Source organism: Citrus sinensis, chromosome 3 (assembly GCF_022201045.2).
Source record: "Citrus sinensis cultivar Valencia sweet orange chromosome 3, DVS_A1.0, whole genome shotgun sequence".
NCBI classification, from domain to species: domain Eukaryota; kingdom Viridiplantae; phylum Streptophyta; class Magnoliopsida; order Sapindales; family Rutaceae; genus Citrus; species Citrus sinensis.
Window position 1 is genome coordinate 41728909 of NC_068558.1, and position 278459 is coordinate 42007367.

The window sequence follows — 278459 nt, forward strand, 5'->3', positions numbered from 1 at the left end:
CAGCCTTTGGTTTTCATTTTCTTACTCGTCTTCATAGATACTAACAGGGTATTTATTACTGCTCACTGCTCTATTTTTGAGTCTCGACTATGTGAAAATTCATTTATTTGGTTATTATTGATCGTTGAGTTCCGACTTTGGATCTATGCACTTGGGTTTTCAAAAAGGTAACCAGATTTGCTTTTAAGTTATTTCATTTTTTTTGTTTTTATTTGGTTATTATTGATCCCGCTCCGCATTGCTTTAGATCAAAATTTGATTTTTTTTTCTTTTTGCCCTTCTTTTGACTTGGTACTATGTTGGAAATATTAATTGTTCAGAAAATGTTTGACCTAGATGCAAATTTGTCTATTTTTGAGCCAAAAAAAGAGTTCTGCTATTTGAGACAACAAAATCACATAGGTCGTGTCCTTTTTTAGGTTTTGTCAATGAGATTTGCTGGCATTGCTGTCTTTTTAACTTACTTATGGTGATGTTGTTCTTTTATTTTGTGTATTGAGTTGTTTCAGGTCTAAATTGATTAGAGACTTCCAACAACGTTTTAGCCTTATGATAAATTGGTAATGGTTGAGGAGATGAATTTGTTTGCTGGATATTGATGGTTTAGTCTGGCAACCAAGATGCTGTAGTTGCCAGTGGATTAAGAGGATTTGTTTGCTGGATATTCATTTTCTCGTTTTCTTTTGGTCTGAATTTGTTTGCTGGATATGTTTACTGGATATTCATTTTCTCGTTTTCTTTTGGTGCAAGTTGCTGTGATCTGTCTCACTTACAGTTGCAGAAATTAGTTTCTTGGTTGATGCTGGCCTTTGTGCTTTGCTGTGAGGCTCCCATTCTTTTTCAGAAGGTTAAAATGTTACTCTTTTTTTCCTCATGGTTTTGAAATTCTCTCTTATTGTTGGCAGTTGAAATTCTTAGCATAAAAGTCTAGAATATTGATCTAAAATTTTCCAATGTAGAATTCAAATGCCTACTCAAAGTTGTTATGTTGTTTTCAAAGGACGAAAGCCGGGCATATACAATTCTTGGCCTGAATGTCAGATGCAAGCAAATGGATTCAAAGGGAATTCTTATAAATCTTATACATCTTTGTTGGATGCCGAAATAACCTACAATGATTACATAAAAAGGCATGAAAAATTGCCAGAGACATCCAATATGTTAGAAACTACAAAATTTATTGTGGAAACACTCGAAAAGGGGGTGCAAACTGAAGTGCCTACATGTGACAAAACTGTGCAAACTGATAAAGGTAGAAATGATTGTATTATTCTGCCTATATTATCCATTGTATGTTGTATTTTTGGGATAATCGTTGCTATATGTATTTTGCATAAATGAAATTGTATCCCGTGTTATGTATAAATTTAAATAATTTAAATAAAATGATTGTTGTGTATGAATTGTTCCCACGGTTTCAAATTTCCTAAGTTTTTCCTCATTTGCTTGAATTGATGCTTCATGCAAAATATATAGTGTGACTTTTTGACTTTTTGACTTAATCAAATTAATTACCCCGGCTTAAAGGAAAGCGCGCGGATGAAACCTATCTAGGCTAGCAAATCTTTTAATCTTTTTAAATTATCTAATAAAGCAATGAGGCCACAACTATAGCAAAATTAAATAGAACAAAAGATGAAGAAAGATAAGAAACTGTATGAATTGAAAAGATTATTACCTAATTAACCTAATCTTTAAAGAGCTTATATATTGTCATGCAAACATATATACGGTTCAAAATCTATTGATAGACTTCTTACTATTAAAAAAGGAAATAACGAAATAGATTTTAATAAAAATATCGGAGCTATTCCTTAATAAACGAAAGCCTTGAGAATCATTCCATTCATTTTTCATAAAAAATGGACTTTCAAATTAGAAAAATATTCTCTGCAAAAACTGGTCTAAAATGCAATTCTGGTTATAAACGGTGAACCGTTTATTTAAATGGTTAACCGATAATATCCAGAGAGCAACATATTGCCTAAAGCTCTAACCGTTTATGAAAAACGGAAAACACAAAAGATGGGATGGCATTGAGTTTTGCTTTAGAATTAAATAATTTTTAATATCCCAATTCACCCCCCTCTTGGGTTTGCCTAGTTAGTATTTCACATACCTCCACGCTCCCTCTTTTAATCTGGTAAATGCATGCAAGTGATGATCAATTATCAGTAAGTCAAATTTCACTATCACAATCACATGCAACTATAGTATTATTAAGAGGAAAAATTTTTACCTTAAACAAATCTAACGTAATTTCAAAAATTAAAAGTTCAATTTAACACAAAACATTATTCCATCACTACAATTTCAAAGATTTAAAGTCAAATATAACATAACTTTAAAATTTTAAAATTCAATTTAACACAACATTATTTCATCACTACAATTTAAAGGCAAAATACAAGTCAAGTATCATAATTGTTATCTTCATTACGCTGCTGCTGCTGTAGTAACTGTTGGAAATTCTCACTTTGAGATCCTTGATAAGTCATCGAAGGAGAAGAATAATGCAACTGCGAAGTATACGGTGGGACTAGTTGCTATAATACATAAAAATAAACATCATATTACATTACAGAAAATATTAAAATATATGTATTTATTAATGATTTGTAAACAACAACTTACTGTGTGCCAATTATAAGGAAATGGCTGATAAATGTTGTTTCCACCGAATTGGGATTGGTACATAGGTACCTAATCAAATAATAAAATATATGTAAAATTCATATAAAAATCTTAAAACTAAAATTTAAATAATTTAATTCTTACATTATAATAGCCCATAATGCCGCATTGGTTGAGATTTCCGTAAATAGTACTTCATTCTTGTAGCGTCTACATATGCGCAATCTTATACTTAATTACATATCCTCGAAATAAAAGAAAATTTTAAACGCATCAATTCACAAGATTTACTGTGGCTATGTTGCTCCCTTGTGTGGAGATTTCATTAGGCATATGATAAGATAATGGGGCAGTTTATTGTAAACCCTACAAGATTATTAAAGACAATTAAACTAAGACCAAATTAATTAGAAAATAGATATTTGTTTTTAATCATACCTTATTTTTTTGTGCGGACTTGTTCTTTTGAATGGATTTCTTTCGAATCGAAAATTCTTTCCTCAGGCAAGGTGGACGGCCTTTACGACGTGTCACTACTGGATCATTTAGTGCAAGTTGAACATTGTTGCTGCCACAACTTACTTTGCCAATAACAGTTCTTCCCACACTCTCACTGTTAATTTGTTTGTTGCTGCTACAACTTGCTCCACCAGTATTAGTTTTTCCCACACTTTCACAACGAATTTGCTTGGACAGATCCTTCATTGCTTTCTCAATCTAATCCAACACCGTTTTATAGCTATTTTCATCATCAGAGGCTATGTCTGCAACCTCACTGAAAGCGTTACACATTTTTTCATATCTTTCTTGCTGGATGGTCAAATTCTGCACACCATAACAAACTTTCAGCTTACTATAACATCTCCTCACATCTTTTCTCCACCTTGATAAAATGTATCTTTCTGGAAGTAGTTTAACTGAGTTACGTATCAGCACTGCAAGGGCATGTCTGCAAAGAATCCCCCTAAACTGGAATTTTGAACATATACAAGTAACTTCACACTCAGCTTCTTCAAAAACAACCTCAAAGAAGCCTCTCTGACCTTGTCTAAATGATTCAATTATTTGATATATTGATCCCACAGAATCCGAGATATCACAATACATCAGAGCAATCAATTCTTCTTGAAATTCTTTAAACTTGGAAATGGTGTACACTTCTTCAACTTGCCTCTCCATCTCATATCTTGACACGCATGGTGTCCTTTTACTGAAACACTTGGCATCTGTTTGCCATTCTAATTCAGCTTTCCTCTTCAATGCATTTTCATATTGCTTTACAAACTGTTTCAGATTTATTTTTGAGTTAACAAATCCATCGAAAAATGCATTCATACTTTCACTTCGCAGAGTTGTTGACATTCCTGCCCAAAAATAGCCTTTTAAATAGCATGAGACCCAACGATGCCTCTCCTCGTACAAACCATTTAACCAATCATTATCCCACAAATCATATTATGTAATCATGCAATGCCAAGCTTCCTCAAACGCATCAGAACTCAGTGAATCATATACAACAGAGAGCAGGGAAGATATAATACCTTCACGTTCTTTAAAAGCTCCTAACTTCTCAGACACCTTCTTCATTATGTGCCATAAACACCATCGGTGCCTAGTAGTAGGAAAAACGTTTTCAATTGCCTTTTACATTGCCCTGTCTTGATCTGTAATAATACCAAGGGGAGGAGAATCAGACATGCATGATAGCCACGCCTCAAATAACCACGTAAATATCTATGTATCCTCGCGTGAAATCAATCCGCATCCCAACAAAATAGACTGTCCATGGTGATTAACTCCAACAAAGGGCGCAAATGGCATGTCATACTTGTTGGTTAGATATGTAGTGTCAAATGTGATGACATCTTCAAAATATTTGTAAACTGCCCTACTCCACGAATCTGCCCAAAACACATTCTTTAATCGATCCTCTTCATCCAAATCAATGCTAAAAAAAAAATCCATTACATTCTGCTTGCTTTTTCTGTAAGTACTTTAAAAGTGTCATAGCATCTCCTTCCTCAAGTTGTAATCGCCTTGTTTTGTCAACAAAATTTCTACAATCTTTTTCTAAGAATGGCACATTTTCATACCCACCAGCTCCAATAACAATAGAATTGAAATTTTGGGTTATTCTAATTCCTGCACAATCATTCATTTCAATTCGCTTTTTAGCGCTTGCACTAATTCTGCGATTGCATGGGAAATACTTAGCTTTGTCGGGACTCAATCCATGATTGTGTTGAAGATTTAAAGTTCGAAGAACCCATTTTCCATCTTCATTTAAACAACCTCCAATTTTTGCATCACAATCATTTTTCACATTCGGTTTCGGCTTCAATGCATTAGCAAATTTACTTTCTGACTTGCCGCTACGCCCACATGCAAATGTCGCATATTTTACAATTCCATCGGTCCCCTTCTTAGTACTTCGAACCTTCACAGGAAACCTCTCTTGTTTACCATAAGCTTTGTAAAATGCAAACATTTCTTCATGATTATCAAATAACATTCCAAGAGCTGGCTCACATTTGTTCGGTTCCACAATTTCATTTACATCGTTAGCTCTTGTTTCTTGCAACTCTTCAAATGCATGCTCATTTTCCAAATACTCCATTTCTACAAAATAATTAACATTTGTATTAAGAAACTTATATAACATTTTGTCCAGTAACGAAAATTCCTAACAATTTAAATAAATAAAATACATCCACAAATTTTTATAATTTATTCCATTATCTCCAAAAATTTAAATTATAAAATCCTAACAACTTAAATATATAAAACACATCCGGAAATTGTTATAATTTATTCCATTATCTCCAACAATTTAAATTATAAAATCCTAACAACTTAAAAATATCAAACACATTCGGAAATTGTTATAATTTATTTCATTATTTTCAGCAATTTAAATTAAAAAAAATCCTAACATATATAAAACACATTTAGAAATTGTTATAATTTATTGTATTATTTTCAGTCATTTAAATTAAGAAAAATCCTAACATATATAAAACACATTCAAATATTGTTATAATTTATTTCATTATTTCCAACCATTTAAATTTAAAAAATCCTAACATATATAAAACACATTAAAAAATTATTATAATCTATTCCATTATTTCCAGCTATTTAAATTAAAAAAAAATCATAACAATTTAAATATATAAAAAATAAAAATCTACGAATTTTTGTAATTTAAATTAAATATTCTAACCATTTAAACATCTCTCACCTCTGTTTGTAGATCTAGATCTAATTTATTTCTTGTGATAACTGAGATGCAGAGACAAAATTTGTGAGATGCTGAGACGGAATTTGTGAGATGCAGAGACTGGAACTCGTTTGAATTTTGCCTTCCTGAACACAAAGAACTCTCGTACTCAAATGAGAGAAATTCACGTACTCAAATGAGAGAAATGGAGAGAGACTACAGAACTAAAAAGTAATCTTCCTTTCATTTATTTTCGTTACTTTTCTTTATTTTTTTTTATTATTTTATTCTTTAAATTCAAAAAGTAACAGACAAAGGGACAAAAGCTGCTTCATTCACGTGCCCTTTTTTGGTTTCCATTAATCCCACATGGCAATTTTTTTCTGTCGTCCCTTTGTCTTCATTTCGTTCAAATAGCAGAACTCATAAAATAATGTAAGTCCCAATAAAATATATCTGATTGTAAATATTAATGTAATGTCTATTATAATAGTAGTTATAAATATACGTGCAATGCAGTAATTTGGTGCGTAACAAGTATTAAAAAAAATATTTACCAAATACATTTCAAAATGGAAGAATGAGACTGTTGTCTCTTGTAATATTCTTTTGTCTGTAACCCTAGGAACGCAAACGTAACGGGGAAAAAAATAAGCACTATTATTGAAGGATACACGTGAGAAATGAAATTTAAAGGTAAAAGTTTATCAAGGAGTAAAGTGATTAAAAAAAACATATGAAATACACACACGTCAATCTCCCTTTCAAAATAGGAAAATGATGTTTGCCCTGGGTCAAACCCCGAAAATAAACTAAACGGCGTCATTTTGTTTGTTTGTTTTTTCTTTTTTGCTTCTCCAAAATGCTGCCGTCTCTGATAGAATATTTCACTCACCGTAAATCACTTCCTCTTCGTATCTTCGTTTCACCTGAGACAGATAGAAGAATTTGTTACTTTCCTTACCGAAGAATTTGTTTCACCTGGGATTCCTTACCGAAAAAATCGTTACTTTCCTTCCTTGACCGAGGTCCAGCCATTCAGGATCCACCACGACCGACTCACAGCCACGGTCACCGTCGTTACTTTCCTTCCCTGACCGAGGTCCAGCCATTCGGGATCCACCACAACGGACTCACAACCACAATCACCGTCAACGCTAGTAGCCAAAACTTGTTCGGGAAATTGAACTCATAAAGCGTCAAAGTTCACAGCCTGAGCATATACGATTATAAGATGTGTTTACACCAACTCACAGCCTGTGATTTTTATACACCTCTGTACAGCATATATGATGCCTCTGACACAAATAGATCCAGTCCTTTAAATTGTAGAAAGTTTCTTTGCAGGATGTAGAACTGGATTTGACTTGCATTCAGATAATACCAGTCCAGAGCATAAGCCACCACAGCTAACTTTTGATGTTCTCTCTAATATAGATTGAGGCAATCGAATATGCCTGCTAAAACTAACAGAAAAAAGGAGAGAAAAAAAGAGAGGTGACTCCTCTTTTCACAAATAGCTTTCTTATACCAATAAACATTAGATAAAGAAGCAGGAATGAGAAGGACCCTAACTAGAAGAAACACAAATTAATAAGCGTGTAGTGCCTTTAAACTCAGCTTTCAAGGATAAATTTCGCAGCCGAAACTCAGTTGTTGTTGGTCTTGTTCTTCATTCGCGATAGTTTTTTGGGTAAGGAAGAAACGAATAAACGAAGAAAGGAATCACGAATCCAGCCATTCGCGATAGTTAAAGATAACGCCGTTTTGGAAATGATAAGTGAAACGGCACTGTTTTGGAGAAATAAAAAAAACAAACAAATAAAACGACGTTGTTTAGTTTATTTTCAGGATTTGACCCGGGTCAAACATAAACACTCTTTAAAATAAAATGAAACAATTAGTCAAGGGTGCTATTGTGTATAGATTGTGATCACAGAAGAATGTGAAATGTGATAAACGCGGGATATTTATTATTCAGAACTTGGAAGGTTCGTGTGTGGACTAGGCTCGCAGTTACAATAACCACTGTCACCGTACAATTACACGTGTCACAAAACGAGTGGATAGCAAGTTCCAGAAGGTCGGAGAATCAATGAACGAGATAGGAGAGGCAAGATTCCTGGTCCCTATATAAGCGAGGTTCCAAATTTCGTCCCTCCCATTTTCAGCGGTTAGAGGTTTCTCTCTTCCCTAAATTGACTGAGAAAAGAAAAAAAAAAAAGGAAAAATACAACTCTTCTTCGTCTTCTTCTCAGGTAAGACTTCGTGTCTTTCTCTTCTGATTTTTCGTCTTTGGCTTTATGTGGCCTAGGTTTAAATTCGTTTTACTGTTATTTTATTTTATTTTAACTGATTCAACATTGTTTTCTTATTAGTGATGCTGTTAGGTTTGCTGTAGATTCGCCTCTTTGAAGGCGCTAAATTAATAATTTTATGGCAGATTCTTGAAGTTGAATAAATTCTGACAATGTTTCAATTAATTTGATTGAATCGCGTGTTCCTGAGATTGAATAATTTTAATTAATGAACAAATGGTTTTTTTTTTAATTGTTGTTGCTTTTAAGTTGTTATTATTATTATTATTTTGGAAACTTTGAAGTATAATGATTTTGTTGGAGAAAGTAGATTAAAATTTTTTATTATGAAATTCAGATTTTTACAGATTTCTAAGAGTGTTTATTTTTCTAATTTTTTTTTTAATGAGAATGCATGTTTGATTCTCATTCTTACATTGCATTTAATCCTGAATATTGTATATTTATCGCTCTCTCAGAACTTTTGTTCATGTAAAGTTGGTATAGTTTTAAAGTTAAGCAAAGTAAAGAAGGAATTAGAGGTACAGCTTGCTGAATTAGAGAGCTTTATTGGTGATCTATTTTGCTGTTGTTGTTTTACATGCTAGTAGTTAAATCTCTTTCAATTCCAGAAGAGTAATAATTGCTTTCCCTGAACAGATTTTTTCTGTAAGATTGTCATGAATTTGTGGTATTGATCAGGTTTCATTGTGATTTGGAAGGGCATCTTGCTGGGTTTCATTGGAAATTTTACAGTGCTTAGTATTTCACGGTGCAAAACTTTTCGTATTAGACTGCAGATATGGCTGAGGTATTTAAGTGCATTAAGTTTTTTCTTTCCACAATCAATATCTCTCTCTACATTTATCATGCATATTTATTGATGCACTTACATTTGAATTTAAAATTGGTGGCAGGAGAGTCACAAGGTTTCCTTGCATGTTTATGATCTAAGCCAAGGACTAGCCCGACAACTTTCTATGTCATTCCTGGGGAAGGCTATTGAGGGAATATGGTAAGTTTTAGCTTGAAAGAGTAAAATAAAACAATATTCGAATGTTTGTGCTTGATGCCTTGTTTTGTTAAGTTAGATCTAGAAGCAGAAACCTGCTAAACCTTATTTGCTGTCACTTCTAAGATTATTTATAGATAGCCTACATTAGTTGGTAAATAGTATGACTATTATTGTTCTGTGTAAAGTTAATGTAGCATAAATTCAAGTTGGACCTGTTGTGTAAGTTGAAGAGATAATTCTGATAACCCTACATCCAATGTCCTTCATTCTTGGGTACCAAGATAAGGATAGAAACGTGAACCTATTCACTTATGCTAATTTATGAATAGTGTATATATATATATATATATATATAGATTATAAGGGTCATATAATGGTACAGCATGGACAGTGGTTTTTAAATATCTTTTGCAAACTCTTCCTTTGATCAGTGGCTATGCCTGCTATTAACTGGTTCCATCCAAGAGGACTTTTGTTCTTCTTCCAATGTTCTGTCATTTTTTAACCAACAAATCTGACTCTTTGCTTTTATGCTGTCCTATATCGTGTTACTAAGTGTCGAGTTAAATACATGCTTGGTGGTTGCTGAAGTGTTTTAATTTCGCATGACAGGCACACAGGAATTGTGGTCTATGGTAATGAATATTATTTTGGGGGTGGTATACAACATGATTGTGTTGGAGCAACACCGTATGGAAAACCATTGAGGGTGGTAGAATTGGGTGAAACACATGTGCCAAAGGATGTGTTTGAAATGTATCTAGAAGAAATTAGCCCTCGTTATACTGCAGAAAAATATAGTCTGCTATCTCACAATTGCAACAACTTTAGCAATGAGGTTGCACAATTTTTGGTGGGAAAAATGATCCCTGAGTATATTTTGAATCTTCCTAATGAAGTTATGAGCAGTCCAATGGGTGCGCTTGTATGTAAGTTTCCAATTCCAAATGACTCTAGTTTATCTCTATGTTATTCTGGTTGATAGAACATTGATTGTCAACAACAATTTTAAATTGTGTTTGTCTACAAGTTGATGATACTGAATTTTTTTAGACATAAATTGACATCCACTGTTTTCTCATATGGACCTTGGAATGAATTGGGTGATTGAAACTAAAAATGATTGGTTGATTAAAAATTTTGGCTAATTTGTGAAGCAAGTTCCACAATTTTCCTTCACTCATACGTTCCAGTTGTGTGCTGCCTGAAATTGTTACATTGTCTAATTGTGTCCAGTGCAGATTACTTATGGTAATGTGATAAATGTCTGGTATTGAGATCATGTCATTCTGTGGTGTCATATTACTGTCCGTTAATTAGTTTAGTGGTTGGTCCTAATTTTCTTTCGGAAGTAGGATCTGCCTTGACATCAAATGGGTATCTGTAATGCCAATTTTCTTGCAGAAGAAAGAATTTTTATTTATATATATATATTTTTTTTTGTGCTAAACTGTGAAAATCAATAAAGGGGAGAGAGAGGAAGCTTTTTATCATCTACAGTAAGGGAACTTATTAACATTCTGCTGCAGTGCCCATGATACAGAACCTGGAATCAACAATGAAAGCAGGTGCGGTACCTCAAGCTCCTCAGTTCAGGCCTGCTCCACTGGCTCAGTCTTCAAGATCTCTGAGTGTTGATACTGTGAACAAATCCTCTAGCAATAGTCCCAGGCCATCTGTGGAGCAAAAGAACGTCAGAGAGCCTTCAGGTACGATGAAAACTGAAGAGCAAGCCATTGGGTGTGAGGAGCCAAAGAAATTGGCCAACACAGTGCCTCCTGCAGAGGGAGTACAAAATTCAGGTGTTAATGGGGTTACAGAAGACCCCCTTGGGGATGCTCGGAAGATGGTACAAGAGGAGATTAACCGTGAATTTGCTGCAATGATGGCGACTGGGACATTGCGTGCAAGTGAGGCTGCAGCCCTTGCCATGAAGAAAGTAATGCAAAAATATGGACACATGAATGTGGCAATGACACAAAGTTAGAAATCAAGAACAAACTCAATATTTTAAGAAATGGCTGTTTGATTTTGTTTGTCTGAAGTGTGTATGAAGACTCTACGGTTAACTTGCTAACTGCATATAATTCTTTGTCATGCACACTGTCAGTTCTTTGGAAACTGTATGCTAAAAACTATTCATTTATTTATGGAACTTCCTGTCATTGTCTTCTTTCTACCAATTCGCCTCAGTTTTTGATGTCTAATTACTCGTTTGGTGATGTGGATGGATCTGTAATGGATGTTAGGAATTCATTTTTATGTCTAATTGCTCTTGGACTGTGATGTGTCTGTTGTGAAAGTTTAATTCCTAACAAGCAAGCTCCAAAACCCCAATCGGAAAAATGCGGCCCCTCTTGGGAGTTGTTCGGTATGATGATGAATGGTTCTCATTATTGAAACTTTGGATTAGGAGTGTTTGCGGATCGGATTTTGTGGATTGGACATTAATTCATATCTAATCCATGATTTTATAGATTATAGATTTTTAATTCAATCTAATTCACGAATAGGTAAAATTTAATTCATATTCTGCGAATCGGATGTAGATTTAACTCAATCAATATCTAATTCACCATTTTGCGGATTGGTTTGCGCACTAGAATTTTTGAATCATGTTCTATCTACGAACTAATTAAATATAAAAATAATTTTACTACCGATTAAATTTAAAATTAAATAAGATAAAATAAATTAATTGTTTAAATGAAGTTAGAAATACATTCAAAATTTCAAAATATAACACCAAAAAGAAAAAAAAAACTCATTTATTTAGATTAATACATGAAAATTAATTGCTAAGTAAGTTATTTTTATTTTATATTATTGTTGAATAAGACATAATATAATGTTAATGTGACTATATTTTAACTTATATATTTATTAGTAAGTATAATACCAAATTTACAAATTTAATTTTTTTATTAAATTTTTTTTTTGGTAGATTCACAGATTTTTACGGATTCACATAAGTAAATCCATATACAATCCACTGATTGCGGATTTTTAAATTTTCAATCTAATCAAATCTATCAATCCATGGATCGAATTTTTATGAATCAAATTTCTGCAGATTAAACAGATTGAGCAGATTAGATTGGATTCACACCCCTACTTTGGACGTTCGAATCTTGTTAAAATAAAAAGATATATTTACCATTCCAGTTTTAAAGCTGGTGGGATGAATCTACAATGTCTTTGATATCTTCTTCACCATCTAATTCTTTTTCTTTGCAACACACTCTAATTTTGCATCGTCTCTGAAAGAATGGAAAGGACAGAGAGAGAGAGTTAAGAGTTTAATTTTATTATTTGATTTAGTATAGAATATTTTCTCTTTCCTCCTCGTTTCCTCTTCTCTTTTATTTTATTTTTTCAAACCACATTGTTGCCGGAGAATATTCCATTTATCCATTGCCTGATCATTTGATCAGTGTTGCGGCTGTTGCCTGCCTGCTCTGTGTCTCTCAAAAGTTGCAACCTCATTTCGTTGCTAAAGAGGAGTCCGCCTTACTAAAGTTAATTGGAAAACGGAGGCAACACTGGTATTTGAATTCACAAAATAGACAATAACTACTAGAAATCAAGTCTCTGTTTATTCATGCAGCTACGACCCACAATAATGGAAGGCATGATACACTTTGCTGTAGTCGGGAACAGTATGCGCCCGTCTCTACACATGAATTAATTTGATCAACCATTGTATGTTCATCTATGGAGCTAAATTTAAAAAAATCTGTATAAAATTATCCTTTCAATCCAGCAATATGGTACATTTGTTGCGTATTATGTTCAGTCTAATATAATGTGGTGAATAGAAACATGTTAAGAGATTACCGTGGTGTCTTGTTGGAGTGACGTGTGTTCTTGTTCAGATGAACTAGCATTTTCAGTTTCTAGTTCAAGACTAGCATCTTTGGATCTGCTTAAAGCACCATCAGGAATGTTTATGCCACCAAATCCAATAATGACAGCAACTGCTCCAAGATAATCCAGGAGTTTTGGAGCATTGCCAGTTAATGAATCCACAACAGCAGCCAGTGGCACCTGAATTGTAAGACCAGCTGTTGCTACAGTTGCTGTTGTTAGAAGTACAGCCTTCGCCCATAAATAATCACTCAGGACATTATCCAGCAAACCTGCAAATGAGAACAAGATTTACAAAATGATGGGATATATATCTCATCCAAATCCAATATAATCATAATGACCGAGCATAATATCACGTTTTAATAAGGAAACCTTAAATCGTAAAATCAAATCTACATAAAGTAGAAATGGATAAATTCCGCCATGATATCTGGAAACCAGCACAAGTTATTGTCAATTCTTTCATGGCACACATAGTTGGTGACATATGCAGCAACTCACAAAGCATCCAAAAATGCTGTCAGCATTGTAATAGAAAGTTCAGTCTCCTAGGAAATTCAGCATTCTTCTTCATGATTTCATGGCTTCAAGCAAAAATAAAAAATTTTTAAAAAAAAAATCTTAGCAAAAGTTGGAAAAAAAAATATAACACTTGGATAAAATCTTTACTTTTAATTGTTCACTGTTTTTTTTTTTAAAGTCAAACTATTAGCAATACCTATAGGAAGGTATCTCAATGTGGGAATCATCATATATGTGCTATGCCACTCATCAGTATAATACCAAGCAAGACACGTCGAACATTAACTCTGTTAGCTTCGAAATTGAACAACCAAAACCCCTTATTTGTAAAGCTAATACAAATACTCTCATAGCTGCATTCCTCGACAAAAAATGTGCAAATAGAGGCATTTATTCCCTAAGAATTATCAGAAACTACCACATCCTAATTTGATTGAACGGGACACACATCCTGCTTCCCCAATCTTCCAGGCCAATTGCAGTTTGTCCAGTTAGATGGTACCAAAGATGTAGCATCAGCTCAATTTAACAAATGGGAGAATGTGCAGTCATTTCATAGGGCTTAACAAGGGATGTCAATAGCTAGTTTTCCACTAAGATTTAATCCCAGCCATAGACTTTTCCACACATGGTTTTGCTAAGTTTCATGAAAGAAAGAGACTAAACGCGGGACACAATGACTTCTACAAGAACTAAGTTTTGACTCGACCAACCAACCCGCATAGGCAGTGTCAGCACTATGCACAGAAATATGGCACATGCTAGATTGCAATGACAAAAGAAGCCTGGAACGTGGCAGGACCAGAAATGAAAATGCTGACTTAGTTATATTAGAACAAGCAAAGAGAGAGCAAATAAATTTTTAAGCACAATATCGACAAAAAAGGAAGGGGAAAATACACATGACTTAAATGCATACCTTTACCAACAATTAAACAAAACTGCTTCAGGGTCAGCCTATAGAATGGCTCTAGCTTGGTGAAATGGAGTATGAGGGCGACAGGAAGGAAAATTATGAGGTTGAAGAGCCCAAGAAAACCAAGGAACTGCGCCATACTGGCATCACCATTTTTGCCATCATCATCCGGCAACTTCTTGCGGATAAGGGTAATATACACAGCATATAGCCCAGCTGATGCAAGAGAAAGAATGTCTCCAAGAAGAGGGTTTGAAGCAGTTGCACTTACACTGCTACTGTTTTCAGAGTCCCCCAAGCTGACAATTATAGTTCCCGCCATGCAAAGAAGAACACTTACAAGCTTCACCCACGTGAACTTCTCACCCAAGAATAATAGGGAGACCAAAAATGTAAAAAGACTGGATGTACTGCTTAAGATTGTATTTGACTGCATGCAACAAAAGAAAGTAACCAGTTATACCAAATTGGTGAAACATGTACAGCACCAATAAGACATGCAAAACAAAAATTATTAAATGCTTACTGTTACTGTAGTATACTTCAAGGAGAGATTAAAAGTCAGCTGCGCCAAAAACCAAAATGGGCATATCAACAAGCTGACCTTTGCCACTCTAGTGCGAGTCCATCGTCCTTTTGCTGCGGATTCCTCAGCTTCAACAATTGGCAAACTGCTCTGAAACTCATCTGAAACAAATTCTGATCCAGAATCAATACTTTTCTCTTGCTGACCAATTTCCCCCTCTTGCACAATCAAGGACTGAGGCGATTCCTCACCTTTTACACCTACATTACTCTCTTCAAGAAGAATTGCCTTTTCAGAGTCTCCCAATTCTTGTAAAGTGCCACTCTTTCTATTTTTCCAGAACAATACACTTCCATATGTGTCCACCAAATATCGCCCAATTTCAGCAATGGGAATGTAGACCACAAACAGTGAATTGCAAATGTAAGTGACGAGAAATGGTGAAACACCGGCATCTACTACAGACTGAACTACAAAACTAGCAGCAATCCAGATGATTGCAACTGCAACTATGTATATCAATCCTAAACCCCATTTCCAAACTTCACTAGTCATATCTGTTGAACCAAACAAGAATCAAACTAGGACCAAATATTCCCAAATAGTTCATAACTTAAATCAAATCCAAGTGCCGAAATACCCATACCAAAATGTACTTTCTCCTGGGCAAAACCAAAATACCAAGATCATAATCAGAACACAGCTCACCTACAACATATAGAAACGAGGAAAAAAAAAGGAAAAAAAAAGTGAGTCAAAATATGATGTCAAGATTTTTTTTTTTTTTTGGGATATATTAAGCATAAAAATGCAGACTTGAAGGAGAACCCAATACAGTAATCAAGAAATTGAACCAAGTGACGCTAATATAGCATTAAATATCCAAAGAAAACAAGCACCTGCACTCAATATGAACTCAGAACCGGATCCTCTTCGTCTCAAGAAAGAGGGAGTATTTCGTTCGCCAAGACAACAACTGAAAATAAATTAAAACCGATCAACTAAGAATTTTTAACTTTTATTATGAACAAATTATTGTCTCTTTAGCATGTACCAAGTTGCCGGCCTCGTAAATCAATTTGATTTCATTGCCGGTAAGCTTTTCGCTTCTATTTAGTTTGGTGAGACGTGCTAAAACGTGGGCATAAATATTTATTTATTTACTTTTTACAGTTATATGTGAATGTTACAAAAAAATTTTAATACTATTTTATCATTGACCAAAAAAAAAATGTAATATTAAAATGTATTACTGTAGCTTTTTTAAATACAAAAATAATAATTGTAACTTTCAACTTTGAACAGCAACTGTTGTACCTTGTAAGGCAATTTCTCCTTAAAGAACAGTAAGTTTAAATTATTTTTTAAAATTTTATAATAAATTCTAAAAAAGTATTTTTGTTCCTTTAATTTCATAATTTTTTTACGGTTGTATATTACAGTAACTAGAAAATAATATACAGGTTTTACATCCTGGAATATCCTCCAGACAAATAGTATACATCTTTTTATTTTGGATTTTAGTTTAGAGTAATAATATATATATAAATTCTTGTACAAATTTATTTTATACAAATTGATATATCATGATAAAATTAGTTGAATTAAATATTTCTTAACCCACATGATCTATTTTGATTATTTTGTATTTTCATTCAACTAATAAATTAATATCAAATCAATTTGTATAAGATAAATTTATACATGAATTTGTGGTTGTATAATCACTTTTTTACCTTAATTGTGAGCTTCTCCTACGCTATGTCTGCTAGTTCTTGTTAATTGCTTATGCTTCACTCCAAAGATCACTCTTTCTTTCATCAAATCCAGGGCATATGTAATTATCCAAAAAAATTTCTTTCCATGCTGCTCAACTTTTCCTTTCATTAGATCGACTCAATCTCGTGAATCTATAAAAAAAAAAATTGTTGTTGCTATTATTCTAATGTTTATTAGATTTTTGTCACGTATATTTCTCAACTAATTATATAAAAATAAATAAATGTATGACGATAATTCAACAAAAAAGTTTACATTGAGGGTGTTGAAAATTCATCATAAAGATGTTGTTGTGGTTGAAAGAGGATAGATTTTACTCGTATTGGGGTGCAAAATGTAGACATACTCAAAAGTTGTTGTCCCAAAAGATAATATTAAATACTAACTTGAATATATATAAAACCATGTTATATGAAAGTACTGCTTCTATTAAAATTTTAAGTTGATGTAATTATAGGTTCGTGATATGTTTATTCAAGTTCAACCAATACGTTCATATCCAGCAAATTTTAAGAGAAATATAGTCTTAAATCCCGCACACAACTTGATCTTGAATGATTTTGGCTGTCCCTTTCTAATCTAATGTTCCAATTTCACATCTTTGATTGAAACTTTACTACAGCCATGGACAATAATATGGTAATAAATAATAAAATGATTGCTTGAAACAATTGGCAAACAAGAAAACAGGCCAAATTTTGCTTTAACACTTAACAAAAGCAATCTTCTCTTTTACCAATCATGAAAACAATTAAACAATTAATGAAAAATGAACTATCTCTTCCACTCACTCACATTCTTTCTCATGATAAAAAGCTCAATGCTTGTTTACCCACAATCCGTTGTAATTTTTACACCGAAGAAAATAACTTCAAAAAAGAAGAAGAGAAAATAGAAAGAACTTCTCTGGACAAAGGACAATGAGAAAGGAGCTGAACCTTATTAAGATAATAAATAGTGCAGACATGCACAGACAACGTGTATATAATTACATTGAAGTAGCTACGTGCCTTGAATTACAGCCCCATTGTATTGCTTCTGCCACTGCTCGTTTACGTTCCATTTGGCTTTTTTCTTCATCTTGGTAGTATCCATTTTGATCCATCATGTTCATGTTTTGATGATCACACGGTGGTGGTTTATGAGGAACAGGAGCGGTTGCAGTGTCTGCATCCGGATCACTTCCAAGGAAACTGAGAGCTGAAACGACGTCGCTCATCAATGGACGAACGGATGATTCTTCTTGGACGCACATGGCTGATACTGCCACTGCTTGATTCAATCCCCTCACTGGAAACTCTCCTTGCAGTAGTGGATCAGCAAGTTGTGGGTACCTATTTGGGTCCTTAAAGAAAGGTTGTGCCTGCAGGCGATAACAATTCGGAACTTCAGCAAATTACTGGAGGAACTAATAAAAGAAACTATAAAATAAATGGGTAATTGAGACATACCCACGTGACTAAATTTTGTTCATAGGTAGGTCTTGTGGTGCCAATGGCTCTTCTTCCCGTGATCAATTCCAACAAGACAACTCCAAAGGTGTAGACATCCGATTTTACTGTCAATTGACCGGTCCGTTGGTACTCCGGGGCACAATATCCGTAGGTGCCCATCACTCTTGAGGACACGTGTGTCTTGTCCCCAATTGGTCCGAGCTTCGCCAGCCCAAAATCGGAGAGCTTGGCGTTGAATTCACAGTCCAACAAGATGTTTGATGATTTCAAGTCGCGGTAGATGACTGGGGGATTGGCTTTATCATGCAGGTACTCTAGACCTTTTGCTGCTCCTAGTGCTATTTTCATTCTCGTGAACCAATCTATTGGCTTTTGTTCGGGGCCAATGTCTGAAAAATCACACGCATAATGCACCATCATAGAACAAAAGTACACTATCATTTTAATAGAAAGGGCAACTATTATTAATATCATTAATTAGGGCAAGCAATCGGGAGTAGTAGTCGCAGTACCAAGTAGATGATCTTCGAGGGATCGCAGGGGCATGTACTCGTAAACAAGGAGTCTTTGATCCCCATCAGCACAATAACCAATTAGATTAACTAGATTGTCATGGTGCAACAGACTTAACATCAACACCTCAACAAGAAATTCTTTGTTTCCTTGCAACCCATTCCTGTCAAGTTGCTTCACTGCCACAACCTGATGAATACAAGCAATAGTACCAACCAATGTGATATTTTTGCAAATTAAATCAGTAACTCGATCGATCACATGTGGGGGGGAGGAACAAATTAGTCATCTGTTACCTACCTGGGCAGTCTTTTCAAGTTTGCCTTTGTAAACTCTGCCAAATCCACCTTCACCAATTAGGCATTCTTGTCTAAAATTCTTGGTTGCAGTGGCTAGTTCTCGAAATGTGAAAGTTTGTGCAGCAATGTTATTGTTGCTGGCTGCTTCTTTATTATTATTATTATTATTAGCTTCCTTATGATCATCTGCAGGTGCCTGAACCGGTTTTGTTTTAAGATTCTCTGCACCAAAAATAATTAATCAAGCTTTTAGAATTAACTTCTTGTTATGATTACTATGATATCAAAATTAAGAAACCAAAAAGGGCAGATTGCAAAAATGAAAACATACGGTGTCTCGGCGCCGGTGAAGCAGGTTCTTTATTGGGAGGAGAGCCAGGGGACAGTTGCAGCTTCTTGCTGGTGTTTATTCTTCTGGAAGAGAAGCAAGAAAAGCAACTCATTTTGATTATTTATTATCAAATTTGAAGCCCCCAGCCTAAATCCCCCTGATTGAAGAATTGAAAGAAGAAGAAGAAGAAGAGAACATTTAGGTACAATGCAGTTTGGAAAATGACACCACCATAAAAAAATGTAAACAAAACACCAGAAAGGTTGGTTATAAAAGTGCTAACAGGAAAAACACAGATAGTAAAACGGCAAGGGAAAATTAACAATCAGAAGAATCAGGGGAAAAAGGGAAAGCAAAAAGGAAAGAAAGAAAGAAAGGAAACGGAAAAGGGTTTCTTGTTTTTCTTTTTGGTTAAGCCGTGGAAAATGGGGAAGAAAGAGAGTTTGGCGGGGAATTCTCTGGTTGGTTTTTGTGAGACAAAATTAGACAAAGGGTATTTATTGTATAAGCTAACTGCAATAATAACCCTCTGTTTGCGTCTAGAGAGAGAGAGAGAGAGAGAGAGAGAGAGAGAGGGAGCTGGACATGATTGCCATTGTTATGCATAATTAACTAACCAACGTTATTCGATATTCATTATTGTGATTATATTTTGAGATTTGGCCCCTTGCTTTTCATCATGCAGAGAAATGGTTGCCCACGAATGCAAATTAAAAGTTGTTGTTCGTATTGCATTCATTACCTGTTGTTCATTTGAAATAAATAAATAAATAGAAATTTGAAAATTCTTAGATGTAAACGATTACAGAAGAGAAGAACTAATCAGAAGTTAAGTACTCAAAAAATAATAAAAAGTTGAGTTGGAATATATTGCTTTTGTTAAGAGGGGAAATAAAGTTTGTTAAGATATGCGCGCACATCATGAAGATATGGAAGAAGAGCAAAGAAAATTCAAAACAGAGGCTGAAGAGCAACGATATTAGACTTAGAGGTTGCCATCTTGAATTCTCAATGATATATGCTTGAGAAAGAGATTGCGGTCGAAATTAGTTAGCTAGCAGCAGCTAGCAGATTTGATATATCTTCTAACAATTTATTGTTTATTGCATCCTGGAATTAACAGAATATTATCACGATGATAATGTCAAGCACCATGATGATGGCCTGAATGTCTAATCGAAACAAGAAAATGACATATAAAACTACTAGATAAAGAAGATATTTAAAAGAAATAACTTACAATATATATATATACATTCTGATATGCAACTTGCAAATCAGTCTTATTTTGAAATATAATGAGTAATTATCCAACCATCAAAACTTTTGTATAAATAAAGTTGCATGCTCTGATGTGATATATTATAATTAGTTGAATTAAAATATCATATACCTCACATGATTTATCTTATAATTTATATTTTTAATTCACCAATCATATCATGTCATATCTTTTTTTTTCCGAATATATTAAACCATAAGGTATCGAAAGATTATATTGGATCTCGACTAATTTAAATTTGAGTCGGGTATAACTACTATGACGGTAAAATTCTTCCAATAAATATTTAATACATCTGCATTTTTAAAATTTAAACTAAAAATTTTGATTAAATTAGAACAATCTCATATTAACTAATCTACGCGTTTATTGATGCATCATGTCATATCTATTTAAGCAAGTGTTTGCAACTCTAGAATTATAATTTTGTAATACATGACGGTGACGAGGGATCGAGTCAGGAATTTATTGCAAGTGGGGTTCAAGACATAAGCGTAACTGTGTAATTAATGTTTGAGTTTCACGAAGGGTTATTCTTGAAATTGTAAAAGTAGTAAGGGCATTCAAAATATTATAGGACTACGAGAGTTTTATTGATATAATACATCAAAATTTATAAAAAAAAAAATGACAAACACAACTCTAACGTTTAGATAAAAAAACAAAAATCCCCTAACATTTCGAAAAAAGATATTTACATCAATATTCACTAACGCAAACAATTACTTTTAACGGAAATAGTAATTTTAACATATAGTTACTATTATACCCTTCTAATACATAAAAAATTATTAATTGTCTAATTTATCCATATATTATTAATAAAATTATAAATATGCCCTCATTGCCCAATTCCTCTATTTAATCCATTATCAATTTTTATGCCTATTAGATATGTTATTTAATACAATAAAAATAAGATTTTTGTAATTATTATTGTAACCAGCATTTTTTTTATTTTGTTGATTATACAAGTTTAAATGATTGACATGTAGAGAGTTGTTATTCTTATAACATTAATAACTAATTTTATTTATTTTTATTTTTTAGTAATTGATTAAATTTATCTGGCTTGAAAAGAGAATTTGATAAAAATTTAAATAGAGGAATTGGGTAATGATGGTATATTTATAATTTTATTAACAATATATGGATAAATTGGACAATTAATAATTTTTTTTATGTGTTAGAAAGGTATAACGGTAATTATATATTAAAATTATTATTTCTGTTAAAAGTAACTGTTTCCATTAGTGAATGAGGGTATAAATATCTTTTTAAAAATATTAAAGGTGTTTTTATCTCTTTGTCTAAACGTTGGGGATGTGTTTGTCATTTTTTTTTTTTCGAAACCTGAGGTATTTGCCCCATCTTGCCACAGTAGTGTGGCTCACTCATGGTCACGGACCTCCACACACTAGTACTTTTTTATTCATCAAGATGATCATTTTCAGTGGCGAACCTAAAATTTTGAATTAGTAGGGTAAATTTCCAACAAACTCAAGATGAATAAAAAGGATAAAAAGAGAAGAAAAAATCTTGTTGCTCCATATTACACTAATTATGATTATTATTATTTTATTAAACCATCCTCAGCTTTGTGCAATATTAAGCAGTTCATGAAGACATCGAAGCCAGCTTTTTCTTGAGAATTTGGAGATTAATTAAAGCAACAGTGATAATTGTAGCTCAAGAAGCATCAACAGCAAGCTTCAGGCCAGCTTCGCAATGGCCAGGGATACTACAAATGAAATAGTTACGTCCCTTTGATAGTTTGATTTGATCTTTTCCGCTGGAGAAACTCTTCGAGGTTGGTGAAGCCCTGCAGCTCTGGTAGTTATTCCCATCAACAACTGCTACATTGTGAATCGATGCGTCATAGTTGAAAACTGCATGCAGAGAGTAATTAAATCACAATATTACTGTGAAGGAATAATGACCCAAAAAAAATAAAAAAAACTCTTGGTTTGTTTCTATGAACTATAATCAGTGGCGGATCTAGGAGTTTGGTTCAATGGACCAAGGGGGCATACTCAAAGAAATTACAAACATGATTGAGCAAAAGAAAAAGAACTTCAAATCAAAGGGGACAAGAACATAAAAATCTCATTAAAAAGGGCTAAAATTTTAATTAGTTTATATTATTTCTTTCATCAATGGTGTTGAAGTTATGAAATAATTAAACAATAACATTACGTATCAATGTCATACAACATAATGTCACCCATTAAATTATTGTTTAAAAAATAGTATAGTAACTAAAATAAATAGGAGGAAGATGATAATTTTTTTTTTAAAAATAAAGGTATAATGGGTGATGGGATGGTACTGAGTGTGTCGCCGGCCTTAAACTGTTTGCCATTGGCCCAACTTTGAATGTTGTAGGTCCAGCCTGAAGTGTCACCGACGGTGAAAGTACTGGTTGCCTCAGTACTATGAAACCGAAGAAAGAGCAAAACAATCAAGGTGGCTGCAACAGTTGTGGCTTGGCTTGCACTGCATCTTCCCTGGGCCTGGCGAGCCATTCGTATAGTGACGGTAGAAGAAACTCTTTAAGTTTATAAATGGGGTTCACAAAATGAAGAGCATAATCAGCTGCTTTTATACAGACTTTGTAACACACAGTAAGGTGCCGGTCCTTGCTAGAAACATTATGCCGGTTGGTGAGATGGGAATTAAAAACAAAAGAAAGGGTCATCCTGGGAATCTTTTACATTTAATTAGTGTGTAAAGTTGGTTTGTTGTTTGGTTCCTGCGAGTCTGTCGACTGTGAGTGACGCTGATGCGTCACCTACAATTTTCTTCATTCAGGATACGCCGTGGGCCTTGAAAGATTGCAGGTTGTTCACATGCATTATTGCAAAGGACAAGAACCTGCTGTTAATTTTGTTTTGATGGCTGAAGAAGAAATGTATATTTATGTTTGGTTTGGGGAGCTAGAGATTCTGACTAACTTCGATGACTCCTTCGTTTATGTTGTCTTTTACCTCCTTTTTCCAATCAATCAATACAGGCATAAGCGTCCCTCGGACACGGAATATTGAATCAATTCAATTGAGACCAAAACACATCAGGATTTCACACCTGCTAGCATTACTAGGTGTCAAAATAATTTAAAAATAAAATAAAATTGATACAACTGTAGATCACTAGAAAATCACAATATGTCACAGTCGTACACAAGAACGTCGCTTATGTGTTCAGTGATACATCGACTTCCATGTTGGAATCTGTTAAAATGATGTCTTTAGAGTTGTCAGCTTTCGGGTGATCCAGAGTATCAAACTGTATGCTCACGTGCAGAGGTTTCACAAAGATAACATCTCTCAAATCTTGGTTTGATTTCAACAAGAACCGAATGAATGAATCCCTTTGCATCGCTCCACTTCTGCCGAGTTTTAAAATATCAGATATCCTTGCTGCATATTTCTCCCGACCGTCGTCTTGTTGATCTGGATATCTCCTAAGTTTTAAGTACAGTGCGGCAGAAATAATGACCTGAGAAGTAGTCAAGAACAAAGAGATTAGTATCATTTAACATCATCCAGGCTGCACGAAAAATGTACTTAATTATTTATTTAGCCATACAAACAATAAACAAAGAATTTACTTTCCAAAAAGTAAATCGGTTCAGCATCTAACTTTAACTGTTGGCAAGCTTGCAGCAAAGCTGTCTGAAAATTTAAATCTACCACTCACTGATTTATCATTGTTTTTCAGTGGAATGATTGAAACAACCCAAGAAATGATCATGTTTGTTCCGAAATCTAAAAAGTATCATTTTTTCATTAGGTAAATGCAAATTATATCTGTAAAATTGCAAATAGATTTCCTTCTGTGTTCTGGTGAACTCTTCTTGACCATGAAATTCAGAAAAGAAAAAAAAAATATTACAAAGCAGACAGATAGGAAGGGAGAGAGGAGAGAGAAAGAAAGATGCAGCATACTTCACTAGTTCCCGGACTTGTATTGACAGCACAATCAATGTGAACTGTGTCGTCTTCAGACCTCAAATCTGAAGTTGTGGTTTCATCTTCAATATTTGATTCTGATTCAGGAGTTGAAAGGGCAAGGGTATCCAACTCATCATACCACTGCTGGGCTACACCAACCTGCACGCACCCATATACTGAATTGGTTAGCTACTAGAAGTACAGAACTAGCAGAACCAAGAATAATTATATCAAATAGATAGAAAGAAAGAAAGGAAAAAACAAAAGGAGGGAGGAAAAAAAGAAATGCAATGCAGGAACCTTCTCCAAGGATCCTGCTACGTCCTCTGCCCTCAGGACTACAGAAGCAGTTCCTCTGGCCTGGCGCCATATACAGCTTTCTTGTAATGATTCAACAAGCTCAGTGTCTGAGGGGATGTCTACATTGACTTTGATATCAATCCTACCTGTCACAACAAAATTAAGGATCATGATAGTTAATTAACAGCACCACAACTAAAAGATAAAATTGAAATGAGGTTAGGTGGCTTTTGTCTTTTGGGAAGGTTTTTGCTTCTATTTCAGATGTTGAGACTGTTTTAGCCTTCCAAGATAGAAACTTTCTGTTTGGAGATCCTCTCTTATTTGTAAATTCTGAAGCTGTGTCTGGGACTAGTGGACGTCTTGTTCACCTTTCGTAACTCTCTCTATATTCAATCTACTTGACTTTTTTTTTTCTTGAAAGAAACGAAAATATATAATTGAAATGGTAATGCTGACAAATAGGTAAGGCAACTTGTGAACGCAGATTAAATCAAATTGAAATTGTACTGGAATTAAGACATCGCTAAATTGTTTGAAAAAGTTGTTCTTTCTCATGCACGATGACATAAAAAACAGTAAAGATAAAATATAGACTTAATGTTAGCATTTAACTTTACATACAGAAAATATTTATGTACCTGGCAGCAAGCTCCACTGTTGAATATGATCAGTCCATGACCCCTGATGTCCACCAGCACTGTCAAACAGCCAGAAAATTAGCAAAATGAATATGAGCAAAAGGTCAATCATCACCGTCACATCAGGGAAAAATGAATAGTATTGGAATCACAAAGTTCGGAAAGATTTTGAATAAATCATCCAACAAGTGAAAGACTTAAGGAAGAAAAGAGCTCATCTGGCACACAGACTGAAATGCCGGTACACAATCAACATTTAAGAAATACTTACACAGCATAAACTCTCTCCAAAGGGAATGCGAACCAATAAGGTAATCCAAGGGTCGCAAAATTTGAAAACTGGAAGTTTGAACAGACTCCAGATTCTCTATTCAATCTCATAATTCTCTGTCCAACTTAAGAACACCTGAAGAAATGAGCAATAGGATACAAACCATGGAATAGATAAACATTTAACCCATAAAGTCAAATCTAATTTCGTACCTATGTCACACAAGAGTATGTGATTTTGAAAGGCTATTGAAGATGATATCAGACCAGCATAAGGAAGCTCCTTCAGTGAGCAGCTAGAATCAATTTGATGCAGCAACCAATCTTGTGGCATCTGTTTCAAGAGGAATACTTTCTCCATGACCAACACTCCACAGATCTCCAATACCTTAGAAAATCCTATTGGAGCATAGATGAAGTAATATTAGAATGAATAAATGGACATTTGACATAAAAGAAACCATTCAGAAAACCAATATTGACCTTTGACAGCTTCTTTTATTTCTCCTGAAGCCAAATCCATGATCCATAGAGTTTCAAAGCTGCACATAAAACCAAAATATTATACCATTCCTTAGATTAAGCACATGGAATCTAGGCAACAGCATTGTTTCTGCAAGTTAGTAGTTTGCTACATCTCAAACATTGTCCAAAACAATTGACTTTGACCAATATATGAGCAAATTGACAATCAAGATCACGAGCCAGCTTTGGATCTTGGACAATCCCAACTCAGCATTTTAAAATGAACAAACATCAGAAATGCACATCCCAATATGCTTTGGACATACAGTAATTACAGAGGAATTACTGATGTTTCAAACTGCTTTTATCTTGTATTTTAGTATTTTAGCGAGCTTTCAAAGATGTAATTAGGTTTGCCATTCCTTTAAAACAGTTGCGATGACTCATATGGTGTTGCTCTTATTGATCAAGAACTAACAAGGAATGGATCCTTTACCAGCGATTGATAATTAAAAGATTATCATCCTCAGACTTCATCAGATGCCAAGGAAACATCAGTGGTTGGGGATCAAACTCTTCGGACTTTGTATCATTGTCCCTTTCAAAACCCAGCTTCTTCATTATCCAGGCCCATAAACTATTATTTTTCTTACTAATGCCACTTGTCGGATAGACTGTCTCCAAAATCCGCCTTCCCATGTCAGCTCTCCTGATGGCATGATTCTTAGTAGATAAGCAGCAACAAAGGGTCAATACCAAGCGGAATAAAAGAAGAAGAAACGGAAAAATGAAAATGATATTATAAATGTAAATATATACGAAAAAATTTCAGGTAATTATATAAAGGGCAGGATCAACAGTCACACTTTTATACACAAATTCTCAGCCATCAGATCACAATAATTTTGAAGGCTAAGATTATTGCTGAGAAGGATTATTTTTGAGAAGATAAACAGCCAACTGATTATGGACCCTACAATTACTATTAATGCTCCTACTTTCTCTCCTTGTTCATCTCACCAATCTTTAAATTCAGTTTTGGTGAGTGGTTTTTTTTTATTGTTATTTTTTCTTTGCTTTGGAAAATCTGATAACATTATACCAGAAACTATAATTTTCCTCTTTTTGCAGCCAAAGGACGAGGACCTAATAAGAAGCAACAGATGCGGATGTGCTTTTTGTATATTAAAAAATAGAGGACAAATGTCAAAAATTTGCCCAAAAATAAAAACATGCGAACAAAATGAAGCAATGAATCAAAAAGCTAAAGCATGTATATATATATTCTCACAAAGAAGACATTTTGGAAAGGGGAAAGGGGGGACGGGAGGCTAAAACAATTATACATGTATAAAGAAATGGAGTGATTAAGAATTTATCAACTGTCTTGTCCTAAACCCATCTGTATTATAAATAAAATACTAAGAAAAGGAATAACTATAAGGACATTGACAGCATAATTAAAGAGAAAGAAGGAAGTGATATTATTTGAGACGACAGAAAAGTTAAATTCATTTAACAGCGAACTAAAGAAGAAAATATAAAAATAATTTTCAAATAAATACATCACATGTTACTCAACCAAATTCAAAATCACAAATCAAATATTTGAATGCATACCTCTGAATCTACAATGTACAAGCAATCATCATCCTTATGATAAAAGGAAGCTGCAGGACGCATCAACTTGGAAGATTCAAATTCACCATCCTCAAAACCTGGGCAAGAACCAATCTGAAATATAAAAGATATAAGTGGGATCTAAGCTTTATTTATTCTTTATTTCATCCACTGGAAGATTATGCCAGAAGACACTAAATAAAAAACAGTAATGATGGAAATGAGAAAGATGCGATAAAGGTTTCACATCACTGGACTCTAATCTCTATAATACTGAAGCTATAAACATAGCCCCAAAGGGTATATTAACAATCATAAATGCATTTGGCTTCCAATGTAATGTCATTAAAACATTGATTTGAGTCCTGCTCAGAACAAAAAATTAATAAAACATTCAGCCTTCTTTATGTGATTCTAGGTAAGACTAATCCTTTCAGGGGTAAAAACTAATGGTCATTACCTTTGCTCTGACTATTACACATAAAGTTGTTGCTATCTGACCTATCAATCAAACTATAAACTACACAGAGAAATTGGCCTGTGGATAATGTAGCAGGCTTAATCAAAGCTGTCACAGCAATATTTTCCACCCAAAATTAGAAGATAAAATTAACTGATCATGTACATTAACTAACTAAAATAAAACCACAGACAAAGCAGGCTTTAAAGATTTGAAGGTAGTGTTGCAACTTGACTAAAATTCATCTGGTAGCAGATGTACATACACAATCAAGAATTTTTCCATTGCCGTCAAAAACGATGATCCGATGATGATTACTGTCAGAAAGGAACAGGCGATTGCCACTTTCATCAGCAGAGATGCAGCCTGAAAATGGAACGGCAGACTATGAGAAAACTGTGCTATACCTTATCACACCACTTGAAGCTGGTAAAAATAAAAATATATGATCTCTTCCTGTGCATAATCATGTTTGTGACTACTGAAACCCATTTATCTTTAGATCAAAGATGTGGCACTAGTCTAAGTTTCTTTATTCAACATACAAATTGGACTACTCATATTGCCAGTAATAATTGATATTCAGCTTGGATTGAAAAGAAACCATTGCATGATATGTAACTGATTTCTATCAGGACTAGTGTTCCTTCTTCAAAGACGAACAACAGCCTTATGAGCCATTTGCGGGACTAAGCACAAAAAGAAAAAAAATAATAAATAAAGTATTGAAACCTCTTACTTATATGACAAATTAAAAAGAAAAGGCAGCTATGTGGCAAGTCAACAACAAACCATTTACAAGAAGCCTGTACCAGGGAAGTGAAGTAATAAGTTCCTCACTGATGAGCAGGCATGTGGTTCTTTAAGAACCTCAGCTTGTTTCGCCCAAGTGCATTTCAGGCCAGAGGGTGAACTAGAATTTTCTTGCTGTTGCATAATCAACTCCTCGACAGCTGCAAAAGGCAATCAAAATAAGAAATAGCGAAGATATAGCCAGAGATGTGCAAATCAATTTAATCAGAAGGCCAAAATTCATTGAAATGTACTCACATCAGGACAATAGTTATGCTTAAAATACTTAACCCAAAAACTAGGAAATATAATAGGGAAGATATATATGAAAGGAGGAAACATTTCAACAGCTGTTCCAATTCAAATGCAGAAAAGTAATAGTATAAAGGGAAAGCGATATATATGCAAGTCTGGAACAAGAAGAGGAAAAGAGCATGAGATAGAAAAAGAAGAAAAGAGAGAAGATCAGAAAGGGAAAAGAACTAAGAAAAAATTATTCTTGTGATATTGTTTAGAATTGATAAATCTAACTCCAAAAGACAGTGTACGTTCATAATCAGATAAAACAGAAGATGTTCGGAATGTCACCTCATATACATATGAAATAAGTTTCATAAATGAAGATTAGTACAAGTCACCAACTAAAGTAACATTTAGAATTAGCTTTGGGTACAAATATATATCACCAAGAACAACAGTTTATGCCTGACAAAAAGTGTTTACTTGTAAATAGGAAAAGAAGAAGAGGGAGCGGTTCCAATCTCAAATTTGAAAACTACACAAACCTTTATTAAGCGTGTCAATATCCAGACTGTTCTCATGGAAAACTCTAGCATTTCCAAAATCTTTAGATAAGAGGTAGCAAGCTCCATTTTCCATCTGGATACGACAACATGCTGTCATCTTAATAGCCTAATTAAAAAATTTTTTAATGATAAAAATCTTAACAGAAAAATATATTCATAATCATTATATATAATCCATCCAATGACGACAGAACTTTATGAAAACAACAGTAAACCCAGGTAAATATAATTTAAACCATCCCTGTTTCACTTCATAATAAAATACTGATAATAATTTTTTTTTTCCCAACCAAAAGAAAGTGTTTGCTGAATATTTTGTAAGATTCTACAACTTTAACAATTTTCATTAGACCTGCCATCACCCAAAACGACAGGACAAGAAAGGAAAATTAAATTCCCATATTGTCACATGACAAAAGGCTCCTTATAGTGGACACACCAATTTTCTAAGCATAAAATCTTATTACTCAAATTTCAAAAGTTAAACCAAGGACTAAGAACCTCACCTGAGGAAAGTTCTTGTTCGACAATAAAATAGGGAAAGTAATGTATTCCTTCATCAACATTTCAACCAGACGAGTTTGATCAACAGCAGAGATGGTCGAACAGCCATGCAGAAACCCTATAACTTGGAGCTGAGGAAAGCTACAACAGCGAAAAATAGACCTCCTCAGAATTCACAACTAGCTCCTACTTATCATCCTAATTCAGCAACCGTAACCATAAAAAATTAACTATTTGATTCCTCTCTACCTCTGCTGAATTGACTTTACTTTCTCAAACGTAACAACCGTGTCACATCCAGCTATCAGAGAATCACAATTATCCACAAACCGTCCAGCGAGAACTAACAAAGCTCCACCTCTCTTGAAAAAATGTATGTTATCCTCAACAATATTAAACCAAAGATGATGCGGGCCTGCACATTCATATTTCAAAAGTTTAGTGATGACAAGGACGGATCCATTTTCTTCCTTATACTCACTTTCATACCTCAAGTAATATCCCCAGAAGATTAAATATACCTTGAAACTCATTGAAAGTGGATTCAATGAAAGACAATGTATCTGATCGAGAAAGAGACTCAGCAGGTGATGCTTGTGCAATTGTTGAGAAACTAAAATTGACTGTCAATTTTCCAAGTTAATAAAATTGCCAAAAATAGAGAGATAAATAAATAAATAACAGTAATGTGATTGTTAAAAATTACCTCCATTTCTGCTAATTTGCTCACATTCAGGAGGGAATGGGATTAAAGAGGAAGCTAAACTGTTGATAATAGCACGTCTAGATTGTTGAAAATGAGATCCTATCAATATTAACAAACATCATTATAAAACCCTCAAAAATTAGAAATTTAAAAGCAGGGAAACAAAGTGAAATTAAAATGAGAATTTAGGTTGAAGCAAAACCTGAGTAAATGTGTGGCAAAAACCTAGAAATTCGTCTCAGGCATCCATTTCTGAGAGCCATTTTCATCTGAGAGTTTAGTTTGGGGTTTAGGGTTTAAGCTTCCCGTCTCAAAATAGAACACGATTGATTTCGACCCGGGTAATGCATATGGGTGTTATTTCGGATCGGGTCGGGTAAATTTGTTTGGGCTTAGTGAGCCGAAGCCATCTTGGGCCTAGCCATGTTTTAAAGCAAGAAATTTCATACGTTGAGAGTTATTTAATAAATGACGGGTGCACATTATATGGATTTATGCACACATACTAATCTATTTTAATCGTTTAAATTCTAACAATAAACGCGTAAGACTAGTATAAGAGTTAATTGTTGGTACAATTTATTGAAAATGTTGATATTTGTCTTTAATATATATTATTGCTGGACCATTACTTGTTAGTGTAGTTTAATCTTTTGAGTAGCAAATTCTCTAATATGGTATTACTTGCACCTAAAGTTTCATGTTCAATTCTATTTATGCACAAACTGCACTCTCAAATATTTTAATTTTTGATTCGCTTGTAAGTTTATTATGTCTCGACTGCTAATGTGATCTTATCTCAATCAATATTTCACGTAAGAAATATTGAGAGTTGTCTTTAATTATGTTGTTGGGTCTTTATTTTTTACTTTGAATTTTTACTTGTTAATGGATTTTCTAAAGAACAATTGACTTATTTTTAAACTAATCATATAATATGTAAGATACATTTACATTGTAATTTATTTTTTTCTTCCCTAAGTACTGACATTGACACGTAGTCAAGGATCTATCGTTACATTTTGTGAAAACTTCTTTCCATCTCAAGTAGCCAATAACATATCACCTTTACAGCTGGGGATTGGACAACCCAACAAAAGAGATCCTGTAAACATGTTTCCAGCAATTAGCTTATAGAGCTAGCTCGCTACTTATGTATAATTGCATTCAGAACTTGCCTTCTAATATTTGATAGAGATCGAGGTTGGAACTGGATGCCATATGAATAGCAAGCAAAGCATGAACCATATATATATAATTATTAGATTTTCTGTGTATATAACTTTAAGTCAACATCGATCAATTTTCTTTGAGGCAATATCCCAAAGGAAGTTGGCTTCTATCGATCGGACTCCGTTGATGGGACAGCCATAAAAAAAAAGGGAGAAAGAAAACAGGCAATTAATTTGACGGCACTTGCAAGAAAATCAGAAGGGTTGTGCTGATCCAGCAAAAAATGCACTGACATGACTAGCTTAATCTTCCCTCTTCATCTATTGCTCTAGCTAACTATTTGCAAGTAACTCTTTCCATTTAACCTAAGATTTATAGGCTCTCGGGATCCAATTTAACTTACTTATTTGTATCACTGTTGTGTTTAATTAGTGTCTATATATATAATACATATATGCATTTATATAGGGAGAGAATTATTTCCACCGGCCTATATATATATATGCACATGCGATCGACTGTTCATAGGTCAAGATAAATAGTGTTACTGATAATTAGATTCTTTCATATATAATTACATGGTCGATTTCTTGATTGTATAAAAGAAGTTTCACCTAGATCAGATTAGCCGTTCCCCTTTAGGGTAATTGTAAACAATTTACTGCCTGTTTATTATACTTTTCATTTGTGTAAGAATTATATGATTGATATATTCATCACAAATTTCTTGAGACGCACTTTGCATAAAGTTAGCACACGAGTAATTTCTAACTATATGCCTCTTAAATCTTAATTTCCTTTTGCCAATAGCTTTTTAATTTTTTTGTGATAAACCTTAGATGAAATCTAAAAATGAGTACCTGCACAGATGCACTACAACAAAAAGGATATATAATAGCATCCAAAAAATGCTACCAAAGGTGATTGGTAGCATTTTAGGCAACGCTAAGTTTGCCCATGTAACTAAAAGTTTTACTATTTAATAGCATCTATTGAATGCTAACAATTCATATATATAGCATTTTAAAATGGTTAGCAAATCTTATTTTACAGCTTCGTGCAAATGTTATCATTGTGCAGTGTGTAGCATTTATGCAATGCTACTAAATTCCATATATAACATTAAAAAAATGCTACTGAACCTTTACTAATGCTACCGCTTGTCTTTTATAGCACTTTGATAATGCAATTTTACTAACAATTATAACGTTTTGGTAATGTTACAACTAGTACAAAATTAATATATATAGATAATGTAGCTGTTAGTAAATGCTATGGAAGATGTTAAATCTTTATATAGTAGCATTTGTAAAAAGTTATGAATGTTGGTAAATAAAAAAGTATTTTTTTAATGGTTGTTCAATATCATCAATTTAGTTGATAAATTCGTATCAAAATATTTATTCACCAAATATAATTTTAAGTCTCCAATGCCAAACCATTTGATGTGTAATCTATTATTCCTTTCATGAAAAAAAATTAGATACCATATATTTCATCACTGTAACTATATATAAGCATCCAAAATCACATGATCATGTACATCAAAGTATACAAAGAGACTTATACAAAAAATTAAGTATGTTCATGTCATACTTGCAATTTTTTACCAGTTATGTTACCGATAACATCCACACCTTGCCTTCTACTCTTTACAAAATATACTTAAATCTTTACAACCTGCATCATGAATTTAAAACAAAAACATAGTTACATTATGATAATGAAAAGAATTAATAATGATGCTTTAAGAATGACAAATAAAATAATGACTCATTAATAAATACAAATAAAAATAATAATATTGAAAATTCAAAGTAACGAATCTGAATATTTGTATCACAAGAGGAAAATATTTTATTTTTCATTTATCAAGAAAAAATGAAATAACATAAAGATAAGCAATAAGCCAAATCACAACCCACCAAGAGCAATAAGCCAAATCACAACCCACCAAGATTAGCATTTCAAACACATATGGCCTTGGCGTATGGCTCCTAGTAAAAATGAACAAAACAACTACTTTTCATAATAACCACTCTAGGAAAAATTGAACCAAGAAGATAACATAAAGAGGACAATTTTGCATACAAAAAAATATAAAATCAGAACCTTCTCAAAGTAAAAAAATGCAAAATTACTTTCTCATAATGGTAAACTAGATCATATTTGCAAGCGAACTTAAAAATATGAGGTCATTGGAAAAAAGAAAATGATGTAAAAGAATACCTAAATAGATGGACTAGAAAAGTTAGTTGGGAGCAAACATGATAACTCTATCAGCTAGCCATGCAATTGTACTCCCAACAGATTCTTCAATTGTAGTCATATAATGTGTTACTTTCCACAAAAACTTTAGCGGCTGCCTAGCTATATCCACCCAAACTCTTACAACATTAGAACCAAGAGGAATGTGATGAACAAGTGCATTTGGATCACTTGATGACCAACACTCTTCAGCCACAACTGTATCAGACCCCTCCAATTTTACACTTAGTAATGTTCGGGATTGCCTTCACACTCTTTAACAGCAACACAAAGACAATTTAATTAAGAAAAACAATATTAGTAATAAGCCTTCAGCATTTTATTTTTCATACTTTCACTAAACTTAAAAGTGTAAATAATGTTCTTACCATTGGAGAAGTCAAAGGTGTTTTCGGAGGATTCCCACTTGCTTTGGTTTCATGAAAATGACTCTAAAATGAAAAATAAAAAGTCAGTAACTAAATATTATAACAAATACATAAAAGTGAGTAAAACATAGTACATGCCTGCCTTTTTTGTAACTCTTCAACTAAACTTCGCATATCGGACAATGCTTTCTTCATTTCATCTTGTTCTTGTTTCATTTTAGCATTTTCTTTTTTAATTTCATCATGTTCTTATGTCAACTTAGCTATAATGTTGTCCTTTTGTGATAGTATGGCCAACTTTGAAATGGTGACTCCTTTGCCGATAGCTCTTAAATGAGAATTGTCAGGCCCAAGTACTTGTGAGAGAGCATCATCTCTTAGATTATTTGAAGAATGTTGTGATGGATCTTGCAAAGTTTCTTTTAATTTATCCTGAAAATTTATTTAAAAGTAATATTCATCATGAAAAGATGATAAAAACAAGCATATCAATTAAATAAATGGATATTCTTACAATAGTCTCTCCAGCTGGAATATTCACGGGTTGACCGTCCTTTCTTGTATGTGCTCATATCCATACATCAACTCTAGGCACTTCAGTTTTTCCACTACTTTTTTTCTGTAACAAAAAATAGTTTAGAAATGATTGCTCAGCTAAAATCCTATTATAAAAGAAATATTTTTTTACCATATCTTCTGTCATTCTAGCAAGTCCTCTACGACCTGTTGTTTGTGGGATTTGTTTCTTCCTAATCTTTTTAAATCCTTCACTTCTTTCTTGCACAATTAATATAAACTTTGTTTAGTAACATAGTTACAGCCATAATTACATAATTTAATATAGTAATACACTTACTTTAAAATTTTCACTTGTTTTTTCTTTCACAAAACTTTTCCACTCGCTTATTGATGAGATGTTATCAGGTCTTAACTTCATTCTTTCTTGTTCATTTTTGCTTGCAATATCTTCTAAACTAACCTTGATTTTGAAGCCCTCCAAAGCCCAGCCATCTCTTGGAACACATAAGTTCTTTGCCATTGTCCATCCAATTTGTATCTCTTCTGCAATGTATATTTAATTGAAAATACAAAATAATTTTAATTTCCATTCAATTATGTATTTTCATCCAAATGATATATACTTAAATTACAATAGAGCTACATATCTTAATACATTCCCATAACACTTCTTTCAAATTCAAAGGAAGTTTCCTCCAATCTGAAATTGTATACGGTACATGCTCTCGTACAAGAGGTCCTAAAAAAGATGATAATGAGGTAGATCCCTCACCAATAGATCCATCTTGCAAGCCCACATGTTGGGCAACTATCCATATTCTCTTTTTCTTTTCTAAACAAGCAACAATCATTTACACATGCATGTATCTTCTCATACCCTAAATCAAATGTCTTCAACAATTTTCTCACTGAGTAAACTGATCTAAGAAGCACATTATCCACAGGTAGCATATCATGCAGCAGTTCTAACAATCCATCAAAACTCTTGTCAGACCATTTGTTTACAGCTTTATGTTTGTACAAAGTCACAATACAAAACGATTAATAATTATTAAAAGATGTTGCTGCAAACAAATTTTAAAACATATTAAAATAAAATAAATAGTACCAGAAAATTGTATTGGCTGCACCTTTGTTCTTTGACTTTAAATTTCTTCACCAAACCTGCCTCAGAATTGATATGCACGTTGCTGCAAGTCTATTGAGTATGAAGTTGATAATTCCTCAATCAAAGGCTAACACTACACATACCAAACAAGAATTTTGAGATTCTACAATTAAAATCATGTTAATACTGACAATCATAAATCAAAACCCAAGACCAATTTGATCAAAAGAGAAAGAAATCATAACCAGCCAATCTATAATAACGGCATATAAGTTAAAAAATTATATTGATGCAGCTAATTGTAGATATTGCTAGAATGCTAGGGATTGAGAGAAAAAAATAATAATAATAAAGTATAAAACTATCAATAATCCAAAATCAATTAACAAGATAACACGACTTTTCCATTTAAATGTTCAACCATCAGACCCATATATAATAGTAAATAATTTAATCATTAATTGCTCAAGTTGATGGAAGAAAAAACACCCAGATTGGGGATGTGCATTTGCTTTGACCTTGGGTATAATGAAATTGAAGTTGCACGAGTAACGGAGCAATAATCCTTACCAAATCAATGATACCACTTCTAAATCATCCAAAAAGCCAAGTAATCTTTCTCAAATCAACAAACATACGTGAAGTGCCCATGGAATCGTTGTTCGTCTTTCTCTATTTTTATCTTTTTTTTTTCAGATTTAGTTGGAATTAGAGTTGGAGAGAACAATGGGCATGGAGAAGAGATAGCAGAGGAGAATTGTCTAGAAAGGGATCGCGGGAAGTGAAATAAAATAATGGGCATTTTTAATTTTTTTTATAAAGTACCCGCCTTTTACTAAAACTACCCATTTTATATATTTTCAGCCCATTTTTTATTTTTATAATTTTACTATTTTATAAAATTTTTAAAATGCTTTTATATTTACTCACAAAAAATAATGTTATTATATTTGACAATAATATTAGGGATCCTAGTATTTAAGTTTCAACTTGAGACCCAATACTATTTATCACACGTTTATTCGATGATGAATTTCATAACTTATAAAATTAGTTATTCGCCATTAAATAGATGAGTGCCACATCTGTTGAGACTTAAATGCTGGGATACCTAACATAATATTATATTTAATACTATCTTGTAGAATTTTTAGAATGTTAAATTATTAATTGGTATTCTATTTACCTTATTTTCATATCACCAATAGGCATTGACGGTCTAATGCTTCAATCCTTTTGTCTTGTAGCAATTTTCAAATGCTATTGTATTTTATCAATCAGAATGCTACCAATGCTATTTTAAAATATTATTACATTTATTACTATTCCTTAACATTTTTCAAATGCTATTTTATTTAATCTTATCTTGTAGCATTTCCTAGATGCTATATAATTCAATATTATATGTAGCATATACAAAAATGCCACTAGTAATTATCAAGTGTCATTAAAACCAAAATGTAATGGCTTTCATACTACAAAGGTAGCGTTACTTTAGAAAATATTACAATAAATTAATATTTGGTAACATTCTTTAAAAAAATGCTACAATATAATGTTACCAAAGACCATATTTGTTGTAGTGATGGTAAAGTTTTGTGACTCTTTAAGAATAGTGGTGAAAAATATAATTATTTTCCGTGAAAAAAATGTGACAACAAATAATTTTTTTTTTGTTTTGGGGGGAGGGGGGGGGGGGTAATGATCCCCTACAAGCCACAATGACATTAAATATTTTCTAAAATTAAATTGAAAGTGCCAATGCCATTGACGTCGTCTCTCAATATCTTGTTGTTCCTCTTTTTCCGAACTGTTTCAATAAATTAAGTTATTGCGTTGTGGTGAGTATGAGATCATACAATTTGCAACTTGTACACACAGCTGGCTCTCTTAATTGTAAATTAATGTTTTCAAAATGAAACTCAGAGTTTCTCCCTGCAAATTTTGGTCGGAGAACCAAATGTATATATATAAACACACACATAGTTCAGTAGAGGGTATACACATATATTGATAGTTCAGTAGAGGGTATACACATATATTGATAGAATAAGTGTTTTTTTTTTTTTTTTTATAGCTTTTTTGGGGTGTGACGAACGACCATCTTAGAGTAAATGATTGATTTTGCATTCTATTCAACAACAGGAAAATGATACTGTTATAATTATCAAATCATATGAGGGTAGCTAGCTAGCTAGCTTTTCTGCTATGACGACTTTAATTTGTTTGTTGTTGGCACCTGTCTGTCAGCACAACTTTCTTGGTTATTGTGTTTTGAGAAGACAAAAGCAAAGTCCAAAGACTGATCAAATAATTACTCAGGCAAATCAAAACAAAACAAGATGTTCTCTATCCTCGTGCTCATAGATCTAGCTCCATTGTACAGTTCTCTCTTTGCCTCAGATTCCCTTCTTATCTTTTGCCTCAGCTTTCTCATACCCAATAGAACGCAAGCAACCCCATGCAATATCATCAATTCATTACGAAAAATCTATAAATTACACTGTATGTTCCTGGGTTAATTACTACATTCATTCCATTAACTTCACCAGCAAAAGGACACCCTTAATTAGGAGATCTTGAGGCACATATATATAACTAATAAAAATGGTAATCTCCTCAAGGGAATTACTTCGAGATCTCTTAATAAAATATGAGAAAATGATCTAGAGAAGCATGATCTATATTTAAGAAGTAGAAGAAAAGAACCATGATGTATTTAAACCATACCATCATCATCTATATTAAAAACAAATATAGAAGAAGGAAACATACATACATAAAGAAAATTAAATAGAATAAAACTCTCTCTTGCTATACATTTCTAGTAAGAAAAAGGGAACAAAAAAAAATTGAAAAAACCAACATTAACTATGGATGATGACGATGGTAGCATTAACAAAGACTGCAACAAACCTCGCTCTCACAGAGGACAAGCTCTGTTAATGGTGGACTGAGACAACAAACATAAAGATGACAGTTTCATACGTAATAACTATGCCGCTACAATAACTTTATCATCTTCAACTTATCCTTTGGTTTGCTTCCAAATAGTAATAACTTTACCTGTTTGATATAGGGTTTGGTCCACTGGGAACTTCGTGTTCATCGGCTCCAAATTGTTGTCCATTAGAAGGCGTGTTTGGGGTTCGTTTTGGATTATGCAAGTTCACGGTTGAAGTTGAAGTTGAAGATGGAGAGTTCAGAAGGAACCTTGTGGATGTGGTGGTGACTGATGAGTCGGGTTTTGATGGGCTAGCTTTTATGGGATCGGTAGTGCTAAACTGAAAGAGTAGAAAAATGAAGCAAATTAGGGCAAAAAAGAGGAGAGAGTATGATTTAGTGCAGGTTTCAGATTTAGTTGCTGCCATGCAATCAAGAAAAATAATAAACCACCCCCCAAGAGACCACAGGGTTCAATATCCATGAACCAGCAGCTAAGGCTATGAAAAGAAAAAGGGTTAGGAGGAAAGAGAGAGAGAAAGAGCAGAAGCTTCAGCAAAAGTAGTGAATATTAGAAAGGAGGTTTTGAAATTTGATGCACATTTTTTTGTGTAGATAGAGGAACAAAGAATAATGATATGATGACTAAACTTAACATGGAAGTATACATCATATTTGCTTGTGAATTCACTAGATAGTCCTTGTTAAGATTATGAAATTACAAGAATAATTAACCCTAGGGTTTTGATTAATAGTAGAGATTATTGACAAAAACATATATTGCATGGGCCATTCTTGTATATATTTTTTTAAATTATAGAATGTTAAAAAGGTGTATAAAGGCATGAGCGTAAGATAGTATAGAAAAGGGAGGTGGTGGAAAGAATAGGTGGTGGCTTTTTCTTGCTTGGCCGTTTTCCCCAAGAAATCTTTCTTTGACTTGGAGAACCCTAACAATGGTTTTTTTTTTTTAAATACCATTATTGTAATATTCTCCCTAATTAGCTTAGTTAATTTATTTAACAAAAAGATGGTGCATACCTCTCTTCCTGCGCGTGGCTGTTACACTCGAATAAATCGTATATAAAAAAAAATTATGACTTAAAAATTCTTTTAGCCGAGGCTATTTATACAATAATATTGTGATGAGCAACATTGCTATCTTTTGACCTCTTGTAGTGGAAATAATACGTCAATCCATATATCAATTCCAAAGAAATATATACGTAGTTCAATTAATCAAACTTTAACATGGAGTTTAAAAAGCAATGAATTATATAATTAATCACGGAACAGTTTAATTAATCCCGTGTGTGTGAGTGAATGAAGAGTCTGAGAGCAAGTGATTGAAATAAGAGCGTGGGTCTAAAACATGCAATAGAAAGTAGTTTTATGGACACCCAAAAAAAGGGAGGGTAAAAAAGAAAAAGAAAAAGAAAAAGGCATTGTATAGTCTCTTGTTCATCGGTCATCGCCAGACTGCAATAATATTTCCTGATCATATTATTTATGATTAATAATAATAAAACGATTGAAGGACCAAACATGCATGTATGTCTCCCATGATGGGTGATGCATGGGTCCCCACTGCCTCGATCGATAACATATTTCAGACTTCAGAGAGAGATTGCACGTACGTATTCGTTAAGCCATAGCTTGTAAGTTTCTTCTTATCTGCATTTGCATGGCAGATATTTAAAAAAAAGAAAAAAATCATCATGATTATGTTGTGGCATTTTTCACGAAAGCAGCTGGCATTAAAAAATTACCCAGAAGAGGAAGACATTATTGTATTATTGCTCCCAAAACAACAATGGCGTTTCTTTATAATTAGTAACGAACAGCTTTTGCATACAATGATGTTCGTATATATATAGAGAGAGAACCACTAATTAATTGTTATCTAAGATCAATTAGCATCCATGTAGAAAGTAAATTTAGTTAAACCACGTTCTCTTTTGAATGGATCTTATCGGTATCATTAAGGATGGAAAACCACTAATACAACTAATTAATGTATGTATGACATGTATAATTAAATTTTATATAACTACTAATTGCATATTAGTTCTTCAAACTAACTGCACATATATTATACTATCATTTATTTATTATATTACCGACATGATGCTTTAGAGGTATTCTTGAATTTCTTCTAATTTAGATATGTTCATTTTAACTTAGAGGGATGTCTTAAATCTTTTACTTTGATTTTAATTAAATCACGCTCCTATAAAACAACGAGGCAATGATCCGTTTTCTTATGTTTTTCATTTATTTACTGATCTTTCTGAAAGTTCCAATTATAATAAACATATTTTATATCCTCATATTAATGTTTGTTTGTTTTTTATTTTGAATTGCACACACTTTATTGCACCTATGTAATTGAAGTTTACAAATTGAGTGATTACATATATAGGGGTATGAATAAATAAATTAAGAACCTATTGACTGAGAAAGGGGAAGATACATCGACAACAAAATGGCACTGAAAAAGCTAGATTGATTTGACTATGCTGAGTGAACTTCCCAACTGCCTCATCAAATTTAACTCGAAATTATGGACGTCGCTTCTCAATAACGTCTACATATACTTTTTAGTTAATTTTAAAATGACAATAATAATAAAGATGAATGGATGCTGTATTTGTTTGGAGGGTTGATTAATAAGCAGTTTGATCATCACCATGAAAGCCCTTGGGCATCATATGCTCAAAGTGGGATATCTTTTTAGGTAATCGAATCTAAAAGAAGAAAAACTTGAAAATCAGTGAAGTCATCAAATCAATTTCCTGGAGACACTGTCGCACTCAATCTTTGCCTGCCTTGAAATAAAACAATACTCCCAAGTGATGCTTTTGCAAATTATGGCTTCCATGACCATTTTTTGGCACCAAAAGTCAGTGAAGTGGACCTTGGAAGCTTTAATTAGCTCGATTTAGTTGATATTTGTAAACAAAGCAAATAAGTCATTGAAGACGAGACAGGCTACATACAATATTTAACATTGAAAAAAAAATAAAATCAATCTTTTCTAACTGTTAGCAGGTCGCATGTTATATACATGCTGTCCTGATCTTAATGTCAACATTTAGATGTCAGCATTTAATTTCATCCATACAATGACCATACTCGATTTCAGTCATGCTACACTACAACCATTATTATATTTAATCACGCATCTCAAATTTTTAATATCATACGTCGATTGCATATATGGTGGAAAGTTTTCCTTTTTCTTTTTTCCTTTTTTGGTCATTTGGTAATTTACACAATTGTTAAAGAATTGACATGATTGGAAAAGCCATGAGAGGCCATGGGGAGCAAGAATATAATTCTCAGCAAGTTTTTTTCCAAATGCACTTCTTTTCCTAGAACCAGTGGATGTAAAAAAACATACAATTCGCATTTTGATGCTGAGAAGAATTTCCAGATGAGGCAGTCAGGCAGAGTTATTTTGTATGAGGAATCACTTTGTGAAGCATCTATTTTATTACTTTCAATCTTCATTACATAATTTTCCAATATTCTTTTCCCACTCACAATGTCAGTGGGCAATGTTGTATTCACATCACCGACTAAAAGTAATATCTCTACCAATTTATCAAACAAGTGTCACATTTTCGGAATACCCACAAAAGAGGTCCCACACTTAGGTATCTAATTATTGTATTAATTTGACAATGCAATATATATGGGCAATTTTCCTTTCATATTATAGTAAATAAATTCATCTTAAAATATTTTTGTTGAATGTTCTTTTTTTTTTTTTCCTACATCATAAATTTCCCAGATCTTTGTTTTATTCTTCTGCACTTTTTTTTTTTTTTTTACTTTTAGTTTTATTTGCCTGTATATACGCGGTGTTGCTTTGGGTTGGAAGGAAATTGTGCCTTTAAGTCCCAAGATATAGAAAATGGGCCACCGGCCGATATAATGAATCAACACATACACACTAAATCAAAACACTACCAAAACGAAGTGTTATGGACTTGCGAGTTATTTAAAAAAAAAAACAAAAAACAAAAGAAGCCTTAATGAAAACAAGCCAAACTAAAAGGAAAAAGAAAATGTTCACATGTAAAGAAAACAAGATTTCACTTTATATAGTAATGTATGAAAGCAGAGCTTTCAATTCTCAAAGGTTTTTGATGATCACTTTTGTTATGAGTAAACACCATCAAATTGACTGAAATCAAGGCCAAATTATTGCACTCTTTTTGGTTTCGGCTTAGTTTCGAGGACCAGACATTCTTTGGTATGAATTATAAACTCTCCTTTTAAGGCAGATGCCAATGCCCAACACTTTCGGCCACCCAAACCATCCCCTAAAACTAATAGACTAATATATAGTAAGTGTGATACTTCTTTATCTTATATTATCTATTAAGATTAATTAACCTTTTGATTGAGCTCCAGGTTTCCATATAATAATGCCTTGATCAAGCTTTTGCTCAATAGTCAAACAATGATAGTTTAATTATCAAACTTTTTTCCTCTTTTTTACATTTAAATTCTTTGGTGGGTCAAAAATCTCTAAAGCGAAGGTTGGTCAAAATTTCTAATACGAAGAACATGATATAATGATGGCTTTTACTTTGCTTGGGGCTCCCGCAATCACATGTAAATTGAACAACTGGGGTTATCATGTATGAAAATCTTGTGGGTAATTGTAATTGTCAAAGTTGACAAGGAAAAAATGAAATCCAAACAGTTTCTAAAAGGAAAAGCACAAACAACGACACAGACTAGTATTTTCTTAGCTTTAAGATTGAGATCTCATATTCCTAATGCAAGAAGCATCAGATAATGGAAGAAAAAAAAAAACAGTAACAAAGCAAGCTCCCCGGTACAAATTTAAAGACTTCTGGTCTAAAGTCACACGTTTTCTTTTTCCCTTTTCATTTATAGGGGCTCCGGAAAGGAGTAGAAAGTTGAGAGCTGAATGATAAAGTTGAATTGTATGCAAACCATTCGTAACGCATACATATGATTGATGGCATAGGGTATTTTAATATTTGTAAAATAAAACATCACCATGACTTAAAAAAAAAATTTCTGCATGACCACCTACATCTAGCCAAAAGATAGCATTTTTTTTTTTAATCCTGCATCCCGCTTTGTCCCTTCGTGTATCCGTTGATTGTTTGTAGCAATAAATACTTGACATTTCACATTTGTTAATTTAGTGTAAATAAGAGCATTAACCCAATTCCCAAAGCAAGGATCTTAACTAAGTGCTAAGCTAGTTAATAGATCCAAGGGGAAAAAAACAATAAGAACCAGAAAAAGGAAAGCAAGATCTTCTTTTTATTGTTTCCTTTAAATTTATCTTCTTTGTCTTCACTGAAACAAGATTCAATAAATCAAAATCAAATCAAGTCACAACAGTTCTAGCTGCCGAACTGGTCTCATGAAAGGTAGTTTTCACCAGCAAAACATTGCAGTAAAAGTTGCCAAGACTAGAGTGGTCCTCAGAGACATACAATAATATATCCAACATCTTTTATAATTCAGCAATGATAGCATGTAAAAAGGCATAACTATATTGTATGGTTAAGAAATATTCATTTTCAACATTGTATTTAGCACTTACCGTTTTTATTTGGCTGGGATGGATAGTGATGCTTCATCAACCCTTTTATGCAACCTTTTTTCTCCTCTGTTGTTGTCTCTTTTCATTTCTCTGCCCACTTGTCCCCTAGAGAATCCTTGATGAAAAATTGCCATCAAGCTCAATTCTCTGGTCAAATAATGGTTTCACAACAGGAAATATGTACATTTCAAAATTCTACAGACAAATGACTGCTCTAACAAAACCCCTAAAAGTAAAAGCCCTAATGAAAGTGTGAATACCTTGACCTGGGGGAAGCAAACCCTAATTTGACTAACCAAAATTTTGTATGTAAGAAAGCTTCTAAAATATATGTGGTTAATAGGTCTGTTTTCAAAGTTGTGGACATCATGAATTGCTTAATGTATGATAAGAAGTTTCTCAGCAGAACAGATTATGATGTAAAGGTGGTAGGGCACAAGAATTATCTTCTGAAATTACTTTTGCTTTTGCTGATCTTTTAAAAAGAATAATCGCCTAAGTGCTCATCACTTTTCCTCCATGTTTGTGTTCCCACCATTTTCTTCATGAACATTAAGAAATACATCATTCATGCAATCCAGACAGATATCAATCTAGAAAACAATATATTTATCACACAAAGGATATGATTAGGAACTTTTCTTTGATCACAGATCGCAATTCATAATAATGCCACGTATGTTTCCAAGGTATAAATGAGAATACAGGTTCGATCCACACCTTTGAGTTTGACCAAATGCTCCAGGTCATTTCGATCTTACGTACTGACAATTCCAGCTCCTACCTTTTACAGCTCAATTTAACGAAGCCATAATTTTACTGCAGATAGAGAGATAGAGGCACACCATATATGGACATAACCACATACTAGATCAAAAACGTTTCATTTCTCACAGTAACATGTAGATAAATATGAGCTATCAGACATTTGGTTTCTACATAACTTGCAGAGACTGAAATAAGATAAATTTGAGAATTGCTAAATGGAGGTGAAAAATCAGCCTTGTATCTTTCAAACTGATTCAGAATCTCAGATTTATCGAACCAGTATTTCTACGAGAAGCCTTGATGCGAAACAAAAAAAAATGTGGGTTGGAATCCGACAGTCCCCGGAACACATCCCTCATATAGGCTACTCCTATGTCAAACAGAAAATAAATAAAATGAAACAACAATGAATCACAAAAATGTATCAGTTATATTACATATCACTTCCATCGCAAGGACTGTCTAATTCCAGTGTAGATGAGTCCCAGTGATCGCCCAATCAAGCAAACAAGAAAGAACGAGATGGCATTGCTGATTTTGTCAAAAAGAGCTCTAATAAATGGCATGCTAATGTCAGACAATTCGAGGAATAGGCTGAAGTAGTACCTCCTGCAAAAAAGGACGTTTGAAATAGATTCAAAATAAGCAAGCCATCTTATATTAGGAATAATAAACATTAAGCAGAACTTCGTGGTAACATTTTCTGCAACAAAATAAGTTGTTTTAGGGGTTTGGGGGTGGGTGTAGGTGCAGGAAGGAGTTGCTTTGGGAGCAGATCAGTAATGCTCAGGATAAACCATAAGGCTCAGGACACCATCAAGATGACTAATGAACACAAACAGCTTTTGGTCCAAGGGTCATTGAGTGACAGACCATACCACATGGAAAAACGATGCCAAATACCAACATACAACTATTCTCTGCTCCCCACGCAGATTTAACCATAGAATGATCTAGCTTGAAAATTAAACCCAAGATCTCCATCTTCATCGAATTTTGAAAATTATGTCCAAGATTTCCCTTTTTATTGTTTTGATCTGCATGCATGCAAATGTACATCAACTTGTATGTTGTATCCTGTTATTGATGCTTATTTGTTCAACTCTATAAGTTCTCAAACTTGCTCAATGACAATGAATATTCCTCAAACTTAAAACTCCAAATTAGCTCAAGAATCTTTTTCAAGAACATTAGGGCCATCTGCTTGACTGAAGAATGGGTAATCTTGTTGTCACCACAAGGCATTATACTATGAAGCACTTAGAAAGGAACTAACACTCCACTTGGGTCTGCTGCTTTATCCAGTGGGGAACAAGCTCTTATTGAACAATTCCCATTCCAGATATTCAGGTATAAAAATTAACTTACAAAAGCACTAGGTTTCATCAACTGATCAATTTCTGGAAGAAGTGAACATACAAGCAGAATATGAAATAATTAGCATGTTACTTTAAGCCACAGACAAATGCTTCCCCAATGTCAAGTTAATTGTACATGCATGCAGAGGAAATTGCTGTGGGGCAAAGAGAGGAAGCATACCACCCTTTCAAGGCCCTTAATTCCTTCGTTCTCTTCACAGAAATGGAGATACTCATTATCTTAACGTAACTTGATGCTGATGTCACAGGTCCAGATTTTCTTTGGGTAAGATTCTTCCACCAACTGTAATTTTCAGTCCGCCAATCCCTGCTAGGCTCCTTGATGAGTTGACTCTGAAACGTGCATAGGTCAAAGCGATCCTCATACATTGATACAACTGCCTCCACATTTTCATACAACCATAGTTTCAGGGCTACCTGTTCCACAAAAACAAAAAAGTTGCTGGTGTTGATAATCAACCTCCTAACAAAAAGCAGACAAAAAACATTTTGATACAATCATAGATTCATATCCTTCTCTTCCAAAAACATGTTAAAAAAGCCTTGACAATCAGCATCCTAACATTTAAAGTAGAGAATGGGCCACGAAAAAATGAAGGGAGAAGAAGAGATCCTCCAAGAGAAAACACTTTTTTTGCGTTCTCTCTACTTCAATCACAAGTGGTGTAGAGAATAGCACTTACAGTTGTCTATTAGGGCCATTCATGATCTACATAACAGGGTTGCAGTTTCATGAAGTTTAGCCAAGTAATTAAGATATAAATTCAGATTTTGTTACAGAAAGAGGCCTAGTCAATTGCGGGGTATAGATTTATGACCTGCTTGGAGCCTGGGTAAAAAGTCAATGTAATTAATAGTCTCTAAATCCATCAAAACATGATAGTTAGATCACTTTGCCATTTCTACTAGTCACAATTGTTCATATACTCAGAGCAAAGATATCCACTGCTATCATTGTAAAGTGAGTAACATATAAAATCAAACATGCACAAGAAATTCAAAATAGTTGGATTCAAAAATGGGAATGGTGGAAATTGCTGTTTTTGCTTTGGAGAGTGAGATAGGGCATCAAAATGCGTAAAATGAATTTGTAAAATAAAGAATTTAGTGTAGGCATCAAGAAATCTTAACCATATGGTGACAATGAAAACACTTGTACCTCATTGCGCAATTTTTGGAGAGAACGAGTGGACAGATTGCACATAGCTAAACCCAAGCTATTAATTTCATTCGAAAAATCTCCATCAACAGAAATTAGCTCCAGATAAATACTCGCAATCCCGTCTGCTAAAGTTATCACCAAATCTTCCAATATGGATTCCGCATATAAAGCAAACACGCTATAATCATAAGTGGATCCCTTTCTGCTAAAGCAAAGCAGTGTCTCAATAAAGATTAAATGGAGATAGAATACTAGATGTACATAAGAGTAAAATTAGAACATTAATCTCAAAGCCTCAATAGAATAAACTCAAGGAATGAGTTATCCTAAGTTATATATGCATCACAAACATGCAGCAGAACAAACAGATAGTACACCTGAGATTCAAAACTGCTTTATGTTATCAAGAATTCTGTCAAAAAAATACACAATCAAAGGTTGACAATTTTATTTTAGTACCATTACTGCAAACTAATCCCATTCCAATTTCAGGTTGGAAGAGAGTTATAAACTCAACATTCCCTCATAATTAATCACCTTTCTGACTACCGAGGTTAAGATAAATTTCTGCAAGGGAAAATCCTTTTTCACCCCTGAGGTTTGATGCAATAGCTCATTTCATCCCTACTATTTGAATAGTAGCCCATTTTATCCACGTTTTTTAAACAATAGTCCAAATCACCCTTCCTTTAATTTACCATTAGTTTACTGTGAAATTCAATGAGGGCAGAATAGGATTTTTCAATTAAGGAACTCTCAAACACAATTGAATAACATCTAACTTTCTATATAAATTTAAAATTTAAGGATAAGTTAATCAAATAACACTAAAGAATTTGCAATATATATGTGCGTGTGCACGCATGTGGGTTTGTTCATCAAATTATTCTATACTTTAGTGTATTTTTTAAGTAAATGAAGGAGTTTGTGTTTACTTTTAGTAAAATAACAGTATTGATTGTTTATTTATTTATTTGACTCTATTAAGGTCAGAACAAGTTAAAGAAAAAAAAAATTTCTAGTGTCTGTGAAATCTATGTTTTTTTTATTTTTTTATTTTGTCCTCGATATATATTTTACATATTATTTAGTGTTATTATTGTTTATTCATTAAGCTATCCTTAAATTTTAAATTTATGCAGAAAGTAAAATGCTATTTAATTGTATTTGAGAGTTTTATTAAAATAGTTTGTAAATCCTTAATTGAAAAATCTTACTTTATCATCAATGAATTACAGAGTAAACTAACGGTAAATTAACGGAAGTGTGTTTTGAACTATTGTTTGAAAAGTAAGGATGAAACGGGCTACTACTACATCAAATCCCAGGAGTGAAAAAGACTTTTTCCCTTTCTGTAATTCACTTTTGGTTAATCTAAGAGTTGAAAGCAAAAAAAGATAAATTTCATCTTAAAAATGTAATTGCCGCTCTTTGAACCACCAAAACCATGTTTAACCCCACATCATTAAAGCCTCCATCTAGCTAACTTTAACCCAAGTACTAAAACACTTGATTTTGCACCATTTGGAAAACTACTTCCATAGACATGTAAATATACTGACAGGAACTACAGCCTAGTCAAGAACTAGACTTACCTGAGAGTACCATACCGAAGAAAGTATACTAGTTCTGCATACAGACCTCCCTTGCCTGACTTTATTATGGTCTGTAGAATACTATCATCTCCTTTCACTTTCTCCATAATAAGTGCCTGAAAAAAAAGTTAAAAAATAGCATACGACTTGAACATTAGTAACAAAATAACAAATACGGTGTGATGCCAACATAAAAAAATCAAAATTTCTAAATAACCTCATCAAAGTTGCGGTTTTCTAAGCAAAACTCCTTTTCCAGCCAAGCCAAGCATACAGGTTGACAAGCTTCCCGAATGATTTTAGAAAAAACCATCATCCAATTATCCATGTCAACGGTATCAGGTGCGCCTGAGAGATTATTTACCTGAAAACAAAAGGAACTATGAAACATTTGATTACCAAAATGCAGAAGTTTTTTAAAGACTGAAAGAAGTAAAGAATTTATTGCAATTATTATCCATTCAAACCCCTGAAAGTCACATAAGACTGAAAGAGACCTCAATATTCATTATAGGGAGAAAGAGATCAATTATGAGCTTAGCTGCAGGCTCAGAGATTTCCAACTATTGAAGATGAGTAGTGTCAAAGTGTTTTACCATCCACTTGCTCTCATGTATCCACCATGTGGTCTGGGGATGTTTAATTGACTTCTCAGTATGGTCTGAATTCTTAAAGTATGTATATGTTCCTATTCATAATGAAGGTCATGTGTTTCACCTGCTGATCATAATGAAGCTAAATATCCATGTAATGTAATAAATTATCGACTCTATGATTAGGACCGGGTGTGCATAGAAAACAGAAACAAAAAGTGGACAAAGTTTCGAATTCATGTTCAATATCATTTGAATAAAAACTTTCATCGTGAAATCAAGAAGATAAGCAGTGTTTTAAGCAAAATTAACATTTGCAAAATAAGCACTTGCACATATGGTGGAGCATAAGGAAGTAACTTTTATGCAATGCAATGCTGAAATGATTACTATAATTTTTTTGAAGCAAATTTATCAGCAAAAATCTTATCTATCTCGTAATCAGAATAATTAAAATGTGTATTAACCCTTTCTTAGCATAAATAGGGCCAATATGGACCTACATTCAGTGTTGTAATAATCTCTAATATTTTCTTTAAAACCTTTATGAGGCAAGAAGCAGTGCTAATAATCTTTCAATCACAACAACAACCAACAGTAATTTCTATCACCAAGAAACATCCCTTTTCTTTTTAATCAGCATAAGTGATCATCTATTCTGAAAAAACAAAAGCTCAAAAGTTTTTTAAGGAAAGCAAATATATAGTAACTATAGTGAGAAGGAAACAATATAGAAGTGTATGGTGAGAAGGAAACAATATAGACAGTGTATGGTGAGAAGGAAACGATATAGACAGTGCCTGCCTCTTTCTCAAGCTGATGAAAAGAAGCCCAAAGCAACCTTAACTTCGGACCCTCTGATATAGCGAACAAACTTAGTGGGCGGGCTGCCTGCTTTTGTTCAAATTCAACTCCATTTCCCAAATTGCTGCTCTGTTCAATAGCATCTAAAGAATCCAAAAGTTTTTCTTGCACTGCTTGCCATGGGTGCTTTAAATTAGCTTTGTCATCATCCTTCCCAGCACTGCATTCACAGGAAAAGTATCTTGATTCGTGAAAGATCAAGGCAAACAGAAACCAGAGAACTGCACTCATGTAATCAAATAAACAGATAATATTATCACCTACGTAGCTAGCTTCTCCACAGGCATCACAGAGAAAGGAATTTCAAGACATTTCTTTCTTCTTCATAAATTCAAATTGGGAAGCCAGTTTTGGGCAAGTTATCTGTCCGTTGGAGATTCGTATAATGAGATTATTTTATTTTTTCAGGGATTGAGGGGATTTTTTTACTTGTGTATAGATTTAAAGGTTCTGCCTAGGCTGATTTGGCTTTGGTGGACAACTTGTTTACTTATTGTAGTCCTCATACCTTAATAAGTTTCAACTTGAGTTTCTTAATGAAAAAACGTTAAATAAATAAATTACCAGTGTGGAACAAAACATACTTCAAAACTTTTGATATGCTTACCCTTACCTACCAGGAGATGTTGAGCTTTTGAGGAATGCGTTTTTATCGAGGATCTCCTTTTGGTAACTGATATTAGACTTCCGAACGGGAATTACTCCGGCCAGATATGTGAGGAAAATACTGGCCATCAGGAGTACCTGATCACCAACAGGAACCCAGTCAGAGGCTGTTGCACCATCAGGGTTTATCAAAAACCCCAAGCAACTACACCTTGATGAAGATTCCCTAGGATAAGGGTGGACTTTCAGATTTTCAACACCAAGAGATCTAAGCTCAAAATTTTTATTAACTGAGAGCCGGACAACTTGATCTCTTCCATGGTAAAATGTCCTACAACTGTAGAAGCAATAAAAACGTAAGATTGGCACAATCATAAATTCTTAACTTGCAATTTGAAGAAAAAAAAAATCATTCTTGAGTAACAAATTATAGTGATAACAATGCTAGGCACACAACATAAATATATGTTGCTCAAAATATGCAAAAGCATATGATCATTATAATATGTGTTACAAGGCACCTGTGAAACTAAAGGTACAACTGAACAGGAGTGATTGATAATATTTTCCAATATTGGCAAGAAATTTAGACGCAAGATCTGAAACATTTATCCTGCCAATTCTGATCAAGTAAAGCTCACAAGTTTATATGCAATAATATTCCAGCAAAGTTATAGTGAATAGAATATCATTCTAAATTGTAGTGCTTGATTATCAGTAGTCACCATCAAAACATCTATGAAAATATGAACTAAATAAACCATCAAGGTTCCTTACTCAAATTTTCTAATGCCAGCTATATCAACACAACCATGAAATGACCAATACAAAATAAAAAAGGAATCTAAAGTGACACAGGCAAGTTAAAAGGGAAAAATACCTTAGAGTAGCTCTAAAAGGTGAATTTCGGGGTACGCATCGCCCTCCTTCCTCTTTTACACTAATTCTCTGCATATGCAGCTTGATACATGATGGCAAAGCTAAATATTCCGCCATTGCTCAAACTTCGTAACCGTTCAAATCTGCACTTTGTGTAGCTCGTGCGTACATTGCAGAAAATTTGAACAACTCCAGCTGCCGAATCAACCCATAAACTAAAACATTAGCATGCAAGCCATTTTATTTTATTTTTTTTTTTAATTCAGACACATAAAAATTGAGCAAACTAAGTAACATTAGGCATTACTAAAGACGCTACTTGAACTGAATTGTATTCAATCCAGACACATGAAAATTGAGGAAACTAACGCTAGGCAATACTAAAGATGCTACTCGAACCGAATTCCATTTTAAGTATTACCACTATTGTATCAGAACATATATTATAAACAAGTAAAATCGCCAACTCGTGGATTGAACATCTCAATGCAAATTATTCAACCTCAATTTCTTTAGTAAAGCAAACAAAAGAATCATCTCCAATTTTCTTCAACATTTTGGAATAAAAAAAAAAAAAAAGTCATCCTAAGAGCAAGCGACAATTAACAAGACCTAAAAATAACTAGGCTAACTATATAAATCTACACACCATGCGCATTAGTTGAAAAAGCTTAAACTTCAGTACCTGGCGGGACTCGAGAATTTAAATTAGAATCTACAAGAGGATGCCAAGTAAGAGTGTAGAATGGAGAACAAGCAGAGAGTGAGATTGGTGGGAGAGATTAGGGCTTTAAGTCTAGGGCTGGGCTATTAAAATGGGGGAAGAAAAAAAAAACAAGAGGTTACAAATGAGGTTGAGAAGCGGTGATGACGATGGGGATTGGATTTGTGGGTACCTGGTTTTTTGTGTCCAGTGACGTAGTTGTTTTGTAAGTAAATATTTATAGTTCATTTCATATACTTATGTCTTTTGAGAGTAACTTCTAATCGATTTGTCAAAAGTTTTTGAAAAATTTATTACATAATTTTTTTCTTTTTTTTGGTTAAAAATTTAGGTATTGTTTTACCGAGATAAAAATGATAGTACGGTTATGGGCTTGTCAGGAGTCTAATTAAATTCATACAATATCTGTATTTTAGGGGTTTTATTGAACTCAAATATATAATTTAAAACAAGCATTTGCAAACGTTAGAGAAAAAAATAAAAATAAAGAAGGAGTTAGTATTTTGTATGGCCCAATTAAGAATATAAACAGGCTTTCTAATATATTGAAAATAGTAAAAATTGATTTTTTTAAAAAAAGTACACTCATAGTTGTTTATAAGAACCTACTTTAGATATAAAAATGTATTTGATGAAAATGTCATTTTTTGAAAATCTAAATTCAATAATGACATGTGCATAAAATAGCATAGAAAACAGCATACCATCGTTAGAAGACGGGCAACATTTTTTATTTATATCTATGCCTTTTTACTAAATATTTTTCCATTTTTCATACAAATATCATTATTCATCTAAAATTTCATAAGTATTTCTAACTTCTAAGTGCTTTCTTTTTTTTTTTTTTTATGACATGAGACTATTACTCAAATTACAACTCATATTACATGAGAGTATAATTGATATGTACAATCATATATATATATATATATATATATATATATATATATATATATATATATATATTGAGACCTGTTGACATCAATGCTGATACGGCACCGCTCAAATTTGTAATCCTCTCAAATATTCGAGGAACGTCAACTCACAGCCTGAGAGAAAGATTGTCTTCACTCAAGTTCTGAGACTCAAAAAAAAGACATTTAAATTAAACTCCTGCAATATATCTGCGGAGGCTCGAACCACTTCCCTCACATTTGTGAGTGCTTTGAAAATGATAAAGAGAAAAAAAAAAGGATCTCTTAGAATTAATTAAAGATTGAGCTGTAGTAACGTCTTCGGGGTGGTGGCGCAGTTGGCTAGCGCGTAGGTCTCATAGCTTCTGAGTTATCCTGAGGTCGAGAGTTCGAGCCTCTCTCACCCCACAATTTTTTACAAAAATTTTTGTGTATTATTTTTTTTTTACGCCGCCAAGCCTGCCTTCATGAAAAACCCTAAAGCTCTCAGCAAAGACATAACCCAACATTACACACACACTTGCCCCTTCTCCCTCAGAAGACTTGCATAGGCCCTTTACTAAGAAACCAAGATGGTAAAGAAGAGCAAAAGTAAGAAATAAGTCACAATCTGATTTCCCACAAGCTGTTCATTTCGTTTTATAATTGATTTTATGACGTGATTAATGCAGAGAGTAAGAGTAAGAGAGTTCCGTTGCGTAAGAAATACAAGATTATAAAGAAAGTAAAAGAGCACCACAAAAAGAAGGCCAAGGAAGCCAAGAAGCTCAAGTTGAGCGGCAAGCGAAAGGTAGAGAAGGACCCTGGTATCCCCAATGACTGGCCATTCAAGGAACAAGAGCTCAAGGCCCTCGAAGCCCGCCGTGCTCGTGCTCTCGAGGAGTTGGAGCAGAAGAAAGCCGCGCGCAAGGAGAGGGTATCGCCCCATTTTGACTTTTATTTACTATTGTCGAATTTATTGCCTGATTAGCTTTTCAAATTTGTTGGCTGGTTGATTTTAATGCTTTATTGATTAGTCTTGTTGAATGGTTTATTATCGGTCTGTTTTGGTATATTCATTTTGCTTTTTATTTCTTGTTTCTTTTTGGTAATCTGTAAAGTAAGCTTTATCTGTTGCCTCAGGCTCAAAAAAGGAAGCTGGGTTTACTAGAAGATGATGATGTCTCCATGTTGGCAGATGCGGCCAATGGGAAAGAAGAAAATTTTGGGGAGGGAACAAGCACTGCATTTGGCAAACATCGGGGTGTGTTCATACTTAATTGAAAGATTTTTCTGAGTGGAAAGATAAATATATATATATATTTTTTAATGTATTTTCTTTATGCCTTTTAATTCCTTGTGACATTTTGTACTTAAAACAGATAACTCAGATAGAGCTTTCTATAAGGAGTTGGTTAAAGTCATTGAAGTATCAGATGTTATCTTGGAAGTTCTTGATGCTCGGGATCCTCTGGGAACTCGTTGCATTGATATGGAAAAGATGGTGATGAAAGCCGGCCCTGACAAGCACTTAGTGTTGCTACTGAATAAAATTGGTATCTGTCTTTACCCAATCTTTGTCTCTTTTACTTCCTTGCATTAATTAAGAAGAATGTACCAAACTATCATGGAAATATTGCTGCCTGAAATTGAGCAAAATGAAACTAGGAAAGATCTTGAAAACAGTCAAAGGTTGTCATACGCAGATCAGAAAAAAAATTAGAAAGAAGAGTGCTTGGAAGAAATTGGTAGTTGGTTGTAAATCATGATCATTATTGAATCAATTGCTTTTGCATGTCTGCTGTCTCACACTGTGTATGTAGAGATGAGAAATGGCTTGAAGCAACTTTTCTGTTATGATCTCAATATCTCATATAGTTAGTTGGTTTTTGGTTGCCACTTCATTCTAGTAAGTCCGTCAAATGAAAGATATGTAGGTTGATACTTTTTTGTTGTCGTCGTTTTTTTACGGATTACATGTAATTTTTTTTTTTTCAATTAGATCTTGTCCCACGAGAATCTGTGGAAAAGTGGCTCAAGTATCTTAGGGAGGAATTGCCTGCTGTTGCTTTTAAGTGCAGCACCCAAGAGCAACGAGCAAACTTAGGGTGGAAATCCTCAAAGACAGCAAAACCCAGCAATATTTTGCAAACCAGTGATTGCCTTGGAGCTGAGACTCTTATTAAATTGTTGAAAAACTACTCAAGAAGTCATGAGGTACCATTGTCATTTTTCTTGGGGGTCAACAGTTTTTAATTATAGCTAACCAATCTTTTTGTTTTTATAAGGATGATTACCACTGGTCTCGTTTCTTTAAACGACTGTTGTAGCTGCTTCTTGAAGTTTTGATGATTTATGTTTGTTGCCAGAATTTATCTGTTGGTTGTCTTTGTCTGTTTCAGATCAAGAAGTCTATCACGGTGGGTGTTATTGGTCTGCCTAATGTTGGCAAGAGTAGTTTAATCAATAGCTTGAAGAGATGCCATGTTGCAAATGTTGGGGCTACCCCTGGGTTAACCAGGTCAATGCAGGAAGTTCAGTTAGACAAGAATGTTAAATTGTTGGACTGCCCTGGTGTTGTAATGCTTAAATCTGGAGAAAATGATGCATCTATAGCTCTTAGAAACTGCAAAAGGATTGAAAAATTAGATGATCCAGTTGGTCCTGGTAAGTGATCCACTTCCTTTTACCTCTTGTGCTAACTAGTCGGTTTGAGTTGGTCCTTGTTGTCAGTTTGTGTGGAAACTTTTCTCTCGTTTGGATAAGGCATTGTTTTTTCTTCTGGTTTTGGATGGTTTTGTTTAAAGATGTTTCTTAGAAAGTTAGAAGTTTGTTCTTGCTCATGATGAAGAATCACTTGGATCACTTCAATGATTATTGCTGTTTTTAAGCCGTATCTCATTGTTCCTTCCTGTTTTGAAATGATCTACATATGAATTTAGATCTCAGACTGGTTAAAAGAACCTTCTGGCACCGAATACAATAAGAGTTGTGTTGCACTCCAATAGAATTCTCTTTTAGGAATACAGTGTTCATATTAATTTCTGCATTGATTACTTTAACTTGTGTTGACATTTCTTTCTGTTAATAATCCAGTGAAGGAAATTCTCAACCGTTGCCCTGCCAATCTGTTGATATCACTATACAAGCTCCCCAGCTTTGATTCAGTTGATGACTTCCTGCAGAAGGTGGCTACTGTCAGGGGTAAGCTTAAAAAGGGTGGTATTGTGGATGTTGAAGCTGCTGCAAGGATTATTCTGCACGACTGGAATGAAGGTATGAATCTGTAGGCATTGCCCTCTTAATATGTAAAGAAAGGAACCTGAGGATTCATTAGAATAACCCTAAATTATACCGAAGGGACTGATTTTCTTTGTTGAATTAATAGTTTTCTTGCATTTGATATATTTCAGGTAAAATTCCATATTACACTATGCCTCCGGCTAGGGATCAAGGAATTCCTTCAGAGGCAAGGATAGTTTCAGAGTTAGGAAAGGAATTTAATGTTAATGAGGTTTATAAGAACGAATCTTCATTCATTGGAAGCCTCAAGTCTATTGACGACTTTCAACCTGTTGAAGTTCTTCCTTGTTGCCCTCTCAATTTTGATGAGGCCATGCTAGAGGTTTGTAATGTTTATATATTTAACTTAAGCATTTTAGATCCGTTGTTGTTTAAGGCTTTAACTGGTTCTTGAGTCTGCCAAATATTTTGATGAATATCAACAGTAGGGCTGCAAAAATGTTTGGATTTTTTATGAAGGTTAACTTTAGGGCTGCAAAATTTTTTGTATAAAAAGAATTTCAATGTATATAGAAATTTGAATGTATAAGATGGTGCTTGACATAATCTGTCTTACCAATCTTACTTTGTTATACTTTTTGCATTTTTCACACCTCAGGAAGAAAATCAACACAAGTCAACTCAAGGTGACGGAAGACAGGAAGTTACACATGACAATGGTGAGGACCATCCCATGGGATCTGAAGAAGACAAAGCAGAAAAAAGCAAAGCCCCATCTGCCACAAGCAGGCAGAATGAGAAGCTCTATTCAGCAGAAGGTATACTTAATACAAAAATGAGAAAGGCAGAGATGAAGAGAAGGAAGAAGGCCAAGAAAGTGGATGCCATGGATGATGACTACGACTTCAAAGTGGATTATGTCAAGAATGGGTTTTCCATGGATTTTGGAGAAGAGGATGATGAGAATCCAATCACTGCTGAAGTGCCCATGTCTGGTGTTGACTTGGGTGATGAGTGACAATTAAAAGCAATCTCATCTGTATGCGTCTGTTTTCTTCCTTTTTTTGTGCTATTTACGTGCGGGCTTGAGCTCCACAGGATGTAAGAAATTTTGTTAAGAACTTCCGATGCCGTTATTTATTATTAATTGTTCATTATGTTATATGCTTATTATAAACTCTGGCATGATTATAGGGCTATTGCTTACCCAATAACCTCACCCTCGTACAATGTAATGGGAAAATGTTGGATTGATTGGTATAATATAATACTCTTTCAGTAAAAGCATCTGATGTAAGTCCCAAATTCCAAATCACTATTGACTTAAGTATTTGATTGAATCCTTATTTACAAGTCCAGACTTGGTATACTTGTTGAAACCGGATGCTGGACTGAGGTAGTTAGGGGAGTAGCTTGTGCATATTTCTGCGGCCAAAACAAAGAAAGCAAACAAGGTTTAGAGCAATAACTTTGATATTCAAGCCTTGGTGTGCGCGGTTTTCAAGTCCCAGCTATCTAATGGAATGGAACTACAGCAGACTGATTGATTTTACACGTCCGTTGTTTCACACGGTAATTTTAGACGGCCTCATTAAACTTGACTAACGATGCAACATGTCATCAAACGACCTTCAACAGCTAATGCCTCTCTCACGAACATGTATCAATAATGAAAAAGATCCAAGCCAACTCGTGATTCGTTGGATTTGAATATTTCAGGAACTAACACTAGTTGGTGCTTCGGGAGGTTTAATATACACGACATATTCAATGTATAAGAAAATTTTGTATAGGTACTTGCTCTCAAAAGTAAATAGATGCTTAGTCCTCATCGGACACCCCTAAACCAGAACCCTGGTCGCCTGGATTTGGATCTGTCTCAGCATCAGGGGTAATTGGTTCAGAAGGACTTGCAGGAGTCACATTGTTGGTGGTCGAGGGTGAAGCTGAAGTAGCAGCAGAGACTGGTGTTGCATTTACTGTACGAGACTTGGGAACAAGTCCACGTACCTCCATGGCTTCACGTGCTGCTTTTTCCTTTGCTTTTTTTGCTCTTTCCAATACATCTTCCTGCAATAATCAATCATATTTGCATATACACAAAGATTATCAAATGTCATGTATTACAACAGCTGTAAATACTACAGATACATATTCCAATCTGTTGTTGTATGGCCATGACATAATAAAGGTAGTGCGATGTGCAATGATCTAGAGCAATTAATAAGCAAAGCAGAACAAAAATTATAAAGTTCGCACGTTCAATCATCAAAAATGTTAATAAGTAGTTGTTTTATGCTTAATAAAACCATAATTTGATGTCAACATTTAAAGTTTTCCCCTCAGCCTTCTCCTAGCATCTTAAAGAGTGATGAAAGATTCATGTTTATCCTGCAAGACATTTATATGACTTGATAACAATTGACTAACTTAAGATCATAGAACTAGGATGCCATGACCATCCATTATTTTGGAATGACCACTTCCTCAACACAAGCTAAAGTAATGGATTCTCAACAATTATAATCAGATGCTCCACAACCTCATAAAATAATCAAACACAAGAAACTCTAAACTTGTTCCCCCAAGAAGGCCATGGCATTACTAAAAGATTTATACTACTTCCACTCTACAGCTTTTCCTTGAACCACTTCCAATTTCAATTGCCATATCACAAACATCATCTTCCAAAGAAAACGGCTATGCAATGCAAACCAAGAGGATGCAATAAAGGGTAACCGCATTGCGAGCCTCTATGTCAGTACCGAATATAATTTGCATCAATAGCAAACTAATTGGCTCACTACCTGAAATTCCTGCACTTGCTTTTGCTGCTCGGCTTGCAACCTACCAACTGTACTCAAAAACTCCCCAACTGCTGACTCAATCCTCTCATTAAGAGCTTCTGCAACAGCCTTCCCCAAGAAAAATGCATCCAGTACAGTCCTACTCTCACCATCACCTGAAAATGTCCGTTGCAGAATATCACTTGTAAATGCAGCCAATAACCCACGACTCATTATCCAATTAGTACACAACATTTCATATAGGGCTTAATTTAGAATCAAAGAGGTTCAAAATTTTTATGGAAAAACTAAAACTGAAGACACCCCATCAAAAAAAATTTCTCAAAGAAACAAATCCATAACATAAATTCAACAAGACACCATTTTGTCAGTTCATCATTTCGTATTGCTAACTATAAATAATATTAAAAAAAAAAAGATTTAAATTAGGGTTATTACCGGAACCAGAAGGAGGGCCGGGCTTGGTGGTGCTATTACATTGTAGTGGGATTCTTCGAGGTGATTTTGCTCCTCCAAAGAAGCCAAGACCGTTAAGCTTTAGATTAGAAGAACATGTCAGAGTACGAGGAATAACTGGAACTGAACTCAGTGAATTGCCGAAAAAGCTGGCTTGTGTTTTCGATTGAATTGAGGAACACAAAGTTGTAGTAGGCGGAGAAGCTGAAGTCACACTGTTCATGTTTTTTGTGGTGTTTCTAATTGTTTCGCTAGCGTCTGCCTTGTACTTGTCATCAAATCATCCGAAATTTTTCATAATTCGTGGGAGACCAGACCAGCGAGCGAGTTTGAGACTTTGGATCGAAGAAATTTTTTTTTTAATAATGATATTATATTAATTATATTATTTATTTTTAATTAAAATTTTTTAATTATATTCTAGTTCTGATAACTGAATTATTAATCATACTGTATATTGTTTATATATATATATATATAGTTTTAAAAAAGCACTGATATTCATAAAAATCAGTGACGAGGCTGATACGATATTTTAGGATTGATTTTGATAACGCAATGTGTAAATATTGATGGTTCGTTTAGTTTACGGAGGAATTGGAATCAGTATTATTTATTGCGTTTATTTCATAAAATAAGAGTCAAAATTGTGGAGCCGCCTCAAATTGAGAATACAGAATGAGAGACTGATTTTAAAAAAGAAAGTTAGGAATCAAATCTCCTAGGGTTAACCATTTACCTTAATGAATATTATAATATTTTAAAAATACCCTCATTTGAATTAATGCATATAAATGTCAAAATAAATAAATAAACTCATCACTGTCAGTGCTCCCCCGTCATGTGGTCATCGTTTGTGGAGCAATAGCTAGTCACCGATCAGTTGTGTCATAGGCAGTAATGGTCACGGGTAGTAGCCATTGCATCGTGAAGTCAAACCACCACCACCAGCAACCGTCGGATTCCGACTGATGATGATGATGCTGACAATGTTGTTGTTGTTCTTGATGATGATTATCATTATAAATGATAAAAAAAAAACATAATAATTAATTAATATTAAAGTTAACAATAAAATTATTATTAACAATAATTATCAATAATATTATTATTTAAATAATAATAATAAGAATTAAAATATAAAATAATAATTATGACAATAATTAATTAACGATTTTTTTAGTAATCTGTAATAATCTAACTCATTTTAATTTTAATTTTAAAATAAAATAAATACATTAATAGTAATACTACTCATTCTCATTCTAATTATAATTTCTACAACTTAAATAATTTATTCTAATTTCCATTGACATTCAGATTCAAGTTCGTTCCAATTCCAACCATACCATTAAGATAGAATCGAAATGGTCATATTTATTTTTTAAATATTTTTAAGAAATTTAATTTCATTAATATCCACAAAAGACTCGAATCCTTTTCCCTTTGTATAGACTACTGTGTTCTCTATGAAACACAATTTTAAAATAAATAATTCCGGTTGATATGATTTATGTTGGAGTAATATTATCAAATAAAATAAAATAAAAGAAAGAAAGAAAGAAGTAGAGATAAGCATGAAGCCACGAACCTTATACTACGAGAAAGAAATTAATATTGTTGATTTCATGAGAGAATCAAACCATCCTCATCCATTTCATCCCGTCAGCAATTAAAATATCTATGAAATCTACTGTCATTAATATTTAAAAAAGAATTGTTACCTACCACACTATAATAATACACCAGTGAGCACCTCTTTCCTAATTATTAAAAAGTGGAGGGGTTCAATTGAAATATATGTACAAAATTGCCATCAATAATTTTCTTAATTGTCAATTTGGAAAGCCACTGTGTAACGTACATATATTGCATTTCTCAATGGGCGATAAACATTGACTCCACCTTTGTAATTTTTTGTCATTATCAATACAAGACTCGATTTGCTGTTCAGCGCTCATCAAAAGAGAATGGACAAATCAGGGGTAAGTTTGACTTTGACACCGATTATTGTGTGTAAATTTCTTGAAACATACACATAATAATTGAATAAATTAAAAATATATATATATATGATAAAGTAATGTCTCAGGAACATCTAAACTGACTCCTTTTTCTCGTTGAGGAATTAGAAGAAGCACGTACGAAATTCGCTTATGAAATATATTTCTATTCTCATTTTAATTTGCACACAAGACATTAACACGCCACATGAGATGTCTTATTGGCTCTTTTACTTTTACAACATCAGAATGGAGCTGCTGGCCCATGTACAAAACACAAGGGGAATGGGAATATAATATAAATTAAATACATTATTTTTTTTTTCATTCTATAATTTATTATTTAAAGTAACTTTTTTATTATTTGGTTCATCTAACTTTAACTGCCTGACAACCACTTGGGCTTAGCCACTCCCTCACATATGTGAGGAAGGGGTTCGAGCCTCCGCAGTCGCATTGTACGAGTTTAATTTATATTTCCTTCCTTGGAGCTTCAGAGCTCGAGTGAAAACAGTCTTTCTCCTAGGATATGAGTTTGATGTCCCTCGAATATTTGAGAGGGTTACAAAAATCTGAGCAGTGCCATATCAGCATTAATGTCAATAGGTCTCAATATATATATATGATTGTACATATCAATTATACTCTCATGTAATATGAGTTGTAATTTGAGCAATAGTCTTATGTCATAAAAAAAAAACATTTTATCAATTAAGAAATATATTGCCTGTTATTTGGTAAACTATCACGGCTTGATTCACAAATCATATCATTAGGCACGTAATTAATTAGTTTTTCTTTTAATTCTAGACAATAACAACCGATGGTGTTTCTTGATGGAATTGACCAAACACATTGATGAAAACTATGTTCAATCTATTCTTCTTCTCTTTTGGAGAAAATGAATGGGAATTATCTTCTTCGTAAACCGAATAATATTATTTAGATATTTTTCTAAATAATAATTCTCTAACGAGGATATCCTCATTTTAATAAGGATGTCATAGATGATAAAAAAAGATAAATATATATATATATATATATATATATATATATATATATATATATATATATATATATATATATTGTCTCTAAGTTATTAAAATCTATAATTTTTTTTATTAGTGGCATCATTAGAAAAAAAAAACTCATTTTATAAGCTAATTCATCTATTATAACTAATCAGCTTTTGTTAATATTAATTGGTCACCAATTAATTCAATTTGCTAGTTACTCATGCTATATCACATAATGATTTATACATTAGGCATTATCATTAAAATACAAATTTTGTAAGTCAACTTTATATGAGTAACATTGCCGTTAATATTTAAAAAAAAAATCAATTATAACTTAGAATATTTGCACTTATTACACGATAAATCGAATAAGTTTTTGATGGACAACTCCGATTTATATTTATCATTTATTACTAGGCAATTGATTCCTTCGTTTCTCCATTCTTGCTAAAAAAAAAATAAATTAATCTACGTTGCTTTCTATGTGTCGTGCTTGTTCATTTCATTTGTTGTTGTAATCATTATTACCTGTGCATTTCGTACAAGTCAAATTGAGTTAGGATTTAGATTCTCCAAAATCTTCTTATTGTTAATAATATCATTAACCATCACCTCCTTTATTCAAATTCCGTGTTAAGGTCTATGCATTTTTCAGCTATCATGTTTATGTGATTTAAAAAAACTATATTTGGTATCGTCTAACTTTAACATCGTATATCAGGGAGATTTTAGTAGGGATGACAAAAATCCCCACGGGAATGGGTACCCTCCCCTAATGGGGAAATTCTCCAAGAGTACATGAATAATTTTACACCCGATTTCTTATTCGGAGAAAGGACGAGAAAATTTTTTTACTCAGTTTCTTATTCGGGGAAAGGACGGGGATGAGGTGGAACCCCTATCCCCTCCCCATTCCCCCATTCTAATTTTTTATTTTAATTTTATTTTTTAAATTACTAGTAAATAAATAATAAATTTTGAATTATATTATAAAATTATAAATATTGGTAAAAATAAAAAATATCAAAATATTTATATTATTAAACTTTTAAGCCTAATTAACTAATTAAAGTCTTAAATTTTTATTTAGGACATTAAAAAGGCTAGATAGATTCTATTAGCCTAAAAATTTTGTTTTATTAAAAATATTAATTAAGTATCTACATTTATTTTATTGTCGATATAAAAATAAATTCTTTTTATTTTTATTGTAGGATTATGAAGATTGACAAAGATAATTATTTTGATAATTTGTATTTTGCATGTGACTTTTGTAATGGATCAATGTTAATGCAAGATATATTTCAAACTTTACTTTTATTTAAATTTTTTATTTTAATATAATTAACTCAAAATAAAAAATAAAAAATATATTAGTTATTCGGGGATCGGAGACCATCGGGGATCCCCTGTTATTATTCGGAGAGGAAATGAAAATTCTCTTAAGTAATTCTGATGGGAATGAGGACGGGACGGTACATACGTAAAATATTTAGGATGGGTAAGGGGAGATTGGTCCCCTCCCCTCCCCTCCCCATTGTCGTCCCAAAATTTTAGTGAATCTAAAAACATAATGGAAAATTAATTAATTATAGAAAAAAATGAGGGGGATTTTGGTCATTTTTCCGAAAATAGGCATTCAAGAAACAAATTAGAAACAAACTACGTAAAAAGATTTTCTTATCATTTAAAAAAAGGAAAAATTGCGTCTTCTAGAATAAATCAAGCTTTGACGGATGCAAAGCGTAGTTTTAAATGATGAAATACATCAGCGCGTTCGAAAATTCAAAATTCAAACAAGAGAGGTTGCGTGGCATTTCCGTTAATTCACCTGAACGCGGAGGGTGGCTATTAGCTAAGCAACAACTCACAAAAAACGCCACAATTTTGCTTCCCCTCTAAGCAAAAACGAAAATTCGCTCCTGTTTCTCACATAAAATCACTCAATTGATTCATTTTCAATAACAACAACAACAACCGTTTTCTCTCTCTCTCTCTCTTCGTTCTTCTCTCTCTCTCAGGATTAGGGTTTGTTCTTGTTGTTGTGGTCGTATTAGTAGTAGTTGTTTTTTATCAGAAAAATGGGGCAGCAATCGTTGATCTACAGCTTCGTGGCTCGAGGAACGGTGATACTAGCTGAGTACACGGAGTTCACCGGAAACTTCACCGGCATAGCTGCTCAGTGTCTCCAGAAACTTCCTTCTAGTAACAACAAGTTCACTTACAATTGCGACGGCCACACTTTTAACTACCTCGTTGATGACGGCTTCAGTATGATTCTTTTTTTATTTTTTCAACTTCTGTTTAAGATTTTATTTTCGCTTTGATCTGTGCGGTCATCGCGTTTGTTTTTGATTTGTTTCATCGGTTCCCGGTATTCATAGCTGTGTTGCTTTGACTATTGATTTTGTAACTGTTTGATTGTGTACGAGTTTAGATCTTGAATCGCTAGGATTGATAACAAAATAGATTATGAAAAAAATAAAAGGTTCTGGTTCTTGGAGCTTTTGAAGTTTGTATGACCTCGGCTTTGTGGAAAAGTTAGTACAAGTATGTAGCCGTTGTTCTCTGTTAGTGTGTAGACTTTGATTTGATTTAATTTTCACACTGTTGACTCTGATTTCTGAGAAATTTGAGGTAATTTAATATTGAGATAATTTCCTGTTGTATGTTCTTTTTTTTGGCTGCTAAAATAATTATCTCATCTCACGGGAGCTGGTGATTGTATGGTGATAGTAGCGGAAGATGCTAATTTAGTGTGAGCTTATAGTATGATGGATTTTGATTATGATATTTTCCTTTTGCAATTCCTTGGTAAACTGATGCCACATAATTTTATTTGTTTTAGAATTTTCCAATTTGATCTATGTTTCAGGCTTAGATTAGTGTTGGAAAGAAAAATAGATTAATGTCGATATTTCCGTATCAGTTCAGAACTTTAGATCTATCATTACTGTTTGTTGGTTTATGCAGCCTTTTTTACTATTGCCCATATTTATCACTGTTGGTTAAATAACTTAAATTAATGCTGTTCTTTGTCATAAAAAAAAAGTTAAATTTAATACTTGAAAATGTTGTTTGGGGGCTGATTCATCAATCGTCTGTCCTCAACTCTAATTAGATGATAATTTGATTATATAGTATCTCAAATTATGTTTTAAAAGACAAGGTTTTTCCGGTCATGTAATTCTTGATGATGTGTTCCTTACTGGTTCACTTCTTGAGTCCTGCTACTCCTATTTCACAAGATTTAAACTGTTGGTCCTCTATAGTTTAATGGGAAAACTAACTTTATTTTTGAACATGCAGCTTACTGTGTGGTTGCAGTTGAATCTGTTGGTCGACAGGTTCCAATTGCCTTCCTTGAGCGTGTGAAAGAGGATTTTACAAAGAGATATGGTGGAGGAAAAGCTGCAACAGCGGTCGCTAACGGCTTGAACAAGGAGTTTGGGTAATCTCTCTCTCTCTCTCTCTCTCTCTCTCTCTCACACACACACACACCACACACAAAAAAAAAAAGAAAAACAACTAACTTATGGAATGACTTGTTCCCTGTCAAAGAAAGTAGATTAATGCTATAAAATTGTTGTCAATGATATAGGCCCAAATTGAAGGAGCATATGCAGTACTGCATCGATCATCCAGAGGAGATCAGCAAGCTTGCTAAAGTGAAGGCTCAGGTGTCAGAAGTCAAAGGTGTTATGATGGATAACATAGAGAAGGTGAGTTATTGTTGGTTGTACTTGTAATTTCTTATTGGTTCATAATAAATGAAATTATCGTCCTTTAATGGTTGAACATGCTTCCTGTTAGTTTCTTTTAGTGGGATATGCCGATGTGTTGTTCAATAATAAATTTACGATGCAGGTTCTTGATCGTGGAGAGAAAATTGAGCTTCTGGTGGATAGAACAGAGAATCTTCGCTCACAGGTCAGCAAATGCATATCATTTTGTTTATCCTTAAAACTAGACTCAATACTTTCAAAACCTAGATAGGACAGGTTTCTGTTTTGTTGAGTGGCTGATTTCATTTGCCTTGCTTCTTAGATGATGGAAAATGAATGAAAAGTTCTACTAATCTGTAATGGGAATATCAAAATAGCACATAAGTCAAATATTATGAAGGGATTTTAGACCATTTGGAAATAAACTTTATTTCTCATTTTCTTTGTCAACTCTTTCATATTCAACCATGGAATTTTTCTAGCTTTAACCATTTCAACAGCAGACTCAGTTGCGTATAGAATCTCCCTGACAAGAGTATACAGAATTACCATTTGCCCCTTGGCCCTTTTTACATTGCATGGAATCTTGGCATTTTTCTTCAGTATTGATTTGTTACTTTTATATACTTTTGCTTTGATTTTCAATTTTTATCTTGGCTGATGTTGTAAATTTTCATTGTTCTGGTGCTACAGGCGCAGGATTTCAGACAGCAGGGAACCCAGATGAGGAGAAAGATGTGGTTTCAGAACATGAAGATCAAACTGATTGTTCTGGGAATCATAATTGCCTTGATTCTCATCATAGTATTATCTGTATGCGGTGGCTTCAATTGTTGATGATACTTCGTACTCTATTAGTATTGTTGCTGCTTGTCAACTGTTTCTTGATGTGTTTACTCGTAATTTTGTCCGTTCTCACAAGACCAATGCTTGTATAGTCTGTATTTTTTGAATTGTTCTGATAACAAATTTCTTGATGTGTGGAAGTTTGTCTTTCCATTTATACGGAGCATTGAAAATTTTGGATGACTGAACTGATAGAAAACATTGCATTTAAGGTACATTATGATAATTCTAGTCTCTCATCAGAAGACAATTAGATGCGAATCATTGTCCTTTGTTGATCTTATAAATTAAATGTTGAAGTGGAGCATATCCATCAGTGAATATCGGAATCAAAGACTATTATCGATTTATCTCTCAAACAAAGGGTCACATGCTCTTTTAGCACAGAAAATCAATTAAAATAGAATCATTCTTTCATAGGTTGATTTCCATGTTATCTATCAGCCTGACAGTCCCAAACCATACAGCGACACAGATGACAACAGGACTCTTGATCTCGTCCACTGCCTCCAGGCTTTCTTGATTCACAATCTGCTGGCAACAAGAATCAAACAGAAGGAACTCAACTTTTTGTATGTATAAATGCTCAGAGTCTAATAACATGAATTGGAGCTGCCAATCATATTTGATGCTTGTTATATTGCTGAACAAATGCACAGCAAGGAACTCGGATAAAATAGTATCAGCAAGGAACTCAATATATTGCTGAGCTCAGACAGTCACTTGTCAGACAGAAATCTCAACCAAAGTAAAGATGATTCTCATCGAGATCTACAGAAAAACCACTCAAACCTATGTTGGTTCCCCACCTCAGAGTAAAACAAACTCAGATGCTATGATATCACTATCCCATTATTATCACATCACTTGAATTCCTAAACCCCATAAATAAACTTATTTTCCATTAATCAATTATAACTGTCAAAGAAGAAGAACAGAAAAAGTTTGACAAAATTAATGGGAAGCCATAAAATGAAATTGGAGATGTGAACAAACAGTTATGCAATAGTTGAAATATGCAGAATAAAAATCCCCCCTTCAAGTTCACAAGATCATATCAGTTTTAAGGAGCAGGAGCAAGATTTAGTTTTGAAACTGAAGTACAGTTGACTCATTTGATGTATAGAGATTTAATTGGTATCCTAAAGCCATTTAAAAAATGGTTTGTTATCTGATTTGCTTTGAAAAGTTGAAAAATGCATGTGTCATTTCTAGTTGATCCAAACAAACAACATAGTTGAACAAAAAGAAAAATGAAAAAGTTTTTACCTCCACATAGTCAATTCTTCCCCCAGCTCCATTTATTTCTTTGATGACCAACTCTCTTAATTCTTTACAGTTAATTTGACCCTTTTGTGCAGCAGATTTAGCCCAGAACAATGATCTGCTTATCGACAATGCCTGTAGAAAACATAAATAGATGAATATAACTTTGTGACGAAACTATACGAGGAACCTTAGTAAATGTTGTTTGTAGATAAAGGTGCAATTGCTCTCTTTCAACAAAGCTAGTAAAGTAGTGTAAACATATAATAATACCTTTGAAAACTCACAAACAACTTTTTTTTTTGTCTTTTTGATAGGTATAAAAGCAATTGTTAATAATAAGTTATATGATCTGAACAAAGAAGTATCAAAAGGCATTGAAAAAGGACCTTTTCCCTTTCTTCAGGTTTAAGGTGCACATTGCGAGAACTCAATGCAAGGCCATCACTGTCTCGCATTATCTCAGAACCTATCACTTCAATGGAAAAATCAAGATCCCGAACCTGTAGGAATCAGGCAGAAGATAAATCAGTAATCAATATGTTGTATTTCCTTGTACATTATGAATGTCATCATTCTATTTGTAATTTTGTATGCTGCTAAACAGAGGAGTGACATTAAGATTAGGACTTGTTTAGATGGCACAAACTGAATCAAGAGTCAAGCCAAGGATATGAACTCCTTTGTTTGGGAAAAAAAAAAAAAATCGTAAAATCTAAGGCCTCCGAAGCTCTTCTTTTCCCATGCTCAAGTCTATAAGACGGTAAAGAAACTGAGGTGGCTCAAACAGAGATGTGCCCTTCTTCCCAGAGATACAGCCATATTAACAGCAAATGTATGCCATGTAAATTAGCCAATTGCTTCAACTACCCCTTATACAACGTTTATCAAACAGCCCTTTAAGCAATTTGTGCCTCCCATATATTATACTTTTAACTCGTATCAGCTAATCACGATGATCATTGAAGAACTTTTTCAGTCAAAATGTTTCACATAAGCATGTAAATCCAATATCCAAACACCAGCCCGGACAAACAATACTGTCAAACAAATTTCACATGACAGCACTTGGCCATCATATTCAATATTTATTCAACGAACAAAAACACCAGCGTCTCTTAGTTAGCAATGATGAAAATTGACAAACACAAAAACGAAATAAAGAGGGATAATTCCAGTGCTCACCATCCGCTGAATAACTCGCAGCTGCTGATAATCTTTCTTGCCAAAGACAGCAACATCAGGCTCAACAATGTTAAACAACTTGGCAACAACAGTAGCAACCCCTCTAAAGAACACAGGCCTACTCTTTCCGCACATACCCTTCTCCAATCTCTCGACTCTCACCCAAGTCTCATGCCCTGCCCCCGTCTCCTCAACACAAGACGACACCGTTTCATTCTCACTCTTTCTAATAGCATTGCCAATAACAACACTCTTGTTGTTATTATTATTGTTGTAGTCATAAAGATTGTAAGGGTGAAAAACGACATCAACCCTTTGAGGAAGAGACTTTAACTTGAGGAGGTCGCCATGAAAATCAGAAGGGTAAGTGGAGAGATCCTCCGAAGGAGAGAACTGACCTGGGTTTACGTAGATTGAAACAACAGTGAGATTGGTGCGGTTGTGGGATTCTTTAATGAGTGATAAGTGGCCTTCATGGAGATAGCCCATCGTGGGCACTAAGCCTATGGTCTTGCCTTGGGATCTCATGGCCCTTGACCACTTGCGCATTTCATTCTTGTCTGTTATTATCTCTGGGTCTGTGTTGGTTGTTGCCATCGAATTGTAGACGAGACAGAGACTTTTGGAATTGAGAGAGAGTGAAAATTTCGAACTTGGATGATCGTTTTCAAAGGAGAAAGAGAGAGAGAGAGAGAGACAGAGCATAGAATAGATTGTTGTTATTTGTGGGAATGGCTTTGGTTAGAGTGCCCATTGTGCCACTTTTAACTACTTAACTGAATGTGGCGGGTCGGTAGATGTTGAGGCGGCGCCTCTAACGTTGACAATTTTTATCGCTCTCTCTGTTTATATTTTTATTTATACATATTTTAATGCTTTAGTCCATAATCATCGCATACGGCATAGCCTGGCTAATGCTAATGCTAATGCTAATGCAACTGCGCATAATTTTCTTAATTTTGCATTACAAAATAATGGTTTTACCGTGTGGAAACTGAGGACTAATGATTTTTTCCAATAGAAAAAATAAAAATAATCAGAACTTCCTAATTGAGTTTAATGATATGTAGGCCAAGAGGGGTCGATTATGATGATCGTGAGGAAGTTTATATTTTTTTTTCTTTTTTAGGAAAAAAAATATTATAAAGATTTCGAGTAATGCCAATATCCCAAATTTTAGATCAAATTTTCATAGTAACTAATTTTTTTTTTAAAAAAAAGGGGGAGAGACATATCGTCTACCAAGTGGTTCAAAAATTTCATAACTTTAAAATTACTATTAAATAATGATACAACCATTTAAAATACTTTGTATAATTAATTTTAAGTGTACACCAAATTTTATTTGTAATTGTATTTTATTTGTGTCGCACTAATTTATTAAACAGTCTCTCCATCAGTTTAATTGAAACGCAAAACTTGTTGTTAACTTGACTATATATTTAAAAAGAGTAAATCTTATCGTTCATCATCATAAACTTTTGTCTTGTGTTTTAATATTTAACCAATATTTGCAACTTGTATTAATCGAAACAGAAAAAAATATAGAACGTGAAAACATGAAGTCCATTGATTTTGGCTCATGTCCATTATTTACAAGAGATACTCATTACTTTGCAATTATAAATATGGAATTGTTTTTTTTTTCAACATAAAGCTTTACCTTGCACACCCCACAATTGAACAGCAGCAGAGAACCTCAAAAAGGAGAAAGGCACAAAAAAAATAGTAGTAAAATAGAGTTAACATGCTATCCGATCCCTAAAGGAAGAAATCTCTTCAAAGATGGGAAGCCTTTTGGATCTTGATGGAGCCCATACCCTCACCATCTCCTCAAGCCCATTAACAAATTCGTCCTCCAAATTGAGGCCCAAAAGATCCGACAAGTCGGGCGGGGGCTGCTTCGATTCCAGTTCCAGTAACAATTCCTCGGCCCGTTTTCTTGTCCTACCATCCTCGCAGCCGGGTATTCTACCGTACAACACGTCTTCCAGAACCGAACGCGCTTCGTTGTATCTGGTCCGTTTGATTAGACAGAGGCCCAGATTGCATGCCTTGTTGGCGTCCGGATCAATCATTTGGGCTTTCTGATACACTACCTCAGCTGCCATGAAGTTTGTTTTTTGCATGTAGGCCCAGGCCAAATTTCCCTGCAAGACAAGTGAATGTTATTGTAGAAGGGACAAGGACAAAAGATCCTATTCAAGAAAAAAGATTGCTAGAGCACCCTATTTCTCTAATCTTGATAAGTGGAATGTAACAATTTAGATACGTTTTAATAATGGTTTGGTAATTATTGAATGCAGTTATGAACTTATAATTCATAATGTGATGATTAGAACAATTCAATAAATTTGTCTATTATAGTGGAAGTAAGAAATCAACGGTTCAAGATATATATACTTCCACTGTAAGAAACAAATCTATTGAATTGTTTTAATCATCACAGTGGAAGTAAGAAGTCAACGGTTCAAGATAGATATATATATATATATATATATCTATATATATATATATCTATATCTATCTTTAAATATTTACTTCTTAATTCAAATATAAGAGACAAATTTATTGAATTGTTTTAATCATTATAGTGAAAGTAAGAAGTCAACGGTTCAAGATATATATATACACACACACGCGCACACTCTCTTATTGTAGTAGTAGAATGATTTCAAACTAATTAATAGATTATACACACACACTTTAGTTGTTGCTCTCATAAGACTTGGTTTGAGTTTTCACGAGCATATAAAGTATGTAGGTATATATTCTTAGCCCAGCTGCCCAAGTACACACTCACTAAACTTTTTTTTTTATTTAATTTTACATATGCATTTAAATAGACTTCTACTCGATCCAACTTGCAGCTATTAGGCATTAGCTAGTGATTTGGGGGAGAAAAAAAGGAAAAAAGTGAAATTTGGATTGTATGTAAATAACAAAAGATGGGTAATTACCAGTAATCTGGAAGTTTCTTGCCTAACAGAAACCTGAAACTTCTTGCCATGAGAGCGTGCAGTTTTGGTAGGTTTTCCATTGAAAGCCTCTCCTTGATATATCAATCTTAGCTTCCGTTTTAGCATCTCAATTTGCTCCTCAACTTTCCCACATTTCTACAATCCCATTAATATTATTATCAGCCAATATTAATCATAATCACTTAATCAAGTACGCATATTTCTTTAAGGGGTGAGAATAAGACACTTCACATAATTATGATACGTAATCAATCTATAACGCAACCGATGTGATGATGCGTCATCTGTTGATATATGGTACAAGTTCAATATCAATGCATTTTCATGATGAATATTATCATCTAATATATAACAATTAATTATAAACGTCCCATCGGGCGAGATATATACACAAATTTCATTTTATTTAGACAATTAATTCAATTGAGTGTAATATATATATATATATATATGATAAAAGCTGAGTAGTCCAGCTATATATGCAAGTCTAGTATTATTGCTATCTAAATGTTTAACCTATAAGTATCATCTTAATGGTTCAACAAATCAGGTTACATAAATTAATTAGGGCAAATAATTACCTTATATAAGTCGATGAGGACATTATCGAGAGATTCTTGCGACTGTTTAGAGCAAAGGCCTCGAAAAGACTTGATGGCTTCGATGGCTTCTTCACTTCTGTCAAGTTGCTTCATCACCACAGCCATGTCCTTCAGGGCACTATCCACTCTATCTCCTGCGTTTATTGCTTTCCAAAACAACACTATCGCTGCTTCTGGATCCTTTTGAACTAGCTGCACCATTAACTATATATTCAGCTATATTTTCAACTCAAATTTCATTGACCACGCCTCCATGTCCAGCGAATTAATCTTGCTTTATTTACTTGGTAATCCAAAAGGAAACTCACATAACTCGAGCTATTACACGTTTTCAGACTAAGAAGAAATTAAAAAGAAAACAATATTACATGTATATTGAGCTAGCTAGGTTGAAGAAAATAATACAACTTATGAATCCAGAGTCATGATTTTATATGTCCTATTCTTAGTAGCAACCAATGAATAATGTATTTATAAGACATGTAATTAAAATGATCAAGAATTAATTAAAAATGAAAACCTGAGCATGCTTAGCTCGAACATAAGGACCATCGCCAGCGGGAACTTTGTGAATAACATGAAATAAATCTTCTTTTTTACTTGAAAAAATCTTCTTATTATTAGAACCCATCTCCATTTCCTTGCTCTCTGACTCAGTTCTCGGGTATCTCTTTTTGTTTTTCTGATAAGAGTGAACCAGTGATTCATTCATTGATAGAGGAAAAAAAAAAAATTGCAAGTTATACAAATGGTCTAAAATGGGAGGTATGACGAACCTGGACGATATGATGTCTATATTCTCTGATTCGAACTTTTGTTTATTGTTACTGTCGGTCAATCATCCGAACTGCCACATCTTGATTGGAGATATATCATCTCATGATAATTATATCTATATATATATATTTTATGGTTGGGAATGTTAACTGTTAAGCCGCTGTCATATTTTGAATATTTAGACATAAATGATATGATATGATACGATAGAACTGTAAGATTATTTGTTTTATTATCTGAAATATTAATAGGTTTGAATTTAATTGAAGTCTGAATAAATTTGAATGAAAATGTCATAATGAAACGTTTGTTTGTTTTTTTTTTCAATTAGTAATTTGACGTAAATATTATTTTAAGTGGTGCATATATTTGTTCTTTACAGTTTATAATTTTCATAAGCTAATTATTTTGGTAGCATTAAAAAAAAAAATAGTATCATTGTTGATCTTAATATAATTTTATAATAAAAGATATAATTATAACATCAGCCTTTATTATAAAGTCAATATTGTTGCTTTAATTTGATTCATCACAATGGATATAATTTGATTTGTTCAACATTTGAGTTTAGTTAAAATTACCATGTGAATAAAAATTTAAAGTAATTAAAAAATAAATTCAAGGATAATACAAAAAATTAGGTTTATATACATAATATTAGAAATACATGAATTGTTAAAGGTATTTTTGAGATTTGAAATTAAAATTTTCCATTTAGATTTCAGATTTCAGATAAAATTGTTTAATAATAAGTGATAAGTTAAAAAAAAATTCTAAAATAAGTAAGCTAACGTTTGTTCTTTTGTCTGAATTCTAAATGGATCTAAATTTTTCTAAAGTCTGAATGGATCTGAATATATTTTTTTTAAATATATGAATATAAGTGGCATCTTGTTTGTTTTTACAATAAAAAAAAATTAAACTTGGTTATTTGAAATTTATGTCTTTGTAAATTAAATAAAAAAAAGAGGGTTAGATTTCATAATTTAGGAAATAAGTTATTTTACAGAGATATTTTTAGAATATAATATTTACTTGTTATTAAGATATTTTTCTATTTAGATAAAAGTTACAAAAATTTATTTTTTCTATTCAAATGTAAATATCTGAAAATCAGACATAAGTTCTAAAAAACAAACAAGTAAATTTTAGAAAATGTCTGAAATTAATAAAATTTCAGACTTCAGATATTTAACAAACAACCTCTAAATGTTTGAAAAAAATTAAATTCATATTTCAGATTAAAAAAAAAAACACCTAAATAACTTGTTTCAATTATTTAAACCTAAGATAATTTAAATTTTTTTTTATCTCATCCATGTAACTATGTGAGTGGGTTCGAAGCCCGACCTTCTCAGTTCCAAGTTTCCAACACAAAATGTTTTTATCAATTCAACCAAGTAATATCCGTTGCCATCCGCAATACTTTGGATCACTGCCGTAGCCCACTGGCTGTAATATTTTTATTTTTATTTTTACCATGCATGCAATGTGCAACTCACCCTATTTGTTGTTAATGACTCTTATTAATAAATTCTTTTACTTACTATTGCAAATATAAAATTGAATGAATAATGATTATTGATTCATACCGATGACGTCACGGGTGAACCTGGTCTAGAAAGCAGTCATATTCATAGCTTAAAAAACAAAAATTTGGCTTGTGGGCTTGAGAATATAGTGTAATAATTTCTGTGTCCCAAATGATCTGAAATTTTCAATAACATAGAGTAGTTTGCCCGTTTGTATCAAATGGGTCGCTGGCCGCTACTCAAATGACCAAATTACCCATACAGTATTATATTTTGGGCCATATTTTTGGTCGTCAAAATATGCGGACGAATTAAAGGTACTATAGTCATTACAAGATTAGAGACCTAATTGATATAAATAGACAAATCGTGTCCTAATGTAACAAATGTGAAAAATCAGGGACTCAGACGTTATTATCCCGCTTACGTTTTTGTGGTTGATTTGGACTTGACAAGGGATGAGCAGTAGGCCGGGCACGCAGATACATGAATGGAAACATCTGAAACGGCAATGCTCATCAGAATCAATGTGATATATTCCAGTAACTCCCAAAAATTACCGTGAGTGAAGACTCTTTCTCTTTCTCTTTTGGATTTAGTGATGATTTCTTTTTCATAAGACCAGTTGTTAGACGACAAATATAATTGAATTCGATTTTAATTATGCATCGTCATAAATACTCTTGTGACTTAAAAAAGATTGATACAGGAAAAATTCAGATATAACTGATGTCGTTTTGGATATATAAATAAATATATGGATTTCTTCTTTACAAAAAGCTTTATATATGTTTGGCCAGTGGGAGCCGAGGTAAAAAAAAGAAAAAAGAAAAAGGAAAATGAGTTCACTCTTGTCTAGCAGACAAAAATGAACCTAGACTTATTCAAGGACCAAAAGAGGTTGAACATCTTCTTCAGCTTACGAAAGATTTGGTAAGTTGCAGACTTGAGGAGACACCACGCACCGCACTCTATGCCTCTGCTGACACTTTTTTTATCATTATGATTATAATTCCATTACAATTATTTTTTAATCCGCAATACAAAAATGAACCTAGACGTTTCCATGGTCCCAAAGATAGAAATCATCAAATAAAAATTTTTTTTTTTTAAAAAAAAAAGCGGCGCTGACAGCTTCAGATACCACTACCTTCGGTTTGGGAAGATATACTTGATACTTTATAGCTTTTAGAAAGTAACAAAAAAATATCTCCAATTCCACCTTAAATTGCAATTGAGATAACGGGAAAAACAATAGCGGTTGGACCAGAAAAGAATAAAACAAAATGGCGATAAATTATGCACATAATTATAGGAGGGTAAGGCAAAACCTTGACATGAGGGTGAAACGAATTACAGCAATCATAAAATTGACCACCGTCTTTTCTTGGCTAAATGCAAACTATGATAAGACCAATAAACATAACCTTGCCCACATCCATGCAATTTTAGCAAAATTAACACAAAAACCCAACCACTGCTTAACAACCCCGCAGGAGATCATCACAAGCCACATTTCATGCTATTAAAAACAGCACTCTAGTAAAATCTTCGCACTGGACAAGGCAAGCATTTAGCTAAACGCAGAAAAGAACCACTGTCTATGCCTTTAATAGCCGCCACCACCCCTTGACCGGCCACCCGTCCTTCCGCGCCCACGCGCGTAACCTCTGCCCCCTCCACCTCTGCCTCTTTCATACCCGGTACCTGTCAGAAAAGCAATTGCTCAAGTAATCAGCGAACAACTTAGCTGCACACAAGAAGAAACATTACTAATTGAAATCACGCAAATAATTGAATGACCATGGACATCACACAAATAATTCCACTGCTTCCACATAAAATAAGTTCTAATTGTACGATTACTTCCTCATGCAAAACCTTGTTTGACCTAATTAACATTACATAACATCATACCCCCCAAAAAAATAAAAGAAAAAAGGTATAAGATCAAGTGGGTTTCCTCCCCAAAGAAAAAAAAGAAAATGCAGGAAACTTACCACGATATCCCCATCCTCTGCCTCGCCCACCACCTCTGCCCCAGTTTGAATACCCATCATATTCTATCAGGAAAGAGAGATAAATAAGATAACTTAAAGGAGAAAAATAATGTTTCCTCAACAAACCTAAAATGGAATTTTGATAAACCGGGAAAGAAGTTTCTCAATTTCAGATCATGCAGTTTCATATTCATGACTTATGTACCTTGATAGTTTCCATATCCACCTCTGGCATAACTTCGCCCTCTCCCTCTCCCTCTCCCTCTCCCACGACCCCGTCCACGGCCATATGATTCTAAAAATCAAATACCAGAAACATATTTAGATAAAACAAAGGTATTTGAAATCAGAACTGCAATTACCAACTTGTAGCTGATATTACCTTCATTGGCAGCATTGTATGCGTTGTTAACAGCAGTGTATGGAATGCGTCCTTGTCTAGGTGGTTGATTTTGCTGCTGCTGCTGCTGCTGATAGCGATACTGCAGCTTTGGTTGTTCAGCATTGTGCGGAGACTGGTACCTGTGATCATAAATTGCAAGTCATACTAACAATGTGCCAATAAAAGGGGGGAAACATTTCAAGTAAGCCAAATAGAATAATTCCAATTAAAGAGAAACAGAAAATCGCAGCACGACAATCGAAATGTAACAAGCACATTACTAGCACCACAGCTTCTATAGCATATTAAAAAAACAGGGCAAACGCTGTTACAGAATGCAGTGTGGATAGCATACCAAGTAAAATATCATGTCTACCTCCCAATAAAAGCCACTTGTTCAATGATTTATAAACCATCCTCATAACCTTTGTTAAAGCGTAAAAGAACAATTATTCCCAATAAAGTCAGCATCTAATTTACCTACATTCTTGACTACCAAATTTGACTTAGCAAGACAACATCGTTGATGTAGATAAACGAACCTACCCTGGAGAGTTCTTGTTTAGTTCTCTAGTCGAAAAGGTGATTGAAATCATTGAGACATGGCGAGTCATCTCCACACTGCATAGGACATAAATGATCAGGAGATACATGATGGAATTCAAAATATAAGTGTATCTCTTATGATGGAAAATCAAACTCTGCAGACTTACGGTACAAGGCCCTCTTCAATGGGTTCCCATGTATCAGTTATGCTAACAGAGCTGATGGCAGTATCTTGATGCAACTGAGGAATTCTTTTCTGTTCAATGATACAAATGGCTAATTGATTATAGATTGCCAGCAGACAGCTTGAGAGAGAGAGAGAAGAAATGGGGGAGAGGGTAAAAATATTGAAGTAGATACAGACCTTTATAATCTCAGCAATGGCTACCGTCTTGTTGATTGCTTGTCCCATTGCTTTCAAGACAATCTCTTTTGCATGCTTCTCCTAATTAAATATCATAAAAAGTAATTAACACTATGCAAAAGATGACAGTTTCTAATTAAAAGGAGAAGAAATCAATGACAATCTCACATCATAGAAAAAAAAAATGCAGGCCACAAAACTAATCTGTGGGCATGTATCGACACTCAATCTTTGTCATATAGCACAGACATGATCAAATATAGCAGGTCTAATAAAATGATTTTTTGGAAAGCAAAAAACCACCTGATGTGTTAGGTTCCAGAGTATGAATTGAGCAAAAGAATCTAAACCAACAGGAAAACTTAGGCAGAGCAATGACTATATCAAAGCAAGGACCTAAGATGCTGAAGACACACAACAACAAGTGTAAGCGACTAATACAGAGGAAAAGTTCAATGAAGGAAGCAGGCAGCAAAAGTGAAGGATATTAAACAAATGGCAAGCAATTCACATGCATCGGCAAACTGACGGACTTAAAAGGCCAGTTCCCAAGTACAATATCATGCATCCATTCCAAAAATGAAGCAGAATTAGATTAACCCTTCAATACATTTTTTTTTTAAAAAAGGAGCATCTTAACTTCAGCAGAGTGTTGTCACAACAATCCACAAAAACCGTTCAAAATAACACACTTATATAACACCCAAAATGGGTCAGCAAATGATAAGAAAAATCTAAAACACCAATCAGCCAAAGAAACTGAACCATTACAAAAATCAATCAGAGACCATCAAAGTAAAATGACTAAACTGCAGTAATTAGAAAACATCTCATATCGAATGGTCACAACATTTTTATCAAAAACCCATCAATAATAGAGACTAAAGCTATTTGAACCAAGGGGGAAAAAAAAAGAAAAAAAGAAAAGAGGAGTACCTGAAGAAGAGTGGTGGCGTAAGTGATGTAGTTTCTAATAGCGCCCTGTGTGGTGATTCGGATCTCGTTTTCATTTATGGGAGATTCGGGCTTCGGTTTTTCGACCTTCTGGTATCTGTCCATGCCTTCCCTTCCCTTCCCTTCCCTTTTTAACAACCCAATGCTAAAACCCTAGCACCACCTTTTTTCCTCTAATTCCCCTTTTTCTTAAGGCTAAAACCTCAGTCCCCAGTCCTTCTCTGCCCGGCTTTGCTTGTTATTTATTAGGTTACATTATTTCTTTTTCCATAATTAGAAATTCACGCGAGATATTGCGCGTGGATTAACACTGTGACCGGGGATTGGATATGGTTGTGTGGTGTCTGTTTCACTGCTTGTGGATTGGGTGGCAGTTTTTTTTTTTTTTTAATATTAATGTTGGTTCGAAGAAAGGACTGTTTTGTTCGAGTTTGCCTCTTTTTCCCCTCTTTCTAAACCTTTTTGTTATATTTCTCCTTTTTTGTTGAATTTTTTGCCCTTTCCTTTTTAAATTTCTTCATGCGATGGGCATGATCAATAAATAAGTTCATTAATCCTATTGCACACTTATTATTAACATCCGTTTATTAATCAATAATATTATGTGATAATAATGCGTTTAATATGATGAGACAGAAATTTCTAGTTAGAGATATAATAAACGATCAATCTATTAGCAAAGCTTTTTAGCTTTACACTTTACATAATCCACTCTTCAGATGGGTCGGTCCTAATCTCTGTATCTATCTCTATCCCTATCTCAGCTTATCACTAATCCTGGGATTCCGTCTGGCATGTATGGGAGATTAGCTTGTTGTGAAGCACAAAATTCATTTCATGTATGTACCACCACATCAGAGACAGATAATGCACAAGTCTTCTCAACCTCATCTATTTTCAGTTTCTGTTCAGCATTTTCATTAGATTATGAAGCGTAGTTTCTGAAATTCACAAGTACAAACTGAATGCATTCAACTTTATGCCAGCTTTAAGCTTAGCTCAACATTTGGGAAGATACTGTCAGTGAGGAAAGCCTAGAGCCCAGATGTTAACTAAACCATCATTGCAACATCCAATTGTTATAAATTTTAATTCAGAGGAACTTCCAATGTTTGTAATGCGTGGGTAGTGGTCAAAGAAAATTACCAGCATCCAGTGGCAAATATCTAGTGGAGAAAAATGGCGGAAAGCAAAGAATGACCATTATTAGCCTTAGTTTTTGCGTTATTTCTAACTCAAAGCTGACTCTGATACCACATGCAACTCAATGATGAAACTTATGCAATATTTTAAGCACAAAATGCAAGGTAGTCGGGAAATAACAGAGAGATGGTTCCAAAGAGCTCTATCTAAGTTCAAGGTCGATGACAATGAGCTACCAAGAACGTTTCCGAACTATCACTTTCTGAGCAATAATGAAGAAGTATAATCAGATTATGCTATCACTTAGGTAACATTCAGTATAACTTGATAGTCAAGAACGAACTTGGCTTAGAGGAACTACAATTCTGGAAACAGACAATAAGAATGCATGCAATTGAAAACACATGCAAACTGTATGGTGCCTAATTTGGCCAGATATCTGCTAGTTGTATGTATCTATGAAATGTGAGACATGCAAGATCCCAACTAAATGGAATTCTCATTCTGTAATAGTGCTTTTCAAACAAATTTGACAGCAAAACAGTTAAGTCTTGAGCAATTCAGTTCACACAGCAACACACCTTATCTTCCCCAAAAAGGTAACATGACATATCTCAACCAGATAACCTGTAACAATTAAAGGTCATAGTAGCTATTTGACATGCTATTAGTAGAAGGGAACAAGAGCTCATGACTAAAACAAGCACTTAAGAGGTATAACTGTTGTTCTTCATGTTGCACTTAGAAGATGCAACTGTAATGAAGTCGGTCTTGCTTCAACCCATAGTGACATCAATAACCAGGCTTAGCATTTCTCTTTGAGTCTTCTTCCTATTTGTATCTGTCTGTTTATCTACAACGCAAATTGAGAAATCAAGGTTGAAGACATTCCGTTTAATGCAGAAATACAAAACTTTCTAATTTTTTGCAAGGTTTTCCCTAGTCATTTGCATGACTTAAGTTTATTCCCTAGTGGACCAAAAAAGTGTATTTGCAATAAGCCTCACTGTACTGAAATTACTGCATCACTATTTAAGTGAGAAATGCAATTCAATGCACGTCAAAATATGAAACTTCTGCAGAACAAGTAGGTTCAGCAACAAGTGAGAAGATGCAAGTATATACATCTTTTCTTCTGTATTCTGCCTGTTGCTAATAACACAAATTTGACCATAAAGAACATAGAGAACATGTTGAACCAACCACATTAAAGATTCTATTGCCAAAACACATAAATGCTGAGAAATTTGAGATAAAGCGTGATCAAATTATGGTGAAAAATCAGAACTTTGACATTCATAAGGCTCGAAATCCATTGGCTGTAAAACCAACAAAAATAAACCCAAAATAAAACTTCAACATGACAAAGCTCCACTCAGTTCGATAGCAACAAGAGTTATCTATAAAGTGTGTTACTTTTAATAAGCAGGGTTTCCAAGGTGGTATAGTGGCATTTATCACATAAATTTATATTTAAGATATTAAAGCTAGCTGTGACATTAGGAGGTAAAACACATCTGTTAACAAATCAAAAGAATTGAATACATAAGCAGGTATCCAATATCTAAAAAAGCCCCTACAATAACTTACCAAAAACATCAAAGAGTAAATTTGTTTGTCATTATAAATCAGAGTAAAAGAATTAAGTCAACAAATATGTCTAAGGCTTATACACAGTAAATTTGGAGATGACCTGCAAAAAGATCAGTACTCGAGTAAGTGAAAATAGAAATTTAAAATCTGACAATTACAATAAAGTCTTGAGGGCAGCTTTAAATCTGGAAATTGAATAGCCTTTAGATTGATAGTTTGCATTTAATTGATGATCAACTGAAGCAGTATTGTCTCTACATCAAATACAGAGAACAACTAACTAAATATAAACATTTTCGAGCGCTTATGAGCTCTATATGCTTGTTTTTCATTAGAAATTCATCATTGAAATGTAATGTTTAGGATTAATTCATTCATGATAACAATACAAAAGATACACTAGAATAGTAATTCAAAATACATACATTGTATTACAAATTTACTTGCAGTGACGGAGAGAGTGCCAATTAAGATGCTAATGATACAAATCATGCACAAGTAAGAAAGGAATTCAAGTTATACTCATACAAAGATGTAGGAATTAATCAGTGTGACATAACTTGTTCTGCAGCATTACCTTCCTACTCACGCTGAATAATATTATGAAGCGAAACTGTTGAACAAAAGCTAATAACTTTATGAAACTCATTAACTGGCGATGGCAATTGCGGCAACCTCCTCCAGCTACACCTACACTTATCAGACTCAGTCCCAATCTCACAAACACAAGCTGGATACTTCTTATGATACTCTTCATTGAACACATAAATAAGATTACCAAGCCCCACACATTTCAAGCTTGCGAATTTATCATCCTCCTCGGTATCAACCAAACTGTACAAAAAATCATGCGGCATAATCGCAATCTCACTGAACTCCATACTAAGCTCATCAACCTTCCACAAATTAAAGGACGGCCCGCGCGGCGCATTGCACATCCCAGCCAAAACAAGCATATTTGGAGAAGCAATCAAGAAAGAAAACATAACCCCAGGTGGCCTAAGAGTCTGAACCTCACTCCAAACATGTTTTTTCAAATCAAAAGACGAAACAGAAAAGGAATAGATACCAAAAACATAGAATCTCCCTCGGAACAAAGCAGAGGATAAATATTGGCTTGAATATCCAGACCTGAAGTCGGCAGGCAAAGGGGGACATAACTCCCAAGAATCCGAATGGGGATCATAAATCTCAACAGCTAATCGATCTTCAATATCAACAAGGCCGCCAATGAATCTGACCCCACCTACAACGATAAATTTAGGCAAGTTACAGGCAAACCCAGAAGCCAAATCACAATGACCGCGATCGGGGTCATAAAAGACACCCACGAGGGGATTGATTCTCGAGAAGCGAAGCGGGGAAGTGAGGTGCCAAGAGGTGTTGAGGATGCGAGAGAAGCCGAATCTCGGGGTGGTGGTGAAGAAGAAGCCGTTGGCGCCAATGAAGCAAGAACCGGCGCGGGGTTCTTGGGCGGGAGGGAGGTGGAACCAGGAGTTGGAGGCGGGGTCAAAGGCGAAAGACTGGTTGTTCCTTGAAGAGGTGTTGTGGAGGCCAAAGAGGAAGAACCAAGGGCGAGGGCTTGCGTTGGTGTTGTGGGCGATGAGAGCAGAGAAAGACGGAGCCGAAATAATGGAGCGCCAAGATTTGCAGACGGAAGAGGCCCGAATGAGAGTCGGAATTGGGAGAAGGGAGAGAATACGTTCGGTTATGTCGGTGCTCAGGGTTGTGAAGGCGGAGTACGGATTGTGGTCTGACATTTTTTATTTTTTTTTGTTCCCACCCTTTTTCCAGGGATGAAGAAGGAGACTTGAAGAAAGAGGTGGGTTTGTTAATTAATTGCCAGGACTCAAGCGGTGGTTGAGAGGGGGTGGGAAATGACAACGTTTCATTAAGCAATGCAAGACAAGAAAATTGGGAAGTGGCGTGCTTGGCTGGCTATCAGCCTTTCATTCCCCTAACGCGGATGGAGCATTAAATCAGATTCGGACATAATAAATAAGGTATGATTGATGCTACTGTCGACATTTAAAATAAGAGAGCAAAGGGTTGTTGGTGACGACTGACGTCAAACATCCAGTTTAACTTAATTTCAGTCACAAAATACGGGAAGTTAATTTCAAAACAGAACCAGAATAGCTGACTTTAATGTTGGACAAAACCTCAGGGAAATAAAATCCATGAAAATATTCTTAAGAATAGTGTAGATGATGATTTTCAATCTTTTTAAAAGGGTTTTTGTTTTTGAATAATGCTAGAGGGCGAAAAACACGAGAGGAGAAAAAGACGAGAGAATTTTATTCTTTCTCTCTACTCACTCACTTTTTCTCTACCTCTTTCTTCATTATTTATCGCGTCTTTCTTTCGTTCTTCTTTATATCAAATATTTTCCTTTATTTTCTCTCATCTTATGTTTTTTGTCCGTATTGATTCGAGCAGGAAGAGTGATATTCTTAAGGCAGAGGAGCATAAGAATTATGGGTACAAATTTTGGAAGGAACGAAAGCTTTAGTTTGCTCATTGATTAAAAAACATATCGCAAACAATGTTATTTAAAGAACCCAGAGCCCGTAATAACTCTTCCTGCAATTTATATGTAAGTAATTTAAAATTGTGCATCATTTTGCTATTATTATTATTACCATTATTAGGTTATGTGAGTCTTATTGGACCCCTTTTAGAAAAGCCCAACAAATGGATTTCCTTTGAAAGCCCAAAACAACTCCAATTACCACCATATAGAATTTGGACCAAGACGAGGCAATAAGCAATGTCAGAAGCACTCCGCAGCAAGTAATGATCTTCATTTTTTAAACAGCTCAATGTATTTTTAGAATTTATCCTCAATAAAAAAGTAAAAAATAAAAATAAAGGGTGGAGCTATTTACAATCTTATAATTTATTTTGTGTATTTAAAAATTACTAAAATTACTTGTCACTCATCATTAAATTTAATAAATTAAATTTTATTTTGTATATTTTTTAAAATTTATTTTGAAAACAAAGAAATGGAATAGGTTTAAGAGATTTTCATTTTTATTTTTTGTTGTTAATCAAAAAGACAAAGATGAACATGTTTTTTCACTGTACTTTTATTATATTTTTGAAAAATTAAAACGAGCACGAGTTTCTAAGTAAAATCTTTTAAAATATTGATTTTCTTCTCTGTTCAATTAGGTATTATTTAAGATCTCGAAATTAATTTTTTTTTTTAGTTTAAGGTACGAGAATTATTCGTTAAATAATGGGTTTATTATATATGTGTTCATAATAATTATGTATATTGGCTCGTTGTAATTTAGATAATGAGTATTTTTATTAAAATACGTAATTTGTTTAGTTCTTAAATTAAGTAATTTTAAGGGTGTCCAAAATTGAAACTGAATTTTATTTTTTTATTTTTTTATTTTCACTCGGAAAGTTGATGGAATACCAGATGGGGACCACCGCGAAGGTGTCAACTTCTTTGACCGATCATTAAAATCACTAAGAAATGGCCTAAATCATATTTAATTTTTTGAGAGAGAAGAAATTTGTTGTATGAGAGCCTCGTACAAGGGTGGAGGTTAGGATTGGCATGGAATGAAATAGGATAGAATTTACCAATCTCAGTTTTATGCAAGTGGGATAAAAAAATGTCATATTTTTGTTCTTTTTCTAATCTGATAGATACGGAAATCGCCCATTTTTGTAATTCTGATTTTCTTTTTCATTTCAGGATTCCGGATGAACGACTAACAACCTAAATATTCCCTTCATATACAAGGAAAAAAGTCTGTGTATCGACCGAAGCAATGACTATTCATGATTCCATACTGGAATCAATTACATACCGGTTCCAAACTAGAGAAATGTTATGGTAAAACTTCGTTTGAAACGATGTGTTTTTTTTTTTAGGACAAAAATTTATCTTAGTCCCATCCTGTTACATATTTTATCTTATCCTATTATCCTGAACAATTTTGAATGTGAACAAATAAGTTTTGACATTTTTTTTAAGATCATTATAATTTAATATGGCAAAAATCTTGAATAAATATAAAGTATAATAACCAAATATTAGTTTTATTTTGACTACATGCATAATACAAGTTTTATGCAAAACATTTTTTAATTGTTTGTTTTCTTTGATTGCACATTAATATTAATACTTACACTTCAAAAAACTATAGATTTAGACAGTAACTAATTTTAGCCATGTTAAAATATCCAATAATTTAATAATATAATAATAAATCATACAAATAGCTACAGCTGGCAAAGATATGTGATGAGACAAGAATTGTCAATCCCATATATGGGATGAGACAAGAGTTGCTAATTCCACGTCACGTATATGCAAGTAAAATAAAATAAAAAAGTCTCATTTATGTTCTTATATTTTTTAGGATAAAAATATATCTCAATTTCATCTCACTAAAAAAAATTACGATATCTAATAGAGAAAAAGAAAAAAAAAATTTTAAGGGCATTTTTAAAAATAAATGTTATTTTATAAAAAGCGGGGGCTAATGAAATAAATTCACTGGTCCCCACAATTATCCTTGTGATAGCCTCCACCCTCAAATTTTAAGATCACAATTTGAGTAAGTCTTTTGAGACCTTTAGAATTCTCATAAAATCTCCTTTTTTTATTTTTACTTTTTTCTATTTTTTATACAAAAGGGAGCCTACAAGGATAAACCAAAACAAAATGCAGGAAAGCAATCCTATACACATCATGATCTAACTAAGGTACAACGCCACAAGAAGGATTGTGAAGAAACTAGAACCCAAGAGGTTGACTCATAGCGAATTAACGAGAAAGTCTGTTGCGAAAAATCTCTTTTTAATCAAAATTAATTAAATAAAAAATAAATTATTTTTTAATTTTAAAATAATAATTTAATTAAAATATTTAAATAAATTATTCTTTTAACAAGCTTTTCATACTCTCATTTCATAAGTTGTATTTATAATTTAAGTTTTAATCTAAAATATTTTTTTGAGAAAATTATAAGAATTTAGAGATATAGAGATAGAAATTATTAAATATAAAAATAATTTAAGATTTTAAGATTTGTATGTATTTTAAAAATAAAAACTTAAAAGAATTTTTTTTTTTTTTGTGAAAAATTTTGGAAGATGGTTTTTGTTTCTCAAAAATTAAACGAGGAATATTTTAAAAATAAAATTGAAGTAGAGTGTTATAAGGATGTTAAAGGGGTATATAAAAGTTCTACTCTTAGAATTGATATTCGTGGACTAATTTCTTAGTAACTTGTGTGACATTAATTAGAGTTGGCACTATAAATCACATTGGATGTGAAATGTTAAAATGCAAAATGTTGCAAGAGAATGTTAGGAAAGCAACGTAACATGCTGCTCATCAGGTTACTAATTTGATTCCCACAAAAAGAAATTGATAATCTCAATTCTAATAACTAATTAAAACAATATTTTTTTTTTATCTTAAAGACAAGAGGTCTCGAATACAAAACCTGTTTATATGGATCAGAAAAAAGTTAAATTGTCATTAAACCAGATATTTTATTTAAAAATTAATTAAAGAATTATCCCTTTAAATAATCAATTAAGTATATATATCTGGATAGAGATTAAAATGTCAGGTGACAGCTATAGAAATTAAAATGAACTAGTAACCTATTCTATAATTTGACTCTAACGTGTGTTGGGTGAGTTCAACGATCATCAAATCAATTCATAATAAATAAAACTTAATCATAAACCATACAATATATATTTCGCAAAGTGGTTAGGTAATTAAGGCTGTAGGCCATGTTTACAAAGATTCAGCTATTACATTTCAGATCGTTAATACAAGGATTAATATTTCAATTAAGATTTGCTAATTTTCTCAACAAAATACCAAAATTAAACCATCAATACGGCCTAGATAATTGATGATCAGTATAGTACACTCAGCCATGCAACGCAAGCAAAGCAAGATCCTATTAATTTCTTCTCTTCTGCTGCAGCTGGCTCTCAATTTATTCCTTCATAATTCTAGCACCACAACTGTTCAGAAAAAAACAAATGATTAAATAAATATTATGCCTTTGAGACTTCAAATTAATGTGAGAGAGAGGGAGGAAATATATCAAATTAGAATGGGATCGATATGTATGTATATCTTACATTCAGAGTCGGTGGTGATCCAATTCCCTTTTCTTGGGGTGCAATGATTTGTGCCAGGAATAGGAATGCAGCTCACAGATGAAATGACACGGTAGTTTGTCGTCATCATTTGGTCAATATTCTTAGATGAAGAAGATGCCATTGAAATTCCTGAGTAAACGGAAGTAGTAGTGGAACAGTTGCTCTCCACATCCCACCTGAAACTTATTTTTGGAGACTCGATGCTTAGCTGATCTTCATCTGCTACTGCTTTCAGAGTTGCTCGATTCCTGAACTGAAGTACCTGGCGATTAAATAGTCAATTATCATAATTATCCATCTGTTGCCACCCATTGGCTCAAACCAGGATTTTGGTTCATTTAATAGTTAATTATCCTTATCATTATCGATCTGGGAGGGGCCTTGGCCCCCACCCCAAGGGGACAACTTTAGTTTTGCCCCGTGTACTTGATATACATATTTGATCAGATATTCAATTAATTATGAAAATTAAGTCCCATCTACAACCACCATAGTAATTATTGTGGCGGCTTGCCGGGTTCTAGTTCTAGTTCTAGCTCTCAAAATTTAACATTAATAGCATCTACGCAATGTCTACCAACTGCAACAAGAAAAACTAGGAGCTTATTTATGATGAAATGATGAATAAAATATTGAAATACCTTTCTGCCAAGAAACTTGCCTCCCTTTTCTGATTTTGCAGCAGCGGCCCATCTCAATAGCTCCTTCATCCTCGACATGGTTTTCGTTTTATGATTATCTTTCTTGTTGCTTTCTACTGCCGTTCCACATTGCTCATTATTACGATCTGCATTATTTGTTACTGCGTTACTGCTATCACTTATTGGTAAAACTTTGTTTCCTGCGTGGACAGCAGCGGAATCATGAGCCCTGTGATGATCATTAGAGCAAAGTCCACGAGCAATCTCTTGATCTTTCTTCATCTTGCACATAGCATGGATCCAGTTTCTTCTATTAACGCTTCTAAGTCTTCTCAAATTGATAGTGCTGTCGAAACAAGCTCTTGCAACATCTTTTCTACATAAAAATGCAAATGGCTTGAAATGTTTACCACCCAAACCGTGTTGATGATGATGATGAGGATCGCTCTCCTTATCCCTTTTCGATCTTCTTCGATGAACTCCCCGTTGCTTATACAAGATCACATCTTTAGTTTCAGCATCTTGCCCTGCAAAAAATAAAATAAACTCACCACGATAAGTGCATGATTATGGACGAGAATCATCCCATGGTCTGAACTAATTTCTTTTAACCAAAATTTACGTGGGCGCTAATCCTTTTTTTTTTCTTATTACTTACCATAAGCAATTTTCTTGTTGGCCCGATAGGGGGTACTTTCTCCTGCTTCTTCAGGTACAGTTGTTGCCTTGAACAGCCATTGAAAAATCTGCTACAATTGAGGAGCGAGGTAATAAGTTTTGAAGTGAATGATGCTAAAGATGAATTGTGTACATATACACACATGCTGCATGTCTTATGAGCTTAATTATATACTATATATGCAAAGCTCACCTGCATGTTATGCTAGATATTTAGTGGAATTAACAAAAAACTGTGATGACTGATGACTGTGTTGGTCAAAATGGACAGCAATGAAAGATCTATCTGTGCTGTCTACATGCTGAGGATTCCTGTCTCCACTTGAAGCTTTTGAGAAGAAGAAGACAAAAGAAAATGGATGTGAATCTAAGCAAAATGGAGAGACAACTAGGCGGTGAGTGTAGGAAGTTGGCCTTGTGATTCTTTTGTAACATGGGGGGGATTCATTATATATATTATATAAGATGATCATGTGGTGGTTGTTGATTAAGGGTAAGTTTTGAATTAACTAATTAATTAACACATTCAACTCAAATCTAATCAGCCCTTGTGGCTCCTTCTTTAACCATACACTTGTTCATCTATGGTTTGCTTGATCTCACGGTCCCTGAATGAAATCACAGGCCATTGGTTTTTTTTTTTTTTTTAATGGTGCAGATTTGATTTACAATATTGTCTCAAAATTTGTATTCGGTAGCTAGCTAGAGTAAGCAATGTGGCTGTAAATCTCAATGGAGTGAGTTCGGGTAAATGACGATTGTGAAAGAAACTGCTTCTACAATATGAGGCTTCTCAGTTTATATTGAACCGAGAAACATTATCTACTACTGGGCCAATGTGGATTTTGGTTTGGAAGGGCCATACGACAAAACAGGGGGTCCTATCATAAATATATAAAATTGAAGGGTCTAAAAATTTAGTTTATGAACCAGTGAATTTCATTTAACCCCTCGGCTTTCCTGACAATTTTTTCCATTGTGCGCCATATATATATGTTTTTTTTAATATTGATTGCACATCAGAACATGCTCAGACAAATAATCTTCATAAACGAGAGATGTCTTTACTCTACTCGTATTTCGCAAGGGAAACATACTATATAAATTAAGTAATTAACTCCACACAATCATATTAAATTGAGAGAGGTTGAGTGTATGGGGACTCAAACCACTGTTCTTATAATTGTGAAGGCAGTGGTTCACCACTCGACCGTGTGCGCCATATTCATTATTTATCATTGAATTATTATTTTTAAATAATCTAATTTCATCGTGGTTAAAGATTTAGCTAGTTCTATTATCACCTTCGAATACTCATGTTCAAAAAATAATATGTTCTCTATCGGTAAAAGGGAAAGAAAACAGAAGGAAGAAGCTAAGAGTATTCTTAAGAAGCATATTAAAGAGAAAAACATCAAATATTACACTATTACATTTATATAGTTAAAAAGAATGCTTGTACGCCTTGTTTTTCTTTTAGTTAGTCCTTCTCCTTGAACAAATGTGGTTGTCAAATTTTCTTACACTGAAAATTTTGACCTCATTTAGGATTGAAGTTGAAATAATACAAGTAGATTATTTCATAAGTTAAAAAAAAATATGATGTTTGATAAAATTTTCAAAAGCTGCTTATTTCATAAGTTTCTTCACTTTAACAATAGATAGGGGATTATTTTTTATAATCAGTTTATTAAATAATTCACCGTACTTTTTTAAAATTTATATTATAACCTTAATATTTTAATAAAAAAACAATTATATCTTATTTTTCATAAGCCTAACACACGCGCACACACACACAACACACACACATACCACGCACGCACACACACACATATATAAAATCATCGTAACAATATAATTTAACAAACACTAAACTCTTATTTTAAATAGCATATAATTTCATCGGTACAGTTGAAGTAGCTTATTATATTAATTACTACGATCGCAAACTAGTCCTAAGACTTAGGACAATGCATTTTCTCTCTCAGCTTCTCTGTCTTTCAGTTCTTCGGACGAGGGGTTCATATACAGAAGCTTAGGATTGTAACTCATAATTTGGAGAGAAATCTCTAATGCATCTTGTTTTATATAGGGATATCGCTACTCTCCTCCCCATAGTTTGCAGCTTCCCCTCTAGTCCTGTAGTTTTCATAATACTTTGATACTTGTTAATGCCAAAACATTTACAGAAAAATTCGTTACAGCCATAGTCGAATCTTTTCGAATCTTTTTTTTCACTTTTGTTAAATTTCGGACATTATAAGGAAAGAAATAGTAAAATCCAAAAACTATAGGGACAAAAAATATCAATCCCTCTGAAACCTCACAAGTCAAGTTTTTTATCCGTTAACATATTAATTAAATTTTTAATATTCTCACCTTAAAAATGTGGTAAATTTGACGCTAAATAGAAGTAATTTGATATTGCAACATAAACTGCGGGTGTAAATGCTAATTAATTCAGATATTTTCACGACTTGCTTCATTCCGATGTTTATAATCATCAAGCCTTTTTAACTTTGCTCATATAAGCCACCGTAATAGACTGATATTTCTACAACTAATGGTTACTACATTAGAGGAAGTGTATTACAATTCTTTGACATAATCAAATGGCCACCATATCACATGTTGGATAAGCTTGAGCATGTGAGGAAGGAGATATTTTAGTGTATAGAAACTGGCAAACTGCGCTGTTGGTGTTAATTGCTGAGGGGCTCACATGGAGGAGGGTGACTGAACAATCAAGAAAAAACTGCATTTATTATAATGTGTTGTATTTTACTAGTTTATTCTTCTTCTAGACATTTGTGGTGTTGCTCTAGATACCATAAAACTAGCGGCCTGTCATTGGAGTGGGGTTTTTGTTTTGCGCCTGTGTTTGAGCTTCTCTCACATTTCATTCTCAGAAGGTTTTGGCTTGGCCCTGCCATCCACTTCTTGACTTTAAGATTGACGTGGCATGATCGCAATGGCGTGATGTTTATGTGTGTGATGGAGGGAGAGAATCAAGGCTAATGTCTCTGTTAGTGGGAGTATGTTTGTCACACATGTAAAAGTTGCGGTTGCGGCTTGTTTCTTCCATTCTTTTACGGTGATTAAAAAAACCACAAAGTGCTATTTTGTAGATCTAGTGGTGGAGCTACCATCCACGTAGTCTCCCTCTGTTCCTCTTTCTCTCTCACACAAAAATATAACATCAGACTAACGGAGTCGGAATGTACACCACTCACCCCAACCCCAAACCCCCCCCCCCCCCCTCTCTTTTCCTATTCTATTGGGATTTACAGTGCACAGATATCATGAAAAGTAAGATTTTGATTACACCAAATCACCCAATAAGTCCTTAATCACATGTGAGAGTATAGTTATTGCTTTATTAGGAAGTGGATTTTACAATGAGTGGTTGACAGAATAGCACTATTAGACATTTATCAGAATTTATAGTAGTGTGGGATTTTTTTCATTTAATATGGTAAAATTGTACTGTATTTTTTTGGAGAAAAAATTAAATTTTCATTACTGATCATTTATAAGTGTGGGAAAACACACAAATGAAAATTGAAACAGAGAATATCTTTGTTTGTTTACGTGATTACTTTGAGTGAAAATTACATCACATGGGCATGTTTCACAGTAATGCTGCTTTGCCCAACCCATTAGTGACTAATTTATGAAAGCCGAAACTTCGCCTATAAATTTGCAGCAAATGAAAAGCTCAATTGCCAACAGATTTTGCGACAATAATTCTAATAGTACCAAAATTAACTTTAACAAACCGACAACTAGCATTGGGTTGTCACGCTGGCTGGAGGTGACGGCCAGTTAATAGATGCTCATAACTTAAATAATCTCACCTGTTCAAACCGTATTGATTTGATTCACTGACAGCTGGGTCCGAGTTCTATTCTCTGTCACAGCTAGGAAATACAATTTCATTTTCATAAGTCTGATTTTCATCATCATCATCATCATCATAATCATCACCATCATAATAATAATAATAATAATTAAAAAAACATTGGTGTTTAAAAAATTGGGCTAATCCACTCTAGAAAATTGAAGCATTGGGAAGAAAAGAAGATGCGTTAGAAATTGCACAACCAGGGTTCGAATCACAACAGTTAAAAACTGACATGGTATCAAACTGATAATTTTGATGGTTAAGAATGACTCTTTTAAGAAATTGGATTCATTTCAACGAAAACAGCACCCAGGGTGCAATCATAACTTTGAGCAACAAACATTCCCATTAACTTAAAAATAAACTAATGCTAAAACACTCAACAGTTCAAATCGAGTGAATAGAAGGGGAGAGAAATGCAATCATCAGAATAGAGAGTACAATGCAATTCCAATCTAGAAATAAGACGACAATTAAACACAAATGAATGAGTCTTTAGTAACCCCAGTAAAACTCTCTTGTTTTCTTCCTTTCCCATGTATGAAGAAACCCATTGAGGTTTAAACACAATCCATGCCGATATGTTCACATGCACAGACCCAGCTGTAACGACATATTCACATACACAGACCCTGCATAACCGCACTTCTAGCAAATGATTTCCGAAAATATGGTTGTTAATCAGCTTATAGATTCTCCTCTCAAGAGAGGCAGTGTCTGCAAATTACTGAACATTAGGGTAAAAAAACACCAGCTGGGTCAGGCAAAGCAATCTTAAATACAATTCCAGCACATATCAAAGTCATGTCAAGAAACCAGAATTTACCAGGAATGTGCTGGCCACCTCTCATGGCTGATCCTCATCAGATCTGGATTGTGTCAAACGTCGCCGTCTCCTTGGGATTGGAGATGTATCTTCACCCACATCACTGAATATATGCAAGTCATCTTCTTCATCATCTTCTTCATCTTGAAGACCCAAAAGATTCTCACCCCAAAGGAAGCGACGGCGCTCAGATAAAGCTCCAGCAGAACGCCGATGCCTTGTCCATGCCCTTGAACGGGCTCTTGATTCACCAGTACCATCCATTGAACCGATCATGTGAAACAAAAAGAAAGTAGTCCACCATGGTGCATTAACTTCACCATTGCCACTTTCTCTTCCAGCGGAGAACCTATCACCATTCTCAATAACATAGTCACCAACTACAACAGCACCTGGCATAGATGAGCGAATAGCGCTAACAATATCACTATACTCCCTTTGGTGCTCAAGGCGTCGCCAGGCTCGTTCCCTAGATGGGTCAATATCAGAGGGTCTGGTCGTTGGGTGAACCCTCCTGGCATGTCGACGCAATTCCTGGTAATTACCAACAAAGGAACATGACTCTCTGGAACAAGTTCTCCTTTTCAGGTTAAGATATTTTCTGGCCTCTTCTACAACCTCCCAGCCAAGTATTGCTCCACGGCACATGGGGCATTTCAAACTCAGGATTGATTCAGACGAATTATCTACATCTAACCCTTCAAGTTCAGTCCGTTCATGAAAGGTCTGAGAGTTCCCTGCTTCTGGATTCAAATTGCCTTCTCCTTCCCTTTCTAACAGCCTATCTGCCTGTTGAATATTATTTTCCCCTGGTCCTTCTGGCAATCCATCAGATAAAGCATTGCTTCCATTCAGATTGAGATTTTCACTACTTTCAACAAAGTCAGTTCTCAAAGCCAAATTCATATCAGAAGCATTACTATTGTGTTGAGGGTGTGAAGGTGAAGAATGGGATAAAGTTGTATTGTTCCTAGAACTGGTCCTTAATTTCTTATACCGGTCCAAGCAATTTGAATGCCGGTAACTTGTATCACAAATGTAAGATCTGCAACCCTTGTCATGCGAGCTGCAGATGAGAAGAACAGCATTATGTGGATGGTCCATGCAGATGGGGCATGAGATCTCATCCAACTCTTTGTGAAGAGCATGAATATCTGAATCAGTATACATTCTTCTTTTCACACCAGCCATCTTGCATGCACTGTCGTAAACTACTAAACATATTGAATTTATCAGAACATCAAAACCACTAGAACATAGTTCATACATCAAATAGATCAACCAAAATACTGTACACCCTCGACACAAACTTGCAAGTTTACAAAAAATTTAACAATATCATTGTTGCAAGTTTGATTGAATTAAATGCAGTGAATCAGTCACTTACCCCCACAAGATATGAGTGGAAAAAGTAAAACACAAGTCACTGAATTGGAGAAAAGAAACATATAAAGTAAATCAACCAAATAACAAATATAAAATTGGGAATCCTGCAATTTTACATTAATCATTTTGATTAGAAGGTTCATCATTTACTGCACCATTAACTAAATAAAATATATTTAATCATGAACTAGATCTACCTAATTTCAGACGAAATGATAATGAAGCAAGATGACCTCAATGTTGCAGTCAAATGTATTTCAAAACTCACTAGATATGGAAGGGAAAGAGACCAAGGAGCATTTCTTAAAATTACGAGAAATAAGAAAATTAATAGTTTGTGCGCAACTATGCTGGTTCTCTTTTTGTATGTGTTTTGATGTTATTGTCATGGTTTTGGCATTAAAGGGATGAAATACAAATTTGCATCTGCATTAGAGAAAGGAACATACCCAGCCAGTGAAAATAGGGCTTAGGTGACGAAGATACCAACAATCAACTATGACATGAAGTATCTAAACAACTTTACCAAAACAATCAACTAATCACAAACAGTGTAGCCACCACAAAGTACCAGTGCTATTTCAGCAGCAGTGCTACAATGCCCAAAAGATTTGCCCAATTTGGTGCCCGGACAGGCGCAGGCCAAAATTCATGCATTACAGATTTTCCCCTATATCAAGCTCATCGTGCACTGCAGTCATAGTAGCGTATAAATTCTTTCTTTCCCTCATGTTTTATTTTCAAACTACGACCTAATAAATTTGGAACCAACCAGTATGCAACATAATGGATTATGTTATCAATTTCTCAATACCTCTGATCCAAATCTAGGATTGTTGTGGTAGATTGTTATAAGAATGATCAATGTCTCTGTTTTCTTTTCCTCTATATTATCAATTTCTAAAGAAAAAATGCATTCCACAAGTAAATTAAGCCCATCAAATAAAAAAGCCTTTAAATAGTATTCGGTGAGACTAAACACATCCCATATGTGTGTGCGCGTGCGCGTGTATGTATAGGTTGTTTTACAGCAGTTTAATAATTCCAGAAGTGTGCATACAAGCAGTTAGTCGAATGGTAAAGACGCCCCACAACCCACACTGAATTATTATCTGGCAAGTCCTTCCTTCCTCAAAGCCAATCCTGACAAACTCATAAAAACCACTAAGCAATCACATAAACCCACCCATTCCATAGTAGCAGTCTGATATAATCTTTCAATGAAACGTCAGTGTATAAGGTCAAAATAAATGAAGCTCGATGTAGAATAGAGCAAACATATAAATGCAATACAAACATAAATAAAAGCCATATGATAAACATACAGTTTCGCATCAAAAAAATAAATAAATAAACAACCTCAACACGAGATAAGTAATATGATGGATTGTAAATTGATATGGCACTTCCACAGTAAAATCATAAGATTTGAAATGCTGTATACATAAATCAATGATACGAATACTATGTATGTCAGTTAACTTCACATACACTTACCACAAAAACTCTAAACTGATTTCCTACTGCAACCTTCTGAACCTCTACGTACCAGTTGGAAAACTTGAAACAATGAAATCTTTTATTAACTTTGTAATCACAGCAAAAACACTCGAGCACTGCTCCAAAGCATGCAACAATGATTTAGAAATAAACAGTTCTACAAATCTGGAGATAACAAGCCCTTGAATAAATAATTAACAGCTATGCCTTGAGCCACTAGATCACAAGTGAATGTTTAAACCTGCAATTACACCACAAAACAGAGGCGATTGTGAATAAAGAACATTTCAAATAAAAAATTGAAGTCATCAAATGACAGAACAAACCTTTACAATAGCACCAACTATTCAAACTGAATTTAAAGAAATAAATGCAACTTAATAATTGTAACCAGTTAATCAAATGATACAAGTTTATAAGCACCAATCAGTTTAGACAAGCATGAAGTTCAAATTACTATGTTTTGCTAATCATTTCATTCGATCAACAAATTTTTGATACATCGGATACTTATCTATCATCAAGTAATAATCTAAACCGATCAACGAACAATTATAACATGAGCCCTACACCAGAAACACATCCATCTATCAATCAACAATCAATACATCTTTTCCAAAACAAACATAATATGACAAATAAAAGAATAATCGGGGCAATATATGCGCCAATGATATACTAATTCTAAAATTGATTCATTTTCGAGTAAACATTCGACATCCTTAACTTGTAATCAGAATCGGATCATTCAAAAACCACCAATAACAATAAGAACTAACGAGCATAATAATTTACAGGTAATCAATAGCAGCGAAATCGATTCGAACAAATTAAAAGAAAATAAGGTAAAAAAAGAATTACAGAAGAGATTCGAGTTCCAGTTCGTCTGAATTTTTCGAGATGCTTTGATCCCTATGATGGTTGCGTAACGGGTTTGCTTAAGATAATAGCGATTACGCGGATCGAGAGGTTTTGGTTTGGTTATTTATACAGTTTAATTTTCTAAATAAATAAATTAAATAATTATTTATAAATTTATCTATAGGTGAAAGGACGAGAAACGGGAATTGATAAAGGGAGGTCAAGATAGGCAGGGGGAATTTTCATCGGATTCTATGCATTATGCAATCCGCCTTCTTTGTTGCTGCCTGGGGGAAGGTGGTGTGCCGGTCGATTTCTTGCACGTGGCGCGCATCGGTGCGGTTGCGGTTCGTTTGACGTGGCTACTGACATTATAACTTATTTTTGGGGAAATAAAATAAAAATATAAGAAATACGTTCGTTTTGCGTTTTTATTTTTTTGGACGTTTTACGTGCGTTTTTAGTTACACGTAAAAGAACCAAGAACTCTTTTAATGGGATTTTCTTTTTTCTTTTTTCTAGAAAAGAAGAAAAAATGACACAAGAGTCGTGACCCACATTTGAAGAAATGTAGAAAAGAAACCCTGTCGATTAATTGAATGATTCGTTAGGTGATCCTTAAGATCTATACTATGGCCTATGGTGGTGGGGTGGTTAGGACTTCGCAGAAGGCGTGAATCTGCACCTACTAATATGTATGTCAGATTATTATGGAAAGGGGTAGTCAGAATTAAGATTATTTTGGGAAAGCATTGCAACTAATTTTTTTTTTTTTTTTTTTGTATTCATTACAAGTAAAAGTCAGTAGATTGAGCTAGAATGATATTTCATACTCAAGTAATGCTAGATATTTTAATATTTAAGTCTTAATTTAAGTTTCAACTGATACAATATTCATATATTAAATAGTGATTAAGTAATTGTATAAGTTATAAAATCAATCATTTAATAAATAAGTGACATATGACATCGGAGCTCAAGTGGAGAAGAATTTTATAATATATTAAAGGTAATATAGCCAACTAATGCATCATTTAATATATGAGCGACATATGACATTGAGACTTAAGTAGGAGAAGAGTTTGAGAATACATTATAAGTAATATAACCAACTAATACATCATTTAATAGATAAGTGACATATGACATCAAAACTCAAGTAGGAGAATAATTTTAAAATACATTATAAGTAATATAATCAATTAATTCACACATAACGTGTCTAATTGAATTTAATATAAATACCATTTGCATTATAATTTTTTTTAAAAATATACACATATCATAATATTATTTATTTATTTATTTATTATATAACTAACATAATATCTCTAATACATTAAAAAAAATTCTCTAAATAGGGGCTCAAATACACATATATCATACCGTGTCCAAATGTTGGGGTCACTCATAATATAATTTCCAATGTAACAATGGTCGTCTTTTAGCAATAAATTTACATAAAATTCCTAAACTGATTATTACAAATTACAAATTTAAAGCCGTGCTAAACTTCATACTAAAAAAAAATTAAATTAAAAGAAAAAATAGTATTTAATGTAGCGAATTCATTTATTATAATCTCTACTATTAGACACAGTTTAAATTCGATTCCTCCACAAGATTAATTGATAATTTATTTATGGTTGGTGCTACGTTACGTTAATCATACGCCAGACACAGCAACAATAACAGATTCCACTATAAAAACTATTTCTGTGAGTGGATGTAGTTACAATTAACGTAACCTGGGGGATACTTTATTTTTTCCACACACACTCCTCAAAATTGTACCATCTGAGATGCACACCGCCTTTTCACAGCATTTACAAACCGAATTTACCAAACCCCAGAATAAAAAAGAATTGATTTTTAAATCACAGCGCCTCGACAATTTCACAAAGGCGCTTGAACTTCGCAAACGGGGGAAAGGCAAAAGCAAACCAAAAGTCCTCCAATCGCTCTCGCTTACTCACGGCATGGCTCACAATCCTTCGCAGCTCCTCCCATCAGGTAACGTAGTCTCTGTTTCGTCTCATTGTTTTAGTTTCTGAAGGAAATCAAAATGGAAAATTAATTAATTAATTCACGGGTGGCGCAGAGCTAATAGACAGATGCATAGGGTCCAAAATTTGGGTGATAATGAAAGGAGACAAGGAGCTTGTTGGCACTCTTAAAGGATTTGACGTCTACGTCAACATGGTCCTTGAAGACGTCACCGAATAGTAAAGCTTCTCTTAACTTTCTAATTTCTCTGTATTAGGGTTTTACGTTTATTGATCACTCAATTTGGTCGTTTACTTGTACCTTTCTTTTAAGTGTTTATTTAGTTGTTTGTTTTAGGGTTTTAAGGCATCTTTTTTAACTTCATATAGTTTTGGGTCGAAGTAAGTGAATGCATTTTTTAAACAAGCGAAATGCATGCAACTATACTTGTTTGACCTACTTTATTTGTACTACATGCGCGATTGGGTCTTTGTTTAGAAAAAATTTGTTTTGTCTGCTCTAGAAAGGGGTTAACTTGTGATTGGCCTTCTCAACTGTGAGAGCGTTATGTGTTGATTTGGGATGTTGAAATGAATGAAAAAGATTTTGGGTGATTCTTGTCGTGGTCTATTTTGAAATGGCATGTGTGGATTCGGAGTCAAGGATGCCGATTGGTTCTCTTTCTCTTTTAGGAACAGTGGTCTTTTTCAGAATGGTATAGAGGCAGTTTAGCAAGCTTAAGGGATGATTATGTGTGTGTGGAAAGAGTGAAGTTCTCTCACTCATTCATGGAAGTGGATGCGTATTTTTCTTAGATTGTGAGTAATGCTGAGGTTTTCTTCTGTAGCCAATGATTATAGGTCTTGTAAGTTATCAGTTGATTAGTGGGAAATCTTATATGCCAAACTGAGATTGTTTATGTGAGAAGATGGTAAATTCTTCAAGGGAAATATCTGTAGCCAAATGTCAATTATCAAGTTGGTTTCTTTTCATACATGCGTTATATATAAGACGCCAATATAATCACTTGATTGCTTGTATGGTGATGTCACCCTATTAATCTGAATCTTCTCTTTGATACGGCACATTTTAAGGGTGGCTCTGTCAAGGAAGATCCTCTATTCGTAAGTTCTCATTCCTAAGTTGGGATTGTATGATAGAAGTCATCAAGGGTGGCCTCTGTCAAGGAAGATTCTCTATTCTTCAGTTCTCATTCCTAAGTTGGGATTGTATGATAGAAGTCATCGTCATTCTGGCTTGCAGAGAAGTACAGTTTTGGGGTAAAAATTTTCATGGAAGTTGAAAAGATGTGTCAGTGCATCTATTAACAATTATTCTCCTGCTTTGTTTGTTCTGATTCATGGCAGTTGTCTACCCTCAATAAATGACATTTTCATGTTAAACTTGACGGAACAGCTACCAGGGTATAACTGGCAGCTCTTGTAACTGATGAATGAGAATTTAAAAAGTTGTTGGAAATGGTGACTGCTTAAGCACCATCTAATGGATTAAAGGTGTTGGAGTTGCAAATTTGCTAAAAAAGGTCCGAGGTAGACTTCCTAGCCTAAAGTCGTGCTCAATTGTTGAATGACATCAATGAGGATATATCTTCGGTATAGTGTGTGCTGTTTTTTTCTTTATCTTGGGACAATTTTGCTCTTCTACAATGGAAATTAACTTTCCTCTGTTTGAATTCTCTACTTTCATTTGTTGAGAACTATAGGAAGTTATACCTGCCGGAGTTTGGCAATGGGTTTCTTTTGCCATTTTTGGAAGTCAGAAAAAACTTTTTGTTTGGTGGATAAAGCAGATACATCTTTTATTATTCATGAAAAGTATTGAAAAGAGCAATGCAACACAAGTTGAAATAATTACTGTCTCAGATTGTTAGCTTAGTGGCCCCTCAAACCTTTCTATTCGTGTTAATGTTTTGTTTAGAATGATATAATGCTTTGTATTTATATGAAATTAGAAAATCAGATCTCTGACCCTTATCATGAAGCAGTGTACTGAAATAGCATGCACCTTGGCACGTATTTACTCGTCCTTGTTATATAATCTCTTTTACTTCAAAGGTTAATGGTCTTGTACCTAATTTCAATCTGTTTTTTGCTTCTATGTTTATCACAGTGAAATCACTGCTGAAGGTAGACGGATTACAAAGCTTGATCAGATTTTGCTCAACGGAAACAACATTGCTATAGTGAGTATTCCTTATGAATTACACCTTATGATTGACTTGTGGAAAACAACTTTCATTTTGCTAATTAAATTCTTACCGACAATTTGTTTGCAATACAGCTTGTTCCCGGTGGCTCACCTGATCCAGAATAAGGGTGTGGACTCTACCTCAGTTTTAACGAGGTCTAGTCCACTGAGATCTGTTTTATTGTCACCAATTTTACTTTAAAATTCTCTAGGTGACATGCCTCTCGGCTGGAGTATTAAATTACGATGGATTATGTTTCACCTAACTGCAAATGCTATTTAGTAGATGGTTTTAATATTCACTTATGTGGAAATGTGTAACTGTTTGTGTTGCTGCTAAGGAAATTCGGAGTAACTAAATTAAATTAGTAGACCGGCTCACTTGCTCAATCCATCGGAGTAGAATACTGAGTTATACTGCTGTAGGTATTAGGTAATAGTTTTTGGATGACTAGAAATCTTGGTCCACAACGAGGTGATGATGTGAATCATATGTTATTCTCTGCTATTACCCAGACTAATTGATCTAATTTTGTGTGAAATACTTACAATGAAACGAAGATACGAGTTTCTTAAACTATTTGAATTTACTCATAATACTCTTGATTATGCATACTTCTTTAAAGTAATGACATTTCTCCATCGAGTCTAAATTTTGACTCACTCCTCTCTCTTGATAATCCTTAATTTTAACTCAAAATAAATTTTTACTCTCTGCATGAAAAAGGTTTTCAATCTTTTTTTAAAATATGTATATATATATATATATAGAAGTTATTTTTTACTGAAATGACATTGACGACTGACGGTGTTTATTAATATTTTACTGGGAAAATGAAAATGCTGAGATGAATGGGCAAAAAGAAAAAGAATGCTAACATGCAAAAACGCATCGTTTTGACCCAGAACCGCGGCAACCGCCTGCCTAGCCAGTAGCCAGGTACGGTTGCCATTTGCCACGCCAAAATTCAAATCAAATTGTTTTAAATATCATTGATTTCGATTAAAACGTTCTCGACGAGAAGAGAAGAGTCGAATCGAAGACAATCAATCTCGCTGTTCCCGGCAAAATTCCGATCAGGTAAATAAATTTCCTTTACGAAGTACAAAATATTTCACAGCTGTTCGTTAACTAACGATTAATAAATATTAATTCCGAAGAATTACAGTCTGATTAATAATTATTTATTTATTTTAACAATTGAAAATTTTGTGTAATGCATGAACAAGCTTAAGCTTTTATAATTCTTTTTTTTTTCCCTTAACATTCTGAATTAGGGGAAGGAAGATGAGTTACCTGCTAACAACCCTAACGAAGAAGAAAGAAATAGATACAATTATTAGAGACACGATCGATAAGGTTCTCGTCCTCCGCTTCGGTCGCGCCACGGACGCCCTCTGTCTCCAGCTTGACGACATCGTATTATCTCTTCCTCTCTTCTATCTTTGCTTATTTTCCTCCTTTTTTTTTTTTTTTTGGTTTTCCTAATGGTATTGTTTATTCAATTACTAATAAAATAATTATTACAATTGATTATTACTTACAGCTTGCAAAATCATCACGTGATGTTTCAAAGTTTGCCGATGTGGCACTCGTGGACATTGACTCCGAGGATGTTCAGGTTTACGTCAAGTACTTCGATATTACTTTGATTCCATCAACTGTTTTCTTCTTCAATGCTCATCATATGAAGATGGATTCTGGGTGGGTCTTTATGCTTTCTTCTTTCACATTCCCTTTGCTTTAATTTGCATGTCAAAGGAACGATTTTCTTTCGTCAATTACAAATTACAGCATTAAATTTATCTATGTACCATTGCACGCGAAATGTTTAAAGTAAATTTGTAATTGCAATTTGTTATAAGCTGATTACAGCTTTTTGTTATCAAAGTGCACATAAATGAAAGTAAGACCTAATTTTCAGCATAATAATGGGAAAGTATTTGAAAAAGAGTGAAGATTCTTCCATGCATATTTCTATAATTTTTGATGATCCAAGTCTGTTCTTGATTACTACCATTCACAACATAGGATTCTTTTTTCTTAACACAGGACTGCTGATCACACTAAATGGGTGGGTGCATTCCATAGAAAACAAGACTTCATCGATGTTGTAGAGGTATGCTATCTTTTGTTCCTAAGTAATCCATTAAACTGGATTATGCCATCAATTCAGATTGTTTATCCTGGCTCTGTGGATATCATTATGGTTGCCTGATTACTTCATCGATCTGGAGATAGCATTGCAGATTTTTTTCCCCCTCCCTAAACTGACACACACGACACTGGCTTGGTCATTGCATGCAAACGTGTTATAGACGGCATAACTTGTTGGCAGCATATTTTTGAACTCACTGACAAGGATAATAGGCTTTGGATGATTTGAAGACACATTGTGTCATCGAGGAGTACTTGCTCTTACCTAGCTCTCGCATCACCTTAGAAGAATGTTTCTATCCTAATTTCCTTAGGAGAATTTGGTGTTTGCGGTTGGATTGCTAGGAGATCCATCTCCGAGATTTCAATTTTGACAATAATACCATTGTCAACATAGATGTTCTGCACTTCATATAAAGTGATGGCATGTAAGTCCTTTGATAGATGCAACAGTTCAGCCCCTTCAACCATGTTACTAAAAGGAATACCCTGTTCTGGAAGCCTGCTTTGGTGGGCAGGACAAGATTCTTTCACTTCTGAAGTTTGGACACACTTTTGAGGCAAAAAGGATATTTTCAAAATTTAAATTTGGGATAATATCATTTTACCACCTAACTTTTTCTTGACATATTAATTACCCGCCAAAGTTTTTTGGCAATTACTTTTTTTTTCCACCTAATACTTTAAATTTTATCATTTTACCATCAAACCATTAAAATAATAGAAATTTTAACAGAATTTATTGTAAAAGTCTATTCGGTGGTGAAGTGATATATCAGAAAAAGTTAGGTGGTAAAATGATAATAATCCCTTTAAATTTCTTGGTTTTCTTGGAGCATGTCTCATGTTTGTTTTAAAGTATATTGTCTCTTGTTTCGGAGTTGTCATTTAAAACTCTTGATTTTTGTAGATGACCAACCAGTAACTTGCCAAAAAGCCAAAAATATGAGAACTTCATAGTAGTGAAACAGTTTCTGTGTATATTAATACAATATACGTGAGGAGACATTTATAGTAGTCTCCCAAATTCCAATACTGAAGTAACTTTATGTATATGGTAAGCAAGTTTTGGCATAAAATGAGGTTTTGGTAACATTCTTGTCTATCAACCAGAAAATTGTAACCATTTTGTGTTTAGGTTTCTGTATATGCCAAATTGGTAAACTATAACTCTTTGTGCAGGCTTACTGACACTTGCCGTATGTGCAGGCAATATATAGGGGAGCCATGAAAGGCAAGCTTATCGTGAATTGCCCCCTGCCTCCAGAGCGAATACCAAAATATCAGCTGTTGTACAAGGATGTGTAGAATGGGAAGGCTTGGGGACTCCATACACTTCCTATGTTCATTTTTAACACTTAAAATATCAGCATCAGAATTTTTTTTCACAAATACTGTAGATTGCTCAGGTGGAAACAAGATTATTGCATTATCCATGTCTTGTAAATGGTGCTCAACTGTTTATATCAGTTTCATTTGGTTCCACTCTTTTACAGCGCTTTTTGAGATTTGATCTCGGAAGCCGTTTCATGTTAAACAAACCAAAGTCCTGTGGTTTGGACAAAGTTAAAAATACGTGGGTGGATATCATAATGGATGATAACCATGCTTGTATTTTCCTACTTCTTTTACGATAGAAAAATTCTAAAGTCCAATTACACCCAAAATTGCACACCATTGGATCTGAAAACAGATTGTTTGATAGTTAGCAATGGCTTTATTATGTTTCAACTAATACCCATAGTACCCATCATCAACTAATTTTGAAATTCAACCAATCCATGCTTACATAAAACAGTGAGATGCAATTGCAAACAAATGCATCTACTTGGCATCCTTTGACAAGTGGGTGTGAGTTGGAACCATTCGAGCATTGCATAGTTCGTCAACACAATCTCCTCTCTCGAAAACTGCTGCAGCCCCCATGCCTGAGCCTGCAATGAGAATAAGTACTTGGATGGTTTGTCATCAGGAAGAAAGATAGGGCAAGAAAGGAAAAAAAATGCAAATCTTATCCGGTCCTGGTTTCACAAAAACCAGGCACTTATTAGTCTAAATGCATTTCATTAGTCACAAAAGGGATAATTAAGTTAACTTCATGTACAAGGAACGTACCTCAACATCCAGCATATTTTAAGTCAAAAAGGACTATTTGGGATGAAAAATAGTGGAAGGATTAATATTGAAACTTGAATGGGGTTTTGATCAGTTCATCCCACTTTAAAATTTCACTGATGCTTCAAATGGATACCTTGTTGAGGATCAATGTATTTTTTGAGCTGAAGTTTTTGTTAAACAAAGGAACATATACAAAGGAGTGTGTCTATCAATGACAAAATATACATGGTGAAACTTGTCTTGACATTAAGGTGGGACCTCCTCTCGAGCAAACCCAATCGGGCAGGCTCAAGTATGCATCTTATGTTTGATATAGCAATGCCAAAAAAGAGGGTGGGTAAAAACTAAAAAGGATGCTACTAGCCGTCAACTAAACTCAGACCGATTGTCCAAAGATTAAGTCATCTATTATATACTAGCCTTACATGTTCTACCTTGGTTTCACATTATAATTTGTGTCATCCTCATTAGCTATCATGCATCTTCACATCAGATAGTTATATGTATATAGAGAGAGGGTGGGGGGTTAAGAGATACCTATGCACATGGAGATCACTCCAAATCGACAATCTTTGCCACGACGCTTCATCTCACTCAATAGAGTTGCAACACAGCGTGCACCTAGTACAGAAAAAAATAGGCTTGTTAAATTAGTGGCAGACCAACAATTGAGGCTCTGCTTTTCAAAATTAACAGAGCTTCTCAAAAGTTAGAAATATGTCACAGAATATTCCTGCAGACGCAATGCTCCCGAACCGTAAATAACACATGATTATATGTAATATTTATACCAAGTTCATGCTATGTTTTTCTGATCTCTATTTGCAAGTGCCAAACATGATAAGACATACAGGGTAATTTTCAAACTGAAAATTGTGAGTTTTCTGTGACACATGTTGTAGACTCAAAACTAAATAGTAAATACCTGTCGCACCCAGAGGATGCCCAAGAGCCACTGCACCTCCATTAACATTGACTTTTTCAGGATCAAGCCCCAGTTTCTTAATACAATAAACATACTGGGATGCAAATGCCTGAACACGTAACAAATTGCTTAAAGGTCAAGACCTCTAATTAAATTTACCATTATATTTGCAGCAATTATAGGAACCAATACCTCATTTATCTCAAACAAATTAATATCATCAATCTGAAGACCTGCAGACTTCACTGCAGCAGGTATTGCAACAGCTGGGCCTATGCCCATGACAGAAGGATCTACACCAACAGCAGAAAAACTCCTGCAAGGATAGCACATGGCATATTAGGTGCAGGAATGTGAACTTGTATCTCCACTTAAAAGAAAAAATTTTATCTAAAAGTTTCATGTGTGCATATAATCAGTTATATACTGACATGTTTTGCCCCTTCTCTAAATTCCTAGACAAATGGTCTTCTTCATATTCTGTATTTGTCTATCAAGCCTAATTACATAACTAGTTCATCTTACCTGAACACACCAAGAATTGGAAGACCCTTCTGCACAGCCAAACTTCTCTTCATAAGAAGAACTGCTCCAGCTCCATCACTGACCTGGCTAGCATTCCCTAGGATACAATTTGCAGATACATTTCAATTCAAAATATGCCTGAATCTACTGATCAAAATCATGGCAAAAATTCCACAAGTGAGATTATTTTAAATACCAGCAGTTGTCGTCCCATCCTTTTTAAATGCAGGCTTCAGCTTAGCCAGATCTGCAATTGTTGTGTTTGGTCGAATTCCATCATCCACAGAAATTGTGACACGCTTCTCCACTCCAGTTTTTGGGTCCACAATCTTAATAGAATATTATCGGTTATACGGAAAACTTCAGGGAAAAAAAAGGTGCATGAAAATCCACCGCATAATTTACCTTGGTATTCACTGGAATAATTTCATCTTTAAACTTGCCAGATGCAGTTGCAGCAGCAGCACGCCTATGAGATTCAACCTATTCTCACAAATCTAAGGTATTTAGCAAATACATAATATGTTGGCATCGACAGACAATATTGCATTAAAAGATCTATAGACTTACGGCAGCCAGGTCTTGCTCTTGTCGTGTCACACCAAATCTCTGTGCAACATTTTCAGAAGTGATACCCATAGGAAGCAGACAGTCCCGAGCTTGAGTAAAGATCTCCACCTGTTAACATCATAAATTTAATTGAAGGTACTAACGCATGATAAAAAAAGGTCTCCTAGCTAGTAGAGTTTGAATATACTTTGGGGTTAACTTGGCCAACAACGCTAATAGAATTCACAGTCATGCTTTCCAATCCAGCAGCAATACCTGCATTGTAAGGAACAAAGAGTGAGACAAAAGAAAAGTAATAGAGTATAAGGAAAAACTATAAAGTAAAGAATCTGAATTGCAGTTACCAATGTCATACAATCCAGCTTTTATAGCTGTTGCAACATCAGCAACCGCCTGCAAGCCAGATGAACACTGCCTGTTGACAGTTCTGAGGGGCACCGTTTCTGGTCAAAACAGATGTATCATGTAGCAAAGATTTAGTAAGAATTTGAAGAGGGATCCACAGTCAATGAAAACTAATGAGATTATCTAGTCCTTTTCTTCACATCATATTTTAGAACTGTTCGTTTTTAAGATTTAATGTCAGCATTGCAATTGTTCCAATGACTCCATTTAACAAGACCAAATTGAATAATCATTTTGGATGAGACTTTAACTTATTTACTTCCATGGTGTGTGCATACCCCCAGTTAACAAGAGAGTCGTAGAGAGTGCATGAAGAAGAATGATTAGGAAAAACATACCAGGGAAACCAGCATAGAACGCTGCCATCCTACACTCCATGGCTCTTGTTGAGCCAGGTGCCAAGACTGTACCAACAACTATATCCCCTACTTCACTGGGATTCAACCTCGTTTTCTCTATCACTGCCTGCACCGAGAATAGTAGGGACCAAATATTGTAACTGTAACCAAAATTGCAGCAACAATACATCCAAATAAAAATTAGATTAAGAGGCGCCAAACCTTTAGAACAGGTGCAAGCAGATCATCGGCAAGAGTATCCTTGAAGCCTCCACGTTTCGCCTTGCAAATTGCAGTACGGTATGCACTGTTTGGAATACTCCATTTATTAGTAATATGTAAATAACAAGTTGAATTAAGCTACAAGATTTTTCCTTAAAAATTCAACAATTTAACTTACGCCACAATGACGACATCATCATCAAAAGCAGGCTTCCTATGGTACCCTGCAGCCTCACCAGCCGAACAAATCGAAGCCTTTGATGATAATAAAAAACCAAAAATAAATGAAATCAAATAAATAAATAAATACAAAGAGTAATAAAAATTAAAAAAAAAAGATCGACGTGAACTTACAGAAATAGCCGGCGAGTCACTGGTTTGGGAAGAAGAAGGTTGAAGATGTTGAAGCAGAATTCTCTGTCTGTGAAGAGCTTTCTCCATCTCTCACTCTCAGGTTTCAATGGAAAGCTTTTGAGTTCTGATGAATCGAGAACCAGGGATGACTTGTTTACTCTTTCCTGGTTTGAATCTACTCCGAAGTTATAGTACTTTTTTTTTTTTTTTTTTGGCCCCTGAAATATACTTGGGAAATTATAGGACAGACTGACTGAACAGATTGACCAATAATTAAAGGCTAGATGGCAATCTAAACAAGCGGAGTTGACCAGCACGTTTTTCATACTACATTATTAATTCAGCTTCAGTGCATGTCCGTTGTATCTTGCCTCACTTTTTTCTTTTTTTTTTTTTAAAAAAAAAATTTTCGGAAACCATCCAATGTTGCCAATTTAATTTGTATTTAATAAACGTAATTTTTACTTATATTTAATTTATAGATATAAAAAGGGGAGACAAACTTGCGTTAATAATTTATGATGAGGCAGATTAAAGAATATGCTGCGCATATAAAAAAATTATAAATCACACTCGAGTTTTATTATTAGTTTTTTTGTCAAAATTTTTTTTATGTGAACTCTCACTTGTGTTGTAAAGAAGGGTGGATTCCCAATAAGGATGTGAGAAGGATGAATCAGAAGGCCGATAATGAAAGAGAAAGACCAATCAAATTGGGTATTGACTTGGAATGGAAATTCCGAAAAGAAGGCAAGACAAATGAGTTGGAAAGCAGACTATTTCGTTTCGACTTCCTCGCAGCGGACGCGTGTCAACATCTGATTCTGAGCGGAGGAATGGCGTGTGATCTTTCATCTTTGTAAAAACACGCCGAATTTGCCAAGCATTTTTCGTATTTCGTATTGAAATAATATCTTTTAGCCCCCCAAATTGGCTTTATTTTATATTATTACGTAAGAAGTTGAATTAAGTTACAGTACTCTGTAATTTACTTTTCTCACATAAACACTAATACATCAGTGAAACTTACATAATTTTTATAAAAGGAGTAAATTACAGCCTCTGTAGTGTAATATTTGCATTATTCAAATCTTAAACGCAGAGTTATCAATTTTTTATTTTTCTCATGTGAAGTGAACGCGGATTTCAACAATGAGGTTGGTGGGTGGAAGGGAGTGGGGAAGCTGGAGCCTGGATATAATGTATTATTATTAATATAAAAAATTTTAAAAAAATAGGCGATCCTGATTCGAGCATGTGAAACGTCGCTAGCCGATATTGACCATCAGTCAAGGCCATTACCTTTGAGTCCACGCCACCCGCGAGCAACGTTGAAGTAAATCGCATCGTTTTGTTTATAAACTAATCAATCTACACTGAACGGGTTGTTAGAGTACAGCACGTGTATTTTACTGTATTAGATATGATTAAAATATTATTCTTGTAAAAACCTATGTATGATTATAATTTCTGATTGCATGGCATTAAAATATTATTTACATTTAAAATATAATTATTGGACTTTTATTATTTAATAAACATACTAAATTCATAGTTATCAATATATTAATTTATATTTAAATTAATTAATAATATAAGATAGTAACGAACTAAAATTAATAAATAAATGATAATACATTATTTTACTTTCATTACATAAACTCATTTAAATAATTTTAATTTAAATTTGTAAAAAAATATTTTAATTTTATGTAATCATTTATTAGTTACTAAAAATACTAAATTTAAAAATAAATTTAAATTAAACAATTATATTCGACTTTAATAAATAAAATTATAATTTAATTATGTCTTACAATATATTATATTATCTAATGATATAATATTGTAATTTTACAATATAATATTAAACTACACTATACTCTAATAATTGATATATAGGAACGAATTATATTACAATATGATACTATTAATAATATAGCATAATACTGTAATATTTTTTAATTTAATAATAATATTTTTATTATTAATAGATCATTTTTATATTATAAAATTAATTATTTAATACTTAATTTCAAAAAATTAATAATAGACCTAAAAATATTAATAAATTTAAATAATATTAATTTAATCTTGATATTATTATAAAATAATATTATTCTATATAATACAATTCATACTACATCAAATATAGTATTGCATTATAATTTAATATAATGTATTCTAATGTAATATGTGTGCCAAATACACCTATAATGTTAATTAAAAAAAAAATCTTATTGACGGGGTGGAAGGGCAATTATTCAGCCCACAGGGGCAATTAATAATAATCCCTTATCCCTTACTCTCCCTGAATACTTAATGCAATGCACTGTGATATTTTTCCCAAATGCAAAAGAAATATACAAGTGCCTAGAGACTTAGGGTCCGTTTGCCTTTTTTTTTTTTTTTTTAATTTAATGACTTAATTGTCTTAATTTTAATCAATTAAATCATTAATTTTTTTTAATTTCATAAAAAATTTCAACAATTAAGTCATTAAGCTATTAAACTTCTTTTTTTTTAGTTTTTTACTAAATCTAAAAGGTTTGAATGTCATTAAAAGTTATTCTCTAAAATATCCCCATCTAATTAATTAATTTTCATTATTATTTTTATCTTTCTATTTTCTTCAAATTAACATTATTTACTTTGATAATTTTTTATTAAATATTTTTCATATAAAAATATCACAAACTATAATAACTTGATTAAAATATATAATATAGAATACTAAAAAATTATATTCAATTGAATATGATTTATGTTATAAAAATATATTAACTTATTCATATTTTTTAAGATATTTATTATTTGTTTAACATTTATAATTTATAAAGTTATAAATGTAAAAATATTAGTTTTCAGATTTTTTAAATTAAAAAAATAACTTAATATTTATTTTTAATAATTTTAACAATAAAAAAAATATAATTCAAATTCAAACATTTAAATCTATTTAAGATTTAGACTAATTCAAGTTTATTCATATTTAAAAAAAAAAAAAAAAAACCCACCTTAGGGTCTAAGGGGCAGCTGCACCGTGGACCCTTATTTGCCTATATCCATATTGGTTTAGAAAATGCAATCAATCAAAATATCTGTAATATAAATTGAAACCAATGTAGCAATGCTACCAGAAGAAGAAGAAGAAGAAGAATGACGAAACAAGAAACTCTGACCATAAAGGAGTTAAGCTGAAACACTGCACCTCTTTTGAACGCGTATTTACAAAATTACAAACGAACACAGTTTCTCCGGCAAAAACAACATAGAAAGCCAAATGGAGAACTTAAGTATAATGCTCTCTTCATTGCTTCCTTACTACCGTGATTTAAGTTGTTCTCTTCTCTCTCTCTCTTTTTTTCTATTTTTTGTCCTTTTTTACACAAAAGAATTAAAAAATAATGACATGTCAACCGACAAAGGTGTAAGAAAAAAATTTTAAAAAGAAAAAAAAGGAGAGAAAAAAGACTACAAGCTCAAGTCATGCCCACTCCTCAAGCTATATCCACTGATTACTACACGAAATAGTCCCCATACCTGAATAATGGAAGAGGTTCTTGTATGCGTTTTGTCTGTTCATGCGGAAACAATTGGCTTAGTCTGTTTTGGCTCACTATTAATGCACTTTGACTCAATGGCCGCAGAAATAGTTCGCAACCTGCTTGTTATTTCAGTAAATGACGGCCTGGCTTCAGGATCCGCTGCCCAGCACTGTTCCATCAATTTTCTCCACTCAGGATCACAACGTTCTGGGATAGTAGGTCGAAGCGTGTTCTTCACAATCCCCCCTTCACACAATTTCCAAGACAAATCAGAACAAACAGTTGAAAAGAAAAAAAGAATTGATAGAAAATGAGAGCGTACAGCAGTTGGACTTAGCAGCGAAAAAGGCATTATAGGTGCTAAACTGGCAATGCCATAATCTTGTAAGTGAAAATTAAGTTTCAACAATAAGCAATCCTTCTTCATTGCGCCTTCAGTGAAATCCATTACACTTGTCCAAACATAAGTTAAGGAATAAAAGATAAAAAAATGTCCATCACTATAGTTCACAATGCCATTTACATATCTGACATATGTAACTCCAGCTATTCTTATGTATTTTCTCCCCTTTCTTTTTCTCAAATGATGTAGAACTTGCAGGAGTTGCACTATTAGTGAAGTTTACGCTCTCCATAAAAGGGAATTGACTGCATTTACATATTGAAGAGTATCGAAACACAGAAGAGGTTGGGGCACCACAAAATCATTAAATCATTACCAAATGATATCATTAAATTAGCTTCAGAGAACTTCTGTGGCAGGGCAATGAACTGGTTACCTTCTTTTGATTATCAAGTTATTTTTGGATATAATTCAATTTCACAGACAAAAAGAAAAGCATGACTGAATAAAACTCATGTAAGTTTACAATCAGCAGAGACTAATCATTAGGTTAAGGACAAACTTACCAATAATGGCACCACAATGCATATCTGCATAAGGTTCCTCCCCAGTCAAGATTTCCCACATCGAAATTCCAAAAGAGAAAACATCAACCTGTCAAATTGAATACAGTATTGTTGAATGCCATGGCATAAGCATAACTTAACTTCTCTTTTAAAAATTGCAATATGACCTTTTCGGAAACCCGGTTACTGCTACCATTCAGCAGTTCTGGTGCCATCCATGGGAGTGTTCCTCTGACACCACCTGATACCAGAGTATTGCGCTTGATTCTTGACAATCCAAAATCCCCAACCTGCAGGACAACAACCAGTGGTGATGTTTGAATTTTAACAGTGCAAGTGCAAAAATATAAAACAGAAGAGGCAGTCGACAGGAGCTTCTCCACAGAAGTTTCCTTGAAATTACAATCAGATTATAACTTCTCGCCTAATACTGGATCAATGTTTTTCAGGGAATTGATTTATGCCTAAATGTGTCTCCAAAATGCCTGTCTGGATGGAAACACATTTCTAGCTTCGAGGTGTTCATGGACTTCAGCATCTTGCCTGATAACAGGGGAAAATTGGTCTGAAACTTTTACCTTGCATATCGGCCGCTGAGGATCCCTCAGATTGACTAACAAATTTTCACATTTCAGATCAAAGTGGACAATGTTTTTTGAGTGCAAGTATTCCATGCCAAAAGCTGCATCCATGGCAATTATAAGCTTTTTACGACGATCAAGTGATCTGCATAAGAATACCCATTCCCAATGAAAGCATTAATAACTAAGAGAAGCAAAAAAATTGATAAGAAATGAAAGCTAAATTGCCTAAACTACCTATCCTTCTTAAGTAGCACATGCTTAAGTGACCCATTGACCATAAATTCAGTTACAGTGGCCAAGGTTCCTCCAGTTCCATCTGGGACTACTCCATAAAAAGCAACAACATTTGGATGATGAAGATTTGAGAGAATATGAGCCTCTCTCCAGAAGTCTTTGGTCTGTAAATCCAAAAATACATCAGCATCACATGCACGTGACAGTGATAACCAAAAATGAATGATTGTATTCAGGAATCTATATCATTAAAGAGAGGAGGACCCCCCCTTTGTTATCAGCTTTTCCAGTTGACAACCAAAAATAGTCCAGTTAATTTACTCTTACATCAATGGGATAGAACATAACTCTATCCCAAATCAGCGTACCAATGTGATTCGATGTCTCCATTGAATTTCTTCAGTTCACTTTTCACTTTATTTCCGTGTTCCTTGTTACCCTTGAGTCAAAGTCAGATTTTCAACTATTCTCATCCTATCTATACAACCTAATCTTACGCAATTTAGTGCCCGGCCATCTCTTTAGCTCACCTCTACTCTCACTAGAGCTTGTCCTACTAAAATTGTGGGTAAGATGGTGCCAACACAATTGTTAGTTTTAAGAAGGCCAGTTGTTATATAAGCATCAATCATGTTCCTTGCAATCATACCACGTAAACAAAGCCTCCCCGTGATAATAATAACACATGAACAATTATGAAAAATGGAAGAGGCACAACATGGCAGAGCCAATTCTTTCCCACTCCCATATATATGCATCACTTGAAGCTTCAAATGAAAAATGCACCAAGAAGGAAAGTATCTGGGAACCCACCAATCGTTCTTGCTCTGATGATCTCCCAGCAAAGCAGCTCTTTTTTATTCTCTTTATAGCAACATCTGAACCCCGCCATTTTCCATGATAGACAGTTCCATAGGTACCAGATCCAAGCTCTCGTAGTTCTTCAAGGTCAACATTCTTTATAATCTGTATCAATATAAAAAAAATTGGGTCTCACAAACAACTTCAGAATCAAGGTCAAAACAATTCCAAGAAGTTGGTAATTGAACTATGAAAATCATGACATTTGAAACTTGTGATCAGAACCAACAAAACACTAAATTCAAGTATAAATGCTATCAAAGGAAACAAAAAAGTCCAATCTCGTTAGGAACACTTAGGCCAGCTCCATGATCAAGGAGATATTAATCCACTGGCAGTAAGAGGATTGATTGCTTATACACCTAGTAGAGACTGAACTTTACATATAAGAATAGGGCTTACAGGTTCTACAGCCCCAACTAAACTTAAATAATATTGAGTTATTAAGCTGATCATGGCTTGGCACAAACTATCATCTTTATTAGTAGGAAAGCCAGGTCAACTCCTTAATTCAATTGTTAATCACATAAGCCTCACATCAAGGTCAATTGAATAATACTTCTAAAACATAAAATTCCTATTGCCTAAAAACAGCTGATCTCAGTAACTTTGCAGAAAACAAGCCACTTCGCAATTTACAGGTAGCAAACTTATGACCATTGAAACTCTTTCAACTCAAATACCTAAAGACATAAAGAATGTAGGCTGTAAGACATAAAGAATGTAGGTTGTTGTGGCTATTTTTAGTTACCCAGTTATATTTGTAACAATTTCCAAGGCATGTAGGAGGTTTTCAGGCATCAATCACCACATTATTATGCAAAACCAGCAGGAAGATGATGAAACAATATAGTGTGTCTTGTAATTATATTAGAAGAAGATGTAATCTATTCTATTGTAAATTCCAAAAATAGAAATGCTTCATGTTCTTCAACAAGACTCGAGACTTCCTCCAAAACAAACATCATCCCTCAGTAAGAAGATCATGAGAGAACAGCTATAGTTGGCATATATTTAATCCTCAAATCATAGTGATTACTATGTTTTGAAAAAGCAGATTTAACAACAAGAACTTAACCAAAATCAAGAGTGAACTGGTCAAGAGAACAGTATAAAACCTGCAGGCCATAGATGCTGGCTTCCATTTCAGCTATCATTGCATCACTGAAAGATTCATCCTTATCTTGGACATCAGCTTTAGAATCCTATTAAGAAAGAGCAAAATAAAAAAACCCAGTCATCTAGCAGCTCACACCAACGAGTAAATGCAAAATTTATAAAACCAGAGACTAGTAGGAAGTTTAACCATTCTTACCTGTGACAGAGATTCCGGAAAGATACTCTCTGACTCAGTTTCATTAGTGGACATTACATCACTGCTAGTTGCATCCAAGTGCGAGACAACCTCAGGTGAAAATTGATGCTCAGATGGCATGCTACCAGTCACATCTCCCACAATGACCAATGGCTCCTGTTTATTTTGATCTTTATTTTGAATTATTGAGGGTGTTTGGATGTATGCAACATCTTCTACATTTGACTTCTTAGAAACAGATTCTCCAAAACCCAATTTCTCAGCCATTTTACCAGAGCAATTTAGAAAATCATTGTCAAGAGGAGAAACCTCTCTCTTTAAAGCAACATCTGCAGTTAGGTTCTGCAACTTTGCATCAAGATCACCTTTTGGTAAATGTGAACTTGGAACAGCATCATTTTGAACCAGAGATGGGGAAGAATCTGCAGAGACTATTAGTTTAGCTTCTCTAAGATCTGCATTAGTTTGATTAACAACTGGTTGCATGTGCACTGGTTCTTGGGAAGCTAAACCATTGCATGACCCAGATGTTAGATCAGCCAGAGAATTTTCATCGCCAGAACCCTCTCTCGTATTTGGAAATGGGCCTGCAACATCAGAGTTCTTGGTCCATGAAAGATTGCATTTTTGTCCACCTACCACTGTGCTACTCGATTCACAATGCTGATTGTACACAGTTTGGCCCCGGACAAGACGGTCAGATGGAGTTTTACCCAGTTCTTTGCTTTTGGGGTGCTCCATCAGAGTGTTGATACAAGGTCTGGGATGAATGACTGTAGATGCAGAAAGCATATCCCTAGAGAATCGCATATCTTGTGCATTTGTATTATCACCAGATGCCACAGTTTGATTGGAATTGATATTAGGTAAATTCTTCCTATATTCCATATTGGTTGCTGGTAATTGTTCGGCATAGAAGTTTCCACCTTCATGCAAAAACAAAACTCTTTCATCGACCTGGTCCATTGTTTTGGAAGTTGTAGAATTTCCGCCACTAGGGACCGGTTTCATGAAACTAGACTTGCTCACATCATCTTTAGCTGTTTGGGACTTTTCATTGATATTACTGACAACATTACAAATAGGCCCATTTCTGCTGGCAAACTCTGGACATGGAGAGTGCAGCATATTTCCCCGTGATGCAGTCGTATTAATATCCAGTAAAAGCTCTGGTACTCTTGGATCCAAAGGTTTGACACTCTCAAGCAGCTGCATTGGCATTTCTGGTGAGGCATTTGTAACTGGCAGTGAAGGCAATTGAGTCTTTGCAAAGATCAAGGGAGATGACGGGCTCACTCCTTCTACAGAACAGTAAGCTGAGGTCCCTCCATACTCCTGCAGCTTTGAATCAGAAAATGCATGTGGCATACCTTGTAGAGGGTCAATGGAGTCAAAAGATCCAGAAAAAAAACCCATAGCTTCCTCTGGGTGTGGGAGATGCTTTTCTGAGTGGAAAATCCTTTCCTTATGCACAGGCCTCTCACAGGTGAAACCGTCAAAATCAAAAGCATTATGATCCAAAGCTGAAGGATTCGTATCTTCAATAGAATTGCAGTAGAGAAATTGAACTCCATGGGGTTGGTCTGGCTGCTTGTTATCAACCTGTTTGTAAGGCTGAAGATAATTTGTCAAAGTTACTGGCTCCTGAGGAGGATAATTGAAATTAGCAGTGTTGGTGCCAGCATCCTCAGGTGGTAATTGGGCAGTGATGAAGGAACTACCGCTCTCAATGCTGGAGTTATTCCCATGCAGTTGATTAGGATGTCTGGTTGTATCACTAGATTCATTAATAAATTGAGTAGGATGGAAGGCATTCAATCCACCCTTAACCTCCAGAGGTACCACGGAAGTTGGAGCAAGTTTCTGAAAACTTGGATTAAGATCCAAAATTGTCCCTATTCGACTGGCTTCATTTCCCAAAGTCTGCCCACCAGCACTTTTCCTAGGACTGGAACCCAGCATACCATTCACAGCAACAACATATTCGTAATCAGGACTGTTCGGCTGAATAGTGTTTGCCTCCAAGGAAGCTGTGTTCTCAGATTCACTCAAGGGAATCAAAAATAACCTAAGTCTTTGAGAACCCTCAAGTCTTTCAAGTCCACAATATTCATCTATCATATTCTGAAGGTCATCATCCGAAGACACAGATATAAGGGCATCAAGATCCTCACCTGGAAGCTGATATTTGATCAAGTGAGGTTGGTTGCAAATATTCGAAGTTTTCTTCACAAGTTCTTCCCAAGAAAGATTTGTCCTAAGAGAAATGATCCGTGTCTCTCCCCCTACATATCTGAGTTTGCCATCACTGGGCCTGGGCAATATTTTCCCACCAAAGCTGCAGAGAAATTTCATCTTCCCAGATTGTGATCTACCCAAAACTTTGGGCCCATTAAAGTTGCTGCTGCAAGAAGGCTCTATAACATGAGTGGGTGGAGAAGTTGATACCAAACCAGCTGCTCTATCACCGTTCAGCTCACCAAAAGCTTTTCTTTCCCCACATTTACTATCAGCATCTTCTTTACGATATCTGCTCACTTTATCACCATAAGCCCCATTCTCCATCTCCTTAAGAGACCCTTTTGTGGATCCAATATCAGAAATATCAGAAGCACTCTCAGAATCCATTCTCTTCAACCCAAGAATTCGGGCAAGATCCTCGTACCTCATCTGGTTATTCTGATTATAATGTTGTCCAACCATCATCTCATTATTCTGAACTGTGTTGGTCATGGCTGGAATCCCTCTTGCAGCAGTACGGTCCTGAAGAAACTCCATGGAAAATTCCTCACCTGTCCGTACAGACACATTTGTATGTACATCTTTTACAGTATTTGGTACTACATAACTTGACTCTAGTTGGATCCATTGACCAGATGGGCCAGGTGCCTCGCTGGTCATGGTAGGATCAGATATGGGAGGCCTATTCAGCTGCATAACAGCACTGCCTTAGCTCCTCAGCTGCTATTATCATCTCCAATCTGAAAATACACAAGCTAGTGGTTCTCGTAACAGCAATCCCCACTAATTTCTCAATTAATTGAAATTATCAAGTATTGAATTCCCTATCTATATGATCAAAATCAAATATCAAACAATTCTTCCGAATTTACACACAAATGAATTTTTTCCCTATCTAAATTCACTGTAGAATTCAGTGAATTACACACGAACTTATCTCACAAACAATCAAGAAGCGAAAGCAATTATTACGATTGAGCAGATCCGAATTGCATGTATATCACAATCAATCATGTAAATCAATCAAATACCGCATGATCTTCTGCCAACATTCTGTATACAAAACCTGAACAGTTGAAAAAATAACATAGATTAAACAAAAGAGCACAGCTTCAATAATTTTCTTTCTTTTTGAAAAAAAAAATCCTGAACTGATAAAATTGAATATCAAAACTGGATCAGAGTACCTGATTATTGGCTTCTGCTCGGCAACTCTCTCTGTCTCCGCTTTTGAGTTACTGATTTAACAAAAAAAAAAGGTTTTTGGTATTGAATTATGTGGATTTCGAAGAGCGATCAGGAGAAAAAAGAAAAATTAAACTTAAAATCTTGGATGAGATGAGAAATCGAAAATGGTGAAACGGAACGATAGAGAAGAGAAAGCGTGGCTTAAGCCTGTAGCAGCTTCAATCTCAGGCGCGACATTGCCGAGAATTAAGCGGCATCCGCACTCAGAGCTAAATTAAAATTGAAATTTCCCTTTTTTTAACTGTAAACGTAATTTTTAAATGTATAATTCTTTTTGTTTTTACTCCCTCTCTCTGCCCTCCGTCCGACGTGGCCCGTCGTTATTCGGACATAAAATTAACCTTATCAGTTCTGCTTTCATATAATCTCTCTACTAGAAATGTCACTAGAAAAATAGGGAAAACTTTTATAATTAATTCTTAATAATTATTTAAATCAATCTCTTTATTAAAACATAAAGAAGATTATCATAAATAATAAATAGCTGTCATTGGAAAATTAGGGAAAATATTTATAATTAATTATTAATAATTGTTTAAATCGATCTTTTTATTAAAAAATAGAGAAGATTATCATAAATAATAACTTGCTATTGAAAATTTCAGTTATCAAGTATGTTGTTGGTTCACTAGCAGATATCGCCAAATTTGTAAGTATTTGTGATAAATTCAATAAATAGTCGTCATATTGTGTCTAAGCTTCGTACACCTGATTCAATTAAATCTTAGCCGTTGGAAACGGGGAATTGCAAGTTCGGTGGGTAACAGGTGCCAATGCCAATTCTGGCCCAGCGAAATGGGCCGGTACCAAATGGACGGTCGTGATTATGATAACGGCATCCCATTTACGTGTAGTCGAGACGCCAATGGACCTCCCTCGGGTGAAAGATAATTAATGATGTGGGCGCACCCATAACCAGACGTCTTTTTGACTACAATTGCCTGCCAGACCGGCATCATGGAATGAGCCAACGACCTTTAATTTAATTTATTTTGTTTTGTTTTGGAAGCAAGCAGAATTTTCATCTACTAAATCAGTTTACGGTTGGATCACTAATACACGTGTCACCTCGTCAAGCATCAATATCGGTAAAAGAATTTTTTTCTTTTTTTTTTGACGATAGGCATTTGTTAAACCATTGCTATCTCAACTCTCCAGGCGTATTTAATACATTATAATGCATTACAGCGTAATAAATTATTTAATGTAGGATATATTATGTTATATTATTTAATACAAACTTTATTATTATACTAATATTATATTATATAATATTTAGTGTTACATTATATTAATTTTTAATTATACTTTATTTAGTGGTACATGCACTGTATTGCGTTATATTTTTTTGTGTGATTAATTTAAATTACCTTTCAAAAGAAATGAATTTTTAACAAAATATTAGTTTTCATTGGCAAATTAATGCCATGTTTTTATTTATTTATTCAAGAACAACGTGTAACTACTATCAATCTTCTTTAAATTATTAGAAAATTGAATTCTATAATTTTTGACAGCATAACATCATTTTTTTCCCCTAAAAAAATTAAGCAAATAAAATAAATAACCTTTAATTCCCAACACAAATAAATTAATATAACCTGAAATACCACCACTCTCAATACTCGCAAAATGCCTTCATATATTTATTCAATAGATTCTATTTATATTATCATATGTGCGTACAGTATTATAGCATTGTAAAATATTATACTTTATCATGTTACAGTTAGATGTTGGATGAAAATCTCACTAACTCAAAAGAATAATACATCTTCAAGCTGCTTAAGCCAGAGAAGATAACCATCATTGATCCAATGTGGATGCACCAAACACTTCTTGTCTTCTTCTCATGCTCCGTCCATTTAAGATTCTCATATTGGGTAACCACGTTTACCCGATGAATCAATTACCACGTGTGCAGGTAGGTCAAAAACTCTTATATATATATATATATAGGGAAATTATTATTTGTATACCCTTAGTTTACTCCATTATCAAAAATACTATAACACTTTGAGGGTGTATCAATCGTCTACCCTAAGTTGACAAAATGTATCAGCCGACCACCTAACCGTTAGTTGCCGTTTAAATATGATAACGTCAGAAGAGTAATCTGGTCTTTTCATATGATACAAGTGATAATTTAAGAGTATACAAGTGATAAAAAGATAATTTAAGGGTATACAAGTGATAATTTTCAAGGGTAAAATCGTCAAATAACTGCAATTTCGTTAATTTTCAAACGGCAATTAACGATTTGGTGGTCGGTTGATACATTTCGTCAATTTAGGGTGGACGATTGATACACCCTCAAAATGTTGTAGTATTTTTGATAACATAGTAAATATAGGGTATACAAATGATAATTTCCCTATATATATATTAAAAACAAGAATCCCCTATGTTACATGTACGTAACTTACAACTCTCTCATATGAATAGTAAGTGGTGTGGGTCCACGCACTATTCATGTGAGAAGGTTGTAAGTTACATGCATATAACTTAGCATTAGCCTAAAAACAATTACTACCTTAGAGCTGCTCTAAAATAGAGCACAAATTATAGCCACACACGCAAAGTGATAAATAATTAAAAATATGTTATAACTTTAATCGTGTGGTTATAAAGATACGTTTTACCTTAGAACAGTTCCAACATAGCCGAACACATATATAAAACACTCAAATTAACAAAAGCACAACTATTTAGACATCAAAACACACTTTTAGATTATTATTAACTTTCAACTACAAAGGTAAAAGGGACCCAATGAACCAGGCCATATATTATTGGTTAAAAGAAACCCAAAAAAAAAAACCCTTAGACCAAATTTCACAACCCTTTTACAAATAACTACAATAATATATACATCATACAAGAAACTCACATCAAAATCATATAGTAATTGAATTTTCATAGCCTCTTAAAACGAAGGGATTGGCTACACGTTTCCAGATAATTTTTGTAAAATCATCCTATAACTTCACAAGTAGAAAAAAATTACTACAAATCGAATGTTGGTCTTGTGCTCGTCTTGTTTCCAGTGGTATGGGCTTGAACCTCCATCCACCATTCTTACAAAATGAATTTATTACAATTTTTACAAAGAGCATCAAATAAGAATTTTTCAAAAGCAATATAGATTAAAATAAAATCACAACACAAGGATGAACAATTTAAAGATAAAGTTCTTTTACATGCTCGGTGAGGTGCCTAATCTGAAATTGGACAATACAAGCTGTGTCTAAATTTACTTATGAATATAAGCAAAAGAAGATACTAAACAAAATCTTCACGGTAACAGAATCAAGTTAACAAATGGAACTTATTAGTTTACCGACAATAGTTACAGTATGAAGCTCAAGTGAAGTGTGTGCGAATGATTATCAGGTCTAAGCATAACATTCCCTAAGCAGGAACAGGTACATTCAGTGATTATGTTGTGCTTTGAGGCAAAATATTACAATTAAAAGTTTGTAAAATTCAACTAAACAAATAAAACAACACAACCCACAGAAAAACCAACATAACCAAACGACAACAACAACAGCAGCAAGAAGTAGCTATGGTGATGTTGGAGCATAAATCAATTTTAAGCTTCGGAAACCAAAAACTCAAAAATCAAATTTAAATCAATTTGAGACTCATAAATCAAATTCAAATCGACATCAGAATCAACAATTTAAATCAAACTCTAAGAAGATTTATAAATTAACTTAAGATTCATAAATCAAACCCCAACAGTGGCGGCGTCATAGTAGTCTGAACAAGCGTTTCATTTACCATACAAGTCCCTGGTAAAATTTAAAAATAACTAAAATATCTAGTATTTATTTTTACACTTCCAACCCATAAAGAAACATTGTTATTTTGAAATTTCTCAAGGCCTAACTCTCCTTGCACAAAAGTATAGAAACTACTTCATCTTACTGAGTATATCCAAATGATTTTTCTTCGAAGAATCTTATAACACTTAAAAATTCAACTTGGTGTTTACATGATGAAGGTGGGTTCTAATAGCAAATTTTCAAAATTGAAATTCTGATAAGCTAACAAGAAAAATAGTTGATACTAAAATTAATAAATTGTATTTATTAATTTATTATTAATGACATTAATATTGATTTTATTAGTTGTCATGACTACAGTAAAAAGGCATTTTCAGCCATAAATTTTGTGAAAAAACGTTTATGAAATCAGATAAGAGATTAATGATTGAGTGATATTATTGTTGTATATATAAAAAAAGATTTATTTTGTATTCTTCGTAATAAGATTATTCTTTATAGTTTTTAACACATGAAAACACGTTGAGGTCATTTATAAATGTATTGAATTGAATACATCAATAAATATTTATTATAATATTTTTTTACTTGTCGACTATTTTTTAAATCATATTGTTATTTGAATTTAGCCCCTACTAGATTGAATTCTTGGCAGTGCTAGTGAATCATAACAATAACCTGCTACTTGAAGCAAAACGCAAGTTAGCAGTGGCTGGAGTGTCGTGACACAGTGTTAGCATTGGTGATGGAGTCAAGAGACGATGATGGGCTGAGTGGCAATGCTAGAATCTGGATTGGGCGAAATTTGTCGTGAAGGCCAAAAGCATGGAAGTGTTAAAACAAAAAATTCTCGATTTTTCATTTTTGATTTTTGCTCAGCAATGTAATCCCATGTAAACTTGACCTTGTTGGCCTCCCCTAGGGCATTAATTCATTTGCGCAATATAGCATGTGTTGACATAGGGCGTAACAGCACAGTTGCCCTAAATGCATGCATAGACTAGTAATAAGTTAATGTAAATAGTGTTTTTATGTTATGCTACCCGGGGCAAACACCTCTTTGTTGAAGAATATTTAGATGAATTATTATGTGGACAAGATAATTTATAAATTAGGTATATAAATATGGGTAAATTTTGAACTACTTTTATCATTAATCGACTATTTTAAGTTACCTCCTTACCTTTGAAAACGTCAAATGACCATTATTTTTGTTTTTAAAAAAGTTAAGAAAAAATAGAGATAGGTTGATGAATTTTATTTATTCTTTTTTGTTTTCTTAGCTAAAATAGAGGGTAAATTGAGATTTTTAAAAGTAAGAGGAGTGATTTAAATATAGTTAATTAATTCATGAAGAATAGTTCGAAATTATCTCCATAAATATTTATATCCAAATTGTGGAATGAACCATTCCAGTCAAGAACAACAAACATAACACTAGCTATCTCAATTCTATAATTACTCTTTCAAGAGGAGATTATCGAGTGGGGAAAGGATCTAATCATTTCAAAAGAAAATCTGAAGGTCTATTTGGGATTAATGCCAAGCAGCTCAGCCGAATATTTTAAGTGGATAAAGAGGGTGGGAGTAGTTAGAGTATGGCAGTGCTCCCAATCGGGTCCTAAATCTATTAAAAAAAATTATTACTATTTAGATAATGAAAACCTACATATTTTCGTCCATAGTTTGTTGTTGTTATTGTTGTTGTTATTATTATTATTATTATTATTATTACGACGTTTAACCTGGTATTAGAGAGACAACAAATGATTATATGATAACATATTTTATAACGAAGGGAGAGGCATGATGAGCTCTTTCGAGTTTCATGCATAAAGACAGGACCTAACTAAATACGTAAAGTCGCATAACATAAATTGTAAAATTTGCTTGCAACTGTAAAATTAGTGTTTTGAATTTTTGGAGTATAATTAAAAAAAAAAAGGGTGATATAATAATTAACTTACATTATACGAATTAACTTCCGATATTATTGACATATAATAGTTTGTCTGTTTACAATTCTCCAATAATTTTTTTTAATAAAATAAGAAGAAGAAGAGTTTCTTCTATCCATATATATCCTTCCGTCGAAGCTTCATAAAACTTCTTTATACAATTATTTTTTTTTTCAAAATTTAAAACTAACCTCTAAAGTCAACTTTAAATAAATGTTGATTTTTTTTGAAATTAAACTCAATGGAAATTTTAATCAAATTCTACAAAAATCACGAGACAAATTCATTGTCACTCAAATACACTAAAAAGTTCAAGGCACATGGGCAAGTAAGTACAGTTTAAGAAAAAAAAGGATATCTATTTCAAATAACAAAGAAATATTTAAAAGTATGATGGTAGCGTTTACTTATCGGATTGAATTGAGAATCATGAGGAGTAAAAATGTGTGAAGTGAGAGTAAAAGTATATTCTTTGCTTACATTGGAATATGAATTAGAATTTCATTTATGTATTTACTTTGTCTTGAATTGAGAGTAAATTGTTTCGAATTATAGTTTCACCTTTAATTAAAGAATTGTAGTTTTTAGCTACAAAGTGAATCAAAAAATATATTTATAAGATAAACTATTTATTTTATTATTAATTTTAATTATATAATTAATAATTATTATTAATATTCTCAGTACGTGAAATATTATTAGTAATAATATAGTATAAAATTAATATTTTGTTAAAATTAATATTTATTTTATTATTAATTTTAATTATATAATTAATAATTATTATTAATATTCTCAATACGTGAAATATTATTAGTAATAATATAGTATAAAATTAATATTTTGTTATAAATAATAATTATTATTAAAATTACTAATAATTTTTTCTTTTCTTTTTTGAAACATCAAGATGTCATTAATTTGCACTATTAAAGCATGTTTCATAGTTTAGAAATTTTTTAGCTTAAGAGAGACTATCAAACAAGATCTAAACGTGATCCATAGATATACGGTAAGACCACGCCTAAATCTGAAAAAGTGATAGCAGTAACTTTGATTGTGACTTCAACTAGTAAATTGGGAATCTATTTATTTTTATGCAGAACACTCATAAAAATAAGACGAGATTTCCATAACTATCCGCAATAAATTTGGGATTAAACTTGCTAAAAAGAGATATTAAAAAAAAATCCCAAAAAATAATCTAAGGCTCTATTTGATATTACTGTTAAGCCGTTCCAATTTTTTTAGTAAACAATTACAATTTTAATTTAAAAATAAAAAAATGGTTTTATTCACAGTTGTTCAATGAAAACTTTACATTATTATTTTTTCAATTAGCTTTAAAAATTATATTTATTAAATACTAATAACTTTATCTTATAACTATAACTTTTATGTCTCATGACTTGTGGCCAAAGTCTCACAGTATAGGAACACATTATCCTTTTTTTCTTTCTCATGAACAAGTTTATTGCGTTACCATCATTATCGTACAGCTATAATGATTAAGTGTTATTGTTCAATTATTGATGGACCACACAATCAGATTTTTACAAGAATTTTTGTATTTAAATAAATGAATCGAATTGGAATGAAATCATATATGAGTTGGGTCAAAATTGAATGGATTTGAATACCATTAATTTATTATATGAATATCTATTTAATTTTTTTATTGTATAAAATTAAACAAATCGATTGAATTTAGATTCGTTTATCTTTTTTTTTATATAAAATTAATAACAAATCAATTGAATACGGGTTCATTTACAAAAGCAATAATTACTAAATAAAAATCAAACAAAATAAAATAGAACTACAAAATTAAAATCGTACAAAATACAAATGAATCACAAATGGATAAATAAATAAGTGACCTCAAAATAACAATTCGATTCCACCAATTTAATAAACAAATTGATCTTTTCAAACCGAAACCCGTTTAATTTAAATCGAATTGCATTAAATAAATGTATCACAACCAAAATTGCCACCCCTACTCATTAATGAAGCAGTTATGTGTCGACTAACCGTTTTTTCTTTATTTTTAAAGATTAGTCAACTGAAGTAAATTAGGCCGACTTGTGGACTATTACCCTCACATTAGAGTCTTAATGGACTCAATTTTTCCCCTCAATTAAAAATAATAGAGTGGAGGTCATTGCAATCTTTCTCAAAAGATTGAGAGGGTAGAAATCTATCTAATTATCTGATTGTAATACCATCAAATGCTTCATAAGGATGTAATATAATAAGAATTTAATGCAAAACTAATAATACCAGTAGTTTTCTATAATAATATCAAATGTCCTATCAAGTCATCTATCTGTATTATTCGTATTAAACTAAAAAAAAAAAAAAAAAAACTGAAGTAAACTGAAAGAAAGGTGAATAGTGTTGCTTTGGTTTCTGAATATATTTTTAGTAATTTTTTATTTATTGATTATACGCGTTTTAATGCTTTTGTCTGATGGATCACATGCTTACATCTGTGAAAGAGAGAGAACGATCGACTGGGACTGAATGATGGAGGACAAAACTGTGCAAAAGAAAATGACACGGAGTTAAAAACCAACGAAATTCTATAGCCGTAGGGTGTAGCCCGCACAATCAGAGAATATTTCATTTTTCGCATCAGATTTCTTTTATTTGACCAAAATGCCCTTACTCGGACAGTTTGCACACGTGTCAATAATAAATGAAAAAACCGCAAGAATCCACAGGACCCGTCACCCACTGCGTTGGGCGTGCCTTCTCTCTCGAGTCTTCAGAATCCGCGAAAGCAAAATTCTCCCTTGTTTTACGCCACTAGTGAGAATCCAAAAACACACACACACACACACACACACATAACGGCTCGCTTTTGAAATTTAAAAATTAAAATGAACTAAAAACAACGCCCTCTGGAATCTATAACGTAAGTTGGATCTGGATCAGAAGCATTGAGGCCATCTTGATCGACTGTTCTTGCCGCAATCGGAGTCATCGCCGATGGCGGAGCCACCTGTGAAGTCGCGGAGCTCTTCTTCCTCGAGCTCCAGTGAAGTTTCTATTAAGCTTGAGCGCGAAATTGAAGGTACCAGTGTAAATAATGGAAATGCCAAGTCCTCCGTTTAGTTGATTTTTTTTTTTTCCTTTTTTTCTGCATACTTACTGAAATTATTATTCGCAAGCAAATCCTGAACTTCCAAGGATAAGATTGAGCCTATAAGGGGAGCGTATTGAGAGTTTCTTACGTATTTTATATGTAGGTTTTCATATTATTATGTTCTTATTGTTTGTTTTTGTAGGAGATTCTATCAGAGATAGACCTAGTGTTCCTAGTATTCCCAGGACCAACAGTTATCCGGTGGAGGTGTTGAGCAGCAAAAAGTTGGAACCACAAACTTCAAGTCAACTGAGGTTGGAAAGGGCAAAAACTGAGACTCATAGACCGCGTGCTATACTTGCAAAACATGCAGCACAAATTTTTGACAACAAGATTCCTGTCCAGCAGAAGGTATGACTTATTACAAATATTTGTTGAGATCAGCGTCGAATGTCTGTGAAGCATTTTGTTCACACATTGTGGCTACAGTTTTGCCAGCATAGTCAGGAATCCTTGTTACCCCATAGAATATTTAGTTAGCATACTGAACATTGTCAAATTTTCCCTTTTATAAGCACTATTTGAATTCTATGACTACTTCTGTAGAATGATAAAATTTGCTAGTTTTTCACTGCTATGAGAAATTCATATTGCTTTGAAGCGGACGATCCCCTTTGGGGAGCAGCTGACTGGGGCGGAGGTTTTGAGTTTGCTTGCTCTTCCCGTGCACTCTAAGAAAGAACCTTGATAACCCGGTGGAAGGCACAGCCCACCTGATTCAATTAGAACGGGGAGCGATCCTTTCTTTTTTTTATATCTTCGTGACCTAAACTCAAACTAAAGCAGCTGCCCCTAGCTAATGATTGACTACCATAAGCTCACGAACCAGAAACAATGGTCTTCTTTCCATCAGTCTTAGGCCGGTCCCTTTTTAGAGTTCGAAGAGAAAGAAAGAAGGAGTGCAGGTGCCCTTATTTTTTTTCATGCGGACATGTTTTTAAGCCGTGCGGTTTTATAGAGTCAGATTTTAATGCTATTAAACTGTATAGTTTTATAGTGAAATTAAAAATAACTCTTTTAAGCTGCATGTTTAACAGCATGTCTGCATTAAAAAAAATGAGGGCATCCGCACCTGAGAATGAATATATATATAGAGAGAGAGAGAGAGAGAGAGCAGACTAAAGAAAGCAGATGTGACCACTGCGCTTTACCAATCTCTTAGTTAGGGAAATGGCGCACCTAAACATTGAGGAAAACTTGACCCTGTCTGCTAGGAGCCTCTTTCCATTTTATAAGTGATGTTCGAATTCTATGACTATTTCCGTAGAATGATTTAATTTGCTAGTTTTTCACAATTCTTTAGTGCAATACGGTGAACCATATTGAACATTTTGTGTGGGACAAGTTTGTATGATTGGAACTTGTTGGAAGATTACAATAACCTGCCCTTGTAGAGTTTATTCGATACTTAAATCTCTGTATGGACTAGTTCATTCGAGGGCTGATTTTCTGTAATTTCTCTTGTGAGATGTTTGCCTAAAATATCACATTGGGGGTGTAGTGACATGCCTTTAGGTAATGTACTGCTAGAAACATTTTACAATTGCTATTTGTTCCTTGGTCATTTGAAATGATGGTCATGTGTACTCCAGTACTTGATTTGATCTACATGCGTGGCCTAAATTGATAAACACCTTGCTACCTGACCTGTTAAAGTTGAAGCTCACTCGGTCATTGCCCGTCTTATATCACCTCTTGTAACGTACACTGTTATAATTGCTCTTATGGTTGTTGCTATCATTACAATTTTTTAATTGTAGCAGTCAGTCTCCGTACCACTAACATTAAGTATTTCATTGTTTTTGTGCCCTGGGATTTTATTGAATGTTTAAAATCTGTGCAGCTCCAATTGTTGAATAGAATAGCTACTGTGAAAGATGATGGAACTGTGGAATTCGAAGTTCCTGGGGATATTGGACCCCACGACCTTGGTGCTGCGTCTCAAGATGTATACACTGAGGTTGCTCATGATGAGCCCCTCGATGCAACAGATCTTCAGTACATTCCACCATTGCAAATAGTAATGCTTATTGTTGGCACACGTGGTGATGTGCAACCTTTTGTTGCAATTGGCAAACGTTTGCAGGTGAGAAGCATATCTTCACATTCAAAAATTTCCCTGTTTTTCTTCCTTAAGTTCAGTTTGCAGTAATGTGTTCATCATCTAACATTTGTAATTCTAGATGTGAGCTTTTGTATTCTACTCAATATTTTCTAATAACTTCGATTGATAATGGCTCCTTGGATTGGTTATGTTTGGTAAAGTGTTATATAAACGCAAAAGAAAGTTCAATCTTTTTGCCGCTTTTACCTTCTTTTTCTTGTTATGCTGTATTTTTTATTTTCTGAATTGTAGACAGTTAAAATTTGTGGTCATTTCTAGTCAATGGAAAGAAGCATGAAAATTTTGAAATTTGAAATTTTTACTTTCAGCAGTTGAATAAGTTATTATATGTGGATTCAATATTTACCAGAGATGTGCATGCAGGACTATGGCCATCGCGTTAGATTAGCAACTCATTCAAATTTCAAGGATTTTGTCCTGACTGCTGGGTTGGAGTTCTATCCTTTAGGTGGTGATCCAAAAGTTCTTGCAGGATGTATGTATCTAAATGTATCAGTTACATTTATACTAGAGACACACACACGCACACACACACACACACGTATATGTATGTATATGTGTTTGGTCCAAATGCATACATGTCTTTAAATATATCTGGGGCTGTGAACCACTTCTGATTATCAGCAAATCTAATTATTGTTTCTATCATGTTGAAATTAAGGAAAATTATTCTAATTTTTTCCTTGTAAAATCATAGGTTTCAAGAAGTTGGTTGATTTGCCCACTCGAAAGAGTGTTTCTGTTTCCAGTTTGTCGCCTCGCATTTCTTATAAGGATTCATTCATGTTCTCTTTCTTATTTCATTTATGAAAATTATGCTCAATGATAATGTAGCTCCCTTCACCAAATTTGTTTTCCTTGGACATTTACTGTCTTTGGTGGTTTTTACTTTCGGCAGAAAACTACAAAGATATATTCTTGAGATTTACTAAATCAATATTTGATTCAAAATATTTTGCACAACCTATATAAATAAACTTGCAGAAGCTTTTATTGGCAACTTATAATTAATGGCTTTACTTTTTACTGAACAGATATGGTTAAAAATAAAGGCTTCTTGCCATCAGGCCCTTCTGAGATACCAGTTCAAAGAAATCAAATGAAGGAAATTATATACTCTTTACTTCCAGCTTGCAGAGATCCTGATTTAGATTCTGGAATCGCTTTTAAGGCAGATGCAATCATTGCTAATCCCCCAGCATATGGTAAGGTTTTAACCTTCAATTCTGTTATAATGTTTCAAATTGTGCTGTCTATTTTTTATAGTCAGATTCTATTTGCATTCTTACCTTTTATATCATGGTAGTTATATCCTTTTTCTTATTTCATTTTCTTTTAAATATGTGCATTGGAAATTGATCATGCTAGACCCCTGTCATATCTGTAGACTCTGTCTTGTCCTTGTGACCTTTTCATAAATTTCATTACGTCTATTCTTTTTCTTATTAATTTCTTTTTGGAATATGTTGTTTGGGAAATTATCATGGAAATTATCACTGGTTGATCTTTGTGATTTTATATGCTTAGATCTTTTTGTTATGGAGAATTGTTCAAGTTAATTTGATATATATTTTGCAATTGACTCTGGCAAATGCTTCTCTAGGGCATGTCCACGTGGCAGAGGCGCTGAAAATCCCAATTCATATATTTTTCACTATGCCATGGACGTAAGTCTTGTCTGGGTAATGGAATCTAGCTGATTTTATTGTAGTTTAACATCTTTGAAGTTTTCATTTTTACAAATTTTGCTTTCTTCTTGCTTTGTCTCAGTTAGTTGTTTTATTGCATGGTTTGATGGAGAATCTTAAATTTCATCTTTTTCCTCCAGGCCAACCAGTGAGTTTGCACATCCTTTATCCCGTGTCAAGCAACCAGCTGGATATCGGGTGAGACCATTAAATTCTGTCCTTTACCACATGATTTGACTCCTCCATTCTTATGATGTTTTTGTGGTTGATTGTTGGCCCTTCCTCTTTTGCAGCTGTCATATCAAATTGTTGACTCCTTGATTTGGCTGGGAATACGGGACATGATAAATGATGTTAGGAAAAAGAAGCTGAAGCTACGACCTGTGACATATTTAAGTGGTTCCCAGGGTTTTGATTCAGATGTGCCTCATGGGTATATATGGAGTCCGCACCTTGTTCCTAAACCAAAAGGTTGTCACTTTGGACATGATACTGTTGAAAGATATCATACCTCATCTGATCGTCATTTTGTCTATCAATAAAATGTTCCCTTTTCTCTATCACCATGTACATTCTTGACCAACAAAGAGCCCAAGAAAACCTCTGAAGATTTTTATGAGATTATGTTATCAGCCATTTTTGCCATAACTTCAGAATCTTAGATTGTCTGAGTTGTTTGATCTGGGTACCATTGCTACATTATGGAAGTAGCATGGAGCCCTGTTTCATTACTGTTGTCAATATCTTCTGTTCTTAATTGCAATACTTTTTTATGAGCTGATTTGGCTAGCTGCTTTTTTAGTGGCTAAAGCTGTTCTGGGTCTTTGTATCTGCTTTGCTTAATTTGGTGATACTTATTCAATGCTTTGTTGGGTAGAGTTTAGTGTACTTTTTGCATAAATGTCATATATCATCAATACCTGTACATTTTTGTCTTCATCACACATTTGAATAAGTACAATGCAGAACAAATTATTTGAGGGATGCTGATTTCTGGTTTACTTTTTTATTGCATGATTTGCAGATTGGGGACCTAAGGTTGATGTGGTTGGATTTTGCTTTCTTGATCTTGCATCAAACTATGAACCTCCAGAATCACTTGTAAAATGGCTTGAAGCTGGTTCAAAGCCTATTTACATTGGATTTGGTAGCCTTGTGAGTTTGTTTTGTTGGTCCTCAAATTATTTCTCTGTTATTGTGGATTATGAACTTTACAAACTATTGAGGCCTTCTTTAATGTGGTATTTTGAGCTGTGAAACTCTGAGGCTTGGCCTCTTTGATCCTTGAAGCCCTTAATTATTGATGAATATAAATCCAATTTACAAAAAGACCAATCACAACTAGGACTGTTGACTCCTTCAAGTATTGAACTTTATTAGAAAGGTCAATATTCTGTTGTTTATATTATGAGTTACCAATGCTCATAACTTGTAGTTACCTTTTCTTGGTATGTGGATATATAAAATCCTATGAAATGTAGTGTGAGGATATAAAATAACTATAGGAAAGGATGCTTTATCTGTGAATAAAATGGGTAGCAGGAAGTGAGCGAAGTTTAATTCAAATTACCAGCTTGATGTGATTTATCAAGTCCGTACTAGTAAAGTCTGTTTCCTCTTTCCTTCATCACAATATGTTCATTTTAACAATCATTTTCATGATACGGTCTAATTATATTTGACCATGTGACTTATTTGAGAAAAACTGGTAAAAGGTTTTCAATTTTCTTTTAAAATTTAGGGTAAAGATGAATAAGTTGCTAATATTTTTCAATTCTGTGTTTTTTAGTAAACAACGTCACTGTAGTGTTTTCTGGAAGTGGACTCATTCAATCTTCTAGTAGATGTAGCATTCCCTAATTAAGTATTGACTATGCATGAGTGCGTTTTAGATCCCCCCGAAACAAGAGTAAATACTGGCATGATATATGATCTTTGATTCTTCATTATATTAGCTCTCAACTTCTTTATTTTTATTTGTCCCTGCTCTTTCTCTTGTTACTCAGCCTGTTCAAGAGCCAGAAAAAATGACCCAGATAATTGTGGAAGCATTTGAACAAACTGGACAGAGGGGTATTATAAACAAAGGCTGGGGTGGCCTTGGTAACCGTAAGTTTTTACTGATGAAGCGCTTCATCTGTTACCTATAACCCTCTGTTATCTCTTCTTATTCTTCTACTTGTTTCCCTACCACATTGTGTAGCCATATGAACGAGACTTCAAATGCACTTACTTGTATCTTATTTCCTTTTCAGTGGCTGAACCAAAGGACTCAATATACCTATTGGACAACATTCCCCATGACTGGTTGTTCTTACAATGCAAGGCTGTGGTAAGTCTGCAGCTCTTGAGCAGGTTCAACATTATGTTCTTTCATCATCATGTGTACTTGGATTGTTTATTGTCTTCATTGTGGAATGCGTTTAGTTAGTTATGGTAATTATAGGCCTGGCCATGCTTCCAGCCGGGCCTGCCTTCTCCTGGGATGATGGATGTTATCATAAAATATTGTTGAGTTACCCTCATACCCTATTGTTGCTTGATCTCAATGTGGGGACCAGTATTATATACACTAATTTATGTCGTAAAATTAGAATGTTAGATATATGTACAGAAAAAGGTATATGATTGAATTAAACCAAGGGATGATTTCTTCTTCTTGCGTTGACACTGGTGTAGATTAACATTGGAGTGGAAATAAGCAGAGAGACGAGGTGTTTTCTTAAAAAATTTTGGATGGATTTTATATGAATCTAGTAATAAAGCATGATATATTTATATTCGTTATGGCAAGATCATTGCTGGGTAAATGCATGTGGAAGTATTCGATGAGAATCGAGAAATCCTTTCAACTCTCTTTGAAATTTCTTTTGATGTTACACTGTTTCATTTTTTTTTTTTTTTGTCTTTTGTGCTTGTGATGGCAAGTTCTTATTGGTCTTCCTTTTGTTTTCAGGTTCATCACGGTGGTGCGGGTACAACTGCAGCCGGTCTTAGAGCTGCGGTAATATTGATGGCTATCTTTTAACATAGATTAAGTACTTACACTTCTGCATGACGTGATTCGTGCCTTATGTTGACAAATTTGTTGAAATATAGTGCCCAACAACCATTGTACCTTTCTTCGGTGACCAGCCTTTCTGGGGAGAGCGAGTACATGCCAGAGGAGTAGGTCCTCCGCCCATTCCGGTTGACGAATTCTCACTTCCCAAGTTGATTAATGCAATAAATTTCATGCTAGATCCAAAGGTAGTGGAAATTTTTTTGCATTCCCCAATTAATTATTTAACTTTATATTTGCTTAGGCCTAGTCGTACTGAGCTTCATCTTAAAGAAATGGTCCTTAGATACAATTAACAGAGTTCTTTTTTGCTTTTCTAATCAAAATGCATCCTGCAAAGCATTCCAAATGTCTGAACAGTAGCTCTGCTTTTGAACTATTTGTGCGCTGACTGATACACCTGCCCAGATATAAGATAGTCTTATCACGGCAGTACAGGATGTATTAGGTGGAATAATTTAAGAGTTCTGTCTTACCTGATAAGATGAAAGAAAAAGCAGTAACACAATCAAATGAATTTGAATTTCCATATTTGGGTAGAGCATTAGGATACTTTTGATGGGGATTTAATTCATAGAAGAAAGTGCAAGTGCAAGAAATGTTTTTAACCATATTGGAGTATGATTCTGACGCATAGGAAACATGACAGGTGAAGGAGCGTGCAGTTGAACTTGCCGAGGCCATGGAGAAGGAAGACGGGGTAACTGGAGCAGTGAAAGCGTTTTTTAAACATTATCCTTGCTCAAAGACTCAGCCTAAGCCGGAGAGGGAGACATCACCGGAACCATCTAGTTGTTTCTCCATTAGTAGGTGTTTTGGCTGTTCCTGAACCTTAGAAAAATGTGGTCTGTGTGCAGTTCTTGTATGCTTCGCAGCTATATATAGCCTGCCAGCTAACATGGTGACGGGCCCTCAACATTGATTTTGCCGCCAACCACCGTCTCATGAATCCTTTGCCACGGATTCTTCTTATTCCTTCTTCCAGAACTGTAAGTATCTGGTTTTGCTAAGCCGATATTTATTAACTACATAGGTATATTATTTTTGTTAATTTAAATTTAAAGGTATATGCGAGTTGTACAAAGTCTTTTTTAATCTGTCTTTTTGCGCCCATGCTATCTTTTAGACGGAGAGGATTTTTGAAATTTCTGTTCCTCCAGGCATTGACATTTATCTGAGAATAACAGTTATTCTCACATCTCAATATGTACTGTATTTTGTTCTTATTGGTGAAGGGATTCTTGTCATGACTGTTGAATAAGTAAAAGTATTTGCTGTAGCTTTTCGTGATGCTTGCTTAAACCATCGGACTGCAGTGTATATTTAACTCACTCATGTCATTTTATATACAACAATCATACTAGGCTACTTTAATTCATTACATGTGCGGGACAAAGAAAGAAATCTATACTGGCAATTAGCTGTTACATTGCCTAAAGTTGTTTCCAATAAATCACCGAGTTCTTAAAAAAATTTAAAAAAAAATTAATTAATGGGAAATTATCATTGCACTGCATTTATTTTATTTTATGTTCATCCAACCACTACAAAATTCTTATATGTATTTTGCATCACCTTTTTTTTTTTATATTTGTATCAACTAACTACTTTTATATAAATACTATTAAATAATTTTAATAAAATGACAATTTTACTCGTAAATAAATTAAAATGTTATTTTATTTTATAGAAAATTTAAAAAATAAAAAAAATATAATGATAAAAATATTCTTAAATTATTAAAATTTTAGGATTTATTCTTTTAAGAAATAAATTCAGTTATTTTAATAAAATTTTACAAAATTACAATTTTTAATAAATTAATTAATTTATTTTTATTAAAATTTTGTAAAATTAAAATTTTTAATAAAAATAATTATTAAAAGTTTGTAAAATCTAAATTCAATAAAAATAAGTTGAGCACCTCTATTTGAGATTTATTTTTATTAAATTTAGAGATATTTTTATGATTATAATTTTTAATTTTAAAAGTTTTTATAAGATAAAATAGTCTTTTAATTTATTTGGGGTAAAATTATCATTTTATTAAAATTATTTAATAGCGTTAATGCAAAAGTAGTTAGTTGATACAAATGTGAAAAGAAATGTGGTGTAAAGTATATGTTAAAATTTTATAAGGTAAAATAAAAGTAGTACAGTGATAATTTTTCTTAATTTTATTTTGAATGGTTAGCAACGCACATTTTTGTTACTCCTTTTCGTAACGGAAAATTGAAGAATTTGAGTGAATAAAATTGCAATGGAGGTTCATGACCAAAGGTGTGTTTGAAAAAGGAATTAATAAGGAATCAAGGGGGTATCTTCATATTATTACTCAAAACAATCGCCAATAACACCTAGTCGAATGAAATTGAGGAAAGGAATTCTATACCTATTATTACGAAGCACAAACGTGCACTTGATAAAAGAAAAAGAAAACAGTGGAACCGCGTGTCACCATTATCAAAGGAGATTAGGACACTAGTACTAAGCAATAGGATTAATATTTGCGATCTTTTATAAATCTTGTACTACTTATATTTTAGTATTATTGTATGATTATAATTTTATTATTTTTATTTTTTTAATTTATTGATTATCAATCACGTTAATAAAATTTGCTCAGAAGAAAATTATATCAAGAGAGGACCATGATCCTATTAAAGGTTAAGTTACATAAATAAAAAACTAATTTTTTCTTTTATGATTTAGTTATTGCTTATAAAAAAATTAAGAGATTATCAGAAACTATTTTAGGTCAACTATAAAAATCATTTTCTATCCGCAAAAAATTTTATTTGTTGGGTTAAATCCAACTAATTATTCAAATTACAAACACAATTAACACAATAATGAGTTTTAAAGAATCCTTGTTGGACTTACTGAATTTAAATAATGTTATTAAGTTGTTTGGGATTGTTTTATGTCTTGCGCTTGAACTAAAATCATATCAACATCATGGATTTTTTTTTGCCCCCCTTAAGCAGAGTTATTACTTTCTTGAACAAATATTCTGCTGTTGAGAAAATTAATTTAGATAATTTGTCAGGTATAAGTGAGAGATGGTCCATAGACAATTACAGGGCTCTGTGATTGGAGGCGCAAAGTGATGGAGGAGATGCAACAAGTTGCATTTGGATTGGCGGCTGCCGTAAGAAGCCCCCATAACTATTTACAAGAAAAGGGCAGAGGAATCACAGAGCAGAGAAAAATTAACCCCATTTGCATGAGATGATGAATGAACGTTAAAGGCGTCCATTCAATAACACCACTCAGTTTCTGATCTGTCCGATAAATTCAAGTGGGGGACTCACTGACTTACTGACTCTAGCTTTTAAGTCACCGAATCCTTCCGCATTGGCCACAGCAGATCAGTAACGTATGTGATCGTCCAAGCTTACTAGCTACTCGTTAACTCTTTCATATAAAATAATAATAACAATTAATCAGCTACCAACTGAGAAAGAACAAAGAGTTAATTGCCCATTTCCCAATTCACGCACATCCCTTTCAACCAATCACTCTCTTTACTTGGACATGCAGAATTTGTCATAAACAAGCATTACTTAATACTTACCAGTTACCACCTCTCTCTCTCTTATCTCTTCTGTTCCCAAGCCCATACAGCTCCTTGTTTCAACTTTCAAGCAACTCCCCTTATTTGTTAGTTCCACAGTCTCTCTTAACATTTTTCTACTCTTCATAATTTTATTATCTTCTTATTTCTCAAGTGAACTCACTTTATAGTTTATATACACACACACACACACACACATATACATACTTGTATTCAGTATTTTCTACTGTAGCTCCATTATTTGAAGGTCCTTCTTTTTTTCTTATTCTGTTTTGAGTTTTGTATATTTGTTTCCTTATCTTTTCTGTTTCCCTTTTCCCATAACGTAACTATATATTTTCTCTTTTGGTTACAGAAATGGGAGATGATCATCATCGTGGGAAAGTTTCAGCAGAAGCCAATGTAGATGATTCATCACCAAGAGTGTTTCCATGTTTATTCTGTTCGAGGAAATTTTACAGTTCACAAGCATTAGGAGGCCACCAAAACGCTCACAAGAAAGAAAGAACAGCTGCAAGAAAAGCTAAACGTGTTGCATCAGATCATCTTCATCAATATGCTTCAACAACTCCATCGCTGCCGCCAATGGTGTTTGCCCCAAGCCATCATCACCACCATATGGGCCAGCAGCTCATGCACCCATCATCAATGTACATATCAGCACACAGCTCCAACTTTGGCTATTTTCCTACACAACAGCACTTCGCATCATCATCAGATAGGTCTAAATCCAACGGTGCAGCAGCAAGGTTCGATCATCAAAACAACACTGTGGTGCTTTGCGGAGGGAATTATTATCACAGCGATCATCAAGGTGATGATCAGAGAAGTTTATTGAACTGGCAGAGGAGTATAAGATTTGATAATGGAGGTGGGATATTGTCACAGAATCAAATTATTGAGAGTGTTGCTAATGCTGATAAGGGTAAAGATTCAAAGCTTGATTTATCACTTCATTTATAAAGAAATCAAGGATCAAGGAAAGTGGTAGGTGACAGTAAGAGTGAGAGACCTAGCTAGCCAATAGCCAAATGGGAGTTTTCACTTAGGAATATTATTATTGAATGTTGTTAATTTCACCTTTGGCTTATTGCTTAGCATGTCTTTACAATAAAGATTTTATGACATCCGGTCGATGACTCAAGTCATTTTTTTGCACATGGTAACCTGTTCCCTTCCAATTAATAAGTGATAATGAGAACAAGATATGAATTCTGTTTCTGACGTAAGTTTGTTCTGAACACTGAATCAATGATTGTTAGATAAGATAAATAAAAAAATAAAAATTTTAAACAACTCTAATCATCGTCAGCTAAAACTCAATTCATCACTGAATCTTAATTCATACAAATCACTACTAGATAAGAATGTGTTCATGTAAATTCCCAAGCGAAGTGTGCCACTCAAAAAGTCACGCTTGGAACAATAGGGCGGCGTTTCATATGAACTGGGCAAATATTTGCCAAACGCGGGCTGGCCCATATCTTAGCTTTTCTGAAGAGACGGGCCACTATAGTAGCACCTTCCTTGCTTTCTATTTGTAATTTGATTACCAATAAATTGATTTTTGTTTCATATTTTTCATTAATAATTTTATTTTGAATTACTAATCCAATAAAGATAAAATTGCTTCCGCTTACTTCCAAAGTGTACATTACTAATGCAAGGGTGATCTCAAATGCTCAATTGGACTAAGGGTCTATTTGGTAATGAGATGACATAACTTTTAAACTATAATAATTGCGGGATAAAAATTATATTTTTCAAAGAAAAATTTATTATTGAATGGTGGTAAACAATTTTTTTTTGTTAATTATTGAAAGAAAAAGATGAAATAAATAAATAAAACGGCAACTGAGATGTGGCATTGGGTTTTATCAAACACCTCAAAGGAGAAAAAAGTGAAAAACCCACCTTTGGAATGAATGACTATGGGCAATATGAGCTTCTATCGATCATCAACTGTTTATCATTATCTATCTGTAATTAGTTTACAGATGATGTTTCATGCGAATTTGCATGTCCTATACGCCAGTGTCGAGCCTCTTTTACATTCAAGAATGTGGGACAAACATAATCAACTGAAGTAATTGAAATATGATTGGATTGATCCATATGTGACAGCCATAAACTAGAAGTGGGGCTGGATACTTTGCGAAAATGAGTAAATGGTCCAGCGACAAACACAACCAAAAGTGATATACGAGTAGCTAGACTTGGGTCAGCTAGCTTGCCGAATTGTAGACAAAACAAGTACAAGTCAGCAGAACAATAAACCCACATGGTATGTATCATTTTCTGGCGATAACCATGTGGACATCAATCAATAATCTTAATGTGTATAAATAAATAAGTTAATCCAATAAACATTTGTACACGTGTCGCACTCTTGTTGCTGTATTTTGGCATTATGGTTTGATGGTGCACAAACATATATAATAAGATTTTACAGGTTACATGTGCACTTCATTCTTTTGGCTAGGTTGGATTTGGTGGCAAAATGTGTTCCTCTTGTTTCAATTCAAGTCTAAACTTCAATAATTATTCGAAACGAACAAAATAATGGAACACAAAAAGTATTTGGGGGCATTTGCTGAGTTCATGGCACAAATGCCGCACTCAAATCAATGATGATACGGTGAACTTGCTTCTTGTTCTTGTTCTTCAAGCTACCTTTTCATCGATGACTCAAGTCAATTGTAGACGTGTTGATAGGGTCCTGGGGAAAGAAAGCCCAAGCAATGACGCAAATTCCAACAAGCCAGCCAATGTATGGATGTCACTGTTATAGGCAAAGCAGCCACAATTTTAGTAATTTGACAGTCAAAGGCAACTTCAAATGATCTCAAAAAATCAAAGTGATCCATCTGATCTGCTTATTAGTTCTTTGAATATTTTGTAATGCGCTGACTACGGCCACTTCGGTTTAGGGTAATCATCACCATCCACTTCAAATTGCACGCTAGAATTTGTCGTGGGGTTAGCGAGCAAAAGCTTGAAATTCAATCACTTGTTATGGAGAAGCAATTAAAGCTTCTGAGATTAAAATTATGTTGCATATTTGGTAAATTAAAAAGAGTTTTAATTGTGTTCAAATTCTACAAAACCTCCCATTTGAATTAAACTTTCACCCTGTCGATGATTAAACTAAACCTTCTTCAAAAAATTTCTTCCGATCAATCTAAACACTTTAAAGTTAAGAAATTATTAAGAACTTGCAATTTGCATGCCCACAACCGCATGCGATTTGATTTGTCTGTATTTTGTAAAAACTAGGCGTGAAATCATGGTTTAAAGATGACATGAGCAAGTACGTCGAATAGATACACACAACGTACGGTGCATAATGTAAGTGTTTTAATAGTATTTAAGGATATTACATTATAACTAACCAAAAAAAAAAAAAGGAATATTATTAATTGTTAAAGAACTATGAATAACATGGACCGCCATTATTGATCAAAAGCTTCGTTACCATCCCGAAAATTTCGGACAGGCAATAAATGGGGTTCGTGTCAGGAATTATAACATATATATAATCTTTCCTTTTAAAAAAAGTGTATTTTATCTTATATTACACACACACACACACACACACACACACACACACACACACACACACACACACACACACACACACACACACACACACACACACACACACACACACACATATATATATATATATAATATTTTATATGTATCTAGATGGCTAGACTCGCTAGCATGTGGTATATTTGCATGAAACCCTAAAATATGTTGGCTTGTTTATTATCATTGGATAAGGAGCAATCATAGGGGATGATTTGGAATCTGGATTGGTGTGCTTTGTATTAATTTTTTTTTTTTTTATAAATAAAGTGAAATTCTTTATCTTTTGGCACGTAGAGAGAATTCAAATATTCGCAACCTAGCTATCCCATTATTTTTTATAAAATAAAAAAAAGTTTAATTAAAGGCTATCGAAGTAACAAGATTCTATATATATATATTATTTATATGTAATATGCTCAAGTGAAACTTACAAGGTTCATTAGGTCAAGTCACATGCCACAACCTCAAAACTACGTGATACGTGCTGGGATGAAATGTCTTGTGTAAATTGTAATCGATATACCAAACAATCATAGGAAACAAAATGTAAAGGAAATATTTTGAAATTAATAAATATATAACGTGCAGCATGAATCTGATTAAGTAGAATATAAACTAAAATGTGTATATATATATATATATATATATAGTTGAAGATAATTATGATTAGAATACACTATGCTAATTTAAAGTCAATGTTCATTTCCTCTTGCCTTTTAACTTTTGGATTTAATAAGTAACGGAGAAAGTTTTGTTATATACTATATTTACAATTCAGCTCATTGATAATGAAATGAAATTAATTCATATATGCACGCTTATAATTAACTATTGCTTATAATATTATGTTGATAAACTCACCGAACATCACATGGGACGTGGCCCATTGATTATGTTTGTGGAAGTTTTTTCCTTTAGCTCGTAATTTGATTTTGATTATGAAGGAAATAGATAGTTAGCTCAATAATGGATTGTATTCACATCTTCACGTACGATGAAGAACTTAAATAATATATATTAGAAATATAACAACACTATATCAAATTTGTTCTAGCACCGGCCAACACAATTTTAAGTTTAATTTTGGCCGCCCCTTGTCGACGGTGATGAAACCTCAGGGCCGGCGGCTGCCATCGCCGCAGGCCACAAAAACATGAGGAGAAGAAAAATTCCTTAAAATACAAAAGAGTTTGCCACAATTTCAAATGTATTTCACCTAATATTTTTCTTAATTCCAGAAAACAACCACCAGTTATTCAATTCTCGGTGATAATATAAAAAATTTAATCATTAATCGAAAATGAATTCGATTAGTAATGATCCAACAGAAGAATCTTGCCATGCCACCTGTATATTATAGGAAAAAAAAATTACATTACGGGTAAAAAGCCCAAAAATGTTGGGTTGCTTAAAATGATCAGAATTGTTCGGTTTTCAATTTCAAAATACATGTTCTTCTGAAGAAAATTAAGATGTGTTAAAACATCATTGTGTGTCTGTGTACGAGAGCGCGTGTGCGTGTGCGAGTTAAAACACCACTGTGTGTGTATTGGGATATTCATTGAAATGTTGTTAGTCATTAATGTCATCTAAATAGTATTAATATTGATGATATTATTAATTATTAACTTACTATTTTTATAGCTCATGTCACATCATTAAATATTTCAATTGAGTATCCACACTAAGTAAGCATATTATTACGCATTCCATATAACTCAATTGAGAGAATTTGGAACAGCTGAAATTAAAGAGATATTTAGGTTAAAATTGTTAATAAAAAAGCTCAACCCTAAATTAAACTTGAAGACGATAGTTACAAAGAAGCATCAGCTCCCTCAAGTGAAATGTGGATCCAATTTTAAAATTATATGCATCCCAAATAATCGCATAAGAAGCCATGAATGAGATAAGATTGAAAATAGAAATCAATTAAAGAACATGAGCATGGTTGATATCGAGCACAATATCTCTAATATCAGATTAATGAAACTGTTCAACCCAAAAATTTAAACTAGTACTTAAGTAAGGGAACTTATAACAACATAGATCGTACAATACATCAACCATATAACTTAGTGATTACACAAATAATACAATTAAAATTAATAAAAACATCGAACTTAAAGTAGTTAAATCTTTTACAAGTAGTTGATGACTTAAATGGTTACGTTAGGTTAGCGTTATTAAGCACATTATAACCATTATATATATATATATATATATATATAATGATTTGTTAGGTAATTTTGAGCAACATCCCTATGCACTGCAAAGAAATCCAACAAAAAGTTACCTTTCTCTGAGGTCAACTTCAACTCCATTATGTTGGTTGAGCGTGAAGAACAACTAATTCAATATTATAATAGAATTTCATTTTAAAATTTTGACTAAACAATTAATTTCTTTGTCAAAACAAGACGTGGCTTGATCTAGTGATCTTCATTCTATTCAATTAGTTTTTGGTTTTTGATAGAGATGGGGACGAAGTGGAGGCATTTGGTTAGGGATATTGAACCAATTGTGCTCTCTTTGTCAAAGCAAGCTAACCTGAACACAAGAAGTCATTTTCCCGTATTTTCCCATCGATTGTGTTTGTTTCAGTTCCACTTTCTTTCTTACCAAATATTTTAACAATTATGGGCTATAATAATTCTAATTGTAATGCTAATTAACTTTCACTCTTGCAATAAATAATCATTCCACTAATCATATATAAATTCATGTTTGATATGATTTATCTAATGGTCATAAGTGTTTATTTAATCTCATAAGCTCTTATCATATTTTTTTTTTATTATTGTTTGGTAATTTTTTTTAGTAGAGGTTAAATAAACTATTTTGTCTCTACTAGTAAAAGCTCAAATTTTGGGCTTTTGGGAGTAGAAGTTAAAAAAAAAAATTAAACGTTAAAATATCCAAAATATCATCTACTTATTTGATAATCTTATTTTATTTTTTTCATAATATAACTTTAAAAAATTTGCCTATTAAAGTAATTTTATAGATTTTTAATAAAAGCTCTTATTAACAATCAAACAACTAAAATTTTTTAGGTAAAAGTTCTATTTGTAAAAACTTTACTTAAATAAGCTCTACTTAAAAAACTGTACCAAACGGAGCCTAAGTGAGATTTAAACACATCTTTTGTCACAAATAACGGCTTACAATGGATTAAAAAAAAAAAAACAAAGTCATAGAGATGAGCCACCACTAATCCTATATTTTCAATATCTAAATAATCAATTAGTACCCATTAATGTTTTATGAAATATTAGTTTTTTTTAAATAGTAAAGAAAATGAAATTGCCCATTCCAAAATTTGGGTAACAAGCAGCTCGCCTTGATTAGCGGTGAGAAGCCATGTGATGCGACGGCTTTTGTGCTGCTGTTGTGGCAATTACACCTAAACAACTTCCTAACCTATCAATTCAATACACAAATCAATTAAAAATTAAAAATTCTTTACATGTAGTTTCATAAATGGAAGTGGAAGTTGGTCGGAAAGCTGTAGTACTTCAGAAGTTCACTTTCATATTTTATAATTGGGATTTTAAAAAAAAAATAGAAATGGAAGTAATAAAAGGAAATATCATTTATTAGGTAGGCTTCGTTTTCAAGCTCGAGAGTATTGGAATTAATGGTGTTATTAATGGGCCTCAATCGGATCACATTGAGTGGTCCATTGATGAATTTATGATCTAGTCAGCGTCAGTCATATTTTTGTTCTTTCATGATCTTTTTTTCTTCCCCCTTTTTTTCCTTCTCTAAAAAAATAATAATTTCTTTTTAATCATGTTTTTTTAGCAATAGGAAATTGTGGAGAAAATGTTACAGATTTGAGCGTTGATGTGTGTAGCTCAAACCCATTGACCTAGATCAGAGAAATTAGAAAGAGATAGATGAGAATGGGCATTTTATTCGTCTATGATTTAAAGTTAGAAACATAAATTGAACTAAAATTATTTTTCAAGTATATAATTAATCTCCTCCAATTTATGTGAGATTTTTATTTTGAATCTCAAATAGTCAAATTTATCTTTTGTATCAATATCCAAAAACTTTTAATAACTGAAATGTTGAATCAATTAGATCAAACTAACTTATCTGAAAGTTTAGTTAGTTACTTGTATGATTGGTGTTGATTTCTTTGCACACAAAATTAACGCATACTAAAGGGAAATAATTTGAGGTGTAGCGTCTAAGCTTATACCAAGTTACCAACTCTAACAACATTTTTTTTTTCTACCCTTTTTTTTAAAAAAAAAATCAATCAGATTGAAGAGTTGCGTTTTTTTAGTTGAACTTAAATTTTAAACAATTACTTGAGATAGAGATAATCTTGATTAATATAAATATTGATTAATGATGTGAGATCATTATGTTTTTAATTATTTTTCCTGTTTCTAATAATTTCCAATCATAAAAATGAAACCAAAACTCAGTCAAAGTATACAAAACGATTGCGATAACACCTCTATTGAACTTTAAAAAAAAAACGATAACATGTTTTACGGGTTGTTATGCGTCAACATAGCAACCTAATCATAAAATTCGAATAAATTAATTAATAAATAAACTATGGAAAATGTCACTAAGAGTCTAATTAACACCTTCGAAATTTGCTTAAATATACACATACAGTTCTATTGATCTTAGAAATAATAATATAGGTCTATTTGTTTGGACATCTGTGACCTTTGACTATGATCAAACTGAATATCATATGAATATAATTTCGTAAAAATTTGTTTTGTGTAATTATTTTTTAAATCAATTGAATCTATGTATGCAATTGAACAGTTTTTTTTTAGGATTTTGGTGGCTTTTCCTCGTAATAGCATTTTCACAATTTTTACAGAAAAAATTATCTACTTACATTTATTATTATTACATTCATTAGTTTATACATGAAGTATATATAAAGCCCACCAACTGAATATTAATTATTGCCCCCAATTATTAGTCTAACCTAGATGATCCATCTGCACTCGCGATATATCTGTGCTGCGACCAACCAAAAAAAAACTTTTATGTCACCACAAAATTGATATATAGTATTGTAATTAATGACGTTGAGCCACATGTGAATGATGTCTTTAGTCTGCTGACAAATTTTTCTCGTTTTATTGTAGATTATTTTATCGGGCACAAAATACATCAATATAATTATGACTCTAAAAACGATATGTAATTAATACTCTATGCATATATAGTTATGAGAAATGGATCATAAATCGCACGAAGAATTCCTTTGATTTCATTTACTGAAGCTCATGTTGGATTTTCTTTTTCCTTGAAATAAAAATTGTTATCAATGTTAAAGAGAGACACGGTCCCTTGATTTAATGTATTTGTACGGCAAGTTAAGGTAATGAGACCATTTTGAACAACAATTGCTTAACGATTGAAAGCGGCCAACAAAAATACAAATAATCAGAAGATCATTACAACAAAAGCATCCCTCTTTCATAATTCTCGCACTTCTGTGTACTTACAAAAGATACTTTGATACAAAAAATGATGGGACACTTGTATATATTTTGAAATGTTGAAAATATGAGTCCTAATATCTATAGTCATCCCCTTTATGAGTGTGCTGCTGATTTCTTATCAACCAATCACATCATGCTATCATTTACATTAAGGTCATGCTGTAATTGTATTGATCTAAAACAAAACATGCAGAATAATCAAATTATTGGTTCTGATTGATTAAAACAAATATTATTGGTTTTTTCCCCCCCAAGATTGTCAGTGGTTTAACCACAAAAAAAAAAAAAAAAAAAAATCAAAATTTACAGGCACATTTTGTACACACAGCCTTATCTGAGCAATTGCTATGAAATTTTCCGATTATGAAAATTAGTGAAACATATTGAACCACATGTTATGCCATTGTGACCGACAATTTGAACCCATCCAAGTTATGGGCACTCGACATTGCGCGTCCAATCACCAAAACGGACCTCTTCGATTTGCTCTCAGAAAACCTTCTAGACGGGATCAAATGTTCTCGAATGCATCAACTCATTTATTGAAAATTTTATTTTGAAAATCAGTTTTGGTCCTTAATTATTATTATTATTATTAATGATGCACGTTAATGCAAAATTTCAGCTCGGGAATATACAACCGGTGAAGTAGCGAATCGGGAGTCCGCAATCTTCCTCGACGGTTGACACATAAGTGCCGTACACTTATGTGACACCTGTCGACTGACGGCCTTATTCTATTCTATTATTCAGCCAATTCGTACGCATTAGCCTCAATTTCAGTTAATCGGCGACATTGTCGACGTGGCAATGTGTCATTCGGCTCCATTGACTGATGTGAAAATATAAATAAAGCTGAGTTGGCGACGGTGGTCCGGACGTGGTTAGCTGCTGAGTTTCAGAGGGAGATGGCGGGGCACGTGAGATACCGACGCACTTGGCACGTGCGAGGAGTAAAGTCTTTTTTTTCGAAGGGAGAGAGAGAGAGAGAGAGTCAGTTAGCGGCAGTTAGGAAGGTTGTTAAGTGGTAGGGTTAATTGCACCTAACCATGGTTAATAGCTAAACTGGAGATTTAACGGAGTTAGGCATTACTAGTATTAGGCTACCGAACGTACTTTTCGCTATATAAAGACGACTTCCCCAGAGCTTTTTATTTGACTCAATTTCGTTCCATTTTTTTTCATTCTCCCAATTTATTAACACGCGGAGAAAGAGAGAGAGAGAGAGAGAGAGCCACTGTCACGGTGAAAGAGAGAACGAGAGAGAGCTCTGAAGCAGCAACAATGGTGGTTTCTTATCAACTACGGTACTCTGTATGTACATTGCTGATTCTATGGCTGTTTGTTACGGCTAATGCCTCAACGGAGAAGCACGAGCTAGATTCAAGGTACATTCAAAATACGTAAATTTAGCGTTCTTTTTTTTGTTTCTACGTTAAAATACTTATTGTTTGCTTGTATTCGTGGTTACGTGTTTCAAGGTTCTTGAAAAATGAGCAGTTGCAGAGCTCGAACAACTCATCAATGCCGGAGAGGTTAGTGTTGATGCTTAACACGAGTTCAACAATTTCTCCTCCTGTACTTTCTAACAAATCTTAATCTTCCACTTGGTGACGGCGTAAGAACTGTAGTTAGATAAACAATTTTAGTTCCGTGTTTTTTTTTTTTTGACTGTTTGACCGTCTAAGCCGTGCGATCGGATCTGATTTTCATATAGAAAATCTGAATCGTTAATTCGCTCACGTTACTCTCACTGTTCTCTCAACCTTGGACAAAAATAATTGACCGTAAAATCAACGAATCACGACTTGACCTCCGCAGCCTTCGAAAATATCCCTAAAACACCCTCGGTCTGTACCTATTCCCACTCAATTAGAATTAGCGATATTGCCCGATACGTATTTTGGAAATCTAGAGGTTAGATTAGTAAATTTAGTAGACTACAAAAGTCCAAATGCCCGCATTTTGGCGGATGGTCACCGACTCCAGCAAACAAAATTGAGAATTCCATTGGGATGAAAACGACGTCGTGTTCACTCTCATTTTTTTTTTTTTTAATTTTCCAAAACTCTCTGTCGCTTCATTCGAGTAAAATTGCTTAATTTGAGGTTTGCGGATGTCGTGTATACTTGCAGGATTGAATTCGATGATGAGGAGTGGACTCATGAGCACGCCGTTGATAATCCGGATGAAATTGCTGCTACGGTGGACATGTAAATATCTCTATTTTCTCTCCCCATTATTTAATCGCACAATTCATTCCCTTTTAATTATCTCCTGTTGTTTTTTATTACCTGATAAAATAAAATATACTATCCTGAAATGAGGGCTCACATGACCCGTACATATCAACCTAACGAGACTACTTGTAATTTTGACACGTCTTTTTAACCACTTGGCCTCGTATCATATCAATCCCATGTGACCCGAGAACAAATTCCAGTCAAAAACTGATGCTCATTGGTCTCTACCTTGCTTTAACTATCCACTTAAAATTAAGATAAATTCTTAAACATTGCCAATTGGACCACCGTCCAATTTATTATTCATAAGAGGAATCAGCATCGACCATGTTCCCACCTGCTGCAAATTTGCAATCCCTCAGCCCTTGTAAATTTTAGTTGCCAGCCCATCCACATGCCCTTGTAGTGAGATCCGCGCTTCGCGCTCTTATTTTATTGCTCGTCTTTTTTTTTTTACCTATCTTATCCAAGTATCATTCCCAAGTACGAAAGCTTTTCAATTTCATGCCTTTTGCCAATGGCTGTGCAACTTTAAGTTCATTTTTCATATATATTTTTTAAAAGGTTGTTGGATTATTTTTGTCTGGAACTAGAACCACTAGTTGACTACATATAAGATGATTATATTTTGACAAGTAAAAGTCCATGTTTGTCTTCATTTTTGCTTTACTAGTTTGCTGTAGAAAACGTGCCACCTGAGTGCAGCTTAATTTATCATAAACGAATTATGTGCTTGCGATCACTTGAATTCGAGTAGTAGTAGAGGATAAGATTTGGTGTTTATGTATCAAACCTTAGGGGCAAAAAAAACAAAAAGGTTTGTTGGAGAAAATTTATTAATCTTGTTAACTTATTTCACATGATTATTACTTATGCCACATATAGAAGAACGCAGGAATGAGAATCTGTCCTGTGCATTGATTTAAAACGACAACAATATCATGCACTCTGTCTTATTATATCTTCATTTGGTGGGGTAGACGACTTAAATTATGCTCCCTTTCTCCAGGCTGTCAAGGGTTCAGATCACAAATCACTGATCTGGTTTCATACAAGAAAACTAACATGGAATTCTTTGGTGATCCTGATCTACTAGTTGCTCTACTGACATAACTATGTTATTGAATGAATGGAGAGTCCAATTTTTAATGTCCACCGACGCACCAAGTACCAGACAGGAATCAGTGTTCCCCCACTTAGCATTTATTTCTAACAGCCTAATGTGGGTCAATAATATCACCTTTCCGTATGAGCCGTATCCATCTATCCGTATACATCTAACTCGCTATGTCACATGGCCAGCCTAGGAGCGACAATGGTTTAATTCTCGAACATATTAATCTTGTCATTATAATTGTCCATCAATGTCGCCTCTTCTTAATTAATCTTCACATGCTTTGAGAATCAACTAATATGATGATCATAATAATTATGAAATTGGTTTTTTTTTTCTTTTTTTAAATTTATCAGGGCAATTCGCAATAGCACTGAAAGGAGAAAATTGGGATATTTCTCATGTGGAACCGGCAACCCAATTGATGATTGCTGGCGCTGTGATAGCCGGTGGTATTTGCGCCGAAAGCGGCTTGCTGACTGTGCCATCGGTTTTGGACGCAACGCCATCGGTGGCCGCGATGGCAGGTATTATGTTGTTAGCGACCCAGGGGATGATGACGCAGTTAACCCCAAACCAGGCACACTAAGGCACGCTGTCATTCAGGACAGGCCTTTGTGGATTGTGTTCAAGAGAGACATGGTGATCACACTCAAGCAAGAGCTTATTATGAACAGCTTTAAGACAATTGATGGCCGTGGTGTCAATGTACACATTGCCAATGGTGCTTGCATCACCATCCAATTCATCACAAATGTCATTATTCACGGCATAAATATCCATGACTGCAAACCTACTGGGAATGCCATGGTTCGTAGCTCGCCGAGTCATTATGGGTGGAGAACAATGGCCGATGGAGATGCCATTTCTATTTTTGGATCAAGCCATATTTGGATTGATCACAATTCTCTATCTAATTGTGCTGATGGTCTTATTGATGCTATTATGGGGTCAACAGCAATTACCATCTCCAACAACTACTTCACCCACCACAACGAGGTGTTTATATATCTTCCTCCACGCATCAAGTTTGCCAATTGGTTTAATCAATTATGGAACAGGATAGACTGAAATTTTCTTATGTGACTGATGCTATACAGGTTATGCTATTGGGCCACAGCGACTCCTACACTAGAGACAAGGTGATGCAAGTGACCATAACTTACAACCATTTTGGGGAAGGTCTTATCCAAAGAATGCCAAGGTAATGCATATTTTCCTCCTTCAGTGTGACCACATCTTGATTTGTTTCAATTCAAGCAAATTTTAATTGACTGAGAATTTGGGCATTTGAACAGGTGTAGGCATGGGTATTTCCACGTGGTGAACAATGACTACACACACTGGGTAATGTATGCGATTGGTGGAAGTGCTAATCCCACGATTAACAGCCAGGGAAACAGATATCTTGCCCCAGAAAATACTTTTGCTAAAGAGGTATCCTTGTCAATCATTTTAAGAATTAATGTTTTCTAATCATGTGATTGATTATTGATTATGCTGATTGACGATTGTGATAAAATTGATGGGGCCAGGTTACCAAGAGGGTTGACACGTCAACTGCTGTATGGAGGGGCTGGAATTGGAGATCAGAGGGAGACCTGTTGCTGAATGGAGCCTACTTCACTCCATCAGGAGCTGGATCCGGAGCCAGCTACGCAAGGGCCTCCAGCTTAGGGGCTAAATCTTCTTCTTTGGTCGGCACTCTTACATCTAATGCCGGTGCCCTTAGATGCCGCCGTGGTCGCCTATGCTGACCCTTGATCAATCCCATCCACCACACCAACAAAACACCCAAAAAAAAAAAAAATTTATTAAAAAAATTCCCTCTATCAGCAGTCATCACCATCGTTATTCTGTGAAGTTTTACAACACCCCTTCCCTTATACTTGATTGTCCCAACTCCCAACCAGATATTTGACAAATGTACAAAATTTTTCAAAAAAAATTGTCATATGTCATCCCCATATACAACGCGAACATGACTTCACTTGTCATAATGCCATTCATCGATCGACCTCGGCATACTTTGTTTAGCTGCCGTAGTGTTGTTCACTTTATTTTTCCTTCCCCCAAGTATCTTCACCCATATGAACTGCTTACTTCACCCATTTCTGCCTATGTAACTATCAATTTTCATTTTCTTTGCACTTCACTTTTGTTTGGACGGCGTTAGACTGTTATAAGCAAAAGATTCTCTGTCGAGTTATTATAACTAGTAGTACCCACTTTTTTCTTCATTATGCTCTGTAATTAAGAGTTAATTCTCTTATGTGTCTCTCTCTGCTTTAAAAATCAATTTAAGCACAAGTTGCACATGATGGCAAGTGATTTGTTACTGCTATTAGGGACTAGAGATTATTTACTTGTTAGGTGCATAATTTTATGTCGTGCTAATGACAATACCACATTACTTGCATGTGATGGGAAAACGCCTGAAGGCCTAAGCATGTGCTGCCTAGCTCACCTACTTAACATTTAGAATTTAATTGCCGGACTGCATGTCAAAGTCCATGTTACTCGTATGAAATGTAGCTTGGTATGAGAATATGAAGTCACCATTACAGATACAGTTATGGCCAAGACTCTAGCATAATTCTTCAGACAATCCACACTACAGAATGCAATATCGTGAATTAAACAGGTGCCTAAGAACTAATCCATCTGCCAAATTATAACCTTCATTTTGAAAATATTGCACCATTCCTATTCCCTACATTCGCGAATCTAATGAGAGAGCAGGACATGATAATTAAAACACAGAATTTGAAGAAAATGTTAGGGGGAAGAAAAAAAAAGAAGCTTAGAAAGGGGTACCAATTTCACTCCTTGTTTCAGTTGGGCTATACAGAGCTGATCTGTTTCTTGGTCTATTCTCTTCCAACTGCTTCACAACTTCATCCATGGTGGGTCTAACTGAAGCTACGGGAGCACAGCAACCCATTGCAAGCTTCAACGCCTGAACTAAACCTTCTTCCATTGGACTTCTTATCCCCTTCATAATCTCCATGTCAAATACCTCCATTGTCGTCTCCTCCAAAACTGCCACTTTCACCATCGAGGTCAAGTCGACAAACTCACCATTTCTCCCACTTTTCCCTGGCTTCTTTCCTATCAGAATCTCCAATAAAAGTATTCCAAATGCATAAACATCTGTCCTGGAACTGCATTTCTTCATCCTTTGAAGTTCTGGTGCCTTATAACCATCGGCCTTTGCAAGTGCTACCATTTCGTCTGCAACTGCTGGGACCATTAACTGGTCAAGCCCAAACTCAGTGAGTCTAGACACAAAAAAGTCATCTACAAGCACATTCTTGGACCTTACGTTCCCATGTGTAATGGGTATCTCATGGCCAGTATGAAGATATGCAAGCCCCCTGGCTATACCCAATGCGATCTTGTGTCGTCGAGCCCAATTCAGCACCGGTTTTCCAGCTATAGTATCTGCATTCAAGCAGATGACATAAAAAAATAAGAATTATTAACTTGAATTCTATCCCAACAATTTGTAACATCAAAAATATATATAACTCTTGAACAAGTAATGGATCATTAAGGTCAAATAGCTATGCGATAACTTCTAGAGAACATTAATCTTTTCACGTTTTAGATTATGTTGGAATGAAAAAGTGGATTCCTTTATTGATCCTCACTGAGGGACATGAGCCTTACTTATTGTATCACTGAGCCCAAACATTATGAGCAATTGGGCTTCCCTTTGCTAAATGCACATAACAAGGAGTTGTTTGTGATGAGTGTAAGAATGGCTCTTGGCCTAAACTAATAAGAGAGCCCAGTCAATTGGTAAGCTATCTGAAAGAAATGATGACAAATTTCCGATAAAATTTGATCAAATATGCCGTATGCTGCAAACAAAATTGGGTTGCTCGATGTGGTGGAGGAATGGACATTGAGTTGGGTTAAACCTTCATTGCTTTTGGTGTGAAGGTGGGCAATTGGTTAACACTGAGTTTGGGACAAACATTGGGCATTGTGTACATCGATAAACAAATTCAGTGTTGACTTTTGAGCATACAGACAGCAACAATCATTAAACTTAAGATGATCCAATATATCTATGTACATTTAGTTAAGAACGCTAATTGAGCCTTGGCTCGGTCAATGCTACACTGACCTTTATAAAGCTTGACCTAGCCCTGAAACCTAACAGGCCTCTACAGTTCAAACTGGGCTTTACCCTCCGAAATTATACCATATGGCTAAGCCAGCACACCACTCTAGTAAGAACAGATAATTCAAGCATTTTTTTTTTAGAAGTAAATGCAAGTATTTTCTAGGACAATCCTTATCAGCCACTTGAAATTCTGTTAGGAAGCACAATCCTTTGATCAGATACCATGGATTTGTTCATAATTTTGCAATATGTAAAGTTGTTGGAAGAGAATGAAGTTGCTTAGAGATCATCAACTGGTCCTACAGCTCTAAGCGGTCCAGCTCTAAAGATAGTATGAGGGCCACTACTTGAGCTAAAGCTCAAGGAATTTGTTTCAATATTACTAGCAGCAGAGTTATTTTTTATTTTCATATTATAGTCGAGATATCACAATGATGGGGGTTTCTGGATAACAAATGTTCTCTTTAGTTTCCAACATCAGTGGACACCTTTTTGTAATCACCTGTATTCACTATTACAAAGTATAAGAGATACTACTTTCCAAAGGAACAAAGAGACATTCCACAGGTATCTATCCTGGGCAACTTAATGTGTCGTATGAATGGTGCAACTTCTTGTGTTTGTTTCTTACAATTATCCGTTGCTTAATCAATTAAGTAAATGCAGGGCAATCTTTTAGCAATTTACATATGCTTTGGCAATTAAAGGAGATTCAGCTCTTACACCTAGTCTGATAGTGGTATAAGCAATAAAGCACTCATAAGAGGCTGGCACATAAATTAAAAGCAGAGAAAGTACAACAAAATGTTCATACCGTGTAAAAGATCATGGAGTGTCCTGCTGGGAAAGTAATCATAAATAAGTAGCTTCTCCCCCCTCTTTCCCTGATAGAAAGCCCGCAAAGGAATCAAATTCTCATGTCGAACCTTTCCCAATTGCCGTATCACAGGCAAACATGAACTCCTATCTTTGCAACTACCTTCCCTCAACAATCTCAAAGCTATGGTCGCTCCATCTGCAAGCTTTGCCTTATAAGCAGTCCCATAAGTTGTCTTCTCAATAACCTGGCCTGTAGCATTCAACACATCTTCTAATGTTAAATGCTCGCCGCCTTGGAATATAATCAGCTTTCCTTCACCACCAGCACCACCAGCAGCACTACCTCCACTCATACCATTTTCCTCGTCTTCTCCTTCCTCAAATTCTTCTTCACTATCTCCCCGATTTTTTCTCTTCTTATTTTGCACATAACCAATTAACAACGAAGCAAAAACCACAGCTCCAGTCATTAATCCAATCACAAGACCAGCAATTGCCCCTGAACTCAACCTAGAATTTCCACTACAATCTCTTAAAGGAAACCCACAAAGGGCAGGACTGTTTCCTTCAAAAACCTCCGCACCAAACTTCGATTCACTAAAAACTGGCAACACCCCGCTAAAATTATTGTGAGAAAGATTCAACTTTTCGAGGCTCAACCTAGTTAAACCCTCAGGAATGGAACCTGAAAACAAGTTATTCGAAATATCAAGCTCTTTAAGAGCTTCAAACCTAGTAACAAACTCAGGGAAGCTCCCTGAAAACTTGTTGCTACCCAAATCAAGATACTGCAAGTCGCTACAAGTAGAGTTTGGAAGTGCAGGTTCAGGGAGAGCCGCAGTGAGTGAATTACCATGCAGCCTTAGAGACACAAGCCTATCACATAAATTCCAAATAGATGGAGCTAAAACACCAGTAAAAAGATTAGCACTCAAATCAATTTCAGATAGTGAAGAGCTATAACCAAGCTCAAAAGGGATGGTTCCTTTGAGTGAGTTGACGTTAAGGTACAAACTTTGAAGCATAGAGAACTCACCAAGCTCCCTAGGGAGTGACCCAGTGAGGTTAGCTGACGGGAGCTGAATAGAGAGAAGGTGAATAGATGAGTCTTTATAAAGAGAAAGGTTTGCCCATTGTGGTAAAGAGATGTCACTGCATGAAAGAGGAGACCCATTTGTGGAGATCCATTTGAGCCCTCTCCATTGACACAAAGGCACTGATATGTTCCATGAAGATAAAAGCAAGTTCTCATCGTCACCTTGTAGTGAACTTTTGATCTTTCCTAAGAGAAGCTCAACGTCTGATGAAGCAGAAGCTGGAGACGAAGAAGCTAAAGACTCAGTGAGGCAGAAGAAGAAGACAATGTAGCAGCAGCAAAGTTTCAAAAACGCCATGAACGAAGCAGGGACAAAGAAGAAAGAGAAGCAAAGAGGAGAAAAGTAAAATTGGTACTGAGTGTGTGGTTTTGTGAAGTTTTATGAAAGAGTTTTCTTTTTGGGAAAGCTGACAGAGTGTTGACTAAAATGCATATAACTTCATCTCATACACTGAATAGCCCAATAATTCTACGGTCATGATTTGTCTATTTCAATTGAAATAATCAAATGGGAGTGTAAAAATGGAATCCCCTCCTTGATCATACACCGTTTAACGTTAATCGAAGCTCAGTTTTCAAACAATCATGATATTTGAATGGTGATGTTGCTGGGGAAGAGGTGCACTTGAAAGGAGCGCCATATTAATAAATTATTGATGATTGTTTTTTCTTGACATTAATTAATTCCCTTCACGCTCGCCTTTCGAATCATAAATTTTTTTACTTTTGAATTTTTTTATTTTACTTTTTTTTTTTTTTTTGGAAAGTTGGTTTTGCAGGACGCCACCACCAACAGCAACGCAGCAGGCATTGTCTTTTCAAAGTAAAAGTTCAGAGATAGTTCATATGTTCGTATGATCTTCCATCTTTTATCATTCTACGCGTGTCTAGAAAAACAAAAAAAAAAAGGGAAAAAAATTCTTGTGACTTTAGGATGATTTCGAAAGAAAACTAAAGTAGTTTAGGAAATATGCAAATAAAATAAAGAAAAGGGGGCTGATGCATAATATTAGCCTTCCAAAATTTTCGGTGCCCGTTACACAACTCACTCAGCTAGCTCTTTACTACCGTCTGCTGATCGCTTCTGTTATATCGAGAGAATACATTAGGACTCACCGATAAAGAGTTTGCCGGCAATAGGGTAATTTCCTCTCAGTCCCTAAATTTTAGACTAATCACTTAGTGAGTCTTTATATTTTAAATATTATCGAAAGGTCAATTTCGTTATTGGTGGCTATTAAATATGACTTTTAAGAATAAAATAATATTTTTCATATCATGTAAATTTTTTTTTTGATATAATAAAAAATTTACTTTTGAACTATTTTGGATCGAGTTTATTATAATCTAAATGTCTATCATCACTTAAATATTCGTGAATATATTACTCTGTACACATTAATAGGAAAATATAGATCTCTATTCAATTAAATTAAAAAGGAAATAAATTATTGGACTCAAATCCATGCAGAAAAGGATGGGCACTGCCGGTGGTATTTGCTTGTATGGTTGGTGTAAGCTAATATCAAAATAAACCATCAACGGATGAAAATATAAGAACTAATTATTTAATTAGCTCAAATATTAAGAAGTAAAGGAAATTTTCTTCAACTTTCGTCTTTCTGGAGAAAAAAGGAATATTTTTAACATAAAAGTTGAATAAACGATTGAGTGGAAGTCTTTAGTGGGCCCATGAAATCCATCGTACGATTGACGGTGGAGATGACGAGTGTAGCTAGATCATGATGGTGTTGGGTAAGCCATAGGAGGTCTTACATGGGCCCACATGCTTGTGGGTCAAAGTACAAAAGAGAGGCAAAGCCCAAGCCATCAAGTGGAAAGGGGAATGAGGAGAAGGAGAATCTAATATGTCCTATGGCCTTTTTTATGCGAACAGCAGCACAGGGACAGGGAGAGCATGATGAAGAAGGGGGAAAGCATGAACTTTAAATTTCTGCTGTTAAAAAAAAGATAATCATATATTAATGAAGTAGGGTCATTTTCACCAAAAAAAACAGGCTCTTATTTTCGCCTTGGCCATTTTTAATTTTTCTAAATGATGCTTTCGGGAATGCCCTTTTCTTCTTTTGTACAATGCTTTTCAGTTTTCACGCTGCATCGAAAATTTGAGATTTCTTCAAGGTGAATATTTTTTACAGCTAGCATAATTATAGAAAACTTGTGAGAGTTATAAAAAAAAAAAATTAAAAAAATTCCTACTAACGCTAGGATTCGGATGAACTTAACATTTATGCAATTCTAGTTAACTTGTAAAGACTGTATATGTATGTGTTTTGACTACTTTTTTGTATCGCAAAGAGTCAAATTAATAATTAGTTCACCTAATATTTCCTTCATGTTACATGAAGTTTCTGTTAGACATTCATATTCCACTCTTCACATTTTTCTCATGCATCTTATAAAAGTTGTGAATTTCAACGACACAAATAATATTAAAATTTATTATTTTTTGTCAATTTTATAATAATTATTTACAAAATATGAACGTGTGCACTTGAAATTTTTTTCTCTATACTTATAAGTAGTAAAACAAATGAAAGAAATTAGAGTATTTTGAGTTGTTTTAGATATTGTGATGAATAAATTAATACGTATTGAATTTGAGTTGATAGTACATGTCTCTTATATAGCATATACAAGGCGATGTTAAGGTTAACTTTAGACACGTGTATCTCATCTCACTCATTCGTGGGTCTGGTTATGGATTTTATTATTTCGAGATTAGACGTTAGAGGGTGGGGATATTGGATTAAAAAAAAAACATAGGGGATAAGTAAGTACTTTTCTGAAAAATAATAATAATAATTGAAAACAGTATACATAATATTATTTTTTTGTTTAGAAGGAATTAATGCATAAAATAATTGGTGTTTCAAGTATGCGCCGGGAATCCTACGCAGAAACTTTATTGGAGGAGTGTCTAAATCCTCAAACGCAATTGAAAAGAATGAGCAAGTGGTTGAGATATGACGACGACACACAGATTTGGAAAAAAGATGGACTGTGTAACGTATTTTGTTGGCATTTTGCTATTCAAACTCACGCCAAGTCTTAATGAATTATTGGTTTCCTTAACACTCTATGATTTTTCATCACCCCACCTTCATACGAAATCATATCGCAAATCTTTGACCTTTATGGCTGTCCCTCTTCATCATTTCATCCAAATATGAGAGAGAAAAATGAAAAACCATAAAAAAATTACAGAATTTGACAGCCAATTTTTTTAGCCCAAGTACACAATCATGGCTTCTAATGAATAGCTTTTCAAGAAATGATAATTTTAGTAGGTAATTTGGTTATAACTTGCATGCATTCTTGACCTATATTGGAGGATCATGCTTTTAATTATATTTTCCAAGCCCCTAACTACTTTTTCAAAGTAGACTGAGGCACCATAAAGGAATTTGAAAATTTAAGCCTAATTTCAGCATCATTATGTATGTACGTTAACGCTTGACACAAAGAATTTTCAATTTGCACGAATTTGTCAAGCATGGTGTAAACATATTGATTGGTGACATCTCAGACTTTGCATGGTGTGAACATATTGATTGTCTCAAGACTTTAGAGAGATCCTTTTGGTACTAATGTTGATGTAGAATGGTTGGTAAGATGTTTGCAATTTTGATTTGGAAGATAATTAAAGGGATTTCCATTTTATAGTAGTTGTTTAATGAAAAACTAATGTAGTAGTAGCTTGATAACTTAATACTCGATTAAATAATTATTTTTACCGGTTACAACTTAGGGACTATGTAATAAATTAATAATTTGATTAATTTATAAAAAATCATTTAAAAATTCTTATTTTACTATGGGATCTACTTACCGTGTAAATTAATAATTACCTAATTTGAAACTAAATCCACACGGCATGTCATGTGATTTTTGTAAAATATATTCCCAGTATTGTTTGTTTTTTTCTTAAAATTGATTTGGATTTGGATCTCATCTCTAACTTCTCATTTTTTTTTTTTTGTAATATGAAATTTCAGTTTGCATTATCGTTTTGCAACAAGTATGAGACATGCTCTATATGTCATTTATAGTACGGGAAAACAAAAACTCTGCAATATTCTAATTACTAACAATATAAAACTACTAACTACTAGTCAAATGAAACACATAATAAATACTAAATTAAGACAAATAAAACATATTCTACAATAATCTAGAAATTTCTTCATAAAATAAATAATTTATTAATTTATCGATATATTAATAAATTTTTCATAGTTCCAATGTTTTAAGGGCCAGTTTAGAAATACCGTAGCCTTGAAAATAATTACTATTAGTTGTGCTGTAAAAATAATCAGCTATGAAGAGAATTAGTCAAATGTTTGGTAAAATTAATTTTTAAAAGTACTGTGAGTTTTAAAGTTGTTATATGTGTTCAGTAAATCTTATTGTTAAATTGTTGAAAGAATGTAAATAATTGAATTAAATATAAAGTGAATAAAATTGATTTCCACATTTATAAATATCTATATAAATTTTTTTAATCTTGTATATATATAATAATTGATAACTAAAATAAATATTTTATATTATTAATTTAATTTTTTTTTAATTTTGTTATCTCAATATAATTGGTAATAATAATAATCTCTTTAAAGTTAATGATTTTATTTCCTAATTGATAAGGATAATTTTGAATTTTTGTAATATATATGAAGATGTATATAAAATTATATTAAGTATAAAAGTAATTTTCAAAATCAAATTTAAAAAAGTTATTCATTCCTTACTTTTCAAAATCATTTTTGACAAAATCATCTCATTCTACATAAGATTTTGAAAAATAAGGAAAGAATAACTTTTTTAAATCTTCTGTAAGATGATGTGATTTTGCCAAAAATAATTTTTTAAAAATTTATCAAACACCAAAATAAACTTTTAGCTTTTCAAAACTACTTTTGAACTTCTCAAAAGTAATCCCAAATGACTATAATTTATCGAAATTAATATACTATTTTTATCAAAATTATAATTTATAAATCATATTTATCTAATACTATCAATTTTTATTTCTCACAACTTTCATTTCACAACACCAACGAGTCATGTTACCCACAATATCAATTGGAGCCCAAGTCAAAGACAATTGCCTCAGGAGGGTAAGGGAAATCAGCCCAATTATTATGAAAGGCAAGATCCTTTAGCTGGAAAGCCATTAAGAAAAATAACGAAGGCATCCTTCAGCACAAGTAAATGCAGCTATTGAGGAATAAACTCCGTTCCATTCAATTCATTGTCAAATCTTGTGGCTAAAAACATATGAGGTACTCAAAGGTGGGGAATTATTAAATTAAAATGCAATTATATTAATCATGTTAAGATTTTCAAGTAATTTCATTCACTCTAATGTAAAGTTCTGAATAAACAATGCCTGATACCTTAAGTAGTTGCAGTACAATGTTGGGCCAAACGAGTAAGAAGTTTTACCAATAGTCCATACACGAACATGATCCATTTTCAAAATGGTGAAATCGCTTTCGATCTCTGACAATTATCTTGCGTTTATATATCTTTGAGATCAGTTTCATTGAAGAGTGACAATCTTCACAAATTCGCAGATTCTTGACTATCCGAAGTGTTGTTCCAGGGTTTGTACTGATTAAACCGAACGCAATTGCAATCTTCTCACTGTGATAGTGCAAGGCGCTTTCTTTCTCTTCCTCCTCCATGTTAAGCAAGACTTGTGTGGTTTTTGGCCTATAACCCGACAAGCTTAAGTGGCTGGAAATTTCTTCCAACATTAAATGAATTTCTTTTGCTTTGGGATGGGAATCATCTTCCACAAGGAATTCATGTATCATACCATTCAGTTCAATCCAACTGCAACCAGGGTCTTTCCTTATGTCCATTTGTTTCATTTTTAATCTTACCTCTGCAACCCCCTCCCAATTTCCTGAAGAAGCATATATATTTGATATACCGACATAAGCTCCACTGTCATTAGGAGCCAATTTCATTAACACCTTTGCTACACGTTCCCCCATTTCAATGTTTCCATGAGTTTTACAAGCACCAAGCAAGGCCTTCCATATCACATCATCCGGTTCAATTGGCATATTCAGTATAAGCTCTTCAGCTTCTTCCAAAAGACCAGCACGACCTAAAAGATCAACCATACAGCCATAATGTTCGATTCTAGGTTCCAAACCAGTGACATTTACCATGTGGTTGAACATTAACCGACCCTCTTCCACTAAACCTGCATGACTGCAAGCACTCAGAAGACCAATATACACAACATCACTAGGTTTTACACCAGCTTGTTCCATTCTGGAGAAACAATCAAGAGCATCCTGTGCTCGACCATGCATGGCAAACCCTCCAATCATAGCACTCCATGCAATTGCATTCCTTTGGGGTATCCTCTCAAAGACTTGAATTGCATTCTCAATGCTCCCACATTTAGAATACATATCAATCAGTGCAGAGCCGAGGATATCATTAATCTCAATTGCATTCTTCTCTGCATACAAATGCACCCATTTACCCAATTCAAGAGCCCCAAGTCGTGAAATTGCAGGAAGAACACTAACAAATGTGACATAATTTGGACAAATATCTCCGTTTTGCATCTCACGAAACATCTCAATCGCCTCCCTAAACTGCCCATTTTGAGCATACCCAGATATCATCACATTCCATGACACAACACTTCTCTGAGGCATTTCATCAAACAAGGCTCTAGAAGCTCTAAAATTTCTAAGTCTAACGCACCCATCAATCATCACATTCCACAAAATCACATAACCCTCTTGCCTCCTCTTATCTCTCAATAACAATCCATTATTTCCAAACTCAACAACATTTTTATCAAACAATCTATGAGCATTATCCATATCCCCACACATAACATACATTCGAACGAGATTGCTTACAACAAACTCATCATAAACCAATCCAAATTTAACTATCAAGCCATGAACCTGCTTTCCTTCTCGAAGCCTCGCTGTTTTAGCACAGGCTTTTAACACAGAAGGGAATGTAAATTTATTAGGCAACACAAAGCCGTCACAGGCCATTTGATAAAAAACCAATAACGCATGCAATGAATCATCATCATCTTTACACTCGGAGAAAGCTCTTATGATAGTGTTATAAGAAAAGCAATTGGGTTCACGAATTTGGGTGAAAACCTTATGCGCGTACTCTAAGTCGCGGAGATCGGAGACGGCGCATAAGCGAAGGATTTCGGCTGCAGCAAGTGGGTTGCGGATTTGGCCGGTTTTGATGAAGTGGGCGTGGACTTGAGTTAATTCTCGCATGCTCTTGCATTTTGTGATCTCTGGGAATTGAGAAGATGGGTGTGGTGATGAATTTGTTGTTGTGGGTTTGTAAATTGTTGCTAAGTTCATTTGAGTTCTTTTTTGTTTGAGACGTGTTTCGTGAGTTAAAAGAGTGGAGTTCTGAGTTTTCTGTGTGGATGAGATTGTCTTTTGAATTACAGTTGAAATTTATGTTTGCGGCTTTATTTATTTATATTTATATCATCATCATTATTCTCATTATTATCATTATTATTAGAATGAGATTATTTATACTTTAAAGTAATTTTATATGTTTTACTTTTTAAAAAAAAATTATATTATTAAATATTTATAATCAAATTTACTGTTAGGATAAGCTTTATGATTAAATAAAATATTAAATATAATTGTCATTCCTTTAAAATTCAATTAAATAAAACATAAAACAATTAAATTTCTTATTGTATTAAGCTATCATTTCAAATTGTTCGCAACTTTGAACAACTCCTGAGTGATCTTATAAAATCCTAATAGCTGCAATTTGTTTCTATTATTGGTTGTAATTATGGTCTCCATTTCATTAAAAAGTATTGGGAAAGAAACCGCACAAGCAGTTTCAATTAAGTAGAAATTAACTTTTTCTCTCTTCTTGAAATAAGTAGAAATTAAACCAATATAATCGAAAGTAATAAATCAGTTATAAGAATTTTATGTGGAAAATTCAAATTAGGAAAATTCACGGGATCGTAATCCGATATAATCATTCACAATATAATAATAGGATTACAATTTACAGAACAAGTTCTTCTCTTGATAATACTAGATGTTAAGATTCTCGACAATCTTTGTTTACATTAACTGCTTAATATTTATTTCTCTAATAAATAAATATCTCAAATAACAGTATAAAATAAGATCAAGACAAGTAAAAATATAGAAGGCCGTGCCAAGAATTTACCTTTTAAATTTAAGAGAAAAACTGAGTAAAGTCGCTTCTTTATTGTCTAATGAAAGATTGACCCTTGCCACCAATTCTTATTCTCTCCCTTACCTTTTCACGCTTTGTGGTATATATATGTGCTGGCAATGGGGTGTTCATAATCCAATCCGATCCGCTCAATTCGTCTAATCCATATAAATTCGATCCATGGGTTGGTGGATTTGATTGGATTGAAAATTTAAAAATCCGCAGTCGATGGATTAGAAATGTTACTTTTGTGAATCTGTAAAAATCTGCGAATTCGCAAAAAAAAAAAAACTTGTAAATATGACATTATATTTACAAATAAATAAATAAGTTAAAATATAGTTATATTAACACCATTTTATATCTTATCCGGTAATAATATAAAATAAAAATATAACTTCCTAGACAATTAATTTTCATGTATTGATATAAACAAACAAGATTTTTTTTTTCTTTTTGATGTGTTATATTTTGAAACTTTGAATACATTTTCTAACTTTATTTAAACAATTAATTTATTTAAATCTTATTTAATTTTAAATTTGATGGCCAGTAAAATCATTTATATATTTTTTTTTATTTAGTTAGTTTATGGATAAGACGTAATTAAAAATTTTTAACTTACAAACTAATCCGCAAAATGGTGGATTAGATATAGATTAGGTCAAATCCGCATTCGATCTACAGACGTATGGATTGAATTTGCATTGAATTTCACCAAACCATGGATTGGATTGGATTAAAAATCTATAATTCGTAAAATTATGGATCAAATATAGATTGATGTCCAATTCACAAAATCCGATCAGCCCTATTTAATGTGCTACCGCATCACCTACTTTCATTTACATGTTCTATTGGATGATTTCATCTAAGTTCAAAACTTAGTGATAATTGCATGTCAAGTTAATTTTTTAAACTTTAAGCATTTGGGCGACCCAAATGAGATGAGTCCCAATAAATCTCCCTCTTCAAATCATGTGCGGGCACCACCAAGTGCTCTTTCTACTTGCACTTTTCAACTTCTCCTTGGGTAATGACTTTATCATCATATTTGATCTATTATCCGTTGTGTAAATATTCTTAAGCACGTCTCATATTTAATGATACCCATCAATATACTTAAATTTTGAATAGTATGTTGAATTCCTTACCAAATGAATGGTAGTTTGATAGTTAAAGTAAACAACATTACTGTCTTGTTTCACACTCAGCTCTCATAGGAAATTCTTTATCCATAAGGTTTCTTTACAACTTTTAGTGATCACAAATTCACAATGTATTTTGTTTATGTGGTAGACAAAGCAACACATTACTAAGTCTGGACTACTATGAGATTGCTCCCCTGCAAAGGTGAGCAAATATCATGATATGGATTTTTTGGAATCAACATCTCCTACTATATCTATATCTATGTACACTTGTAACATATGTTTGTCACCACCAAAATATAAACATGTTCTAAAAGTGCCTTTGAGATATTTAAGAATCTACTTCACTATTATCTAATTATTTTTCCTAAATTAGAGAGAAATCGACTGACTATAACAATTATATGAGCAATATTTGATCTTATACAAAGAATGACATATATTAAAGAGGGAAATAGTTAGTTTTAGTAAATTGGCTTGTTCTTTGCTGCCAACTACTTATAAACTGTTTCTAATTTCCTATAAGGAAAATCAACCTTAGATTCTTTCGTGACATGGTGATACGTACTTTAATCAATCCGCGACCTAATAGTACCAACAGTTTTCTGGTTCAATTGAGCCTATTTCTTATCATTTGAATCAGTGAATTTAACATTTTCATCTTTAATGGGTTCGTATAAGTCTTTCATCTAAAGCAAATCCCTTAGTCTAGACTTTCAAATACCATAATTCCATGACTATAGTTTAATCATGCACGTTAAAGACTCTTCTATCTTAACCACACAAGTAATAAAATTACACAACCTCTCATTCTAATACTAGTATTAGCTGGTCTTGCGACTTTCTCAACCCCAAAAGCCAGCTCAGGGGTGAATTGCTGAGCCTTTCTCTTACATTTATAAAGTCAGCACCAACCCCATTCACAAGCGATGTAGGATAATCTCAACAAGAAGAGGAGGGTAACGACGACCTATCTAAGCTCTAATTAATTATCTTAAATATTGAGACGAAAGAAAATATATTGTAAATGATGTGAAACAAATTTATGTGCTTTTAATGAGTTTATAATTTAATTTTCTTTTCTTTTTTAGTGGATTAAATACTTTTTTAAAGTGTATATAGCGTCACCCTTATTATTATTTAAGGACTTGTTGCTCATCAAGTAATTAGACAATTATGAAAACCACTTTCGATAAACTATAAGTTGATAGCCGCCTAAATTCACATATTTTCATATCATTCCAAACTTGGGAGAAATTGATATATAGCACCGCCTTAACAAAATAAAATTTTAATTATATCTCCCCAATTATAATTGTGATAAGCATTTATATTTCCCCAAGTTTGGGGTAAAAACCTTGCCTATATGAATTCAGAACCCAGTAGACTTTTTATTAAATATGTGTAGACTGAAACAACCTAACAAAATATATAATTATATCCCTAATAAAAAATAACGAAAATACTGAATAACCGAAATACTCACATACTCCGCTTTTATTTTCTTTTTCTACCATTTTCTCTCCTCTCTCATATAAATGGGTTAAAATTGAGAATCTATCTCCATAAATAATTTTAGATACCACAATCAAAAGCTAAGTAACAAACAAAGGGAATAGAGACCCTAGAGTAGGTTTGAGCAGAAGACTGTGATTAAAATGGATGTGATGTGGGTTTATGCGTGGCAATTGAAACACTTTGTCATATACAATACCACCTTACTGTCTTTACATTCATAGCTCGTGGGTTAAACCTATTTCAAATGCATGTGAATTCAAGCGAGATCACACTATTCACTGAAGAACATATTGAGTGTGTTTGAGAATGAAGTGTTGTATCTTTTAAGTTACAGTTATTGTGGAGTAAAAACTATAGCTGTAGAGTAGAAGTTGGGAAAAAAATTTATTAAGCTATTAAAGTCCAACTATAAATATTAACAAATATATTAATAATTAAGATTTAGCAGCTCAATTATCTCACCACACTCCCAAACAGGCTAACTATGATAAATGTATCCCCAAAGAATAAGGTACGGGACCACACAGGCCTCAGCCTCTGCTGTCCAGCGAGCAAGAGTAATGTGGAATCACACTAGGAAAATGAATTGGGCTTCGTTGCATTTTTAAGTATACCTGGATTCGAAACCCTTGATCTGTTATCTTCATTCCTCTTGACATATTATTATCTTAAAATATAAAACACGTTTTCACAGTTTTTTAAATTTAAAAACAATGTTCAAATATTATATCAATAGCGTGTACTATAAAATTATTAAAAATAGGTTTTCAATAATATTTTAATTTTCAAACCAAATTTTAAATTCGAAGTTACTTGAGAGCTAAGGGCCAAAAAGAAAAAAAAATAGAAATATCATCCATAAGAAATTAGTTAGTGGATGGCGTGGAAATATTGATATGGTCACGACTATTTTAGAGCTGCTTTAAGGTCGAGCACGAATTATACCCACACGTAAAGTGATAAATAATAAAAAACACTTTATAACTATCATCGTGATTATGAATGAGTACTCAATTTTAAAACGGTTCCAACATAACTGAACCGTATTGATATTCGTCTCGTTTGCTTCAGTCCAAATACATAGCGATCATCATCCTACGCAGTAACGTTTCTCTACTTATCATTGGATTTAGACTAAACCTTCTGCACAGGGTCCATAGATCACGTGTTGAAACTTGAATGGTTTGGCATTATTTGATTTTGCTGTGGAGGAAGATTGTGGCCACGACGAAAACATGTGCTTAATAAATGGTTCACAATTATTAAAGCTCCTTATCTTTAACAATACTTAGCTTTGTGTTCATTCTCATTGGGAATCATCACCAATGTCGAGCACTGCTGGTCTTATTCTTACCTGCAAAGGTATATTATATACATTGTCGAAATGAATTTGACCACTTGATCTAACTTTTTCATTTTTTTAATGTTTTTTTCGCTTTTTGTCATATTTGATTTTTTGCAGCGGCGGTTGCTTGGGAAGCAGGGAAGCCGCTGATCATTCAGGATGTGGAGGTTGCTCCTCCACAGGCCATGGAAGTGAGGATCAAGATCAAATACACCTCTCTTTGCCGCACTGATCTCTATTTCTGGGAGTCCAAGGTCTGTCACAATTGACAATAATATACTCTACTTCCCACGCCCCCGCAGATCATTGAAATGCTAAGCCAAAAGCATAATTCTTTTAACCCCAGGAATTTTGTTTTTGGTTTTCAGGGTCAGACACCCTTGCTTCCTCGCATATTTGGGCATGAAGCAGCAGGGTATGCTACAATGTGAATCCTGTTGAATTAAATTGCATCAGAACTGTTTTTCTTGATCAATTCGTTCATGTTACAAATTCAAACTTATAATTATCATAGCTAAGTTCAATCTTATAACAGGGTTGTGGAAAGTGTTGGGGAAGGTGTTTCAGACCTTGAAGTAGGGGATCACGTACTCCCGGTATTTACAGGGGAGTGTGGGGATTGTAGACACTGCAGGTCGGATGTAAGCAATATGTGTGACCTTTTGAGAATAAACCCAGTCAGGGGAGTCATGCTTGCTGATGGACAATCTAGGTTTTCCATCAATGGGGAGCCTGTAAATCACTTCCTTGGAACATCCACCTTTAGCGAGTACACTGTCGTTCATTCAGGCTGCGTTGCAAAGATCAATCCTCTGGCACCTTTGGACAAAGTCTGCATTCTCAGTTGTGGCGTCTCAACAGGTTATTCTTAGTAAAATTTGTTTTCAACTATTTTATTTTATTTTTTCTCCTTGGTAAAATGACCTAACCGCTCCACGAGTTTCAGGGCTAGGTGCAACTCTAAATGTGGCAAAACCTGAAAGGGGTTCGTCAGTCGCTGTCTTTGGCCTCGGAGCTGTTGGTTTAGCAGTGAGTTTTAGACAAATCTGTGAATCATGTAGAAGGTTCTCCTTAATTCCTCATGGATAGAGCTACTCTTACCGATCCATATGTGCTCTAGGCTGCAGAAGGTGCAAGAATTGCTGGAGCATCAAGAATTATTGGTGTTGATAGGAGCTCCAAGAGGTTTGACGAAGGTAACATTAGTTATTTCCTTATTGATCCTTATCTAATGTGGGAAATTAAAGTTTGTTTAAAGGAGAAATTGAAACTAATCTATTGCTTTATACTCTTTGCATGTTAGCCAAAAAGTTTGGAGTAACTGATTTTGTCAACACCAGTGAGCATGACAGACCAATTCAAGAGGTTTAGTTTCGTGATCTACACTCCATCACCGAATCATTTTGTGGAAATACCAGCAGCTTATTTCAATAGCACTTTAAAATCTTACAGGTAATTGCAGAGATGACGAACGGTGGAGTTGACAGAAGTGTGGAGTGCACCGGCAACATTGATAACATGATCTCAGCCTTCGAGTGTGTTCATGATGTATGTCAATAAGCGCTCTCTATTCATTGCTAATGGTGCATGGATGCAATTCTCGCTGTGCTGAACTTTGAATTTCGAACAATGCAGGGATGGGGTGTAGCTGTGCTCGTTGGAGTCCCCAGTAAGGATGCAGTGTTCATGACCAAGCCGATCAATGTACTTAACGAAAGAACCCTCAAAGGAACTTTCTTCGGGAACTACAAACCGCGGACTGATCTGCCCTCTGTCGTTGATATGTACATGAACAAGGTAATCCGATTTTCTTCTTCAAGACCAAGTTTTAGATGTGTTATTATTATTCGTTGTTAATTGCCATCAATTTCACCGTCTGGAAATTATTGTTGTCACAATACGGCGCAGCAACTGGAACTGGAGAAGTTTATAACCCATCGCATCCCTTTCTCGGAAATCAATAAAGCCTTCGAGTACATGGTGAAAGGGGAGGGTTTGAGGTGCATTATCAGCATGGAAGACTAGGAGCGAAAAAGGGAAAGAATAATCAAGTAAATAACAACAGTAGGTGTTCAAGCACCTGCTATTGACTTCATCTTTGTAACTTGATGCATCAGTCCCTAAGTATATGTCTTTCAAGTTCGGAAATAAAGCTTTTAAGTTCGTTTATTTATTTTTATTTTGTTGTTTAAACTCAAGTATAACGCCAAGAAAGGTGATTGTACATGTATGTTCACTTGAAATCAAGACAAATATTAAATGGTAATGTCTAATGCGGAGTAGACTAGACGAAGGCGTCGATGCAAGTTCAAGACAAATTTACCTTCTTTTCTGTCAATATATTGCCAGCCCTACATCTAATAATAATAATAAATTATATACATAATCCATAATTAAGCACTTGTTTATTCCCTCTATTGGGTGCGACATTGGAACTTTTCTTAGATAATTGAATCAAACAAAATTTAAATGATTTGCAACTAGTTAAACTGTTACTGCAGCCATCACTTGTACTTTTCCATTATTCTTCTAGCTTCTTCCACGGGGTCCTCCTCTGTGGGTGTGGAATCTGCACCTCCTTTTGGTCGATCATCTTTGTTCAAAGCAATGTATATGAAATATGCAAGTCCCATTGTGGCCTGTTTATCACAGAGAATATACTATTCAGTGCAATTAAGATATAATTTAATGAATTGCAAAAATGAAGTCACAAGGCCAAACAAAGCTAGTTCCAAGGAAAAAAGAAATAAACCATAACAAGTTCATATATTTTAAGCAACTTGGTGTCTGCCTCAAATCAAAACTGATCGGTCAGCTCAAGAAGAGCACTGACAAATTTACTGAAAATGATTCAAGCAGCGGATGAAAACTCTTGAACCTTCCCAAAATGTGGGATCCCAGGAGAAACTATGAAGTGTCGCCAAATTTTCAACTCACCAAAATTGGCCAAAATTCAGAATCATGATGCTATAAATATAAATAAATACACTCCTAGCCGTTACGTGCCCTTGATTGAAATATGCACATCACATGAGCAACATGGTGAAGCTGTTGATAACCAGCCATGTTTGAAATGGAGCGGATAAAGTTATCACATTAAATCTCACTTAAAGTACAGCAACATACCAGCACAAAGAAAGCAGTAGAGAGGAATGACTTGAGTACATAAAGTGCAACACTCAGTGCAACTACTGTTATGGAAATCCTTGCAACTGGTCTTGGTACAGTTTCCTAGCAACAAAAAGTAACAAAATACTATTAACTGGTAACCTTCATATCAAAGGGAAAAATTGGAAGCAAGAAAAAATCAACTTACAGGCACCATATTGGTTCCAACTTCAATTCCATCCTTCGCAACCTTCCAGACGGTTTGAACAGCTATTTAACAGAATTCTTAATGAGAGTTAGCAGAGAATATGAGCAAAGAAATTCACATGTACTCTGTTGTTTACTTAAATTAGCAGGACCAGAGCCTGTGCACTTGTATAAAAGGGACCAACCAGGAATTAAATATGAGGTCACAACTTTCTAGAAGAAACAAAAGTATCCCATCATTTAATGACTACGAGAAAAATACAGCACAAGTTTACTCTCAGAATATGATCACCGAGGATTTAAATAATTTGACAATTAGATCTTGCCCTACAGTCTACCCTAAAACAATTCAAGGAGATGGCTGTTGGCAGGTTACAAAAAATGAATATTGGCTGATAAAAGTTCATGAATTGGAGAACCTAATCTTCTTAATATGCACTTCACTAAACTCGTATAAAACAAAACAGAGACGTCCACATCATCTCGAACTCCACAATATCCAGAAATATCTTCAAAAACAGCTTGAAAACAAAATTGAAAAACTCGGCTAGTCTCACAGTCTCACTTAAATTCATACAACTAATTAACCACCGAACAGGTTAAGCAGCCGAAGAATAAAAAGATGATTCAAAGTACTCTTTAATTAGAATCATCAATGGAGAGGAGTCACATTGCATTATGGTCTACAATCAAAGACTTCAATTCTTAATTGTTTGGTACTTACAGGCAGCAAATTCTCTCAATATATTAAGTCTTCCTAAAAATAATCAAGTTTTCATCAGAAGTCCCAAAGCCTCAGTTTCCTGGTTTCACCATATGTATGAAGCAATCACATATCATAAACTAACAAAGAACCATAACCATATGACAAACTAACATGCATCATACACAAGACAAAATCAGTTCAAATTGCTATCATTACATTAAATTCCAAAATTTATCCATACCCAATTCAAGAAAAAGAAATAAAAAGACAAAAAAAAGCACAAAATTATTTAAAAAACAAAGTTAAGAAAATGAGTGAAGTTAACCTTTCAAGAAATTGGATTGAGCAGCGTAGACAACAGTGAAAGAGCGAGGTTTGCGAATCTTCAGGTCCCTGGTTTGGGTATCAGACAGCAGGGATTGCTTCCTCGACTTCAATAATGAATTCGAGTGAAGAAGTGGAGAGTAGGGTGAAACGCAACAAATATTATGGAGAATAAGTGCAGAAGCCATGATATATATATAAATTAACTATGTGTGTATACTCGTGGATTCCTTCAGAATTTAAAATTGCAATTGTACGTATAAGAAAGGAAATTAACGATCTTGCAATGAAACTTTTTGTACAAGTCGTACGAGAAACTTGGACTGTGTTCAAAACTCTGCCTATCTTTAGTTATTTGTTTGTTCGAAAAAGAGAGAAGAAGAGAATGCCAAAAGCTGAAAGCCGAAAGGGGACGACGGATTTTTCAGCCTCAAAATCTTGGAGGCAATGGGCCCACAGAAGATTGTTGTCACCCATTATCAATTTTGGATCATTGTTTTGGGCCTGTTTATTGGAGCCCTTATGACATGACGGAGGCCCAAAATGTGCTTATGATTTGTTTACTTGAAAGATTATTTTGAAGAGGAAAAAAAAGGAAAAAGGAAAAATTCATTGTAATCTCACGTATAATTAAAATTTATAAATTAGAAATCTACCGAAACCATCAGCTCTAAAACTTTTAATACTGCTATGATTGATTGATTGATAATTGACTTCTTTAGATGAGAGATATTACCAGAATTCTTTTTATTATTTTTTTGGTACATAAAGCTGAAAATTTTCATATTTCTCCAAAATTCATGAAACGAAGAAAGAATTGTGCAGTGCATTATATAGCGTTAGCCTCTTTTAGCCATGAAGGTGTGAGTGTGGTTCTGAACATCTTATTATCTTCACAAAGTTTAGGGGGCTAATCGCTAATGGCACCTTCTTTTTCAAACTTGAGTGAGCAGGAGAGATGATCGTTGTGGGAAGATTTTAAAAACGATTTCGTCAAAACAAAACGTGTGTAGATTCCACAGTGGGAGTTCCCAAGGTCACTCCCTGGAACTCTGGGCTCGGGGCACCTTTGTTTATCTTCAAATTGCTGGACCTACTTGCTGCATTTGAATATATTTTAAGCAAACCTTACCATGTATGTTTTCATTAAATATTAAAAAAAAAAAGTGCAGGTTTAGTCAAGCTAATTAAAGCCAATAGCTAAACTTTACTTCACCCACATGATTTACCCTCAAAATCAGGGATGCCCTTCATTCTTAAATTTCAACACTTAAAAAATTCCCGTTTCCTCCTTTATGTTCAAATATTAGTTTCACTACTATAAATATTTTTCTCTTGGTAGCTACTTTCTCAGGACACTTGGCTCGAGTTACACTTTATTTTTGTGCTAGCTGTTTTTATAACCTTATGTTTATTATTGGCACCAAAGCAACAGTCAAAAGATGTGCTAAATATTGTTACATTAAATTAATTTTTTGACTTTTTGTGACCTAGAGCACCTTTGGCTATTGAGCCAATTACAAGCTAGGGCCGGGTAATCTAGGAAACAAAGCTTACTGTAGCCCTTTTTTTTTTGGGTTTTAAAAAAAAAAAAAAAAAACTCAAATCAATTGATATAATGAATAGAGGAAATAGTTGTGGTTGGAAACCCAATAGTACTTGTGTTCACACTAATATTGAATATATGTACATATCTGTAAAAGAAACAGAGTAGCCAAGTATAACTGGACAAAGAAAAGATGATGCGTGTGTGTGGATCTGTTTTTGTGATTATTACCAAGTGTAATACAAATGCTTTGCATTCAGCGTTTCATCTGTCCCATAAAAAGATTATATGCTATTCTTGTTAACTGTGTAGCATAATTTTCTTTTTGTTAGACAATTATATTGGCCATAGCTACTTGTTTGTAAGCAGAGAAATACAAAGTGGACAAAAATTTGATATGGGAAATTATTGAAATTACAGATGCTAGCTTGTTGTAATTACAAATTGTCATTCATGAATAGCATATTGTTATGATGAGAAACACTAAGGAAACAGCTTTTGTGAAATTTTGAAACCAAAATTTTCTTTCTGAGAGAAAGAATCAATGGTGCTGTGACTTGCCCTTCAAAGGAGTAGTGGCTCGATTACCAACAATAAAACGGACACCATATTGAGGAAAACAATGCAAAAACACATGGTGTATCTGTTAATGAGTGATGTAATAAGGCCTGTTAAGACACAAAAAACTATAAAATGTAGCAAAGGAACAGAACCCCGAGGCAAAGTTGATGGTGAGGGTAGTGTGGAGTGGTTGCCAATCTTTTATTGTTTTTTGGCACTTCTTTTTGTCTAATCCTTTTATTACTTGCTTGCAAAGCAAATACTAAATAGAATTGCAGTAGCAGCATCAGTAGAGTGAATTTGATAAAAGAATCACAAGAAAGAGTGAGCAGACAGAAAAGAGAGACCCAATGCAAAACCAAGAAGCGTGGTTTGGGATTTGAAGCAAATTGGCAATGCCGATGCCGAGGCAACAACTCTCCAAGAAACACCGGCACCATCACAATCCAATGCTGGGCCAATCCTTTATCAGTTTCCTTCTTATTTCTCTTTTACCATCTCTTGCTTGTGCTGCAAATGTTGAAGTTGTTACATTACTTTCTTGGCTTCACAAGTCTTCTTCAATACCTTCAGCTTTGTCTAATTGGAATCCTTCAGATTCCAATCCATGCAAATGGTCGCATATTACTTGTTCTCCTCAAAATTTTGTTACTGAAATCAACATCCAATCAGTTGAGCTTGAACTTCCCTTTCCTTCAAATCTTTCTTCTCTTTCTTTCCTTCAAAAGCTCATCATTTCTGGTTCTAATCTCACTGGACCAATATCACCTGATTTAGGAGACTGCACTCAACTAACAACTATTGATGTTAGTTCAAACAGTCTTGTTGGTGGCGTCCCTTCAAGCATAGGGAAGCTCATTAATCTTCAGGACTTGATTTTGAACTCCAACCAGCTTACTGGTGAGATTCCAAAAGAGCTTGGTGCTTGCATCAAACTCAAAAATCTCCTCCTATTCGATAACTATTTAAGTGGGAATCTTCCAGTTGAGCTAGGAAAACTGGTAAACCTAGAGGTTATTCGTGCTGGGGGAAACAAAGACATCGCAGGAAAAATCCCATATGAGATTGGAGATTGCCAGAGTTTGTTGGTGGTTGGTCTTGCCGACACTAAAGTAGCCGGTTCCTTGCCAGCTTCGCTGGGGAAACTGAGCAAGCTTCAATCACTATCAGTTTACACTACTATGCTCTCTGGTGAGATCCCTCCGCAAATAGGCAACTGCTCTGAGCTTGTTGATTTGTTTCTCTATGAGAATGATCTCTCAGGTTCTCTACCGCGAGAGTTGGGTAAGCTGCAAAAGCTGGAGAAAATGTTACTTTGGCAAAACAACTTTGATGGGGCGATTCCTGAGGAAATAGGTAACTGCAAAAGCTTGAAGACTATTGATCTCTCTTTAAATTTTTTCTCCGGAAGCCTACCGCAGTCTTTTGGAAACCTCTCGAGTCTTGAAGAGCTTATGTTGAGTAACAACAACATCTCTGGTTCAATCCCACCAGTGCTTTCCAATGCTACCAGCCTCTTACAGCTACAGCTCGATACTAATCAGATATCGGGTTCTATTCCAGCAGAGCTTGGGATGTTAACAGAGCTAACAGTCTTCTTTGCTTGGCAGAACAAGCTGGAAGGAAGCATTCCATCCACATTAGCTAATTGCAGGAGCCTTGAAGCCGTAGACTTGTCACACAATGCACTCACTGGAAGCTTACATCCTGGCCTATTTCAGCTTCAAAATTTAACAAAGCTTCTATTGATTTCTAATGGCATTTCAGGTTTGATCCCTCCAGAGATTGGTAATTGTAGTTCTCTTATTAGACTCCGACTTGTAAATAATAGAATCCGAGGAGTCATTCCAAAAGAAATTGGGTTCCTCAATAATCTCAATTTCCTTGATTTGTCGGAAAATCGTCTTAGTGGGTCAGTTCCAGATGAGCTCGGCAATTGTACTCAACTGCAGATGTTGAACCTAAGCAACAATACCCTTGGGGGCACTTTACCTAGCTCTTTAGCTTCACTCACTAGGCTTCAGGTACTAGACATTTCTGTAAATCAATTTGTAGGTCTCATTCCTGAAAGTTTTGGCCAACTTGCATCGCTTAATAGGCTGATTCTTAGTAAGAACTCCCTCTCTGGAGCAATTCCATCCTCTCTCGGTCGTTGTGAAAGTCTTCAATCGCTTGATCTTAGCAGCAATAAGCTCTCTGGTAAAATTCCAGTAGAGCTATTTGAAATTGAAGGTCTTGACATTTCTCTAAATTTAAGTTGGAATGCATTATCAGGAGCAATTCCACCTCAGATTTCCGCTCTAAACAAACTATCTATATTGGACCTTTCGCACAATAAGCTTGGAGGTGATTTATTAGCATTATCTGGGCTTGACAACCTGGTTTCTCTAAATGTCTCTTACAACAATTTCACCGGCTATCTACCAGATAGCAAGCTGTTTCGACAATTGTCAGCAACAGAGATGGCAGGAAACCAGGGATTATGTTCTAGAGGCCATGAGTCATGTTTCTTGAGCAATGCCACAACAGTTGGAATGGGGAATGGTGGTGGTTTTCGGAAGTCAGAGAAACTTAAAATTGCCATTGCATTGCTTGTTACCTTCACTATAGCATTGGCAATCTTTGGGGCATTTGCTGTTGTTCGAGCCGGGAAAATGGTAGGAGATGATGTCGATTCAGAAATGGGAGGCAATTCATTGCCCTGGCAACTCACACCATTTCAGAAGCTGAATTTCACAGTCGAACAAGTCTTGAAATGTCTAGTGGAAGACAGTGTAGTTGGAAAGGGATGTTCAGGGATTGTTTATCGAGCAGAAATGGAAAATGGCGAAGTCATTGCAGTGAAAAAGCTGTGGCCAACAACAATGGCTGCAGAATATGATTGTCAAAATGATAAGATTGGAATTGGTGGCGTTCGCGATTCCTTTTCAGCCGAGATAAAGACTCTTGGCTCAATACGCCATAAGAACATTGTTAGGTTCTTGGGTTGCTGTTGGAATAGAAATACAAGACTGCTCATGTATGACTACATGCCTAATGGGAGTTTGGGTAGTCTTCTCCATGAAAGAAGAGACAGCTGCTTGGAGTGGGAGCTGAGGTATCTAATTATACTGGGGGCAGCTCAAGGTTTGGCTTATTTACACCATGACTGCGTTCCTCCCATTGTTCACAGGGACATTAAGGCCAACAACATTCTCATTGGTCCTGAATTTGAACCCTATATTGCTGATTTTGGGCTTGCCAAGCTTTCTGTTGAGGGAGATTTTGCTCGGTCTTCTAACACTGTTGCCGGTTCGTATGGTTACATAGCTCCAGGTTAGTTCAAAATACTTGCAATTTCATCACATTTACTAACATCAACAAGAATTGTTTCATTGATGTCTTTAAAATGTTAATGCTCACTAGGAACTGTTTGTATTTTATCCAATTTGTGCACGCAGAGTATGGCTACATGATGAAGATAACAGAAAAGAGTGACGTGTATAGCTATGGAGTTGTTGTGTTAGAAGTGTTAACAGGGAAGCAACCAATTGATCCCACAATACCAGAAGGGCTTCACATTGTGGATTGGGTAAGGCAGAAGAGAGGAGCTATCGAAGTGCTTGATAAAAGTTTGCGGGCGCGGCCAGAAGTTGAAATAGAGGAAATGTTGCAGACCTTAGGAGTGGCTTTGTTGTGTGTGAATCCAACCCCAGATGATAGGCCTACAATGAAAGATGTAGCAGCAATGATCAAGGAAATAAAGCAGGAAAGAGAAGAGTGCATGAAAGTTGACATGCTTCCCAGCGAAGGTTCGGCAAATGGGCAACGAGAAAATAACAACTCTTCATCAACAGCAATGATGCCAAATTTATATCCACAAAGCAACAACACAAGCTTTTCTGCATCTTCATTGCTATACTCCTCTGCCTCCAAGACTACTTTCAAGTAGTTCATCATGAGAGTAACTTATTTTGTAATGTAGTATTAATTGTTACTTAGAGAAAGAAATGTTTTAACTCTAGTTCCAAGTTTCACAATTCCGGTTTGCTTATGTAAAAGTCAGAAATAAAATTGAAGCAGAAAAATAGGAGTTTCTGTTATGGTTATTGGTCTTGACAATTTAATTTCCGCCAGATGCTTCAGAAATATGTTATGGAGGTCGCTTCTTTTGTTTTGTTACACTTCTCATATAATACGATTTATGACGGCTATCTAATTACAAACCAAAACATATGTAGTAAACTGATCAGAAAGCAGTGCCATTCAATTCATAAAATGCAACTTCTCCATCAGGAAACGGATTTTTACATTTTATAAGAATTCAATTGAAAATTTATAACGCGTGTGAAATTGACAGGAAGAATTGGGCATACATAAACAACAACATAATTGTGTAAATTGGGCCTGTGCTATACTCCGGCGGCTGCCTGGGAAAAAGAAAGCAGCCTTTTATAATTCTTTTGGTTAATATAACGCTTTAAATCAAATTTTACATTTCAAATTCATTTGAAGAGTCTTTTGACGATACTTTAAATATATCATTTGAAAGAAAAAAAAAGTTTTCAAACAAGAAAAGAAGAGACCAATGGTGAAAAGACAACTAAAAAATGGGTTAACAACATTTTAACAAAACAACATCTAAATACATAGTTCATAAATATTTTTGAATTTAGTCCCTACCGTGGTACCAATAATTCATTATACCATACCGGCATTTCCTCTGGGTAAAAGGGATGGCACAGTAATACATCTTCAAATGGAAAATTCAAAAATTAAGAAGAAAATTGAATCTTCGTTTTTCAACAATCCATCCCAAAATCTCTCCAAATTTCTAGTCGTTTTCACTCTCTCTCTCTCTCTCTCTCTCTCTCTCTCTCTCTCTCAGTAAATCACACTATGTATATGGTTGTTGAATCACTTATCAATTAAGGTGATTCAGTGTAAAATGCAAAACAACAATTTGTTTTTTCAAGGCTTACTAGGCCATAGCCTAAAGGGTAGCTTCTAAAGGTTGTATATGTTGTAATATGTTTGTCTCATCATTCAGCAGTGGCGAAATGAAATATTCTCCTCCCACCCCTCTCTCAAAAAGGTAGGGGAGTAAGCAAATCTTAAACTAATATTTAAAATTGGGTGGTAGTTCAATCAATAAAGTTGATTGGAAATCATTTGGTTGAGCACTCTAGCTGTATGTTTAGTTGAAAGAAATGAGAGGAGAAGAAAAGGGGAAAGAGAAAAGAAATAAGTGAAATTGAGTACTTATTTTAATTAAGGTTAAATTATAATAATCATTTAATGAATTTTATTCATTGAGACTAAAATGATTAATTCTAGTTCTATATATTAATTTTTTTTGGAACTTATATGAACGTTACTAATTGTATAGAAATTATGAAAAATTGTGTTAAAGAACAATATGAATATTATCTGTTTTTAGGGTCCGGCTATGTTGGAATCACACTACTATAAAATATTTTTTTATAATCACACGATCAAAATTATAACGTATTTTTTTTATTATTTATCATTTTGCGTATGTGGTTATTTGTGCTCTAACTTAAAGACTCCAAGGCAACCGTAGCCTTATATTTACTATGATTATACGAAATTTTTAAAAGAAATAATTAGGCCCAAATATTTTTCACAAGGACTATTGTGAGAGCTACATGCCAAGCTACAACTCCGCTAGCTCTCTCTTAATTTGCCTCTCGTTAAAGTAAAGGTTCAAATCTTCTTCTTTGTGTTTTTTGAGAATAAATTATTTCAATATTTAACAATAAAGCCCTTATTTATTGGAGTGAATTTTTTAATTCGACTTCAAGGCTACATTAAGTGCCTGATTGATATGATTTATTTAATGGACATAAGTGCTTATTTAATCCCATAAGCTCTTATCATAATTTTTGTTATTATTTGGTTGTTTTTCTAATAGAGCTTTTGAAACTTAAATAAGTTATTTTCTCTTTACTAGCAAAAGCCCAAATTTTGAGTTTTTGGGAGTAGAGGTTGAAAAGTTTTTTTAAATATTAAAATATCTAAAATATTCTCTACTTATTTAACAATCTTATTTTATTCTTTTCACAACATAACTTTAAAAACTTGTCTATTAAAATAATTTTATAAATTTTTAATAAAAGTAGTTATTGACAACCAAACAACTAAATTTTTTTTGGGTAAAAACTCTATTTATAAAAGCTCTACTAACAAAATCTCTACTTAAATAAGCTCTACTTAAAAAGTTGTCCCAAACGGAGCCTAAGATATTATCCCACAAATTTTTTATGCAACTCTTAATTCTTCGTTCCGCTAACGCTGCTTGCAAACGAGTTAACCAGTTACTTCTTCACTTTATTAGAGAGATATAGTCCTCCAAAGATCACCTCAATGGAACTTTTGTTATTGTCCTTTTTTCTTATTTATCTCTCTCCTTTCATTTTAAATAATTGTAGATTTTAACATGAATATAGATTTGTTGTGGCATTTTTGTATCTAAATCTAAACCTATAGTGATGATGACTTTTGGGTGTGTGAACATAGGATTATAGGGTATTAAAATATTATTCACATTAACTTAATATCAATGCTTTGTTTAGAAATAAATTGTAATAGATTACACATTAGTGTTTTGCTTTTTTTTTTTAATAATAAATAAAACTTTTAATTTAATATAATATTATGTAATATGCATTTTTATTTTCTTTTATTTTTACATCATAATTATTAACATACATTAATAAATTAATTATCTATTATTCATATTTTATTTTTATTATATTAAAAATATGACTAAATAATGTATTATTTAATTATTTAAAAATTAATATATAAAATTGATTAATATTTAATAAGTTAATATAGCTAATAATAAGTACTTAATAATATATAAAAATAAAAATATAACATCATATTGCATGATTTAATTATGTTATAGTAATTAATAAATAAAAATTGATTATTATTAACAATTTCATATAACTAATAATAGATATTTATATATGAATAAATTTAAATAATATAATTTAATATTAATATTAATAAAATAATAATATAAAATATCATTACATTATGATAATTTTTAGAGATTATTTGATCAAATTATTTACTTCGATCTTTATTTCACAAGTTATATATTTGGAAAATACTGAAAAATAAATGTTATGCTGCTCAAAATATAAGGATATGAGCTTCGATCTTTATAAAAAAACTATGATATTTTTTACATTTATACAAAAAAATAATGTTAAATTTCTAAAATTTAAGAATTCATATTTAGTATTTTTCTAGGTACTAATAAATATTATATTAAAATATATAATTTAAATTAATAACAAAAAATTAATACAGTATAGTGTAACACCAAACATTGTACAACATTATTATAATATAATGCTAATGCAATACAATATTTTTTTTCATTGTATTAAACTATCTGGTATCTGAAGACTATATTGAGCCTCGACTAATGCAGATTCGAGTCGGGTAGGACCACTAGGGGGGCAAAGTTCTCCCAACAAGTATTTAACACAGCTGCATTCCCAAGCCTCGAACCGAGGACCTTGGTTAAGATAGAACAACCCCATTCTAGTTGATCTATGCGCTTGTTGGTTGCAATACAGTATAATACAATATAATGTGCCAAACGCATTCTTTACATATAGTTTGTTTTTGGAACATTAATTAATTACAACAACATTTTTTAAGAGTTGAGGTACTAAAAGTTTATATAAAAATTATAAGTCGTATAAGATCAGTTTCTACAAATTCATTACCGATCTAGTCAAAAAAATTAATTAATAAGGTGGTGGAAAGGTGCACAAAAATTAGTGAAAAAAAATATAAACCATCACTATAGAACAAAGAAAATTTAATTTACTCCATGACAAAAATCATAATTTTTATACTAATTTTTGCACTCTTTTTGGCACAAACATCATTATTCGGTGCAAAATGATGCAAAAGAACTGAAGAAAACACTAGAAACACGATTTCGATCCACAGAGATATTGCTTTCTAGATAGATATGATATCGTCCTGTTTACTGTTGGTAATTAAATTCCTTCCTGCTTGTTTCCAAAAATTAAAAAAAAAATGCAATATTTATAATAAAAGAATATTTACTTTGGCCACGCCGTTAAAAGAAACGGTCATCTCAATTTGCAATCTTTTACCGAGATTCGCAAAGCCGTCATATCCTAACAATTATCAACCTGGCTTATATCCCTCGCAAGTAACTTTAAAATTAAATTCCAATTTTGTTACAAATTAAACCCACAGCAATAACAGCTAGAGTAGAGGCTCTCATGAGATAATATCAGTATTAAACTGTTAATTCCATATGTATAATGTCGCAGCAGCCAGCACAGTTTATATAAATAACAGTAATAAAAAGTATACGGCATCGTGTGCCTTCAAAGAGAATGAAAAGGACACCCACGGTGATATATAACACTTTTAATTAATACACACCTGATATTAAAACAACATACACTATAAAATATATGTACTAATAAGATCATAAACCAAAAGGTGTGATCATGATCATGGGCTACCCAAAACTAGCGCCCTTAATTGCGACAGGCAGTTGTGATTCGCAGCAGCTAGCGATATAAATATTTAACGGAGAAAACAAAGATGTATGAGTTGGTGGAGAAATATATATATGGGTATAACAAAAGTTAACATCTCCAAGACGATCCTGGCCGTCCATTTGTTTGTTCATATTCATGCATGACAGAAAAGGTGGCAAGAGTTTGTTGGGTATCTAATTTCTTTGTTTCTTCCCTCTTACTTCACTGTTTGAGGGACTTGTAAAGAAGATGACGAACCATTACCCATTGCAGCTGATGGAGGATTTGCATGCTGGTTTCTCTGCGATTTTCCTGTTCTCTTGGTCTCAGATTTCGGCCCTGGTTGCCGTACCTTCACTCCTCGTATCAACTAATTAAGACATCGAATAACATTTTATATAAGATTTAATTTTGAAAAAAAACTTGAAAATGATTGAGCTGAATTCTTACATATTTGCCACATTTGACGTCTGAGTATATGACTATGAAATCTCCTTCTTGAAGTCCATTTGCTTTAACAAAATCTCCTGAAAGATGGGGACGTGAATGAGAATGAGAGCAATATACTTTCCGAAAGCTTTATAATTAATGTTATAAATCAAATGCCCACCTGTGTTTTCAAGGAGATACATCCTGCTTTTGTTGTTTGGCCAGAATCTGAAACTCCAAGAGGAAACAAATCCCATACAGATAATGATTTAGAAATTGATGCTAATAAATTAGAATGAAAAATGAAATCGATTAAGAAGGCTAATCTTAGAATACCTGTAGCGCATGTTCCAAACACGAGAAGTTCCAATGTCTTCCATGGCAATAGAAATGCCGTCTCTCGCTTCCAGCTCCGGGAGATGGGTTTCTGCTTCTTTCTGTACATATTTACATACTCATTAATCAACCCCTTAAAGAAGACAAAATGATCAACCATAAAGCTAAGCTTTTCAGATGGATCTTTGACAACCAAATTAAAGAGCAGAAAGAAAAATGAAAAAAATGGCAAAACATACTTTTGGCAGCACGATTCTTCCAAGATTACCAACATCGCTCTGCTTCAACACTTTTTGCAAAAGAAACCTCAAGTTCTTCTCAGGCTTCCATCCCTGAAAGATAAATTCATCCACTTTAATCCCAAACACTTTATTTTTTTGCCAAAAAATAGGGATATTAATTATTCAACAACTTAACGATTGTACTCTTTCCCTAATCATACATAATGACAACAGTTCAAATCTCAGCCGCTTATCTCAAAAGAAAGAGAACCACCGGGGAAGAAAAAAAATCCACCTGTCGTCTATCTGATGCAGGCTGCCGTTGGTAATTCTGTGGTTGCATAGGCTGCCGATCTACAGGCGGCAAGGGTGACACAGCAGCCGGACCACCAGCAGAAGCTGGCCAAAAGACCCAGTTTCCAGAGTTGGTCTGTGCCGCAGGGTTGCAATTGTCACTGCCAAACCTTGCATGCTGGTCCGCATTCTGACCCTGAAGCTGGTTTTGCTGGTTATTGTGGTGATGCTGATGCCTGGGGTGCGTTGAAAGTCTTCTCTGCCTAGCCATCCTTTTCTTTCTAGCTTCTTTAGTCGCAGAGGAACCCATTCTCATTAATCTTTGTTCTCCATGTCCTGGAAGATACGGGTAAGGATACTGATTCCCGTACCCAGTAAAAGCCTGCGGGTGGAGCGGGGCCGGGTGGAGATTGTTATCTGAAAATGAGTTATAATTTGAGGCCAATCCAAACTGAGAATGTGGCCAAGATCGAGTAGTCTCAAGCATGTGATATTCACTCGGAGGCGCAGCATAGCCATGGCCGTTGATATTAGACATTCCATTTGCAAATGAGTCACCCATATACCCAACAGCCGGGGTTGGAAAGCCCGTCACCATAGTTGCCGGATCATGAATAAAAGACGGTTGTCCGATCCACGATGACTGAGCGAAACAAGGGTTTGGTTCAGGCGGGATAGGATTGCAGTTGTGGTTAGGGTTAGGGTTAGGGTTAGGGTTTTGGAAAGTATCTTGAAAATGTTGTTGATAGGGAAGATTATTATTATTGTTGGAGGCTGGGAGCAGTGCTTCTCTCATGCGCCGTTTTTGAAGGTGATTAGTTTGAACCCATTCAAGAATCAGCTTCAACAGTTGCTTCATGGCCTCTTTGCCTCCACCCAAGCGCTTAGCAGCACACTCTATGGTTGATTTCTTGATTTTGACGTTCCTCAAGTCTTCAGCTGAAACGGTTTCTTTGTTTGACTTCAGCCACTCCAAGAACACCATGGCTAGATCATCCGAAGCACCACCATCCTCATTGCTATTATCTCCATTATTGCTCTGCATCATCAACTCTTGATCACGTTCTTGTTGTCGATGTTCGTGTTGTGTCTGATTTTGCTGCTGTTGTTGTTGATACCCTTCAAAAGGCTGCGAATCGTCTTGGTTGAAAATCGAAGAAGGATCAAATAGATCATTGTTATCAAGTAGATCCATGAAAACAAAATTCTCCATCACGTCCATGCAATCCACACCAACACCGTCGATACTGGTATCAGTCGCCTGGCTGATGTCCATGGAAGCAGTTGAAGACAAAGCTGGCTGCGTTGCAGCATCTCCTGATTGGTCTTGATGATTCTTTTTGTCAACATCTTCTTCTGCATCTGACCTCAAAACCGCCCAAGAGGCTGCTGAAGAAGACGAAGAAGCCGATGATGAGGACGCCGAGCTGGTAATAGCCTTCACCGCTGCTGGAGTTGACGAAGATGATGAAGAGGAAGACATGCAAGGAAAATCAGGCAGAGGAGGGAAGTCTGCATAAAAGATTGAAGCGTCATCCACATCAAGTAAATCATCTTGCATGTAGATCTCTCTTTCAGCACCAGCTCCCGTCACTTGTTCTTCAGTCATAGCTTGAAACCCAGTATGATTATTTGCTTCAATTTTGGATCTTGCATGTAGATCTTCACCATGCAGTTGCAAATTCTTCATGGTTTCAAGCTTCTTCGTATAGGAAAATATGCCTAAAAAAAAAAAAAATTGACTTTGCAAGTTGAAACAAGATTCTGTGGTTACCAGATAGATTTTGAGAAAGAGATAATAATGAGTGAAGGTTTTAGTTCTTTTGGGTACGGATGGACAAGTAGTACCGCAAGTGGGAAGATTGTTTTTGTGTGTGGTTAAGGAAGCAAAGAGAGAAAGGAACCACTTTGGATATCAAATCCTCAACAGAGAAGCAACATAAAGCATCTGGTTTTATCAACAACAAAGATAATATAAACAAATATCTAAACCCATATGAAAGAAAGTGACCTCTCCCTTCTCCAAACTCTGTTTTACTACTATTTAATTATAACAGCATCAAACGTACCACAAAAACAAAATTATACCCAAAAAAAAAAATATTAAAACTTCACAAAATTTCTCATCAAATATTTCTCTCAGTCAGGCAACCCAAATTCTCACCTTGAGAAGAGACAATATACGGAGACTGGAGACTCCATCCACCCACATGCTGAAAATCATCAACAAGTTTTTAACCCCCATGCGTTTTCTGGAATTTTCTGAGAACTTTCAATTGTGTAACCTTTTTTTGTGGATAAATTCAAATCAGTTTTTTGGGTTCATACAGAATACAATTAACTTTGAGAAAGTAGTGTTTAAATAAGAGAGAGAAAGAGAAATGGGTTAGTTTTAGAGAGAGAGAGGAATAGAGATTTAAGAAACAACAAAACAAAAGAAAAACAAAACCTCGTGCCGCTACTTTCTCAGCCTCACTCCGGATTTTGTGCCACCAGCCATACGTTCTCACCTGAATGGTGCCAATCAGCGGTGCCTCAGCCTTTATGAGTAATAGAAATCGCTTACTTTAACTATGATATAATCACCAATAACTGCAATTTTTCAGGGTTTTTTTTTTCTCTTCAAATAACACCATTTCCCCATGCCAAGTATATATGTACCTATTTAATTCTAATAAAAATTCCTTTATGTCTTGATTTAATACTTTAACGCAAGAAAAAAAAAATGAAAGGAAGGATTATTATCGTTTGATTAATTTAAAAATTGTAATATATCAAATGATTATAAAAAGTATTATATTCTATCATTTTGTTAATTATAATTTTACGTCAACTAATAATATTATATTCTATCATTTTATTATTATATCTTTATGTTATCTAATATAGTAAAATGATAGGTTTTATAAAGATACAGTAACAAATGATAGACAATTATTTGATATATTACAATTATTAAGGTTGTGAAATGATAATAACTCTAGTTAAAAAGAAAAGATAAAGGACAATGAGAATAATTTGAAATGAACTAATAATCTCTCAAGATCTTCAGAAAAAATAACATTTAAATTTAAGTTAATTATATTTACATGTAACAATATTTAAGATTTAAACTTTAAACTTTAATTTCACTCTTGGTAGAGGTGGATAAATAATATTATCTTATGACTTTCTGTTAACATAAATTATTGGGAACTTACGTCCAAATCTAACTCTATTTTTTTTATAATATGAATAATATTTTAAAAAAACGCATCACATAATGTAGTGCAATAAATTATTGTCGGAATCTATATTAGAAGAAATCCTACGTACTTAAATTTATATCAAAATTAAAGTTCAGTTTAGAATATGTATTAAAAAAAAATCCCAAAATTTTACTCCCAGGTAAAAGAAGAAAATACGTGAAACTCATATTAATAGACCTTAAGCATAATAAGAAGATGTGTATCCACAACTAAACTAGTAAGTGGTTTGTAAATAAAACTCACTCTTAATATCTGACTTATAAAGATAATTGCTTAAGGGTATTTTTTGTTTTCTGTCCATGCTGTAAGAGGAGGGATCATAATATCAACACACTTGGCATATGAAATCCTACTCGAATAAGTTAAAATGATGGAGTGAAATGTATTTTTCATATAACAGTGCAGGTTCACAATACCTCAATTTATGTTTTTTTCACGTCAACAATTTTTTTGGACAGAGGGAAAGGGGCGTGGACCGACTCGGTTTCTATTGGTTTCACAAAGGTTTGTCAGGATTCGTTGGCTAAGCGGCGGACTTCACAGATCGCTGCAACGTGTCCGTGCAGTTCTGACGTAACCTAACCCTCACCTTGCTTCCCATCAACCAATAGCCACAGTCTCCGGTTTCGATAATCCGTCTTTATCTGATACTCAAAGCACCGGCTGCATTCACAGCCTCTATTTGAACAATCATCTGACAGCCCTGTTATATCGTGCTACGTATCCAATTGGTTTTGCATACTGCTTTCTGTTGCATGCAGAGGGCCGCAATTGGGCGCGGCGCTTAATGGTTTCTTTTGTTTCCGTACTCTACAGCCATACGATTTATCCATTTTTACCATTTGTTTCTTGTTTGATTCTTGTTGTGATGGTGGTTCTTCTTCACGTGGTACTGCGTGTCATGGACGACTTTCTGCGCAATTGTCTCTTGCCACGTCGATTTTGCTTCGTGTGGACTTTGGATCCAATTGAACTGCTGGGAATTTAGAGTGCGGAACAGCTAGCCATTGAAGTTTGACATTTTGATATGAAATTAAACGATTGTATCATACGTCACAAAATAAGATCACACTCCCCATTGGTAAAGTCGTAATATTACCCTCTCTCGTTTATTTCATCATTTTTATATATATATTAGAAATTATCTAATGGTGTAAATAGTTTTTCTGAATTTTAACAAAATCAAAGATTCCAGACCGGATCAGTATTATATATATGAAATCGAACTGAACCATTGCAATGGAATCAGAAACTTTAAATTTGGTCGGTTTAATTTTGGTTGGTCATTAATTTCTTTTTGTTTTCGATTCTGCTCCATTTTTAAATCCATATCCAAATTGAGAAACACTGGATTCATTATTTTTTGAACCGATCCTAAATGAGTTTAACAGATCCTGTGAGATTAGAACACAATTGTCTTCCCTAATAATTCAATAGTTCAAGCCTGATAATTTCAAAAAAAAAAAAAAGACTAATTTAAACGGGAACAATTCTCCTGTCAAAGAATTGAGAGTGCAACACTTCTTATAAATTAACATTGCAACTATAGATAAGCATTAAGAAATATTCAAAGATCAAATACATACTTTGTTTTCAAAATATAATATAATTAATCTCTGTGATCTAAACTTAGAAAAGAAGTATATACTGCAAAAACTAGTACCAATAGAAAAGAAATGTGGGCAGGAGAATATATTGAGAACTGTACATTTTTCATTTGTATAATTAATATATTTTTTTAAGAGAAACATTACCAAGGGGGTTAGAGAAGAAAGCCTGCAGTAGTTTGAATTCTGCATATAATCACACCTTATTTAATGAGTTTAACAAAGGAAACTAAAGATATAGTCACAGTACTCCAAAGGTTGTTTATCCATTTAATCTAATAACCGATTTGAAACATTTTTATTCAGATGATATGAAACAAATTATATGTATGTATGTGAACACACACACATATATATATGGGTGTCCTTATTTTTTAAAATGCAAATGTACTGATAACCCATACGGTTTAATAATATTTAATTCCGACTCTATTAAATTTCATGACTTAAAAGCATGTCCGTATGGAAAAAAAAAATGAGGACATCAACAATAGGGAAGAAATATCCACACTAAATACGGACTGTATTTATACTGTAAATTATTTTTTAAAACAGTACTTAGTATTATTGTTTGATTTTTTTTCTTTTTGGGTGAACATCAATGTTGTTTAATATCTAATTTTTAAGTTTAAGCTTTTATGTCAGCGGGTATTTTAAGATAGTGTTAGAGTAGGTCTGACATAAAGATTTTTGTCTGAATATACATGAATTAAATTCACATGTTGAATGGATCACTTGTGTTAGATCCACGTGACATATCCGAATGAGCAATGCAGTTGAGGGAAAAAAATTCAGATGATTCTCATTGTGTAAGTAATTATCAATGGTTCAATTCCAACAAGTTAAGTTTAATTTGAGGATAGAGTAAGATACCATGCACGTTGTTATTAAAAAAAAAAAAGAAGTATTCAAACAAACTTAAATGTCATTATCAAGCTCAACCGCTTAATAAGCCGTCTATATATTATATCCGATTAACAAGCCAATAAGTCTGCAATGTCAGGGAGGATTATTAAACAAACTTAATTCCTATGTTAAGGTTGGCTTTTTAGATGAATGGGGAAACTCAAATGACGCAGGAACGTTTTCAAATTAGTTTAGTCTAAAATACGAGCACAGTGTAAGATTATGACTCCAGTATTTTTTTAGAGGTAATTAAATTATTTATTATATATTGTTAGAAAACTAAATTTATCTAATTTTTGAACAATTTTATGAAATCAAATTCGGATCTCTCTCCTTAAAGATATTCAAGATTTTGTCAGTAAATGTTACAACTATTAAGAATTCTACATAAGGTTCAAGTTTATAAAATTTACTAGTATCAATCCATCAAGATTTAATGAAAGCTTTATATCACCGGAAAGCTCCGTGAGTCAAAAGTTTAATAAATTTTACAATATTTGATTTGGAATTTTCTACATTAAGATATGATTAAATGCATTTTTACTGTTCAGATTTATTGTTGAAATGGACCTCGAAGTCAAATTGTGTTTTGCTTAGCTCTCTTCTACCTCATTACAACTAAAACCTTCGATTCAAGTTTGATTTGAATTCTAAACGATAGAGACTTTATTTTAAGATCAGAGAGATCTTCTAAGTTATGTATATAAAAGTATTACGTTGTAACTCTAGGAAAAAAAAAAGATGGTGATTTTGAGAATGTAATGTAGAAGAGTGCTGTTGATAGAGTTTTTTTATGCAACTCTGTATCTCTTAGGTGGATTCCTTAGATTGGTGAGTAGAGAAATCGTATATCTCTTATAGGACATCATTGGATGGTGAATTTTCTATATCCCACTATAATAATTTAGATTGATGAACTTTTATTATTGCCTTATGTATCCCACTGTAATACTTTAGAGTGGTGAACTTTTGTTATTGCCGTATCTATTTGTATGTGTTTTACTTAATAATAAAAATATAGGTCATAATTAGGCTGCATCATCAAAGCTATTCACTCTCCCAATGAAATAATGAAATCAAACCTATAATATTGGTTGCAGTATTTGAAGCATTAATTGATGGGAAAAATGACATAAAACAAAGTATCCTCGAAAGCCTACAAAGTTACGCGATGTTCGGATGCAGCCTTGAGAAGTATATCGGTGGATGGAGGTCAGCGATCAGAGGTCATCTTTACCAAAAGGGTTAGGTTTAAGGGATGGGCATTGGCCCAGAAAAAAAGGTTAATCTTTATCATTTTGAACTTCCAGTAAGTTCGTAGTGTAAAATAAAGAATTTTATTAGTCAACAATGAACTGGATTGACCGAAGCAAGGGAACATGAAAGAGAGATTTCTTGTCGACTGAAATTAGTAATCATTCTAATAAAAACTATATCGACATGAATATAATAAATCAATTGAAGTTCGGAGAGGGTGTTCTCCTTTAAGATATATAGGAGTAAAAATATTACTAGTTTCTAAAGAGAGAGAAAGATGTATGATATAGGATGAGAGTAGTAGGTGGTGTAGAGTGTAGACCCTCGTTATACTCATCGTATGTATACACAAACACACGTATGCTTGTCACTCAATTTAAAATCATAAAATTGAAAAAAAGTGTGGAATGCAATTAAATTTGATTGGCTTTTTTGGGAAAATCCAACATAATTAAATCTTTGTGATCCCAGAACAGAATTGAATAAAACTGAGTCGGTTTATTTATCTAATTTCCTTTTTATATTTTTATAATTTTATTTATCTAATTGATTTATCAAACCGAATAGCCAAGCTTCGGTTCAATTGAGTTAAAATGCCCCGCCTTAGATGATGTGGAGGTGCTGAACCACCTAATACCTTCTCAGGAGTAAGAATCAAAAGAGATTCTTCTTTTTAAAGAAGAAATAGGGGTATAATATGTGAAACTACAAAGAAAGTTATATCCAATAAAGCGCTGACTAAAATTTTCCAATGTGTGCAGCCATAAAAATGGTTGATTTCAAATTATATTTGTACTATAGACGATTTAATTAAACATTAATTAAGTAAATTCTTCCCTAATTATAGATGAAAGCTTTTATATATTGTTAATTTGTAATTAGAAAGCCTAAAATTTGTATATTTATAATTTAATCAATGATAATATGTCATATCAGTTCATATAATATTATCTATATAAAATGACTGAATTTGTGGCTAATTTACGAAGAAGATTTATCACACGATTAAGAAAAAAAATGAATAATTGAAAATGCTGTATATATAATGGCCAAATGAAAATAATGAATAATTGAAAATACTCGTGTCATTTAGCAAACTGGGAACGAAATGCGAATTTATCCCTGATACAGAAATACTAAAGAAGAAATGAAGAAAACAAAGTAGAATAGGCATTAAAGGAAATTAACGCAGAATTAAATGATAAAATTAATTAATCAAATCAAAATTGTTAGGCAGTGAAGTTAGGCTTGATTGATTTGGCACTCCGTTCAACGGACTCCGTTGACTCCTCAGCCTTACCAACCACTGTGTCTTTAATCTTCTGGGTTGTGTCTTTGACAGATCCCCATGCATCTTCCACTGATTGCTTCGCTGCGTCAGTTATATCCCCTGCAGCTTGCGTCACTTCTCCACTCACATCTTTTGTCACCTCGGTAGCATATAAACCAGATTCCCAAATATTGACCGAAGTTATTAAACAATAATCAATAATGGAGTTAAAACAATATGGACATGAAAAACAATGCGAGAATGTCACTTCCGTCTCTTTTTCATATTTGTTTTCTATCACTAATTAGGTACTTAATAAAATTTTTAATTACCCATTTCGTTTCTAATTAATGTTAAAATAATTACAGAAATTTACAGTATTTATAGGCAAATATGACATTTTTATATATAAATTAATTATTTTAGAGCTGTGCAAATTAAAATTATTTTATTTATTTATAGAAGTGTCACATTTACTCTTTTGACAGTGTCATTTTGGTTACGATTTTAATACTAGAGATAAATTGGGTGGTTAAAAATTTGGTAAAAGCAATACTAAAGAGGAGTTTTGCTATGTATATTATAATGCCCCAAAACATACAAAATGTTGTAATTTAAATGGGGTCCACTTGAATTTTATAACGGCCGTAAGTTACACGAAATATAACTTAGCAAGACTCACTAAAGAGAAACTGAGGTGTCATTAAAAATTTGGTAAAAACAATATTAATGAGAAATCGAAGTGTCATTCTCTCATAATAAAATACTAAAGAGAGGTTTTGCTATGTATCTTATAATGTCCCAAAACATACAAAATGTTGTAAATTTAAATGGGGTCCACTTGAATTTTATAACGGCCGTAAGTTACACGAAATATAACTTAGCAAGACTCACTAAAGAGAAACTGAGGTGTCATTAAAAATTTGGTAAAAACAATATTAATGAGAAATCGAAGTGTCATTCTCTCATAATAAAATAGTAAAATGTCCGATTAAAATATTTTCCTGATTTAATCATTCTTGAACTTTTAAAGAATCTAATTTTTTAGTGTTAGTGTATGATTATAATTTAATTATTTTTAATTTTTAATTTTTAATTTATTAACTAGTAATCATCCAAGTAAATTTTATTTAGAAGAAATTCAGATCATAAAGGAATCTTGATCCTAAAATGAGATGCTCATATGTAAAGATTTTAGTTACCTTTTCAGCAGCAGAAACAGCTTGATTTTTCACAGTTTCTGTAGCCCTCTTTACGGCATCAGCGCCTCGTTTTGATGTGTCAGCGGCTGTATCACTAATGTTTGAAGCCTCTTGGCGTAAACATGCCTGCAATAATGTTACATACAATAGTTAATAAGAACTGAAGTGATAAAATAGACTCGACGTACGGGTAAATTAACCAGAAACTGGAATTATGACTCGCCTGGATATGCCCAGCGGGGAAAAAAACCCTAGAGCCGCATGGATTGTTCCTTTTAACTAATGATTTAACTTGGCCGCATTTTAGAAAAGTAGTAGTAGTAGATGCTGTTGGAAAAAAGCTTGCCATTCTTTTATATTTTTCAATTTATCTAAACAAAAGGTTAGCGGATGAGGCTTACAGTTTTGTATTTTTTTGATAAGCTAGCCCGCTGGAAATATATAATAAATAAGAGAGCAGAGAGTGAAATGCAAGAGAATTTGTGAAAGGAAATTACACGTGGCTTCATAAAACGCTATGTGCTAATGCGCGAATTTGTCCCAATTTGGTGGCCAATAAGAATTTTAATACCAGGCCGATGATGACCCAGTATTTTAGGGTTTTTGTTTGCCTTGTTCCCAGCTGCACCTAGAATTGAGGCTTTGCATGTGTAAAATTGCAAAGCATTTCTCCACTATACTAATAAAAATCCCTTTTCAAATTTTGTATGGAGTTGTGTGTTGCCATCCTACCATCAAATATAACTACAATGTTAAGTGGGAAATACAAATTATACAATATTAATATTTTATATTGTACGACAGTGGATTAAAATTAGCTTAGTGTTCAAATTAAAATTAAAAAACGTGTAAATACAATATTAATTTGGCTTTTAGTTTTATAGAATTAGCCATCTGAATTGAGTCTTGAAAAAGATAGATACAGAGAAGAAAATACAGCTCCAAAATAAATTATTTGTTTGTTTCTTAAGAAGTAAGAAATAAATCAATCAATCAATAAATAAATAATAGATATTCCAACGCATTACACACAGTCGTCACCTTCACCGAGCCCAAGCTAAACTCCACATGACGAATGTGACTCTGCTGCTACTGTGATGTCAGTCTCTATGTCTTGACATATATAAATAAGTTGATAATTCTTTTCTTTTCCAATAAATGAAAATGATAGAAATAATCATTACTGGTCGAGACCTATATATGGGTTTCGCATTTCAGTTTTAAAATAAATACTTATTGTTTTATAGGACCAGCCAACAGAGAAGAACCGACGACGGTGCATGCATGTGTGGATTTTGGACGGACTTGAAACCAGCGGCACACAATCTCGATCCAAGTCTCCCACGCACCGTTTTCTTGTCAAAAATGATCGTAATCTAAATGTATTATAATTTAAAGTTTATCAAGATTTTAGATAATAAATTATAATTCAATTCTAAAACATTACCGAAATTAACTCATTAATTTTATTCGGAAAAAAATATGGCCCAGACGTATCTTATGTACATAGGAGTTGCAACAAAAATTAGAATAAGGTTACTCTTGATCTTGGACAATTTTGAAGGTCGTTAATAAAATTTACTTAAGAGTGAAGTTATTAGCACTCTTGCAAATTATTATTTTTTTAAATTTCTTTCAGTCAAAAACTATTTTAATTCCCAAAATATATTTTTCTAGTTTTTTATTAGGTTTCTTTCACTCAACTGTAATTACAGTTAATAAAAAGAAACTCCAATTACAGTTTTTTTCTAATAAATTTGGGAAATATATATGTATGAATTAAGTAAAACTAAAAGTGGACTCAAATAGCTAATATACAGTTTTTTTAAAAATAAAAACTAACAAACAAGAAAATAGTAGGAAAAATTTTCAAAATAGAGAGTGTTCGTGAGTTGGTGAGGAAACAAAAAATATAAAAGACTCTAGTTTAGTTGTGTGGATGTAAAGAATTAGAGAGAGAGTTTAATTAAATTTATTTTATCTTTTAATGTAATTATAGTAGAAGAACCGAGAACGGTTTATATTATGGAGGAGTGTCAATAGTTCGACTCTCCCCATAAATCTAATTGCTACCAAGTGACCCACCTCGGAACCCGGAAAAAGAGATGATTTGTCACTTGCCTATGTACAGCCCAAACGCCATAAGGTCCAAGAATCTTAGTTTAGATAAAAGCCCAATTTTTTTAATTAAACTACACAGAATTTTTTTTTTTTATATAATTTAAAAGAGAAGAAAGAAGAAGAGATTTTGTTCATTATACTTAACTTTCAAAAACATTTTTCGAAATCTCAAATGGGACATTTGCCTCGTCTAGTCTCAATTTTCCTCCATCTATGCCCGAATGTTTGGGCTTAATATGAATCAAATTAATCAACCTCCAATTAATTGAAAGCCAAGCTTTCCCACTTGGCCTATGAAGAAACTCTTGAACCATCACTCAGAATATGCAAAACAACGAATGTTCCCCAGAGCACTACAATTTTTTTTTTCAATGTGCGCCAGAATTGTGTAACAAATGAATTAACTTCCGGTAGAGCAAATGAACAATGCTCAACTAACTAAACCGACAACGCATTTAAGAAACAGATCAACCATTGAGTATCGTTGACAGCCATTTTCTAAGAACTTAACAGTTAGGATGCTGTGTTGCTTTACTTAGCTTACAGATGGATTTCTTGTTATATATTATGGGCCCCTCGTCCAGACCCATTAAATTGTACCGTAATGTAATTATGTAAAATCCGTATAATTTATGGTCTCCATTTACTGTCAAAATCCGGCCGATTTTCCTTGAATATTCCATTTTCACATGCTGCATGTGTAACTCTTTATTTCTTTTACCATGCTTTAGCATCCCTATCTCTACATTGGCTAAAAATTTTAGATTATGTTTTTATCCTCAGTAAACAAATGCGTGGCCGTATATCATAAATTTTCCCTATTCCTTGTTGTGAGTTCTTCACAGCAGTACAGAACATGTAGTATCACACCGCAATGTTAATGCAGGACGTGAACTGATATGGCCCTCACATTGATAGTCATTTAATACTAGCAACTGCCCACCAACTTGATCTTGTCCTATAAAAGGAACCAGACCTAATGACAATAGCAGAGTAGCAAGAGCCTGATTACTTGCACAGTGAAAGAGAGAGAGAGATGGCAAGGTGGTATATTGTGGCAGTACTTGCTCTGGCAATTGCACATGCTAGTGCTACAGCAGCTGCTAGAGATGTTCCCAAGCTCGATAAAAACAACAATAATGGTCTCAATGACCAAAAGAACTTCGTTGCATTCGGTGGCGTTGGCGGCGTAGCTGGAGTTGGCGTTGGTGGTGGTGCCGGGGGTGGAGTCGGTGGAATTGGTGGTATTGGAGGTGGGCTTGGTGGTGGATCTGGATTATTAGGAGGAGTTGGTGGTTTGGGAGGGGCTGCTGGAGGCCTCGGGGGCCTCGGAGGTGGCCTCGGCGGTGGTTCAGGTGGTGGCCTTGGAAGTGGTATCGGTGGCGGCGCTGGTGGCGGATTTGGTGGAGGTGCCGGAGGGGGTCTCGGGGGTGGAAGTGGCAGTGACTGTGGTGGTGGCCTACTTCACCCTTGATATTTCTATAATTTCATTTCATGCTTCTTTAATTTTAGGATAATGTCAGTTAATCAAGTCGGTTTTGTGTAAGCCTTTCTTCACTTTTGATAAGTCGGTTATAAGTTGTTAAGAGTTCTTTTATTTTGGGTCGTGTTTTGAATAATCGCTTAGCTTTTTTCAAGTTATTTGCAGTTTTAACATACGTGATATGTAAGCTTAAAGTATATCCGTCTGATCCGACTTATATATCAAGATCCAGACATTTGATGATATAATTGATTTTACCGATCGATGTTGTATACCTAATCCGATGCCAAGATATAATTGAAAATGCAGTTATATATCTTCATTATTAACCTTTTAAATCTGGAATAAACCATCCCAATAACATAATGATATATACAAATTGCTTCCTTTTTCACTTCATAATTAAAGTTAATTGTATTTGTATATACTAATTTTTTTTAAGTATTTTAAATTAGATCAGACTCATGCTAGACTCATATATTTAAATTGTGCTATCACAGAGTTTATCTAAACGGTTCTACTAAATTTTTATGAATAACAAATATCATTGACCGATTTATAATGTAACTGAAAATAAAATGTTTTTGCTAATTACATATGCATGGTTGGTAAACATGTCAGTACAATTGATACAGGCTAGAGAATTTCTTTACTTGTCATACTAACAATTTTGACTATAAAACTCGAGATGTGTGTGTTTTCGTTTTGTTCCTTTTCTTTTGTCTTTTCCTACTATTGGTAAATAAAGTTATCACAACTAAGAATAGAAGGTTTTATTTTATTTTATTTTTTAACGATAGTCAAAAATTTATAAGATAGTTGAAAAATACTTTAAATTCAAGTGATTTTGGCCCGTTTTATGGAAGAATTAATGGGTCAAAAAAATACACACCTAAGTAAATAATATTGATAATAAGCAAGAGAAGAAACGGATTCTAATGGAATTAGTTTCAGATTGTGGACTCTTCTATTACATACGTACGACAAGAAACAATTATCACACAATTGACACAAACATGTCAAGAGGCCAAAGAGAATGCAAAATAGGGGGGGAAAAATAATCCATCAGTGCAATAGCTGAAAAACACTGCTATATATAGAGGAAAAACCAAAACTGGTGGAGAATTTATGTGTCGTGTAACTAAACTTTTCTTAGTTGTAAATGTTTTATTATTTCCTATAGTTTAAGTCAACGATTCAATTAGTGTTGACCAATATTTTCTCCAAACGATTTTTCTCAATTTAGGTGTAAAGAGTTGGGAATGGTGGAGTGTAGAGGAAAATACTTGGGGTGGACTTAGAATGTGCAGGTATCCGATCTAAAAATAAACTTGTTACGTAGAGATTGAATGTAGGTCGAGATTGAATTTAGCAGTTGACTTCCATTGACCAACCAATATTTAATACAACTCAACAGTAACTTAAAATATTGAATGAAAACTTTATATTTAGTAACCACCAATCAGATTGAACAAAACAATCTAATTCTTTAATAATCAACTTACCCTATATAAAACCATTATCTGCTTCAAATTTTTTCAAGAGTAATGCTATTTGCATACAAAATTGTACAAATTATTTATAATTTTGTGTGCAAATAGTGTTTTGCTTTTTCCAACACTTGAATTACGATGGTCCTAAGGGATTGGACAGATTCTATTATTAAATTAACGAGCCAGTACATGTTAACCAAAAGTCAGGTTTTAATTATGTTACATGATCATGTATCTTATATGATAATGTAAGATATCAATCTCCCCAAAAGTCATTAGTTAGAGAAAATTAGATTGGCGAAGTGAGTGAGTAAAGTAATCAAAACACGCAAATTTAGTTGAGATAAGTTTTTTTTTTTCTTTTGGATTAGATAAGCAAATTAATTAGCAGAATAAAAAGTGTAATGACAGTAGAAAATGTTTGATATAGAAGTCCACTACCAAGATGAAAAAAAAGAAGAAATATTTCTTACAAATTAATTCGATGTTTAGAGTTTTTTTTTTATATAAAAAAAAAATTGATGTTTAGAATTGACCACGTGCTTCTACGTACCATGAGTTATGGACTACAGCTCAGTGAAATGGCTCGATGACTTTTTACTTAATTCTCCGCAACGCAAGAACATTTAATTTTACTTTTTCACTGCTTAATTAGTATTTGCATTTCCTCTCAAAACTCAAAAAGGTGAGGTTCCTTGTCACACACACAGTTTAAAATTTTTCATGTCATTGGAAATGGTCCAGGAAATTAATAATACCCAGAATTGAGTCAATCACTTCATTTCGGCCCTTTTCTTCCAACCAAATGTAATTACTTGATTGGTTGGGCAAATGTTTCTCTGCATATCACATGCCCGAATGCCACATCCCTAATTAGCATTTCATGTGTCACCACCATATCTGACATGCATGTTTATTTCTGTTAGCATTTGCCACCCTGGCCATCGCAGAAACTTTCTTTCAGCTGGTGCCCAAGCATTTACCACGACTCCTATAACATTATTACTCTAAACACAAAGGAATCCTTGAAAATATATATTTCAAACAGCAGACCTTCTGAGTGAGTGTGCCACCTAAGCTGCCCTCATTCAATTCTATTTACTACCCACAACTGCCTCCCCAATGTCCTCTTCGCCTTTATAAGGAGACTCCCGCAACAATAGTTCACATGTACTAAGAAGAAAAATTCATAATAGTAATCAAATAATAATAATAATAATAATCTTATAGAGAGATGGCAAAGTGGTGTGTCACTGTCATGCTTGTTCTTGCTGTAGTAGCGGTTCACACTAGGGCAAGAAACACGCCTAGTGATCATGATGATCAAGTGGTTCATAACGCTGCCAAAATTGCACCCTCTGGTGCTGGCCTTGATGATCAAAAGAACTTTCTAACATACGGTGGTGTTGGTGGCTTCTCCGGCATTGGTTCTAATGGGCTTCCGTTTGGTGGAGTTGGAGGTCTTGCTGGGGTTACTGGCCTCGGTGGTGCTGGTGGGCTTGGAGGAATTGGTGGAGTCGGTGGCCTCGGTGGTGCTAGTGGGCTTGGAGGAATTGGTGGAGTCGGTGGCCTCGGTGGTGCTAGTGGGCTCGGTGGTTCAAGTGGGCTTGGTGGAGTTGGTGGCGTGGGTGGCGCCGTTGGCGGTGGTTCTGGTGGCGGCGTTGGTGGTGGTTCTGCCGGTGGAGTTGGCACTGGAGTGCTTCCTTTCCCTTGAAATAGTTGGAGCCTTAGAAGACATTAGGGCTTCTTTACTTGCTTTTAATTAATCAAGGTTTTTCCTGTTTGAGGGTTTCCCGTGCACGTTATTAGGAAAGTTTAGTTTTCATGTCATGTTCGTGTGATAGTTCGTTTACTTTGGTTTCAGTTACTGTTTGCTTTTGATTTTTAGTTTTGAGAGTTTTTGGTATGTTATTGTAATGTAATTCTCTACTTCAGAGATATTAAACGTAAATAATTTAATCGCGTGTTTTATCTTCTTCTTCTTCTTCTTCTTCTTCTTGTTCTTCTTCTGTCTTTTAAATGGAAATGACTGATGTTATAGAACTTTAGCTAAAGCAACTAAAGTTTACATATGAAGTTATCGAAGCTCATGCATTATGTTACACTAAGCAAAGTAAGGTCAATAATTTGTCGGGCCACAGCCTTAAACTTGACTATATGTCGTGGAAATGTTTCGGGATTCTGGAGCACTGCTGTATTTTCATTCATTAATTGCGAATTGTCATGTATATAATTCAACCAATCATAATAATAAATATTAAGCAATGCTCCAGGAGTATTAAAAAATCTTAATTCTTTAGGAACACTAAATACCTTCTTGTATATTAAATGAATGATCGGTGAATCAATGACTGAATCTTAAAACTTATAATACAATATTGTTATCAATAAGCATGTATTTTAATGATAATATATATATATATATATATAAGAAATGATCCTATAGATGAATTCAAGCAAAAAGTCTTTAAATAGTAATTTTTACCTAATTATTGCCAGCTCATGTTTAATTGTTAGCCTTGCTGGTGCTCCAGTCTCCAGCATTCTTCCCTTCAGCGCGCGGTTAAACAATAGATGTTAATGCAAATATCAGTTAATTTGAGCTTTTTTTTCCTTTCTTTTTTCTTAATTTCTTTTGCCAACTGCATCGGTCAAGAGCTAACTACTGCCGACAGGAATATTGTTATTATGAAAAAAAAACTATATTCACGTTTTAATTTTGTCTGGGCGTTCTCCTCGCTATTGCTTACTCGGGGTCTGTTTCTTCTCAACATAAAATCACATCTCAATGCCACTCAAATCAACCGACTTAATTCATGTATTGTATATTCAAGCATTTCAAATAAATAAATAAATAATTCGATTTTTGTTATTATGTTATATATGGAAGATAAAAGTTGGTGATGATCATTGACGATGATGTGCCTTCGGGTTGGGGTAGGTGCATGTGGGATTTGGCTTAGATGTGATCAAGATACCTCCCTAGTCAAGGAAATAGTCAAAGATATCAAGATAGTTTCAAGGGCCTACAAAATCTATGGCTGTATGTAAATGTGCTTGCCACACTGGGCAGGGCAAGGCAGACAAATTAATTGGAACCCAACAGCAATGCAATCTAATGCAAGTTTTATTAATGGCGTCAGCTCGGTTCTTTACCATAACTCATTGAATTGCTGTGCAGAACATTAAATTGAGAGTGGGGTTCGTCTCTACCATCCAAGCTATCAGTTGGTGAGCGCATTTATTCATTTGTTTATGATTTTGGCAGTACATGTTAACTCTTTTCACGCGCAATCCCTTCGATTTTGCCATTATGATCTTCCAAATCGTCAGAGATATATATTTACTGTTTCTTTTCAAATAACAGATAATTAGATCTCCTAAAAAAAAAACAGATAATTAGATATATACAGTTGTACATATTAATCTAATTATAAGTAAGCCACGTACAGTTACTACAAGGAAAAAGGAGGAGAAAAAAAAAAAAAAAGATATAAAAGCATGTGCAAGAAAGTCATACTTCAGATGAGAAAAATTATCAAAACGCTGTTGTTTCAGTAAATTGAACATTTTTACAGTGCACTGTAGTACTGTACATGAACAAGAGCTTGTACATTTACAACGTGTTCGTGCAATCTTGCGTTGAAATATTGGTCTGATATGGTTACCATACAATAAATTTTGACTCCTATAATATATGAAACCTGTGCTTGGTAATTATAATTCGTAAGATCTTACTGTAGAAATTTGATTGTACTATTATTATTTTTTTAAAAAAAATTTACCATACACATATTTCACTATCAGAAGTAGGCATATCTAGGAATGAGGTGCTGGAGTTTTTTAAGTTATAGAATAAAAAATTGAGGCATTTGCTAATTTTTAGTTGTAAGGTAAAAGTTGATTAAATTTGTAAACATAATTAATACCATTTCATGGAAGAAAAGGGGTTAAACCATAATTTGGCTTATTTGTTGGCCGCTCATTATTACTATTTTTTTTATATAGCATAGGGGTGTCAAAAATATCTGACCGGTCTAGACCCAGACAATGTGGGTTGGGTATGAATCCGAGTTGATCCTAGACATCATTTGATAAGTCTGAAACCCATATTTTATTAAAAAATATTAAAAAATATATATTATTTTAAATAATTATATTTATTTGACTCATCTATTATATATATGTAAAGTTTTGAATATTTAAAATTTATATTTTCATATCCAATTTCATTAAAATAAATTTAAAAATTATAAAATTATCAAAAAAAACATACATAGTATTAAAAAAATAGAAAATTCGGATACAAAAACCAGGATTAAAAAATCTGGCTTAGGTGTCTAAAAATTACATCCGGACTGAATCCGCATGCCAACCCTAAATTGTAGCACTCTCAGGTTTGTCTTTTTTTTTTTTTTTAATATTAGAAACCTGACGTTACTTGGGTATAAGACGAGAAAGAATTCATGCACCCTTTTTACAGATGCAGTAGTAAACATTGCATCAATGATTCAATCGGACAGTCAAAGAGCAGGGAATTTACTTGAGAAATATTCCTGAAAGTTACGAGGAGTTTTGGGATAATTGGAACACTGAATTATGAATTGAAATAATTAGAATATAATCATGGGCTTTGCTCTTAACTGTTATAATCAAGCGATCGGTGTTCAATCTGTTATTTGACAAGTTCAATCTCTCTCTCCCTCCCTCCCTCCCTCCCTCCCTCTCTTTTTTTTTTTTTTGGTTCCCCTTTTTTCTCTTGCGGAATGATGAATTGAAATAATTAGAATATAATTATATGCTTTATTCTTAAACGTTGTATAAAAAAAATCAACCTGTTGTTATTTAATGAGTTTGATCTCTCTCTCTCTTTTTCTCGGATTTGCAGCTATAATTTGATCTGAGGAATAGAAATTACACACTTCTGGTTGTACATCAACTAACTTTTACTTGGCAATTAGAACTCTCATTTTATAGCAGGCAGCTACAGCACCACAGTTTCAAATAAAAACTTAATCACATTATATATAGTAGATATTTTAACTAGAAAATCCAATTAAGTGACAAGAATTAATTGATAAGTTTCAAGGGTTTAACTATTCCCAATTTTCATTGACATCACTCAATGTGGATTGGATAAGATGAATTTTAATTAAACCATACGTACATCCTGTGTATCAAATAAATCAGAGGTTTTTTTATTCTGGTTCTTTAAACAACTAATTTAATTAAAGTCAACATGTATCACGTTAAGAGACGGATTTGTAATTTAAAAGCAGAACAGCAGTTTAATTATTTTCAACTTGAGTCTACAAATTAAGCCAAAACTTATGACCTCCCTCAAATTGCATCTTGTGATAGTACTTTGTGCTCTTGCACCAGCCATAAGGCCATCATCATATTCAAACGCAAGGCCCTTAGTAGCTTCGGCAGATGCATGGCACGTACATGTCGTAAATGGAATAAGCAACAGGAAGATGATGTTGGTCGGTTGGTCCATTGCAAATCGGGCCACAACGATCTGGGCATGCACTATCTCGGCGTCGGAAGTGCAACCACGGGGAAGTTCAAGATGGATTCTTTTGCAATTGTTCCTTGAGTTTGAAATATGAACAAGATCACGCTCTAGTTTACTAATAATAATAATAATAATATGAGATTAAATCTTCCATATACGTGGTAAAAGATTCTTAAAAAAATTAACATGACTCGAATTTCTTCAAACACATAGTATCAAAGACAATCTTCATCTTTAATTAATTTAATTTCTTAACAAATAAAATTTTGACTATTACTGCAGACATCTATGTCACAATACTAAAAATGGGAATATGCCCTTTTCACCCCTAAGATTTGATGTAATAACTCATTTCATCCTTATTTTTTAAGCAATAGCCCAAAACACTCTTTCATTAATTTACTGTTATTATACTATATATTTCATTGAGGGTAAAATAGGATTTCTAAATAATGATGAATTATTTTAAAATAAAATCTCAGACACAAATAAAAAACATCTAGCTTTAAGGATAACTTAATAAATAAACAATAATAACATTAAATAATATGTAAAATATATATTTTGGACAAAAAAAAACATGGATTCCACATGCACTAGAGTAATTTTTTTTTACTTTAGCTTATCCTTAACTTTAATATGGTCGAGATAAATAAATAAGTAATCAATCAGTACTGTTATTCTATCAAAAGTAATTACAAACTCCTTCATTTACTTAGAAAATATGCACTAAATACATAACAACATATCTTTAAAAACACTACTGAATAAAATACATTGCATTGGATTGTATTTTTTTTAATCTTTTAGCTTATTCTTGATCTTACTATAGACAGTGATTCTTGACTGAAAAGAATTATTATTATTACTATTTAGTTGACTTCATTAAAAAAAATTAATAAACACACACACACACACATGTTGCAAATTCTTTAGTATTATTTTTGTTTCATTAAGTTATCCTTAAATTTTAAATTTATACAAAAAGTCAGATGTTATTTAATTATTCTTCAAATTTTTATTTTAAAAAGCTTTGCATTTATTCAACTGAAGATCCTATTTTATCCTCAATGAATTATAGAGTAAACTAATTGTAAATTTATAGAAGGTTATTTTGGGCTATCGTTTGAAAAATAAGGATGAAACGAGCTATTGTTTAAAAAGTAAGGATAAAATAAGCTATTATATCAAATCCTATGGATGAAAAGAGCTTTTTCCCTACTAAAAAGTATGATAATCACTTTTTTAAATCATTTAATCTCCTTTTTCATCTTCTTTATTATATTAAAGAGCTAATTTCATATACATTGGATTTACCACTAATTGGGTTCCTTATAATGTATAAATTTTCAATATCATATTTTGTCCTTAGTGTTAAAACAAACTAGAAGGAAAAGCACGCCGTTAAAAAATGATTTTGGCATTTTCATATAAGAATTTGACTAGTTTTATCATGTACATATGCTAGTATATGAACTTGAATGTAAAATTGTACAAATTTACTTATCAATTGTGAGATTTTTTGTCCATGTTTTAACATAAAATTAAACTCCATTCATTCAACCAGGGAAAATGATCAACTTCACAGAACTACAGTACCTTTTTATTAGACAAATTTTGAAGAGACATGCATGCACACTCTAAATTTGATTAGTTATTGGCATGGCGGCTGTTTCCATTCATGCCATAACTCATCATGGCCCTCAGGAATATTTTTCAAGTAAATCCCTTCAACTTTTGCAATCCAAATGCAATTTTTGTAACTGCATCTGAACTGAAAGAAATCCTCTTTCCAAAACACGTTAAAGATGTTGCAAAATTTGTCCGGTTTTTTCAGGTGGCACCAGAAAAGCGTTGTTTGAAAGAAATTCTCTTTGAATTTCCAAGTAAATTCTGTCCCCGCCATTAGATTGTGCTCCCCAAGATCGTCTTCCTTGGATTTGCAGTGGAGGAACAACGTTTGATTGTTGCTCAAGTTATTTACAACATGAACGTGCCATGTTTTTGTGGGTATTGGGGAAACTGATGGTCTTATTGCTAAGGCAAGAACAACAGTTACCACAACCAAATTTAGCCTAAAAGAGATCATTGATTTTCTGGTTTTGCTGTAAATTAATTTTTAATTATGTGCAAACCAGGTAGCCAGCTGCTTTTTAATTACGCACTAAACTAAAAGGATAAGTTCTCTTTATGGCATTTATATGACAGTAATGAGTGCAATAGTGCATGAGATACGATGACGAAAATTAGTAAATGCAAGCAGTTAGAAATTAATACAAATTGCTAAGGGTGGATTCTCCACTCACACGAGATGCCAAATAGCGCACCAATTGTTTTGCCACCTGATCAAACGAAAACCAAACTGTGGCAAAATTGTAATCGATTCATTGGATGCATGAAAGTGTTGTCATCTTGTCAAGCTTATCCTATTCCTATCAATATACTATATATACAAATAAAAGGCATGTTGTAATAGTAGTAGTAATTAATAATAATAGCTAGCACATAAAATTAATCATGAAAATGGAGTGGTTGATGGTGAGTTACTTGGTGCTGTTAGTAGCTGTGTGTCAAGTGCCCATCACAAACTCACTTTTGAACCATTTCACAGAGCACATAATCAATAATTTGAACAACTCAACTCTGGAGGTTCATTGCAAATCGAAAGATGATGATTTGGGGCTTCGACGGCTGGCTGCTCAGACGGAGTTTAATTGGACATTTCGCGTCAACTTCTGGTCAACCACGCTTTTCTTCTGCGATCTGAGGTGGGCTAGCGGCCATAAAGTTTGCGATGTTTACTGCACTGATGACCAGTTTCTGCACAAATATTGTGCCTATGATTTCTGCCGCTGGAGTGCCAGAGATGATGGCATTTATGCATTTAGCGAGAAGAAAAAGCGTTATGTTCTTGCTCATAAATGGGATCCTAAGTGATCAGCCAAACATATATAAAATAAACTATTAAACTTTCAATATTAAACCTAAATCTGATTAATAGTTTCTTTCGACTTTGTGCTGATTATTGCTTGATTTCATTATGCTATCCAGCATTCTACCTTGGCGTGCTCCAATTCCAGGTTATTCTAGGAATTGCATGCCTACAATTAGTTGTGGGACGAGTTTGATTTATCTTATTTTGGGTTTTCTTGTGCTTCAAATCCAATTATGAAAATGCACAATAAAACAAAATCGGTAGTTATTGCAAGGTTGTGATTAATAGTTATTGGATAATAAGATTAAATCTTCTATATACATGCCAAAAGATTCTTAAAAAATTAACATGACTCAAATTTCTTCAAAAATAGTTTTCATCTTTGATTAAATTTTATTTCTTAACAAATAAAATTTTGACTATCATTGCAGACATCTATGTCACAATTTTAAAAAGTATGATGATCACTTTTTAAAATATTTAATTTCCTTTATCATCTTTCTTTATTATATTAAAGAGATAATTTCCTATACATTGGATTTACCACTAATTGGGTTCCTTATAATTTATAAATTTTTAATATCATATTTTGTCCTTGATTTTAAAACATTAAAAGGAAAAGCACACCGTTAAAAATTTATTTTGGCATTTTAATATAAAAAGTTGACTAGTTTTAGCGTGCACATATGTTAGTATATCAAATTAAATGTTAAAATGTCCACATTTACCTACCAATTGTGTGATATTTTGTCCATGTTTTAACACCAAATATTAGATGAGCTATTAATTAAGAATGTATAATAGACTTGGGCACCATTTGGGATTGCTTTTAGGAGGCTTAAAACTGATTTTGAAAATCTAAAGTTAATTTTAGTGTTTGGAAAAAAAATTAAAATCACTTTTGTTAAATTCAGCCTCTCCTACAGCTGATTTTGAAAAATAGGTAAGAAGTAGCTTTTAGATTCCGATTTTGAGAATCAATTTTATCTTTTAATACAATTCCATAAATATCTTTAAAATTATTACATAAACCCAAAATTATCCTTATTCAAATTGGAAACAAAACCAATATTTTAATAAATTTTTATTATTATTCATCAATATAAATTTATTAATATCAATTTATTGGTTGATTTATTATTAAATTTGTTTTACTGTATTGTAAATTTAATTATTAATTGTTTTACGATAAAAAATAAAATCAATATATTACAAATTTTATTTTTATTTAAAATTATCAGAATACAAAATTAAAAATATTGTGTGTACATGTTTTTATATGTATAAGTAAATTTTATCCTATATTATGTATATTTTAATCATTTATTTTTTCTCAGCAATTTAACAATAAAATTTATCAAGCATCCATAACTATTTTTAAAACTCACAGTACTTCTGAAAACAAAATTTACCAAACACTTAACTGATTCTATTCACAGCTGATTATTTTTACAACACAGCTAACATCAATTATTTTAAAAGCTATAGTATTCACAAACTGGCTCTTAATTGATAGTAAAAATAATATTTATTTGCGATAAAAGTGTCATTCTTTTTATATGAATAAACTTTACATTGTTTTCCGTTTTCATCATATTAAGAAGAGCTATAAAACGTATCAATATTATTTAAGATGTGTGTGTTTTTTTTGTTTAACGTGAAAAATTAATAGATTATCCCAATTATATTTATAAGAGGGATTCATAAATTTATAAATAATTAATTAATTTAACAATTTTTTCTGTTCAGACTTCATAATTTAATTTAAGTAGGAAATGCAGACTTAGGTTAATAAGGATGGAAACAATATCCTGAAGTTTCCGACCAACTTAGGTTGGGTTTGGGGCTCCCAAAATATTACGGGTTCACGAACTTTTTTGGCTCCATAACCTGCAATATCTTTAAATTTATCATATTAAATTAAAAATATTATGAAATTATTACAGTAATAACTTTAAGAATTTTCTAAAGGGACTCCCTTAATTTACAATTTTGAATTTTCTCTCAAGTCTCAGAATTAGTAGAATTATGCTGGAATTCTCAAGCACTGAGACCATTTTGTGACAAGAATTAGAAATCCTCCTAAATGTTCCAATGATCCTGGAAACCATTGTAAAGATTCATATGAATTATTTTTCTGTTTAATTGCTGGCAATGATACGAAAAATTGGTCAACCCTTACCCGCATGAATTTTAGCAGCTTTATCAGGGCCATAGCCATTTGTGATTTTGTACTCACCTGCTAGTAGTAACAATTGCCGCATTAAAAACAGATGGATCATTTTCTTCCCAAGTGCTTGAGCCCTTATAATCTGCAGTCACTTGCATTTCCGATCTTCCCTTAGTACATTATAAAAACAAATTATGCATGCATTTTACTAGCATTTGATCTTCAATTTGTTTATATAATTGTTAAAAAACTGAAGAAAATGCCCATTTGATGCTCTGAATCGAACTCGATTTGGCTCCCCCATTTTTCCTATCATTAGGGTGAATTTTCACAATTTCTTTTTTCGGTTTTTATGTAAAATTTTCCAAGTTTTTGGAATGTGTTTGTTGGTCTTAATGCGTTGGGGTGTTTTCTTATTAGAAATTTAAATAATTGGAATTGTCCTCCCGTTTTTATCTCTGCTCCAGTCAATGATTATTGGGGATATCCCCAAATAGTTCCCAAATAAGAATTTTTGAGCAAGAGTACAGGTTCAAGGATCGTTTCTATTTCGGGGACAGGGGCGGGGACTATGATCCCCACCCCGAACCCGCCCCTTTGCCATCCCTTTAGATTAGTGTTTCAAAGAGATGATAAAACGTAATGTTTGGTTGGAGCAAAAGAAGATGAAAAGGAAATGAATCTTTTGCTTGATTCGCTAGTTAATAGGAATATTCCTCATTTTCTATTTCATACCAGTGCATGGGGAATCTTAATTCCAACTAGAGATGGCAATGGGAAGAATCTCACTCTATTCCTGAATTAGAAGTAATCTCTAATCCACCCCCATACTAAAAAATTTCTATTTGAGAATAATTTAGGGTATGGGTGGTAATTTTTCCTGTTGGAATGAGATCTGCAGGATTCTATTTCGATTGAGACAAGATTAAAACATATTTTTGTCCAAAAAAAAATAAAGGGATGGGAATGAGACTTTTTTTTATCTCATTTGCATAAACGGGACATAACTGGGATTGACAAATCATATTCCATCCCATCCCATTGCCAATCATGTTCGTTCAATGTATTGTTATATTATTGAATTATTAGATGTTTTAACATGGGTAAAGTTGGTTACTATCCAAATTTATAATTTTGAAGCGTAAGGCTTAATGTTAATGTGTAAGGAAAGTAAATGAAAATTAAAAAATGTTAGCATAAAATTATATTCGAACATTATGCATGCAGTCAAAATAAAACTATTATTTGGTTATTCTACTTTGTATTTATTCAAGATTTTTGCTGTATTAAATTATGATGATCCTTAAAAGAAAAAAAGTTAGAATTTCTTTATTTAGATTTGAGACTGTTCAGGATAATGAGATATGACGAGATATTTAATGGAACGGAATTAGGATAAATTTTTGTCCCAAAAAAATAAAAAGACGAGAGACGGGACTGTGATTGGCAAGTCCTATCCCATCCTCTACTATTGTCAACCCTAATTCGGGGATATCCGTAATAATTCTCGAACAAGATGAGAATCAAAATGAGGCCCAATCTCCAATTGTTTACATATTTTATATTAAAATACATGATAATTTTGTGTGTACATTATACTCTAATTTAAAAGTTAGTAACTTTTCTTTTTTAAAGCATGGAGTAGAGCATATATATATATGATAAGAAATCAAAGCATTCCTCATAATTTATAATGGTGTTCTTGCTTCAGATTGCATCTTAAATTGTGTTCATGTTTTGAACAGCACATGAGATTATTCCTTCCCCATTTTGTCTCAGTGTTTTAACCTTTTATCTATTAAACATAATATTTCAGCAACATCTAATTATTTATAAAATAATACACACAACTCTTTGTTTAACATGGAACCCATTGGGACCACATTAATATCAAATGCTACAAAGAGACAAATAACTGTATTTTATATCCAATATCAATAAAATAAAATATTGCTGTATTAGAAAAAAAAAAAAAACTATTTCATCCACCCGCTATCACCATTCAAGATCACAATAAATTAAAGAGCCATATCTAAATTGTCAAAATGAATGGAGCAAAAGCAGAATGAAATAAAACAGATGTGCCATTCATCATTCACACGAATTCAAAATCAAACGTCATAACCTCTATACCCAGATTCTCATTGTACAATAAACGACCAAAAGCAAAAGTATTAACCCATATGTGATATAAAGTTAAAAAGTTTAAATAAAAGCACTATACCGATCGTGGGGTAGCGAGAATAATGGGATGAGTGATGTGGTCAGCGACGTCCAGAACTCTTGACAGCAGCAAAATTCAAACGGCTTTAAAGTGATGAGCTAGCAGGTCTGATAGTGATAGCAGAGTGGTGCGGTTAGGGTTTCAGTCAATTTCATGAAATTAAATAAATTAAATCGACTCTTGTGCTTCTAAAATTCGAAAAGTCATGGGAAATATCACAATGTCATTAATTTTTTGTCTTATATCTAAAAATAGCGCTTTTATTTAGTCGCCTATAGAAAATATAATTTCATTTTTATTAATGAAATTATTTGTACTAGCTTTTTAAAAAAAATAATATTTAATAAAACAAGAATATTTTAATTAACTACTGTTATTATTATCATTACAATTTTATTAGTTAATTATATATTTAGTAACTTAACTCATTTTTTCAAAATATTTAATTATTAAATTTCAACTGAAACTCACACATTTAAAGCAATGGAGGGATTAAATATTTTAATGATCCCTTATTGCGTGTGTGTGTGCGCGCAATTAATTAAAATGTCTTTAGCAAATATTATTTGAAATATGTTTTCTTTTCCATCCATGTAACAATATCTATGTGATTTGTACGCACTTTGTGGGTCTAATATGTTCCTTACACTTTTTGACAATTACATTATTAGATTAAAAAATCCTTACGCTGCATTAATTAATTAAGCCCTTATCCCCATGAACTTAATTAAAACGCCCCGTCAGTTGAATAATTTAAGCCACTATCCCTATGAAACTAATTAGAATGCACCATGAGTTGAGTTGTGATTCCTTATGTTGAATTCATTGTTAATTTAGCTGCCTTCAGTAAACTTAGCTTCTGCCTTTGTCCTTAGTTCAGAACCTTTCGTATTCTGCTTAACTAACCACTCCATGGTCGAATACCAATCTCTGTATGTACTTCCTAGTGAGGCAAAATTGTGATCTCTAGTATGTGCATCTATACACATATTATTTCTCTTTCTCAAATATACCCTATCAATGAGGGTCTTAATCCCACATATCTTATTACTATAAGAAATTTCACTAATTACACTAGTTGGCATTGACAAATCTTAAGACTGTAGTCTTAGTTTCTTTTCTAATTTTTTTCCCTAAAACTATAGTATAAGTATTATCGATGCTAATATGTTAAAAATAAAAAATTTATGTGGCTTTTGTGAAAATATTTTGTATCTAAAACACATGCATAAAGCCATGATTAGGTTGGGTGGCCTGTTATTATATTTTGTGACAATTTATGTTGTGGCCAAATCCAAGATATTTGCCCACGAACAAATTTTGTGGCCAAGTCAAATACATATAGCCACGAATAGGTCTCGCGGCCTATAAATATACTTTGTGACAACATATATTGTGGCTTAAACCAAAACATATAGCCAAAAAGTGTGTTCATGGCTAATAAATTTATTGAGTGATAATTCTTTCATGTCCAAATATAAACTCCTTTTGCCACAAAATTCAGCGTCTACTATCATCACTAATTTTAGCGCGTTAATTTTTGCCGCATGCGCGCAAACCTTTATTCATGAAGTATATTTACGGGCCAAAAAATAGTGTTTAACCACAAATAGTTGCGGCAAATAATATTAATTTAATATTTGAAATTTCTCCCACAATTATTGGCCACAACACTAAAATTTTGTGGCTAGACGTCATTATAGGCGGCAAAATTTACTTTGTAGCTACAAAATTCTTGATTAAAACACCATTTCCTTTTGGTGAAAATGCTATGAAGAGAACTTGTCCTTTCGGTTCACTGCATAATTAAAATGCTGCTAGCTTCCTAGCTAGCACATAATCAAGAATTAATTTACCGCAAAACCAAAAGCCAATGAGCTCTTTGAGGCTAAATTTGGTTGCGGTAATTGTTGTTCTTGCCTTAGCAATAAGGCCATCAGTGTCCCCAATACCCACAAAAACGTGGCACGTTCATGTTGTAAATAACTTGAGCAACAATCAAACGTTGTTCCTCCACTGCAAATCCAAGGACGATGATCTTGGGGAGCACAAGCTAACGACGGGGACAGAATCTAATTGGAAATTCAAAGAGAATTTCTTTCAAACAACGCTTTCTGGTGCCATCTGAGAAAACCGGACAACTTCTGCAACAACTTTAAAGTGTTTTGGAATGAGGATTTCTTTCAGTTCCGGTGCCGCTACAAAGATTGCATTTGGACTGCCAAAGATGAAGGGTTTTACTTGAAAAATATTCCTGAGGGCCGTGATGAGTTATGGCAGAAATGGAAACAGCCGCCATGCAACTGATTAATCAAGTTGAAAGCGTGCATGCATGTCTCTGGTTCTGTAGTTCTGTGAAGTGGATCATTTTCCCTATTTGAATGAATGGAGTTCAATTTTATGTTTAAATTAATTGTTGGCCTTGTTTTAAATGAAGGCTTTTATAGCCGGTTAAATACGTAAGTTGAACTTTAATTCTATTCAAACCTATCGATATCACTTAACTGAACGCATTTAGCTTCAAATTGGACCGGATTTTATTTTTGGGTGTTATTTAAAAAAAAAAACGTTACGAGCTATTTTAATCGGGCTTCAAGAAACGTTACGACCTCTTTTAGTATGCTGGATTATATGGGGGCTTCAAATGTACATTCATATTTTGAGTGGGATGATTAGCACCCTTGTAACTTTTTTTTAAAACCCTTTCTCTGTCAAGAGTTATATTAATTTAAAAAAAAAACTCATTTTTATTTTTTAAATTTCGTTCGTTCAACTCCAATTAGAATTTTGCTACACAAAATTTTGAATAAAAAAGAATCATATATATTTAACTCCAAAAAAAATATTATATATTTGAAATACTTAAGAGTTAACAATGGATTCAAATAGCTAATCTTTAAAATTTTTTTAACATAAAAAGGAGAAATAATAAGAAAAAATTTATTGTTTAAGTTTATACATGAAATTGAAAATGGACGAGAAGATTGTCATCATTGAGAATTCATTGATACACATTGATTAGAATGTGAAGTACTTGTGAAGAAATAAAAAATGTGAAAAAAATAATAGTATGTTATGTGGATGAAAATACTTAGAGAGAGAAAATATAGACGTTTAGGTCATGTTTGGAATTGAGGTACTATAACTTTTAAGTTACAACTGTTATGGAAAAAAAGTTGTAATTATGAAACAAAAGTTAATAGCTTATAACAAATATAAAATTTAAATAATAATTTTGACAAAATTATCAAAGATATAATTGATTTTCTATCATACAAGTGAAAGATCATATCAACATAACATACAAGTGAAAACTCATATCAACATAACTTCTAACCTAAAGCAGTTATTGTTTACTAAACACTTTAGCGCTGTAACTTTTAAATTATAGTTACCCAACCTTAATTCCGAAGGGACCCTTAATTAGATTTAGTATGTCTTTAAATATAATTGTGATGGATGAGGTGCTTCATAAGGATTATATATAGAGGGGCACCAATAATGCAACTCTTAATACTTTAAGTTTGGTTGTATTGTATATAATATTAAAAAAAAAAAATTTAAGGGCTTTCTTTTGAATACACAAAAGATGGTATGTAGAGGAAATGACGGTCGGTTGCATACTTCATCAATAAATTCATGATACTTATACTCAAGTATGAGAGTTAATCCCTTATTTATTTTAAACAAAAAAAAAATATGAAGAGTAAATGTTTAATTAGTCTTCATTTATTTAATTAGCTTCAAGAATATTGTCACTTAGTGGACAGAAATATATGCTTAATAGTATAATGTTATAAATTGTACACATATGGAGTAATATGTTTAAAATATCTGCACTACCCAGATTAACAAAAACAAATTTCGAATCAAAAGTGGCGTTTCAACATGAGAATAACTGATGGTCATGAGTGCAATAGCGCATGGCATACGAAGACGAAAATTAGTAAATGTAAGCAGTTAAAAATTACAACAAATTACCAAATAGAGCACCAATTGTTTTGCCACCTGATGAAAAGAAAACCAAATTTTGGTAAAATTGTAATCGATTCATTGGATGCATGAAAGTGTTGTAACCTTGCCAAAATAGTGCTCAGCCACAAACAGTTTGTGGCAAATCTATTAATTTAATATTTTAAATTTCTCCCATAATTATTGGCCACAGCACTAAAATTTTGTGGCTAAATATCGTTATAGGCAACTAAATTTGCCGTGAGAGTACAAAATTCGTGGTTAAAACACCATTTTCTTGCGGTGGATCTATTCATACATATACAAATAAAAGGCATGCTGTTGCAGCAGTAGCAGCTAGGCACATAAAATTAATCATGAAAATGAAGTGGTTGATGGTGAGTTGCTTGGTGTTTTTAGTAGCTGCGTGTCAGGCGCCCATCACAAACTCACTTTTGAACCATTTCACAGAGCACGTAATCAATAATTTGAACAATAGCTCAACATTGGAAGCTCATTGCAAATCGAAAGACGATGATTTGGGGCTTCGACGGCTGGCTGCTGGCACAGAGTTTAATTGGACATTTCGCGTCAACTTCTGGTCAACCACGCTTTTCTTTTGCGACTTGAGGTGGGCCAATGGCCATAAAGCGTTCGATGTTTACTGCCCTGATGACCAGTTTCTAGCCAAGAAATGTGCCTATAATTTCTGCCGCAGGAGTGCCAGAGATGATGGCATTTATGCATTTAGCGAGAAGAAAAACCATTATGTTCTTGCTCATAAATGGGATCCTAAGTGATCAGCCAAACATATACAAAATAAACTATTAAAATTTCAATGATAAACGCCTAAATCTGATTGATAGTTTCTTTCGACTTTGTGCTGATTACTACTTGATTTCATTATTCCAAGTGATTTCTAGAGGTCATTAGGTCCGGTCAATTGTCAGCCTCAACCGTGGTTAAAATCAAAGGCCGCGCAGGACGCGAGCCTCATGTTGGGCCTGTACATGTGCCTCTATGTGCCACTAAGTAACCCGAGTGGTCTTGGACCTGCACTTTGTGGGACATACCCGGCCTCAAATTAGGGATGGCAATAGTGGGGGGACCTCCCTCATTTTTTATCCCGTTAAAAATTTTGGTCACTTTCAAAATTTAGTGGGGGGATAGAGAATCCTCATGTTAAGAATGATTTATCCATCTCTACTTCATTATCTATTTATTATTTTATAATAGGTATAAATATATAATTTTCATAAATTAAAAAGTATATAATTAAATAAAATCATCACTATATTATAAAAGTATTTAAATTATTAAAAAATCTAAAAAAATTGAAATAATATCTTGAAGTGATATCAAAACTGTAAAGTGTTTGGATAGATAATAAATAAAAAAGTAAAATCGTATACCAATGTTTCAAGTCCTTCTTTGTTAATGGCTTCATCTTTCTCTTTATCATATTCATATAGCCAATGATCGTAAGATTTATCATTCTTTTATAAATAAGCCACTGTTTAAAGGTTGAATAAGAGTTATGTTATAGAGATTTATTTTATTTATAGCTTAACATAAATAAGTAAGAATAAAAAGAAAATTTATTAACCAACATTAAAATTAATAAAATACAGATTATTAAATAAAAATTAGAAATTTTTTTACATATAAGAGGGGTTGGGATTGGGGTGGGATGGGAAGTATAAAACCAAACCCTACTTCATTAAAAATTTGTGGATTATTTTTTCCTAATTCTCCAAAAATCATTAATATTATAATACAAGAAGACTTCGATAAATCATTAATATTAGGATTAAGAAAATTTTATTAATTAAGCAAATGTTAATTAATTGAATTATAATCCAGCATATTGGCCCCAAGTGGGGATTGACAAAACTCGTATCTAATTAAAGTTTGAAGTCGTCGAGATTCTACCGTATGTAGCTCTCACTTCAATAAAAATTACAAAAAATGATAAAAGGTTACATTATAGTTTAATTAAATTTTGAAGATATTTTTTTTAATAGTAAAAACCTTATTTAATTTTTTATTGCCTAAAAATTATTTTTGATTTCTTTAACAAAAGTAATTATATCATTTAAAGATGGGACCCATAGAGGATTCATTTAGTTGTATTCATTCATATTCATCATTTTATCTAGCAATATAACTTGCACATGATTGCAAAAGTGGGTTTAAAAGGATCTTAAAGGGCTGTGAAAAGCACTGTAAAATTCGGCGCAGGGTGTATGAGCCCAACTAAGTAAAGTCGGCCCACTGACCCAATATAAAATCCTTATTTTTGGGTTTAGAAGAATCCGATTTTATATCAGCTTTCTTTCACAGTCTCACTATATAATAAAAATCTTTCGGGCGATCGAGTGACTTGTTATCAAAGCCAACCCCTCTCGCTTTTATTCTCTCACTTAATCGAATTCGAAATCTAGTGTGAAGCCATGGGTCAGGGAACACCGGGAGGTCTGAACCGGCAAGGTCCAGGAGGTGACCGCAAGGGTGATGGAGCGGATAAGAAAGATAAAAAATTCGAGCCTGCAGCTCCTCCGGCCCGTGTGGGCCGCAAGCAACGAAAGCAGAAAGGACCAGAAGCGGCGGCACGCCTTCCGACCGTTACGCCGCTGAGTAAGTGCAAGCTGAGGCTTTTAAAGCTTGAGAGGATAAAAGATTATCTCTTGATGGAAGAGGAGTTTGTTACGAATCAGGAGAGATTGAAGCCGCAGGAAGAGAAGGCGGAGGAAGATCGGTCAAAGGTTGACGATCTGAGAGGTTCGCCGATGAGCGTTGGTAATTTGGAGGAGTTGATTGATGAGAATCACGCCATTGTTTCGTCGTCGGTGGGGCCCGAGTATTACGTCGGGATTTTGTCCTTTGTTGATAAGGATCAGCTGGAGCCTGGCTGTGCTATTTTGATGCACAATAAGGTATATTTTTCGATCTTAATTTTTGGGTTTTTTTTCCCAATTGCGACTCGTATTTGCTGGTGAGGTGATAGATTAAATTGGAAAAAAGTTAGGGTTTGAAGATTAAATTTGAACCTAGGGCTTGTGGATTTTGAATACAAAGAAGGGGAATTAAAACTTCTTTATGTTAGTTACTGTCACAATTAAATAGTAGGTAAGATTATTGAGGAGATTAGGATGTCTGGATTGAATCTTTTGAAATTTACATATTTAATGACATGACACTTATATACACACTTTTTTTTTTTCATTTTTGTGAAGTCTATGGTATTACATTCTGCTTTGTTGCCAATGACTGATTAATGCTATAAATGAGTTGGAAATATGTTGGTTCTAACATTATTTTCTGGCCTTTGATCAGGTCCTTTCGGTGGTTGGGCTTCTGCAAGATGAAGTAGATCCAATGGTGTCTGTGATGAAGGTTGAGAAGGCTCCATTGGAGTCTTATGCTGATATTGGAGGTTTAGATGCACAGATACAGGAGATTAAAGAAGCTGTTGAACTTCCTCTTACTCATCCTGAACTTTATGAAGATATCGGTATCAAGCCTCCTAAGGGAGTTATATTGTATGGAGAGCCTGGAACAGGCAAGACACTGCTTGCAAAGGTGTGTATTTGAACTATGTTACCTTCTTTATGCTAAATGTTTACATATGTGACCCTTTCAGCTATTTGGCAGTAGATTAAATTGTTTGTGTGTACCTGTGTTATCTTCTTGGTGCTGTTTGGTAGTAGATTATTTGTTGTTTGTATAGCTGCTCTAGTTATTCATATCCGTTTTCTAAACAAACTGTGTATATGAGATCTGATCACAAATTATGTTCTAAGCGGTAAATATGGCTTCCTCTCATGGCTGTGGGTTTCTTAATCTTAACTTGCATCCTTTTAAATCACTGTATTTGCTAATGCTTTCTGTGCTCTGACATAGATGCACACCTTACATGGAAATCCAATTAGTTTAGAACCATAGGTGAATATTCAGCTTCCACGATTTACGTGGCAGCATCATCTGTACTAGTCTGTATCTTGAAGCATGCAGAAACAGCAATTTGCGGTTATGTTGCATTTTATATCATATTTTCTTGCATATTTTATTTTGCCTCAGCAGCTGCTCTTCTTTAATCATCTATAAGATAGTTGGTCATTTTTTTTTATTGCTCCTTGAGCTGTATGCTGTGAAATCATTGGTATTAGGTTTGTTTCCGGAGATTCTCGGACAGATGAACATGAAGAATCATTATTCTGGCTGTTGTTTTTCATATTTTTTATGGACTTGTATTTAATGTTTTACCTGTCATATTCTTATCAAAAGAAAATTTGTTTTACCTGTCGATGTAGTTTGAAATAGACAGGAAAAACTGTCATATTTTAGTTTTTTCCATTTTGTCCATAGTACTGCATTTTAAGTGTTTGTGGTGACTTCTGCCTTGTTTAGTTTGACCATTGATAGCATTTCTGCTTTGCTTGGCAAATATATGACCTATTCCTATTCTTTCAGGCTGTGGCAAATTCAACATCTGCAACTTTCTTGCGTGTTGTCGGTAGTGAATTAATTCAGAAGTACTTGGGTGATGGACCAAAATTAGTAAGGGAACTTTTCAGAGTTGCTGATGATCTGTCACCTTCTATCGTCTTCATTGATGAAATTGATGCAGTTGGTACGAAGAGGTGAGTAAACCAGTATTTGCCTCTGAAGATGTAATCTTGATCTTAGGAATGTTTTTGTTCAATGCATACTGTATGCTCGACAGGTATGATGCCCACTCAGGTGGCGAACGTGAAATTCAGAGAACCATGTTGGAGCTGCTGAACCAGTTGGATGGGTTTGATTCTAGAGGAGATGTCAAAGTAATTCTTGCAACGAACCGAATTGAAAGCCTGGATCCAGCTTTACTTCGGCCAGGTCGAATAGATAGAAAGATTGAATTTCCTCTTCCTGATATCAAGACTAGGAGACGTATCTTCCAGGTATGAAAGATATTTCTTGATTATATGAAGGTCGTAAACTTTTGTGCTGAACAAATTTGTGTTATGCCTGTTTTATAAATAGTAAAATATAAAGGAAACACATGCAGAGAGAGTTAAAGTCTCCTTATTTGATAATTGACTTTTATGTTTGTGGATTCAGATTCACACATCAAGGATGACCTTGGCTGATGATGTCAACTTGGAAGAGTTTGTTATGACCAAAGATGAGTTCTCTGGAGCTGATATAAAGGCTATATGTACTGAAGCTGGTTTGCTTGCTTTGAGAGAGCGCCGCATGAAGGTGAGCTTAAACACTCTATCCTGTAATTTATTTGGTGTGACATTTCTGTTCTTGTTTGTGTCCTGTGTGTTGAAAGTGCAATCCATGTGTTGGCTTATAAGTTTGGCTATGTTAAATTATACACTGTTTGAGTAAGGAGATTTTTATATAGTCCAGCGACAGCTGACAGGTGGCCTTTATGTTTTAAGATATGTAGGGGAATGAATAGACTTTGGTTAAGTAGGAATCCTAGCAAGATTTGAAGGGAATCTGCATAATGCAAAAAATGTTGTCTTTCTGATCCCTTGGGAAGTGGTTTTGATTACTTGTTTGGCATTTTGAAATGCTTTTCCTCAGGTGACGCATACAGATTTTAAGAAAGCAAAGGAAAAGGTGATGTTCAAGAAGAAAGAAGGGGTGCCAGAAGGGCTTTATATGTGAAAGACTTCATTGTTCTACATTTTACTGTTTAGTTCATTTTGCTGTATTTCCAAATTCAACTGTTAGCACTTTCGAAGCGGCATCTTTGGGACTTTAAACATTGTTGTTTACTGTTGTTTTGTAAGGTCTACATGCAAGTTAGCAACCGCTTTGGTTTCTTTCCGTTCCAGATTTTGTTGTGGTATTGTTATCCTAGTTGCTCTTTTAGCTTCATTTCTCCAATTCCTAAGAAAGATTACCAGACATGATGATCGGCTTAAATATCCTCCCAATACGTGCCTCTGGTGAATGTGCAATCAATAAATCACAATCTGACTTATGTTTTAGCTGATGTGAGCAAATTATACTGAAGTATCCTGACTGATACCTTGTTCTCAGAGCAGGGTTCTGATTGTCTTATGATACCATCTAGCTGCCTTCAGCCTGTGTACATGAGCGCATTGCAACCAAGACCCTGGGAAAGTGGCCTCGCAGTCATTTTTTTTTTTCTCTAAACTTCGTTTTCGGAACACATGAAATCTATCAATTAGAAGGGGAGGGAAAAAAAATCGTAGTAACTATTAATTGTTGACCATTGACCCAAACTCTGTCATCAATAACAAATTTTAAAAATATCTAAATAGATTTATTAAATAATAAATACTAATAGTATGTTTTTTAAAATATTACAGATAATACAATTGTTAAATCTTATAAATTATTCATAAGATTAATAAATAAAAGGTAAAATAAATAAATTTAAAATTATTAACTCGTAAAACAATTAACATAGTTTTTAATTCATTTATTTTAATGGAATAAATAAGAAAACCAGTGATCAAGTGAAAACAAAAAAAATTGTACAAAAATCAAGTAGAATAAGTTTTATTGGTTTAACCATAAATTTACATTCAATCAAGGATATATTTTTTTCATTTTTTATAATAGTATTTGTTTACTATACGAGTTAATTAAGCAAATTATTTATCTTGATGTGGATTAAGCTAAAATAAAAAAAAAAGATATTCTCATATTACTAAACACGCATATGATATATCAATAGAATTAAATCTAATTTTGAGTTTTATGCATATTTTAGGCAATTTTAAACTTTACTACTTACTTATTCTTATAGATCATTTAGGGTTACTGAAAAGTAGGTGTAGAATGATACAAAATCACATCTTTTTGCAATAACTTTGAAAAACACTAAAAGAATAGTTTTTTAAAATCTAATTTTGAGAATAAGTTCTTATACTTAATGAAACATCACATTTATTACGTAAATTCAAAACTATCATTGTTCAATTTAAATACAAAATCAGTAAATATATTAGATAATGAATATTATAATGAGTTTTTATTTTATATTTTTAAGCTTTTATTTTTATTTTTTCAATAACTCTCATGTTAAATTACTTATTTTACCTTCTATTTATAAGTTTTAGGTGTGATTACAAAATTTGTGTTTACTTTACACTTAATCTTGACTTATAAGTTTTTGTTTTATTTATTAGTAAGACAACAATTTATCACTGTTATATTAATTTAATTGTTTTACTTTTTATTTACAAATATTTTGATTAATTTTTCAAAATTTATGTTTTATTTTACATTTAATGTTAATTTAGTTTTTTGTTGTTTACTAGTATTACATCATTTTATCAATTTTATATTAATTTATTTGTTTCACTTTTTTTTATAAGTCTTATGTTTATTTTTAAAATTTATGTTTTATTTTACAGTTAATGATGATTTAGGGCTCATTTGGAATTGCTTTTAGGAGGTTTAAAAGTAATTTTGAAAAGTTAAAAACTAATTTTGGTATTTGGTTAATTTTTCTAGAAATCATTTATGGTAAAATCACCTTATCTTACAACAGATTTTGAAAAGTTGGAAGAAAGTAGTTTTTTAAATTCTGATTTTGAAAATTAATTTTATACTTAATATTTATTTTGTATATATCCTCATATATATTATAAAAGTCCAAAATTATTCTTATTAATTAGGCAATATAGTCATTAACTTTAAAGATTATAATTATTACCAATTATATTGAGATAACAAAAATTAAAAAATTAATAATATAAAATATTTAAGTTATCAATTTTTACATATACACAATAAAAAAAAATTTATATACATGTTTATAAATATGTATATAAATTTTATTCAATATTATGTTTAATTCTGTCAATTCATTTATATTCTTACAAGTTTATAACAATTTAACAGTAAAATTTACTAAACATAAGACTAATTTTGAAACTTACAGTTCTTCTAAAAGTAAATTTTATTAAATGTTTAACTGATTTTCTTTACAATTGATTATTTTTCTGGCACAACTAATAATAATTATTTTAAAAGCTATGCATCACCAAATTCACCCTTACTAAATTTATGTTATATATGTAAGTTTATTTTTTTATCAGTAATAGATCATTTACCAATTTAACATTAATTTATTTGTTTTATATTTCATTTACCAATTTTATATTCTAATTCTAAAATTTATGTTTTATTTTACACTTAATTTATTAGTTTTATTTTATATCAGTAAGTTTTTGTTTTGTTTACTAGTAATACATTATTTTATTAATTTCATATTAATTTACTTATTTTGGCTTCCATTTTTAAGCTTTGTGTTCCATTTCCAAAATTTATGTTTTATTTAACCATTAATGTTGATTTTCTAATTTTGTGTTATATTTGTAAGCTTTTATTCATTTATCAGTAATGCATCAATTTATCAAATTTATATTTATTTATTTTCATTTCTAAAATGTATGGTTTATTTTATCGTTAATGTTAATTTATATATGCTATATTAATTTTATTAGTCTTATATTTTCATTTAATCACAACATAATAAAAATGACCCGTAAAGTCTAACAAACAAAAAATCACTGAAATGCAAAATCAATCTAATATATCAAAGCTCAATATAACTAATATTCAATTGAATGTAATAATAAATACTTTTTAAGTTAATGATATTAAAAGAGTTTTACAGGACAAAATTGTTTATTGGTGTAAGTGTTTATTTGGAATAGCATATAGATATAAATACTTATTTAATCTCATAAGCTCTTATCATAATTTTTATTATTGTTTAATTATTATTTTAATAGCTTTTTTGAAGCTTAAATAAGTTATTTTATTTCTATTAAGGAAAAACTCAAATTTTGAGCGAGGTTTTTTTTAAATATTAAAATATTTAAAATATTCTTAATTTATTTAACAATCTTATTTAATTTTTTATATCATAATTTTAAAAAATTTACCTCTTAAAATAATTACATAACATTTTTAATAAATTTTTTTATTAACAACTAAATAATAAAAAATTAATTTAAATAAACTCTAGTTGAAAACCTTTGATAAACGAAACCTGAAACCACTGCGTAGTGTTTCTGTGCATCTTTAACAGAGAAGACAAGCTAACAAAATTTGAGAAATTTTGAGATAGTTGGCCCCACGGTCGTCAGTCGTTGGTTGAACTTGAACCGATTCAGAGTTGGGTTCATTCGCAAATGCTGCAGAGTGTAGGGTGCGCGCCGGTGTAGGAGGAATAAGGCGTTCATGTTTAACTATTAAAGCCTGATACTACCCCCAAGTTAACTGCGGTCGATTACTATTTATCACATAATATTTTGCTTAACCTTTCTGCTGATAAATCAATTCGAATAATGGGTCCTCCTGCTCGGCTATGTCAAGTGTGCAACGAAGCTCAATCTAAGTACAAATGCCCCAATTGTTTTACTCCTTAGTAAGCTCACCATTAATCTTTATTTATTGATTTATTTATTTGGGCAGAAGCACTTGCAATTTATTTACTCTTTTTTTTTTTTTCTTTCCTTCTTGCTTGCAGCTGTTCTCTAGTCTGTTTTAAGAACCACAAAGGTATTTCTCGTTTACTTAGATTTATCTTTTGATGCAGCAAGCTTAGAGCTTTGAAACTAATAGAGAAAAACATTTTAGGTGTAATCGCTGTCGCTTTGAAATAGCGATGTAATATAAAGTCTTTGTATGTGCAATTGTTTCCATATAATTGTTTCTGTGACCTTTTTATCGTGCTACTTGTTAAGGGAACTAATGCGAGTGTAATGCTTAACTCAGAAACCCCTTGCGCCAAACCAGAACCTACAGAGGAAAAACCAAGTAAGTGGTTTGTTAACTAAATCAATTACCTGATTCAAGAGTTTTAATTGCTGAATAAATTATATATGTGTATGTTAAGAATTCCTGTGATCATTATTCATTAATCTTTAGTTCTGTATTAATGAATTCTCTATATAATGGTTGTTTGATGGTTTGTATTTATTTTGATGGTAAGGGCACGTTATCTTTTCTCTTCTGTTGCTCATGTACGAATGGGCTTGCTGATGGTTCCCAGTTGCTAGATAAATCGAAGAACCCCATGTTTTCTCAATCCCCACATTCTTGATTCTTGTAGTAATATACCCCTTCATGTATATATGGGCACCAATATTTGACAATTACCTTGGTTTTTCAAATTATTCATTTAAAAAATGAGGCATCTGACAATTTGACACTTTTTTGAGAAACTAGTATTCATCAGCTGACATTTAATGGTAAACTTTGTCATCTGAGGAAACAGTATACAAAAGAAAAAAGTTCCTTCGTGGTTCTTGACATAGGCAAAGTGACATTTTGTAGTCTTGATTTTCAAGACATTGAATAATTGTCCAATGCCTGATTATCCTATTTCTAGCAATCACCAGGATTCAAGAACCATTATTTTTATCAGATTTAACTTGTTCATGTATGCTGATGATTTTCATGTTTATGATGCAAGCATAATTCCCTGAGCATTCACATAGTTTTAATTTCTTGGCTTTCATGCTTGTCAGTTTTTCCAGAATCGCCTGTAGAAAGGTCATTGAATGCTGATGAACCAAGTCAGGTGTTGCAAAAGGAGCAATTAGAATCCATCGGTATGGTTCATAAGGGGGTTAAACTGGCTCTAAATCTTGAGACCATAAACTGCGTTGTGCAAAATGTAACTCTGTATAACATTCTCATGCAGCTTCTTCCAGTGAAATCCGTGATGCATTGCAGGATGAAAGCCTTCAGAAACTTATCTTGGGTATTGATAGTTCCTCCAACCCAGAGATTGTGAGAACTATAACTTCATATAGGAGTCACTTTTACTTGATGATATTCATAGTTAAGCTGTAACTGCCACTTAACATAGACAAGTTAGATTATCAGCTAATTTGGTTATTAAACTGGTTAGGAACTGGACAAAGCTATGGAAGTGGAGGCATTTCGCACATTCACTGACAAGGTATGCATGTGTTTTGCTATGGAAGTTGAGTATCAATGTGATTTCCTTTTTCCAGCATTCTTGCATAAACTTGAATGCTGAACTTCTAAGCAGTACTTTGGCTTCCTTTGTTTTCAGATTCTTGCTTCTATCAGCCCCTGACAGCAAGCAGCTGTTTCTACATGAAGCACAATACTTGATGCAGAAATTAACTTCTCAAGCAGGATACGGGTGGCAGAAATTAATTATCCTGCAGAAGTATTTTGAGGCTTACCTGTGTCGCCTTCCAAATCATACTATAATCAGAGAGAATAGAAATTGTACCTGCCATTTCGGATGGGGTCATGCTTCTCAGGTCCTTATATTTGCAAGGCAAGTCGAATGTATGTTACTCGTGGAAGCCCCGAAACAAAATGGTGCGTGTATAATAAGCCATAAGTACTTACTCCTTGCTTAATATTTGAAATTGATTGTTCTCAACGTTTATCCTATTCTCGCTGTCCCCCTCTACTTTAACAATCCTAAAGAATGAATGAGTAGATGACCTGCGATTTGATTGAGGAGCACGTGATGTTTTTTATTGTGCGGACGAGCAGTAATCCTCTACTTTTCCAATGTGATGCAAATGTAGTTAGAATTATAGGTAATAATCATCTGTCGTTTCAAAATTTCTTAGCCACTTTGACAAGGCACAGTTTGGAGGCTAACATGATGTTACACCACAGTTATTATTTGATGAAAATGTTTATGTAGTGCTTAAAAGCCTCTACTTACCACCCAATTTCATATTTACCAAAATATTCGTTCAGTTTCACTTCATAGCCACTGATTAGCTTTCGTTACAACACCCAAGACAAAAGTATAAAACGGCAACAAGGCTTCTTTGGGCTGTCAAAAATCCAAATTGCTTTTAGTTTTTAGTCCGCCGGAAGGTAAGAGTACCAGGCTTGTGACTGGTTCTAACTTCAATTGTATTGTACTGAATTGAGAATTCTGGCTGGTACAAGGATCAAGAACGAAAAAAAAAAAATAGAGGAACGAAAGGAAATATTCTTCTATCATTCCCCACTGGCACTCTTAACGTAATTTGTATGGCCAATATTTTCCTCTAATCCTAGAATCTAATAAGCTTCTTTTTAACTTTGAAAAAGTAAGAGGACCACCATGTTTTCGAATAAGATGACAGCCACAATAATTATTTTTTTTTTAAAAATAAGCGAGAGTACGTTGTCGATATTGTTCAAAGTGCAAATTGAGTGAGGCACCACCGGCATAACAGGAAATCTCTAGGGCTAAGAATAATGTATCAACATCGTGAATATTTCTCTCCACTGGCACCAACTGCCGACATGACCCCCAACAGCTTTCGAAGAGCTAAATTTCAATTTCAAGCATTTTTCGCAATTTGCATAGGCAGGAGAAGAAATGGAGGTTAGAAAGAGTTAAAACAGGAAAGAAAAAAAAAAAAAAACTTTACATTTGGGGTATAAATAATTTACATGTTAGCCGATGTTATATATATATATCAAATTAGCAGTTGCAGAAGCTGCTCTAAGGTGGGGTGTTGCTTTCTCTCTCTTTCTCTTACACTACAAAACTTGGCAGGCGACAGCCTTTACAAGGGACTCTGTCGAAAGACTTCAACCTGCAATTCACAGAAGCTCCCATCATTCATGAATGTTCTGATTCCATGCCACATGCAACTGAACTCACTATATTACCGAGAACTGAAACTGTCACTTTTAAGCTATCACATCATGTCCCTTTATTTTATCATCCAGAAAAGTAGAAACATTCAGAGCATCAATGTATAGTTGTAAAATCCTTTACAAGGAACAATGCCATTCGCACCACAATTATCATATAGCTCATTATGTTATCCTTTCATTTGATAGACAGGGATCGAACGCAGCTATCGCATCCAAAATGGAAGTGGAAAAAGTAGCATCTTTCTCTCACAGATAAACAAAGTTCATATGTGAGCTATGCAAGCCTATCTTACAAAAAATCATACGTAACATGCAACAGGGTGCAGCAGACGTTTCAACAGTGACTGATAAGGATGTATTTTTCTTTGTATTGCATGCTGCAACCAATTGACTGTTATAATAAATACATGGATATATAAGTAAAGGCACCTACCAGATGGGCGATTCTCAGGATTTTCAGCTCCCTTACTGGTGCTTGGTTTGCTTGCATTTGGCTGGACCATTGATTGATTCTGTTAAAATGAAAAGAGTGAACATAACTCAGTATAAGGGAGAAAGGACAACTTCAAGACTTTTATCTTGAGCATATAAATAACCAAGAACATTGCTCTTTTTTTAATTATTTGGGTAGAGGCATTGGCGGGAACGAATTTCAGTTCTATATAATTAAACTTCTAACTTGACCTCAAAAGTGAACAAGCCCAAGCCTGGTCCATAGTCATTTGATTATTCTCTCATGTGATGACACAACAAAGAGTAATTTACTGAATTTTGCAGGTAGCAGCTTGTTCAATTGTTAAGCTCTCGTACAGTTATATGATAGGTCCTAGGCTTTAATCCTACCTACACCAGGGTTTTGGAGGGATTTGTTATTTTGAGCTTGAGAAAGGTGGCTAACAGGGAAGAGATAGAGAGGTGATGTAACATGTTAGTTGCATGGAAATATCTGCCCCTTCACTAGCACACGTCTAATACCACAACAACTGACAATCAGGAGGAAATATTAAGATGGCAGATGAGCGCCATATGCAGCAGAGCTGTTCTGGTGAAGGGCAAAACACAATGATAAGGATCAACAAAGAAGCTACTGGTTTACCTGTTGAAGAGGTAACTGCATCCGGTGAAGGGCAAGATACTGCTGATAAGGATCAACAAAATTTGAAGCCCGTGCTTGGTTTGGATTTTGCATGCCAAACGAATTGAACATGGGATCTGAATGGTTGGCAGCTTGGACTCTGGATGGATCAGGACCGGGAACAGGTGGCATGTGAAAGGGCGGCATTGGAAACCTTGGACCTAAATGAGCAGCAGCAGCTGGTGTTGGCATGGCTGAACCAGCCAAAACATTTGGAAATGGCATCATAGGCCGACTCATTCCCATATCCATGCCCATGCCCATGCCCATTCCAATTCCCATCCCCATGTTTGGCATGTATTGCTGGACACCAGGGAACATCATGGGAACCACGCCACATCCCATTGACATCATCTGCAAAAAATAGTTAGTCTAATGTTCATTATAAATATTGCAAAAGCTCAAAATTTAATTATCAAACTATAGTATGCCATTGCCTTTATGCAACATAAGTTAGAATCAGATAAAAGACATTGAGCTCCATAGTATAAGCTCAGGACTGATTCAATAACCACACGTGAAAGACGTGGCACTTCCAGAAAATTTCCAGAACCAGGCAGATTTTTCAGTTTTTGGAAAGGATAACACGCTGACATAAATACCCCTTGGTGTTTGGATTGGTAGGATGGGAAGTCTGAAATTAACAGAAAGGGCACAGGTGGCTGCTGGAATTAGCTTTTAAATGAGGTATTTACCACTTGGACAATTTCCCAGTCCTACAGAATCTAGATGGTAAAACTTACCAACATGTCAACCCTATCTAATCTTGATCTAATCTGAGTCTCAAGGAGTCCTTAGAAAAAGAATTAAATATTGTGCTAGGGAGTAATGATTAATGCCTCTTCTAAGTTCAAGATTTTAAACAAAACTATTTCAAACAGTTTTTATTTCTACACTACAATAACTAACAAATGGCCAATATAAGTCATTATGATTTAGGAAACAAATTTATCTTCAAGATTTATTTCACTCATCTCATATCATGTCCATGACCTTTATGGAGCCGGGGAGAGGGGAAAAAAAAACAGTCTTGCAACAGAAAGATCAAGTTCTAAGTGCAAGAGATCTTGACCAAGAGGCTAGATTATCATTACTCTTTGAATATAGCTTCTCTAATGCAGCAGTAATAAGCTCATGACCTTTATGTGTTCCTGAGACAAATTACATTAAACATTGGCCTGCTGCGCAAATACTACAGTATTAACAATTTAACAACTCCCTCAGTTCAGTGTAAACAACCATATTTGGCATAAGTTCTGAGAAAAAGAAGAAATGAATGGGAAAGCCACATCTCAAGTCTCATGAACATAATGTATACCGGTCTATATCCAGAATGAAAAATCATTAAAACGTCCTCTTAATCATTAAAATTCAAGATAGGAGGACTATACCTGGACTTGCAATTGAAGTGATTTCAGGTACTCAATTGCCTCATCCAGCATCGAAGCTTTGTCCGACTGAAAGTCAAAAAAGAACAAAAACTTAAGGAATGAACAACAAGTCAAATCACTCATGCAGAAAATTCTCAACACTGCCTAAAAACATGACTGATAAAAAAACACTACTACCTTGTTGCAACGAGGTATGAGTTCTTGCAAAGCCCGCATCTTTTCATTTATCCTATCTCGGCGTCTCTGCACATGGATGCAAATTACTCCTTTTAACAGATGGAAACGACAAAGACAGTAAAATCTCTCAACAGAGTTTAGCTTCAGTATGAGTACAAACCCTCTCCGAGAGATTGTGGACCTCCGCAGCACGAGATCTCTTTGCAGATGTTGAACCACGAGATTGCTTCTTTGCATCAGCAGATTCCAATTCAACATCCTTTACCCGAAAAAAAAAATGAAATTTCCATAATTAGTTGAGAGAAGCAATAACGTATTGCTTAGTTTTCTGCTTGTTTATTAATTAAATCTACTAAATGCAGACATCTGCCTTCTAATTGGACACATCTAATTGAACTGGAATGTAAGCACCAACCATTTGACAAACTATTTCCAATATCAACAACAAAACTCTATCTCTCTCCATTTTCTGAATTTTTGCTATGCTCCTTGGCATAAACTGCAGAAGCCCAACACTCCATGGCTAAAATCTCAGCATTCCACATCCAAGGCAGAAGACTTTAAAAGGTTCTCTTGTTTATACCAAGTTGCCTCAGAAGGGATGACAACAATTCAATATTAATCACTTCAAAACTGGCACCATTCTACTGCTACCCAACACTAGTTATAATTATGGCTTTTACATTCAATGGTAAACTTTTAATGCTTCCATATGAAGTATAAGGAAGATATCAAGAGTCCCAAATCTACTACCTATGTTGATTATCTTGAGATCAATTGAAAGAATCCGAAGCAACAAGTCCCACGATCTTCCTTCAGTGTCTAATGATCAGCATCCCAGCTTTATCTGGTAACAAATGAGATTTAGTCCAGTGCATATCCACATCCCATTAACATAAACCACCAAATTAAGTCATTTAATTTTGATCATAGTACTGCTAGCACTAATTGTAGTACTTCCCTCTTTTAGTAGTATACTACTATCTTATCGTTTATACAAATAAACTTGACCATCAGTGCAACTGCGCCAAAAGGATAAAATTTGATTTGCAAAGAAAAGTTGAAACTTTAAATTTTCTTCTTTTGGTGCAGGAGGGAGGGGAAGAAAAAAAAAAAGAAAAAAAGAAAAAGGCACAACTGACAAAAACGGCGTGGGTCGGGTTAGCAGTCCCGTGATCAGCGCAATGACATGGTTACAAATCGACCTATACTCTCCGCCAATCATCGTCCATCGAAATGGCGTTTAAACCCCAATTTGGCACACGGCAATTCCCATTTCCAATCATACACGTGGCAGTTCCACGTAAGATGTCAGTACTACGTGTATGGAAAAGAGACCCGAATTGGTGATTCAACCATCAAGCCTTCTACAAACGGCCGTAAACAACTAACGTGTACCGAATAAGTGTCAGGGTATCCCGAGGAGAGAGAGTGAGAGTGCACACGTTCGTTAACGTCACACTCGCGCACGATAGCCCCAAAAAAAAAAAATTTCAAAGAACTGACAATCAGTAAAAGGAATAAAAATAGGAAGCCCCTGCCTTACAATTAATGTAACATACACACTCAACAATAACCACATAAATAATATACTCCCATAATTTATGTGGTTGTTATTGAGTGTGTATGTTACATTAATTGTAACGTAGCATTTCCCATAAAAATAATGATAAGCAGACTTTACCTCGCTGTGATATTCGTCGTCGGTTTCCCTCCCTTTACGTTTACGGTCCTCAGCAGCTGGCTTCTGAGCCGGCGGCTCCGCGCTGGCGCTTGAGCCCCCAGGTGATGACGTCACCGTCATTTCGCACATGGTCAAATCTCTCGCTCCACTACTGCCGCCGCCGCCTCCGCCAGATGACGTAGCCGCATCTCCAGCGCCGCTCGTGTTCCGGCACCTATTATTATTGTTGACGCCAGACGCGCCTTCCATACTCCTCATGGGGGCGGGAGTATCGCTGGAGTCCACTACAGTCGATTCTCTGATCGTCACGCTCTTCGAATTGGACGGTCCTGATGCTACCTCCCTCGGCATGTGCCTGGCGAAGAGACCGAAATTCGCCGTCCTCCTCGGTGGAGGAGGAATCGGAGGCCTCAAAGGCGGAGCCGAAGCAACAGTAGTAGCAGTATTCAGCTGAGGTCGTGAGTCTGTCACGTGAGTGGCACGAACCGGAGGCGTGGCTGTGGCTGTGGCGGTTGTAGTGGTAGTGGAAGTAATACAAGGAGCTGGATAAAGAAGATCGGTGCAAAAATCAGAGTCAAAATTAGTGTCATTAAGGGGATAGTGAAGCCAAGAAGCCATTTCATCTTCTTGCATAAACAGGTGATCCTGTTGTTCTTGCTGGTGATGGTGTGAGGAAGGGATCTCTCTAGGAGCTGATTGGTCAGCGGGGAACGAAGGCTGCGATTTCTTGAGGGATCTCTGATTCTGGTTATGCAAAACGACTGGGCCGTTTTGCCAAAGCAGCTCCATAACATCCTCCTCCGCCCTGTTGAGTAGAAAAGTTGAGATTCTCATTTCTCATTTCTCCTTCATTTATTATTGGAAAATAAATAAATAAGTAAATAAAAAGTATTAAAAAAAATACATAGAAGAAGCTTACATGGCTGATTTTCTAGGGCGATTTAAAACTGAAGAAGTAGGGATCCAGTGATCGTCGTCGAACTCAAAATCCGGAACACAGTGATTCATCCTCTGTTGTATATAATTATTAGTTTCAAATTCATTAGATCAAGAAATCAAATAAAATTGAGTTCATTAAAGGCAGAAATAAATAGTTAAGAATTATATCCTGAATGTGAGAATTGAGTCAATTGACTCACAGCTACAGAAAGTAAATATCTAATAAGTGACTGAGCTTAAAAAATTCAGACCACATAAATAGAAAAGAAGTATGATATGAGTCGGATTTTGTAAAATCGTAATAATAATAATAATAATAATATGATTATTACAAATGATGATGATTTGATTCTCCTTCTTTTCTTCTTTCTTATGTGCGGAGAGGAAGAAAAGGCTGATATGAGTTTTGTGATGATGAGGAAACTGGAGAAATTTTTTATTCAGAAGATTTTATGGTATGTCGGCCTTTTGTATTTATTATTATAATATATATATATATATAATAATAATAATAATAATAATAATAATAATAATAATAATAATAATAATAATAATAATAATAATATTGTATGTCTCATATGCAAAGCCAGCAAAGCGAGTCCCGAAGATAAGGTCCCTCTTTCTTTTATTTTATTGTTGTTACTGTTCGGAATAATATGAAGCTAAAAGACGAAAACTATTTTGACGCTTTATATGTAAAATTGTAATTGTCCGCGACCCTGACATATCTGTATGCCTTTTTCGTTTTTCTTTATTATTATTATTATTATTATTTTTCCATTTTTGTAAAACCAGGTGTACTTACTGCCAATTACGGAGATTTTATCCTTGTTGTCAGATATAACGACGGGTTAGTAGTATATTACATAAGGATGGCAATGTAGAGGGGAGGGGACCAATTTTTTTGTATTAATCTTTGATATTTTGCGTATGTTTTCGTCTTTTTTTTTATTTTTATTAGAATTATTTAAGAGAATCTATATTCTCTCTCCGAATAATAATAGAAAATTTTTAAGGATCTCCGATCTCCGAATAATTAATATATTTTTTGTTTTTGATTTGAGTTAATCTGATTAAAATAAAAAATTTAAATAAAAATAAAGTTAAAAAAATATCTTACATTAATATTTATTACAAAAGTCACATACATTAAATTAGTAAGTAACGCAGCATGCAATGGATATAAATTTCTTTTACAAACTATCATGAACAAATTAATAGTCTAATACAAAATTGTTACAAATAAAATCGAATTTAGATTTAAAATTAATTTTTTCAATGGTGGCGTGGGCACTTTATAAATATGGACTATTTCCTTTACAGTACAATAGTTAAGTCGGAGCAAATCAAGAGCAAATATTAGATTAAATTAGATTAGATATTAAAATTGTGATTCATTGTGGGCAATTATAACATCTAAAAATAAATAAATAAATATATTTTAAGTTTAAAATATTTAATGAATATTAAAATTAAAACAAAATTTTTGAGCTAATAGAATCTATCTGATCTTTTTAATGTCCTAAATAAAAATTTAGGACTTTAATTAGTTAATCAAACCTAAAAATTTAATAATATAAATATTTTGATATTTGTTATTTTTATCAATTTTTATAATTTTATAATTTAAATTTTATTATTTATTTACTAGTAATTTTAAAAAATTAAAATTAAAATGAGGAAATGAATAGGAGATGGGGATTCCACCTCATCCCCGTTTCCTCCCCGAATAAAATTTAAATAAAAAAATTTTTCTATCCCTTCTCCAAATAAAAAATTAGATATAAAATTTTTTTCATATCCTCCCTGAATAAAAAAATTTTCTAAAAATACACGTTCCGTATAAATTTTTATCATCCCTAATATTACAGAGTGTTTACAGGTTCCGTTTTGTGCGTACAGATTGAAGCACGGTACTGGTGCTTGGGGGGGGCCCCCCTCTCTAACTTTTCAGCCGTCAATGGTGTTTTCATAAATGTTTTTTAAAATTAATTTAATTTTTATCCAGTATCAACTACTTACTAATCACTATTTTTATGAACAATTTTATCAAAAAATTACTTGAGAAAGATAAAAAAACGACGCCATCCATTATTGTTTAAAAATTTTATTTTTCTCTTTGACCCCTTTGGTAGATACTTTTTAAGAGTATTAGTGAAATTTAAATGCACAAACTGTTATTATCAAATAAAAATTTAATATGCACATATCTCATATGTATTATTAAAAATCACATTTATATATATTTTTAACATGAGAAATAAAATGGGATATTTAAAAATTTATAAATAAATAAGAATTTTTTTTGGTGCTTTCTTAAAACAAAAGCATCTTAAATTTTATAATATTTTCTAAAAGATCCTAGTGTTTTGTTTAAAATAAATAAATAAATAAAAGAGCATGATTGGTTCATATTTTGTATTACAAATTGATTAGAGAACACTGTTTAGTTAAGAGTGTGGTGTCTCTTGGTTCACATGTTGGAAACATGATTTTGATGTTGAGCATTTAGATTAAATTAAGGAGATGAAGCCAATTTAAATAAACGAGATTATGGATAAGGGTATAATAATGAACTTAAAATACTTTGATTTAAAATAATGATTACGTGAGTTAGCCATACAATAGTTTAATTGATTGCACACGCGACTCACAGTGCTGTGCTTTTCGGCTTTTGCTATCTTTTCTTTAGTTAATTAATTAGCAGAAAATGACAATTAACGGTAAACCGTCGTCTGATAATACTTATATATTTATAATTAATAATAATAATAATAATAATAATAATAAAGTTGCTTCACGAATTTTCTAGATTTGTTTGTTTCTGTGAGGCATCGGAGATTCACGCGCCAAGTTCAAGTTGGACGTCGCTCTTTATTATTTTGGACATAAGTGGTGGACCGAAGCGATTGAAGCTTTCAGATTCTGTAATCTATTTGAATGATTGATTGCACTCCACATTATAATTGAACTCCAGGGATTTGTTTGACCGCTGAGTTAATTTTGAGTACTTCATTAAAAATTGAAAAATACTACTTTTTCCGGATTAAACCCCGAATTAAATCACCGTTTTGGTTTCTTTTTTTTTTTGTCTTTTTTGCTTCCATGAAACGTAGTCGTTTCAGCCAAATAAAAGCAAATGTCTTCGTTTTTTACTTCCTCTCCTCTTCGATTCTCCTCTTTGTTTCACCAACAAACCAACAGAGCACAAATTGCAGAAGTCACTTGCACATCAATTCATCACAAAATGCAGAGTTTTACTAAAGCAAAAAACGATGCCGTTTTTTCTTGCCAAATATTTTCCATTTCCTTCGTCCATGGAGCTCCTGCCACCGCCAAAGCCAAATATTTCCCCTTTCATTTCCTTCGTCAATCGAGCTCCAGCCACTTCCTTCGTCGATCGAGCTCCAGCCACAACCATTCGCAAATCGCAATCCACAATCCGCGCCTGAAATTGTCATTCACAATCCACAACTCACAGCCACGACTTCACACAGAGAACGACTCCCACAGCCATCACGCGACAGTGAGATCGAGCTCTTTAACATTCGGAGAGCAGATCTGGTTGCGAAAGTTGATTTTTAATTTGCTTGCGAGCTGAGATGTTTCGAATTCTCTGTTTTTTTTTTGTAAGTTACTAAGCCAAAAGCTTTGCATAAGCTTCCGCTTCGGTTTTGAAGATTGTGAAGCTGTAAATGTTTTTTCCCTTTTTATAAATGTGTAATTGAAAGTTTGAACTCTACCTTCTTACTTTCTTTTTCATAAATTGCTCATGGTGCAGTCTCATTTTGCTAGTTGAAGAAACGGTTAAGGGGGTTTGTAGTTGGGAAGAAAGAGGATACGAAAATGAAAAGAAAAGGCTTAAGTCTCAGTGCGTTCAAGTAGCATTTTATCAATTAAAAAATTTAATTCTCAAAACGGCATCGTTTTCTAAAGCTTCGGGATTTGACCCAGGCTAAATAGCATAACTCTTAAAAATTATACGACTCCCTTTTTGCCAAACACTGTGCCACAGTAACAAACTATGATTTGATTACACCAACTCCAAAATAAATGGCAAACGATAATAGAGTTGGGGCCGACACTAGTGTTTTAAAATTTAATTTTAAATATTAGTATTCCACTTATTATAGTTTCGTGTAACATCTCCACATGTATTACAAAAATATAAAATTATTCTTATTTAATTAAGAAATAAAATAAAGAGATTCAAAAGAATTAATATTATTGCCGATGATAATATTGAGATAACAAAATAAATAAAATAAGATTAATAAAATAAAAATATTTGTTTTAAATATCAATTATTATATATACGCAATAAAAAAAATATTTATGTATATGATTATAAACGTGTAAATAAATTTTACTTAATATTATGTCTATTTCAGTCATCTGTATTTTTACAGGAATTTAAGAGTAAAATTTACCAAACAAATATGATTACTTTTAAAACTCACAACACTTTTAAAAATAAATTTGATAAAATATTTAATTGATTTTTTTCACAACTGATTATTTCTATACTAAATTGACTTTTAAGAATACATCAAGATTAGTTTGAAGATGATCTATTAAAACAATTATTTGATCAAATCTTTGTATTTTGGTACTGTTGTAAGGGTGGGTCGCCCATGATGGGCCGACTCGACCCGACCACACATGGTAACTACTTAGTTACCATGTACATTTGATATAGTTTTTGGAAGTTGATATGGGCAAATAACCAATTTGAACGCATAGAAACAAAAACTTCTTCTTCTGAGTTCAATTTTGAAAAATAAATATTGAACGATCCATTTTATAAAGCATTTATACTGTGATCAAGAGGAGGATTTTCATTTATGATTTATTTTCGGTCATTGACATGATCTAACATTCGATTACTCTACTGTTTGATTTCTAAAGAAATGTAGCTCTTGAATCCTTTTATTTTCCTTCATTGGTATATGAGACAGATTTTTTACTTGGATTCGTGCATATAGTTGAAATTGTTTCATAGAAAAAAAATTCCATGTTAATTGATTTTTTATGGAAGATGTGATTTGGTGGTTGTTCATTTTATGTTCTGAAGTGCTTGAAGTATGGCATAAATTCTGGAATTAATAGAAATAAAAATGGCCTAGGGTTTAGATTGCATGAACTTTAAGAAATCATGAAACCCAAAACTTCAATTGCTCATATCTTTTTATCTAAGCAACCTGGCATTGTATGCAATATATCATTGGAAAGAACTTTTCGAGAACTTTCTAACGATATGTGATTTGTTGAAAATGAACTTAAAACAAGAAAGTTAAAGCCAAAACAAGAATCTAGTCACTAAATTCAAAACCCTAATTTTGGAGAAGATGATGAATAGTGTTAGAATTAGTTTTTTGACAATTCTGACTTATTCTAACATCTGGATGAAAATATAAGTGCACATTGGATTCAGGACGAAAAACCGAATCGGATGGTGCCAGACACGACATCACCGGAGCATTAGAAGGCAGCATGTGGGTCCCATTTGCTGGGGCACTATAGCGTACTATAGTGCGCATTGTATCAAATGTGAATTGCATGTGCCTACTTTTACATGTGGGGCGGTGGGGGAATGTGTCCAGAATGGTATTTTTTGTATATCTTGCTATTTAAAATTCCAATTTGGGCGCTGTTTGCGCCATTTGATTCAAAATTTAATTTTCTAGTTGTCTTTTTATATAAAATCAAATTTTCTAATTATTTTTGTTTTTATTTTTGACATAAAATTTTGCATCGAATATATATAGTATCATGGATGAACATTATATGTTAAAAATATTTCACCCTAGTGGAAGCTTTAAAATATTTTTTACAAACATTAGCTCGAATTAAATGGTAGCTCGTATTTAGTTGTTTATTAACGATCATTAATTTGACTTTTATGTTATTTGTCTTAGATGCCTCTCGTTATAAAATTATGGATTAAGGAAGACGAGTTAATAACATATAGAGCTTGGGTTTCACCTATTGATCTAATTTAGATCAATGATAATTTATCTTATAAAGAACTCATGAAGAAAATGGAGAATTATAAGATGGACTTTAACCGTTCTATGTCTATAAATATGGAAGATATAGATGAGGTCTTTACCTGGCTAAAGTATGGAAAAGCGGACATTAAGTATGCAAATTTGAATTATTATCAATGGGTCCTCATATGCGAGTATGTCGTTAGGTTATGACTGGCTTTCTTACATGAGCGGTCACCTCAGTTGTTCTAACAAGCTAAAATAAGACAAGTAGAATAATGAAACAATATGTTTATTTAAGAGCCAGATAAAAAGGTTATTCTTCAAATTTTGTTGCCTTGATTATAATCAAGATAAGGTCATAAACGATATTTCTTGTAGACTGACTATGATGTACCCCACCATCCTAGAGACTTGATTGAAGACAAATGTGAGATGTTATTTTGGGCTAAAAATGAGTGTTCATTTTAAGAACTCATGTTGGACGTTGTAGGAGAGCAACTGTTTGTTTAGTGAATTGAATTAATGAGATATATGCCTTAAAATGAAAGATTCATTGTAATGCGTATATCAAACCACGTGTGCTTAGCGACCAAAATGGAAAATGAGAGAATTTCTCTTCTTCATCATTGTGTAAGTTCCATATGATTTTTTAGAAGTCAACCCTAGTATCCTTATGACCATAACTATGTTTTTGAGACCTCAGACTGGTGTCTGCTACTTTAGCACATTATTTATACCTTGGCATGATTTAATCTATGAAACATGACTAGAAAATTAATTATTCTGAATTGACGGATATGAGTGTGATAGTAAGATTTAATTTTATCTTTTTTATGTGATTCACTAATTGACTAATTTTATAATATACGTGTTATATTACAATCGTAAATACATAAAGATATTGCACAATTTTGGCATACCGAAGGGATTTAGTATGCTTGAGTATTAAAGTGAATCAAATATAACATATAATGAACATATACTGGAATTCTCTTGTATATGATTACAATTGAGATATCTCTTGCTTGGGTCAGCAATTGAAATATATTTTTTGGCTCCCCAAATGGGTCTTTGGATATGTTCATTGTCACACAATATATCTGCTTGTATGATTGAAGATATGTGGTTATTCATTGTTCTTCGTTCATTTTTTTGTTTTTTCGACGTCGTCCATTGCCCATCCGACCTGACTACACATGATAACCATGTACATTTGATATAGTTTTTGGAAGTTGATTTTATATCAACTTCCTAACCATGGAAAATAACCAATTTGAATGCATAGAAACAAAAGATTTTTCTTCTTCTTCTCTTTTATATATATATATATATGAACAATTAATTTTATAAAGGTATTTATATTGGGATTAAGATGAGGATTTCCACTTGTGATTTCTTCCCAATTATTGACGTGATCCAACATTCGATTACTTTGCTATTTGATTTCGGAAGAAAGGTAGCTCTTGAACCCTTTTATTTTCCTTAAGGTACAAACTAGTTTACAAGAGAAGATCTCTACAAAGAATATTTCCACCAACAAGAGCCATGCTATTATCCAATTTGAGCTCCGTGGACATCTCTTTTTGGTTCTTGTATAACATTCTCCTTTAATGAGTTTAGTCAGGGATTTGTCCCCGCTATACCCTAAAGGTTAGGTATTTATCCAACTACACCCCCATAATTCAAAATTTCTTTTATATACCTTTTTCAATGTGCAATTACAAAATTACCCAATTTAATTCTTCAAATTTCAAAATCTGCCTTCACGAGCTACCATACACAACGCCTGTCCTGCTGCTGCAAGTTCATGCTCCTGCTGCCGCAAGTTCATCCACCACATTAAAGGCTACAAAATCACCGAATTAAAGGCTGGAAATTCACCGAACTAAAGGTCATTAACCACATTTACACTTATTTTTTACTTTATAAAGAGAATTTATGGTGCATAATTGTTAGGGTTATATGCATTAGGGTTTTAAAAAATAAATTACTCACATGATTTTGGTCATTATCTTGCTTATTTACTGATAATCTTTCTTGCTGGTAATGTAATGAAGCTTCTTTAACTTGTGAATTTGAAATTGAAGAGAGTGAATTCATAGCTCTTTAATAATGGTTGTGGGATTTCCTAATTAAATATTATCTTTATGAATTTTCGATTATGGCTACACTAGTTTATGCATTAGATCTTTATATAATTTTACTTGTTGTTTATAGTTGAACTTCATCCATGGGAATTATATATCAATTTTCTTCAGCTGCGTATGCATTCATTATGCTACAATCTGGGTTTTCTCTATTATTTGCTGTAGAACCTTTATTTTGCAATTCTAATTTATTAACAATTTGCTATTTGTTTCAGCATAAAACTATTGATAGTACACTATTAATAAATGTGTTTTGAACGACTTGTGAATTTTGAAACAATGTTGGATCATTTTATTAATTTGTTTCACTATGAGGCTATTGATTGAAGAAGTCACATAGCATTTAGGATTTGATATTATTGTGCAGCAAATGTTGTTGTATATATTTCCAACTAGTTAACTATTGGAGAATTGCCCTTTAATACACTCGTCCTAGACTTGTTTTTAGTTTTTGACAATTAGTTCATGAAGCTCTGATAAAGTCATTAAACAAATTAATTGCATTTTATTTGATTAATAATGTTAGATTAGAAAAGAGAAAAAGAGGAATAACTTGTGGTTTACAAATTTGTCAGGAAAATTTGTCCACTAGTGGTGACTGTGGAGCATTTTTGTTGCGGTACTTGGAGGTCCTAGCCCATGGACTTGATGTCAATTCATACTGCCAACAAGATCATGTTACACAATTTCGACAAGCCTTGGCTGTAAAATTATTTGGGCATAGGTCATGGAAAAAAATTTTGTAGTGTCATTTTTTGGATTATGAGATGTAATAGTTGTAATGAGGATGTTGTTGATATTTGATGTCATTAAAGACAATTGACAGTATTAATATATTTTATTTCTTTGTTATTTATATTAATGATAGATAAAATAGTTTGCACAATATATGCACAGGGAATACACTGTAAGAGAATACACGACTGCAGTCGGGTATTTGCACAGATACACGACTGCGGTCGGGTATTTGGAAATAAACATAATAAGCTCTGTGACAAAATACTCGACTGCAATTGGGTATTTGCACAGATACACGACTGTAGTCGGGTATTTACAAATAAAAATAACAAGCTCTCTGTGACAAAATACTCGACTGCAGTCGAGTATTTGCACAGATACACGGCTATGGTCGATTATTTAGAAATAAATATGACAAGCTCTCTATGACAATCGAGTATTTACATAGATACACGACTGTAGTCGAGTATTTAGAAATAAACATGACCAGTTTTGTAACAGCCAAAATACACGATTGTACTCGGGTATGTGCACAGAATAAAAACTCTTTTCAATCATTCATTATATTGATGACACAATCAATATAGATTTTAAACATATCAAACTTCAAATAAATGAAACTAACTATAGTCCGATTGCCTATCAAATAACACAAATCCAATAGTTATTGAAATCGTAAATAAGTCGTAATATAATAGAAGTTGTTTAACATTCATCATAAATTTTTGGCATATTCAACCCAAACACTCGGTCCATATTTTATAAGTCTCTGGTCGCCTCCCTTCAACACTTGTTCTTAGAAAGTCACACAAACATGTTTATTCATCTGCGAAACAAAAAGGTAGAAATTTATCACTAAATATGAAAGATATTAAAAAAATTAAAACAACAAAAAATAACAAGTATATAAGGTTCATAGTAGTCGTGTAACTTATTAACAATTATAGTATGTAAGTTTATACGTACACATCAGTAGTCGTGTAACTTATTAACACACACGACTATAGTCTAGTAATAGTAAAAGGATATATATAGTGAAAAATATCTATTTTTTGAACCAATAGAATAATAAGGTGTCATAATAATTGAAATTTTTTGCACATTTTCACGACTACAGTCGTGTAAATACATACATACACGACTACTGTCGTGTATGTCGGGTGCAGAAAAAAATTTGACAACAACTTCAGATTTTAACGAATGTAGTTATAAAATCCATCAAATAACAGTCATATGATGCAAATGTAATGAAAATATGAGTTGCTTTAGTGTTTATCACAAACCAAACAAAACCCTAAAAATAATATAATGTCAACAAATTGAATAGATAGCCCAAAATAAAATAAAAAAAGTTTCAAATACCTTATTCATGGGATGAATAATACACCCAGCTGCAAATAAACTCAGTGCATTAGCTATTTGTGAGTGATTTTGAGTGTGGTGTGAGTTTTTGTATAGATGATAAATACGTGAGAAGCAAAGAGTGTTGTGAGTTGTGTGTGTGTTTTATATTTTTCTTTAGGGATATTTTAGACAATGTACCACATAAAAAGGCATACTTAGATAATTTTCAAACATGGGGTATATTTAACTAAATACACTACTTTTAAGGCATATTTAATTAAAAACCCCGAGTTTAGTCCTTCCAATCGATATCATGATAGATTTTTTTCTAAATGTTCATGGTTTATATCATAAAATTCTCCATTTTTGAGCCCTTGAATTGGAGTGAAACAACAATACTACAATACACAATACCACAAAATACAACCATACCACCCAAGATCTGCAGCTTTGGGTGGGCAAAAAACACCACAAATAGATATATGGATACAACTTCCTTGACATAAACTGAAAGGATAAAAAGAACAAAGGGAGGGAAAAAAGAAAAAGAAACAATGAACTAAAGTTGAGTTTCACTAGAAAAATAGCTCATGAAAGTCATTTTTTCCGGCGAGCAAAAGCAGGTTGATGATGGCGAGAAGTAAAGAGAGAAAGAGAGAGGATTTAGTAATAAAATTTTATGAGGATGTTATTAATTGGATCAACTAATATAATTTTTTGAAATAAGTGTTAATTTGAATCATTTTACATGGGTGGAAGAGGAACAGTGCTTTAAAAGCACCCAATACTTTTTCCAAAATTAAAGGAATGTTGATTCACTTAGTAGCGCGTGAGTGGGAAAATACTAAAAAAGAAAAAATTGTAAAACAAACAATAGAGTTTGGCATTAATTTATACATCTGAAAAGATGGCATTAATTGAAATGATACACACAATGGGTCCAATTTATTATGATGGCAAGTAACAAGTTATTAAGTAGCTAAATAGTTGCGGAATCAAAGATGAAATGCGACCATTTTGCGGAATCAACCGGCTTTATGCTATTTTTTCGCATTTTCTTAATTATATGTATGTATGATTACTTGCTTTTACCGTCTCTTGCCTGTAATAGAATTTTTTTTCTTTCCTTATTTTTTGTTTGTTTCTCGACGAAACTTCTTGTTGTTTGTTGATTCTCATAACGAGATTTGCCATTTCTGCCCCCTCACCACCCTTTGGAGTTGGGATTCAAATTCTCAATGTGGCTAGACAATAATATTATATGCATCTTTATATGTAGAGAAGCTCTGTTTGCTTTGTCTGAACTCGTATGTGCGCGCGTCTAGTATGTATGTGTGTGTACAATTATTTTCAGGTTTTTTAAATGCGGATACGCTCTTAAACCTTACAATTTAAGAGAATTAAAAATTAAAATTTTTAATCTCTAAGTATGTCGCAATGACTTCCGCACTAGAAAATGAATATATAAATATACTAAGATATTATAAGAGAGATTTAAAATGTAAATTCTACTGGAATCAGAATTATCGGCTAGTTTAATAAAGATGGAAGATGATGAATAATCAATCCTTTTGTGCGTGTGTAAATATATATAGCAATAAGATGAGAATTGATCGAGGATAATTACATCTAACCTAATATCTGGATAATCAGAATAAGGGAGGCTCTATAACGTGTCTTGAGAAAAGAGTCGTTAGATATATAATTGGTAATATTTTTTCAGTTGACGATTCATGATTTTCATGGTGGCAGCAATCATCTTGCCAATTTATTACTAGACCAATATTGAGAAATAATTAATACAAAATAATAATAATAATCATAATAACAACTAAACTCTGAACACTGAACTGCATTGAATATACTAAAAAATTCTATTTGACTTTTTCGAACTCACAATTCAAAGGGAGAAATTTATTCATTTATTCGATTAAAGTAATCGAATTCACTATAAAAATTAAAATTAAAGGAACTTTAAAAAATAAGGATATACGTACTAAATAATAACTCGTACGCAATTCTTACCTACATTTTAAATAACTTTATGAATTATTTTATGAACAAGTTCAACTAACCCAAAGAAAAATGGGAATCAAGTCATGGAATTGAAGGAAGAGTATGAATGAATATGATAGAGCCATCCCCTAAATGAAAAATAATAATAATAATAACAAGAGTGATTAAAATAGTCATAAATAAATAAATGAAATAGGAGGCAACGATAGGGGTTGCTTGGGAAGGCGTGCGAACGTGGCAAGGATCCAAGCGTGCCATGTTGGCTGGTTCACCGACATCTAGGGTTCCATGCGGGTGGGGCCCCACTTATATTCGACCCTCACCCACTACTCCGTTTTTTCTGCGTGGGCTCCCGCCTCCCGGCACAATACGTCGACGGGTAATAATGGAGAAATAATAAAATTAGAGAGGTCACGACATAAAACTAAAAAAATGTATAATTTAGGGTATTAGCGTAAATTTATATAAATATAGGTTAATGTCATGAAAAAGGCCTTATATTTTCTGAAATCTTTGCAATGATTAGAAAAAATATTGAATAATCTGAGTGTAATATATTAACCATTAGAACTTGAACATATATATGATCAATGTACATGATACGAGATGTTATTAGTTTGTCGCTTTCCATCCTTATCTTTGGCTGCATATTGCAAAATTCAAATTAATTGGCGTCACCCGTTAGACATGTTTAGATCATTATTCAAGTGGCGTGAAAATGACTTGTCAATGAAATACATAACAAAGTCCAAGTGAAAGGGTCAACATCGGCAATAATAAACAGCAAAACCTTTCGTTTTATTTATGAGTCATGTTAAGTTTACAACCCAATTCAATTGGAAGGTAATCCCTTCAATTGGCCTAGCTCTCCGAATTATTTACTCATATTTGATCTTGTTTAATTAATTTTCGGTCATCGTAAGTACCCATAAGGTGCTGGAGAAATTCTAAAATATATAAGAATTTAAAAGTATCATGTCAGTCATACAATAAGTAAATAATATTATGATATGTGTATATTTATTTTTAAAAAAAATTATTATAAGTGTGGTGCTTATATTAAATTCAACTACACATATCATGCATGCACAGAAGTATTTTAAAATTTCTCTAAGCTGCTGATGCCTGTTACTTGAAAATGAGGCAGACAGGAGTCAGCAACATGAGGATCCGTAACGTTTTTACTTGTTAAGGGAAGGGTTAATATAGATTTGTTTTTACAGCACCTTGGACTGACCTCTTGCTGTTGACCTGTTTGTATCAATCGTTTAATTGAACTATACGATGATGCAAGCGTCATAGGAAAAACGAAACAGAAGAAAAGAGAGAATATTAAACTGCAGAGAAAAATTTTATCCAGCCGAATGGAAGTTCTAATGAATTACAAGCTTTCCCTCCTATGTTATGTAGTCTCACATCAAACTTGAGATGGTAAAAATGATCATCGCTGCTAATTCAGTGTTCATAGCGTAATATAAGGGATAGAAACATATAATTTAGAATAAATAATTAAATACAAAAAAAAAAAGTTTATTTTGATTAATTTGTAATTTTAAAAAACATATTAACTTTGCCGAGAAACTGCAAAATAATTAAATTGGGCCAAGTCGGCACCCAGACGGAGCGGCCCAATTTTGTGGAGGTGTCACAGAAGAGGTGGTTCGAAGATCTATCAGAAATTCATAATTTAGGTACCAATAAAGTGTTGGCTCCACTGGCAATGGAGTCCCCTTAAGTGGTTTGACTGGGTTTGCTCCCCAGTTCGAGTCGCAGGGAAGTCGCCTTTGTTGGGAGAACTTGTGCCTCCCGGTTCGAGCGGGGACTTCTAGTCTGGGTTGTGGTACGGGCTTAAAGGTGCCTCCCACAGTTGGGGCCCTTCCCAGGATACCTCGTGATTAATATCAAAAAAAAAAAAAAGAAATTCATAATTTAGGTTACTTGTATTTGCATGAGTTCACTTCTGTTGTATTTTTTTTTTTTTTTCAATTACAGTTTCTAAAATGCAATGAAAAAATATATATTTTTTAATAATAAATTACATTACATCAACATGGGCTATATGGTTGGCTATATTGAGCTTACAACTCGCACACAAGTTAGTACATGAAAATAAAATTTGATCAGCCGCTGTGGTTGCTGATCTTATGCAAAATGGAGACAATCTTATCAGCTGTCAACGGCTTCTCATGGTAATCATCCAAACCTGCTTCCATAAACTCTTGCTTTTCACGTTCCAGAGACCGCGACGAGACGCCTGCAATCGTGCTATGAATGCCCATTGCCCTCAGCTTCCTCGTTGCCTGTTACACAAGTTAGGCACGTACGATGCTTATCAGGTGCGGACGCCTCTAAGTTACGGGTGCTTGTAATGGAAACCAACTATCCGTACCAACAGAATATATACTTGGAATGGAAATATACATTGACAGTTACTATCAAATAAAATAGATGTAGATATAATAATAATAATAATAATACCTCAATGCCATTCATGACAGGCATATCCATGTCCATCAAAATGAGGTCAAAATATTGGCCTGAAGAATGGACGTCAACAGCTTCTTTGCCATTCACCGCCACCTGATTTTCGATGCCAAGATCTTTTAAAAGCCTGTGGTGGATGGCTCGGATGACCATGTTGTCATCTACAACGAGAGCTGTTATTTTCGGACGATGACGGTGATTCATTTTTGTTCCCAGAATTTCCTTTTCCGGAGCTTTCATGCTGCCGCCCATTTCCCTGAATAAGTATTATAATAATTACAGATAAATGATATAAAGCTTTTAATTTTTTTGGGTAGAAAAATTAATAATAATATAATCTAACTTGAAGGAGGAGAAGGAGGAGGAGGAGGAGGAGGGGATGTAATGTACTACTGCTAACCAGAGTGAAAACTTGGTGTTGTGAGAGAGCCAGAGAGAGGAGAATATGTTGAGACAGGTGGCAGTGTGAAATGCGAGTGATTGTGGGGGACGATTTAATTTTTTCTGGTTTAAAAAGGAGGCTTCACTGTGAGAGTATGAAAAAACAGGCAAGTGAGGATGCTGAGATATTGAGCGAATCTCACTCTTGGATTGTGTTCAATATCACACAAGATCTAATGAATGTGATATTTTCCATTTTCGAGCATAACCACATTTAAGATATCCCGCTGAGATCTTTCAGATTTTTGCCGTATTTCATTGCCGTGTTTGATTATCTCTTTAATGCTTGATTTACATGTGCCGCCTGATTTGCTTGTCTTTTCTTTCTTTTCTCGTCATTTTTTCTTTCCGGATAAAAAATTCAACTCTAATATCTATCTTTTTCTTATTTTCTTTACTTAATAAAGAAATAATATCAGCTAATTAATTGGCAAATCTGATGCATAATTTGAAACCAGTGGGCGACTTTAAACTTAATCATCAAGCATAATGTAATCTACTTTAAAGAAATTATCCAAGACGTTCAAGAAAGTAAATAAAGATCGAGAACATTAATGCCGGCTTAGTACCGTAAATTTTACCTTCCCCAAAAGAGGGGGAAAAAAAAAAAGGTACTGTAAATTTTACAAGTGATCACGATCGAAATCTTCTTCAACTTTTTCCTCAGCTTAGAAAGTAAATAAAGATCGAGAACATTAATGCCGGCTTAGTACCGTAAATTTTACCTTCCCCAAAAGAGGGGAAAAAAAAAAAAGGTACTGTAAATTTTACAAGGGATCACGCTCGAAATCTTCTTCAACTTTTTCCTCAGCTTAGAAATCTAAGTGACCTCAGCGTACTTTAACCGGCCCTGTGTCGGTGTCGGTGTCTAGCAAGTGTTGCAACTATCTTCTTTTTCATCCATCGTTTTTTTTTTTCGGCCAAATAAATGAAGAATGACCAGCAGCGCTTCCAAAATTTAGAATAATTTTCCCTCTTTAAAGTTGAATCTGACTGAACCCTCCAATCTTCAGAAAGAAAGGACTTCCCAAGATTCGGTTCATTGTGAAAGCGCTGCTGGGATTTGAAGATTCTTTATACTAGCCCCCTGAAGAATGCTCCTACATTTCTTGCTCCTCTAAGAACCGTCTACTTTCTCTCATACGCAAGCTAGTAAGCTACGTCAGCTTGAAGCAAACGAACATCCCCCCCCCCCCCCCCCCCCACCCACCCCCCCCCCCCCCCCCCCCTCCCCACCTCCTTTTTTTTTGTCCCAGCCTCGTGTATCCAACAGATAAAAATAAAATGCCATAACATAGCGACCGAAGAAGTACACTTCCTTTAACGCATAGCAGGTTGAAAATATAACAAATGATGGGATATTTTTCCAAACCATACTTGCTCTTCTACATGTAACAGATACTAGTATTCAGATGTTCATTACAACACGGGCATAATATGCAATGCCATCTTTATCTTGTTTCCCCACGAAAAAGCATTCTCCCGCCAAACACCACAAACAGACACAGGGAAAATGAAAATATTAAAAAGAAAATCTAAGCGAAACAAAATGAACTTACAAGGAAATTAAAAAAAAAAAAAAACCCCAGAATGTATTCACACAATATACAAATACACAACAAAGAATAAGCCAACACCTCAAAACCACAGTATCTTTCTGAAAGAACCAGCTCCTCATTGGCTTGCATCAATGGTGGTACCTGTCCTAGCCTGTGAGATCCGATTAGCATATATGGTTACCAACCGCAGCTGTGTACTGTTAAGCCTCTCCAAGTATGGCAAAAATGCTTTCCCCAGCATAATATAAATATCCACTAAACAGAAAACCACAGTCTGCACCATCCACCAACATACATCAAAACAAAGCCCAAAGTCAATTACACGGAAAAAGAAAGAACAAAATAGTAGCATGAGAATATTATGTACTTCAAGACATGAGAAATTTACTCCGACCTGATTGCCGACAAAAACGTAAACTCAAGAAAAAGAAAATTCATGAACTAGATACAAATATAATAAGTACCTTGCGAACGTCTGCACTCTGGTTTCCAAAGGCTTCAAATAGAGCGGGCAGAAATGACGGCAACTGGGCCATCAACTCCTCCTGTGAGAGCCGCCCCACAAGCTGAAAAAAGAAATAAATAGCTCAGCTATATAATTGTTGATTGCACATAGCAACATGCTTTCAAGTGAATATACATCATGCTTCATCTGTTTCTTCTGTAAATATAGCCCATTTAGCAAGGATCACAAATTTCTTTTACTAAGCAACCAAATGATAAAAGATCAATCCCCTATAACAGACAAGTCTCTAGAATATCATTATCAACTAATCCAAAAGACCACCTATCTCATAATTCTGCTTAAAAAAATGCCGAACATGAAAATAACCCATTAACAAACTAATCTACAAAAATTTCCATACCCTAACGCAATGACAGACAGATTCGCAGTCAATATAATTCTAACCACCAAAAAGATTTTAGAAGGCCCAAATGGCAAGCAAAATGTGATTGAGCCTAGTGCATAAACTTGAAAGAGACAACCTTTCAAGTTATTATTTTAATCCCTTTCATGATTGCCATTCAACTATTTCTCTAATTCTATACCTTAGCATAAACCAAAAATTCAGAACACAACAATTCTATACAATCCTAGTACAAAATACCATGCTCAAGAGCAAATGGCTTTCTGCTGAGTAAGGCACGAAAAAATGCACTAAATTAATATACCTTCATGGAAAGATACATATTCCAAAACTAAAACATTCAAATTTCAATAAGTGATCAGGAAAATACCTTTGTCAAACAGTTTATGCAAGTTACAAGAGTTTTCTCATCTTCGGTTACCAATAAAGGGACAATAACCTGGAACAGCAGCAATGCACAGCAACATTCATCATAATTACATTGAAATAAAGAGAGAAGAAAGCCAAACATTTTTTTTTCCTTCCATGGTATTAGAAGAAGATAAAGCTAATGAGAGAGAATTCTCAGTCACATACACTTAAACATCTGAATGGGTCATATTGAGACAACACGACAGTCAAGCAGTGCTCAGCTTCATTTGAAACCTAAACACGCATAAGAAAAGGTTGAGACACCTAGCTTAAGGCTAGAATAATAATCAAAATAACTAGTTGAAGGAAAGTAAATTACTTTGGGAACAGCATCCTTGGTAACATGAAGCAGCTTCTCAATTACTATCTCGACAGAATCTTCCATGACATCTTTCTGTAAGCGTGACAAAAAGGAAAAAATTTACTTAAGGAAATCATTGGACAAAAAGGAAAACGAACATATTAATATGCACAGACCTGATTTTTTAGCATTTCATTGATCAATGAAAGGGCAACCTCCCGAACTGAGGAATCAGCATCATCTAACACCTCAAGTACTGCTGTCAAAATTTGATTAAAGTACTGCAAATATATAAAAAAGGAAAAAATAGACATTAACATATATTTGCATTTAAATTGAAATATAGCCTAGCAGAAGAGACTGCTCATGGACAAATATTGTACCAATTCACAAAATGACTAACATGACAGATTTTAGAAGTTAAATGAATGGCATTAAAAATAGATATTTAGCCTGAAGATGGAAAAAGATATATTTATCTAATAGAACTTCGTAAACACACAAGCACATCCATCTGCATCACTTGTGTGAGTGCATGTGCACACATAGTTAAAATTTAAAAGAGTGGAAACTGATCATGCCTTGGTCCAAATTGAATGATCATTGGCCACAGAAGCTTTAATTAGTTGCTGAAGTGCACCATGCTTACTCGTAGGGCTTCCATCATTCCCATTGCACATCTACAACAATAGATAAAAATCCCTGATCAGGTGTAGTTCTACCGAAACATATTGTCAAACATTTTGAGAAGTTTATTATTTATTTTTTCGGTTTCCTTTACAAAGATTTTCGGACACCTGCCAAATACAGAAGGATGTTTATGATGTTATGGAGCTCACCAGATGAAGAATTTGGGGGATGCTAGGTCCAGCATCTGTCAATGAGTTAGTCTTTATGGCTGACGGTTTATGATGATTAAGGTCCAACTCAGGTGGAATTTCATTATTATGCCCAGCACCTTCAGAGACCTCTAAATGGTCCCTAAGACCATTAATGTCTATACGTGGTGTGGAGAATCCCTCCAAGTATGTGTTTGAACCAGTCAAATCCTTAGTTTTGGAGCTAACATCAGCATTTGCACCAGTCTCAAAGTTTTGATATAAGTTCTCCTTAGTTTCATCAGATATCGCATGCCCCATACTGCCTGTCATGAGGTTTGATTCTTGCATAGAACTCCATTTCCTGCCACCATCACTGTCAATGGAACCAGAGGAATACCTTCCAAAGTAATGACTCTTTTTGGAGGCAACAGCATATCCTTCTTCTGAAGAGGTTCCAACAACATCAGATGGGTCATAAGAAGACTTGAGACGCTGTCGCTCTTTCTTGCTCTGCAAATAGTTCATTAGATCAACCTCAATACGAGGAGTGTACTGTTTAAGGGCTCGTCTCAAGGAATTTTGTTCTTCAACAGATAAACTAAGAATAAAATTAAGCACAGCAGTCGAATCATAGTGGGTGTAGACAGATATAATACATGTAATAGCTGCTTCCTTAAGCTTGGTATTTTTATCATGGACCAATGGTGTGAGCTTCGCAAGCCATAACTTCAAGATGCCAAGATTACCAGATCCTTCAGAATTCATAGCATGTTTGTTCAAGGAACTTATAGCAAACTCAATAACAGCCAATTTGGCCTTTGGTGACCGCTGCTCATCTAGTGAACGTAGCAAAGCAGGCAAGAGAGAATCTACACTATATGTTTTGCTTACAATGTCCAAAGTTGTTGAGCATGGTTGCCTAACTAACTCCTTTGGATCAATTAGCCGAGAGAAAACATGGGGTAAAATCCTTTCCATATAACTCTCAAAAGGCTTGCGGCAAGATGGGATAATATCCGCAAGTGTGGAGAGAGCTGCCTGGGCAACCTTATGGTGGGGATCATCCAAGTGCTGGAAGAACAACTTCATTACCTTCTCGAAATTTTGAATTACCTCCTGAATACCTTTGGGGCCTTGCTGCAGCAATGACCTTAGATAATTAAAAGCAGCAACCCTGGCACACCAGTCAGAGCTTGGACTGAGCCCTTCACTCAGAGCATCACTAAGAGAGGCTGGCCCATCTGTGTAATTAGACATCTCCCCAAGTTGCAGCTGGCTATCATCAAAACTCTTCCTCCTACTCGCCGACATCCGCCCAGTTCCATGCTTTCTTAAGAGCGGCCTCTGAAAATTGGGAATGTAACTATTATGTGAATCCCTAAAATTTCCATCTTTATAAGAGGCGTCCAAATATTGCCTGTCAATGTGTGGATTGACAAAACGCCTAGCTTCCCTCATGTCATTCTCTTCAACAGAAACTCTTTCTTGTAGCTTTTCAGAACCCCTTCTAGTTGAGTATGATGAAAGTGATGACAAAGACTCTGTATTGCTGTGATATGATAATTTACCAGAATCTTTGGAAGCTTGAATTTGAGTAATGATATCAGACAATACCATGCCACCATTGCGGTTACTGCCCTTATTCAAACCAGAGGTTGTTGATTCCACCATAAAAGCATTTGTGTCATCATTAGAAGCTGGAACCACAGCGGGGAATGGCGGATCACGAGATGATGGAGGGTCAACTCCTGCACTAGGGGGCAATAAGAAACAAAAATTTAGCCGCTCATAGTGATATAAACTATGACTCACTCAGTATTCCAATAATGAGTAATCACTGTGTCATTGAATGAGGTAAAAGCTGATTCAATGCATCAGAAAAAATATCAAATAGACGAAACCATTTTATACCTAGATCCAAACTAGATGACCGGAGAGTTGAAGGATTCTGTTTGTCAGATATTTCCAAACCTCTGAGCATGCTTTCAATTGCACTAACTTTCTGTTTGCTTGCGTTCAGCACACTTTCAAGACTACGTTCAGTACCTTTATTAAGGGACTTTGCTTGTGAGAGAAGCAGCCCAGAGGAGAGGGAAGCCCCTGAGGATAAATTTGAACTTCTGTCCATTGCAACAATAGCTGAAGTTCCATATCCAGAGAGGTTGGAAGCCGTTGATGTTTGAGAGGTAAATGACAAATGTGCACCTCTATCTCTGACAGAAGGAGAAGCATGGCGCCTATGCATCCCCCCATCCTCTTCATTTATTATCTGTTTCAAAAGCACAACCCCTTTAAACTATTGTCTTGGCATGAAAGAATGTAAAACCACATTCTTCGGAGAGGGAAAAAGCAAAATACTCTTTGAATGGCAGGATCAAAGGATGAAAATAAGCGGCGGGATCGCTCTGGCCAAGTTTTTGCAAACATTCTGTAGCACATTCTTGCAGTCGATCGCACCTGTTAAGTGTCAAGAATATAATAATCAAACAAAAAATAAACAACGTTCCAATTGGTATACAAGAGAACCCCCAGTCAATAGTTGGAAAACTCCACCCTCACAATGAAAACATCTAAAAAGAAAAAGAATGAAACTGGGACAATCAGAACCATAAACATAAACAAAAAGCCAAACTTTAAGAAATGCAGACAAGATCAACCCCAAAAAACAAGGCACACCACATTCAGTGCACAAAGTAAGTCAAAACACACTGAGACCAAATGCAGGTCCTCGTGCACCAAAACCAAGGAATAAAATAAATTCTCAACATAAGCACCTCGCTCATTGCATCTGCAACACAACACCTAATGAGATCTTCGTATAAATCTGCAGATCGCTGTATTTCTGGTGCATCAGGCCAATGTTCTAATACTAACAGTGCATATTCACAACACCTGCAATAACCCAAAAAACAAAGTAATTCAAATTAACATCACAAAAACTGCATCACAAATCAAAAATTCAAAAAGGCACAACCTTGCACGGAGTACTGCATTCCGATCATTCTTCGCACAATCAGCAATACGTGGAAGGACACGAACAGCTTTGCAATTCCGTAACATCTAGATATAAAAGAGGTTATGTTAAGACAAACATTTAAAACAGAACAAGTAGACCAACATGAATAAATTATCTGAATATTTAAGCAAAAACAATTACCGTTTTGATGCAGTTATCTGAAGATTCTGCAATTACAAGTACAGTGATCACAACCAACTTGAAAAGAACCTGATTATCATATACGTAAAATTAACAAAATGATTTGAGCAAAATAAAATAGCAATAACTAGCAAGAAAATGATAAACTTACAGGAATGAACATCTCAGCACATGCCTCAAAGTCCCCCAAGAGCTCCTTGGACAAAAAGCATAATAGATGACATGCCTAGAAAAATGAGAAGCCAACTTAGCAATCACTACACTTACAGCCACAAAAGTGTCTAGCAGGGATTGGAAAATAACGCTATGACCAATAATTCAGCCATTCCAAAGTCCAAACTCCATATGCTCCCCATTCCAATGTTCCAACGAAAAGAATAGAATACAGCATAAACAACCAGCATTCCGAATTGTCTTCTTCATATTATGGTAAAGCAGTTACAATACGCATCCTTTTAGAAACATTTTGACCAAACAAGCTTTTAGTAATGTTATCCGTAAACTTTACACAATGTCCAAGTGTTTTCATATTCTAAACAGTAAATTAATGTGGAAGAGAAGAATAAGTTTCTGCTCATTTTTGTCTCAAGCTTTATGAAGGCAATGTCATCACTAAAACAAGAACACCATCACAACTATAACAAGAACACCATCCCAATATTGCTAAGCTTTCTGACAAGTACAAAACCAGTGTCCAGTGACCAATAGCAAGAAGGAACAGCCTCAAGGTATAAAGAAAGGAAAGCTATAAAATCATTAAAAGTACCAAATAGAGGATAAACGGCGTCAAAAAAGGACCCTAAAATTGAGCCCTTATAGAATCAAGAAAACATGACACACCTGCTTAACAATGCTAGACCTTCGATCAGATAATTGTGTGCTTAAAGGGCCGACAAGTTGTTTCAATAGGCCCCGGAAACATGGATGGTCAGCAGCACCTGATAAGAAAAGATTAGTTGGTACAATTTAACAACATCTCTTCCTCAAACAGAAAGTACACCAATCCATGGAGTATGTAAAATACATCAGCACCATTCAATTAACGAAATCTCAACCAACTTATTTAGGCAATTACAGAACTAGTAATTGCTAATGCATACCCATGACTGGTCCAAGGATGACATTGCAAACTATCTCATAATTCAAAATAAATGCATGAACAGAATGGCATAAAAAGCACAACAATAACCATCTAAATCATTAAAATAATATTATGCACTGAGTTGCCACAAGTCCAGTACCCTATTTTTTGTCATATGCAAGGCATAACAACCAAAATGAGAGGTATACAGTAGGGATATCAGAAAAAAGAAAAAGAAAAGGGAAAACTGAAGATATACTAGAAAGTGAAAGATAGAGGATGGAACAGAAAAGGAAACAAAATCAAAATTGATCAACTGAAAAAGGAACCCCACAAACCAAGCTACCAACTACCACTCTTGTTCTTATTTGTGGAAAAAATTTATTACGCACGAATAAATGTTTCAGCAGTTGATAACTGAGTTCATTAACTGTTACTAAGGGTGGGCAAAATCGGGTTCGGATCGAGTTTCGGGTAGGTCGGGTTGGATAAAAATTAATCTGAATACAACCCAAACTTATGACCCAATCCGATCCGATCCGATCCGATATATATTCAGATCGGACCGGGTAAAAAAATCGGATTAACTTCGAATAGAATCGGGTTCGGATTATACGGATCGGGCTAATATACCATCAATTCCAACTCCAAGTGTCAAACTCTCAAAGGCAAAAGCTTCGGATCAAAACTCAAGGGGGTAGGGAAACTCGGGGCGGGTACTGGAATCGGTTTGCACTTGCAGCAGTGGGTTGGGTGGCAATAGATCAGGTGGCATCAGATCGGGTAGCAGCAAATCTTGCGAACGTGCGGCAGCAGACTGGTCGGCGGTGACCATGACCGCGATCCATGAAGAGAGTTCTTGACTTCTTGTTCTTGAGATGTGCATGTGCCGTGTGTGTGAACCGTGACTGTGAGGGGGCGTCGAGAAGGCTGTGGCTGCTGCTGTCGGTCGACGGCGTGCTGTGAGTGTGAGGGAGGCTGCGATTGATCTGTGAGGCAGTGAGCGTGTAACTTGAGTTGTGTGTGTTTTGCCGTTTTGTGTAATGTGATTGTGTATTGTGTAATTTGATTTGTTTGTGTGTGGTGTATGTGTAATTTGATTTGTTTGTGTGTGGTGTGTGACTGTGTGGCGTGCGTGTGTTTGCTGTTCATTTTTTTTAATTTTAATGCAACCCGATCAGTTTTTCGGATCGGATCGGGTTTAGAGAAATTCATCCGATCGGGTTACATTAACCACCCGATCCGATCCGATCCGAACCCGAAATTTTTTGGATCGGTTCAGGTCAGGTCGGGTCGGGTCGGGTATTTTGCCCACCGCTAACTGTTACATTGCAGTTGAAAATAACTGAAGAGGGAAAATAAAGGAAACAATGTCAAAGAGCTCAAAAAATCTTAAGGCATGGAAAATCAATCTTGCAAAATAGGGTTCTATAGTTCATGGCATTTTACAACTAAAACAGAAGTCCAACACAAGTTGTATAGCTTAAAGCTCGGGACAGACAGACAGGGACATGAATTTTCAGTTTCCAAATATATCTGTAACATTAGTCAAAACATTCTTATATTCATCTTCTATCAGGCAACTGAAACAGACTTCATATAATGCTTAATTACCTTATGGTAGCCCATAGCCTATAACCATAAAAATCATCATCTATTTGACAATACATGCAGTATCATAAGATGTTTTATTTTCATTGTCATCAAAATATATTGACGCATGTCAGATTTATGACCAAACAAATAGACTCCCACCAATTTGTCAATCACTTTCCAACCAATCCAAGCATAGTTGTCACTGGTAAAATTCAAACATTATTTCACACAATATTACTTCAAATTAAAAATAAAATATTCAAAGTAAAATTATAACACCTCTATTGGACTTTATCCATATTTTCTTGGCTCCTCTAGGCTCCAAGTTTCCATTCAATTACCAAGAGATGTTTCTACCACCAAATGGTACACATATACATTTAAAAAAACTTTGAATATCATATTTTAACAGCAAAAAGTTAACACAAACAAATAGAGCAAAGGGGTCACAAACCTCCCAAGACAAGGCCTTCGACTCGCTGCATTGCAGCAATGCGAACAGACCAATCTTTATCAGGTACAAGGGTAGAACCAATTTTCTCAAATTCCCTAATAAGCTCCTTTTCAGAGTATACTTTTATAGGCTCTATGAGTTTTTCTGTTATGTCTTCACCTGAAGAGAATAAAAGCAAAAAAGTATCACCAAGCAAACCATCACAGACTTCACTAATATTATAGCACAGCAAGTATAATGTCCTTGCTAACATCACAGATGTAAAAACTGAAAACATTTATTAAATCTTTCGGTCAAGATTTGCCAGAGAAGAATGCTGGAAAACCCGGGAACCTTGTTTACAAAATTCAACGAGTTACTAAATAGCATCAATGTATTAGAGTTGAATCAATGCCAACCTCCAAAAAGAGACGTTTCCCTTGTAGAACTCTTGGCCTTTGGACTACTTTTCTTGGGGTTAAAGCTTGCAGTCTTTATCTCTAAAGCAGCAAAGGTATTAGGAAGTCCATCTGAAGAGCGAATTTGTGGTTGAATCCTCTCCAGCCTGGCATTAATATCTTTCACCTGTAGCCATAAATTGTGTTGTAAAATTTGTTTAGAAAAGAAAAGAGAGATTGAAATTTTTCTCTTCGTTTCAGTAGGCAATGCAACATTAAAATATGTACAATGATACTTCATACAATAACTGCATCTGCAATTAAAGCAGAACAAAACAAGAAAATCATTGCTCCCAGAAGAAATTACTCTTAGCTAGATACTCACCATGGAGTTGGGAAGATTATGGCGATGAAGTTCATCACGGAACTGAGGTCCAGCATGGGTATACATCTCCTGACACACATAAAAAAAATAAATAAATAATCAAATTAACAGGGTTAGAGGTCTATTCCAAAAATTTAGTGAATATGAAAATAAACCAGAAATCTCTATAAGGCTATAAGCACTTATACTGTTATGCAAGGAAAGAGGCTATCATATAATGAACCTTCCACTTAGCAAAGCACTAGTGACTTCGCTTACTCAGCATTCGTTAAAACTTCCAAGTCAGATATAGTAATGATTCATCTTCTATTAACAGTATCTACTCCAATGAAGATCATATAAGCATACCATTGCATTTGTTCACAAATGAGTTAATGAGGTTCATAATATTAATTATATTATTTTACAGATCAATCATTAAGAAATTGATGAGGCATGATCTTGAAGACAATCTCCAAAACTAAGCCTCAAGTCACAGAATATAATTTCAACCTTAAAAAGACTTCTTTCTTCTGTCAATGAAGGTAATTTCAGAGCAAGGATGAAGGTGCAACTCTAAAGAGGCAAAAGACATAAAGATACAGAAGAGGCCATAGGTGCAATCTCACAACTCAAAAAGAAGTCCCATTGAGGCCATAGGTGCAATCTCACAACTCAAAAAGAAGTCCCATTGAGGCCATAGGTGCAATCTCACAACTCAAAAAGAAGTCCCATTACCTATTCTACAATAAGTTCAATGGAGAATGTAGTTAAAGCACAGAATCTGTTCTACTAACCTCAATGCACAGTATAGCTGCTTCCCTGACACCGGGATTTGGATCATTCAACATCTGCAAAATCTGAAAATTGCAGAGTACTTGTATTAGTTCAAAACATAAAAGCAATCAAAACCTACAAAATTTTGTGTTCTAATCAAGAAATATTGATTATCATACAGGAGGAAGAATAGCTCGCTGAAGAGTAAGCTCAGTAGCAGAAAAAAGACCAATTGCTGAAGTGACAGTTCGCGCAAACTCTTCTCGTACTCTCCAACTTCTATGCGTCCAGGCATAAGAGCCTGCTCTTTCGACAATAATCGTAGGAGAAGAAACCTGCAACAGTACATTATTCTAAGCCACTCTTTCATATTCCTTATTACTTCCAGTGCCATATAACATAAAATAAAACCAAAATCAAAATTAAGATTAATTTCTAAGCTTGCAAAATGGTTTTTAAGTCTGCTGTGAGAAACAAGTGTTAATAATTAATCAATTTGGCAGCGTTAAATTCATTTGATTGTCTAAACAGAAAATGTTAAAGACAATCACAGAGCTTGCTTACCATCAATAGTTCCATTTAAGCGAAAAATAACTGAAATTAGAGTAATTATTAAACTTATTAATGTTGTGAAGGCCATTAAGCAGAAAAAAAAAAGTAACTGTTTTTTTTCCCCTTAAATAACAATAAATTCAACTGAAAATACAAAATTACCTCCATGAGAGTGAGCAAGAGGCGCCTAGCAGCATCACGGACGGGTTGTTTAGCGTCACCCAATCGCTCGACGACAGCCGGCACAAGAGCGTTGAAATGCAGCTTAAAGTGCTCACCGGAAAGCACGGCAGCGGAGGCAAGAGACTGAAGCGCGCCTTGAGAAACCTTAAAGTTGTTGTCCTTCAAGAGATCCAAGCAGCAATCGACGAGCGACGTCACTTCGGCACCAGTGAGACTCTTTCTAGAAGCTTCTAGAAGTTGGTGGAGACGCTCCACTCCGGCCATCCGCTCTTTAGTGTCCTTCGCGCGTGCCAGTTCCAGCGCCTCCTCCATTTTAGCCTCGGATCTGGAGCCACGCGCCTCAGATCTAACCAATTACGGAACCAAATTCACACCGCAAAACAGAGAGTGAGAAATGTGCTTGTCCAATTGACGCTAATTTATACGGAGATTTTATTAATTAAGTGAAATTAAATCGAATTTTGTAGGTGGTGAAGTGAGAGTGAGAGGGAAATGTTGAAACTAAGAGAGAGAGAGAATTAGCGGAGAAGTGCCGCTTAATTTAGAGAACTAGAGAGAGAGAGAGTAAAGGTGGTGGTGACTAGAATTGACGGAGGAGATGATGAGAGTATGTGGTTGGAGGGGGGGGGGGGGGGGGGTTGGGTAATTCACCCACTGGTTTCGAATTAAATTACGGGATGTGCCACTGTTGGTGTTGATAGTACGCTGGTACAGTGAGTAGTAAGATAACATCTCATAACAGTATGAATGTGACGGGATATATTTATTGTGCGTCCGGTTTTTATTATTAGTTGAGTTTAATTGACACTTCTCTGAGGGTTTGTCGGGCGGATTTGCTTTGCCCCGCTTTGTTTATTTAGATATATTAATTGTATTTTTTAGAACTATATATTTAAGGAAAATGAAGATAGGGATGGTAAAAATCTCCACGGGGATAGGTATCTTCGGGAATTTTTTTTATTCAGGGAGGGTATGGAAATAATTTCATATCTAATTTCTTATTCGGGGAGGGGACGGGGATGAGGTGGAATCCTCATCCCCTACCCATTTCCCCATTTTAATTTTTAATTTTATTTTAATTTTTTAAAATTACTAGTAAATAAATAATAAAATTATAAATATTGATAAAAATAAAAAATATCAAAATATTTATATTATTAAACTTTTAGGCCTAATTAACTAATTAAAGTCCTAAATTTTTATTTAGGACATTAAAAAGATCGAGTAGATTCTATTAGCACAACATTTTTTTTAATTTTAATATTCTTTAAATATTTTAAACTTAAATCTATTTTTATTTATTTTTAGATGTTATAATTGCCCACAGCGAATCACAATTTTAATATCTAATCTAATCTAATCTAATATTTGCTTTTGATTTGCTCCGATTTAACTATTGTGTTGTAAAGGGAATAGTTCACATTTATAAAGTGCCCACGCCACCATTGAAAAAGTTAATTTTGAATCTAAATTCGATTTTATTTGTAACAATTTTGTATTAAACTATTAATTTGTTCATGATAGTTTGTAAAAGAAATTTGTATTTCTTGCATGTTGCGTTACTTACTAATTTAATGTATGTGACTTTTGTAATAGATATTAATGTAAGATATATTTCGAACTTTACTTTTATTTGAATTTTTTATTTTAATATGATTAACTCAAAATTGAAAAAAAAATGTATTAGTTATTCGGGGATCGGGGACCCTCGGGGATCCCCTGTTATTATTCGGGGAGGGGATGAGGATTCTCTCAAGTAATTCTGACGGGGACGAGGAGGGAACGGGGACATACGCAAAATATCGGGGATGGGTACGGGGAGATCGATCCCCTCCCCTCCCCTCCCCATTGCCATCCTTAAATGAAGAGGTTGAAGTATTTAAGAGAGAATATCATTGTTTATGATCTTACGGAAGTAATTAGCAACAAAAAAAAAAAATAGAGAAGTAACTTTATTTTAGTAAAATAAGAAAAAGAAAAATACTCTGATGAATCAACGATTTCACTTATTTATCGTTTCTTAATTGAATGGTATATGTTCATTTATCACTTTAAAATTTAGTTGATGTACGTTTTATTTTCTTGAATATTGCGTACAATGTGGGTCATAATTCGATAATAAAACAATAAGAGTAATAACTTTACTATATTTGCATCACTCATTTAAGAATTGTATTGTGTGCATGTTTAAGACCTCAAATCTCAACCAACACATTTACTTATGACAAGAGTTATAAATAAATTTATGATTACACATGTTAATTAGTATTAAACAAGTTAAAACATTACAATTAGGTATAATTACATGAACAAGTTGTATTCATATTTGTATTTTTATTTTTTACTCAATGAATGAACGAGTCATATTCGTGTTGATCAAATTTTTTGTTACATTTATTTTAACATGACAGAATACAATATTATAACCCAAATTACCATCTCTAACTTCGGATGAAAAAATTTGGCATACTAATTATTAACTGAGTCTAATACAAAATTTAGTTATAGCTTTAGATAAAAGTAAATTATAAAACAATCTAGTTCAAAATTAAGTAAGCTGTGTAAGCATGTCATAAAGACTTGTGTTGCCTTCACCTCCAATCAATGCGAGTTTTATTCTCTTTGTGGTCTCAAATTGAAATGAGTTTAGGTAAGAAAATTCGAACGCTTAAATCTGATTATTTTCAAATAACCTGTTTACATTGACATTTCCTCTCATCACGAAGTTGACGCCATTCAACTAACTGCTCATTGAAGCTTAAATATCCGAATTGCTTTATCTTCCTTATATAAATTTAGGTTAATATATAGTAATTATATTTTATTTCGATTCATGTAAAGGAATCTTTTATTTTTAATACGAGATTTTATTAATTAAATTAATTAACACTCACGTGTCTAAATTGCATCATAGTTGGACCAGATTTAGAGTTTGTTAATATGCATGCATGTGAGTGAAGAAATCTCATTACTTTGAAATAAATAATACTGGCTAAATTATGTGTGTATAAAAAAGAACAAGAGATGACATAATGGAATTTTTTAGCTCATATCGAATGGTCTGACTCCATAAAAGACAACAACTAAACTAATACACGATGATAGAGATAATTTCTCATTTAATTATTCTTATTCCAATTGATTTGGTTTTATATTATGGCTTATCAATAGCCATACTGAAAGTGATTGCGAAACAGGAAAAATTAGGGAGATTATCAATTTCTCCCCACTGAAATTAATATATAATATTTATTTTCTTATTATTTTTATAATAGTCAATAACCCTCACGACAGTATAATTTTATAGTATTGTCCCTATTATTAAACACATTTTTATTCATATTTATTGTAAATTAGATAAATTATATAAGTGAAAATTAAAATAGAAAATTTTAGGTTCTAAAAAGAAGAAAAATATGTTTCGATGTGAATAAAATTAATAATAAGATTCTTGTAATTTTTTTTATCATTTTGTAAACATTTTCTTAACTATTATGAGAACGGTAGGGAAGTAAGTAATATATTAATTTCAGAAGAAGAAATTAGCAATCTTCTAATAGTCGTAGGAGAAATTATCATTCATCTAAAGATAAAACCTTTAAATATATGTATACACACACACACCCACACACAAAATACTTAACTTCAGTAAGATCTGTCATAAAAATTTTAACAGCACTTCAGGTGCTTCGTAAAATTATTGTTTATCTATATTGTCTCAAAAAGTTATGTGAAACTGCAGAATCTGCTGTTGGATTGAGAGTCCTGAATAATGGGATAGCCTCAAAATTACATATTGATAAGAAGTTGTACCAAAATTTAATAACAAATTGTTTGTTCACGGGTCATTCAATTAACTAAAAAGAAAAAAAAAATTGTTAGTTAATTGAGTTTTAAGAAGGGATCGGTTTCATTTCAAAAGGGGTTGACGGGTACAAGCATAAACAATAAAAGCCTAACTTCACGACAAAGCCAAGCCAACAACCCGTTTTGGACATTTCTCAAGGAAAAGATAGCCCAAAAAAAGTTATCCACTTTCACTTTTGCTTCATGATGTCATGTCACTTGCGACATTCCAAATTAATCAATTGATTAATTAATTAATTAAGTAGGCATTATATTTATTATATGAGAATAGTTTAAACATTTACAGGTTGTCTATTCGGGTTGTTGGAAGAAGGGCAATATGCCAAAAGCTTTTGTTTATATATATAAATAATTGAGAAATGATAAACAAAAGCACTAAAAGGCTTACTTTCATGTTTATATAAGATTTTAATTAAACTAAATTAAATAAAAAATATATATTGTTGAAGCACACCAATGAAGAGATTTCACACAATTTGTCTTATACAGCATTTTCTTCACGAACACGGCAGCAACTAAATTCCAAAATACCCAAAATTGATCAAGTCCCTCAAGGATGGGATGTCACTTTCGCCATTTTTTACTACCATAACAAATCAATGACCATGGAAGGAATCCATTCAACCTAGAATGTATTGAAGAACATTTAAGTGTACGCAGTCATCAGAATATAAGATGAATACAGTCAAAGAAATTTGATGGTAAGATTTTTCTTTACAAATATTGTCTACTAGCCAATCTAAACATTTTGCATAAAGCACGTTTTGTTTTCAGATTGGCATGTCTTTTGATTCCCCTGATGAAGCCAGCCCTCTAGGGTTCATCATCATATGGAACATCCAAGGCTAGTAATGTTGGGAGGATCAAAATCGGGAGTCCATTATGTCGGAATTCAGAAAGTATAGAAACATGAGATGGCTGAAGCTCCCAATTGTTCCCCGTCAAGTCCAATCTCTCAAGATGACCTGATAAATAGAATAATAACACTTCATTTACATGATATAGAAGTAGAAAAAAAGCATGTTTACATAACAATATATGTATAATCTTTCAATTTTATAAGTATTCCGATTTTTACCACATCCAAATATTTTTCCTCTTAACTTTCAAATTTTCCTGTACTTCATTGTAAGATGCAAGTGCTCGTTTGTGTGTGCAGCAACATATGTGCATTCCTTAAAAACTACAAGAACAATGATATTCCAAACTCATGAAAATGAATATTTATACCAATATAAGAAAATAGATAGCATCGACTGCCACGCCAATATAAATACCTACAAATTTTTTAGTATTGTAGATGAGTACCTTTTGCAACTTTTAGGGCAGAGCATATGATGGTCAAGGATTCTAATGGCATGAGATTATATCCAGCATTAACTTCAACAAGTTCTGGAGCCAATGGCATAAGCTTTGACAAAAACTTTGCAGTTTCAACCCCACCGCGATTTTTGCTAGACCAATTCCATGAAAATGTTAATCTCACTGATATCGACTACAAAAATGAAATCAAGAAATCGGTTTAAACCTGATGTTGATATTGACAAGCTTCAACTCCTTCGTAACTCCATCTTGCAGTACCCGAAAGCCAGATGAACCCAGTCCGATTGCTCCAATATTAAGTACTTGAACAGATGTGCCAAAAAATTTTCCCAAACTAGCTGCTATATGACTGGAGGACAGTAATTTGAAAATCATGTTCAAGTAAAAACATAAACAGTAAAAATAACTTGTCAGCCAGAATTAGCACAGAACCTCCCTAGGTTATTATCTGCAATAGAGAGAGAAGTAGGTGGTCTTCTTAAGGTCGACAGCATATCAAGAAGTTGAGAGACTCCACGACCGGAAAGCTCACAGTTTTCCAAATACAATTCAACCAAGGGATTGCACCGTTCAGATGCTTGTACAAAGTAGGGAATTAAACTTCTGAAAATTAAATTGTTCCATGTGAGATTTCAAGCCTGAAATACTCGAGAGATTTGCGGGGAATGGATATCTACCAACCTGATTCCATCGTCCTCAATAGTATTGTCACTTATATCTAAGATCTCCAAGTTAGGAATATGAACCAGTGCAGATCCAAGATCTCTAGCATCAGCTTTGCAGAGATTATTTCCCCTGAAATTAGATAAGCCTCATTTCTATGCTAAAACACAAATTTTAAGGAAAAAAACCCATAAAATCTCATCAATATGGCTTCATTAGTAGTTCAAAATCCTATAAACCCTAACTTTGTAGGATGGAGGAGAATAATACCACAAGAAATTGTCTATTTACTGCAACTGCCAGGAGTTAATTGTAGGGAAAAATAATTTGCACAGCAATAAAGAAACAGTGTTACCAATCATGTCATACCTTAGATTGAGCAAACGTAAGGATTGCAAAGACTTGCAACCTCCTAAAGAAAATAGGGGGCCACTTCTGTCATACTTAGAAAGCCATCCTCCTATCTGAGCAATCACAAATGAAAGTTTATAGCAGTTTTTATGGTACAGTAGAACGCAAGATCTTATGGGATGCAGTACTCACACAGTTTCCTGAAAGGTCAAGGATGGATAAACTAGATGATGCCTCAAGAAGGCTACTAAAAACCATTCTTCCAAAGTCTCTGTCCAGATGGCAATGACGAAGCTTTAATGAACACAATGACCTGAAGGCAAAGGGCAGTATAAGAAAGAGGGGGTATATTGGACAGATTTGCCTGATTAGATCACAAATTAAACAAGAATGAAGCCTAAAATGAGAAAAGATGTACCTCCCGGATGACAGAAATGAAACAAGTTCCACAACTACAGAACTTGGGCAGTTTTCGATAAAGCTTGATATGTTGATTGATAAGTTTTCAATCTTGTGTATTCGCTTTCTCTTACTGCAAAGAGAACGACAAATTCCCTCGACAAAACTTGGAGAGAGCTTGCAGTGAAGAAATTCAAGTGATGCCAGCGTTTCACTGTTTTGAATTAGAAGTTTACATAATGCTTGAACCTATTATTTAGTGCAACAATTGAATCAACAATGGAAATAAAGCACTTGGTATTTCATGAAACAGAATGTTCTAAAGTTTCCATTCTAACACAGCCTATGAAGCACATAGGAAAAATATGAAAATGAAAAATTTGTAGCTTGTACATAGATAGTTTCTTATCTCCACAAATTAAATAAACACTTATAAACTTCCCTTAGAAATTATATATTCACTAAAAGAAACAAGCTTTTAAAAGGTTTGAATCGACTGTATATCATGCACACAAGCAAAAGATAAGACTAACATGTTCTTCGAATCTGATCCACCGTAGTACCAAGCTTTGCAACTTGCTCTCCCTCAATAATTGCTGAAACAAGGAAGAACTGAAGATAGATAAAATAAAAACACATGATTGCACAGTATGCACAAACAAACATGGATACACGATATTGCAAAATGTATGACTAAAACCATTCTCAAGAAATATGCTAGAGAAATAGATAGATAAAAGAATCAAAATTTAAAAAATATGTTTAAACTGCTTCTTATGGAAGTTCCAATGAAGAATTTACTTGAAAAACATTACTTGAGGAAAAAGCATCAAATATTATTTTCTCATTGAATCATTTTTAAAACATGAGTTGTAATTCCAGAAAATTTCCACATTTATGGATGATGGTAAAAGCCAAAAAACCCTCAATCCAAATGCATCAAAATAGGGATGCCTCAACAGATGATGATACTACCAACCAAAACTCATGAGATTGTAAACTTACACAAGTTTCTTCAACACAAAGTGCATTTTGAAGTCTCAGACATCTGCACAAATATAAAAGCACAATAAGAATTTCTGCAAACATACAACATTGTTCAAAACAATAAAGCTGATGTTGGATGGTTTCATAACATGGACGATGAACTTTATGTAAAATGACCGGAAAGTGTTGCTTCAATCTTAATATGCCCAGGAAATAGATTATAAAATATGCAGACACCAAAAATTTACTAGATATATGAATGTACAACTACGATTCCATTAATTTATGAACTATTGGCCTACTTGTACCAAAAATTTGACATACATGTTACCTAGCATAATGCCCAAATTGCTGGCAATGGTAAGATAATTTTGAATAGTCACAAGCCAAATGATTCATTTGTTGCTCATAGCCAATATAGTTCAATATAGTGTCTGCACAAAACAGAAAAAATACGATCAGTAGTTTGCAAGACTATCAGCATAATACGAACACACACACACACATACACAGAGAGAGATGTACTTAAAATCATTTTAAAGGTAGAAATACTTCATTTCCCTTTCATTTTCTGCAGGCAGGTAATTCGTAGTACTCGCAAAATTTGAAAAATTTTCCAATTTGGGATTAAATTCCGGGACGGATTTATGCTTTTAATCTCAGATTCTAAGCCCAAACCTGATAAACACTCCACAAAATTTTATACTTAGTGTGGAAAAAAGATGTTTTCTTATTCATATTCAACTAATGATAAGCCGTCCCATTAAGACATAGTAATGTGAATACTAGACCCAATCCCTCAAGGGAATCATGAGCCAAGTTCTGTTGCCTCACAGGCTTGAGCCAGAGAGCATCCATCGACAATAAGTAAAATCTAATATAATTTCAATGATTTCCCATCAGATTCATTTCAGAAATGATTCCACTGTACCGCATGGTCTGCATGTTGTAGGACTTAAAAGAAAGTACAAAAGCTTATAGCATGATGTGCACTAAATAAAAACACATTGTACATACTCATGGTAAATGGAAGCAAACAGGAGCAGGCAACAATGACATGCAAATGACAGAAAGGTCCTACTTAGATTTCAATAGGCTCTACAACCTAATTAAACTACCAAGAACGTGAACCAATATTTTTGAAAGGCAATGGTAGCAAATGAGCATGCATCAATTTACCTGAAATATTAATGTCACTGATAAGTCCTCTAAAAGATGGAAGTACAACTAACTCTGCTGCTTCATCTAGGCAACTGTCAATATAGCAAAGCGATAAAATGATAGAAGTCATGACATAGTAAACCAACTGAATGTTTACTCGATATTAAATGGACATACCCTTGTACATGTGCTTCCCAATACCGTTGCTGCCAATCAACTGGTTCAATTTGATCAGTGAACCCTGACCAACGAGTCTTAAATAATTTCTTCCACACTGTATTGAAGTTCCCATATCTGGAATTTCACAAGTTTGACACTTAAGATCAGTCACGTTCAACTTCGTAAAATATACAACTGTGAATCAATTCTTCCTAACCTTCCACGTTTTCTCCCATTTTCAAAGCAATAATCAGGAGATCCACAGTCATCCCCATCCCTAAATGGCCTGCTCAAAGGCACAACAATAGATTGAGAAATAAAGAAACGTAAAAATCATACATAAACAAGAAATCTAGCAACCCCCCCCCCCCTCCCCAAAAAAAAATATAACTAACATTTTTGTTTGTAACTTTTGCAGGGCCAAAGGAGGCAAACAAGTCAATAAAATATCGAATAAGTCAGCCGGCAGCTCGTATACATATGGTATAACATCATCTCCTGTAACCATCAGAAACAGATTATTTTTTCTTCTCATATAACAATGTCAAATAAATTTCAATGAGCAGCAGCGGCAGTATTAGAAAATAACATAAATAAAAGAATTACCAAGCAGAAGTTCTCGTTTCACTGCCAGGGCGGCAAGAGAAATCAAAGATGGAGCTTTCACCATTCTTCAGATTCTAATTTAAGGGGGAAAAAAAATAAATTGTGGCTTTTTATTATCATTCAAGATTACAGAGGTTTGATGGTCGAAGCACGTAATTGAAGATACTTTAATCGAAAAATAAAATAAGTTTTTAAGTTGAAATAAAACAGAGACACTAACCAGCAAAGCCCTCCCGGACGTATTCCCGCGTTCTACTTTCCAGGACACTCGACTGGGGAAAGGATAAAGATCACATTCATTTTGGGGATTCAATTTTGTTACGACGTCGTTTGTAACCACGTTCATTTTCTCAATTTTTTAATACGAAGATTTCTTTTTGTAATATTGTATTTAAAATTGCTCTGACATTCGTTCTTTTGTTTTTCGGAATTTAGGACATCAATTTGAGTTCACAACACAGATTATTAATTACATTTTTTGAGTCTGAAAATATATTAAATTGAAAGTTAAAAGTCTTAAAAGTATCATGTTCAAAAGGTTGAGGTCTTATTTCATATTGACATACTGTAACTTTTAAACTATAATTATTATGAAAAAATTATAATTATGAAATAAAAATTAATATTATATTATAAATATAATTTTTAAATAATAATTTTAATAAGATTAGTAAATATATAATAGATCTTTCATTAAGTGAAAAATCAAATCAACTTAGCTTACAAGTTACAATAGTTAATATTTATCAAATATTTTAATATTATAACTTTTAAGTTACATCAATCCAACTTCAATCACAAATAAATTATAAATTATAAAATGATACTTGGGTAGCCCCAAGCATTTTTAAATAACTTTTCCGGATAGCCACTAGTGGACAATCACACTAAGAAGTGTGCCCAGAACAAGGTAATATCTCAAACTAGCCAAACTATTTACTGCTGAACTTTCTTTAAGAAGATAATAGGGCACTTAAAAACTATGATTTAATCAATTTGTAACAGTTAATCTATTTATTACAAATTATTACAAATACACCGAGGAGAAGCCATCCATCTACAACATTGTTAATTAATCATTTTCTGTTGTTATGGATAGATAAGGTATCTGGTCAATTTTCGGGTTAGGTTCAATTCAATCTTCACCTCATCCAAATATTTTATTGGACTGATTCGGATATAATCCACACCCGAAATTAATTGCTCACCCTATTGAAAAAAAATTTTTTAGCTAATTTTTTATTCCGTGTTTGAAATTCAATGGTATTGGCCTAAAAATAATTGTTATAATTAACTAAGTTGAAATGGCTAATTTAATAATCATCATGGAAATATCATTAAATTCTCCCGAAGGAAGATCAAGCGACACAAACCATAATAAGTGCAATACGGTACCAATAAATAAACACAAAAAAAAAGGTAATAACATAAAGCTTTGATGGGTTTATTTATTTAATTAAATATTAGGTCCTGGGTGCGTCCATGGCCATGGCGGTGCTGAGATTCATCGGATTCATGTACTTGGTGGAGCCAGTCATGATATTCTGAACAATCAGCCTAAGCGCACGTTCGGTTGGATGATAAGAGTCCCAAAATACAAATGCGCTCCTGTCCGAACAGAGGTTTGAGAAAATATTGCATGTTCCGAGCCCGTTGTAAGGTCCCTGTCCACAACACGCCACGTTTGATGTCTCAAAACCTGGGCCGTCCAATCCATCAAAAAAAAATTAAAATTAAAATCACAATCATCATTCAATATCTTAGAATACTCCAATCATTAAAGAAGTTCTGTGGTGCATGCAACAAACCAAAATTCTTGGGATTGGAGATGAAGTCTTTGTTCTTATCAAATGCATTAGAAGCAATGAAAACATCAGAGTTCAGCTCATTGTTGAGTTCTTGAATCATTTGAACGAGGAGAGAATTGTAAATTTGTGATGCTTGTTGGGGCTCAGGCGCGCACTCGCCATTTGGGCTGCCTGACAAGGCCAGTTCTGCGGGAATACAACCCAATGGTCCAGTCCCTGTCACGATGACTCTTCGTGCCCCTAACTCATGCAGCTTCTGCAAATTAATTAAACAATTACACTCAATAATTACGCTGGAAAATAATTAAAATTAGTTTCCAATAACATATATATGTAAATGCACACCATGAGAATTTTCTTGTACTCGGAGATAAGATAACGGCAGTACTGTGGAAGAGTGAATTGGCGCCTGCGAGGAGCGAAAGGTGTCAAGAAATAGTTGTTGACGAAGTCATTACCACCGAGTGTCACGAGGACCAGTGCATGGCTCACTAGCTCCTGTGCGCGGCCTCGTCCAATTTTCTTACTTAGCCGCGTTTGGTAATCTTGAAATAAAGCAAACTGCTGGTGGATTCTTAGTATATTTAGCTGCAACAATTACCGCAGAATCTTTAATTGTATTAGTTTATCTGTTCCAGTATATACAGGGAAATTGCAAATGCATCTATTATAATTAAGGGGACCGGCCGGCCTTACAAACTGAAGTCCAGTGTCGTTTAGAATTCCAATCCCAGCCGAAGCAAAGTTGGCTCCCATCAGTAGGTTTTGTCCGTTCATGATCTGAGGATTCAAGTACGGCAGTGGAGGCTCAGTGTCCAAAATTGAGTTACCTAAACGATGTTAACGAAACGTTAGACCATTAGTTAATTTTTAAAGCAATACGCCACATGCATATATGTAGATGTAGCCAGAAATACTCACTGATAATGTCAGGCAAGTTAAGGCCATTAGAGAAGCGACCGGTTGGTCTATGAG

The 278459-nt window shown here is 33.8% G+C and overlaps 39 protein-coding genes, 1 long non-coding RNA gene and 1 other non-coding gene across 78 annotated transcripts in view; 16 read left to right on the plus strand and 25 right to left on the minus strand.

Moving 5' to 3' along the window:
• Positions 1-7945: 7945 nt before the first annotated feature.
• LOC102620364 (uncharacterized) lies at positions 7946-11345 on the plus strand. Of its 2 annotated transcripts, none has more exons than XM_006479234.4 (5): positions 7946-8112; positions 8854-8962; positions 9069-9166; positions 9779-10095; positions 10696-11345. In XM_006479234.4, exons 2-5 carry the CDS (start codon positions 8954-8956, stop codon positions 11151-11153), a joined length of 882 nt encoding a protein of 293 aa, XP_006479297.2. In that variant the 5' UTR covers positions 7946-8112; positions 8854-8953; the 3' UTR covers positions 11154-11345. The 2 variants fall into 2 exon arrangements, with proteins under 2 accessions (XP_006479297.2, XP_006479298.2); XM_006479235.4 differs by having other exon boundaries at positions 7953-8112; positions 8874-8962.
• Positions 11346-12740: 1395 nt separating this feature from the next.
• Positions 12741-16188, minus strand: LOC102620825 (uncharacterized vacuolar membrane protein YML018C). Of its 10 annotated transcripts, none has more exons than XM_006479239.4 (7): positions 16055-16141; positions 15900-15976; positions 15647-15708; positions 15001-15557; positions 14478-14904; positions 13004-13305; positions 12741-12839 (listed from the first exon to the last, which is right to left on the minus strand). In XM_006479239.4, exons 4-7 carry the CDS (start codon positions 15553-15555, stop codon positions 12774-12776), a joined length of 1350 nt encoding a protein of 449 aa, XP_006479302.2. In that variant the 5' UTR covers positions 15556-15557; positions 15647-15708; positions 15900-15976; positions 16055-16141; the 3' UTR covers positions 12741-12773. The 10 variants fall into 10 exon arrangements, with proteins under 10 accessions (XP_006479302.2, XP_024954910.2, XP_006479299.2 ...); XM_025099142.2 differs by having other exon boundaries at positions 15647-15662; positions 16055-16124; XM_006479236.4 differs by having other exon boundaries at positions 15001-15708; positions 16055-16188.
• Positions 16189-17489: 1301 nt separating this feature from the next.
• On the minus strand, positions 17490-19855 carry LOC102610287 (probable serine/threonine-protein kinase PBL25). The gene is made up of 5 exons (XM_006479275.3): positions 19377-19855; positions 19047-19267; positions 18746-18935; positions 18231-18622; positions 17490-18142 (listed from the first exon to the last, which is right to left on the minus strand). The coding sequence occupies exons 1-5, from the start codon at positions 19486-19488 to the stop codon at positions 17768-17770; spliced, it is 1290 nt and encodes a 429-aa protein (XP_006479338.2). The 5' UTR covers positions 19489-19855; the 3' UTR covers positions 17490-17767.
• Positions 19856-22210: 2355 nt separating this feature from the next.
• On the minus strand, positions 22211-23247 carry LOC102622067 (basic blue protein-like). The gene is made up of 2 exons (XM_006479242.4): positions 22988-23247; positions 22211-22547 (listed from the first exon to the last, which is right to left on the minus strand). The coding sequence occupies exons 1-2, from the start codon at positions 23181-23183 to the stop codon at positions 22348-22350; spliced, it is 396 nt and encodes a 131-aa protein (XP_006479305.2). The 5' UTR covers positions 23184-23247; the 3' UTR covers positions 22211-22347.
• Positions 23248-23696: 449 nt separating this feature from the next.
• LOC102622369 (uncharacterized) lies at positions 23697-31521 on the minus strand. Its single transcript, XM_006479243.4, has 17 exons — positions 31378-31521; positions 31176-31274; positions 30991-31092; positions 30719-30884; positions 30472-30610; positions 29945-30038; positions 29180-29320; positions 28633-28733; positions 27908-28021; positions 26784-27010; positions 26306-26364; positions 26036-26221; positions 25824-25947; positions 25553-25611; positions 24912-25057; positions 24606-24770; positions 23697-24156 (listed from the first exon to the last, which is right to left on the minus strand). The coding sequence occupies exons 1-17, from the start codon at positions 31442-31444 to the stop codon at positions 23851-23853; spliced, it is 2295 nt and encodes a 764-aa protein (XP_006479306.2). The 5' UTR covers positions 31445-31521; the 3' UTR covers positions 23697-23850.
• A 2291-nt stretch (positions 31522-33812) lies between these two features.
• On the minus strand, positions 33813-37406 carry LOC102624697 (uncharacterized). 9 transcript variants are annotated; one of them, XR_008053637.1, is made up of 8 exons: positions 37182-37406; positions 36634-36744; positions 35964-36046; positions 35673-35757; positions 35499-35603; positions 34985-35416; positions 34578-34870; positions 33813-34028 (listed from the first exon to the last, which is right to left on the minus strand). It is a non-coding gene; the product is annotated as an uncharacterized LOC102624697 (long non-coding RNA). The 9 variants fall into 9 exon arrangements; XR_008053635.1 differs by having other exon boundaries at positions 35673-35761; XR_008053634.1 differs by having other exon boundaries at positions 35673-35761; positions 35841-36046.
• An 8615-nt stretch (positions 37407-46021) lies between these two features.
• LOC102622670 (uncharacterized) lies at positions 46022-53923 on the minus strand. Its single transcript, XM_006479244.4, has 9 exons — positions 53685-53923; positions 53001-53194; positions 52128-52457; positions 51455-51674; positions 50275-50421; positions 50058-50173; positions 48460-48664; positions 47461-47717; positions 46022-46530 (listed from the first exon to the last, which is right to left on the minus strand). The coding sequence occupies exons 2-9, from the start codon at positions 53114-53116 to the stop codon at positions 46362-46364; spliced, it is 1560 nt and encodes a 519-aa protein (XP_006479307.2). The 5' UTR covers positions 53117-53194; positions 53685-53923; the 3' UTR covers positions 46022-46361.
• Positions 53924-54960: 1037 nt separating this feature from the next.
• TRNAM-CAU (transfer RNA methionine (anticodon CAU)) lies at positions 54961-55045 on the plus strand. The gene is given in 2 exon segments: positions 54961-54998; positions 55010-55045. It is a non-coding gene; the product is annotated as a tRNA-Met (tRNA).
• Positions 55046-55059: 14 nt separating this feature from the next.
• On the plus strand, positions 55060-59021 carry LOC102622968 (guanine nucleotide-binding protein-like NSN1). Its single transcript, XM_006479245.4, has 9 exons — positions 55060-55228; positions 55309-55553; positions 55760-55880; positions 55999-56172; positions 56619-56833; positions 57019-57283; positions 57713-57892; positions 58030-58241; positions 58518-59021. The coding sequence occupies exons 1-9, from the start codon at positions 55210-55212 to the stop codon at positions 58875-58877; spliced, it is 1791 nt and encodes a 596-aa protein (XP_006479308.2). The 5' UTR covers positions 55060-55209; the 3' UTR covers positions 58878-59021.
• A 505-nt stretch (positions 59022-59526) lies between these two features.
• LOC102623257 (uncharacterized protein At4g13200, chloroplastic) lies at positions 59527-61490 on the minus strand. Its single transcript, XM_006479246.4, has 3 exons — positions 61105-61490; positions 60667-60821; positions 59527-59929 (listed from the first exon to the last, which is right to left on the minus strand). The coding sequence occupies exons 1-3, from the start codon at positions 61343-61345 to the stop codon at positions 59681-59683; spliced, it is 645 nt and encodes a 214-aa protein (XP_006479309.2). The 5' UTR covers positions 61346-61490; the 3' UTR covers positions 59527-59680.
• A 4480-nt stretch (positions 61491-65970) lies between these two features.
• LOC102623838 (vesicle-associated membrane protein 722) lies at positions 65971-68895 on the plus strand. Its single transcript, XM_006479248.4, has 5 exons — positions 65971-66415; positions 67454-67595; positions 67746-67866; positions 68012-68074; positions 68563-68895. Exons 1-5 carry the CDS (start codon positions 66226-66228, stop codon positions 68704-68706), a joined length of 660 nt encoding a protein of 219 aa, XP_006479311.2. The 5' UTR covers positions 65971-66225; the 3' UTR covers positions 68707-68895.
• Positions 68896-69036: 141 nt separating this feature from the next.
• LOC102623556 (pantoate--beta-alanine ligase) lies at positions 69037-71914 on the minus strand. The gene is made up of 4 exons (XM_006479247.4): positions 71167-71914; positions 70371-70484; positions 69985-70116; positions 69037-69246 (listed from the first exon to the last, which is right to left on the minus strand). The coding sequence occupies exons 1-4, from the start codon at positions 71869-71871 to the stop codon at positions 69130-69132; spliced, it is 1068 nt and encodes a 355-aa protein (XP_006479310.2). The 5' UTR covers positions 71872-71914; the 3' UTR covers positions 69037-69129.
• Positions 71915-72709: 795 nt separating this feature from the next.
• Positions 72710-75620, minus strand: LOC102629680 (hypothetical protein). 2 transcript variants are annotated; one of them, XM_006480147.4, is made up of 5 exons: positions 75526-75620; positions 75270-75431; positions 74729-74941; positions 74127-74282; positions 72710-73316 (listed from the first exon to the last, which is right to left on the minus strand). In XM_006480147.4, the coding sequence occupies exons 2-5, from the start codon at positions 75384-75386 to the stop codon at positions 72909-72911; spliced, it is 894 nt and encodes a 297-aa protein (XP_006480210.1). In that variant the 5' UTR covers positions 75387-75431; positions 75526-75620; the 3' UTR covers positions 72710-72908. The 2 variants fall into 2 exon arrangements, with proteins under 2 accessions (XP_006480210.1, XP_015386398.2); XM_015530912.3 differs by lacking the exon at positions 75526-75620 and having other exon boundaries at positions 75270-75487.
• Positions 75621-78335: 2715 nt separating this feature from the next.
• On the minus strand, positions 78336-81690 carry LOC102629394 (uncharacterized). The gene is made up of 8 exons (XM_006480146.4): positions 81287-81690; positions 80351-80431; positions 80154-80242; positions 79987-80061; positions 79441-79580; positions 79264-79353; positions 79059-79121; positions 78336-78765 (listed from the first exon to the last, which is right to left on the minus strand). The coding sequence occupies exons 1-8, from the start codon at positions 81407-81409 to the stop codon at positions 78668-78670; spliced, it is 759 nt and encodes a 252-aa protein (XP_006480209.2). The 5' UTR covers positions 81410-81690; the 3' UTR covers positions 78336-78667.
• A 2631-nt stretch (positions 81691-84321) lies between these two features.
• On the minus strand, positions 84322-86374 carry LOC102629103 (F-box/kelch-repeat protein At3g24760). Its single transcript, XM_006480145.4, has one exon. It carries the CDS (start codon positions 85798-85800, stop codon positions 84622-84624), a length of 1179 nt encoding a protein of 392 aa, XP_006480208.2. The 5' UTR covers positions 85801-86374; the 3' UTR covers positions 84322-84621.
• A 3383-nt stretch (positions 86375-89757) lies between these two features.
• On the minus strand, positions 89758-91860 carry LOC102628841 (uncharacterized). Its single transcript, XM_006480144.4, has 5 exons — positions 91712-91860; positions 91499-91586; positions 90841-91367; positions 90179-90461; positions 89758-90058 (listed from the first exon to the last, which is right to left on the minus strand). The coding sequence occupies exons 1-5, from the start codon at positions 91715-91717 to the stop codon at positions 90039-90041; spliced, it is 924 nt and encodes a 307-aa protein (XP_006480207.2). The 5' UTR covers positions 91718-91860; the 3' UTR covers positions 89758-90038.
• A 3892-nt stretch (positions 91861-95752) lies between these two features.
• Positions 95753-100255, minus strand: LOC102627851 (uncharacterized). Of its 4 annotated transcripts, none has more exons than XM_006480142.4 (4): positions 99999-100254; positions 99135-99378; positions 96252-97462; positions 95753-96152 (listed from the first exon to the last, which is right to left on the minus strand). In XM_006480142.4, exon 3 carries the CDS (start codon positions 97440-97442, stop codon positions 96273-96275), a length of 1170 nt encoding a protein of 389 aa, XP_006480205.2. In that variant the 5' UTR covers positions 97443-97462; positions 99135-99378; positions 99999-100254; the 3' UTR covers positions 95753-96152; positions 96252-96272. The 4 variants fall into 4 exon arrangements, with proteins under 4 accessions (XP_006480205.2, XP_006480204.2, XP_024954076.2 ...); XM_006480141.4 differs by having other exon boundaries at positions 96252-97465; XM_025098308.2 differs by having other exon boundaries at positions 95753-96142; positions 96252-99378; positions 99999-100255.
• A 1567-nt stretch (positions 100256-101822) lies between these two features.
• Positions 101823-104582, plus strand: LOC102627562 (sm-like protein LSM5). Its single transcript, XM_006480139.4, has 4 exons — positions 101823-102011; positions 102100-102223; positions 104115-104187; positions 104286-104582. Exons 1-4 carry the CDS (start codon positions 101978-101980, stop codon positions 104316-104318), a joined length of 264 nt encoding a protein of 87 aa, XP_006480202.1. The 5' UTR covers positions 101823-101977; the 3' UTR covers positions 104319-104582.
• A 529-nt stretch (positions 104583-105111) lies between these two features.
• Positions 105112-107835, plus strand: LOC102626806 (uncharacterized). 2 transcript variants are annotated; one of them, XM_006480137.4, is made up of 5 exons: positions 105112-105273; positions 105470-105612; positions 105740-105897; positions 106246-106312; positions 107533-107835. In XM_006480137.4, exons 2-5 carry the CDS (start codon positions 105481-105483, stop codon positions 107539-107541), a joined length of 366 nt encoding a protein of 121 aa, XP_006480200.2. In that variant the 5' UTR covers positions 105112-105273; positions 105470-105480; the 3' UTR covers positions 107542-107835. The 2 variants fall into 2 exon arrangements, with proteins under 2 accessions (XP_006480200.2, XP_006480199.2); XM_006480136.4 differs by having other exon boundaries at positions 105117-105273; positions 107560-107835.
• Positions 107836-107935: 100 nt separating this feature from the next.
• Positions 107936-112054, minus strand: LOC102627276 (3-ketoacyl CoA thiolase 1, peroxisomal). Its single transcript, XM_006480138.4, has 14 exons — positions 111808-112054; positions 111632-111708; positions 111454-111538; positions 111232-111358; positions 110833-110931; positions 110676-110743; positions 110489-110596; positions 110324-110401; positions 110115-110247; positions 109919-110015; positions 109586-109709; positions 109394-109502; positions 109006-109089; positions 107936-108284 (listed from the first exon to the last, which is right to left on the minus strand). The coding sequence occupies exons 1-14, from the start codon at positions 111892-111894 to the stop codon at positions 108175-108177; spliced, it is 1386 nt and encodes a 461-aa protein (XP_006480201.2). The 5' UTR covers positions 111895-112054; the 3' UTR covers positions 107936-108174.
• Positions 112055-114999: 2945 nt separating this feature from the next.
• On the minus strand, positions 115000-123008 carry LOC102625737 (uncharacterized). Of its 4 annotated transcripts, none has more exons than XM_006480134.4 (10): positions 122687-123002; positions 122531-122565; positions 119259-122239; positions 119062-119148; positions 117896-118048; positions 117083-117246; positions 116843-116990; positions 116432-116554; positions 116265-116352; positions 115000-115601 (listed from the first exon to the last, which is right to left on the minus strand). In XM_006480134.4, the coding sequence occupies exons 3-10, from the start codon at positions 122193-122195 to the stop codon at positions 115390-115392; spliced, it is 3912 nt and encodes a 1303-aa protein (XP_006480197.2). In that variant the 5' UTR covers positions 122196-122239; positions 122531-122565; positions 122687-123002; the 3' UTR covers positions 115000-115389. The 4 variants fall into 4 exon arrangements, with proteins under 4 accessions (XP_006480197.2, XP_006480195.2, XP_052292624.1 ...); XM_006480132.4 differs by having other exon boundaries at positions 122472-122565; XM_052436664.1 differs by having other exon boundaries at positions 122442-122565.
• An 8216-nt stretch (positions 123009-131224) lies between these two features.
• On the plus strand, positions 131225-139811 carry LOC102625458 (sterol 3-beta-glucosyltransferase UGT80A2). Its single transcript, XM_052438061.1, has 14 exons — positions 131225-131575; positions 131790-131998; positions 133491-133733; positions 134136-134247; positions 134807-134977; positions 135376-135439; positions 135601-135658; positions 135754-135931; positions 136485-136615; positions 137467-137569; positions 137716-137792; positions 138417-138464; positions 138560-138709; positions 139171-139811. The coding sequence occupies exons 1-14, from the start codon at positions 131491-131493 to the stop codon at positions 139348-139350; spliced, it is 1809 nt and encodes a 602-aa protein (XP_052294021.1). The 5' UTR covers positions 131225-131490; the 3' UTR covers positions 139351-139811.
• A 1656-nt stretch (positions 139812-141467) lies between these two features.
• Positions 141468-143232, plus strand: LOC102624988 (protein LATE FLOWERING). Of its 3 annotated transcripts, none has more exons than XM_025098416.2 (2): positions 141468-141900; positions 142454-143232. In XM_025098416.2, the coding sequence occupies exon 2, from the start codon at positions 142456-142458 to the stop codon at positions 143059-143061; it is 606 nt and encodes a 201-aa protein (XP_024954184.2). In that variant the 5' UTR covers positions 141468-141900; positions 142454-142455; the 3' UTR covers positions 143062-143232. The 3 variants fall into 3 exon arrangements, with proteins under 3 accessions (XP_024954184.2, XP_024954185.2, XP_015386402.2); XM_025098417.2 differs by lacking the exon at positions 141468-141900 and adding an exon at positions 142003-142184; XM_015530916.3 differs by lacking the exon at positions 141468-141900 and adding an exon at positions 142191-142345.
• A 9106-nt stretch (positions 143233-152338) lies between these two features.
• On the plus strand, positions 152339-156336 carry LOC102624695 (probable pectate lyase 8). The gene is made up of 7 exons (XM_006480127.3): positions 152339-152575; positions 152669-152722; positions 153323-153400; positions 154901-155543; positions 155645-155748; positions 155843-155981; positions 156080-156336. Exons 1-7 carry the CDS (start codon positions 152472-152474, stop codon positions 156299-156301), a joined length of 1344 nt encoding a protein of 447 aa, XP_006480190.2. The 5' UTR covers positions 152339-152471; the 3' UTR covers positions 156302-156336.
• Positions 156337-156487: 151 nt separating this feature from the next.
• On the minus strand, positions 156488-161345 carry LOC102624414 (putative kinase-like protein TMKL1). The gene is made up of 2 exons (XM_006480126.4): positions 159494-161345; positions 156488-157988 (listed from the first exon to the last, which is right to left on the minus strand). Exons 1-2 carry the CDS (start codon positions 160890-160892, stop codon positions 157348-157350), a joined length of 2040 nt encoding a protein of 679 aa, XP_006480189.2. The 5' UTR covers positions 160893-161345; the 3' UTR covers positions 156488-157347.
• Positions 161346-165918: 4573 nt separating this feature from the next.
• Positions 165919-168074, minus strand: LOC102624125 (pentatricopeptide repeat-containing protein At5g48910). The gene has a single exon (XM_006480125.4). The coding sequence runs from the start codon at positions 167986-167988 to the stop codon at positions 166060-166062; it is 1929 nt and encodes a 642-aa protein (XP_006480188.2). The 5' UTR covers positions 167989-168074; the 3' UTR covers positions 165919-166059.
• Positions 168075-172713: 4639 nt separating this feature from the next.
• LOC102623839 (alcohol dehydrogenase-like) lies at positions 172714-175034 on the plus strand. Of its 2 annotated transcripts, none has more exons than XM_006480124.4 (10): positions 172714-172878; positions 172979-173115; positions 173230-173276; positions 173397-173722; positions 173808-173890; positions 173982-174057; positions 174165-174226; positions 174314-174409; positions 174497-174658; positions 174770-175034. In XM_006480124.4, exons 1-10 carry the CDS (start codon positions 172842-172844, stop codon positions 174884-174886), a joined length of 1143 nt encoding a protein of 380 aa, XP_006480187.2. In that variant the 5' UTR covers positions 172714-172841; the 3' UTR covers positions 174887-175034. The 2 variants fall into 2 exon arrangements, with proteins under 2 accessions (XP_006480187.2, XP_015386404.2); XM_015530918.3 differs by having other exon boundaries at positions 172745-172857.
• Positions 175035-175158: 124 nt separating this feature from the next.
• LOC102623558 (uncharacterized) lies at positions 175159-177610 on the minus strand. The gene is made up of 4 exons (XM_006480123.4): positions 177208-177610; positions 176178-176239; positions 175988-176092; positions 175159-175500 (listed from the first exon to the last, which is right to left on the minus strand). The coding sequence occupies exons 1-4, from the start codon at positions 177392-177394 to the stop codon at positions 175366-175368; spliced, it is 489 nt and encodes a 162-aa protein (XP_006480186.2). The 5' UTR covers positions 177395-177610; the 3' UTR covers positions 175159-175365.
• A 1848-nt stretch (positions 177611-179458) lies between these two features.
• LOC102618814 (LRR receptor-like serine/threonine-protein kinase RGI2) lies at positions 179459-183433 on the plus strand. The gene is made up of 2 exons (XM_006480193.3): positions 179459-182628; positions 182754-183433. The coding sequence occupies exons 1-2, from the start codon at positions 179709-179711 to the stop codon at positions 183242-183244; spliced, it is 3411 nt and encodes a 1136-aa protein (XP_006480256.2). The 5' UTR covers positions 179459-179708; the 3' UTR covers positions 183245-183433.
• A 4280-nt stretch (positions 183434-187713) lies between these two features.
• On the minus strand, positions 187714-191609 carry LOC102618534 (B3 domain-containing transcription factor ABI3). Of its 2 annotated transcripts, none has more exons than XM_025098426.2 (7): positions 191307-191609; positions 189144-190864; positions 188867-188959; positions 188628-188728; positions 188473-188525; positions 188313-188389; positions 187714-188232 (listed from the first exon to the last, which is right to left on the minus strand). In XM_025098426.2, exons 2-7 carry the CDS (start codon positions 190830-190832, stop codon positions 188080-188082), a joined length of 2166 nt encoding a protein of 721 aa, XP_024954194.2. In that variant the 5' UTR covers positions 190833-190864; positions 191307-191609; the 3' UTR covers positions 187714-188079. The 2 variants fall into 2 exon arrangements, with proteins under 2 accessions (XP_024954194.2, XP_052292119.1); XM_052436159.1 differs by having other exon boundaries at positions 188473-188519; positions 191307-191607.
• A 5780-nt stretch (positions 191610-197389) lies between these two features.
• Positions 197390-198981, minus strand: LOC107177267 (uncharacterized). Its single transcript, XM_052436088.1, has 3 exons — positions 198856-198981; positions 198633-198758; positions 197390-197590 (listed from the first exon to the last, which is right to left on the minus strand). The coding sequence occupies exons 1-3, from the start codon at positions 198979-198981 to the stop codon at positions 197390-197392; spliced, it is 453 nt and encodes a 150-aa protein (XP_052292048.1).
• A 2746-nt stretch (positions 198982-201727) lies between these two features.
• Positions 201728-205706, plus strand: LOC107177279 (glycine-rich cell wall structural protein-like). The gene is made up of 2 exons (XM_015530911.3): positions 201728-202195; positions 205247-205706. The coding sequence occupies exons 1-2, from the start codon at positions 201790-201792 to the stop codon at positions 205441-205443; spliced, it is 603 nt and encodes a 200-aa protein (XP_015386397.2). The 5' UTR covers positions 201728-201789; the 3' UTR covers positions 205444-205706.
• A 6064-nt stretch (positions 205707-211770) lies between these two features.
• Positions 211771-212184, plus strand: LOC102617969 (S-protein homolog 24-like). The gene has a single exon (XM_015530892.3). The coding sequence runs from the start codon at positions 211771-211773 to the stop codon at positions 212182-212184; it is 414 nt and encodes a 137-aa protein (XP_015386378.3).
• An 8726-nt stretch (positions 212185-220910) lies between these two features.
• LOC127900836 (S-protein homolog 1-like) lies at positions 220911-221327 on the plus strand. The gene has a single exon (XM_052436090.1). It carries the CDS (start codon positions 220911-220913, stop codon positions 221325-221327), a length of 417 nt encoding a protein of 138 aa, XP_052292050.1.
• Positions 221328-222885: 1558 nt separating this feature from the next.
• LOC102622673 (26S proteasome regulatory subunit 4 homolog A) lies at positions 222886-226360 on the plus strand. Its single transcript, XM_006480120.4, has 6 exons — positions 222886-223463; positions 223864-224109; positions 225001-225170; positions 225254-225470; positions 225631-225771; positions 226108-226360. Exons 1-6 carry the CDS (start codon positions 222981-222983, stop codon positions 226189-226191), a joined length of 1341 nt encoding a protein of 446 aa, XP_006480183.1. The 5' UTR covers positions 222886-222980; the 3' UTR covers positions 226192-226360.
• Positions 226361-229554: 3194 nt separating this feature from the next.
• On the plus strand, positions 229555-232020 carry LOC102622371 (uncharacterized). 2 transcript variants are annotated; one of them, XM_006480119.3, is made up of 7 exons: positions 229555-229939; positions 230042-230073; positions 230290-230331; positions 231045-231128; positions 231221-231309; positions 231431-231481; positions 231599-232020. In XM_006480119.3, exons 1-7 carry the CDS (start codon positions 229860-229862, stop codon positions 231620-231622), a joined length of 402 nt encoding a protein of 133 aa, XP_006480182.2. In that variant the 5' UTR covers positions 229555-229859; the 3' UTR covers positions 231623-232020. The 2 variants fall into 2 exon arrangements, with proteins under 2 accessions (XP_006480182.2, XP_024955031.2); XM_025099263.2 differs by having other exon boundaries at positions 231054-231128.
• Positions 232021-232733: 713 nt separating this feature from the next.
• LOC102621687 (transcription factor PIF1) lies at positions 232734-238974 on the minus strand. 2 transcript variants are annotated; one of them, XM_006480116.4, is made up of 9 exons: positions 238828-238974; positions 238476-238567; positions 237557-238361; positions 236033-236131; positions 235873-235938; positions 235696-235761; positions 234266-234676; positions 233603-233681; positions 232734-233105 (listed from the first exon to the last, which is right to left on the minus strand). In XM_006480116.4, exons 2-9 carry the CDS (start codon positions 238562-238564, stop codon positions 233101-233103), a joined length of 1620 nt encoding a protein of 539 aa, XP_006480179.2. In that variant the 5' UTR covers positions 238565-238567; positions 238828-238974; the 3' UTR covers positions 232734-233100. The 2 variants fall into 2 exon arrangements, with proteins under 2 accessions (XP_006480179.2, XP_006480181.2); XM_006480118.4 differs by having other exon boundaries at positions 234266-234658; positions 238476-238906.
• Positions 238975-252751: 13777 nt separating this feature from the next.
• LOC102621398 (two-component response regulator 24) lies at positions 252752-253813 on the minus strand. The gene is made up of 3 exons (XM_025099113.2): positions 253618-253813; positions 253212-253473; positions 252752-253033 (listed from the first exon to the last, which is right to left on the minus strand). The coding sequence occupies exons 2-3, from the start codon at positions 253467-253469 to the stop codon at positions 252854-252856; spliced, it is 438 nt and encodes a 145-aa protein (XP_024954881.2). The 5' UTR covers positions 253470-253473; positions 253618-253813; the 3' UTR covers positions 252752-252853.
• A 1148-nt stretch (positions 253814-254961) lies between these two features.
• On the minus strand, positions 254962-266774 carry LOC102621123 (CLIP-associated protein). Its single transcript, XM_006480114.4, has 21 exons — positions 266140-266774; positions 265605-265760; positions 265446-265508; positions 264670-264738; positions 264306-264471; positions 263908-264066; positions 261617-261714; positions 260928-261002; positions 260777-260845; positions 260594-260679; positions 260394-260511; positions 259978-260076; positions 259531-259888; positions 257638-259367; positions 257380-257478; positions 256975-257079; positions 256817-256891; positions 256663-256731; positions 256457-256525; positions 255682-255783; positions 254962-255491 (listed from the first exon to the last, which is right to left on the minus strand). Exons 1-21 carry the CDS (start codon positions 266470-266472, stop codon positions 255333-255335), a joined length of 4257 nt encoding a protein of 1418 aa, XP_006480177.2. The 5' UTR covers positions 266473-266774; the 3' UTR covers positions 254962-255332.
• Positions 266775-270564: 3790 nt separating this feature from the next.
• Positions 270565-276063, minus strand: LOC102619806 (uncharacterized). Of its 6 annotated transcripts, none has more exons than XM_025099051.2 (17): positions 275897-276045; positions 275677-275750; positions 275549-275568; positions 275288-275355; positions 275089-275205; positions 274930-275003; positions 274082-274184; positions 273769-273811; positions 273297-273359; positions 272783-273012; positions 272557-272677; positions 272383-272477; positions 272032-272145; positions 271783-271953; positions 271556-271699; positions 271336-271481; positions 270565-270992 (listed from the first exon to the last, which is right to left on the minus strand). In XM_025099051.2, exons 2-17 carry the CDS (start codon positions 275738-275740, stop codon positions 270841-270843), a joined length of 1725 nt encoding a protein of 574 aa, XP_024954819.2. In that variant the 5' UTR covers positions 275741-275750; positions 275897-276045; the 3' UTR covers positions 270565-270840. The 6 variants fall into 6 exon arrangements, with proteins under 6 accessions (XP_024954819.2, XP_006480173.2, XP_052294150.1 ...); XM_006480110.4 differs by having other exon boundaries at positions 275288-275347; positions 275466-275568; XM_052438190.1 differs by having other exon boundaries at positions 275288-275356; positions 275466-275568.
• A 908-nt stretch (positions 276064-276971) lies between these two features.
• Positions 276972-278459, minus strand: part of LOC102619514 (GDSL esterase/lipase At4g28780) — a 1767-nt gene continuing 279 nt past the window's right edge. The window contains exons 1-5 of the mRNA XM_006480107.4: positions 278406-278459; positions 278181-278314; positions 277830-278072; positions 277485-277740; positions 276972-277375 (exon numbers count right to left, since the gene is read on the minus strand). The exon at positions 278406-278459 is cut by the window's right edge and continues 279 nt beyond it. Of these exons, the coding sequence (XP_006480170.2) occupies positions 277140-277375; positions 277485-277740; positions 277830-278072; positions 278181-278314; positions 278406-278459 (923 nt within the window). The 3' untranslated portion in view covers positions 276972-277139. The remainder of the gene's footprint in view (positions 277376-277484; positions 277741-277829; positions 278073-278180; positions 278315-278405) is intronic.

Bases quoted from the DNA above. Each gene is read 5' to 3' on its own strand.
- LOC102623839 (XM_006480124.4), top strand. From the start codon at position 172,842: ATGTCGAGCACTGCTGGTCTTATTCTTACCTGCAAAG. The intron at 173,723-173,807 runs GTTATTCTTAGT...CACGAGTTTCAG, and splicing joins CAGTTGTGGCGTCTCAACAG to GGCTAGGTGCAACTCTAAAT. The intron at 174,058-174,164 runs GTAACATTAGTT...TTTGCATGTTAG, and splicing joins CTCCAAGAGGTTTGACGAAG to CCAAAAAGTTTGGAGTAACT.
- LOC102625458 (XM_052438061.1), top strand. From the start codon at position 131,491: ATGGCGGAGCCACCTGTGAAGTCGCGGAGCTCTTCTTCCTCGAGCTCC. The intron at 134,248-134,806 runs GTATGTATCTAA...TTTACTGAACAG, and splicing joins TCCAAAAGTTCTTGCAGGAT to ATATGGTTAAAAATAAAGGC. The intron at 137,793-138,416 runs GTAAGTCTGCAG...TTTTGTTTTCAG, and splicing joins TCTTACAATGCAAGGCTGTG to GTTCATCACGGTGGTGCGGG.
- LOC102621398 (XM_025099113.2), bottom strand. From the start codon at position 253,469: ATGGGCGGCAGCATGAAAGCTCCGGAAAAGGAAATTCTGGGAACAAAA. The intron at 253,034-253,211 runs GTATTATTATTA...CTTGTGTAACAG, and splicing joins CTGTCATGAATGGCATTGAG to GCAACGAGGAAGCTGAGGGC.
- LOC102610287 (XM_006479275.3), bottom strand. From the start codon at position 19,488: ATGAGTTGCTTTTCTTGCTTCTCTTCCAGAAGAATAAACACCAGCAAG. The intron at 18,936-19,046 runs GTAGGTAACAGA...TGTATTCATCAG, and splicing joins AACTTGAAAAGACTGCCCAG to GTTGTGGCAGTGAAGCAACT. The intron at 18,623-18,745 runs GTACTGCGACTA...GTGATTTTTCAG, and splicing joins CCTCGAAGATCATCTACTTG to ACATTGGCCCCGAACAAAAG.
- LOC102619806 (XM_025099048.2), bottom strand. From the start codon at position 276,022: ATGAACGTGGTTACAAACGACGTCGTAACAAAATTGAATCCCCAAAAT. The intron at 274,185-274,929 runs GTAAATTGATGC...TGTTTTGTGCAG, and splicing joins CAGTGACATTAATATTTCAG to ACACTATATTGAACTATATT. The intron at 272,146-272,382 runs GTATGACATGAT...ATCTAATTTCAG, and splicing joins TTACGTTTGCTCAATCTAAG to GGGAAATAATCTCTGCAAAG.
- LOC107177267 (XM_052436088.1), bottom strand. From the start codon at position 198,981: ATGGCAAGCTTTTTTCCAACAGCATCTACTACTACTACTTTTCTAAAA. The intron at 198,759-198,855 runs GCGAGTCATAAT...ACATTATTGCAG, and splicing joins TCCCCGCTGGGCATATCCAG to GCATGTTTACGCCAAGAGGC. The intron at 197,591-198,632 runs GTAACTAAAATC...TATGCTACCGAG, and splicing joins CTGTTTCTGCTGCTGAAAAG to GTGACAAAAGATGTGAGTGG.
- LOC102622673 (XM_006480120.4), top strand. From the start codon at position 222,981: ATGGGTCAGGGAACACCGGGAGGTCTGAACCGGCAAGGTCCAGGAGGT. The intron at 225,471-225,630 runs GTATGAAAGATA...TTGTGGATTCAG, and splicing joins CTAGGAGACGTATCTTCCAG to ATTCACACATCAAGGATGAC. The intron at 225,772-226,107 runs GTGAGCTTAAAC...GCTTTTCCTCAG, and splicing joins TGAGAGAGCGCCGCATGAAG to GTGACGCATACAGATTTTAA.
- LOC102624414 (XM_006480126.4), bottom strand. From the start codon at position 160,892: ATGGCGTTTTTGAAACTTTGCTGCTGCTACATTGTCTTCTTCTTCTGC. The intron at 157,989-159,493 runs GTATGAACATTT...GCTTGAATGCAG, and splicing joins ACTCCATGATCTTTTACACG to ATACTATAGCTGGAAAACCG.
- LOC102629103 (XM_006480145.4), bottom strand. From the start codon at position 85,800: ATGTCAGACCACAATCCGTACTCCGCCTTCACAACCCTGAGCACCGAC.
- LOC102629394 (XM_006480146.4), bottom strand. From the start codon at position 81,409: ATGGACAGATACCAGAAGGTCGAAAAACCGAAGCCCGAATCTCCCATA. The intron at 79,581-79,986 runs GTAGGTTCGTTT...TTATGATCACAG, and splicing joins CTAAACAAGAACTCTCCAGG to GTACCAGTCTCCGCACAATG. The intron at 78,766-79,058 runs GTAAGTTTCCTG...CTTTTCTGACAG, and splicing joins CAGAGGATGGGGATATCGTG to GTACCGGGTATGAAAGAGGC.
- LOC102627276 (XM_006480138.4), bottom strand. From the start codon at position 111,894: ATGGAGAAAGCTCTTCACAGACAGAGAATTCTGCTTCAACATCTTCAA. The intron at 110,932-111,231 runs GTATGTTTTTCC...TGTTTTGACCAG, and splicing joins GTTCTATGCTGGTTTCCCTG to AAACGGTGCCCCTCAGAACT. The intron at 110,597-110,675 runs GTATATTCAAAC...TGATGTTAACAG, and splicing joins TTGGCCAAGTTAACCCCAAA to GTGGAGATCTTTACTCAAGC.
- LOC102621123 (XM_006480114.4), bottom strand. From the start codon at position 266,472: ATGGAGGAGGCGCTGGAACTGGCACGCGCGAAGGACACTAAAGAGCGG. The intron at 256,892-256,974 runs GTCTGTGCATAT...TCACGCTTACAG, and splicing joins ATGAAATGCTAAAAAATCAG to AAAGATGTCATGGAAGATTC. The intron at 256,526-256,662 runs GTATGTGACTGA...CTGCTGTTCCAG, and splicing joins ACCCATTCAGATGTTTAAGT to GTTATTGTCCCTTTATTGGT.
- LOC102622371 (XM_006480119.3), top strand. From the start codon at position 229,860: ATGGGTCCTCCTGCTCGGCTATGTCAAGTGTGCAACGAAGCTCAATCT. The intron at 230,074-230,289 runs GTATTTCTCGTT...TGCTTAACTCAG, and splicing joins CTGTTTTAAGAACCACAAAG to AAACCCCTTGCGCCAAACCA. The intron at 231,310-231,430 runs GTGAGAACTATA...TAAACTGGTTAG, and splicing joins GTTCCTCCAACCCAGAGATT to GAACTGGACAAAGCTATGGA.
- LOC102624988 (XM_025098416.2), top strand. From the start codon at position 142,456: ATGGGAGATGATCATCATCGTGGGAAAGTTTCAGCAGAAGCCAATGTA.
- LOC102622968 (XM_006479245.4), top strand. The intron at 55,881-55,998 runs GTGTGTTCATAC...TACTTAAAACAG, and splicing joins TGCATTTGGCAAACATCGGG to ATAACTCAGATAGAGCTTTC. The intron at 57,893-58,029 runs GTATGAATCTGT...GATATATTTCAG, and splicing joins TCTGCACGACTGGAATGAAG to GTAAAATTCCATATTACACT.
- LOC102622067 (XM_006479242.4), bottom strand. From the start codon at position 23,183: ATGGCTCGCCAGGCCCAGGGAAGATGCAGTGCAAGCCAAGCCACAACT. The intron at 22,548-22,987 runs GTACCATCCCAT...CTCTGCATGCAG, and splicing joins TAAGGCCGGCGACACACTCA to TTTTCAACTATGACGCATCG.
- LOC102622670 (XM_006479244.4), bottom strand. From the start codon at position 53,116: ATGGCGGAATATTTAGCTTTGCCATCATGTATCAAGCTGCATATGCAG. The intron at 51,675-52,127 runs GTAAGGGTAAGC...CTGTGAATGCAG, and splicing joins AGCTCAACATCTCCTGGTAG to TGCTGGGAAGGATGATGACA. The intron at 46,531-47,460 runs GTATGCTTCCTC...CCTTTTTTGCAG, and splicing joins TTAAGGGCCTTGAAAGGGTG to GAGGTACTACTTCAGCCTAT.
- LOC102621687 (XM_006480116.4), bottom strand. From the start codon at position 238,564: ATGAATCACTGTGTTCCGGATTTTGAGTTCGACGACGATCACTGGATC. The intron at 235,939-236,032 runs GTTTGTACTCAT...ATCCATGTGCAG, and splicing joins TCCACAATCTCTCGGAGAGG to AGACGCCGAGATAGGATAAA. The intron at 234,677-235,695 runs GTATAGTCCTCC...AATGAACATTAG, and splicing joins CACTTCAATTGCAAGTCCAG to ACTAACTATTTTTTGCAGAT.
- LOC102620825 (XM_006479236.4), bottom strand. From the start codon at position 15,555: ATGACTAGTGAAGTTTGGAAATGGGGTTTAGGATTGATATACATAGTT. The intron at 14,905-15,000 runs GTAAGCATTTAA...TGTTGCATGCAG, and splicing joins TGAAGTATACTACAGTAACA to TCAAATACAATCTTAAGCAG. The intron at 12,840-13,003 runs GTAATCTCTTAA...ATTCATGTGTAG, and splicing joins CACTCCAACAAGACACCACG to AGACGGGCGCATACTGTTCC.
- LOC102625737 (XM_006480134.4), bottom strand. From the start codon at position 122,195: ATGCAGCTGAATAGGCCTCCCATATCTGATCCTACCATGACCAGCGAG. The intron at 119,149-119,258 runs GTAAGAATGGTT...CTTTCTTAATAG, and splicing joins TTCCGGAATCTCTGTCACAG to GATTCTAAAGCTGATGTCCA. The intron at 115,602-116,264 runs GTAAGTTTGTCC...AATTGTGTGAAG, and splicing joins GCATTGTGGTGCCATTATTG to GGGGGATTGTGAAGAACACG.
- LOC102629680 (XM_015530912.3), bottom strand. From the start codon at position 75,461: ATGAATGAATCACTGGTTCACTCTTATCAGAAAAACAAAAAGAGATAC. The intron at 74,283-74,728 runs GTAATTATTTGC...ATGGGATTGTAG, and splicing joins TCCTCATCGACTTATATAAG to AAATGTGGGAAAGTTGAGGA. The intron at 73,317-74,126 runs GTAATTACCCAT...CTTGTCTTGCAG, and splicing joins AAGAAACTTCCAGATTACTG to GGAAATTTGGCCTGGGCCTA.
- LOC102623257 (XM_006479246.4), bottom strand. From the start codon at position 61,345: ATGAACAGTGTGACTTCAGCTTCTCCGCCTACTACAACTTTGTGTTCC. The intron at 60,822-61,104 runs GTAATAACCCTA...GGACATTTTCAG, and splicing joins CGGCCCTCCTTCTGGTTCCG to GTGATGGTGAGAGTAGGACT. The intron at 59,930-60,666 runs GTAGTGAGCCAA...TGATTATTGCAG, and splicing joins AGCAAGTGCAGGAATTTCAG to GAAGATGTATTGGAAAGAGC.
- LOC102626806 (XM_006480136.4), top strand. From the start codon at position 105,481: ATGAGTTACCTGCTAACAACCCTAACGAAGAAGAAAGAAATAGATACA. The intron at 105,613-105,739 runs GTATTATCTCTT...TATTACTTACAG, and splicing joins GTCTCCAGCTTGACGACATC to CTTGCAAAATCATCACGTGA. The intron at 105,898-106,245 runs GTGGGTCTTTAT...TTCTTAACACAG, and splicing joins CATATGAAGATGGATTCTGG to GACTGCTGATCACACTAAAT.
- LOC102623558 (XM_006480123.4), bottom strand. From the start codon at position 177,394: ATGGCTTCTGCACTTATTCTCCATAATATTTGTTGCGTTTCACCCTAC. The intron at 176,093-176,177 runs GTAAGTTGATTT...TTTTGTTGCTAG, and splicing joins TTGGAACCAATATGGTGCCT to GAAACTGTACCAAGACCAGT. The intron at 175,501-175,987 runs GTATGTTGCTGT...TGTGATAAACAG, and splicing joins CTACTGCTTTCTTTGTGCTG to GCCACAATGGGACTTGCATA.
- LOC102623838 (XM_006479248.4), top strand. From the start codon at position 66,226: ATGGGGCAGCAATCGTTGATCTACAGCTTCGTGGCTCGAGGAACGGTG. The intron at 67,596-67,745 runs GTAATCTCTCTC...TCAATGATATAG, and splicing joins GGCTTGAACAAGGAGTTTGG to GCCCAAATTGAAGGAGCATA. The intron at 68,075-68,562 runs GTCAGCAAATGC...CTGGTGCTACAG, and splicing joins CAGAGAATCTTCGCTCACAG to GCGCAGGATTTCAGACAGCA.
- LOC107177279 (XM_015530911.3), top strand. From the start codon at position 201,790: ATGGCAAGGTGGTATATTGTGGCAGTACTTGCTCTGGCAATTGCACAT. The intron at 202,196-205,246 runs GTGACTGTGGTG...GAATTGGTGGAG, and splicing joins TCTCGGGGGTGGAAGTGGCA to TCGGTGGCCTCGGTGGTGCT.
- LOC102617969 (XM_015530892.3), top strand. From the start codon at position 211,771: ATGGAGTGGTTGATGGTGAGTTACTTGGTGCTGTTAGTAGCTGTGTGT.
- LOC102627851 (XM_025098308.2), bottom strand. From the start codon at position 97,520: ATGTATGAACTATGTTCTAGTGGTTTTGATGTTCTGATAAATTCAATA.
- LOC102628841 (XM_006480144.4), bottom strand. The intron at 91,368-91,498 runs GTAAGTAATAAG...TATTTTTTGCAG, and splicing joins CAACAAGAAAATTGCTTATG to GGCAAGATGCTGAAACTAAA. The intron at 90,462-90,840 runs GTATTTCAATAT...TTTAATCGCCAG, and splicing joins GCAAGTTTCTTGGCAGAAAG to GTACTTCAGTTCAGGAATCG.
- LOC102627562 (XM_006480139.4), top strand. From the start codon at position 101,978: ATGGCTCACAATCCTTCGCAGCTCCTCCCATCAG. The intron at 102,224-104,114 runs GTAAAGCTTCTC...TGTTTATCACAG, and splicing joins CTTGAAGACGTCACCGAATA to TGAAATCACTGCTGAAGGTA. The intron at 104,188-104,285 runs GTGAGTATTCCT...TTTGCAATACAG, and splicing joins ACGGAAACAACATTGCTATA to CTTGTTCCCGGTGGCTCACC.
- LOC102624695 (XM_006480127.3), top strand. From the start codon at position 152,472: ATGGTGGTTTCTTATCAACTACGGTACTCTGTATGTACATTGCTGATT. The intron at 153,401-154,900 runs GTAAATATCTCT...TAAATTTATCAG, and splicing joins ATTGCTGCTACGGTGGACAT to GGCAATTCGCAATAGCACTG. The intron at 155,982-156,079 runs GTATCCTTGTCA...TGATGGGGCCAG, and splicing joins AAAATACTTTTGCTAAAGAG to GTTACCAAGAGGGTTGACAC.
- LOC102624125 (XM_006480125.4), bottom strand. From the start codon at position 167,988: ATGAACTTAGCAACAATTTACAAACCCACAACAACAAATTCATCACCA.
- LOC102623556 (XM_006479247.4), bottom strand. From the start codon at position 71,871: ATGCTCTGTCTCTCTCTCTCTCTCTCTTTCTCCTTTGAAAACGATCAT. The intron at 70,117-70,370 runs GTCCTTTTTCAA...TGTTTTCTACAG, and splicing joins AACCTGAAGAAAGGGAAAAG to GCATTGTCGATAAGCAGATC. The intron at 69,247-69,984 runs GTAAAAACTTTT...TGTTGCCAGCAG, and splicing joins GAAGAATTGACTATGTGGAG to ATTGTGAATCAAGAAAGCCT.
- LOC102620364 (XM_006479234.4), top strand. The intron at 9,167-9,778 runs GTAAGTTTTAGC...TTCGCATGACAG, and splicing joins AAGGCTATTGAGGGAATATG to GCACACAGGAATTGTGGTCT. The intron at 10,096-10,695 runs GTAAGTTTCCAA...ATTCTGCTGCAG, and splicing joins TCCAATGGGTGCGCTTGTAT to TGCCCATGATACAGAACCTG.
- LOC102618814 (XM_006480193.3), top strand. From the start codon at position 179,709: ATGCCGATGCCGAGGCAACAACTCTCCAAGAAACACCGGCACCATCAC. The intron at 182,629-182,753 runs GTTAGTTCAAAA...TTGTGCACGCAG, and splicing joins GTATGGTTACATAGCTCCAG to AGTATGGCTACATGATGAAG.
- LOC102622369 (XM_006479243.4), bottom strand. From the start codon at position 31,444: ATGAAAATGGCTCTCAGAAATGGATGCCTGAGACGAATTTCTAGGTTT. The intron at 30,039-30,471 runs GTGAGGTTCTTA...TGTCGTATCCAG, and splicing joins CGAACAAGAACTTTCCTCAG to ATGGAAAATGGAGCTTGCTA. The intron at 24,771-24,911 runs GTTCCTGCATTG...GGGTGCGTGCAG, and splicing joins TAGCAGGATCCTTGGAGAAG to GTTGGTGTAGCCCAGCAGTG.
- LOC102618534 (XM_025098426.2), bottom strand. From the start codon at position 190,832: ATGAAGAATTTGCAACTGCATGGTGAAGATCTACATGCAAGATCCAAA. The intron at 188,960-189,143 runs GTGGATTTTTTT...TTTATCTTTCAG, and splicing joins CTGCATCAGATAGACGACAG to GGATGGAAGCCTGAGAAGAA. The intron at 188,729-188,866 runs GTATGTTTTGCC...AAATATGTACAG, and splicing joins GAAGAATCGTGCTGCCAAAA to AAAGAAGCAGAAACCCATCT.
- LOC127900836 (XM_052436090.1), top strand. From the start codon at position 220,911: ATGAAGTGGTTGATGGTGAGTTGCTTGGTGTTTTTAGTAGCTGCGTGT.